The sequence below is a fragment of the Caretta caretta genome, chromosome 13 (genome assembly GCF_965140235.1).
Source record: "Caretta caretta isolate rCarCar2 chromosome 13, rCarCar1.hap1, whole genome shotgun sequence".
NCBI classification, from domain to species: domain Eukaryota; kingdom Metazoa; phylum Chordata; order Testudines; family Cheloniidae; genus Caretta; species Caretta caretta.
The window spans coordinates 20,324,117-20,612,474 of record NC_134218.1 but is presented as its reverse complement, the minus strand read 5'-3'; the positions used below and the strand labels follow the sequence as shown (position 1 = coordinate 20,612,474).

Genomic DNA, 288,358 nt, shown 5'->3' with positions numbered 1-288,358 from the left:
CACAGAAAGACACCCACCTCCACTCATGTTTACATCATAAGTACCCAGCCTCTGCAGTGAGATCCTGCCCTGCTCCAGCTGAGCCAGGGAACTGCTCACTGGGGAGGGTTGTACAGCCCTGGGCTGCAGGCACAAATCACTGCACTGACCACAGCTGAAGTCCAGAGGCACAATATGCTGTTTTACCAGGGAAGGACGTGGGTACTTGGCATCTTCCCAGCTTCCCCAACACTCGTTACACTGATGCTGAGCCTGAAACATCCCCATTCATGCTGGCCCCAGCAGAGAGATCTGTCCAAGGGTTATATCAGGCAGTGCATGTGAAACCGTGAATGAGTAGCAGAATTGTGGCAGGAAACAAGTGAAAGAAAACACAGGTTTGGTGTTGTGCCATGAGATGAAGTGTTAGAGCCATGTGGGAAATGTCAAGATTTTGGAATAGGACCCAGGAGTCCTGGCTCCCAGCCCCCTGCTTCCCCTCTGATACAGAACAGGATTTTCCCCTTAAGACTTCTGACTACTTTGCTTTTTTTCTTTTTTCTCTTTCCCAGCATAACTTGCTTCACCAGTAGATGAAGGCATCCCCAGGAGCAGCAATGACACCTGATCCCTGCAGTCTAACCTTGCTGAATTTCCCCAGGTCCAAAGCAGGAAATCACTTCATATAACTCCAGCTCGCCTCTCTACATAAAACATTGGAAAGAAAGTGGACTCTAGATATTTGAATCAACACAGAAGAACAGAGACTCAAGTCACTTAAATGAGAAGGTGATCAAAGCAATGACGCAATTCACACAAGAGGGGATTTTTAGCGAAGTTTCTTGGCCCTGGTCTACACTAGGACTTTAGGTCGAATTTAGCAGCGTTAAATCGATGTAAACCTGCACCTGTCCACACGATGAAGCCCTTTTTTTCAACTTAAAGGGCTCTTAAAATCGATTTCCTTACTCCACCCCTGACAAGTGGATTAGCGCTTAAATCGGCCTTGTCGGGTCGAATTTGGGGTACTGTGGACACAATTCGACAGTATTGGCCTCCGGGAGCTATCCCAGAGTGCTCTATTTTGACCACTCTGGACAGCACTCTCAACTCAGATGCACTGGCCAGGTAGACAGGAAAAGAACCGTGAACTTTTGAATCTCATTTCCGGAGACTGTGGGAACTGTGGGATAGCTACCCACAGTGCAACACTCCGGAAGTCGACGCTTGCCTCGGTACTGTGGAAGCACTTTGCTGAGTTAATGCACTTAATTCACTTAGAGCATTTGCTGTGGGGACACACACACTCGAATATATAAAACCGATTTCTAAAAAACCGACTTCTATAAATTCGACCTAATTTCGTAGTGTAGACATACCCTTACAGTTCACCCTCAAGTCCAGCAGGATGATATACAGTTGCTCTATTGGTCCAGTCTTGCAGAAAAGTTTAAGAAGCAGCATGTCACACAGGTGCTGGAACTAGGGATGCTGCTGCATCCCTGGGCTTGAAGTGGATTCCGTTATCTACAGCGTTTACATATGGTTCAAGGGCTCTCAGCAACCCCACTGTAAAAAGTGTTCCAGCACACCTGCTATGACAGTCCGCTTATCTGTACAAGGAGCATCCTATATCAAACATTCACCCAACATTCACCCAACTCTATCTGTGAGAACAGGTTGAGAGGGAAAAGAAAAGGGAATTCCAAGTAATCCAACCCCATCACTGAAATTACAACAGAACGTTTCCCCGTTTTTGTCAAGAATGTTTATGTACAAAAGTTTTTTGTAATCTAATACTGTCTGAACGCTCTCAGCTTCTTCCAAACAACTCTAGCTCCAGGACATTAACACCAGCCACGGGGAGGGTATATTTAGGCACTTTTCACATATTTCTTGTACTGTCACTTGTTACCTCCCTGAGGAAAATCCTCTGCAGGTTCAGACCCTGCCTAGGCAGCATAGAGAGACCAGGGGGAGCACTGCATTGTGATGACCCTGAGATTTTTTATCCATGGTGATATTGTAAATGTTCCTGAAAAGAAACAGACTTTCCTGGGTGTGGATCTCATTGGCTGAGGGTGGTGCCATCCCTTCCATTCCTGCTCCCAGAACTCGTTGCTCATGAGGTTTAATTAGAACCACATGGACACTTTACAAATAAAGAATTTCTTTCATACCTTGTCTTTGTTGTTTGTGATTCCAGAGCCTACACAATCACATCCACCCTGACTTCCACCCCCACAGCTTCCGCCAATGCATTCAGAGCTGGAATCAAAGCATTGCTCCAGGCTCTTTCCCTAGGGTTTGGAAATGGGGGAAGCACCCCCCCACACACCAAGTCGAGGTGGGACCTCAAAGAGACTTAACAGCATGGTGGTGGGAGCCGTAGCTTGGAGCTGAGAGCAAAAGGGTCCCAGCAACTCACTCCATCACACAATGGCTCCTGCCCAGAAGTCAATAGTTTACTGGCTTCTATCTTGTCTGGAGCAAGGTTTCTGTTGTCATCTCCATGTGAGGTTGCCCCCACTCCACATTGAAACTGTCTCTGTAGCTGGCTCTTGAGCAAGGGGAGAATTTCACTCTTCCCAGCAATGGGTCAATCTCATGTTTTTCTTGTGAAAAGAGCTCCAGGAAGACACAAGAACCTGATTGTGAAATGGCACAAGAAAAGGGGACAAATATTGGCACCAGGCACCTCGTTCTCTGCTCCCCCCTCCCCTTTCCCCAGGAGTGAGATGTTAAATACCAGCCTGACTCAGCTCTGGGCATTCAGACCTGCTTCCTGAGACAACACCATGAAGTCACTGGGTGTCTTCTTCCTCGTGGGGGTCCTCACCCTCTGGATGGCGCCGCCATCTAGGTCTGGCACAATCTTACCCGTGCAAAAAATCCCCAGAGGTAAGTGCTGAAAACAGCTTCTGCCAGTTCTACCCAAGGGGCAGCGGGCAGCAGGCTCCTGTCCCATGGGAGGGCAGAGAGCAGGGGACTCTTCAGGCTGTAGTGAGTGGTTCCCTCCCCAGATAGCACTAACAGGGCTGCTCTCTTTACTGACACTCAGCACCCCACATTCTGGGATCACAACTGCTCCTGCATCAGGGAAAGGAAATGTCCTTGTGCCCTGATATGAGCCCAAAGGCCACCTCACTAGCAGGCTCTGTTCAGGATTTTATACCATTCAGATACTGAGCCTGAGAAGGCACAGAGACCACGGAGTGGGGGTCGATGCAGTAGGTGCCGAAGTTGCAGTTTCTCCATGCGGATTTCATTAGATCGGTTCAGTCTGAGCCTGCTCGGCCACTCAGGGTTTCGTTGGGGAAAGGTTCACAGCCAGACACCCCAATGCATTTGGGTGTAGACTCAGTCAAATCCCCACCTGATGTACAGTCAAGTCGACAGAGCTACACTGGTTTGCCCCAGCTAAGGCGCTGGCCCGACTTTTATTGAGCAATGCAGCAAACTCCCCTTTTGAGTGGTCGGGACTTGCAGGCTCTGAGGAGTTGCACCCAGAGCAGCAAAGGCCATTCTTGTGAGAAAGAGCAGACGAGCTCCCTCCAGGCTGGGAATTAAACGTGGAATTAAACACCACGGCTGGGTGGCAGAGGTCTGGAATTACAGTGTCCGGAGGATTTGCCTAGAGACCTGCCTGGGTCCTTTCCCTCCCTAATTCTCATTTCCAGATAGTGAGGCTTCAGTCACTCACGCCTCAGCAACAGGGGGCCGATTCCCCCTGCCATGCCCCTTTTCTAGCCTCCTGCTCCTTCTGTCCATGTCGACATGGCAGCATTTTACACCTGCCTTGCAGAGCTGTGAATGACACATGGGGTGCCCAGCAGGAAAGGATTAGGCCCAGGATAATTCTGTAGAGGCCTTTCAATCGACAGCAGAATTTCACAGAGTCCAGACTGGTCCTACCGCAGTCTGCACTCTGCGAGATAGCAGGTGCCTCTCACTGGAGCTCAGCATGCTGCCCGGCATTACAAGGTGGTGTTTATACCATGCATGTCTTTCTTGCAGTGAAACCAGGGACCTGCCCAGTAGTTCCTTTCAGGTGCCACATGTTGAATCCCCCTAATCGTTGTCTGTCAGACAGCCAGTGTCCGGGGCCAGAGAAGTGCTGTGATACCGGCTGTGGATTGGGCTGTGTTCTAACTCAGCAAGGTACCTGCCTCATTGTTTATAGCCTGTGGGTCTGGTTCCCCAGGGAGCTCTCCCCCTGTCCCTGAGCTGAGCCGGGGACAATATTTCAGCCTTTAGCAGGCAGAGATCTTCCTGCCAGGGACTTAGTATGATACAGTGAAACCTAGGACCTGCCCAGTGATCGAGAAGACCTGTCTCAGGGTAGTTCCTCCTAATGAGTGTGTGATTAGGCTCCTGAGTGCCCCAGCACTACAAAGTGCTGCATGTCCACCTGTACAAAGGCTTGCCTTCCGCCCAACCAAGGAACCCTGCTGGGCCAGTATTTCCAAACTTATCACCTTGCTTTGCAGTGAGATCATCACTCCCTGTCCTAGCTCATCGGGGGCGGGGACGGCAGGAGTGTGCTGTGTGACCCAAGCAGGCATCTCCCACCTCCCTCACTTTGACAGGTGCCACTCATTTTAGTCCCAATGGTACCTGCCTTTCCCACAAACGTGGCATCCCTGCTCCTTGTTGTTGAAAGTTATTTGCAATGAGGAGTGATGGCACGGGGGTTACAGAGAGAGTCACTGGCATTAAGGGGATGAATCCCACAAAACTGTAGCTGTCCTGCAGGAATCATTTGCATCTGTCCATCCTTATCAGTCTTGGCAGGGTGAGAGATACAAGGGAATTGGAGCTGAGCACTCAGCAGGCAGAGATCCGTGCCTGGGGCCTGGCTATTATCCTGTTATAGAAAGAAAAGGAGTACTTGTGGCACCTTAGAGACTAACCAATTTATTTGAGCATAAGCTTTTGTGAGCTACAGCTCACTTCATCAGATGCATACTGTCCACAGTATGCATCCGATGACAGTATGCATCCGATGAAATGAGCTGTAGCTCACGAAAGCTTATGCTCAAATAAATTGGTTAGTCTCTAAGGTGCCACAAGTACTCCTTTTCTTTTTGCGAATACAGACTAACACGGCTGCTACTCTGAAACCTGTTATAGAAGTTTGTTTATCCTGCCATCTCCTCTCTTGCAGCCAAACCTGGGACTTGCCCAGTGGTTACTGCACAGTGTCGTATAATAAATCCTCCCAGCCTTTGTGATCATGACCACCAATGTCCTGGCCCAAAGAAATGCTGTGAAACTAGCTGTGGGAGAGATTGCATCCTGATTCAGAGAGGTACTGGTCTCAGTGTAACTTGGTCACCTTTATCCTGACGACAGGAGGCTGCAGGTAACTGTATCTGGCGACCTCAGCCCAGTTCAATCATTTTTGTGATCTCCAGGTGTTGGGTTTTCAGTTACTGGACCCCAGAGTTCACAGATCACTTGGGCAGAAGCTTCTCAGATAATGGAGAACTCTAGTGGGCCTCCTCTTCCTCTGGGCCAAGCTGCCACCAGTGTCTGGTATTATGTCCCCTCTGTGATTGGGTGACCATACATCCCATTTTGTCTGGGACAGTCCCCTTTTTAAGCCCGGATTTCCAAACATATTTGGCAAAACTTGGAATTTGTCCAGTTTGCTTTTGACAGCTGATGATCAGCTTTTTCCAAACAAGTCAGGTGTGCCTCCCTGGGGGGGCATGGAGGAACATTCATGGGGGGTGGGGGGAAGGTGGGAAGCCCCAGGGCCAGTCCTAGGGGAGGGGAAACAGGATGGTCACCATAGGTGCTGTACCTAAGTGCCATTCCACTTTTTTTATTTTTTTGGCTCTGCTGGTCGGCTGCAGTAGGCGGGCACGTTGGGTGAGCTGGGGGATGGGAAATGCTGAAAGCATTTTCTGCTCTGGCCTGAAAAATGGCTAGGGCCACTGCTGGGGAGCCCTATTGCTTGGGACAATTAAAGCAAGTCTGGACACATCTCTGGTCAATGTAGAGTAAGGAACAATCCTGCCCTGCCCGAGGGGTCTGGGTTAGAAGGGACCCTACAGGGATTTTCTCTCTCTAGGATTCTGAACCTTTTCCTGTAGTAGAGACAGGTAAGTACTGACCCAGCCAGCAGCCCAGGTTCCCAGACTCACTGTTCCAATGAAGGACAGAGAGCACGGATGCGCACACAGGTAGCTCAGCTGGTTGTAGGGCAGGTCCCAGTTCTTACAGTCCCTCCAGGGCAGCAGCCAGAGAGGCCCCACTCAGTGAGCTGCAGTGAAAGGGCTGCTCCCTTTAGTCACCTCTTTGACTTTCGCAAAAAGAAAAGGAGGACTTGTGGCACCTTAGAGACTAACCAATTTATTTGAGCATGAGCTTTCGTGAGCTCATGCTCAAATAAATTGGTTAGTCTCTAAGGTGCCACAAGTCCTCCTTTTCTTTTTGCGAATACAGACTAACACGGCTGTTACTCTGAAACCTCTCTTTGACTTTGTGATTCCCACAGGGTGGAGCATGACCTGTCAATCAAACAAAAGAAGCATGTGAGACAGAATTTAACCCCTTCAAGGTGGCAGTCATGTTGGGTTTAGAAAGAAAATGCCCCTGGCAGCTGGATCTGGGAGCTCTGGCCCCAGGGCATCAGCCTGGGAAATGCACCTAGACAGCAGAGTGGAAGCAGGGGTTGTTCACTAGTCATATTGCATTTCTCTTCAATGGACAATGGCATTTCTCTTCAACAGCTTGTGGAGGTCTGTTTCACCTCCAAAAGCTGTTAACAAGCCTGTGGAGAATGCAGAGGCAAATACAACTACAGATAGCTGAAGCACAGATTCTGAAACTATGCCCCCCTCACCCCAGCTACTTGCAGCATAACATACACTGCAGCCTGCAATAACCACAAGGCCTCTGAATTATTATTATTTCAATAGGTATTTTGGGAGACCTTTTGTGCTGGGTGCTGCACAGATTTCATTGTCCCTGTCCCAAGTAGCTTACAGCTGGCATGCTTTGCTATAAGATTTGTTTATGCAGCGATCTTCTCTTACAGGGAAACCTGACACCTGTCCATTCGTCATCTTTAAGTGCGCTATGTACAATCCCCCAGATCGCTGCCAGTCTGACCGCCAGTGTCCAAGATTCAAGAAGTGCTGTGAGACTTTCTGCGGGAAGGACTGTGTTTATCCTAAGGGATATGGTAAAGGTACCAGCCTGATCCTCTCTTTGGGCTCTGGACTGAGATCACTTGCTGCTCCAGCTGAGCTGCTGGGCGCCTATGGGAAAGGGCATTTCAACCCAAGGCTTCCAGCCGAGATCCGCTCTGATCAGATATACCTCCAGAGGTCTCACCATTCTGGTTGGACTAGGGAACAGGCTGGTTGCTTGACACCTTCCTACACGCCTTTGTCTTAATATGACTTTGTGGTGTCACAAGACAATAAAAAGTTGGGTCCACCTGGGAAACAGGCAGAGGTGATCTGGAGGGATTCCATCTGAGAAGCTGCTCTGGGAAATCTGTGGGATGGTGTGTCTGGGGCCAGAAAAGGGAAGGGCAACATTATCGATTGGGTTTGTGGTCCAACGCCCATTCTATCTTTAGATAACACCTCCCCTTGCCTACCCACAAGCCTCATCCAGGATCTGGAGAGGACAATGATATTGTGTGTTTTGCTCTTTACAGAAGAGTCACAAAATGAATGCACAACATGGGTACAATGAGGGCCAATAACTGTGTTTGCTAATGACACACGGTGTGCCAGGCCTAGCTATATACAACCATGGCAGCTCTGGCAGGGTTCTGGGGGCTTCTCAAACATACATGCGACTAAAGGGCTTGCAAACAATTTAAAGGAAATACTATCCAATTCCTGTCGACTACAAATGGAAGAGCCAGGGATATGATACCAGGACGCTCCCTTGGGCTGGGAATGGGGGATTAATGCTCTCTCATCCCTGCTCCATGGAGATAGGAACAGGGTCATAAGGGGCTGCATGGGGAGATACGAATATGGAGAGCTTACTCTGCCAAACAAGTTAGCTTGGGATTCAATGCCATCCACAGGGCAGGAAGTTTGATCACTCCTCCCCACATCCATGGGGTAACTAGGCTTTGGGGATACTGTGCCCCTTCTTGGGGTCCACTGATTTGGCAGGTGGAAATCTCCCACTCCCTCCCCTGTATCCCAGGCTGGGACAAGGCCATGGCAGTTGCAGGGCTGGGCTGGATCAAACTCGGTCATGTTCGTGGGAGCTGGGGCCAAACCAGAGGCTGGGTTTGCACAGCCCAGAATTTCCTGTTGAACCCACTGATCATTTTCCCTTTCTCCAGCATAACTTCCTGCATCCCGAGGGTGTTCCCAGCAGCAGTCGTGACACCAGCTTGATGTGCCTGGCCTTGCTGGGGTCCCACAGACCAGCCCTAGGAAATCAGCTTGCACAATGCCTGCACAGTGCCTGCATTCTTAATCCGTCTCATCTTTAGCGCCAACCACGCCACCTGTCAGGGGAGCTGCCGTGGAATTTCAGACCCTGCCCACCTAGCACAGAGAAGACTGGGCTGAGGCCTCATCCCATGAGGGACCTGAGGAGTGTGATTCAGTGGCTCTTTTCCTGCGGTCAAGGGGAAGCTTTGGGCGGGGCTGGGGGTCTCTTTCTTCCTGCCCTGACTCTGTATAATTTGGTGTCCCTGGCACCTTGTGCACTGTAAAAAATAAAGAAACTTGTTCACGGAGCAGTTTGTAACCTGTGATTCTAACCACTCCATCTCCTCCTCCATCTGCAGGTTCCTCCCCTCACTGCTTCTGCCCCTCCTGTCTCATTGGTCAGGCACATCTGGATGTGGCCCAAACTCTTCTCCCTGGTTCCTTGATGGGGGCTCACATGTTGCCCGGCTGTGTGTGTGAGAGGAGGATTCTACCCCTGATGCCACTTCTCAGGCCCCCCTTCCCCCTCCAGTGAGCTCAGAGCCAGGATCCTAGCACTGGTCCAGAGTCTTTCCCCAGGGAGCAGCCCCTGTTGGTTTGGGACGTTGATCTGTCTCTTTCTAAGAAAACCTTTGGGACCCTTAAAACAAGGCGAAAAGGCTCTGAGCCACAGCAGCGTCATGACCCCTCCCCCCCCCCCGAGCATCTTTCCAACACAGGTCAAGGGGAGCTGCCCCTCACAGGGTGGGCTAGAAGCCACTTCACTAATGAACTGAGTCCCCATTCCAGAGCCTTGGAGTCATGCACTGACGCTGGGTTTGGCAGATGTGCCACTGAGCTCTCAGGGCTGCCCATCCTGCCCTGCGCCACCATAGCCCTCAAAACTGCCAGCCTCAAAACCCTACCTTGGCACTGCCAGCCCACTAGTGCCGATGAGTCCGAGAACTGTCTATTCAGAATGAGCTAGGATCATCCCAGATGCCAGCTGTCTCCCTGACTGCAGGGGTACAAGAAGCCATAACAGGGGATTATCTGTATTGACCCATCAAATCTTTGTCAGGACTCCAGGCAGCAAGGGGAGGTGAAGCTTCTAGGTGGCAGGTCTCCAGGGAAAGCGGAGGGACAGGAAGCGGAGTCTGAGGGATAACATGCTTTCCCTGGCCTAACAGAGTTCCTGGATCAGTGATGGAAGAAAGTAGTTACTGTTGTCACAAGAGACATGGGAGTGGGGCTCTAGATGTTACTTGGGAGCCCTGCAGTCCAGCTGCTTCCCAATAAAGCATGCAGAAATGTTAACAGGCCACTCTACCTTGAATAGTCCCTTACAATATGTGCTAACAACTTATGCTAAACAATCTGTTCCACCTTGCATTTTGCTGCGACTCTGGGAGTTCCTTTCCCAGACCAGAAGAAGAGCTCTGTGTAGCTTGAAAGCTTGTTTCTCTCACCAACAGAAATGGGTCCAATCAAAGATACCACCTCGCCCACCTTCTCTCCCACATAAAGCAGATATTTCAGCTCCATCCTGCCCTCTTGATGCTGGCAGTGGATTCTGTTGTTTATGATTCTTGTAACAGCCCCAAATAATACTGCTTAGATGGAGCCGTTCAGTGAACAGGAGGCTCTGGGCTCTTTCGGTTGTTCCATTTCAGCAGCTGTATTTCGTTGCATGAATAATGCCCAGATGTGTTCCCTGCTGGTGCTGTACTGGTAACTGCCTGTCAGAGGGCCCCTAGAACCAGAGATCCAGCGTGGTCCCCTTTTCACATTCCAAAGCTCTCCATGGCATATGCAGCCACTTTCTAAAAAAAGCTCAGGAAGCTGATTTCCACCCAGCACCCAGAAAGGCAGCCTCATTAGAGGTTCCTGCATCCACTGATGCTTGTGAGTTTCCTTCCTATTTGTCTCTGCTACGATTGTTAGGCCAGACTCATTCCTACTCTAGCACAAAGAGCAGCACCACTAATGTGCTGGTTGCAATGGACGAGCAGGGATCTGGGGATTTGGTGCGCAGGGCTCCCACCCCAGAGAAGATCCCATCAGGCGTCAGAGGCTAATGAGCTCACAGGGAGGAGCACAAACTGCAGCAGAGAGATGTATCCCAGCTGGCTGCCCCAGCAGATAGCAGAGCCTACCGTTAAGAGGTTGCAGGTCCCCAGACATCTTCTGGAGAAGGGTGGACTCTGCTTAGGGAAGGAGCAATGTGACTAATCTTGCTGGGTTTATATAAATCTGGCATGCTCTCCTGGGACTAGTTCTGTCGCCCCTTTGGCCAAGCAGTAACCGAATTGAGGGCCTGACAAGGTGGTTTCTGTTTAGATTTGAAATTGATGACCTAGATTTGGGGTATTTTCTTTGTGTCATTTCTTTACTTACAAAATGTACACAAAGCCCTAATGCCCTGATCTGTGATAAGAAGTGCATGAGTGCAGGCAGCCCTCTTTTGGACAAATCCCAGGTACAGCACCCTAGAGTCTATTGCACAAAACATGAAATTGACACATTGATGGGAGGTGAGGAATTACCGCATTGCACAAGAGCCACTAGTAAAAACAACATGATCTGGGTGTGGGGAGAGGAGAGGGCAAACCTTACCCTGAGATGATGCTGGAGAGACTCCTCCATGAAAGTCTTGTTCAAGACAAGATGGAAGCCACCTAATTATTGACTTGTGGGAAGAGATCCTTGTATTATGAGTAGGGGCTAGCCCCACGGCCCTGAGCTCTGACCCAAGAATGAGCTGTTTTGAGACTCTGCCTCTCTCCAGGGGCCTCAAAGCAGACCACACCCCATGCCGCCGTCCCACTGCTTAACACACAGCCTTCTTCCAGCCACTGGGTTCACACCCTAGGAAAACCCATAGCTCTATAAGCTCCTTTTGAACCACATGGACTTCCAGCCTCAGGCTGCCCCTCCTTTGTGTGCAGCTGATTTGCACTAACAGAAGGGCCTCAGCTATGCCCACTTGTGGGCATGAGGGCAAAGGCTTTCACACACCCACTCTCCTGAGGTCTGGGTCACCTTTGTATCCACAACCCAAAAGGACAAGCCACGAACGCCTCTTTCGTAACAGCCTCAGGTCAGGCTGGAGCTCTCAGGTCCATGCAAACCCAAAGCTCCAAGGGAAGCTGAAGGATGGTGAGACCCCCGTGAGCTGAGAGCAGTGGGGTTAACACGGCCTACCCATAATACAAGGCTCTCTTCCCACAAGTCAGTAGTTCAGTGGCTGCCATCTTGTCCTGAACTGTGTTTCTGCAGGGGCAGCTCTCCTACAGCCCCTTAGGGTGAGTTTGCTCCCCAGGCGAGGCTGGTTTTACTGGTGACTCTTGTGCAATGGGAGAATTCCCCACTCCCTACCCAGGTGTCAATGTTATGGGTTTTCTCGTGCAGAAAGCACCGGGGGGACACATGAACCGGCTTGTGAAACAGAACAAGGAAATGACAGCATGGGGGCATGAGCACAGGTCCTTCCCTCTCCTGACCCAGCTCCTCCTGAATGAGAGCTTAAATCTAGCCTGGCTCCTGACCACAACAGGAAGTCAGTGGGTGTATTCCTCCTTGGGGGGCTCCTCAGCCTCTGGGCTGAGCTGCTGCTAGCATCTGGTACAATCTCACTGCTTAGAGCTTGTCTACATGGGAAACTTTGGTTAAACTGATATAGTTATACAGCTGTGGTCCTGTCTATAGCCCGACTCCTACCAGAGTCGGACACAGGGTCCGAAGGGGCTGCATGGGGAAAACACTAGAATGTAGCTGCACGTTTGAGTCAGTTCCCTCTGGATTTAGTGCCACCCCCAGGGCAGGCTCTTCTCTCCTCTCACAGTGGTTACAGTGCCATCTTTCCCTCCTCCCCAGGATTACTCAGCTTTGGGGGTGCTGCACTCCATCTTGGGCTTTGGGGATTTGGCAGGTGGAAATCTCCCACTCTGTATCCCAGGCTGGGATGAGGCCATGGCAGCTGCTGAGCCAGCCTGGGGGGTGTTGGTTGGGGCTGTACCAGGGGGCTGGGATTGTACAAAGCAGGATTTTCTCTTGGCCCCTCAGATCAATTTCCCTTTCTCCAGCATAATTTCCTGCTGAGGATGGGCTGAGGGTGTCCCCAGGAACAGCCATGACACCAGCTCAAGGAGCTTGGCCTTGCTGGGAGTCCATGGGTGCAGGATGATTTCTGAGGGCTGACAACACCAGCTCAGGTTTCAGAGTAACAGCCGTGTTAGTCTGTATTCGCAAAAAGAAAAGGAGGACTTGTGGCACCTTAGAGACTAACCAATTTATTTGAGCATGAGCTTTCATGAGCTACAGCTCACTTCATCGGATGCATACTGTGGAAACTGCAGCAGACTTTATATACACACAGAGATCATGAAACAATACCTCCTCCCACCCCACTGTCCTGCTGGTAATAGCTTATCTAAAGTGATCATCAAGTTGGGCCATTTCCAGCACAAATCCAGGTTTTCTCACCCTCCACCCCCCCCCACACACACAAACTCACTCTCCTGCTGGTAATAGCCCATCCAAAGTGACAACTCTCTACACAATGTGCATGAAATCAAGGTGGGCCATTTCCTGCACAAATCCAGGTTCTCTCACCCCCTCACACGCTGATCTAGGCTTCCTAATGGGCATGGGGAGAGGGTGACAGACATTTTGGAGGAGCTGAGGGTGGGGCGGTTCTCTGATCTGCGGCCTTGTGGGGGCCATTTCACACTTTCCACCTCCCTCCTTTAGCATCAGTCACACACACTATCTTTCCGGGGTATTGCCTGTAGGGTCGGACCCTGCCCAGGCAGCTCAGAGGGAACAGGAAGGCCTCCTGCTGGGCTGCTCTTTAGCAGTCTGATTTGCTCAGGGATCAGGGGAACTCTTTAGGTGGCGCTGGGGGTGGGTGGGGAAGGGAAGAGGGGCTCTTTATTCCTTTTCTCTCTCACGCTGTGTAATGGGGCTTGGCTGGGGCTTTGGCCATTGTAGCAAATAAAGATACTGGCTCATGCAGCAGCTTTGTGGGTCAGGTGATTTGTGCCTGTTTTTGTTTGCAGGTTCCTCCCCACTCGGCTTCCCAGACTCTCTTCCCTTCCACCGCTCCCTCCCACCTTGAGCATCAGGCAGATCCTGACAGCGCACTGCCAGCTGGGAATGGTGTGACCGAAAAATCTCCAGTAGTTCCCAATTCTCCCTGCTGGGAGCTCTCTTGCCTCCTGGGGAGGAATTCTCCAACTGCTGCTTCGTCTCAGCCCCCAGTGAGCTCATGATCCACAACAGACTATGGTTTTGCACTCTTTCACTAGGGTTTCAGATGGGGCAGCCTGCATTGGTTTGGGGTTGCTTGGGTGCTGTCTTAAATGGAGTGAGCAAGCTCAACCTCCCCACTGCCACCTCCCCAGGTGCAACATTTCACAGATTCAGCAAGAGCACAACTCAAAGACAAGCTAGAAAGGCCTGAGTAATGGGCTGAGTCCCTGTCCCAGGGCCCCTGAGTGCCGCACTCAGGTTGGTAGATGTGCCACTGGGCTGACTACACTGTCTATCCCACCCTGCCCCACGGCACTGAGCATTGCCAGCCTCAGAACCCCGTGGGGCAGGAGAGGGTAGGCAGGGTGCTGTCAGAGCAGAGAGGGCCAGCGGCGTGCGTGTATTTAATGTTGAGCCTGAGATGATCAGACACAAGCTGGAGGCGGCAGCATCCCCTCAACAGGGAGTGGAGCAGGTGGCAGAAAACTTAAAAAAAAAAAAAAAAAAAAAGAAGGGATTAATGATATTTTTTAATTAATGATTTATAAGCCACTGGCAATTCTTTGGGGTCTGCCCACTGACTATGGAATGCCTGGGGTTAGCAATGTTGTGACAGACGGGGCCCTGCCGGCCTGCCACTCAAACTAAAGAAGAGGCTTTCATCTCCCTCTGGCATCATCATCCCTCCCAGCCAGCAGTGGAGTCTGGTGAGCCTTACTGTGGGGAAAGGCCCTTTAATAAGAGATGCTGAGAAGGATCCAGCCAGTGAACAGGAGAGCCTGGGGCTCTTTAGGTTGTTCCATGGGAGGAGGTGCTTTTAGCCATCTGAATAATGCCCCCTTGAGAGAGCCAGGAGACAGCAGGGCACCAAGAACTAGAGAGGCTAAAGGATCTGAAAAATGAACTGGAGTATTTGTGGCACCTTAGAGACTAACAAATTTATTTGAGCATAAGTTTGTTAGTCTCTAAGGTGCCACAAGTACTCCAGTTCTTTTTGCGGATACAGACTAACACAGCTGCTACTCTGAAACTTGTAAAGGATCTGATTGTCCTAAAGCTCTCTGGGAGTGATTTGGCTCCTTTCTAAAGGAAACACACACAAAAAACCCAACGAGCCTGGTTGCCCAGGAAGCCACCCAACACTTGAAAAAGGAGACCTCAGGTAACAAGGCAGTGCTTTCCCCCAACTTGCTAAAGACTCCCTGCCACACCCAGAGTCTCTTTGGTGCAGACTTGTTGCCCGAACTTAGGTAAAATCAAGAAGAAGCAGTTCCTCAATTCCCCCTACAGCTCCCATCCTTTTAGTTCCAGGCTTTTTTCCACCTTGCCCCTAGTCCCAGAGGACTCAGATAGGACTAGAACCCCCTACTCCCAGGAAGCATAAGCCCTAGATTTCAGAGTAACAGCCATGTTAGTCTGTATTCGCAAAAAGAAAAGGAGTACTTGTGGCACCTTAGAGACTAACCAATTTATCTGAGCATGAGCTTTCGTGAGCTACAGCTCACTTCATCGAATGCATACTGTGGAAACTGCAGAAGACATTATATACACAGAGCCCTAGATTCACTCTCTCACCCTGACCCATACACCCCTCACCCCATCTTGCTTTTGCTAAGGCCAGGTGCCCCCTTTTAAAGCTCAGAGTCAGCTGACCAGTCACAGCTGCAGCAGCCCTGCTCCCTTTTAAAGGCCCAGTGTCACCCTATAACACCATGGTAGATTCACCTGCACTCGCTGATGTTTGGCTGCCCCCATCCCATTAGACTCTGCTGTGATCGTTATGCCAGGCTGACTGCCAGTAGCAGCATCACATGTTACACTGTAAGCGGTGGCAGGGGGATACTGGTGGGCAGGACTCTCACCCCAGAAAACACCCCCTTAACCATTGGAGAGGAGGGAATTACCAGGAGGGATCACCTGCCCAAAACTGCAGCAGGGAGAAGCGAGTGGGGTGGCTGCCCCAGCAGATACTGAGCCTGGTGTTGGGGGACACTCTAAAACCTCCTAAGACAAAGAGCTGGGCTGTGCTGAGCAGCAGGATGGTCAGACTCGCTGGGGTTGCATGAACCTGCTGTACTCTGCAGGGGTTAGTTCTCACATTCACAAACCCAGAGCACCAAGTGACACTGACAGCCTGCAATACCCCGGGAGCTGAGAGCAGAGGGGTCCCTGCAGCCCTCACCATCAGACAAAGGCCCCTGCCCAGAAGTCAATAGTTTACTGGCTTCTATCTTGTCTGGAGCAAGCGACTCTCACAGGCCCCCTCCAAGTTTGCCCCCACTCCACATTGAAACTGTCTCCGCAGCTAACTCTTGAGCAAGGGGAGAATTTCACTCTTCCCAGCGATGGGTCAATCTCATGTTTTTCTTGTGCAAAGAGTTGCAGGAAGACACAAGAACCCGGTTGTGAAATGGCACAAGACACGGGGACAAATATTGGCATCGATCCAGGCACCTCGTTCTCTGCTCCCTTCTCCTCCCTACCACTTGGAGTGAAATTTTTAAATACCAGCGTGACTCAGCTCTAGGCATTCAGACCTACCTCCCGAGACAACACAGCAAAGCAACTGGGCATTTTCCTCTTTGTGGGGCTCCTCAGCCTTTGGGCCAAGTTGCCACCAGCATCTGGTCGGATTTCCCTTCTTAGTGACAAACTGGAGGAGTTCAGAGAAAAGCAACTGAAATGGTCGGGGGTGGGAGACGGGGTGAGGTTGAAAGTGCTAAACCCATAGAGCACATAGATCCAGCCCCACTGAGCTGTATGCACTGCTCTCAGTGTGTGAACCCAAGGAATGCCAGGGCACAATCAGAGTATCACATGGGGGCACTGAGTGGGGTGAAATGGAAATTCCAGGGTGAACATTAAGACATTCCTTCTGGCTGTGAGATGTATCAGACTGTGATGAGTCGCCCAAGAAAAGGGGTGGGAACTGTATGGTTTGGGACATTTAACACTAGACTGGATGCATCTCTGGTCAATGTAGAGCAGGGGTGGCCAACCTGTGGCTCTGGAGACACATGCAGCTCTTCAGAGGTTAATATGCGGCTCCTTGCACCGGTGCTGATATCGGGGCTGGAATAACAGGCGCCAACTTCCCAATGTGGGGGGGTGCTCCCTGCTCAACCCCTGGCTCTGCCACAGGTCCTGCTCCCACTCCACCCCTTTCCCCAAGGCCCCTGCCCCTTCCCCTGAGCCTGCCATGCCCTTGCTCCTCCCCCTCCCCCATAGAGCCTCCAGCACACGCAAAACAGCTGGCGGGAGGCATGGGGAGGAGGGGGAGGCACTGATTGGTGGGGCTGCCAGCGGGCGGGAGGCACTGGGGGCTGGATGGTGGGGAGCTGATGGCGGGCTGCTGACGTATTACTGAGGCTCTTTGGCAATGTACATTGGTGAATTCTGGCTCCTTCTCAGGCTCAGGTTGGCCACCCCTGATGCAGAGTAAGGAACAATCCTGCCCTGCCTGAGGGGTCTGGGTTAGAAGGGACCTTACAGGGATTTTCTGTTTCTAACATTTTGAACCTTTCCTTGTAGTAGCAACAGGTAAGTACCGACAGCTGACAGTTCCTCCTGCCCCAGCCAACAGCCCAGGACAGCAAACTCACAGAGGACAGAGAGCACTGATGGGCACACAGGTAGCTCAGCTGGTTATAGGGCAGGTCCCAGTTCTTATAGTCTCTCCAGGGCAGCAGCCAGAGAGGCCCCACTCAGTGAGTTGCAGTGAAAGGACTGCTCCCTTTAGTCACCTCCTTGACTTTGTGCTTCCCACAGGGTGGAGCATGACCTGTCAATCAAACTGAAAGGCATTTGTGACAGTATTTAACCTCTTCAAGGTGGCAGTCATGTTGGGTTTAGAAAGGAAATGGTCCTGGCAGCTGGATTTGGAAGCTCTGGTCCCCTGCATCAGCGTGGGAAATGCACCTAGACAGCAGAGTGGAAGCAGGGGGTGTTCACTAGTTATATTGCATTTCTCTTCAATGGACAACTTGTCTGTTTCACCTCCAAAAGCTGTTAACAGGCCTGTGGAGAATGCAGAGGCAAATACAACTACAGATAGCTGAAGCACAAATACTGAAGCTATGCCCCCCTCACCCGCTACTTGCAGCATAACACACACCAATAACCACAAGGCTTCTGAGTTATTATTACTTCAGTTAGTATTTTTGGGGACCCTTTGTGCTGGGTGCTGCACAGACTTTATTAATATTATGCTGTGCTAGAAGATTTGTTTATGCAGTGATCTTCTCTTGCAGGGAAACCTGAAACCTATCTTGCCTTCATCTTTAAATGCGCTATGTATAATACCCCAGATCGCTGCCACTCTGACCGTCAGCATCCAGGATTGAAGAAGTGCTGTGAGACTTTCTGTGGGAGGAAATGTGCTTACTCCATGGCAGTGGTTCTTAACCTGGGGTGCACACACTCTCTGGGGGTGCGAGATGCCCTTTCTGGGGGTGCGAGACATGCCAGATTTTTTTAGAAGCTAAATCCCCAAAAACACAAATTAAGCACCGTCATGTAAGTACAACTACTTTGTTTCATCAGACCTATGTATTTATTAACATTATACATTTTTTAAGGATTACTGTAATATACAAACAAAAAATATACCTAGGTTTAAAGAACCGACCTATTTCAACAATTTTTGATAAGGGGTGCGAGAACATATTTTGAGAACTAAAGGGGTGCAGGCTGCAGTAAAGGTTAAGAACCAGTGCTCTAGGGGATAAGAAGGTGCCAACCTAATATACTAAAGGAGTACTTGTGGCACCTTAGAGACTAACCAATTTATTTGAGCATAAGCTTTCGTGAGCTACAGCTCACTTCATCAGCTGCATACTGTGGAAAGTACAAAAGATCTTTTTATACACATAAACCATGAAAAATGGGTGTTTACCACTACAAAAGGTTTTCTCTCCCCCCACCCCACTCTCTCACTTCAATCTCTCTGGTCACACGATTACAGACATGAAAGTTGTGATATTACAACAGAAAAACTTCAAATCCAGACTCCAGCGAGAGACTGTTGAATTGGAATTCATTTGCAAATTGGATACAATTAACTTAGGCTTGAATAGAGACTGGGAGTGGCTAAGTCATTATGCAAGATAACCTATTTCCCCTTGTTTTTTCCTACCCTCCTCCCTCCCCCCCAGATGTTCTTGCTAAACCCTGGATTTGTGCGGGAAATGGCCCAACTTTATTATCATACACATTGTAAGGAAAGTGATCACTTTAGATAAGCTATTACCAGCAGGAGAGTGGGGTGGGGGAAGAGAAAACCTTTTGTAGTGGTAAACACCCATTTTTTCATGGTTTGTGTGTATAAAAAGATCTTCTGTACTTTCCACAGTATGCATCTGATGAAGTGAGCTGTAGCTCACGAAAGCTTATGCTCAAATAAATTGGTTAGTCTCTAAGGTGCCACAAGTACTCCTTTTCTTTTTGCGAATACAGACTAACATGACTGTTACTCTGAAACCTAATATACTAGTTAGATTTCCTTTCTCGGAGCTCTGTGCTGAGATCACTCCCTGCTCCCGCTGAGCTTCAGGGGGATATGGGAAAGGGCATTCCAAGCCCTGGCTTTCAGCAGAGATCACTCCACTGATCAGACCTGACCTCCAGAGGCCACAAAATTTTTACCAGGGATGGGGCTGGGTACATGGCACCTTCCCAGTCTCTCCAGAATTCCTTACGCTGGGATACTGGGGACAGTCTTGTGTTGCACCTCAAACGTCCCCATTCACACTGTCCCCAGCACAGGGAGCAGCTCTGGGCTGAGATGGATCCAGCCCAGGGTCCCTGGGCACAGCCTGGGAAAGAGGGCATGTAACAGCATCAGTGGCAGGAGATGGGGGAAGGAAAATACTCCTTTCTATTAAGTAAAGTCTATGGTGCCACAAGATAAAAATTGGATCCACTTGGGAAATGGGCAGAGGAGATCCCATTTGCGAAGTTGCACTGGGAAATCCACAGGATGCTGCATCTACTGTGACCAGAGAAGGAGGGGAGGATTGGGTTTGCAGTCCAATGGCCATTCAGTCTTTAGATACAACATGATCAGAAGGGGCTAGAAGGGAGGTGCCAATAACTTCGAGAATTTAGTCTGCAGAGCAAGTTACCTCAGGATTAAGTGCCATTCCCAGGGCAGGAAGTTTGAGCCCTCTTCCCCCTTCTTGGGGTAACTGGTCTTTGGGAATGCTCCACTCCCACTTGGGTTTCACTGATTTGGCAGGTGGAAATCTCCCACTCTGTATCCCAGCCTAGGACAGACATGGCAGCTTCTGGGCTGGGGTGTGTTCCTGTACATTGGGGCTGTACCAGGGGCTGGGTTTTTACAGGATTTCCTCATGGGCCTCTGAACACTTTCCCTTTTTTCAGTAACTTCCTGCGCTCTAGATGGGCCAAGAGTGTCCCCAGGAGCAGCTCAGAGGCAGATTAAGGTTTCCTGGGGCCCTGGGCCAGAGCAAGTGGGGACCCCTCCCCACCCCTTCCACCTGTGGCCCCGTCCACAGCCCCATCCCTTTTTACCCCTTCCCTGGGCCCTACCCATTTCACCCAGGGTCCCCCCCCACTCCACATCCCCCACTGGAGCCCCACAAACCCTTTTGCTCCTTTCTGCCCCCCCACCCTGTGGCCCCAAGACTGGAGAAGCTCTGTCCCCATGCCACAGCCCCGGGGCGCAGCAGGGAGTGAGAGCTTCCTCCAGTCCCAGGGCCACAGCAAGGGTTGGGGTGCTAGGGCTTCTCCCACCTCGCCTGTCCAGCGCTGCTGCTGGGGAGAGGGGTCAGGGTGCGGAGACTTCCCCCGCCCAACCTGCCTGGTGGCCAGGGCTCTCGGCTTCCGCTGCCCAGTGGTGGATTTTTTCCGAGGCCCCACAGCAGGTCCAACCCCCCCGGCCTGTGATGATTGGCTTATACACTGCAGTCTGCCCCAGTGTGCGGGGGCTCAATGCTGACTGGCAGTAGCCAAGGCGAGGTGGGGATAGTGGGTGGGGGTTCCCCTGGGAGGCCCAGAGACTGTTGGGGCACTGCCAGGGGGCAGCACCCCAGGGAAAGGGGCACCAGGGTCCGGAAGGGACACGGGGGCCAGCGGCAGCGAGACACCAGCTTGCAGAGGGTGCTCCGGAGGCTGGAAGAGCTAATTCCCTGAGATACCAGCAGGAGGCGCCACAGGGGTGAGTCTCGCACCATGACACACACCCATCCCTCATCAGGGGAAAAGCTCTGTACCTCAGACCCTGCCTGGGTAGTACAGAGGGAGTGGGGAGGCCTCACCTTTTAATGCTGCTGAGCAGTATGATTCACAATCCCTTTCTTGTGACTCTCCCTGCCTGGGAATAGGATTCGGGGAAATTAATGGGTGGGGTTGGGAATCTCTTCATTCTCTCACCCTCCCTGTAGTGGGGCTTGGCTGGCATTCCACACATTGTAGCAATAAAAGCAGGGGTGGCCCGGAGCCACATGCGGCTCTTCAGAAGTTAATATGCGGCTCCTTGTATAGGCACTGACTCTGGGGCTGGAGCTACAGGTGCCAACTTTCCAATGTGCTGGGGGGTGCTCACTGCTCAACCCCTGGCTCTGCCACAGGCCCTACCCCCATTCCACCTCTTCTCGCACCCTCCCCTGAGCCTGCTGTGCCCTCGCTCCTCCCCGCACCCAGAGCCTCCTGCACGCCACAAAACAGCTAATCAGGAGGTGCAGGGAGGGAGGGGGAGGTGCTGATCGGCGGGGCTGCTGGTGGGTGGGAGGCGCTGGGAGCAGGTTGGGGGAGCTGACGGGGGGGCTGCTGACATATTACTGTGGCTCTTTGGCAATGTACATTGGTAAATTCTGGCTCCTTCTCAGGCTCAGGTTGGCCACCCCCTAAAATAAAGACACTTGTTCATGCAGCAGCTATGTCCTTTGATATTCAGGTGACTAGAAAGCCGGCAATTGCTTCACATCCCTGCTTCTCTCTTGCCTTTTGCTGCTGACAGTGGATGCTGATGTATCTTACTGTTGTATTGGCCCTCAGTAAAGCCTGAGCAATGGTTACATGTCAGTGGAGAGGAGGCTCTGGGGGTCTTTGAATCCTTCCATTTGAGAAGCCGCATTGAAGTGTGTGAAGAATCCTCCCCAGGTGAGAGCTGGTTGTTGGTGCTGGACTGGTAGCCAGAGGGCAGCAGAGCTTTGGCCTGCAGCACTGATTCTTTCTAAGGAAGCAAAAGAAACAGATTCTCTACACTTTCCAGAGGAACAGCCGTGTTAGTCTGTATTCGCAAAAAGAAAAGGAGTACTTGTGGCACCTTAGAGACTAACCAATTTATTTGAGCATGAGCTTTCGTGAGCTACAGCTCACTTCATCAGATGTTTACCGTGGAAACTGCAGCAGACTTTATATACACACAGAGAATATGAAACAATACCTCCTCCCACCCCACTGTCCTGCTGGTAATAGCTTATCTAAAGTGATCAACAGGTGGGCCATTTCCAGCACAAATCCAGGTTTTCTCACCCTCCACCCCCCACACAAATTCACTCTCCTGCTGGTGCTAGCCCATCCAAAGTGACAACTCTTTACATAATCAAGTAGGGCTATTTCCTGCATAGATCAAGGTTTTCTCACATCCCCCCCACACCCCCATACACACACAAACTCACTCTCCTGCTGGTAATAGCTCATCTAAACTGACCACTCTCCTTAAACCAGAACATCTGGGGGGGGGGGGGTAGGAAAAAACAAGAAGAAACAGGCTACCTTGCATAATGACTTAGCCACTCCCAGTCTCTATTTAAGCCTAAATTAATAGTATCCAATTTGCAAATGAATTCCAATTCAGCAGTTTCTCGCTGGAGTCTGGATTTGAAGTTTTTTTGTTTTAAGATAGCGACCTTCATGTCTGTGATTGCGTGACCAGAGAGATTGAAGTGTTCTCCGACTGGTTTATGAATGTTATAATTCTTGACATCTGATTTGTGTCCATTTATTCTTTTACGTAGAGACTGTCCAGTTTGACCAATGTACATGGCAGAGGGGCATTGCTGGCACATGATGGCATATATCACATTGGTGGATGTGCAGGTGAACGAGCCTCTGATAGCGTGGCTGATGTTATAGGCCTGGGATGGTTGCCCCAATGTCTAGGTGAGTGATTGTTTGGCCCCAGTAATAAATCTACCTGGTCACAATAGCCCATTTCAATCCAGTGCTGTGATGCACACAGTTTGCCTGATGGAGATGGTATCCTGGGGTGGGCGGAGCCCGTGGAGGGGACATCCTATCCAACTGAAAGGCAAACTGATAAAAGGAAATACTTTTGCATACAATATAGAAGCAAGGTACCACTAAGAGGCTAGCTAAGAGCTTAGCAGGACTCAAAAAATGACTGGACGACATTTATCTAGGTGCTCCGAGCATCTACAGATACATTAGGGTAAAATCTACAGAAGAGATAAAGACAGGTTTCAGAGTAGCAGCTGTGTTAGTCTGTATCCACAAAAAGAAAAGGAGTACTTGTGGCACCTTAGAGACTAACAAATTTATCTGAGCATAAGCTTTCGTGAACTACAGCTCACTTCATCGGATGCATGCTCTCTCTCATGCTCCAGGACAAATAACAAAGCTGTAACTGCCTAAGGTTAGGAAGAAACGTCCCATATGGGCAGGTTATTCCTGAGGGCTATTCTGCACTGGCAACGCTTTAACGTGGCTTGTGTGGTCACGGCAGAGCGCTGGGAGAAACCACCTCCAGGAGGGGTGCAGCTCCCAGTGCTGGGGCATAGTCTACACTGGGGCTTTATAGCGCTGAAACGTGCTGTTCTCAGCGGGGTGTTTTTTTCACACCCCTGAGCGAGAAAGTTGTAGCACTGTAAATTGCCAGTGTAGACAAGCCCTTAATTACCTACGCTTGTTGAAAACGAGAAGACAGTTCAGAAAAGAACCACAAGATTTATTCAAAGGGATGGAAAAAATGCCCTTTAGTGAGAGACTGAAGGAGCTCAATCAAGAGGTAATTTGATAACAGTCTATTCAAACCTTCACAGGGAGAAAATCCTGGGTACTAAGGGTTCTTTAATCCAGCGGAGAAAGGCAGCCCAAGAGTCAGTGGCCTGAAGCTGAACGCAGCCAAATCAAATTAGAAATTAGGCTGTTTTTTGTTTTAAATCCGTGACGGTGATTAATCATGGGAACAAAATATGAAGGGAAGTGGTGGATTCTCCATCTCTTGAGGTATTCAGATCAAGACTGGAGGCCTTTCTAGAAGAGATGCTTTAGCCAACCACAAGTGACTGGGCTGAGTACAGGAGTAACTGGGTGAAATTCTCTAGCCTGGCTTATACAGGAGGACAAACTAGATGTTGTAATGGTCCCTTCTGACCTTGGAATCTACAGGCTCTCACACACCTCCTTCTGGAGTAACTGAACTGGATGTTCCCCAGGTCTGATCCAGCAGGGCAATTCCTATGATGGTTGAGAATAGCTGGGTATGATTTGCATACAGCTGATATACTGTTCATAGATCACAGAATTCTCTTCTCTCTCAGGAGTAGCTATTAAACTGGCATTTCCATGCTGCTGGTTAATTTGATAGCATTGCAATTATGCTTTGTTAACAAGATTAAATGACTAAGAGGTTTGATTAAGCCAGAATTCCAGGCCTGGGATGCATCTTTGCTGATAACGCTTTGTGTCACGAGACAATCCAAAATTAATGTTAACATGCTAAGCCAAGCATTTTATATGCGTCACAGGAGATAAGCTTATGTCAGCGCTGCAGCTAGACTTCCCTCTGGTAAACAGGCACCCCAGGCTGAAAATTGCTGCCCGAGGTCTTGGAATATAGAGACTCAAGGGAGCAGGTCTTCAACTGGTGTAAATCAGTTCAAATTGGCTTTAAGGGAGCTATGCTGATTCAGTCTGGAGTTTTGTTGATTTACACCTGTTGAAGAACTGGCCCAAGGTCCTCAGATGAGACATCAGGTCTCTGAATGTTTCCAGGCACAGGGACACATGATCTTGGGCCATGCTGGGGTTTTCAGCCATGGAACAGCTTCCTTTTAAACAATGCTCTATCTCAGGATATGGGGACTGATCTGAACTGCTGGGCAGCTTTCAGCATGGATGGCCCTACCGCCTCAGTCGTCCACTCACCTTCTAGCTGGTGGGTGTGACCAGTTTAAATGTAGTCACTTCTGGAAGTGGGAAGACACAAAGTGATTCGCAGGGCAGCACCAATGGCCAGCCCTGTGATATTAGTACCAAAAGCACCACCCCCTCCAGAACAGGAGGGAGGCCCATTCGTGAGATAGTGTGCGGGGGGGAGTTTGCACTGCCACTGCCTATGCAACAAAGGCCTTTGGTTTCCTGGGTTCTCAATCCAGGCCCTTTCACCCCCAGGGCATTTCCTTGAGAAGAACCCAAAAAGTTCTACAACTGCCCGGTCAAACCAAGCTCTCCAGAGCAGGAAGCTACAACTGATTTCCAACCAACTGGCTCTGCTGCTCAGGCCCATTGTGATTTTGTGTGTGAACTGTTATCATCTAATGATCCTAACCTGCCCAGGTTAGCAATGCCTCCATCTCTTCAGGGAGCTTGGCATGTTTAAAACTCTGCATGGAACTCTAACATGTCGAAGAGGGAATAATCCAGCATTGGCAGTTACTGGATTTATGAGTCTTTTTCATCTCTATTTTCTATGATCCTCTGAGGCATGATTTGGAAATGGCCCTGGTATTTGGCCTGGGAGCCATTTCTGATTCCTGATATTTTCCCTACATTTCCTGTCCCCTCTCTCTGATCTGCCATTTCTGGTTTCTTATCATTTTAATGAGAGTTCTGGAAATGGAATTGCTTGAGGTAATTCTGAGACCATTTACAATCATAGCTATCTTAACAAATCCCACTGCTTCACCTCCCTGGAAGCAGCTTCCTTCCTCTGTCCTCTACCTTTTCAACAGCATCCTGTTATCTCACTGGGTCTGATAGTACCATTAGCCAATGGGGAGCCAGCACAGGGCTGGGCAGTTCCTTAACAGCTGTTTATGCTCATTTGCACCACCACCTGCAGCTAAAGCTCTCTCTGGCCTTTGCATCTGGTGGACCAGAGCTGGAGAATCCACTGAAATGAACACACGGAAGATAATCATACTAGTAAGTGACATTTCAATAGCACTGTTCAACCCAAAGGCCCCCAGATCACCAAGGCTCAGAGTAAGAAGAGAATTCCGCCAGCCCCCACTTCCAAACACACGTCAGGAATACAGCAGAAAATAAGTCTGGTGGCATCATTAAGACTCAAAGGGCCTGTCTACACAGCAAAAAAAGAGCCGGGGTCAGCGAGTCTCAGGGCCCAGGTCAACTGATTTGGGCTTAATGGGGCTAAAAATAGCACCATAGACTTTTGGGCTCAGGCTGAAGCCTGGGCTCTGAGACCCAGCGAGGCAGGGAGGATCTTGGCATCCAGGCTCCAGTCTGAGCCCTGGCCCCTACACTGCTATTTTTAGACCCACAGTGCAAGCCTGAGTCATTGAGTCCAGGCTCAGATTCTGTCACAGGATTGTTGGGTTTTTGCTGTGTAGACGTACCGTGACAAGCCTTCTTCAAACACACATGATGCAGCTCCAGGGCCACAGAAATCCAGATCATAAGGATATTATTTATAAAGCCCCTGCCTGGGAGCTACACAAACAATTCAAAACATCCAGACCAAAGAGATGCAAACATCCGTTAACCCTTCACGACATATAATAACTCGCCACATAGCCAGATATAAACAGTGGTGTGGGAGAAGGATGGACAGTCTGGGACTTGAATATGTCTCAAACGCTTCATCATCTTTCCATTCATTGTGGCTCGGTGAAGATAAAAGTTTGTCTGCACGTCAGCCCCCATCACTGTAGGTTGGCTCCTCTTTGTTCTGATGACAATGTGGAATCTTGAGATACATGAATCTATGGACACCATAGGATCCTGTCACAATGAACATTATTTATAGGTATTCCACAGGCACCATCTCCTCCTCCTCCTCCAAACACAGAGCCCCGCAGCAGGCCACATTGGCAAGAGGCCAGGAGCTTGAGGGACACAATGGATTGGAACAGAATGGAGCCGACATCACCCCATCTAAATTCTTACGGAAGAGCAGGGACTATAACCCAGATTCTAATGTATTTAGGTGCCTGACTCTCACTGGGAGAGAGGCACCTAAAGATCTCTGAGGCTCTGTGGCTACTGGTCCCAGGCAATGGCTACCTGGATTGCTCAGATCAAATGGGAGGCTTGTATGCTGCCATCTGCAGTTTCAGCACAGATTATAAGAGATAAGAATGGCCACTGTGCTGGCCTCTAAAGGTGAGCCAGGGGAGTCTCACTAGACCCAAGGAGTTTGAAGACAATCACTAACGTGACATGGCCCTCCAGCTAAGCCTCAAATCCTACCGTTCCCAATGTCACCATTGCCTGGTGGGCCAGGATGAGCCTGGGGGAGAAAAAGGACACCAAAGAGAATGTAGGAGTAGTGGTATGTCAGCATTTAGCTTTTCATCATGATTGTCATCATTTACACCCAAAGCCCTTAGTCTGATTCCCCCCATAAATTCTCTTACCTCTCAGGCAAGTCCACCGTTTCATAGGGAAGCAGACCCCAGTCTATGCCCAACCATCTCCACACTCAGTACCTTTTTAACAAGGTAATCACCTCTCTCCTGCCTCTTTCTGGAGCTGATTTTTCCCCATGGCACACCATCAGCATTCCAGTTTTCTTGGGTGTTGTGTTGTCTTGGTTCCTTAGCTGTCTCTCTTTCTGCAATGAAGTGGACCGGGTTTATATATTCCCCAAGTCTCTCCCACTCCCAGAAGCCTCTGAGAGGATTGGTTAATTGTAGTTAACTGCTTGGGGTTTTTTACTCTCCTACCATGTGACAGTTCACTGTCTCACAGAAGGATAATAGAAGGCATGGTGGTAAGATATATAAGCTATTGAAACAGCGAGTTAGACCAGCAGTAAATCTGGGAGCTGTCCCATCTCCCCTAGTGTTTCACTATTACAAGGCCAGGTACTTGGAGGCAGATGGAGAGGTGAAACATGTAGCTTAAGGTTGCAACCCAGACCCACATGTGTGTATTTAGAGTGCAATCTGCAGTAAAAGGTATGTGTTCAGATCAAAGCCTAATCTGTGGCAGCATCAGCCAGGCCTTTGGGAGAGGCTGCCAGGTTCCTTTGTTGCTGAGTGTACTATCTCCAGAGTGAGCTGGGTTTGTGATGTAAAATGGCAGCTTGCTTCAAGAAATGAAAATGAAGGAAGATATTTTTACAAGGATCAAACATCCCAAAGACAGGATCAGGGCTAATTTGAACTGAAGGAGACATTGGAGTTGGAATAATGGGCCACAAAAACTTTGTTTCTTAATCATTGTCTTGACAGCCGTGCTTGCCGTGTATGGATAAATCAGGGAGATGCAGAGAGAACCAACCAAACTCCAGCTAATTAAACAGACAGCGGCTGAGTAGAACAGCTTGCAACAAGGTATCACCTTCAGCGGGTTCCTTGGCATTTCTAGCCAACAGAAAAACAGCAGCTCAGGTAGTTTCAGATACCATGGTGATGGGCATGGGATAGATAGATCTGTTTAACCCACATGCATATATTTTTTAGAACTCATTAACCCTTCATTTGCTGGATATAAAACACTGAGAAAAGCACACAGCTAACAGTAGTCATACCAGAATGAGTTCCCCTTTCCCTGACTCCTGTGTGTGACTGCACAAGTGCATAGAGACTAAGGGCCAGGTTCACCCATCCACTCCATCAGCTTTGTGCCACTCCAGATGTGCAGGCTGAGTCAGCCCTGTGGGTGTGTGAGACCTGGAATGGCCTTGTCAGATGCATGGTGAGAAAGCACGGGTTCAAACAAAGCTTCCTGTTTTGAGCTGGCTGAACAAACCTTCGGAGCTGGGGAAACAGGAAAAGGCAAACATTGTGGTGAAAAAGTAAACCACTTTTCGTTCTCACTTTGAACTGTTGGTAAAAGTGAGGAACAGCTTTTGTTCTTGCCCCACTCCAAGACTGGCAAAGTAACACCTGTTAGCTGGCTTCATGCCCATGAAGGCCCGTGCATGCCGCAGGGGAACAGCTGGTCGCTGCCTGGAGTGTGTACTGTAAAGACCTTACTAAATGCAGTGTATTTTATGTGTGGCTTGTTCCTCACAATGCACCATAGCTGTTTCCTCTAGCTCAGCCTCTTCCAAGTCAGCATGAGTGGCTCCTCGTTGTTATGCATTCCTGGGGTCTTTTAAAGGTAACTGTGCAATCTGCTAGTGTGGAGATGAAGCACTGTCGCTTAATCGGAGACCAATGCACATGCTGAGAAAGGAAATTGAAAAAGCTTCAAATCCAGCTCTCGAGACGCATTACTCAGCCGCTGCCGCTAGTCATCCTCCTTCATATTTCATTATTTTAATGACCACATAAACCCCTTTGGAATAGCAGCTTTGATAATGCACACATAATTGCCTTGGTGGAGCAGAGATCCTGAATTGTTTCAGCAGATGGGGAGACACAAAAGCAGAAGGGCTGGATCCTCTGTTAGGTTCTCAGGAAATTTAACACCAAACTCTTGGGGAGTAGCTGCTCTTGTTGTATGTGGCTGCAGAGACGGCAGGACATTCTCCAAGTTGAGAGGCAGGGTTCTGGCTTGCAGGGAGCTGAGGGCTGTCATCAGCACCGGGCAGTGGTTGCTGTTGTGTTAAAGTTCTGTAATGTTTAACTAAAAATGATCTGAGGGTTAAATACAAGCTCTCTGTGTGCTAAAAAGAACAACACGCCTGAGTGTCAGAAACTCTCCTGTAAAATGGGGGTGCTGATAATCACCCTCTACTGGGCATGCTCTCAAGATGAAGCTGTTCACGTCTGTAATGTATTTTCCTGGGGCTAAGTGCTCTTTCAGTGCTGAGCATTATTACCAACCTCATGTGTCACAGGTGGACAGAGAAGCCTGCACTCAGGGCTTTGCTGGGAAGGAGGACCCATCCTTATCCATTCTGTATTCGTTTCTCATTTCCTGGCATCCCAACTTTCCCTGTGATCTGCAGTGGGTTGGTTTAGTCTTTTTTTAATTATTATTATTTTGCAAACGTTTTTCAGATTCCTTTTTCACAGACCTGAGGCCATGCAGGAATCTGGCACCTTTGGGACCTTCTGGGCAGCACTAGATCCAAGCTGTCTCCCAGTTCTCCATCCTTCGGCTGCCTCCTGTTAATCTCTGATGCCATTAGCAGGTAAGAAGGCAAAGAAAATGAAAGGGCTGCAGCCACAGGTTGACCCTGTGACCCCATCCTACTTCCCCAGCTTGACTGATCTACAACAAGAGGGAAAAGGGCCAGTTTCCTGCAGCTGATCTGCTCTGCTCTGCTCTCTTTCTGTCTCACATCTCTTCCTTTCCTTTAGCAACATGCAAAAAGGGGAACAAGTCACTTTATTATCAAACCACAAGAAATGCATCAAAGGGACAGCAAAGATTTGGCTTCATGCCACAAAAGTAAGGGGATGCCGGGAGAGGCTGCACCCTACGGCCTAGCACTCTGATAGGGCTGGTTGAAAACTTTCTGTCAAAACTGTTTTTCAACAGGAAACTGGGTTTTCAACTCAGTGACATTTGCCATGAGAAGTGTCTGCTTTCCATGCGACTGCCACGATGCACCGCAAGGGTAGGCCATGGTGCATCATGGAAGATGTAGTCCGATCTATAGAGGCGAATGGGAGCAGGAGGCACCTGAACTACAACTCCCAGGAGGCACTGCAGCAGCATTTCAGAATGGAAATATTCTCAATTTTGATATTTTGATGAAGCTCAAAACTGTCCATGGAGAAAATCCCTATCGTCTAACCAGCTCTACTCATTGCTATCTAGACACTGTTGGAGGCTGACATATCCTTACTCAACACTCAACACCCAGGGGCGGCTCTACCGACTTTGCCGCTCCAAGCAGCCGCCGCCGAATTGCCGCCGCGCCCGGAAGAGCGGTGGAGCTGCCGCCCAAAAGCCGCAGCAGCGGGAAGAGCGGCAGAGCTGCCGCCGAATTGCCGTCGCGGGACACGGCCGGCCGCCCCATTCTGAATGCCGCCCCAAGCACCTGCTTGCAAGGCTGGTGCCTGGAGCCGGCCCTGTCAACACCAGACGCGTCTGGGGCAGTTATGGACTGAGCCTCTGCAAGCTTAATTCTGAGTTTCCCTGGCCTTGGGAGTTGATCTCTGACCCAGGGCAGTAGTGACATGACGTGTAGCCTGTTGCTTTCAGTGGATTTACATCAGTGAAGGTATTTTGCATGGAGAATTGGGCATGCTGTCTCCTAACGCTGGCTTCAGGGTTGTCATCACAGCTGCTAAGAGTTGTGGGGGTTTTTTTCTTCCATTGCTGGGATCTCAGCTTATGAGGCCCCCCCGAGCTATGAGGGAGCTGGTGCTATGTATAGGTAGGACTCTCCATTCCAACAGCTCACACCATCAACACTAGGATGCTGCCCTAGTCTACAGAATTTCCTAAGCCCTCTCAGGACCTGCCAGCACACACTGGAGAGAGCGTTCCTAGGACTTCAGCCCAATGTGCATATGACTTGCAGCCCACCTACCAATGGTTTGTCTGACATGTGGTTATATGTAATGATCAATATTTCTGACACTATCAATTATCAATTTGCTGGCAATGGAGGCAGTATTGGAATGTTTGCTATGGTCTACACAGGAATAAAATAACGTGCAAAAATCATTTAGCTCATTTTCTATACATGTGTACATTCAGCAAGACAGATGCAAAAGCAGCAGCTATTGTCTGCAGACAATAAGCTTTATGGTTTACTTCTAATGTATAGAACAAAGCCTGATAGATACCCATCTATGCGGAGGAGCAGAAATAACAATAGTAATAATAACAGAGATCAATATAGTACCTTTCTCCCTGGAGAGTCCCAGTGCATTTTACAGGCTGTCTATATACAAAGTGGCAATTCTTCAACCAAAAAACTTCAAAAACAGACTCCAACGAGAGACTGCTGAATTGGAATTAATTTGCAAACTGGATACAATTAATTTAGGCTTGAATAAAGACTGGGAATGGATGTGTTATTACACAAAGTAAAACTATTTCCCCATGTTTATTTCCCCCTCCTACTGTTCCTCACACGTTCTTGTCAACTGCTGGAAATGGCCCACCTTGATTATCACTACAAAAGGTTCCCTGTCCCCCCCACCCCCCCGCTCTCCTGCTGGTAATAGCTCACCTTTCCTGTTCACTCTTGTTACAGTCTGTATGGTAACACCCATTGTTTCATGTTCTCTGTGTATATAAAATCTCCCCACTATATTTTCCACTGTATGCATCCGATTAAGTGAGCTGTAGCTCACGAAAGCTTATGCTCTAATAAATTTGTTAGTCTCTAAAGTGCCACAAGTACTCCTTTTCTTTTAACTGCGATCTCTGTTCCTTTATTGGGTTCCTGCAGGTAGTTGGTTGGAAGATGCTCTGTTCTATGTTGTACTTGTGGCCCAAGAATTCTGAATGCAGCGGATCCTGCACAGAGACAGTACAATGCACAATGGCTTGCTGGGGGTCAATTCATGTCTTCTTTGCTCTAGTAAACTGCTGCTATTCATCTCCCACGCAAAGCTCGGCCAAGTCTCAGATGCACAGCATGACGCGTCACCTCAGTCTAGCACAGAACAGGTTCCAAGTCTCAAGCTAACAGCATACAGTGGCATTGCAGAGAGCCAAGAAACGTTTGAGTTATGTATTTCTAAGCTGAGATTCTTGGCTCTTTACCCCAATTAAATCTACGAAGATCTCCCCGGGATCTGTGTCATCCAGCTTTCCACAGAAGCTGGAACCACAGCACCCATCTGCTGCAGAAGATTTTGGGTTCTATAAAGCGATGAAGAACAATATGTTTGTGCCTTGCAAAGGGCACTGACGGCATCCAGCTAGCCAGGGACCGTTCATCCCACGCCCATTGTGCTCTTCCAAATCGAAAGCCCAGTGCTGCTGCCAGGGCAGAGTGGGAGTCTTGTGCTCTCTCCCTGCTCGGCTGCTTTTGTGGAGGTTATCACGTCACAGCCCATCTCACACCTTGCTCCCTCATCCTCTAGACAGGTTGGTGAAATAATCCATCATGTCCAAGTCTCATGTGCAAGGAATCTTTTCCCCACTGGGTTCATGTGGACGTGGTGCTGACCGAAAGCTCAGGATCTGGAGATCTCAGTGGCTGTGATCAGCCACGTCAACCAACTGGTGACCTGCTGCTACAATTGAGCAGCCACATGGATTTCTTACTGGGGAGGCAGCTGGCTTACCTCCTGAGAGTGTGGTTAGGCAACAAAGCCAGGGACCCAGGCTAGGGAGCGGCAACAGCTGAAGAAGGGGGAATTTAAAGCACTGCTGCACTATCCTCAGACCCTCCTCTTCTTCCCCCTGTACAGGAGTGTCCCCCCACCTATTCCCTTACCTCCAAAGCCAGCCAAAAGATGCTGAGGAGAAGACATTGTTCCTGCTAGGCTGAAAGAGGCTACATGACTTCACCCCTTGTCCCTATAATTACACCCTTGCCAGCAAGGTCTGGCCAGTGGTGTTTTCTCCCAATTCCTTCATTCAGTTTCCTTCCTTTGCTAGAAGCAGCTGGGATTTTATTATCTGATATTTACTGCAAGCCAAGCATAACAGCTCTTAACTTAGTCCTGAAGAGGTGGAAAGGCACAACAAAGAAAACCATCAGTGCCCTGTAACAACTGGATACAGAAATAGCACTTGAGAGTCGAATAAGCACAACATGATCTATTGCACCCGCCCTAACATGTGACAGGGCCCTCAGCCAGTGGGGCCAGTGGAGCTGGTCCATTTTGTCACTGGCTGTAGGGTTTTTTTGTTTGTATTTTTGGGGTTTTTTTGCAAGGAGCATTGATAAGGGAGCTCAGGCCAGGCATTTGTTGAAGGTAACTCTGGCTCAGTAGAGAGGGACGCCGAGCTCTATCTAAACACTTCACAAGCACTTATATTTTTAATATAGTAAAGTTAAAATGGCAAAGACTTGCACAGACACGTGTGTCCAGGACTGAATACAAATTAGTACATTCAATTAGTCCAGAGGTCTGCACTAGTTTCACAAGTGACCCTGACTCTCAGCCTTACCTTCCTTGTGTTCTTCTCTCCTCCTCCTTTTGTATCCTGCACTCAGACTGTCAGTGACTTGGGCAGGCAGAACGCATGTGCTTCGTAAAGTACCAGGCACATCTAGGGGGCTCTGCAAGTAACAAAAAATGACAATGATGATATCTACACAAGCACAGCAGGAGTCACACCACATGACAAGGGAGAAGACTCTTGGGGCCTAATCCTGGCTCTGCCACTAAATGCTGTGTCTTCTTGAACAAGTCAAGCATAGCTCTGTGCCTCAGCCCCACCCTATAAAAGGGGGAGAGGAGGCCATCACATGGGTGTGTGACGTTTGATGTGGCAACACCCTATATGCACAAGCACTGCGACCACACCCCTGAATGCAAACAACCACACACAAAACAAACCAATATGCACACGTACCAGCCACCTGTACGCACACACACTGAACACATACCTATCTGCACAGGGGCTGTACTGGACCACTCATCTATACACAACGCAAACCACTAAGCTCAGGCACCTTGGACCCTGCACACCCACACAGCTATGCATATATGACAGAAGCTATCTGCACTGGGATACAGGCAAATGCACATCTGACATATACACAGGGGCATCACGTATCTTAAACAAGCTGTCACACTGGGGCAAGTCACTTTTTGGAAACACAGAGGGGTTTTGTAGCAAAGACAGCATGGAAGAGCCCAGAGTCCTCCAGTCATCAGAGATTGTTTTCAATTCAGGATGTGTAGTTTCCTTCCGAATGTGGCCTCACACCTCCCCAAGTGCCAATCCTGTCTTGTCTACCTCTTTGTGCCGACATGTCACTGACAGTTATATAGGTTAATAACATGCCACGTGACTGCAAGAAACAGGAAACTGTGACGCTGTGTCAATGTTTAGCTTTTTCACATTATCCTTATTAAAGAGCTATCAGTGAGTCCCTTGGACAGTACATGCCTACTGTTCTTTATTTCCCTCCTGTACTGTATGCTCCCAGTTCACATGGGATAAGCATCCATTCATTATTTCTGGAGTTCATTGGTTGCAAACAACATGTCCCAAGATGCTATTCCCAAACACTGGATGTCAGAAAAAATTATATTAATTAAGGCTCCGTGAATTATTCATGACACTGGATTTAACCTGAATCGGGGAGAAATGAGCAAAAGTTTACTATACTACAGATGATAACATTATATTCCCAGAGAGACAAAGAGATGTGGCTTATACTTACTGGGAAAGATCAGAGACATGGTGTCAAGCAGAGAAATCCCAGTGTGATCAGAGCCTGGCTGTTGAGATATGAAATGCAAGCAGTCATCCATCACCCAAATATCTTCCTGCAGCGGGAGTTTCTGTGTCTTGCTTTTCTTAATCAGGCCTGGGCAGCTGGCTCTGTGATAATGAACATCTTCCGAGATGCACTACTGCTTTTTGTATTGTTTCTCGTCTCCAAAAGCTCACTGGATCAATGCACTACAGCTTGGTATTAAAGTAACTAATTATCAGCCTTAGGAACTATGACTAAAAAAATTCTTCACTGAAGTGTTTTTATTGGACACATCTACAGTGTATGGGGAAAACTGGGCATCTGCCCAGCGATGACGACAACACACACAATGCATCAGACTTACTGTAAAACCAGGGATGATTTCGGAGGCAGTAGACACTTCTTCAGTTGTTCCAAAGTCCAGGTCAGAAATATGGAAGGGATCTAACCAGGACGACACACCTGTTGCTTCTCTGTGACAGTGGTTTGGAAACTTATTGACTAAACATTTTTTTGCTGAAAAGTCCCACCGCATCAAAAGCAAAACATTGTGAAAACGTATCAATTACTATGCAAGTTTTGACAGGATAGTTTCTCAGGCCCAGGGTAGACTCTCGGGGAGGGGGAAGTGGAAGAGCTACAGAGAGAGAACAAAAACCTGGCTGTTCTGATCCAAAACCAGACGTTTCGACACTTTCATTTTGCAAAAACTTTTGAAAGTTCTTGTTTTGTTGCAATGTGGAATGAAAAAAGAAAAGTCAAAAAACCTCAAAAGTTGTCATGAAGTGGAATTGTCATTTTTCCAGACAGCTCTGTTCTCCACGCTTGAGTCCCTGTAAAAAGCCAGCCCTTAATCCCCATTGTGAAGCAAAGCCACTTTAGCTCCCTGCCTGACAACTGCCTCAAAATAAGGGCATAGTAGAAAAAGGGTAGCACAGAAACAGTGTAGTAGGCTCTATGCTCCACCTCCAACCCAACATAGGCGGCATGACTGGGATTGGGGGCAGGGACAGAGTGCAGCAGCGCTCCAGTGATCCCTCACTGCTGGGACACCCCTGTGGGTGCTGGGGGCAAATGAGGACAGACAGGATGGTTCTGTCACACAGAGCTGGGTCTAATTTCTGCTCCCTGTCTTTTCTTTATGTCAGCTCCAGTACTCTGTACACTACTCCTCTGCTGGTTAAAATTCAAAGCCTCATAAAATACAGCTGACAAATAACCAACCCATTTGTACAGCGGGGGAAGTTCTATATTTGACGTAGCATGTTCCAGATTTAGAAAGGAGCCCATCAGTGAGCTCCATTCAGCGTGAGGGACAAAAGCTGTTAAACAGCCTAGCTCCAAACTGTCTTGGTTCTGTAGCCCTCACCATACAGGGGAGCGAGTCAGAGAGACCTGAATGCTCAGAGCACTCATCTTCTTGGCCAGCTCATTCATTTCACAAATTGGTCTACAAATGCCAACCCAGTGACTCAACGGTCTATTATAGGGTCAACATGCTTTTCTCATTTACCCACACCATCCATTTCTTAGCAGGCATCTTTTGCAAAGGCTTCCTGTCAGAAACCCTCAAGCAATCCCACTTCACGGACAGGAAGCGGGTCAGAGTTCCAGAGCCAGACATTAGCCAAACCTACTCTGGGCTCACAACTGGCCGGGGCTGTACTTCTCCCTGTGGATCTGGCTGTGGAGTCTTGCTCAAGTCCCATTGTCATCTCAGACAATGAGAGCTGGGTTGAAGGATGAATTTATTGTAGTCAGCACAAAGTGAGCAACTGGGGGGCAGGAGTTTGTGATCTAAGGTGTGGGTCACATTGGGGATCAAGGGCAGCTCTAGTTATAGGGAGGGCCTGAAACAGGGGAATATTGTGGTTATTGCTATTAATGTGTACAGATTTGGATTTTCAAAGGAATCTAAAGGAGTTAGGTGCCCATCTTTGGTTGAACTTCAGTGTGATCTGGGTGCCTAACTCCTTTAGGGGCCTTTGAAAATCTCAGCTCTATGACATAGTAAGAGCATAACGGGTAAAAGACATCCAGCCAATAAGAGGGCCCTGCCCCAAAGAGCTCCAACTTTGCAGGGCAAGACGAACACTGTGAGAGTGGGGAGGGATGTTTCACAGGTGGGCAATCATGTGGTTTTGGAAGGAGAAGAAGGAGGTTGGTTTGTCAGTGTGATTGGGAAACTGTTCCAAGTGCAAGGGGTGGAATGAAAACAGGTGCAGCTGGCATGGAAAAAACAGGAAGGGGCTGAGAGAGCTGCATAGTGGGAGCTGGGATAGTCCGGATCTAACAGGTCCTGATGTTGATTTTCTGTTGTGCTTTTTCTCATGGGAAACAAGTGAACTGAGAAAGATTCCAGGATAGACTGGAACTGACATTTGGTTTAAATTTGGCAATAGTTAAAGAGCAGAGCTGGGTTTCAGCACACAGAGAAAACCTGGAATAATCGCCATTGAAATGTCAACCCCAGGGCAAAGTAATCTTAGCTGCCTTCCCTATACACCGCCACTCAGCAGAGATGTACCGTGGGGCAGCCCTGGCCAGCCACCATGCACTGTGGGGTAACACCGCAAAGCCCAGGGGGCCACACTGTGTGGCTACCACCACATCGCCTCAGATGTACTGTGGGACTGAGCTTCGGCAGCTCTGCTCTTCTCCTGCTGCTTGTGTCCGTGACTCCCAGCACCACCTCCCTGTCTCCTCCCATTGGGTTGTATTCCCCTCCTCAGCTGCCAAAATCTGCAGCTCTCTCCCCACCAACCCCTTCCAGGGACAAGTCCCCCACCACCCCTGCCTGACTCCCTTCCTAGAATCAGAGCCTCTTGCAGTGTCCAGGAGAAGCCCCCCGAAAGTGGTCTGAAAGAAGGGAGGTGGGGGAGGGGGTGTCTATCATCACATGGAAGCAGCAGCTTTGGTAAGACAATGCTTAAAGAGCCAGCTCAATATTTATGTCATTGGCTTTTTGGCTGGGCCTGTGACCCCTTGAAGCCCTGCCCCCATACACCCTTTTAAGCACTGCCTGATCCCTCCCCCAACTACCAAACCCTAAAGCAGCATTTCTCAAATACGGCCATAGTGGCTGCATGTGGCTGCGAGGGGCTTTCCTTGCGGCCACAGCTCCCTGGGCTGTGTGTGTGTGTGGAGGGGGGGCGTAACAGTGCCTCCCTCTCCCTGTTGCTCCTGGATTCACCACCTGGGTGTTGGTTGCTGGGGCCGCCAGCGGGGGTTGGGCCCTGTCCCCCCTGGAGACACCAGGGGCACAACGCTGGAGGAGCAGGCAGCCAGTGAGTTCCCCACCTTCCCAAGGGCGATGGGACTCAGGCTTTGGGGTTCAGCCCTGGGGTGGCAGGGTCCCAGGCTCAGGCTGCACGGTGGTAGGCCCCAGGCTCCAGCAGTGGGGCTTCAGGCTCTAGCCCCACACTGCCTCCCCAAGCCCCTCATCCAGGGCTTAATTTGTCCTCAGGCTTGGCCGGGCTGCATAAGTCTACTGTGAAAAGTGATACTCGTATGTGAGAAGTGATACTTGTATGTTTGTTAATGTCACTTTTCACAGAAGACTTAGTAGCTAGCAATAAATAAATTACAATGATTTGGAACATGTCTATGTGTACATTTATTTGTTTTTCCTGAAGCTAATTAAGTATTTTAGGGAAAAGTGTGAGAGCAGCCACCAGCAAGAGTTGGTGGCCACACCCTGAGGCCACCAAAAAATCTGTCCTGAGAACCCCTGCCCTAAAGCATGTGCCCGTGGCAAGTGCTCTCCCACAACTCCCTTGCCCCAGACCTATCAAACAGCCCCCTAGAAACCAGTCTCCTGGGTACAAGGCTTTGCTCTGTGTGAGGTCTGAGTGATGACCAGACACAAGGAAGGCATCTGGGGCCTGAGACAACTCCCCTGGCAACTGATCAGCCTTCAGAAACACACCAGATGCTGTCTGTGAGTACCTGCAGCCTGCTGATAGGCATTTACAAGATCTCTTCCAGGTAGTTCCCAGCCAGAAGGCTTTTGCTGCTGGGCGATGGCAGGACTGTGTGTAGGACACAGATGTTCTCCCACGTGTGCCACATTTCCACTTTGCTGGCATCAGAGCTCGTATGTGAGGCCTGTCCATGCTCCATGTGACAGAGCAAACCTGTCTTTGCCTTTGGCCCCGCTGGGTCCATCTTGCTGCTCACAGCAGGGGCCTCCTAGCTGTCAGAGGCTCTGCCAAACTGACTCAACTGGGCTTCAGCAAGTTCCCTATTTCCTGCTCACCTCCTAGTTGGGGAAGTTCTGCAAGTAGGAAGGTAAAACTGACAAGTGATGGGGTTCAAAGCCAATTTCCAGCAGCAAGAGGAGATTATCCTAGCTCTGACACCTAGCAGGGAAGTCAATGCCTCCCTCTGCCTCCCTGGAGGAGTCTCCCTCCGCTGCTGTAACACAAATGCCATAAAGCCATGTCCCTGCTGGCACACGGGTCCTTTTATGAAAAAAGAACAGGAGGACTTGTGACACCTTCGAGAAGGTGCCACAAGTCCTCCTGTTCTTTTTGCGAACACAGACTAACACGGCTGCTACTCTGAAACGGGTCCTTTTACGGAGCTCTCACCAAACCTTGTTTGGGATTTGTAAACATGAAGAGAGAACTGATCTGTCAGCAGACAAACTAAGATTAGTAAGAGCATGGCCCTTGCCCAGGGCAGTTAACAGCTGACAATCTCACACTGCAGACTGAACTACCAGCACATGGGGAACATCATTGCTAGCCCTCCATTCACCCCCTGCATCCTGCAGCTGCTCTGCTGCTTCCTGATGCAGTTTTGCTTATGCAGCCTAACCCAGTAGCCCCGACCCTCCTCAGCCTTGGGATTCATATAGACGATACAGTTACCTGTGGTGCTGGACCCAAGGCTCTGCAGAGAGTTGGGAGGTGATGCTGAGTCCTCCTTATCAAGCTGCCCTGCAGTGGTTCAAGAGCATAAGTACCAACCTCAGGGCAGACTATTAAGAGGCAAGGTACAAATCCCAAATTGGCTGTGAGTTTTATATTTATTTCACCAACCAATTTTCAAGTGGAAACTCCCCAGGCCCTATAACAGCCTTAATATGGAGTCACTGACAATCCCCTTGGGTACTTCCATTCTGTCTTGCCACTCAGGTAAACTTACCTTTGTGATAGGTGGTTCTTTATACTAAGAATCACAGCAATATCCCAGTCCCAAAGGACCAGTCACTTACCCTCAGTCAATTGTATCCTAGATCTCGCACCAAAGATAATGCTTGTAGCCAGTCCTATAATAAAATGTACACATATTCCTTAAATAGGAAAAGGAAATAAGAGAGTTATTTATAAAGTTAAAGCACAAATGATACACAGATACACAAATGAGTTACAATCTTAAGTTTAACAAATTTATTTGAGCATAAGCTTTTGTGAGCAACTCGAATAAATTTGTTAGTCTCTAAGGTGCCACAAGTACTCCTTTTCTTTTTGCAGATACAGACTAACACGGCTGCTACTCTGAAACCAATCTGAAGTTTCAAAAGCTAATAGAACCCTTCTATAGTAAGCAAGCTCTATATGTCCTTTAGGGCTAACCCAGGCTAAGCACTGGGGTTCTCTTGCTTATGCCTAGAAAACCTTGCTCCCCAGAGTCCAAGCAGCATAGAGATATCGTTCCTTCTTGTGAGGGGTTTTTACTCCCTTCCCCACATGTGCTCTGAGCTGTAAACTCAGCTGATGGGAGGAATCCACTTTCATGACTCATCTCCCTGAGGTGAGGGGAAAGAGATGAGCAACAAAGTCTTTTGTCCTCTTTAATGTTCCCCAATGGTATGCCTGGTGTCAATGGGCCTTCCTTGTTGGCCAAGATGTAACACCTTCTGTTGGAGATCAGCACTTCACACTCCTTAATGTCTCTCTCCTGTCTGGTGAGTTTGTTACACAGTCACAGAGGCTTACAATACAAATGCTTAAATATTACCTTACAATATGGAATACAGATGCTATAAGTGAGATTAATGCAGGCAGCAACTCACAAGCAACAATAAAGTCTAAACACTAAACACATTATTATAATTCTAATATCTATTTTAACAATAGGTCAGGAAGGAATTTTTCCCCAGGTCAGATTGGAAAAGATCCTGGGTTGTTGGTTGGTTGTTTTTGCCTTGCTCTGCAGCACAGGGCAGAGGTCACTTGCAGGTTTAAACTAGTGTAAATGGTGGATTCTCTGTAATTTGAGGTCTTTAAACCATTATTTGAGGTCTTCAGTAACTCAGCCGGAGGTTAGGGGTCTATTTCAGGAGTGGGTGGGCGAGGTTCTATGGCCTGCAATGTGCAGGAGGTCAGAGTAGATGATCATGATGGTCCCTTCTGGCCTTAAAGTCTGTGAGTCTATAACAATGCTTGCACCACAGAGGTGACCCAGACTGGCTCCAGTTATGTATTTGCTAGTGTTCATTTGAGACATGGGGACCTGGGCATGAGCTGGCACCTGGTGTGCCAGCTTCCCTGCATCTACTTCTTCACTGACAGTTGTCAATTCCGCTGCTCCTTTCACAAAGGAAACTTGCTGGTGGAGGCCTTTGCCGGTGCTGGCAGTATGCTGGGCTATCGTCCTGTCTTCCCCCCTCCCTGCTCTGCTCCCTCTTTGCCTTATTCATTTTGTGGGCAGCATCAGTGGCAAGCACAAGGACTGAATGGGGCCATGGAGTCTGAATGCCCCTCTTCCCCAGATGGAGTGTCTCCAGGTCCAGTGAGGCTCAGAGGCAGAGAGGATGGTATGTGTGGTAAAGATAGTACATCCCTTGCATTCACTGTGCCTGTGTCCTGCAGGTATTTATCCATAAGGGTCGTCTTTCATCAGCTCTGAGTCCACTGAAAAGTTGCTGTAGGAAGCACAAGTGGGGGATGCATTTGGCAAAATCTATCCAGGGGAAAACAGCTGAGACTTTCCTCTTGGATCTGTGCTCTGGGGCTCCATTAATCTTCAGACTGTAACAGAGTCTGTTTTCAAACATACAGTCAAGCACCAAGTTAATTGGAGGCAGTCCTGGAACAGAAGATATGAGCTTATTGAAAACATAAAACTACTGGGGCATTTCCCACTTGCCAAATATCAGGATCAGTGACAATTAATTAGCAATTAATCATTTTAGTTTGAAATATCAGACTGCATCATCACAGATAGATAGGCATCCTCAAGCTGTAGACATGACTAACTGGGTGAGGAGAGGTGAGATTTGCATTGGTTGCACCTGGATAAACTCGGAGTCATATGAAAATTGCCAGGGGATGTTCCATAGGCCTGTCGATAGAACTCAGCAAATAATTGATTTTGCAGTTGCGAGGGGAGCTTGCAGGGCCCCTGCAGAGAGAACACTGGTCACATGGGGTCACATTTTCGAAAGGGTTCAGCAGCTCTCCCTTCTGACCAGATTTTCAAAGGGGCTCAGCATCCAAAGGGGCTGAGTTTTTTTAAAAAATCTGGGGTACAATCTTCAAAAGTGCTTAAGTGACTTAGAAACCCAGTTCCATTGACTTTCAATGAGACTAGGCTACGTCCCCTTTTGAAAATGGAAGTCAGACTCCTGAGACACTTAAGTGCTTTGGACAATTTTACTCCTACTCCCTTATTTTGGTGCCTACGTGGGAGCCGTGAGCTTTCAAAGATACTGGCTGTGCTGCAGGCTCCCTTCCTTGCCTCCAGCTGCAAGAAAGAACAGATGGGAGAAGGAGACTGAATGAAGGGTAAATGTAGACATTGCAATCTACATATTTTCCAAAAATGATAAAACATTTATTGCGCTACAGACAACCAAAGATACAGGAAATACTTTCCTATCATTACTGTTGTAGGCAAGGAATTGCTGTAGGTGCCCAGGGATGTTGTGCATTTGGGACTGGAAGGGGAGGAATACGACATGGTCCAGACTTTGGAAAAGTTTAAGGCCCTGTGATCCATGTCACAGCTATTGCCAGTTGCCAGGTAACAAGTCCAAGCGTGTCCCATGCCCATCACATCTCACTATTTGTACTACAGGAGGAGAAATGTCATTGATGCTAGCAGACGCTCTGCCTCTAATAGACAATCCCGACGAGAGAGTCTGAATGGATTTATTGATGGCCTCTCCTGTGGTTTCTGGTAATACTCTTCTCTCTCTGTGTTAACCGATCTCCTTACAACTGGCCGCTGAGCACAGTGAGAGCCCGTCAACTTCATCATCATCATTACACTGAAGGCACCACAGATGGCCCGAAGCACTGAGGCAGGCCAGAGAGGAGCGAGCAGGGTTGTGTGGTAAAAGCTCCAGCACTTATTAAGGTTTGTGGCTTCTTCCAGCTTGTTTCCATTTCCTGGCTATTTATGCTTGTGGGATTTCCATTTATTTATGGTAATCAATCCTTGCAGCTTTGATGTTTCAAGGTCACCTTGGAGGCCCTAGTGCACTAGTCCTAGCCAGGGCTTAAATTGTCAAAGAATATTTCCCAGAGTCCCACCCTGGGAGGTGCCTGGGTCCAGGATGTCAGCCCCACTGGTTTAAAAATATGTATCGGAAGCACCACTCCGGACAGCTCCAGCTGAATTTAAGCCCTGGTCCTGGCCCTATTGAAGTCAATGGGAGTTTTGTCATTGACTTCAGTGGAACCGGGGCTTGAGCGTGGTTGGCTTGGAAGGATGGGTGGTTGAGCAGGTAAACTACTGGACTAAGAGTCAGGAGACCTGGGCTCTAACCCGGCTCCACCCCAGGCTCCCTATGTGACCAAGGACAAGCCCACCGTGTGGCCATTTGCCTCTTCCATGCATTTCTGCATTTTCAGAAGGGGAATTAAACTCAGGGCCTGAGGAAGGCAGCTTAGCTGTGCATGGTCTGAAATACGTTATCTTCTGAAAGCTGCAGTTTCACAGCCTGGCACACAGGATGCCTCCTATAGTGATAACCCCAAGAGACAATGAAGTGAGTCTCTAGATAACGGCATGGGGAGCAGCAAGTCTGTCAGCAGGCAGCAGATGTGTGTGTGGGTGGGGGGGGAGTAGAAGTGCAGAATATCTTTTTTTTTTCCAGACCAATGCCCCATCATTACAGAGTGTGAGGGTTCCCCTGTGGAAAAGGCTCACGACAACACAAGGGGGGCAAACTGGTCTGTTGGTGCAGAGCCCAGCTGTCATACGCTGAGAAGACTAACAAAAGCCATCTCCACTTCTGCCCTAATTTAGTTTTCTTGAACGGAAAAGGATTACTATTATTTTTACACCTAGATATTAAAACCCAGTGTGCTAACCGAATGCCAGTTTGGTGATGGCTCTCTGCCTCATAAACTCCTCCTGCATTTTCAATTAGATACAGGATCCTTCTTCCCTTCCTATCTTAAACTGCTGGGTTGTGGAGCTACATGCTGTCAAACGGTTGTGGCCTTTAGCCCCAGAGGTGGCTGCTTTTCCGTGATCCCTGTGTGTAGTTGGTAGGTCAGTTTGTTGCTTGGGAAGTGCTTTAGGATCCTTCTGTGCTGAAAGGAGTTATACAGATGCACTAGATTCATTTTTATCCTCTCCCCTGTATTTATTTACTGCTACATTACCATCGGCAATGGAGAGGCAACAAAGCCGACGTAAGCCAAGTACTTTTTGCAGTGACTCATTGCATTCTTGTGATGGCTGCTTGCTTCAGACTATCCCTACCTCTGTGATTTGCTTCTAAACTGTAGAGAACACACAGGAAAAAGGCTTCTTCTCTCATTTCTGTGCAGGGAATTTACCATCCCTGGGGATAGCCACGCAAAGCCAGTGGGCATTGGTGGGAGGAGAGACACCTGTCTGCACAAAGGAAGAAGGGGGCAGACTTGCAAGGAAGAGACGGTAAGGCATTTTCAGCTGACCTGCTTTCGTGCCTATTTCTATCTCCACATCATCCTGAGTTAGTTCAGAAAAGTCATGCTCAGTACACATACCCACGCTGCACTGCTATACACAGTGGCATCTGGAGTACGCAAATAGAGAGCTCACAACGGAGAGGGGGGCCTGATTCTCAGTGACACTGTGGCCCCTGTTACCTGGCTCTGGCAGCATAAAAGGCCTGAAAGTGGGAGTAACTGAGTCCTGCTCACTGCAAGGCCCCTGTGGGGTGGGGTGAAAGGGCTTTGTGGAAAGAAGAGCTCAGACCTTGGTTTGCTAACAGGGGAGAACGTTCTCACCCACATCTGAGGCTGTGCAGCAAGAGGGAATTTCACCTCAGCACAAAGTCTGTGCACCACTTAAATCCCAGTTAAGCCCTCAAGTCCCAGTTAAGTCCTTTGAGGGCTTGTGCTGGCCTTCTGCACAGGGGTGACTTTCACCCCAAATGTGCCTTTTCCTCGTCGACTTCTTATGCTCAAAGGGTCCACAGGGTTGTTGGCATCAATAGAAAGTATCACAAAATGCCCAGGATTCCGGTGGCCCTTACCAGCTTGAATCCACTGCCCCTTCCCTAGCTAGAAAGATCAAATGAAGGCAAGATGAGTCCTTTGCGGCAATCCAGAGACCCTGATTTCAGACTGCAAACTCCTTGGGGCAACAATTTGCAGTGAAATCCTGCCCCATGGAAGTTGATGGCAAAACTTCCATTGACTTCAACAGGGCCAGGATTTCACCCCTGACATTTTCACTTCCCCGCAAAGCCCTGTGGGCACTGATGACTCTCCATAAATAAATAATAAGGGACCTGCCCTTCTCCACAAGAGTCACTGCCTCATCTGTCAGCTGGAGTGTTAGAAAGGGAGTTGGGGGGTGGGGCTCATTCTGGGCAGGGCTTGAAGTTCTGCTTTATGCTGGAGGACTCTTGTCATTGACGGTTATCTTTGCTGGACGGTGGTTTTTAAGTAAATGCACCAGAGGCTACTGATGGGCAGTGCATATTTTACAACTAAATACAAGAAAGAAATAAAACAACTCAATCTGGAGTATTCCCTCAAAGGGTCATAAAGCAGGGGCTTCAGGGCAAACTTCCTCTCCAATAAAATGGCTGTCTAAAAAATATTTGGAGGAAAAAGAAAATCCAACTTGACTATCACGTGAAAAGGAGATGCTGAGAAAACTGAATTTAAAATACATTCCTGATCCCACTCTCAGGGCTGGGGTATCTGCCACCATAATTAATTATACGGCCACATATTTATTCTGGGATGCTCTGTTCAGATGAATTCACATACATTTACTCCCAAGTTTCCAGACTGCTGAGCCATCCCTAATTATCATAAAAAATAAATAACTTTTGCTTCATATCACAGCAGAGAGGAATTTCCCTTTGTCTTTTGAGGCCTCCCTTGAAGACTCCCTCCCCCCAGCTGCCTCCTTCCCACGTAAACAAGCAGGTTGAAACACACAGAGACACTGACACATCACACACGGAAATACACAGATCCCCCAACAGGAACGAGCTCATTCTGCTACACAGAACCGGTACACTAATGACTAACCCAGCAGAGTGAAATGTGCAAAACCCAGGCAGGCTCTCACCAAAACTACAATCCAGGACCTGTGGGACATGAAGCACACTTCAAACACAAAAAGGAGAGATGGCACAAAAAACGTGACCCAGAAGACATTGACAGAGATTGACTTTCTGCACAAACTACTTAGACTGTAAGCTCTGTAGAGCAGGGACCATCTTTTCATTGCACGCCTGTACAGCACCTAGCGGCATGGGGCCCTTGTTTGTGTCTGAAACACAAGGGAGCAGGAGGCAGAGGTTTCCTCAAAAAACCAGGAAGATACAAATACATTTTTTATCAAAAAGCAATAAGAGAAAACTGTGTCTAACCTGGAAGAAAGGTGAGAGAGGGCAGTGACCTGCCACCAGATTTGGAACAAAGAGGACATGGGATAAAATCCCATAGTATGAAGTCTCATTCTGGGCTGGTTGTGTAGAGATCAACTGTACAGACTCTCATAAATACCGACACAGCCACGTTGCATTCAAATGTAACCCCCAGCCCACACCCGATGGAGTGCTAAGATTTTTCCTTTCCCATCACTCTACCCCGGTAACTGACCTCTGATATAGTGTGTGGGATTGTAACAGTTTCTGGGCCCTCCTGATTCATAGAGATTGCTCTGGGTGGCAAAGGCAGCCCAGTGAGCTGAAAGGGGATGACTGCTATGCCTGGGGCTTTTCTGGATTCATTCATCCTACAACAATCTCTTCTTAAAGAGACAATGTCCTCCTAAGCCTCCCCGCCTAGGTCATTCCAAGTCAGTGAAGATGCCTACCAAACGTCCTGTCCTGAGAGCATCTCAAACGTGAGGCATAGCCTGGTTTCCCAGACATGCACAATGCTGCCTCATGGTTCTGCAAGATTCTAAATGCATTTTGAAGATTGCCCGCTGTCTTAACTCTCCTGAGATCACCTTTCCACCAGACACAGAGTTTAGCAATACATGGACAAGAACTGCTGCCAGGGTCACATCCTTGTGCTGGGTGTGCCAGTGAACGATGGTGACCATGTGCCTAGAGCCTGAACACTCTGGGATAGATGCATCCCTGGCATAACTGCACTCATGTCAAGATAGTTTCACCCAGGATAAATTTGCTCACACTAGCAAAAGTGGGTGCAGAATTCCTCCTCCACCAGCACTAGCCTAGCCCCTGGGTGATGCTATTTCATCCTGCTCAGAGCAGCCAGTCTATGGCAGCACTCCCAGTGCTGGGAGCTCAGGAGAGCTGCACTGGTGGTAGGAGGTTTTCACAAGCTAGACAAGCTGTAGTGTAGATGGTGGGTCAGATGACAGTATTAAAATGCCGGGCCATGCTCCATCTCTCACTGCTAGTACCACCTGCAGCTGTGCCAAGGGGGAATTATCTGTCCTAACCTTGCCAGAGCAGGCAAAAGTTTTATATTCTCACTGGGAATACTTAATCCAGACCTTTAATATTCATTGAATGTGGGGGTGGTGCGGGAGGGGCTGTCATTTCCCCTAAAGCCCCTGCAGGTTTGTTCACACATCACACCTGGTTATGCTGCCAGTGCCCCGGGAAGAACATGCTGAATGTTATGCATGTTTAGTTTTTCCAATGACTATTCCACTACATGCGTGTCTTATCCCTGTAGGACCTGATCCAAAGCCCACTGGCACCAACGGGCATTGACTTTGGTGAGCTGTGGATCAGCCCCAAAGTCCCTCTGCCCCTCTCTCCTCCTCCTTTTGGTCGGTCGTCCCAGCAGATGCCCTGCCTGTTCCAGCCTGGGGAGCTCGCTCCTGGGGCTGACTTTTATGTCTGACACTTATTGGGGGCCGTTTGGAGACCGCAGCTTGGGGAATCTCTTTCTCTCTCGGATGCACAATCAGAAACAAATGCAGCAGCTATTGACTGCGGGGGTTATTATGCCAGAGACCCCTTACGGGGCACTTTCCCGTTCGGACACCACCTGTCCGAATTAATTGCCCCCCTCCCCCCGGGGGGTCCAGGCTGCCGCCCGGGCACAGCACAACTGTAATGCAGCAGGGGGCCTGGGCACCGGCTCCCGAGCAGCCTGGGTTCCTCTCGGGGATTTGCTGCTGAGCTCACAAGGGGAGATCCGCGCTCGGCCGAGAGGAGCAGATGGCAGCTCGGAGTGCGTCAAATGCCCCCTGATCCCTAAGGAGTTTTTTTCTTGCAGTGGATACAAGGGGAACTTCCAGACGGTGCCTAGCACTGAGCTGTCCGCTGGCTCCTGGGGCGGACGGGCTGGGCTTTAAAAGGCAGAGGATGGGCGCGGGCAGCCCGCTCCCGGGGAGGCTGGGCAGGTGCCTCGCGCTCACCCCTCGCAGGAGCGGCCGGAGCCAGCCCGGAGCCGGCACCGCGCAGCCCGGGCGCTAGGAGAGCAGGAGCGAGGGCCGGCCACCTCCCAGCTCCGCTTGCCGGCCGCGCGGGGCGGCCAGACAGAGGCAGGGTCCCAGCATGGAGGCGCCAGGCTCTGCCCGGGCTCCCCGGAGAGGGCGCAGGGGCTGAGGGGCTGGTCCGGGAGGCGCACACGCAGCGCTGCGGCTTGCTGGGCTGTCAGGTAAGAGAGGGGCACGCGGTGCCCAGCGCCTCGGGGAGGCTTTAGGGGCATCCCCACCCCCCTGCGCCAGGGTCTCTGCCTCCCCTCCGTAGGTGCGACTCCCCACCCCCCGTGCCAGGGTCTCCCTCTTCACCCCTCCCCTGTGCAGGGTCTCTGCCTCCCCTCCCCCGGGTGGCACCCCTCCACACACACGCACCCTGTGCAGGGTCTCTGCCTCCCCTCCCCCGGGTGGCACACACCCCGTGCCAAGGTCTCTGTTTCCCTGGGTGGCACCGCCCCACACACGCACCCTGTGCAGGGTCTCTGCCTCCCCTCCCCTGGGTGGCACCCCACACACACCCTGTGCTAGGGTCTCTGTTTCTCCTCCCTGGGGTGGTTCCCCCCCCCCCACACACACACAGATCCTGTGCAGGATCTCTACCTCCCCTCCCCTGGGCAGCACCCCATGTGCAGGACACCCTAGCCTATTCCCCAGGCACAGGTGGGCTTTAGTGGCAGCCTGTTTTGCCCTCTCCTCTTGCCCAGGACTTTCTGGCTGCCGGGGGCTGTGGACCTTGAGTCACTCACATGCTTTCCATGCAGAGCCGCAGGCTGAAGGAGGAGGGGGCTCCCACCGGCAATCTCTGGCATTGCTGCTTCCCACCTGGAGCAGAGGCTGAGTAGCGGGGGGGGGGGGTGGCTCTGGGCTGGGGAATCCTGCAGTTAATCTGGGGATTCCCAAGCAGGGTCTGGTGCTTCCCCATTGCAGTGAGGTTGATGCACATTTGCTGCCACAGCCATCTGGATGGGACCCCAGGGAGAGGGGAAGCCTCTCTGAACTGGGAAGGGAGCAGGGATGCGGATCCCCAGTCCTTAGCCCTGGGGTTTTGCAGGAAACCTCAAGCTGCTCATCCCCATCTAATGCAGCAGTCTGAGCACCTCTGCCCTGGCCCCTTGAGGCACCTGGCTGAGCCATAGCATCAGCCCCTGGGAGACTGCTTTCTCCACTGGGGTCCAGGGAACCTCCCAGGGCCTGATCCCAAAGCCCATTAAAATCAATGGGAATCTTTCCACTGATTTCAGTGCAGCAGGCCTCCAAAGAACAAAGAGGGTGCCCAGGAGGGCAAAGGTTGCAGCAGGGACTGTCCCCCTCTCCCATCACAGGGAGTGCCCATTAGAGGCAAACTGCAGCTCTCCAGGCCAGGCTCCCAATGGCTTGTTGGGCATCCTTTGACAAACAGAAATCAGTCAGGGGAAGAGGCAGGAGGACTCTGCAAAGGCACTTTGCATGTAATAAAATTATTGCTAAGAATTCCATGAGTGCTGCTGGACCCAAAGTGCATTTCCCCCAGATAGCCCCTGCAGATCTGCTTCCTTGTCTTCACACACTAGAAAAACAGCTTAGATATTGCGGCCATGTGTTTTAATGCAATCAGCACTACTGCCCTCCCCCCACAAAGGGACACTTTACAGGTGACTTTCATACCTGGTGCATCGTAATTCACGTACCGTGTAAACGTTTCTAGGATTCGACTGCAGCAGTTTGTCAAAAATATGTTCACAGAATTTGCAGGAGTGAGGATTTAGAAGTGAGCTACAATGAAAGGAAGTGTGCCTTAAAACTAAAAAATACCAGCCTCGCTAACTGCTTCTGCTGGGGAAATTTGCTTTTAATCTCAGTCAAAATGGGAAGTATCCATGTGTTGGGCAAAGTTTTGAAAGCTGTTAATCTCAAGCACACTTTACACTTCAAGAAAAATACATATATGTGTTTACTTCAGGGCTGCGATTCAAGTTTTAAGCTTCTCAGCAAGTGCATAATACATATTTCAATCTTCCCAATATTTTCAGAGAAAAAAGGTCTTGGCCATTTTAGAATAAATGTATATACCTTCTATTTGAAAGTTTTATTTGAAAAAAGTGTGTTGTCCAAGGAAACTGTTTTAGCATGTTGTATGGATGCACTTCATATATATATATGTGCGTGATATATATCTACTGCCTCAGACACCTGCTTCAAAAAGAGAATGTTTTCACAAGATTGTTTTTTATTTAAAAGCACAATGCATTTTTAGCATCCATCTATATGAAACTTGTGTAATTCTGATGACTGTCTCCTTAAAACACTTGAAATACATTATGTAAATTTAGCAAGAAGAAACCAGCATTATCCCAATGTATTTTTCCATTAAGGTATAGATTTTTGAATGAGTACTTTAAACTAATGGGGAAATTTTGCAAATTTACACATAATTCCAGACAGTCTCATTCGTATTCATTGTCCATTGTGCTGTAAAAAAGCTCTCCAAAAATCCATGAGAAAACAAAAGCTTATTTCTCTAAGTGTAAAACAGCTCCATGTCTTATTACCTGATATTGGAGATAGTGCTTAGGTCTTGGCTCAGGGCTTTTTTTTAAGCTGAACATTGTTTTTTTTTCTTGCACTTACATTAGTGACAATGAAACCCCCCAGGGAGAGCCATCAAAATATTATTTACCGTTGCATTTCTAGACAGCGGAGTTAAATGTGGGCAGAATTAATGTCACCCATTAGAAAACTAACATCAGAAGAGACCAGCTCAGATTGTTGATGACACTCCCCCTACCCCAATATTTTCAATGCAAGAATGGGTAATACAATTCTAATACAAAAGGCTTGTGACCTCCACAGGCCCATTTTTCCCAAGCTGGGAAATAGCCAGGGCCAGCCTATCGGATGCTTTAAAGGGTGATGCACACATCTCTTATCTGAAGATATTACTAGAAGAAGTTATCACATGTAAAAGGAATTCTAAGATGGAGCACAGCATTCAAATGCTTTTGACACCACCCCTGACTGCAGATGCAAACCTCTGAGCAGGCACAAGTTGCCTGTTCCCCCGAGGGCCTGATCCAAAGCCTACTGAAGTCAGGTGAAGTTTCCATTGTTTTCAGTGACCTCTGGCTCAGGACCTCTGAGCTGCTGCTTCATGGGGTGTATGCAGATGCTCCGGCACGATGTCGGGCTATGTCTCTTCCCCACAGAAGCTTGAATTCACAAGCATCCTTCTGGAAGGAACCTGGATTAGTCATCACTTCGCCACAGATGGACTGCTAGGAAGTGTTCCATGGAGAAGATTATAGGTCATGGAAATTCCATTTTCTCCCTTAAAAGTAACATACCCCCACCACCTCCCCATGTTCATATTTTTTTTTAAATGTTGATTTTGAAAGGACTTGAAAGGAAAGACACTGATGCAATTAAGCTCTGAGGCTTATCAGACAATCGCTTCCTCCAGACACAGTGAAATGTGAGCGTTTGTTTTATGCATTGATGAGCGTGTTTCTTTAAGGAGCTGTGGCTCAGAGAGACAGAGTTAAAGGATGCCTTTGCTAGGCTGTTTAGCACAAATCTGGCATTAGTCTCTCTCCCAGACCCTCCATTTCAAACCTGCCTCTGGGTTTTATTCCTATGATTAGACATGGCTTGTGAAAGGGGAACTTCCAAAGTCCCTTTCAGCTTTTTTTGTGCCTGCATCTCTGTTAACGGGCACGCCGTTACCCACCCAAGACAAAAAGGATCCTTCTGTAGCAAAAGTTGCAGGCTCCCTGCTCAACTCCAGGCTTAGGCCATGGCTATACGTGCAGTGGCATAGCTGTATCAATGTATCTCGCTGATGGGAGAGAGCTCTTCCGTCGGCGTAATAAAACCACCTCCGTGAATGGCTGAAGCTCTCCTGCCAGCATAGCACTGTGCTCACAAACGTGTATGTCGGTGTAATTTATGTCGCTTAGAGGGGTGGTTTATTCATACCCCTGAGCGACATAAATTATACCAGCCTAAGCTTTCGCGTAAACCAGTGGTTCTCAAGCAGGGCTACGCAGAGGTCTTTCAGGGGGTACATCAGCTCATCTAGATATTTGCCTAGTTTTACAACAGGCTATATAAAAAGCAGTAGCAAAGTACGTACACAACTAAAATTTCATACAATGACTTGTTTACACTGATCTGTATACATTGTACACTGAAATGTAAGTACAATATTTATATTCCAATTGCTTTATTTTATAATTATATGGTAAAAATGAGAAAGTCAGCAAGTTTTCAGTAATAAAAAAGTGTGCTGGGACACTTTTTTGTATTTTTTAGGTCTGATTTTGTAACAAGTCGTTTTTAAGTGAGGGAAACTTGGGGTTACACAAGACAAATCAGACTCCTGAAAGGGGTACAGTAGTCTGGAAAAGTTGAGAACCACGGGTGTAGACATAGCTTTAGAAGTGAGAAATATATGCAATCCCTCCCTGACTCTCAAAACATTCTCACTGGATTTCGGAGACCAGTGAAAGCCACGTCCAGCCACTCCCGGCCTTGGTGTTTTGCCCAGTGACCTATGAACCCATTAGAAATCTAAAAATGTCAAGTTCTCAATGTTCTAAAAAGCACATGTCCTGGGGATGCAGTTGTGTAACGTGGCGCTGAATAACGCTCAGCAATGTGGCTGAAGATGTCAAGGAAGAGCTTGTGTATAAACTTCCAATTGCAAATTCTTTGCTCCTTCCCTGTTGAAAAACAGGCTCCACACTCAGAGGGTTAATAATTAATGGATATTACTTGATCTCATTCAATCCATTTCACAGAGAGAAATCACAGGTTGGCAGCACTTACAGGAACCTCAAAGCATCAGTAGCTCCACTTTGAAGCCAGCAAGCTTTGGAATATTACATTGAGATCTTTTGAAAAGAAGTTCAGAGCAGGAAAAATACCGCTTCAGCAATATCCCTGGAGTTGAGCCTCTACTATCGTCACTGTGAAGTGCTGTAAGGGAATCTCTCTCTGATCAGAGCTCCAACCATTGTGCCGCACAGCAGCGTTCACTATTAGTGCCCTGTCTTCCACAGGGTATATGGCCTCTGTGTGTGGTGTGTTTTGTTTTTGTGCAACTTGTGTGTTTTGAGAAATTCACCATGTGACTGAGGCAGAGGAGCAAAGGGACTTTTTTAACACCAGGCTGATCAAAACCATCAACGGAAAACCCTGAGAAACTGTCTGTCCATGGAGAAATTTTAATCTCTGAAACTGAGCACCAATCTAATGTCTGTTGGCAAAGAGACCAGCACTCCTGTCCTGTCCCATCCCACCAAAGGACTACTTTGAGATAAGGTGGTGTGCATCTTGCAATGCAAACCCTTGCATGTGAGCTTGAAAGAATTCTAGTGTTAGATTTTGTGCACAAATTCTGTTTGCCCTAGCGGGCTTTATGGGTGCAGTTTCGGATACCTCTGGAATCTTTAAAAGATTCTGCAGGTGTTTGTACCAACAAAGGGCAGGTGCACAGTTTTGAGAGTTCACAAGCAGAAGCCAGGTAGCCATCCCTCTGAAAGTGTGTCTAGATGACTTTAATATCTGCACTTTCATAATTTCTGATGTTAGTGGCAAATTTTCCACCAAAAATTTCATTGAAATAGGCACATTCCCATGAAACATTCTGATTTTGATTAAACTTTATTTTCTGATGGACGAGGACATTTTTTTCAACCAGCTCTAATAAGAAAGTAAAGAGTTCTTAAGGCTGTAAGGCTCTCTGACTGGAGAATTGATGAAATGGTGATGCTACAAGAGCTGACAGTATAAACTTTAATCTACAACGAGGAAGAGGGTTTTTAGTCATACTGTTTAAAACTCTTTTCTTTAGGGGGGAGGGTGGGGAGAGGAATAAACCCTATCCAACGTCAATTGCTAATTATCACTTTGAACAGGGGAATCACCTCCATCCTTTCAGTTAAGGTGCTGGAGGTCACAGTTAACTCCCTTATGTTTCAGTAGCCCTCAACAAAACTGGAGGCTCACATTTTGAAGGTAAAAAAGAAACGTGGGGGAGGGGAGGGAGGAGGAACCTCTCCAGAAGGGGGAAAATCTTTTCAGGCCTTCTGGGTAACATTATGCAAACCCCCCCGCCCCCCCAATTTTAAGTCCTTTGCAGATCATCTTTAAAAACACAGGGAAAATTAATCCACTGCCACCCAGGATATATCTGGCCCATGACTTAACTGAACTGCACTTTTTTTTTTTAAGACCACTACATAAAGAGACTGTACCTCTTTACTTCAACTGCACTGTCTATTATCTACAGGCTAAACCAGCAGCAGCTCCACTGATCATGGTCAACAAGACCTTAAACTACTGGGATCCTGATTTTGAGGATGATGTCATCAACATTAACGTTGGGGGTCTGCGAAGAAGGCTCAGCTCCAGTGCTCTTTCTAAATTCCCCAACACCCGGCTGGGGCGTTTGCTGTCCTGCGACTCGGAGGAGTCCATCCTGCAGCTCTGTGATGACTATGATGTAAGCGCCAGGGAGTTCTACTTTGATAGAAACCCAGGCTTCTTCCTATACGTGCTGCACTTCTACCAGACCGGGAAGCTGCATGTCATGGAGGAGCTGTGCGTCTTCTCCTTCTGCCAGGAAATAGAGTACTGGGGCATCAACGAGTTCTTCCTGGACTCCTGCTGCAGCTACCGCTACCATGAGCGTCAGCTGGAGAGCCGGCACTACAAGTGGGACGAGGAGAGCGAGGTCAGCAGCGTGGACACATCCCCCGACGAGATCTCGGACTTCAACCACGACCTGCTCCGCTACAGCACCCTGCGCTGTGGCAACCTGCGCAAGCGCCTCTGGCTCACCATGGAGAACCCAGGCTACTCCATCCCCAGCAAACTCTTCAGCTTTGTGTCCATCAGCGTGGTGCTTGTTTCCATAGCCACCGTGTGCATCCACAGCATACCTGAGTACCAGGTACTGGACGAGGATGACCACTTGCTAGACGACCCCGTCCTGCACAACCTGGAGTATTTCTGCATTGCCTGGTTCACCTTTGAAGTGTCCTCCCGCCTGCTCCTTGCACCCAACCTGAAGAAGTTCTTCACGCACCCGCTGAACTTGATTGACATTGTCTCAGTGCTGCCTTTTTACATCACCCTCTTGGTGGATGTGACCGTGGGCAGTGAGTCGGAGCTGGGGAACCTGGGCAAGGTGGTTCAGGTGTTCCGGCTCATGAGGATATTCCGGGTGCTGAAGCTGGCTCGGCATTCAACTGGACTGAGGTCACTAGGGGCCACCTTGAAGGTAAACGCCACTCTATGTCCTTATCTATCGCTGTGGTGTTTAGGTGTGAAAGATATGTTTGGTATTGCAATAAGGTGTAGCTGGTAGAGGTATCTACAGTACTTCCACTGGGGTCCCAGCTCATGGAAGCTGGAAGGTTCCTGAGGGTAATGTCACAAATCTTGCAGTATACTAAAAAAATCTGGCATGCTAGGCACTGTGTGCTCCCCTTAAAATGCCTGTAGCACTTTACATCCACACACACACTGCTCCCAAAGGTACACAGGCATTCACACTTGGATTTGTAGACATGCTTCAAGGAAAGCTAATGGCCGTGTGATACTCCACTATGCCAGTCTCTGCCAATAAAGTACCAGAGTGGTCAGAAAGCACAGGTGTAATGGAGCCAGTGGTGTGACTAGTTCCTGGCTTCATCTGGCCTGTGTGTTCTAAGAGCCACACGGGCCAAGCTAGCCAGAAGCCACTTAATGTTCTAATAATATGGCACACAACGTGGAGCTCAGCTGTGTGATCTACTCCCAAAACCCAGCTGCTTCAGCTTCATTCTACTTCTGTCTCCGGCATGGCTGAGGGGGGGCCTTCCTAGGAGCATGCTGCCAGCTCGCCTGAGGCCAACGCTCAAGCACTGGCATCCCTCCCTCTAGGGAGATGAGGAGATCCTGGGCCAGGTCAGCTCAGTCGCTCGCAATGCTCTAGTGGTCTGAGTGATTGGCTGAGGTGGGCTTTGCTTGGAGTGGCAAGCAGGTGCCAAGAGAAGGCCAAAAGACTGAAGGTACATCCAGTATAACAGGGCCTGGGACACAACAAGAGGCCCAGATCAAGGCAGAAAACGTAGCTTTTTGACAAAGAGCTGGACTGAATTCTGGGCACTTTCCCTTCTACACAGTCTGTAGTCTCTCAGGCTGCAATTCTGAGGGCTGAGCTGGAGAACGCTAGCACCCTGTCCTGAGCAGGCCAGTGGGACACAGGTCCAGACAGGGAGATGCTTGAGACACTGGCAGGAACTCTTTGAGCGGACCAGGATTCAGACACAGCAGAAGAGACAGCAGTTAAACAAGTCTGGCAGGAAGAGGAGTCTGCAGACTAGGGGCCCTCTACAGAAGGTATTTAACTCTTTACTGTTCAATGAACTGATGGGGGCTGAGGAAGAGTTTTCGGAGGTCATTACAAACCCTGCTATTAGTGTCCGTATTAGGACCCTCACGAGGCTGAAATCTCCATCCCTAACCCAGTCTCCACTGGCCTCTTGGCCATACCAGTTCCCCCCTGCCATTCTCCATTCACCACCACATAAATAGCAGCTGCTGAAGCCAGGCCTGGCCCAGCCCAGTCAGTTCAATCCTGCTGTAATTCCTCAAGGTCAGCTCCCCAGTTGCCTCAGGCTCCCAAGCATTGCTGCAATACAAACAATTAATCATAATAATAGCAATCATGTATCGTCTAAACAGTAGAGACTCTTACTGTAAAAAATTCCATATTGGGCACTGTGGCCAAAACCTCTCCTTTGAATTCCATCAGCCCACATGCCAGACAGAGGCACCTAAATACCATGCAGCTGTTCTCTTTACTTGCAGACGCACTTCATTGTCTTTCTAGTTACTGTTCAGAGAAACAGTCCTCCTCCCCTTTTGCCAGCAAAATGATATACATCTAAACTACCACATCCCAGGAGAGTTAGGGGAATAACTATACTGCCCGCCCCACCTACTGTTGGACAGCAAATACATCTTTAGAAAGCTAATGGAGATACCAATTAATCTCAGCCTGTATTTTTCTCCAGGCCTTGGCAGCTATGTCCAAAAAAAAAAATTCATAAAGATTCCTTGCTATCAAAGTGTGAGGCTATGCATATTTGCTTCCACTCCCACAGAAAAACACATACGGATGATCCTCCTATATCCTCATCCATGTGAATAGTTCACCAGTGCAAATTTATCAGACTTCCCCCTTGTTTTCTCTCATTCCCTCTTGATGGGCCCCTCTGCAAAGAGTTGTTTTCAAAAGTCTGGTCACCATTATTAGTCATACAAAATTACCATCCCATGCCCCCCATATTAACTTGTCAGTACCACATACCCTTATTTTCCTAAGTGTCTGTTAATTTCTATTGTATGCCCTTTATCTCTAGCCAAGGAGACAGTCAATACCTTCCAAGAAGGTATTAGAATTCAAAACTGAACTGAAATTGTCACCTAGCATGTTTATACAGCACCTGGTCCATTAGTTGGACTCATAGACCCACCCCTGCAATACAAATAATAAATCCTGGAATTCCTAGGGATAGATGGGGTATCACTGTGGCTTTTAACCCTTTTCATTTCTTATTTTTCAGTATTGTGGTCACTCCAGCACAGCACACACACCAAAACCAGCCTGGGGTCAGGAGGACTGGATTGACAGTGGTGGAATGGCTGCGAAACCTGAGAAACTGGGAAGACTAATTCTTGGACATGCACAGAGACAAAAATAGTTAGTGCTAGGGTCCCAGGGACCTATATTATGATCCCCATATGTGGTTCTGCAGTGTATGGTCGAGAGGCCCACTACCCAGACCAGCACACTTGAAAAGTGGTGTGATTTAAAATCACAAACATGTTTAAAGGCCTGAAACACAAAACATGTCTTAAGGCCCATGTTTTCAAGTGGTTTTTAAGATTGCTGTTTCTAAAGTCGTAGCTGTTCTTACTTAAGTAGATAAAACAATTCCATTTCTTTCTGAAAACCTGTTTCAAAAGTGAGCATTTAGCTGAGGAATCTGGCAAAGAATGGCTACAAACATAATGTAAAATTGTTACTTTCTTGGTTGCAGAATTCCAATAAAGCTGTAGATGTGGGAAAGGCTCCCTGAACTCTTTCAGTATTGCAGCTAAGTGTGAATGACAGCACAACAGAGCGGGGACTGACAGGCTCATTGTATGTTATGGAGGGGGTAAAGCCTGGGGAACTAGGATTTTCCTGTGCTTTGATTCAGCCTGAGCCACTGATTTGCTGAGCAAGTCTCTTGATCTACTTGTGATCCCATCGAGTCCAGCTGTAACATTTGGGAGAGATTGAAATCTCACTGAAAACACCAAACTGCTGTGTCAGATTTTAAGTCTTTTTTTGCTGGGCAAATAAATTACAAAGTATTGTTAACATTAACTTCCTCCCTTCTGCAAGAGCACACAGCATCAGAGGAATGAAAGCCCATTGACATAAGAGGGAAATAGGGAGTTGGTATCCTCTTTGGCAAGTGAACTGATTAGCATTAGTGCCACAGAGACATGAGTGGTGAGATTTCTGCTGTTTGTTATTGTAAAGAAACTCTGGATGTTCATCAAATCACCTGGGCCTGATCCAAAACCCATTAAAGTAATGAGCCTTCCCATTGCCTTCTGTGGTCTTTGGATCCAGCTCTTGGTTCTGACAAAGCCTCTCCAGGGGACAAAGACCCATGGGAAAGAGGATCTGCTACAAGCCAGCCCCAGCCCCACTTCACCCCAACCTCATTGTCTGCTCCTAGCTATTGTACTTTATTCTGTCCCGCCAGCCTCTTTTATTTTTATTGACTTTCTGAACAATTGGCCCTGGCATTCCATGCTGCAAAGAGGCTGCCTGCATGAAATTGACTTCCACAAGATGCTGCCAGCGAGGCAGCAGTGGCAGCAAACATCGGAGAACCTCTCTGCTCTAATTAGCCCCTTTCAGGGTTGGAAGGCCAATTTGTGATACTGGATGCAGCTATCATGCAATACAGGGGAGGTGCTGTATCTCATTGAAAGTCAGTGGTAGTGCCTAACTCAGGCACTTTTTAAAATCCCAGGTAGGCATCTATCTGTATCTTTAAATCCTAAATACCCTGGGCAAGTCACTTAGGGCTAGGTTTACAAAAGTCACACAGGAAGCCTACAGCTAAGCCAGGAAGTGCATCCAAATCTCCCGAGTCTCAGTCCAGTGCTCTATCCAGGAGAACATCCTTCCTCCCCTTAATTCTCACTTGTGCCTGGGCGGGACCGTGATTCCAGAGTCTTATGCCACATGGGCACAATAGAATATGCCAAGGAGTGACTTCCAGTCTTCACACTGCAGTCCCTTTTGTTTATTCATTTGTATCATCACCCTAATGTCCTAAGATAGAAGCTGAGCTTGATTTGATTTTCCTTTATTGCATTAGAGAAAATATCTTGTGTGCTCTTTTGAAAAAGCACTACCCTGACTCACGTGAAGGCCAGTTATGGGCAAACCTCTCTGGCTTTAGGGCTCCAATTTCATCAGAGCCAGTTAGTTTAGCTCCAGTAGTTGCATAGTAGGGAGTCTTCTAAAGCAGCTGGTATTGGGGTGATTATAGTAATTTCTTCCAAACCGACCGTCTCTCCTGCACAGTCACTTACTAGAAGCAGCTGTGTTCTTATGGAGTTACCAAGGAGCAATGCATTTTGAAAACAAATGACTGTGCGCAGGCAGCTGCCAATTTCCGAACATGACAATCTCTGATTCCTCAAGCCCCTGTGTTCTAGTCCTGGCCGCGGTTTGTAAAACTGAAATGTCTGAGTTACAGAATCACTCAACTCCTACTTTTGTTGCCCTCCAGTAACTCCCAGTAGCTAAACAGATACTCTTTAAAAATGTATAAACAATTTTTCTCTTGATTGCTGCCAGGCTAGGGCTGTTGAAGGTGCTGCTATGCTCCGGCCTGGAGCAAATGTTTTATAGCCAGTTGGTAAGTCCCTGAAAGTCAGGGGCTGCATTGCACACTCTGACCTAGCTTTCCCCACAGGATGTCACGTTGGCATCCACAGCTGCAGGTGATGGTAGAGGAAGATTAGCTTGTTCCTCCTTGGAATTCTTGTCAGGAGCTGTGCGGTTTCTGATCGCACTCTAAGCAAAGCCTTGTTTGTACCCTGTTGTGGAATCAGCCTCCTTATTCTCTCATCTGGACCATGGACTTTCTTTTCCCAAGTCGCTTGCTCTTCTATGTTCTTTGGGAAGATCTGTATCTGTAAACACTGTTTAATGGCTAAATAGCACAGTCCAGTAAAACGTGTGTAAACACACACACCAGCTGCTGGACACCTGAACATCCACATTCTGATTTCCTTCCTCCAACGGGTGAAAAGCAAGTTGGCAGGTGCCACATCACCACGCGCACACACACAAAAAATCTGCTAAGTACAGTCACTAGTTACAATCAGAAAGCTACTGAACTGCACCAGGAACCCTCCCATCTGAGGCATTGGGCACTCTGACTAGTATCAGGTAAGTATACCTCTTAACTCAGCTAGTTCTTAATCGCTTAATGTTTAGCTCTAGGTTGGCTGGTTTTTCTTTTTCACAGTCTGCACTGATTCATGCTGGTTTTGTCCATCTCTGTGGGTATGTCTTCACTGCAGAGCTAGCTCAGGCTCTTACCCAGGTGTTGCCCATAACCATCCTCCCATCCATCCACACACACACACACACACACACACACACACACCCCTCTCTCACCTGAGTTTAGTGCTTTCAACCAAGGTAAGCTGGCCTGGCTGGGGGTTTGGGTTACAGCCTAGGTTCCACTTTCAGGCTGGTAACCTACCCACTTTGCACTGAGAAAGTAGGCGGACTCATGTGAGTGCTGATAATCCTCCAGTGCCTTCCCACAATTCCCTCTGTGGGCCCAGAAGGACAGAAAAGTTCTCCCACTATTCACTAGGAAAGGATCAGAGCAGCTCAGCTTACTACAGCACAAAGAATCATGGGATATGTCCCCAAGTGTCCTAGCAACACATAATGCGGGTGGTGTGGTACAGCTACAGTGCAGATGCAGTAACTCAGGTAGGGCTTTGCAGTGTGGCTGCTCACATCAGGCCCAGGCTAACTTGGGTGCTCAGACCCAGTTTCCAATCACCTGAGTGAACTCTGCAGAGAGAACACCCTAAGTTTTAGCCTCACATTTTGAATACGTGGTGTTATGAGCAGCACTTTCTCCATAGGCAGAGTTTGACTTCTACACTAGGGTGGGGGCAGCTCCAGTCAGGTCAATGAGGCCACCCATGAGGAGGAAAATTCCGTGCCTGCCCAAGGCTTGCAGTTCGGGGGGGGGCAATGCCCCCCACTCCTCCAAACTATGCCCATGACCTTATCTATAAAACGAACACACACAAATAATTTGTGATGCAGTTAGGACTGCTGCACTCAGAACATGGCCCTGGGTTTTGTCATCTGGCTATTCACCTGCACACACATCTCTGTACTGTCCCACATTGAAAACATGTCCCTTTTAGCAGTTGGGTGAATTTATATAAGGTAAGAAAACCAAGTGAAATTGCTTCCTTTTTGCTGAATTGTCCTTGCTATACTGACTGGCTTAGCTCCTTTTCTCAGGGCTAGAAGACAGAGTGGTTGCCATCTGCCCTGCATGCACAACTCCCAAGGTGAAATCTTGGCCCTGTTGAAGTCAATGACAAAACTCTCATCAACTTTAATAGGGTCAGGATTTTTTCCCCCAGTTTCATTTGATTTTGGAGGTCTTCACTTACTATCCTTTCTGCTTCCAGAATGTCTTCCCTTTCTGACCTGAGCCTTTTGAGTTGTAGTTGTTTTTACACATTCCCAGCAGATGGACAAACCACTTCAGAAGCCATAATTGGCTCAAATTGCCAAGCAAAGAAAATCCAGTCCTATGAAGGATCAACCATCTTGGATTAATCCTCCTTTAGTCTTTGGCATTTCCATCCTATAGGAAATTCCATTATTTTAACATTTGTTTTTGTCCCAAATCAATCTTGACTTTCAATCCTGAAATGTTTTGTGGAATGGAAAATTCTGAAATTCAGATATGTCAAAATGTTTTGGTGTTGTCTTGATTTGACATTAATCTGTCACTCTGAGCTGTCATGGTACCTCATGGGAGTTGTAGGTTGGGTAACTCTTGTTCCCATGGTCCTCTATAGGCCCAGCTACCTGTCCAGACTACATCTCCCATGATACACTGTGGTTAGGTACAACTCATGATGTCCTGCAGCAGTCCAACCAGAGGAGATGACAGTGCACCATGGGAGATGTAGTCAAACCTTGGCCTACTGAGGAGAATGGGGGCCATGAGGCACTGCAGTAGCCCAAGCACATGTAGATCAATGTAGAACTGACCAAACATTCCAGTTTGGCTTGACCAACCAAAGTGTATCGATTCAGGTCAACCTGATGCACAACAAAATTCTTCATTTTGATTTTTGTAATGGAAAGTTGCATTTTTTTGGCCAGACATCCCATGGAACATTTTAGTTTTGTGGAAAAGGCATCTTCTGTTTAAAAAACCAAAAAATTCAAAAATGTTGACAGAAAAATCCTGATCAGTGCTTGCCATCACTAACCCATCTGCCCTTGTGGTCACCCTCCTGGCCTCTCCTATCCCCCATCATTAGGGCCCTACCAAATTCAGAGTAATGAAAAATGCATCATAGACCATGAAATCCGGTCTTTTGTGTGCTTTTACCCTATAGCAGTGGTTCTCAAACTTTAGTAACCCGAGGACCCCCATTTTGATTTTAAAATTTGCCACAGACCTCCAAGCCCCCTACTCAGCCCCAGGCCCTGGCCCCACTCCACCCCTTCTCCCAAGGCCCCTGCCCCACCCCACCTCTTCCCCCCCCTGCTCCACCCTGCCTCTCCTCTACCCTGTCTCTTTATCCCACCTCCCTTGAGTGCACCCTTTCCCCCAATCCCTCCCAGCGCCTCCTGCACGTTGGGGAACAGCTGTTCCCCAGCACTGGGAGAGAGGGGGAAGAGTTGATCAGTGGGGCCGGTGGCCCCAGATATGATTCCACCCATTCCTTCCCCTCCCTCCCAAGGCCTCCTGCGCTCTGTGGAACAGCCGTTCCCAAGCGTGCAGGGGGAGGAGTTGAGGGGGAGGGCCCGTGGACCCCCTGGAGTACCCTCGCAGACTCCAGTTTGAGGAATGCTGCCCTATACTATACAGATTTCTTGTGGGAGACCAACGTTTCTCAAATTGGGGGTCTTGACCCAAAAGGGAGTTCCAGGGGGCGGTCACGGTATTGCCACCCTTACTTCTGTGCTGACATCAGAGCTGGGCAGTCAAAGCGGCTGCCGGCCTGGTGCCCAGCTCTGAAGGCAGCACCCCACCAGCAGCAGTGCAGAAGTAAGGGTGGCAATACCAGACCAGACCATGCCACCCTTACTTCTGCGCTGCTGCCTTCAGAGCTGGGCGGCTGGGGAGTGGCGGCTGCTGACCGAGGGCCCTGCTTTGCAGACAGCAGCGCAGAAGTAAGGGTGGCAATACCATACCATGCCAGCCTTCCTTCTGTGGTGCTGATAGCAGCTCTGCCTTCAGAGCTCCTGGCCAGCAGCTGCCGCTCTCCAGCTGCTCAGCTCTGAAGGCAGTGCTGCCGCCAGCAGCAGCCCAGAAATAAGGGTAGCAGTACCGCAAACCCACCTATAATAACCTTAAAAAGAAAAGGGGGACTGGTGGCACCTTAGAGACCAACCAGTTTATTTGAGCATGAGCTTACATGGGCTACAGCTCATGCTCAGATAAATTTGTTGGTCTCTAAGGTGCCACAAGTCCTCCTTTTCTTTTTGCGGATACAAACTAACATGGCTGCTACTCTGAAACCTATAATAAGCTTGTGACCCCACCACAACTCCTTTTTGGGTCAGGACCCCTACTATTACAACACTGAAATTTCAAATTTAAATAGCTGAAATCATGAAATTTGATTTTTAAAATCCTATGACCATGAAATTGATCAAAATGGACTGTGAATTTGATAGGGCCCTACCCATCATCGTTGATCCATCCTCCTTCAATCACACACTGGTGCTCTCTTGCTAACCTAAGTGTTCAGGCAAACAACAGCTGCTGAATGCTATCCTTACAGATGGTACAGAGATTGACTTGGTCAGCTACACTGGGAAGTTACTGTTGTTTTAGTTTTTCCCCATGTCTAAGCTGCTGGGGCTATCCCGGTAACACATAGGACTGGAACGGAACTGCTTAATCATTAAGTCCAGCCCTCTTCTATCACAGGTAGCCCTGTCATATAATCATGTTCATAAATTGCTCAAGCATTAGCAGTGAGCTCTTGAGTCTTACATGACCAGTGCATGTTTTCAAGGTTGCTGAAAAGAGTTATTCTCTACTGCCATGCACAAAGACCTGTTAACAGTAAGGCCCAGCAGAGGCAGCTGTGTAATTCCCAGCACAGCACTTGATATTTAACACCAGGGCCTCCTCTTTCTTCAGCCCCCTTTCAGATGCTGGATATAGGTTCTATCATGTGTACAGCACCATAGGTTAGCATGATAGTTGCTGCTTTCTTCCCTTTATTTATACCCTCAGGACTCAGTCCTGTTCCCAGGGCATGGATGCACATCATGAGCCCCTTGTAAGATCAGATGCTGCATGTTTGTACTGTGCAGGCCCTGGGGTGCAGTGAGGTGCATGACCTGGTTATTGGAGAGCATGATCAGGCTCTAGATGGAGTTGGTCAGTTGTTACTGGAGAACAGGAGCATTGGTCATTTACTCTAATTCAGTGGGGGGCAACTGCAGTTGCAAGGTGTTTCCAAAAAAGCTGCACAGAGTTAAGGTGACAGCTACATTAAGGAGGTGCCTGGTGTATTTTGTAACTTAAGAAGCAAGTCTGGTTGCTGTACATAGACACCTGCAATAATGCATGTTGGGGCCCTTTGCTTTCTGGTATCTTGCTTCTCTGTGCTCCAGATCAGAAGGAAACACATTTTAAAACTCAGTTGTGTAAAAGCCATTTCCTCCTGTGCTTATCCTCTGAGGAGTGAGATTAGGGTCCTGGGATTCTGCGGCAGCTGATGATACCTGCCTACAATGCTGTATTTTAGCTCTGAGTGAGAAACACAACACCCTGTGGGCATGAACACTGGTTTTAACAGATCAGAAGCCTTCCTGAGCATGGACAGGGGGAAGTCTCACACTTCCACAGTCCCCAGCTGGTGTTTCTGCACTGTTGCCTTATCATTGATTTTCTGATTTCAAAAGTCAGAGCATAAAAGGATCCATTTGAATGAGCAGTTCTGTTGTGCACACATGTGATACTGACACACACACGAGTGATGCCATCACCTTTAAGTATCTGGGGTGGTGAAGTGGCACGGATTCCTCAGCACTGCATGGAAACCCATGGAGAAGTCAGGCTTCTTTTCCTGTGTCAGCAGGCAGAAACGGGGGTAGGGGCTGTTGTCTCACTGGTGGCGGTCCATCCAGTCCTTGCCAGTTCTGTGTTCAGTATTCGATACACACTCTTCTCAGTGACAACAGTAGAGCGGGCATCGCCTCTTCTTGGGTTTGGAGACCTGAGCAAGGCAGAGCCAGTGTGCAGGTTGGATCACAGAAACCCCCTTGGGAACTGCCAACTGATGGGCCGAGACTACTTCTGCCCCGGCAGCTTGGGACTTCAGTGCCCTGCCTAGTTTGAGCCAGACCCGCTAGCCTGGTGCAAACCCAGGCCCAGGTCTGAACCACATCCCACAAACTGCAAGCTTAATTAAAAGCAGCTTAAGAAGCGTTCCTGTCTTTAACACTGATGCCCGACTGCCAACGGGGGTTCAAACCCCAAATAAATCCATTTTATGATGAGTGGGAGGGGAGGGGAATTTCTTCTGTTTTAGCTACTATCTAGTGCTTTACTGGGGGAGGGGGGTGTCAACTTCGCAGGACAAGGAGCGTCCTGTGAGAGCCTCCCATTAGGAGAGATTCTGTTCTTGTGCTTAAGGCATCAAAGAGAGTCAAGCAGGGGTGCAGGAACAATTTGTGTTGTGGGGGTGCCAAGAGCCATTGAACCAAACTGTAAACCCTGTCTATAATGGAAACCACTTCAAGCCACCCCTAGTTCCAGCATCTATGAAGTCAAGTGGCAGTTTTGCTTACTTCCAGGGACATCTGGACAGACTAGGATTCTCGGACTTCTTTCTGGCTGGTTTCAGGCCCCGGAACAGCTTGGAGATGACGTTCGTCCGTGTGATGGATGGTCTCATTTGAGTGATGGATGGGAGACAGTTTTCCATACTGATAATGCCAGGTCTTTTGAGACCATTGATCGCTAGCCAACGTTGAGCTGCCTGTGTGGAGTCTGAGTAGCTGGGGGTGGATGGTGCTGTGCTGTGGCTGTGCGTGCTGCTCTATGGATAAACCGACTCCGGGGCTGTCAGCTCAGCACCTTTCACTGACACTAACATAGGAAAGAGCAGTACTGAATAAGACTGAGGGGGAGTGACTCCCAGCCTGAGAGGGGCTTGGAAAATTGGGGACTGTGTTTGCGTCAGGGGAGCAAGTGTGATGCAGGGGGAGCAGGAAGAGAAGAAAAGCAAATGGAGATTAATCTCATTTTGTTTAATATCTTTCTGCTGAAAGGTGTTCATAGATGCCATTCAGCAGGTCTCTGATCTATAAACTATTACAGACCTGGTTAAAGCCTAAGCATCCTTCATTCAGGCAAAATGGAAAGAGCAATTAAATACTTCTTTATGTTGTGATAACTGAAACAATAGGAGGCTACTGTCCAAAGCACTGGGACACGCTGCAAAGCTTGAATAGGGCTAAGGCCATGTCTACATTACAGGTGCTGCAGCAGCACATGTATGGTACTGTAGCGCCATAGCATAGTAAAAAGAAAAGGAGTACTTGTGGCACCTTAGAGACTAACCAATTTATTTGAGCATGAGCTTTCGTGAGCTACAGCTCACTTCATCGGATGCATACCGTGGAAACTGCAGCAGACTTTATATATACACAGAGAATATGAAACAATACCTCCTCCCACCCCACTGTCCTGCTGGTAATAGCTTATCTAAAGTGATCATCAGGTGGGCCATTTCCAGCACAAATCCAGGTTTTCTCACCCTCCACCCCCCCACACAAATTCACTCTCCTGCTGGTGCTAGCCCATCCAAAGTGACAACTCTTTACATAATCAAGTCGGGCTATTTCCTGCACAAATCCAGGTTTTCTCACATCCCCCCCACCCCCATACACACACAAACTCACTCTCCTGCTGGATTTGTGCAGGAAATAGCCCGACTTGATTATGTAAAGAGTTGTCACTTTGGATGGGCTAGCACCAGCAGGAGAGTGAATTTGTGTGGGGGGTTGGAGGGTGAGAAAACCTGGATTTGTGCTGGAAATGGCCCACCTGATGATCACTTTAGATAAGCTATTACCAGCAGGACAGTGGGGTGGGAGGAGGTATTGTTTCATATTCTCTGTGTATATATAAAGTCTGCTGCAGTTTCCACGGTATGCATCCGATGAAGTGAGCTGTAGCTCACGAAAGCTCATGCTCAAATAAATTGGTTAGTCTCTAAGGTGCCACAAGTACTCCTTTTCTTTTTGCGAATACAGACTAACACGGCTGTTACTCTGAAACATAGCATAGTAGACACTTCCTGAAGCGACAAAGGGGTTTTCCCATTGCTGTAGGTAATCCACCTCTGCAAGCAGCAGTAGCTAGGAAGACGGAAGAATTCTTCCATCGACCTAGCTGTGTCTATATGAGGAGTTAGGTCACCATAGCAACAGCTCTCTGTTGTGAATTTTTCACACCCGTGAGCATCGTAGCTATGTCAAGCTAACTTTTAACTGTAGACCAAGCGTAAGCCATGTGGTCTGAGGGATTACCCTAGGACTGGTTGCACATGCAGGGGTTCAGGGATTGATAGGTGTGAGAGAGAAAGCAAGGTTTCCAGTGTTTAATTACCACATTGTTAATAATTTGCACCTTATTTCCAAGCTGAATTTGCCTATCTTCAACTTCCAGCCATTGGATCATGTTATACCTTTGCTAGACTGAAGAGCCCATTATCAAATATTTGTTCCCATGTAGGCACTTATAGATTGTAATCAAGTCACCCCTTGACCGTCTCTTTGTTAAACTAAATAGATTGAGCTCCTTGCGTTTATCACTATAAAGCAGATTTTCTAATCCTTTAATCATTCTCATGACTCTTCTCTGAACCCTCTCCAATTTTTCAACTTCCTGTTTGAATTGTGGACATTAGAACTGGACACAATATTCACAGAGCCAAATACAGAGGTAAAGTTACCCAGATTATCCTGTTTACCTTTTTAAAAATATTGGCACACCATTAGCTTTCTTCCAGATTTCTGGAACTTCCCCAGTATTCCAAGACTTATTGAAAATCAACATTAATGGTCCAGTGAACTCCTCAGCCATCTTATTTAAAACTGTGAGATGTAAATTATCTGGGTCTGCTGATTTACAAAGGATTAACTTTAGGAGGATGTTAAAACAGCAGCTACTGAGTGGAATGGAAAGAGTTATCATATGATATGACGACATCATTTGGTTCCCCGCCCCCCAGAGAAATATTTAGTGAACACTTCTGCCTTTTCTGCATTATTAGTGATAATTCTATCGTTTCCATCTCGTATTGGATCAGTACCATTGTTAGGATTCTTTTTGTTCCTAATATACTTGGAAAAAACTCATTGTCCTTAACTCTGCTGGCCATAGAGTTCTCCTGGTTAGGAAAATGCTTTATTTCTGTTCAGTGAAACCTATTTCCAATCGACTTAAGCAAAACCAAACTAAACCACTCTTACACTGAAATGAATGTCCCACATGGCCTTTGGTACAGGTTTAATTATCAGTTTAAATTCACACCTTAAGTGATACCAATGTGACTACCTTGTGTAAACAAGCCCAGTAGAAAACATCCCATCTTTAAAGATTTCCATCTTTTTCCTGTCCTGCCTTGATCTACCAAGACTCAGGAAAGGACTCCAGATCAGTGCAAGGTAACTATCCCTGGGGGCTAGTAAGTGACACTAGATGACATGCTTCTGTCAAAAGCAGCCTGCCCATGTTTAAGGAAGGAGGTTGTTAAAAGGAAGAAGCTGTCACTCTGCCTGTCAGCTCCCCTTGGGATCATACAGCAAACATTGCCAGGTGAATAGAAATAAATCTCCACCAAAAGCCTGAGCTTATTCAAAAGGTTTGAAGATGTTATCAGCCTCAGTTAGAGGAGCAAAGTGGGTTCATCAATTCAGTCAGTACAGCTCTCATTAGCCATTTCTCCAACACCCAGTAGGATGGGGGCTTTCTAAAGTAAACAGCCCTTCCCTTGCTAGGTGCAGTCCCCCTCACTCCTATTCCTTCCCAAGAACACAAGGCTTCCTCTCCTGCCAACAACACAAGAAAATTATTTCAGTGGGGGAGAAACTTCCCATTAGAAGATATCCAGAGTTCTGCCAAGATAAAAGGAGAATGTGTCCAAGTGTAATTAGAGGAGACCATATTAGCAGGGGTGATGGGGGAAGGGGTGGGAAGCCTCTCTATTTAGAAGCTTTTCTGGGAAGAATATTTTTCCTCTCCTCCCCAAAGGCCGAGGAGTAGAAGCTGAAAGTAATGTAATGATTGCTATAAAAAGGTTAGAGTACAGTATTGATTCAGGAGGCTGCGTCCCATTAGCTCCAGGTGTAAATTACATACATATCCAGAGAGTTTATTTCCTGTAACCCTTTCTCTGCTGCATTGACCTCTGGATTCTTGTGCCTTGATTAGTTCCTCCTGTAGCAGCCTCCCCTCACTACCCTCTGTCTCCATGTTGTGTAGGATGAGATCTGTATCTCTGAGCTGTCTGCACTGTTCTGTGTTTTGACTTCCATGTGCTGTCGCTGTGCTACTGTCCCTCCCGATTTGTCACTTAGTCGCTGCCTATAAATAGCAGGCTGCCCGATAGCTCTCGTTCAGCCCACGTGACTCTGTATTCCTCCCCTCTGATGAATTGCGCCCGCTGTTTCCCACCTGACATGTGACAGCACGACATGCAGCGGTGACATTGATGGATTGACACACTACGGACCTGGCCTGTTGGCACGACAGCAGCTCAGAGTGGTTGGTGCATGTGCCAGGCGCCCCGCCCACAGCAGCCTTTCTTGAGACGTGCACGTGGCAGTTGCTGAGCAGAAGAGTCCTTGTCCTCGGATGTGGCAGCAGTGCCAGGAGCACTGCCAAACCGTGCTGATGAAACCAAACCCTCAGCCCACGGAATTAACAGGGCTCCAGCCTTGAACCTTGACCACCCCTTGTGCTTCCCACAGCAGAGGCAGCAGTGGACCCGGGTTTGACTGTAAGTTATCAGCTTCCAGCCATCCCTCACTTTAAACTCCAGTGGAGCGCCAAGTCCAGGGGAGTGGTGGATACCCATCACCTCTAAAAATCCAGCCATGTACATTGAAGGCCTAAAGCTGCATTTGGGAGCCTAATTTTAGACCCCCAGGTTTGAAAATGCCGGTCAGTGTTATCTGTGCTAAAGAAGTGAAGCCTACAGCATTTAAACCTCCTGTGGCCTTCATTCGCAGCCTACGTCCCACCTCTAAGCCTCAGGGGGCAGAGGAGTCTGGAAGCACCGATAGGCTTGGCAGTGGTATGGGGTGGACCGTACGGCTGGACTGAGTGGGTCAGGGGGCAGGACTGAGCTGCTGGTCGTGGAAGAGAGTCTCTGGGGCTATTCTGATCTCTGCCTGTGCCCCGCCTGCCTTCACCCCCGCAGTTGCACCTGCGCCTCTTTCACCCTCCATCCTCTTTCCAAGCCCATCACAGCTGCCCCGTCCATCTGCAGTTCCTGCTCACGCTGCAGGTTGCAGTGTTGGACCTTTGGAACAGAAGCAGTGAGCAGATGTTTGTGGGGCTCTAGAAAGCACCAAAGTCACAGAGACCCCATTAATCTAATGCAGGGGGCTTACATCAGTTCTAAACTCAGACATAACTCCCCTCCCTCCTAGCTTGGGAGTTCTGTGAAGGCAGAATGCTCTGCTCCCGAGGACAGGGAGCACCCTGCATTGCTCCCCAGCTCCCCAGGAAACTAACTTAGCAATGGTGACACACTGTCGCTAATCTTCTTCTGCCAGAAGGATGGATCCATCCCTCATGGGGTCTGGTGGTATGGAGGGGGTACAAAGAATCATCAGGAGGCTCCCAGACAAGCCTCCCATGAAATGGCAGTGACAAACAATGAGAGAAAACCACACTAGCCTTGCCTGGCTCATGCCCTTCTCTTGAGCTGTACAGCTGCTGGCAGGGCCTTGCTCATTGCCCAGCATCTGGCTCCATGGAGGTGCTTCCTTCCTATTATGAATGCAGGCTTACAAGTGGTAAAAGGGAAGAGAATGACAGATATTGATTCGCTACTGGGAAATCAATTGTGTCCCTGACAAATGCTACAGATCCCAGACAGGTTCACATCTCAGCTGCATACAAACCAGAGTCTAGTCTAAAGCATCAGTGGACACTCGGGCCATTTGGACTCCAGTAGCTCAGTGCAGAAATTCCATGAGCGCTAGGCAGGAGAGTCACTGGTCCCTCCCTGGTTCATTCCTCCCTCACAGTAACACCACTGGAAATGGCCAGGGCTTTGCTGGTTGATCCTGCAATAGGCAGGAATTGGAATCAGCAGTGCAGCTCGAGTCAGACCTGGAGAGGTGCCCCAGCAGGGCATGGATTTCAGGGAGCTTCAGTTGCCCCCATATGTAGCTCAAACTGGTGCCAGCTCTTGGATAGACGGCAAGTGAACACTCTACCCAGCAGCTGGCTCAAGACTGCCAATTGCAAACAATTAGAATAGCACAAAGCTCCCGCACCCAACAAGTGCAGAATTCTGTCTCCAGCTCGGCTTCCCACATTCCCAAAGAAATGCCTTTTCCCCATATGGTGGGAACCTGAAATCCTCTACTGGAATATTTAAGGTGCCCACACACCAGAGAGAAGGGAGAGAGACTGCTAGTTCTAATTCAGTGGGATGGATTCCCGCCTTCCCGTGTGACACCAAGGCAAAGAGCAAAGTTCCAGGGAAAGAACATGAGACACGAGGCAGGAGAACCAGTCGGAATATTAGAGAACGAGAGGGAGGGATGTCGGAAGCAAGCCTGGTTTGTATTCATGCTCATTAGGTCTTGTTTTCTGGCCCCGTAGACAGCGTCAGGGCCTCTGCTGACTCTCCCTTTGCTTTGCCTTTCAGCACAGCTACAGAGAGGTGGGCATCCTGCTGCTCTACCTAGCGGTGGGAGTCTCCGTGTTCTCTGGAGTGGCCTACACAGCCGAAAAGGAAGAGGACGTTGGTTTCGACACAATCCCTGCCTGCTGGTGGTGGGGGACAGTCAGCATGACAACTGTGGGCTATGGCGACGTGGTGCCTGTGACCGTGGCCGGCAAGCTGGCAGCTTCGGGGTGCATTCTGGGCGGGATCCTGGTGGTGGCTCTGCCCATCACCATCATCTTCAACAAGTTCTCCCACTTCTACCGCAGGCAGAAGGCCCTCGAGGCTGCTGTGCGGAACAGCGACAAGAAGGAGCCCGAGGACTCTGAGAATTATCCCAGCCAGAGCCATGACTCAGAGGCTCTGGGGGAAGCCTTCCAGGCAGAAGGCAGAGAGGATTTCCATGACCTGACCAGAGACGCCCTTCCTGCTCACTGACCGTACTGAGGCTAGAGAGTACGGCTCCTCTCTGGCACCTTCTGTCCTGGAGACGCATGGCAGCAAGGATCTGGTTTGTATGGTACTGTCCCTTCTCCCCCCACCGCCTCTCTCACTGGAAGTGAACAGGAGCGGAGACTGCAGACCTGCTCACGCAGTGTATCATTCTTCTGCCAGGATGATGAAGCTACCAGAACTAGAACAAGAGTGACTCTGTGGTGCACAAGCTATCCGGACGTTCATCTGGCCTCCCTTAGCACTCCACACAATGTTGGACTTCATCCTCTGCCGAGCAAGGGCCATTCAGAGCCAAGGGCTCAAAGCAGTATACCCATCTTGAGTGGGGCAGCACGCAGCAGCTGTACCCATTTGGGCACTTCTTGAATTAACCATATTTACTGTATTAATGGCAATGCTGTCAGTGCCCCAAAAAGGACCTATAAGCAGGTGCCAGGAAATTTGGAATTAAACATAATGCACTTAGAAAAGGAAACCAACGGAAGAAACAGGGAGACCTCAATGTATCCAACTAGCCTCCAGGAATGGTTCCCAAAGTCCTTGGTTAGCTAAGGGCAATCATCCTGCAGCCTAACGTTCTGTCACTGTCCATCATAATGTTAATGCCAGCCCCTAATCCCCTTCCCTGCCCTCCCCTAGACAAGAAGTGAAATCCAAATTACAATAGTGTTCACAATGGATAAAGTTGCCAAAGGAGGGGGGTGGAATGCACGACCTCACAATGTCTTCTCTGCAGCACTGGAGTGTGATGAGTAAGCCCATCTCAGACCTGGCTGCTTGCCTTGCGGGTATACAGTGAGAGCTGATATAAACGCTGGGTCCCATCCTCCTTACAGCTTCAGTCCTGGGAAAAGCCTAAGCTGGTCATATCCTTTCAGTGAATAAAGAGGAAAAATAAGGGTGATAAAGTTAATGGGGCCTAGATACCATGGTGAGGGGCGTACCAGGAAAATAGAGAGAGAGAGTTACATAGGATGTTCTGTTTTACTCCTAGTGCATAGCTGAAGCTGGAATCATCCTCAGTTGCCCTTGGAAGGACCCTCATCTCAGCGCATGCATTTGCCTTCATTAGTGACATGCAGTCATGACACTTGCTGTATTCAGAGCATCATCCCCCCAAGGAGCAATGTTCTGGAGAGAGGCAGAAGGCTGGGTTTGCCCTGGGCTCTCTGACACCACATGGGAAGTCCTAGGAGAGATCTCAGTAAGGCTGTGAGATGACTTCATATTTCCCAGCATTTCCCACATGTTCCCCAGCGTGGCACTGAGCCACATAGCATACCTGTGTGCAACTGGCATGGTGTGCATTGGCCAGACAGCCAGCAAACCCACTGCTCACACCAAATCTGCCCCAAGAGATGTGTAGAGAGTGTGTTTGTTGGCAGAGGTTGCCAGTGCTCTGATAGGAAAGCCCCGGAGAGAGCAGCTTTGCAAGAGATTTGACAGATGTAGCAAGAAGAGGCAATGTCATTGCTGTATGCGTGATGCCCTAAAGCAGAGTGATAAACCATGGCCTGTACCTAGACACATGCTCCATGATCCCTATAGGGTTTTTTGCCTTCATTCTCACAGCTTTCTACCTCTGGCGAAATTGCCGAGTACTGGCCATTCGGCTGTGTGCAGTGACTGTCTGCTGCAGGCTAGTTACATAGTGAAACAAAACTCCAATGCCCTGAACTTCTGGACAGGATAGTCTGCTGTGTCTGGGCAGGGCTTGTGAAATCTCCACACTTAGTTTTGGTTCCAAATTCAGCCATCTCTCGCTGACCCTCCCCACTGCTCTCCGCTGCCTCCTTGGATGTGCTCCAGTCCTTTCTAACTCTGTTACCCTCCAAGGCTTTTCAAACATCTCCTTGGCCCTTCCAGCACCCACCCCCCTGAAATGCCTCATTCGCATGGTCTTGCTCCACTCCCCGCTCCACACCTGCATACAGAGAGTGGCTAACGTCCATCCCCAGATCTCTGCCGGGATGCGTTTTTGGTTCCAGAGGCACATTTTTAGAAGCAGCCAAGGCCTTGTTTTGCTCATTCCGATCCCTAACTTTTAGAATGTAAGTTGCCCAGCACGTTCTTGCACCGTCACTGTCCCCCTCCTGAACCCTGCTCACAAGCACAGGTGCTCATCGCTTAACACTCCTGCACCCCCATTCCTTACAGCAGAGTTTATCATTTAGCTTAGCAGAGCAGAGCTGGGAGCTAGCTCCAGAACACAGTGTGCACATCCAATGGGTGATTTGACTGACCCCAGATTAAAACAAGAAACCAATGACTACCATGTGTGGCCTCCGATTTACCAGCTCACTAATGGATAGGAAATTGGGGGGCGGGGGGATTGCTGGCAGTTCCAGCCCTCAATAAGGCTAAGCCCTAAATGTAGAGGGGGGGAGTAAACCATCCCAGAAACAGTCCTTGTGGGTTAAGGAAGGTTGAGACACGTTGGCAGAAGGAAGAGAGCACATGATGGGGGTGGGGGGAAGTTCAGACACTGGTTGTCTGTGCATTTAGCAGAGTTTCAGGCTCTGCCAGGCTGCACCTTTCACCAGCCACAACATTACTTGAGAAAATGCTAACTTGATTATGCTATTCCAGCCCCGGACTCCCTGCCCCAAGCTCTGCTGATGCCCCTCACTTCTGACCTGTACCCCCCTGCTATTCCATTCCTGGGCTCCAGCATGCAGCGCAACCCATCCTCTGCAATCCTGACCCGGACACACACACCCCATTGCAGTTCTGCAGTGTCTCTGTCCCAGTTGCCTGCACTTCTCAGGGCTGAGATGTGGTGCCAGGGCAATGAAGACATCAGTTCTCTAGTGTCTCCTGAAAACTCATCACTAAGATTTTGTCTCGGGTACTTTTAGTAAAAGTCATGGACAGGTCACGGGCTGTGATATTTTATTGCCCGTGACCTGTCCGTGACTTTACTAAAAATAATCGGGGGGCAAGGGGGGCAGGGCTAGGTACGGGGGAGGAATGGAATCCCATAGTGGGGGACTGACAGACCAAGCCCCCTGCCATGGCGGGGGCACAGCCCCGGCTCCAGAGCTGGTCACAACTGCGGGACAGGGGTGTGCGACCCAGCTGCAGCCCTCAGCAGAAGCCGCAGGGCTAGAGCTGCAGGGTCCTGGTTCCAGCCAGCCCCAGTTTTAGGGCAGGGGCGCACAGTCCCAGCTCTGCCTCCTGAAGCCGTAGAAGTCATGGAGGCCCAGTAAAGTCATGGAATCCATAACTGCCGTGACCTCCGTGACTAAATCGTAGCCTTACTCATCACTGATCTCTGCCCTGCCAGCCAGCAGCAAACAGGAATAAACACAGACAGAAGCAATTAAAAACACTCAGGGACACACATTGATCCTTGGTGTAACTCTACTGACTTCAGCAGAGTCACACCAGGCTGGGATTTGGCCTGTTGACTCATGTAAAAGATTTTCCATTCACTCCCACCAACTATAAGGCAAAAGAAATTATTGATAAAACATCTTAAACAGAATTTCCAAAAAAGGATTAATGACTCTCCAACAAGAGATACAGTTCTGACACATCTGATGACATAGGTCAAGACACAGAAAATGCAGCTCGCCATTGGACAAAATGGGAAACCAGCCAGTTACAAACTGGTAAGGGAAGTTCCCTGCATAAACCAAACAAGCCCACTATTAGCTCTCAGAAGTAAATGAAAAATCATAGCTGTGTGAGGGGGCTCATTTTAATCTGACCCCTGGTGAGTTCTCAGTGCCTTTGAAACTTCCACTACTTTGGTTTGTTGTTTTAAGTGTAATGTCCCAGCCAGGATTTATGCACTTGCTTACCTTTGCAGGCTGTGAGTTGCTCCATTGATTTCCTTGGGGTAATTCACAGTGCATAGAGTTAAGCATGGGCGGGACTGGGGGCCTAACTGTTTGAGTTTGACTAGCTAGGTGTCTTCTGCATAGGGGGAAATCAGGAGCAGAAATAATATAAACTCATGTCAACTGATGGTATATCAGTGCTAACTGCCTGTAATGGGGTGTTCACCCCACACCAACCCTAAGGGATTAAAATGGCACAGATAGGTCAAATTAACCCTGCAGGCCACACCTGGTGGAGAGTCAGGCTTGATTGAAAATGACTAATGGCTGATGGGGAGGGGTGACTAAGGTATACAGCTAGGAAGTTTGTAGTAGAAAGGGGCTGTAGTGTGGAAGGTGGTAGTTAACCTATGGGTTAAGGAGGGAAAAGGAAGAAACCTAGAGAGAGAAGCCCTAGGATCCTGGCCCTGAGGGTAGGGTTTACCCAGAAGCATGGAGAAGAAAGCCTGTGGGAGGTGTAGTAGGATGGAGCCCAGGGAAGGAGAATCAAGGTGAAGGATTGTGCAGACCTTGGCTGTAGATTATAGGGTCCCTGGACTAGAACCTAGAGTAGCAACTGGGCCTGGGTTCCCCTACCAGCTGCTGGGAAGTGGCACAGGATTGTGGGAGATATCACCTTGCCAGCTGGTCCGGAGGGACTCTGTTGTCCCTGAAGGGGAGGACTATAGTGACCTGCCTGGAGGGCTGAGTCCAGAGTCCAAGCCTATGGGGTGAGCAGCTGAAGGAGGGGGCATCAGACTGGATGAGAGCTAATCCCCGGATGAGACTCAAGGAGGCATCTCTGCGGTGAGTGTACCTCCAGGATACTGACATAGCTGGGCTCTCTACAGATCTGCCTTGTTTCCAGGGTGGCTTTTGGGTTTCTAGGTCATGTTTCTTGGTAACGTCATCAAAGGGGAAAAAATAACCAATTTGTCTTTCTAAAAATAAAAGCACTCCCCTCAAGCCACGTTCGAGTCCCCTGCGCTGGTCACGGTGTCAGATGCTGAGCTGCCTCTTCTGCTCTCCAACAGCATCATCAGACTGGGCTTCCTGCTGGGAGCGGTTGGGAAAACAGCCACTCAGACTGACAGGCCTCCCAGCGTGATGGAGGGTCTGAGACAGCCAGGCTGGCCCAGGGGTTTCTGAAAACGCAGTGCTAATCTCTGTCCCTGTTCGAGGCCTGACCCAAAAACCCACTGCAGTTGAGGGGAGTCTCTCCATTGGCTTCAGCAGGCTCCAGAGCAGGACCCCTGAGTGACTGTAATGAATTCAGTGGTGTTACCCCTAACAAAGAACCTTACAGCCAGCAGATAGAGATTAGTTTGCTCACAAAGGCAAGTGGTGCTCATGTGAAATTGTGCTAAACGAAGCCAGCAGAGTTCAGCGGCTGGGGCTCGCTGCAGGCAGCCAGAGGCGGGAATGCTCCACCGCCCCTGCTCAGGGCCTTAAGGGCAGGGTAGGCAAGACAGAACGGGGCTCCTCTGGGCCCAGCGGTAGGAGAAGGGGTGTGGGGTCCATTTGGACTGTATGGGTCATAGCTGCTTAGAAGCTGCCCCCTTGGAGACTGCACATGGCAAAGGAACCCAGGCTGGCATGAAGCAGCTGGTTGGTGAGGGAAAGGCTGCTGTGTGGGTGATGGCGGTGAAAGGGATGCTGTCGCCCTCCGTGGGCTGCTGCAAAGCCAAGCAATAGGCCAAGCCCTCCTTGTGAGGCTAAAGTGAGCGGGGCTGGGCCTGGCCTTTGCTGCATTGGAGTAGACGGTGTGCTGTCTGGGATCTGGGCAGATCAGTGTTCTTCTGGGCACCATGCACTGCAGAGGCCTCCGCCAGAGGCACTCAGCTTTAACCCAGCCCCACTGGCCATGCTTTCTGGAAGCTTCTAGAGTAAATCTAGCCAGAAAAGTCCAAGTAGGAACAGACCCTCCGCAGCTGTAATCCCCCAGAAACCGGAGGTGGCAGGTACTCCCTGCACTGTCCCTTCCTGGAGAACCTAGTCTTTGAAAGCAATTCCTTATGTCCCGTTCAACGTAAGGCTGGAGCCAGCATAGAGGTGCACTGTACCACGCACTTAGCTATTAGGGTCTTCAGCATCAAAAGCAGAAAATACAATTATGTGAGTGTCTCTCCCTCCACCCCTCCTGCCACCCAACTGGCACAACCTGTCCCAAACCGAGCCATTAACAAACAGCAGGGCTGGCAGCTCTGGAAAGGCACCAACATTTCTCGTTCATGGCCTGGGTAAAGGTTCATTCTTTCTTTGTAGAAGCCAGGCCCCCTTTGTAACATTTAGGGATCTGTAACCTCGGGCAACAAGCTAACTTGGTTCAGTTTGCTTTATAAAGGTTAGCAAAGATTTCCCTTGAGAGCCTCTTGTTCCATGAGACCCAGGGACAGACTGCCAGTGGGCATCAATTTGACATGGCTCCCCTGAGTTCAGAGCAATGACACTGCTTTACATCAACTGAGGCTCTATCCCATTGTAGTTAAGTGCAGAAAATAGCTATTCTAGAGCTTCCCTGCCCTCCTGTAACCACAGCGAAATGCTAATCTAACTCCCTTTAAATGAATGGGATTTGCTCCCTTCTAATGCTTTGCAACGGTATCATATCTGCACTGGACATGGAGACAATCATCTTTCTCAAGTGCAAAAGTAGCTTCTAGGCAGCCCCGGTGCCTACAGAGATGGGAGGAATTTGGGAAACCTCTAAAAGATTTAAAAAAACAAAAAAAACCCCACAACCTGATTTAGGGCATTCCTTGCCTTGTATTGCAGCAAAGCAGGAGGCTTTATCACACAAACCCCAGCTCCGCATTGCTCAACTGCTAGATTAGTTGTTCTGTTTGTGTCCAAAGACAACGAGCATTGTGCAAAGCTTAGAAGGTGGGGGTGGGTCAGGATGGAATGAGACTTCTGTGCTACTCCACACTGAGTGTACGAAGATGGGGGCGGATGGGTGTAACTGTATCTCCGTGCACTGTTAACACACCTATGCATATTGGGTCAATGTGCAGGTGACCAGAGCCAGCCATTTGTGTTTGCACTGACCTGAGTTGCAGGAAATGCCTGCGCCAATCAGGCCTGCAATTGCTTAGCTATAGGCCTTGAAAATCTGCCCTTAATGTTATAAATGAATTATATGCAAATAGAAATACTTTGATTGCATGCCCTCCACTGGAACATACCAACAAGCATCATTTTCTGAGCCAGTATGGCCGGGGGGATCAAGGGAAGGGGCATTGGGAAGGTCAAAGCTCTAAAAATTTTCTTGTAGCCACAGCCAATTTGTTTCCATGGCCTCAGTCAAAAAAAATTACATTACATTTACCTTCAATATTGACTTCTAGGGATGATTTAATCACTCTGCAGCCACCAAGATCAGGAAAAGCAGGTTAGAACTAAAGGGGAAAGCGACAAGACTAGACCTCAGGATGCATTAGAATTAATAAGTGGTTGTTGTTTTAAGCTGAGATGTTCTGATTATAATTTATTGCCATCCATGGTGCATGGTCCTGGGCTCCCTGCCAAGCCTGCTCCTAAAGCCTGGGACCAATTGCTATCTGAGCTCTCACCATCTACTTGTGAATGAACCATTGCTACAGGGACTCCTTGACTGGGGAATCTGCTTTCCATTTTATGGTCCCTGATCACTATAGTATCTGTGCACCTTGATGCTGGGGAGAGGGTGTTTCCCTGGAAACCAAGCAGAGCCCTGTAGAGAGGGGACTCTTCATGTAGAGGCCAAGGATGCTGGGTTTTAATAAGCAGCTTTCTTGCTGCAGAAACAAAGGCTGTAAATATCAAGCTGTATCTTTGGGTCTGGCTGAGCTGGGCTCAGTGTGGGATGTGAGGAGCTGGTAAAATTGATTGAGCCACCTCTTTGTTCCTCTGATGCCAGGGTGGGCTGGGGACTGGTCCAGCAGGGACCACTCTGCCAGCTAGAGACTGCTGGAGTGTCACATCCCTTCCAGCTCCTTACACTGGTAGAGAGGTGGGAGCTGGGAGTAGATGCCATAGAGCCAGCTTTATGCCATGCCAGAATTCCCTTCTGTTAGGGGACCCCAACTACCAGGGAAGGGAACTGAGGACTTGGCCTGTTATGTTTTGAGTTCATCAGTACAGGGAGCTGCCATGAGTTCAAGCCTAGAATCACTTTGGGTGCTAGGATGTTGCAGATTACTGACCGGACAGGAAATACAGTAAAGGCTGCAGACAGAGGGATCAAATAGACACACTCACACACAGGGGTTTCCTATTAGGGTTGCTGATAGAAGAGCTCCTGGCTCAGTGTTAATCACACAGATATTTTTCTTATCCCAGGCTCTATAGTTTGAGTATATGCTTGAATAGTGAAATGTATTTTTTTTTTTTTTAAAAAGTCAAGTTTTGGAGGACAATGTGGATGCTCCATCATTTAAAGGTCTCAGAACATAATATGGTCACCAATCCAATGAAGCCCTGGTTGTCGTATCTGTGCAGATGAAGAACCAAGGTGTGAAGTTTCTGCAATGAGATGTCCCAACTGGCCATCTGTGCAGGCAGCTAGGGTAGCGCACACGGGCACACAGCTGCTAAGTGATTCAAAGGGATCAAATGTGCATGTGCACACTTATGCCTGTGCATGTGAGAAAATCTGGGCCTAAAACCCCTGCCAACAACCCCTGCCGATTTTCATCCAGCTGTAGGGATGGCAGCTCTCAGCAACATGGCAGCATAGGAGCAGCTGCTCAGAGGGAAGAGTTAGACGATGAGAAACAGCTGTTTAGTCCTTTCAAATCCACTGCAGGAAGGACAACAGTGCATTGTAAACTGGTTCCAAGAGAGACATTGAGCGATGAAAGGCAGCTAGACTGATATTATTCATCAGAGTCTTCCAGTATGAAGAAATCAACATCGCTGTGATCCAAGCCTCACTCATTCTCTCAGTGAGAAGTGATCACTGAGGAATTACCCTTCTGCTCTGGGAGTCTACCAGCTCCTACTACACAATAAAAGAAGGGGTTTCCCTTCTCTCCTTAAATATTCCAGTAACAAAATGTATTTAAATGTGAAAACTGTGTTAACTGAAAGAATTATGCAAATTAAAAAGCATGTAAAGTAATTTTATATCTATGCATGGAATGCAAACTGTATATTTTATTAAAGATCTAAGTGACCCACTCTGCAGCCTGGTTCTCTTTCTGGGGCAGCTCAGAGCTTTAATGTTATGCAAAATTAAATTGGCTTGTTTGGGCTGGGACCGTTAGGTTGGCTGAAACTTCAATAGCTGGGGGCAAACTTCCTATTTCCAGAATGACTTGATGGATACAGCAAACCAGCATATTCATGGCAATGCCCTGTTGTGTACCACGTGGTACACGGGTCTGATTCCTGATTTGCAGAGAGAGAGTCATAGAAGGGGGGTGCCCATGACAAGCTCCTTTAAAAGCAGCCTTGGACATTTGTGAGTATTTACAAGGGAATGTCAGTGAGCTGGAACAGAGTGAGGTGTCTGTTGCTGACAGCTAAATAGCTTGGAGAATCTGGGCCCTAGTCCTGACTGGGTTAATTCATCTTTTTCTTTTCTTTTTTTTGTCCTTCTTGTCTTCTTGCTATGCCCCCTCTCTACACAGACACACCATACACCCCAAGCTGTTTGGGCTAAACACGTCTAGTTCCATAGCATAGATACCTGTAAAGTGGAGTTAACATCCTGAGAGCTCTCCTAGGGCAACTGAATTAACTGTAAAAAGAAAAGGAGACTTAGAGACTAACAAATTTATTTGAGCATAAGCTCCTGAAAGCTTATGCTCAAATAAATTTGTTAGTCTCTAAAGTTCCACAAATCCTCCTGTTCTTTTTGCAAATACAGACTAACACGGCTGCTACTCTGAAACCTGAAGTAACTGTGTCTCTCCCACTGCCTTTCCCCTAGAAGGCAGGCTAAGGGACCTTACACATTGCTGAGATACTTGGATTTTACCTCCTGGTAAATTTAGGATCAGCCACCCCACCAGTAATTTACACTTAGTTCATTAAACTGTCTGTGTCGTATCTGCAGGGTGTGAAATCATGGACTAGTAGTTCCAAAGCCTTGTGAATAGGAGTGAAAGTGTGCCAGGCACCTGGGTGTGAGACATGCATGGAAAGGATCCTTAACATTAAAAACTAATGTTGCATTTCCTAGGTATAAAGCAAGCCCCATTTGAACTCTGGCTCCCTCATCCCATGAAAAGGCTGTTCTGACTTTACAGGCCTATCAGACACTGTTCGAAACAAAGAAGCAATTTGCCGGGTTGTGTTTTAAGAGGCTGTGCACTCCTGGGGCTCTGTAAACTATCAGGAATGGAAGGCTTTAAACTGAGTGGTGGCTTCCCCCTTCTCCATCTGGTAAATGTGGTTCCAGAAGGCTGCAGCTGAGTGTAGCTGTTTCTCCTAGTAACCTGCCCTGCTTTAAAATCAACCTTTAACCTAAGTCTGGTGGGAACCTTCTAAAAATAGAAAGGGCTAAATTTAAAAACAGACATTGTTGTCATAACCTCTGTTTCAGCTACTTAAACATAAGAACATCCATACTGGGTCCATCTAGCCCAGTAGCCTGTCTTCCAGCAGTGGCCAATGCCAGGTGCCCCAGAGGGAATGAACAGAACAGGTAATTATCAAGTGATCCATCCCCAGTCGCCCATTCCCAGCTTCTGACAAACAGAGGTGAGGGACACCATCCCGCCCATACTGGCTAATAACCATTGATGGACCTATCCTCCATGAATTTATCTAGTTCTTTTTTGAACCCTGTTATAATCTTGGCCTTCACAACATCCTCTGGCAAGGAGTTCCACAGGTTGATTGTGCATTGTGTGGAAAAAAAATTACTTCCGTTTGTTTGGGTTTTTTTGTTTTTTAAACCTGCTGCCTATTTATTTCATTTGGTGACCCCTAGTTCTTGTGTTATGAGAGAGTAAATAACACTTTCTTATTTACTTTCTCCACACCAGTCATGATTTTATAGACCTCTATCATATTCCCCCTTAGTAGTCTTTTTTTCCCAAGCTGAAAAGTCCAGTCTTATTAATCTCTCCTCATATGGCAGCCGTTCCATACCCCTAATAATTTTTGTTGCCCTTTTCTGAACTTTTCCAATTCCAATATTTTTTAATTTTTTTTTTTTTAGATGGGCGACCACATCTGCACACAGTATTCAAGATGTGGGCGTACCATGGATTTACATAGATAATAAGACAGAAAATATATTGCCTCTATCCCTTTCTTAATGATTCCTAACATTCTGTTAACATTTTTGACCACCGCTGCACATTGAGTGGATGTTTTCAGAAAACTATCCACAATGACTCCAAGATCTTTCTTGAGGGGTAACAGCTAATTTAGTCCCCATCCTTTTATATGTATAGTTGGGATTATGTTTTCCAATGTGCATTACTTTGCATTTATCAACATTAGCAACCTCTTTAAAGGCATCTTTGCAGTAAAAGACTAGTGGGTTTTATAGAAGCCAGTGGCTCTCAACCTTTACAGACTACAGTACCCCTTTCAGGAGTCTGATTTGTCTTTCTTGCATGCCTCAAGTTTCACTTTTCTTAAACTACTTGCTTACAAAATCAGACTTAAACATACAAAAGTGTCACAGCACACTATTACTGACAAATTGCTTACTTTCTCCTTTTTACTGTATAATTATAAAATCAACTAGAATATAAATATTTTACTTACATTTCACTTTATAGTTTATAGAGCAGTACAAAACAAGTCATTGCCTGTAGGAAATTTTAGTTTGTACTGACTGTTCTAGGGCTTTTTATGGAGCCTGTTGTAAAACTATGCAAATATCTAGATGAGTTGATGTACCCCCCAGAAGATCTCTGAATACCCTCAGGGTTGCGTGTACCCCTGGCTGAGAACCACTGCTCTGTTCCCAACTATTTCTCTCTGCGATGTGCTTATGTGTGAAGCTAGCAGATTAACCACTAATGGCATAGCTACAATTTAGCAGCAAGGAGGCAAGAGCTCTCAGGCCCTCTGTATTCAGACCAATTAAGGAACTGGTCCCCCTGCTCCTGAACTGTACCAACATAAAGGAAAAACTGTTGTTCCTTTGAGCCATGTGCCAGTCAGGCTAAGGTTTGCCTGATGTCCACGGCAGGAAAAATACCTGCTGCCTTTCTTGTACCTCTTACTGACCTAGGGAGAATCACAAGATGGTAGGAAATGGAGAAAATAACACACATTGACATTCTCCTGCAGTACGTAGGCTTGTGAGAAGGCCTTGGATTTTTGGTGATAATAGTTAAACAGAGGAAGGATTATCCAGTGAGAGGAAGGAGATCCCACTGGTTAGAGCTAGCCTGCAATTTGTTGTACCTGAACCCAGGTCTGCCAGCCGTCCTGTGAGACCTTGGGCAAGCCACTTAGGCCCAGATCCATAAAGAGACGTAGGCACTAAAGTCCCAGTCTTGACTCCACTGTGATCCAAACTTCTGTCAAACCCAGTGAGTCTCTCCACTCACTCAGCACCTATGTCTTCAGTGGAAAAGTTCCCTTGGTGCCTTTGTTTCGGCCATTGGGCGTGTGCACTGCTGCCTCCCTCCAGGCAGCCAGATGCCCATCTCCCACCTAAGCCCCAGAGCAATCCACAAACGGGGGGAGACAGGTGTTCAGCCACCTAAGTTTCCTGTGAGTAGGCATCCTCTGAGCGCACCTGTTGTAGCTGTTCCCGTTCAAAACCTGGCCTGAACAGGCAGTGCTGCTGCCCACCGTACGTGCGGCATTTAGTTCAGGGGTTAGAGCTCTCCCCTGGGTTCAGTTCCTTTCCTCCTTCTAGGGGAACTAACCCTGGGTCTCCACATCCCAGGTGAGGGCTGCAACTATTGGGTGGAAAGTTGTATATCCTCTTCCTTCTCTAGCCATTTGGAGTAGCACAAAGCAGGCACCTGACTCATTCCCAGAAGAAGCACCTGCCTGCAGCCTGGACTTGCATGCCTATTTCTGAGAGAAGGGTGGGGCTTAGGCCACCTGCTCACAGTGGCCTCTCCCCTTGGTTCGTTTCAGTGGCTCCCCAGCTAGCATGCTGGTTTTTGTGGATAGCATTGTAAGGCACCTCTTTCCCTGGGCACTGTACAGCCTGGCTGTCTCTCAGGCATTGTGCATTGCAGCGGTGTTCCTGTGACTTTTTTTTCCCCAGGCACTTATGAATTGAGCACCATGATTCTCAGCCTTGCAATGCTGAGTTCTCTTTGTGGATCTGGGCCTAAGCCTCTCTGTGATGTTCCCAGTCTGTCATGGGGATGGCAGCACTGCCTACCTGACAGGGTGTTACAAGGGTAAATACAGCCGAGTCTGAGATGCTCAGACATTGCAGTGCTGCGGGCAGCGATGCAAGTACCTCAGAGAGACCGAAGGAAACAGCAGTCATAGATCTTGGACTCTTCAACAGATAGCTAGATAAGGCATTATGTCTGCCACTTGACAGTGAGGTGGCTGACTAACCCAGCTGAGCTATAGGTAAGTGTAGCATTAATCAGTAACTTCCCAGCCAGCAGCACCCAGGACCTAAGGGTGAAGGGGATTCTGTAGGGTGCCTAGGATAACGTAGAACACCCTGACAGTCACTTACCTTTACAAGCAAGGTGCTTTGCTCTGCACTCCCTGCACCTTATGCTCCGCGTCACCTCGGCCCCTGTCACGAAAGTGAAACCAAATGAAAATCTCTGTGGGCATCTACTACTTTTTGCCTATTGAAAACGGACTCCTGGCAGGCTCCCGGAATTACAATACAGACCTGACCTGAAGTTCAGTGAATGCTTTTGCTATATTCTTCCTCTAGAGGGGCGATGAGAACACCAACTCTCTAACGATCTAGGGGACAGAAAAGCATCTAGATTCAGATACTCGTATCTTACTTCTGGACTTCTTTGCTTCCCCTCAGCTCATTAGATATTAAACCCAGCTGATGTGGGGGTCCTTGCGGATAATGAAATGCGGAGTAACTTAAACTTGTACTAGAGATCAAGTAGCTAATACACTGCTTCCTTATTTGAAATATGTCTCCTAGGGCTCCAAACTTTGGCTGCCTGGGGGTTCCTCCTGCAACCTGTACTCAGACAGGCAATTCTATGGACGTCAATAGCATTGCTCATGGGAGGCAGGGGCGCAGGATCGGTCGCACAATGGAGCAGAAGGGCAGCCACCTTCTTTTCTATGAAGGTGTCGCTCATGGAAAATCCCAGGTGCCAGACAGTCTGCTGGGTGCATGTTGAGCCTTGCTGGCATGGAGGCTCCAGGGCCTGGCTCGCATCACCATATCAAAGCCAAGCTGTGTAACGCCCAGGCTGTGGTCACCCCTGCTTTTAACAATAGTCAGAAAACCCTGTGTGGTCCATCTTGCTCATAGGTCTGGAAGTGCCTCCCCCCAGATAAACTGATAGTCTGGAATAATGACCGAGCACTGAGATTGATGCTTGTGCAGTTCTCTGAGGGTATACAGCACTAACAGTTACACCATACAATGACCTGTGAGGGTTAACTATTAGCAGCCCCACTTTGTAATTGTGATATAACAATCCACCAGGAATACCCTCCTTTTGTGTCAGTCTCCTACTCATGCTCTACAGCACACGCTTGCCCTCTTTTATAGTAACTTTTCCCCAGCATACCTTTTTGCTGCTGGCGTTGTACAGTTGGCAGAATCAATCAGCTGTATCTCTGAAGTAGCCCTTGCTGCTTTCCAAAAACCAAAACCCACACTCTTCTCCTAGGAGACTCTCTGCATTGATATTGACTCTTTGTCCTTAATGTTGCAGGCAGACAGCTCAAATGACAAACTCAGAAGAGCTGGAGTGGTTCCTGGTACTCTGACTTCTACAGGACTTGGAAACCACCTTTCTGGCTTCTAAAGCACCTGTCCCCAGGGAAGGAATTGCAATGTATAGGGAGGGAAGTGTAGGCCTCTACTGTTTAAAGAGTTATCAAGCTGTCTTTTTAGCTAGAATTGACCAAAAGATTAGCAAGAAACTGGGATTTAATTTTCACCTACTTTACAGCTAGAAAAAAATTATATATAAACACCTTGTTTAAATTCTAGCCCACTGTGCTGTATGAAATGACAGTGCTACCCTATCTTTACCAGAGTTTCAAATGGAAAACCTGTCTGAACCCTAGTGCTAGAGCAAAACCAATAACACCTGGGGCAAATTCTGCAGCCCTCAATTGCGCAAAACCACCATTGTCTTCAAAGGGCACTTTGCTCAGTTGAGAACCACAGAATGAGATTGAAGGATTAGGATGATTTGAGCCTCTCCAGCTCTTTGTGAGGATGCAAAGAGTTGTATTACTAAGTAATTATATCAGGATTGGAAGCCTATTGGGAAACCCTAATGGCTAGCATACGAGATAAAATGTGCGATGCTAGAGTTTGTCAGAGCTAGAAAGAAGTCAGAGCATGAAGGCTGGACTGTGTGACTCAAAAAAATAAGTGATTGATTATAGCCCATTGTGTTACCTACCATGCTTCACTGCATGAATCCAAGTGCAAAAAAGGGCTGCAAAAACCAGCCGTAGGGTTGAAAGCATAATTTGTAAGAACAGTACCAAACTCGCTCGCTTTCATGGGGCCCCTTAAGTGAACATTGTCATGATGGTGCCGTCTTCATAATCTTGCTAATCAAATTCCCTAACCACTTTTCATAAGACTGACGGTATTTTCATGTGGTACGGGAGGTAAATCAATTAAACACTTCATCAAGTTGTTGCTACAAAAGCTGCTCTCCAGGCTGAGGAAAAATGATTGATTGATATTGACTAGTTTGCCTTGAGATGATGATGAAAAGGCAATCTGATTAAGTGTTTTCTTCTAGCTAAAGGTTATAAAACTAAGATTAAAAGGAGAGTTAATTTAATTACCTTTTATCACTGTATTACCTACCTCAAAAGCTGAAAAACTATGAGTCAGAAAAACTCATGAGATTAAAAACAAGCAAATCCCACACATTTGGGGTTATTTGCTTTCTGGTTTTTGAGCCTTTAAATTGTTGCAGGTGGGTGACAGCATCAGACTTTTCTCTACAGCAATGAGGGCTAGAAACTCCTTTTTTAATATGAAAGCTGAGATTCTCTTAGTCATGTCTCTCTAAGTGCTGGGGTTTTAAGCAAAACATCAGATCTCTCCAGCCTCCTAATAAAATTATGAATTAGCGACACTAATATAGAAAATTCTGCTAAAGGAAAATATTTTTGCAGTTTATTTATTTGCTTTATGCATTTGATAGCATTTCGTGTGTAGTCTGTCAGATTTCTCTTGTTTTTGTGTGCCTTTCACACAGCAAGGGGGGAGTGTGAACATAAAATAAATAGGAAAATTTTACTGTAAAACCACAACGGATGGTAGGAAGGACACGGGTGGGTGAAGTGGTCTTTACAGCTTGTTTTTGCAAGGTGCATATAAAGGAATATCCTAGCACTTCTGGTAGAGATCATGCAGATAAACAAATAGCTCTTTGCAAATGAGTGTGTTCTGTAGCTGAGTTCTCTGCTTGCACAATGCATGGAAGAGTCCATTTTATACCATTGTCCCTAGCTCAGGGCTCCTTAATTTTCCCAGAGTTGTATCTCCGTTTCTGAACTAGCTGTTCAGTGGTGGTGTGCTGGAGACTGCTGAAATCCATGCCTATAACACTGGGATTCTTTTTGGTTTCTATTGCTGTGCAATACATAAGATTGCATGAGAATATAAATATTTCTTTGAGAAACAGCAATCTTCAGGCAGGGTCTCCAAGAGAACATCTTTGGATGCAGTGGAAAAATGTTCAGTTCTCCCACGGTTCATTTGCTGTTTGCGTATTTTCCCAGTATTTCTGCAGTCTTACACAATTCCATGGTATAGATATGAAATCAGTCTGTTGCCTGTGTTTTATTTCTAGTGGGGGCCTTCTGGAGTCCAATAGCAATCAGTCGAGAAACAATGTTATACTTTACATTTTGCATTTATTGCGATATAGTTGTCATACAAATATTCACTCATTTTTCTAGTGTTAAGGGAGTCCTCCCATGTGCATGGTTGCATGTGTCCAGTTCTATATCCATGACATGAGTAATGGCATTTTAAGCATCGGTAACAAATTTAATTAAAACCACTCTAAAAATTTTTGACTAAATTTCAAGTTCTCCCTTTAACTATCTCTTTGAGGTTGTTGGATAGACCATAGGTTTAAGCTACTCAGGAAGCTGGCTAGGAAGAATTTTGGACTATTGTGTGTAAACATTCAACAGAGAGAAAAAAGTATGACAATAATACAAACAAGGGAGCAGACAGAGCAGGATACTGCGTTCCAACAAACATGCATGCAACCAAATCATGAGTCCATCAAGATGTTAGACAGCTCCAAATCCCAGAACTGGAAGGGACCTAGAGAGGTCATCTAGTCCAGTCCCCTACACTCATGGCAGGACTAATTATCTAGACAATTCCTGCCAGGTATTTTTCTAACCTGCTCTTAAAAATCTCCAATGATGGAGATTCCACAACCTTCCAAAGCAACGTATTCCAGTGCTCAACCACCGTGACAGTTACGAAGTTTTTTCCTAATGTCCAACCTAAACCGCCCTTGCTGCAATTTAAGCCCATTGCTTCTTGTCCTACCCTTAGGTTAAGAAAAACAAATTTTCTTCCTCCTCCCTGTAACAACCTTTTACTTATTAATAAAAGGGAAACTTGGTAAGTCTTTGGCATATTTGTAGCAGGATCATTCCTATATCCTGTGAATGGTAGCTAAGTGACTGCAGCGGTTTAGCATAAATCATTCTTATAGTTCAACTTTTTTAATGGTCAGGACATCCCCCATTTTAACAAACCACTTATTAAAAGGAAGGAGGCTTGGGATGCCATTCAGCTGCATTGACCAACCAAGTAGCTGGCAAAGGATGCTGCAATAAAGGACGGTGTTGGGCTGCAAACACCATCCTAGCCACTATGGATGTAGAAGCCCTCTACACCAACATTCCACAAAAAGATGGACAACAAGCCATCAGGAACAGTCACTGCAAACCTGCTGGCTGAACTTTGTGACTTTGTCCTCATCCATAACTATGTCACATTTGGGGACAATGTATACCTTCAAATCAGCGGCACTGCTATGGGTACCCACATGGCCGCACAGTATGCCAACATTTTTATGGCAGACTTAGAACAACGCTTCCTCAGCTCTCGTCCCCTAATGCCCCTACTCTACTTGCACTACATTGATGACATCTTCATCATCTGGACCCATGGAAAAGAAGCCCTTGAGGAATTCCACCATGATTTCAACAATTTCCATCCCACCATCAACCTCAGCCTGGACCAGTCCACACAAGAGATCCACTTCCTGGACACTACGGTGCTAATAAGCTATGGTCACATAAACACCACCCTATACCGGAAACCTACTGACTGCTATTCCTACCTACATGCCTCCAGCTTTCATCCAGACCACACCACACGATCCATTGTCTACAGCCAAGCTCTACGATACAACCGCATTTGCTCCAACCCCTCAGACAGAGACAAACACCTACAAGATCTCCATCAAGAATTCTTACTACACTACCCACCTGCTGAAGTAAAGAAACAGATTGACAGAGCCAGAAGAGTACCCAGAAGTCACCTACTACAGAACAGGCCCAACAAAGTAAATAACAGAACGCCACTAGCCATCACCTTCAGCCCCCAACTAAAACCTCTCCAACGCATCACCAAGGATCCACCACCTATCCTGAAGGATGACTCATCACTCTCACAGATCTTGGGAGACAGGCCAATCCTCGCTTACAGACAGCCCCCCAACCTGAAGCAAATACTCACCAGCAACCACACAACAAAGACACTAACCCAGAAACCTTAGAGACTAAATTGGTTAGTCATCCATAGCTATTTTTGCAAAGTATATAGCTAGCAAAGGTTCAAGAATGCAGAAGAAGCTTCATGAGCCAGGAGCTGGTACTTAGACCATATGCCCCTAAATTGGTTAGTCTCTAAGGTGCCACAAGTACTCCTTTTCTTTTTGCGAATACAGACTAACACGGCTGTTACTCTGTAACCCAGGAACCTATCCTTGCAACAAAGCCCATTGCCAACTGTGTCCACATATCTATTCAGGGGACACCGTCATAGGGCCTAATCACATCGGGGACACTATCAGGGCCTCATTCATCTGCACATCTACCAACGTGATATATGCCATCATGTGCCAGCAATGCCCCTCTGCCGTGTACATTGGCCAAACTGGACAGTCTCTATGCAAAAGAATAAATGGACACAAATCAGACGTCAAGAATTAACAACATTCAAAAACCAGTCGGAGAACACTTCAATCTCTCTGGTCACTTGATTACAGACCTAAAAGTGGCAATTCTTCAACAAAAAAAACTTCAAAAACAGACTCCAATGAGAGACTGCTGAATTGGAATTAATTTGCAAAGTGGACACCATTAAATTAGGCTTGAATAAAAACTGGGAGTGGATGTGTCATTACACAAAGTAAAACTACTTCCTCATGCTTATTTCCCCCCATTCTGTTCCTCACACATTCTTGTCAACAGCTGGAAATGGCCCACCTTGATTATCACTACAAAAGGTCCACCCCCAACCCTGCTCTCCTGCTGGTAATAGCTCACCTTACCTGATCACTCTTGTTACAGTGTGTATGCATTCGATGAAGTGATTTGTTGCTCCCGAAAGCTTATGCTCAAATAAATTGGTTAGTCTCTAATGTGTCACAAGTCCTCCTTTTCTTCATGCAGCTCTAGCATACTTATTTTAGGGGGAGAGTAGTGAAGTGGCATGCGCTGGGAGTGCAGGGGGAGCCAAATTCTATTCATATTTTAAACAAAAACTGGCTGTCTGCTGGGACTTTAGCCACTTAACAGGGATTTAAATCAATTTGTGCTTAGAAGTAGCTGACTGGCATTTTGGGAGACTGAGGATATTTCTGCTGATCATGCTTTTTGTGTTTGTTCATCAGAGCAGAGGCAGGTTTTGTTCTCTTTCTGGCACAAAAATAGCTGGATCCAAGAGCAAGATGGAAGAGTTATCAAACATTGTTTCTATAGCCTGATTCTAGCCTTCATCCCTTGCGCTCTTGTTTACCAGCACGAAGGGAGAATATAGGCCACTGGAGGGATGGCTGGGAATAGGAGCATCCTGTGGCCCTTTCCTCTTGTGGCACCCGATAAAATGCTGAACTACCCAGGTCAATATTTGAACCAGGAGACCTGGGCTCTCCTCCCTTCACAGAGCTCGTGTGTAAGACTTCCCAGCTCACTATTAGAATGTGACCCTAGAAACTTATCAAAAGGTTAAAGGAGATGAGGGTTTCCTGTTAGGGCAACATTAATAGTTCTGGGAGTTTACATTAATTTATACCTCCTTCAAGTCTCTCTAACCTGCTGGTTGTGCTATTTGTTTTAGATGCACAGAAGGAGGGGAGAGAGGGCCCTCCTGCCCGTGTTATAACTACCAATCTTGCCAGATATTCCCCATTTACATGGGACAAAGCTCAGGGGCATATGGTCTAAGTACCAGCTCCTGGCTCATGAAGCTTCTTCTGCATTCTTGAACCTTTGCTAGCTATATACTTTGCAAAAATAGCTATGGATGGCATTGTGAATGATGCTCCTAGATTAATCCTATGCTCGTGAACTAGTCAGTATTTGAGACACAACAGTTCGAAGGTGATGTGCAACTTCTGCTGTAGCATGGACAACTCCTATCTTCATTCTGCCCTTCCAAAATGTGCCAGTAACCTGTGTTCTGAATAGGCCCATGCTATACCCCATCTTCAGGCATTAGGCATTTTGCTGTAATACCTACAGTGTCCCCCACTCTTTAATTCAGGAATTGTGTTTAAATGCTCTGGCCTAATTTAACTTCTTCCAGCATGGCTAACCAAAGATGATGACTCTGCAGCCAGCATCAATTCAATTTCTTCTGCTTCACTTTGTCATCCTTCTCTATTAGAGATTTTTCCAACTGCAGCAGCAGTTCAAGGAAATGGTGTATAATACAGAGTGCACTGGAAGAGAAGGACAGCACAGTTTCTTTAATTTACTGCTAACTCAAATTTCAAGCTCTCAGGAATTATGAGTTAGCTCCCATGTTTTTAAATGACCCAATGGTCAGATACACCCCTCAACCCCCAAACAATTATTTCATTCTGCTCTACAGAGCTAGAGGAACCATTAGGTTAATGTGTAGGTTATAAATTCTGTATATCTAACATGTCCATCTTCCATCCCCAGAAACTGTAAAACTAAACTAAGGAGGGCAGACCTAGGTCTTCTGCAGGGGACAAAGTATAAAGCTGGATAAAGAAACTCTTCCCTTGCTCACCAATGCCTTATGGCCCAGAACCATATTTATGATGAGATTACTGGTTCTGTGGATGAAGGGAAAGCAGTGGATGTATTGTTTCTTGACTTTAGCAAAGCTTTTGACACGGTCTCCCACAGTATTCTTGTCAGCAAGTTAAGGAAGTATGGGCTGGAAGAATGCACTATAAGGTGGGTAGAAAGCTGGCTAGATTGTCGGGCTCAACGGGTAGTTATCAATGGCTCCATGTCTAGTTGGCAGCCGGTATCAAGTGGAGTGCCCCAAGGGTCGGTCCTGGGGCCGGTTTTGTTCAATATCTTCATAAATGATCTGGAGGATGGTGTGGATTGCACTCTCAGCAAATTTGCGGATGATACTAAACTGGGAGGAGTGGTAGATACGCTGGAGGGGAGGGATAGGATACAGAAGGACCTAGACAAATTGGAGGATTGGGCCAAAAGAAATCTGATGAGGTTCAATAAGGATAAATGCAGGGTCCTGCACTTAGGACGGAAGAACCCAATGCACAGCTACAGACTAGGGACCGAATGGCTAGGCAGCAGTTCTGCGGAAAAGGACCTAGGGGTGACAGTGGATGAGAAGCTGGATATGAGTCAGCAGTGTGCCCTTGTTGCCAAGAAGGCCAATGGCATTTTGGGATGTATAAGTAGGGGCATAGCGAGCAGATCGAGGGACGTGATCGTTCCCCTCTATTCGACATTGGTGAGGCCTCATCTGGAGTACTGTGTCCAGTTTTGGGCCCCACACTTCAAGAAGGATGTGGATAAATTGGAGAGAGTCCAGCGAAGGGCAACAAAAATGATTAGGGGTCTGGAACACATGAGTTATGAGGAGAGGCTGAGGGAGCTGGGATTGTTTAGCCTGCAGAAGAGAAGAATGAGGGGGGATTTGATAGCTGCTTTCAACTACCTGAAAGGGGGTTCCAAAGAGGATGGCTCTAGACTGTTCTCAATGGTAGCAGATGACAGAACGAGGAGTAATGGTCTCAAGCTGCAGTGGGGGAGGTTTAGATTGGATATTAGGAAAAACTTTTTCACTAAGAGGGTGGTGAAACACTGGAATGCGTTACCTAGGGAGGTGGTAGAATCTCCTTCCTTAGAGGTTTTTAAGGTCAGGCTTGACAAAGTCCTGGCTGGGATGATTTAACTGGGAATTGGTCCTGCTTCGAGCAGGGGGTTGGACTAGATGACCTTCTGGGGTCCCTTCCAACCCTTATATTCTATGATTCTATGAACCACAAAAGAACAAGCACAGGGATGCTGAGCATGGCCACACTTAGGCTTTGAGGATTCCATTGATTTACAACGCCCAAAAGCTGCATTTGTGTCTAGGTGCCCTGTTCTCCCCCTACCCCCTCTTCATTGGAGAGCAGTGTCTGAGAAACCCAACATACTCAGCAGGGAGCTGCCTAAACTAACCAGTGGGAGATGCTAATGAGGTGTATCCTGAACCCTGCCCCCCTCAAGGAGTTAAGCATCTAAGTCTAGGCTGGAGGGAGGCACCTAGCTCTGCTTGCAAACCATAGCCATGAATCCTTCTCCTGGAGTCAGGCAGTTTAGACATCTAAGGTATTTGAGGCACCGGTGGTCCCCATGCTGCTTCCTTTATAACTTTAATTTAGGGGCTAAGGCATTCCCCTGCTTCTTCCATAGCCTAGGTGAGTGCTCATCTTCACCTGGTTTGAGGATCACGCTGGAGCTACAGTGTGAGAGAGGTGCCCAGATGACTTGGAGGAGGCAGTAGTTTGTATGCCCAGAGGCAGAAACTCAGGTGCCTATGGAACTTGTACAGCAAAAACGCAGGTGGAGAGTGTTTAAGTGCCAGCTGAGCCAGGGTTTTGTAGCACTGAAAATCTCAGCTTCAAGCACTTAAGTCCCCAACGTAACATGTCCACTTTCCCTTTTCACCCTTGGAGAGTGAAGTCCTAGGCACAGAGCAGGTACAGCAAGCAGCTGAGGCAGTGTAAGGTACCTACCTCAGAGGGAATGAGTTCTGTCTCTATATGCACTTGACTGCTGTAGAGACTAACAAAAGGTGCTAACTGATTTCTGTGGAAAATGTCCAATAGAAACTGGACTCAACTTCTAGGTCATTGAAGAGTCATCCCCTGGTTAATTTATGGGCCCACTGCTGAACAGGAATAGACTGGAACCAGTTCTCTCATGGCAACGGGTTTCACATCTTGTTACCAATTTCTGAACCAACCTATCCTCAAGAAAAATGCTCTGAAAGATCTGAGGATCTTTCAGTGTTTCTGGTGCTGACTCAAGCAAGCAAATACTGTACTATTAAGAATTTTTTAAATTCCACATAAAGTCAAGGCATTATGACTTTCAGTTAGGGCAGTTTATTTGTCATTTTGAACAACTAAGGCAAGATATTTGAGCAAGATTATTCAAACAAAATCTCCTGTATCAAACTCAAAGGAAATGCAATAAGTCACTATTTCATACATATACAAACTAATGACAATACTAATATATACAAACAGTCAGATCTTACAAAATAGCATTTCAAGTCAGCACTTTATGCCGGTATCACTAATTTGTTACAAAAAGTTAAAGCTACAAATTTCACATTATTAGGTCTCACGTAACTGACAGCATCAGCATCTTTGCAGGTTGGAAAGTGAAGATGACAGTTTGTCCAAAACACTTTTCAGCAATGAATATGGACCCATAAAGCATGTGAATATAATTTCACAATGAAATGAACATATTGCTTAAAAATGTTGCCTGAATTGCCTTTCCTCAGGATATAAGCCTCAGTTGTCACAGGTTGGAGGAATTTGAGTGAGCATATATGAGGCTCCTGCAGGGGATCTGAAACAGGAAATGTTTTCTCTAGTTAAAATGACCAATTCCTGAAGGTGAAAAAATTCCCATATTTGTTCAAACTCCAAGAGTAGCAAATCTAGTTGTAAGCCTCAACTCTTATGGGGATTAAAGGCAGATTTAAGAGAAAATTAAACCATTGGACCACTTACTTTCACATATTTGGGTTATTTTACTGGGATTTTTTCATCAGCAACCATTTCAGTGAAAGTTATTTCACTAACACGTCTTTAGTCATAAGCACTAATTATAGCAATCAAGTTATGTACTCAGTAAAGTGAAAACTGAAGTCAAGCACCCAACTTTGGTGTTTTAAGTAAAACATGGGCTTCTCAATGTCTTCCTGTTGATGAAAGAAGTTTGGTCTATCAGTGGTAAATACAGTACAAAGGAAACCATTCCTAACAGAATGGTCTACTTGACATGTAAGCAATGCACATAGCTTGCTACCAAGTCACTCATATTGTACATGTGCATCATGCCAGAGGCAAAATGTATATGTACTAGAAGTAACTAAGCCATGAGCCAGTATTTAAAATGAAAAAATTGCATCTTGTCACTGGAAGCTTCATTTAACCAAGGGAATGTAATGAACATTAGCCCTAAAAAAAACCCAACCCACATTTCAGCATCTTTAATAAATATTTTTGAGTGAGCAAATACACACATTGGATGAATTTTTAATAAGTACTGCAGATGGTGTGTGTATGTCCAGCATTATTAGTGTGCTGTATTGTCAACACAGGCACTTACTAGCCTGCATGGTTCATTTAAATTGCCAGATTCTTATTGCTAAGAGATTGTCATCTACTAACACAAACAGAGGTTTAAATTATTTAGCTTGTGCTGTGAAAGTGATTAACTCAGTTTACTTGATTTCTTTCAAGATCTTCATCCTAGAAACTTTTGCAATATTAGAGGCTATCATAACTTCCCAACAGCTTGTTAATGTGGGTATGCATGAAGTGTATTGTTCCCAGCTCATGCCAGAAGCCATTGCCTACGCCTCTTTCCTTCCAGAGTCTGCCTGACTAGGCTGCTGAGCTCTTGGAGTCAGTTATATTAGCTCTGTCTATTTGCAGCTGAAGAATAAACTGAAGATATTAAAAGCCAGATCCTCAGGGGTGTAAACTGGCATGACTCCTATGCCAACTGAGCTCACTGATTTACAGCAGCTGAGGGTACAATCCCAAGAAACAAGGTCTAAAACTATAATGCTTCCACCAGTTATGACTGGAACCCTTCTTGTTACTAGAAGCGTTTGATTTCAGGAAACTGATATTTAATTGTGTGTGTCGTACCAAGGTCTGGTTCAGAAGGATGACTTGAAAAGTAGGCCCTCCGTCAGAGAGAAAATACTTGAAATACTCGCTCTTTACAAACATTTCATTTTATGTGGAATAACTAGATACAACTACAAGTGGATCCTAAAATTAAATCCAACATTAGCTTTGCTCTACCACTGCCAAAGCACAGCACACCCACTGTGAGGTCTCTGCGTCTATGACTGGAGATACCTGGATTACGTTTTCTGTTTTGCTCTTCATCATGTCAGTGTAAGTTATTAAACCATTTTAAGGTAACCTGACCCACACTGATGGTAAGTGTACAATCTGGTGATTTTCCACAACTCGTTAATACCATGAAAAAGGCAGACTTTTCCATAGTTATCCCAGATAGAAAACACACTGTTTACCAGTATCCAGAAAAACTGGAAGAGAGATTGATCGTAGCCATATTAAATGCAGAACAGGTTAAGTTGGAACTTCAGTCGCCCAGCTCCTCTGGCATCAATATATTGTTGTTTAAACTTTTGGGTAACCTAACTTTATTTTCAGCTTAGCTTTTCTGCCATACTTGACCTCTAAGTAAAACATTATGCAATTTTTCATCTAGAGATGGAGGCTTGAAATTGTAAAGCCCTGTAAATCACCATAATTAGTGAAATGTTTAAATCCTCTCCTTCATGGAGCAAAAAATATCTGATTTCCCAAGTGAGTGTTCACACAGAACTTTTTAGCTCTCTAATGCTAGTAGGAACTAAATGAAGATATTTCCCAGGATGCAGATGAAGGGACATTTGCTGCATTTTACATTGGAACTCTGCTTGGTTTAAGTGAGAGACTTTTAAACTGCAGAATAGCATTTGATGGAAATAGAGTTACATGCTTAATCTACCACTATTAATTTATACAGTTCTCACAAGACAAAACTACGGTCTCAAAAAACATTTGCTTAAAGCGCACCGGGTAAGGCATGGGGCTTATTACAGGCTTTTCAAAAGTAAGATTTGTTCCTTTCCAAAGGTGGGAATAGTTTCTGCATCTTCTTGTCTACTCTTTTCAGTGACCTCTTCAATTTGCTAACACTTTCCATGGTACCTTAACAGTAATAAGATAGTTAAAATGTTTGAAACTGAGCCCGTACAAAAAAAAAAAAAAGAAAGATGCAGCTTTTAACCACCACAGTACATATTAAAAGGGAAGAAAATAGACTACTGAAAGTTACGTCAAGAAAATAAACCAACGTTAGTCTTATTTGTATCTGTTCCCCTGATTTAAAACAAGTTTAATCTAAAAACAGTAACATAACTCCTCTGAAATAATACACTTTCTATTTTAAATATATCCAACATTAAAACATACCATTATCCATCCATCAGGATGTCCCACTTAATGGCATTCCTGAGTTCAGAAAGGTGCTATGGAAAAATAAGTGAGCAGAAGTTTTGCTCCCTACTTTGCTAACACATTTCAATAGAAATCAATCTGCGTAGTAGTCATAAAAGCAAGGTTCTGATTGTTTCAGAGGGTGGACATTTATTCTACCAGTGGCGCTTTCAAAAGTTCTGCTGCCGACGTTTCTTGGCTTCGATGGCATCAAGGATTGGCTGCCGTTTAGACTGATACTTCTGGCGGATCTCTTCAATTTCCTGTTCCATCATGGGATCGAGGGCAGAGAGTCTCCTCTGAAGTTCCTCTACGCCCCAGCTCTTTAACTAGCAGAGGGGAAACAGAATGCATACCAACATCAGAGCCTGTGCAAATACTGGACAGAAAAGATCAACATTTCTGCAGGGAATTCTGCTCTGACAGATTATAAACATTCACACAGCATCCTAACAGTAGGCAGAAAAATGGTTCTGAACTAACCAAGGAAAAAGCAAGAAGGGGTAATTGAGAAACAAAAGGACAAGTAAGTGACATGCTTGTAAAATGTATGTGTGTCAAATATGGGTTACTATAGCCCTTTCGATTTACATAATCCGGAAGCAAGCACCCTTTTCTCTTCAAAACCAGGATTACTGCCAATCATCCCCATGCACGTTCCAAAATTAAGCTGCTTCTTGAAGCAAGAGAGTGGGATCAAATACACATCACAACAGGTGGGCCAATTCCCAGGAAAGCAAAGAGTCAGTGCCTAGGCTTCAAGCTATTATAAAACCCTTAGAAAGGAACCTCTCATGATGTGTATGTGGCAAGAATTCCCACTCACTGTCTAGCTACAAGGAATTAAGAACCAGAGAGGAGTGTAGGAAAATGTAAATTATAACCAGCTAGGAATAGCTTGCTGTGAGACCCAAAAAGCCAGAAGTCCCAGAGGTCAAACTTACTGATACCCTACGATGTCCAAAATATATCTTTCATCCAAAATCGCAAAGTAGAAATAGTACATTCATCTTTCTTATGAATCAAGTCAGATTCCAAGGCCAGGAGGGACCATTGTGATAATCTTGTCTGGTCTTCTGTATAACACAGGCCATAGAACTTCCCCACGATAATTCCTAGAGCAGAGCTTTTAGAAAAGCATCCAGTCTTGATTTAAAAATTGCCAGTAATGGAGAAGCCACCACAACCCTTGGTAAATTGTTCCAATGGTTAATTACTATCATTGTTAAAAAGGTATGCCCTAGTTCCAGTCTGAATTAATCTAGCTTCCACTTCCAGTCATTGGATTGTGTTATACCTTTGTCTGCTAGATTCTAGAGCCCATTATTAAATGTTTGTTCCCCATGTAGGTACTTAGACTAATCAAATCATCCTTTAACTTTCTCTTTGTTAAGCTAAATAGACTGAGCTCTTCAAGTCTATGGCTATAGGGTGTGGTTTTATCATAATTCTTGTGGCTCTTCTCTGAGCTCTCTCCAATTTATCAAACATCCTTCTTGAACTGTGGGCACCAGAACTGGACAGCGTATTCCAGCACTTGTGCCAATTACAGAAGTAAAATACCCTCTCTTCTCCTATTCGAGGTTCCCGTTTATGCATCCAAGGACTGCATAGGCCCTTTTGAAAACAGAGTCACATTGGGAGCTCATGTTCAACTGATTATCCCCATATACGTCTTTTTCAAAGTCACAGGATGGAGGACTCCATCCTGAGAAGCAGTATGGTCTACATTCTTTATTCCTAGATGTACACATATAGCTGTGTTAAGACACATTGTTTGCTTGGCCCCTTACAAGAGATCTAGATAATCTGTATCAATGACCTGTTTGCTTATTTACCACTAGGGCTGCCATCTTTGTAATGGCTGGTAACTGGACCCCCAAGGCCCTGCCCCACCTCTCCCCCCACAAGGCCCTGCTTCCTTCTCTGCCTCTTCCCCACTTCAGTCATTCGCTCCTCTCCCTACTGTGCCTAGATCATCTCCACCTCTCCTAGCTGGGCTCCCTCTGCTTCGGGGCTGGGACAGGAGCTGCTGCAGCCTGACAAGGAGCTTGTGTTCAGGTAGGAGGCAACCTCAGCTGAGCAGGGGCTGGTGAGAGTTAATGACCCAGCACCTTCCCCTACTCCGCGGTAACCAGGCTTTTGGTGTCCAGTCAGTATATCTGACCGGAGACTGCCAGGTCCCCTTTTTGACCAGACTTTACACTAAAAAACCAGGCACCTGGCAACCCTACATGGCACCTGGACACAGAAGCCAAAAACCAGACTGTCCAGGTAAAATCCAGCTGGGTGGCATCCCTATTTATTACTCCTACAATTTTTGTCATCTGTAAACTTTCTCAGTGATGATTTTACTAGTGGAATGGAAAGTTATCGGATATACATCTCGCTATATCTGAATAATGTGTCTTGTTCCTCTAGTGTAGCATCTCATGTATTTGATAAGCCCTGAAAGATGTGAAATGAAAAAGTATGTATGGACCATGTGTCCACTGGATTTAGAGGACCAAAGGGATGTTTTTCTTTGTAAAATGATAGGAATTGTATAGCATAAGAAGGGAAAAGATAAGCACCTAACCAGGGTTTAAACTTTGAAATATTAGAAGAAATTTCATAAAATGGGGAACTTCCCATTGGTTTGGGCTAATATTGAAATACAATCCATGAAGCAAATCAAACAAAAACCCTCCGTCCAAGAGAAGCATTGAAGAAATTTGTTGTACACTGCCGCCATCTACTGGATACTAGCAGAAGCAAGAGAGAAACTTAGACCTGCAACTTGAGTGCCCAGGTGACCAGTGCCCAATAGAAAGTGAGAACGGTACTCCTCCAAGAACCTGGAAACAGGGTATATAAACTTCATGCCAACGCATGGACTGCAAAGTTTGCTGAAACTCCACAGCCAGCCTCTCCCTTCCTCCAGGGTTACAGGATGAAGCAGAGTTAAATGGATCCACAAGCAAGCTTCAGAATTCAGACAAGACTTGGACCTGCCTTATGAACAGCTCTCCCCTCCTCCAAGATTACACAGGGCTAAGTGGTGAGAGTTTGTTTCAGAACATAAAGAACAGAATAATTCTGTATAAATAACTGAAAGTTGTCTTGAGTCCACATTGTTGAGTGAGACCTCAAGTAACCATATTTTGGTTTTTAAGTAAGTAATGTTATGTGCATGTTCCCCTTTGTAAGGCCAAACAAACTAGCCAAAAAGTGACGTAAGAAATAACTTTAAGCAATTACTTTTGATATTGTAAGTTAGTCCCTTTCACATCAAAGCATTCAACTATCGGGGATCACACTCTTAAACGTTTATCTGAAGACTAGTACATGCTTTTAATCCTTGGAGTACTGGAAACATGAAAAATGTATTTGAGGTACTAAAGAATTGAAAACTGATTATGGTAACTGAATATAAAAAAAGAGTACTATGGCACCTTCGAGACTAAAATTTATTTGGGCATAAGCTTTCGTGGGCTAAAACCCACTTCATCAGATGCATGCAGTGGAAAATACAGTAGGAAGATCCATTTTTTCATGTGTGTGTATGTGTGTTGCCATACCAACTGCAACGAGACCAATTAAGGTGGGCTATTATCAGCAGGAGAAAAAAAAACTTTTGTAGTGATAATCAGAATGGCCCATTTCAAACAGTTGACAAGAAGGTGTGAGTAACAGTAGGGGAGAAAAAAACCTAGCATGGGGAAATAGTTTTTACTTTGTGTAATGACTCCCAGGCTTTATTCAAGCCTAAATTAATGGTGTCCAGTTTGCAAATTAACTCCAATTCTGCTGTTTTCCAATGAGAAACTTAGGCTTGAATAAAGCCTGGGAGTGAATGGGTCATTACACAAAGTAAAAACTATTTCCCCATGCTAATTTTTTTCTCCCCTACTGTTACTCACACCTTCTTGTCAACTGTTTGAAATGGGCCATTCTGATTATCACTACAAAAGGTTTTTTTCTCTCCTGCTGATAATAGCCCACCTTAATTGGTCTCGTTGCAGTTGGTATGGCAACACCCATTTTTTCATGGGGGGTGTGTGTGTGTGTGTGTGTAGATCTTCCTACTGTATTTTCCACTGCATGCATCTGATGAAGTGAGTTTTAGCCCACGAAAGCTTATGCCCAAATAAATTTGTTAGTCTCTCAGGTGCCACAAGTATTCCTCGGGTTTTTTTTTGCTGATACAGACTAACACGGCTACCACTATGAATGTAATAAGAAATCTTGGTGATTTCTTTTGTTCCTTTTGCATTGTTCCTTGGTATAGCTGCTGTGCCCCAACACTGGTCTAACGTGTTGCAAACTGTTCATAAGTTACACACAAACTTGTATTTATTATTTAAATCTGTTAAACAAATGGTTTTGGTGGTCATTTCAGCCTGCGGATTACTCAGAAAATACTTACCAACTCCCATCTCCCCAAAACAGTCACACACTTGTGTGCAATTACTTCTATAAATATTTGCACAACTCTTGACAATATTTTCTGCAGAACTTCTTGCAGGAAAGCATGGGAAGGACAAATAAAATATGCAATATATTTTTAGAGGTTAACTAACATTTTAATTATTTCTCTTTACTTCTGTTAAATGCAAATGGCACTCCTCTAAATGTTTAATTTTTAATTATGCAGCTATAGTGGTTGTTTAGTCATTTACCAACCAATACCACTCAGTTAACACAATTATTTCCTATTAAATAATAATTTGCCTTATACTTCTAATGACAATTGCTGTAATTTCAGAGTCCTCAATGTACTAAAATGTTAAGAGAAATCCAGCTAGTTAATTAAGTGCTCAGCAAATTAGTTACTCCTTTCCTAGACTTTTCTTAGACTGTAGAGTGATAATTCTTGGAAGTCACAAGGTTATTTGTTAGTAGATCCAGCATGACTCAGTTTTTGGAATTTCATTAGTGTTTTTATGCAAGATAAGACATTTCCCACCAGCAACTACTTTAAGATCATTATTAATACATACATTATAACAATCCTAGCACAAGAAAGCTTTTTAGCAAGGATACAGAGTGATTTTGCCTATCTAGTATAAAAATTGTTCAATAGAAAGACGAGGTGTTCGCCATCAGATATATATACTTTAAACACGTTAATACAACTTTATTAGACAGCAGTCTAAAGCTGATGTATGGCACCTGTTATCTTTTTGTACTGATTTAACAATCTGTTTTAGAGAAGATAATTATTCAATATTCTCCCCCTTAGAAATCTGGGGAATATAACATAGTCAAGTAAAGTCAGACAAGAGGAAAACATTAATTCAATGCCGAATATGTAGATTAAATGGCTACATCATCTTAAACCTTGAAATGGCTATCATTCCCCACAGAACAGCCAGCATTAATACGACAAAACTAAAGTTTTAGAAATGACATGACACCTCATGCTTCAGGGTTTATGCCAAACTAACTACTAGAGATTAGGAGGTTTCCCTAGGGAGAGTATTCTCTCTCTGCCTATTGCAGGGTTTCTTGCACCTTCTTTGAAGCAGCTGATGCTGGCCACTGCCTGAGACAGGATGCTGAAACAGGTGGACCACAGGAGTTGATTCAGAATGGCACTTTTTATGTTCCCAACATCACAGTACATGTGAAGTCTCAGACCTCATCTTCAAGGCTCTTACTGACACAGGCCAGGGACACTTAAGTAACCTCAATCTGGAATGAAGACCACAATTGTCAACTATGCCCAAAGCAACTATCTACTGCAAGCCTAATACTTGTTTGTGCTGGAGCCATTCTGGGACCAGAACTCTCACTTTCAGAAACCAAGATCACACCTCACCAGCCTCCATCCAAGTGCAGGGTGTGCTTTTGACTTGGCTTTCACAAATAAAAGCACATAGCACTTCATAACAAAATAAAATCCATAGACTATTTCTCCCCTTGGTGAGAGGAGAGACATGGAGAAGGTACCATATACAGCACATATTGCTTAATGCATCTCTGAAAGATGCTCAGACACCATGCTGATGGGTAGGGTACAAGAACCTGAAAAGAGGTGAAAAATTGGAACAGCAAAGGTGTTGTGGATCAATGTTGAGAGACGCATTGGTGGAGTGGTGGGAAGGAAACAAAAATCGCACCTACCCAAAGCTAGGGCTATGAGTCCTTCACTTTAATCTATAATAAAATTATATGGGGTTATCAATATAAGCCACATATCTTTGCTGAAACCTTATGTAGTTAGTTTTCAGAGTAGCAGCCATGCTAGTCTGTATTCGCAAAAAGAAAAGGAGTACTTGTGGCACCTTAGAGACTAACAAATTTATTTGAGCATAAGCTTTCGTGAGCTACAGCTCGGAATGCATCCGATGAAGTGAGCTGTAGCTCAATGAAAGCTTATGCTCAAATAAATTTGTTAGTCTCTAAGGTGCCACAAGTACTGTTTTCTTTATGCAGTTAGTGTAAACCCTTTTCATATGTCAGTAATCACAATTGTAATTGTAATGGATTTCAAATCCACTACAATCTGAATCCACTAATCTGAAAGGTCATTTTATTAAGGTTGTTCCCTACCCACACTGTGTATCACTACCAAAATAAACTCCTCTTTTGCCTAAAAAATGTCATGGCCCCCATTCTGTTTGGGTAATTGGGGCCCCAATACAAACCATACAGACCATTATTTTCTACAATCTATTACATTTTTACCTTACACATATCTGTCGTGGAGCACTGTCACAAACTTCAGTATCCCATGAATTTATGCTGACTGGAATTTATTTTTTTTTAGGAAAAAATGCCAGAAGCAAAATGATAGGAAAGAAAGGAAAAGTTGTCTCATGCTGCACAGATATTTGGGGGTAGAGGTAGTCTCGTTCAGTCCCCTGTGCTGAGGCAGGACCACATATATATTGACCATCCATGACAGGTGTTTGTCTAACCTGCTCTTAAAAACCCTCAACAACAGGGATTCTACAGCTTCCTTTGGAAGCCTATTCTAGTACTTCACTATCCTTATAGTTAGAAAAACTTTCTAATTTCTAACTTAAATCTCCCTTGCTGCAGACTAAGCTGATTGCTTCTTGTCCTACCTTCACTGGACATGGAGAACAATTGATCACTGTCTTTTTTTATTCTATACATCCGATGAAGTGGGCTGTAGCCCATGAAAGCTTATGCTCAAATAAATTTGTTAGTCTCCAAGGTGCCACAAATCCTCCTGTTCTTTTTGCGGATACAGACTAATACGGCTGCTACTCTGAAACATTTTTTATAACAACCCTTAAAATATTTGAAGGCTTATCACGTCCCCCCTCAGTCTTCTTTTCTCAAGATTAAACATGTCCTAGGTTTTTTAGGTTTTTTTTTAAACCTTTATTCATAGGCCAGGTTTTCTAAACCTTTTATCATTTTTGGTGCTCTCCTCTGTACTCTCTCCAGTTTGTCCACAATCTTTCCTAAAAGTGTGGTGCCCAGAACTGGACACAGTGCTCCAGCTGAGGCCTCACCAGCACTGAGCAGAGCGGGACAATTACCTTACATATGACACTCTTATTAATACACAGCCTAATATAATTCTGCTTTCTCGCAACTGCATCACATTGTTGGCTCATATTCAATTTGTGAGCCCCTATAACTCCAGATATATTTCAGCAGTACTACTACCTATCTAATTAATCCCCATTTTGAATGGTGCATTTGATTTTTCCCTTCTTATGTATAGTACTTTACACTTGTCTTTAGTGAATTACATCTTGTTGATTTCAGATCAATTCTCCAATCAATCAAGGTCATTTTGAATTTTAATCCTGTCCTCCAATGTGCTTGCAACCCCCTCCCAGCTTGGGGTCATCTACCCATTTTATAAACATGCTCTCTACTCCATTATCCAAGTCATTAGTACAAATATTGACTAGGGCCCCACTATATGCATCCTCCAAGTTTAACAGCAACCCATTGATAACTAATCTGAGTACGGTCTTCCAACAACTTGTGGACACACTTGATAGTAATTTCATATAGACAACATTTCCCTGGTTTTCCTATGAGAATGTCATGTGGGACTGTGTCAAAAGCATTACTAAAACTCAAGACATATCACATCTACAGCTTCTCCTCTCCCCTAAGCTATTGACCCTGTCAAAGGAGGAAATTAGGTTGGTCTGGCATGATTTCTTCTTGACAAATCCATGCTGGCTATTCCTTATATCCCTACTATCCTCTAAGTGCCTACAAACTGTTTAATAATTTGTCCCAGTATTGAAGTTTAGGCTGACTGGTCTATAAATTCCCCAGGTCTGTTTCCCCCACCCCTTTTTAAAGATAGGCAAATATACTAGCTTTCTCCAGTTCTTTGAGAGCTCATCTGTCCTCTATAAGTTCTCAAAGACAATTACTAAAGGTTCTGAGATTCCTTCAACTAGTTCCTTAAGTACCCTCGGATTAATTTCATCAGGCCCTGCTGACTTGAATAATTTATCTAAATATTCTTTAACCTGTTCTCTCTCTATTCTGGCTTGTCTTACCCTCCCCCTTGTTGTTAATATTAATTATATTGAGTACCTGGTCTCCATTATTTTACTGAAGGCAGAAGTAAAACAGATTTTAAACACCTCGGTTTTCTTGATGTCATCTTCTTCCTGTTACGTAGTAGACCTACACTGTGTCTCTCTCTTACTCCTAACGTATTTAGGAAACTACCTTGTCTTTTACATCCCTTACTAGGTGCACCTCACTTGTGCGGTAGCCTTTCCTATTTTGTCCTTACATACTTGTTCTAGTCTTTTATACTCATCCTTAGTAATTTGTCCATGTTTCCATTTTTTGTAGGAGTTCTTTTTGATTTTTAGGTCATTAAAGAGCTCCAGATCGAGCCATATTGGCCTCTTACTATTCTTCCTATCTTTCCTTCACTTCAGGATAGTTTGCTGTTTTGCCTTTAATATTGTGTCTCTGAAAAACAACCAGCTCTCCTGAACTCCTTTTTTCCCTTATATTTTCTTCCCGTGGGAGCTTACCTACCAGTTCTCTGATCTTGTTTAGAACTACTCAAAATTAACAGCTTTATTTTTCCTGCAGATATTTCAAATGACCTCCTTACATCACACTGATACACAACAGGAGACAAACTATCTGATCAGTGATGCAGCTGCTCATGAGGAAGTCTCACCAACCCAACCAACTGTAAATTTATACATTTGTCCTTCAAATTTTGTACATCGTTTGTAAAGAGTACGGGAATCACGCTTCTATTCTGGCAAACTCCCATACATAATCCAAACTGCAGAAAAAAGGGGACTAAATTGCTTTTCAGTATCCCTGCATCTCTATATTAGATAAGGTGATGGACACCTTAGAGATAGACAATTATACCCACGCCCCAACTTGCTGAGAAAAGACTCAAGGCATCCATGACATCCCTTTGCAGTCAGATCAGGAAGACTTATAGATAACTTTCTACCTGATGTTATGCAATGTTTAAACGATCAATCTGCTTCTCTGAGTTTGTTTTTTCATTTCAATCCTTAAAAAATAGGAAAAAGATTAACACATTTAATTAGTCAAGTGAAATGTCACTGCGATGTTTAATTTTATTGAATGTAAAAGATCCTAAGCAGAAAAAAAAATGAATAAATAATGGATCTAAGCAGACATGTTAGACATAGCCACCGGTTATATATCCAAGGGCACAGTGCTCTGTAATTTATACCTCTACAATTCTGCCAGCTCCAGAGACAGTCTTATAACAGCTACAGTATTTCTAGCCAGACTATGCCAGATTTCAATTGCACAAAAGATTTAGCTTAAAAACACAAACTAAGGGTGGAAAATTACCACCCTTCCCCACTGCTCTAAACAAGTAAAAACAGGAGACACTAGAGTGCAAGTATTCCAATATAAATTATTCAAAATCCAAAGAGAGAAGCAAGCAAGCAGGGGTTCTATTAAATAGCATAGTGAAGTCCTTTTATTATCCAGAGAACAGGTACAGCAGTGATAGTGTAAGCTTTCCCTGGCAAGTGACCTTAATCCTGGTCTTCAGGGACCATTTCTAGGAGCAAGGGGAAAGAGTCATGTCTCATTTGTGACAAAAATGCCACTGATGGTGTCAACTGAGTTGTGCTGACATTGCCCACTAGGAGCTAGTCTGAAACCAATTTTATTTTGCATGCTCTTTGCCAACAGCCCGTTAGCAACATGAAGTCACTACTGATCTGGACCAGATCTGAACTAGTGACAGATGTAAAAAGGCTCCATAGCTTGTGACTAATTATATATATATATAAATAAAAGTTAGGAATAGAAAAGATGCAACTGCAATTTACCAGCAGCTTTCATATATTTCCCCTACAGGCTAGTATTTCTACGAGCCAGTTCTCTGGCTCCAGTGTATGAAATCAGATTCGGACCAAACTGCACACAAGCCACAGAATGGTCTCTGAGGGCAGCTAAAACCTTTGAATCCCAATTCTTCTTGCAATTCTCGTTATCTGCTGACATTGAACCTCACCCCTCAATTAGCACAAAGCCCTTTCTTAGCATCTTTGCCACGGCTCATGCCGTTTAAGATTTTTTATTTTTTTTTTAAAAATAGACTCTCTAAAGCCAGCAGGCTGTCAGGAACTCAGGTATGGGCAGTCAGATCCAGTGGTTAGACCTGTAGGCAAATTGAACCAGAGTCAATAGCTAGAAACTGGGGGGCCAGATGAGGTGGTAGGAACCAGAAACAAGGTGGGGGTTTCTCCCAACAGGTCAGGGATCTACCTTTTTACATGGATGACTTCCTGGCGCTCTTTCCGGGCTTAAATAGTAGGTCTGGGCCAATCAGAGGTCATGGGAGGAGCTGCCAGTCACCTCTACCGTGGGCAGCACTTCTTGCAGTGACTGGTTTCCCAGGATGTATAGTGTGTTGACAGTGCCTCTGCCACAGTTGCCTGGTGGAAGCGCTGCTCACCTGGAGCCCCACAGACCCAGGTTCAAGTCCCACAAATCCTGACACAGGCCGGTGTTGCATTTGCTCCACAAGAGCACAGCCCCTACTCCATTGCCAATAAGGGCACGTGGTTCTTTCAGCACCACAGTGCAAATTCACCACCAAGTACTGATTTTTGCTACAAAAGCAAACTACTGAGGCTAAAAAACAATCATTCCACACTCCCCACACACACTTTCAGTAACTGACAATGGCTGAATAAGCAGTTTTATAGCACAAAATAAAAAATGCTTAGTCTTAGTAGCAAAACAATTGCACATTTTATTAACTATATTAACCTCTAAACTACAGTGTCAAATTCTTAACTAAGCTGTAAAATTCATTTTAGAAAATAAGCTTTCCAGACAGCCTTTCACAAATGAATGGAACATGATATAGTTTGAACCAGTTACATCATAACCAACTGTCTTTCATCCTGGCTACAAGTGATTAATACATGAATGCTTTATTTCTAGCAGAAAGGACATAGTTTAATTCCTTTCACAATTGGTTAGAGAGTTCTCATTTGATTATGTAGCTCTGTGCTTTGTCTCTATTGACTCAACTGTTGAGTTTTCAAAATAAGGTGTTATTCACCTCTGAAGTGCATCCTACATACAGTGCATGTCAGCCAAACACAAAGATGAATGTACACAAATGATAGAACAGAAAGCTTTATGAAAGAACAGGAGGCCATAAATAAACAAAGTGCTCTTCAAAAAGATAAATTAAATTCCTAAAGTCAAGACACTATGAAGCCACAGAAAGATTGGTTAGAAATTGCAAGGATTTTGCAGTTTTATTAAACACCCAGCCACCTTCCACTCTTGTTAACCTGACCATTATTCTTACGGATCAGAGGGGCAGATTTACAGTTTCTCCATCTGATCATCAAGCAACTTAAACCTAATTTTAGCAGTGAACCTGTGCTCAAAACACATCCCAAAGTTGCTGCAGGAGGAAGGTGGCAGGTAAGATTTAAGTAACAAATCCTAAAAGGCTGGCAGCCATGCAAAACCTTTTGCCAGAAACAGGGCACTATTAAAATCTCATGCTAGTATCAAGAGGTAAGGGAACAGGATGTTTGCAATAGCATTTCCAAAGCCAACCTCAGTAGCCACAGCTAGAACTTAGTTGCTAGTAAGATTCATTTTTTTCAGGAAAATACAACAAAACCTAAATGTTGTTAGCAAGAAAAACACAGGGTTTTTAGAAGGACTTCAGTGAAAAGGTACTTGTACCTAGTGCACAGAGGGGAGTCCCCTTTCCTTCCCCAGTTACTCTTCCAACTTTCCATACACACTTTTCAATGGTTTTCAGCTGATTTTCTCTCATATGCCTGGTTCTCACCTACCACCTTTTGCTCACATATTCTGACTGGCTTTTACTGTGCCTGAGCCTCAGTGTCAAACCTCCATTTCTGTTGTCTATAGAAAATAGGTTTTGCCAAATAATTTCATCAGGAGGTTTGGAAGTTTCCAAGATTAAAATACAAGAGGAATAAAGCTGAAGCTTCATAGGGAAAGAACCTCCTGATGGTTGAAATACATCTGAGCCAGACAAGTAAAGCTAACAAAATGACATTTTTTAAACTTTTATTAAATGTATTTTCCATTTATGCTCAGTTTCACACACCAAAATTTAACAACCTTTGAACGCCTATCAACCATCTAAAATGCCCCAAGGAAATTCAAAACAGCTTAGATTTTTATGTCAGCAGGGTACTAAACTGAGTATTTGCTTGTGAGTATTAGACAGGAGAAATTTAGATATGACTTGGGGGAAAAAAGTTACTCAAGCTATGCTCACTCATTAAATGCCAAAATGTGATCTGCTACTAGAGATCCAGTATCTTGAAAATCACATGCATCCAGCGAAGTGGGTATTCACCTACGATAGCTTATGCTCCAATAGGTCTGTTAGTCCATAAGGTGCCACAGGACTCTTTTCCGCTTTTATCTTGAAAATGTTATTACAACATGTTTTAGGACTGATATGGATTTTCAGATTAAGTATTGTTTCCTATATTTGTTCCATTAAAATCTAACACAATTACACAAAAAATGGCATGCTATAAATTAGAGTAGGAAGCTAATATTTGAGACCCATTAGTGATTTTGGCTGCTCCTATTTTTGGGTGCCTGAGCTGACACACACATTAAAGGGTTCCTGATTTTCAGAAAAGTTCTGCGAGTACATCTGCTACAAATCAAACCCCTTTAAGGAACTGATCATTGGAATGGACACCCAAAAATTGAGGCACCCAAAATCATTAGTCACTTTTGAAAAAACCTTGCCAAAGGAGTGTTACACTATAAAGAGGTTACCCAAATGTAGGGTGCAGAAAGGAAGAAGCAAATAAGGATGGTGTTAAGGGTCACCATCCGCAAAGGGTGATGCTGCATTAATTACTGAAGGGAAACAAATTGGGCACAAAACTCTGAAACCCTAAGGAGGAAAGAGTGATTGATTGTTTTGAAGACAGTGGACAGACTGAGCAGGGTGAGAACTGAGAAGAGATACTTGTACAAGGCCAAGTGCTATTGACCTTAAGTGACATTAGCGAGACTCAGCGGATGGGCAAAAGTTTGATTGCAGAATAGCCCAAGAAAGGAGAGGAAGTTGAAGTATTAGGAGCAGACAGCATGCTCAGGGAGCTTGTATGTGAAGAGAGATGTGACAGTAGATGGAGAGGCAGGAGGGGTCATAGGGTGCAGGTTATAAATAGCATGCTTGTATGTTATATAGAAGTCACAACATATCCCGTTTCACTTTATGGCACACAGATAAAGAACCTTAAATGTAGATGGACAGGTATATGAACTCATTCAAAATAAAATTTGGCATACATTTTAATTGTTACCAAACTATTTGCTTCAAATTTCAGGTTTTCATGAACTGGATATTTTGCAACAATTTGGAATACCATAAAATAAGTAAATCTCACAAAATATCTGAGCCTCTTGTACATAACAATACAGATCAAGCTGCATGGAGTTGCCACATTTAACCCCAGAAGTGGCTACATTTCAGTGGTGGGTGAAGGGATTCCTATAAATAGTGTGTTAAGTGCTTAGAGATCCTTTGGGATGGAAGGCATTTCATGCAAGAGACTACGTGCACTTGTGTTTCAATGACCTTGGCTCAAAGAACTATATCATCAATACTACCAGGATGTTTTCCCTTTAATAAAACCTAGGTCAATACCTAGAAATTTATTATTCAGCCTCCTACTAGTCTGTTTTTGATGCTTATCCACCTACATTTTTGTACTTTTCATTCTCCATTTGTAAACCATGAATTTTATTCCTGGGCCACAATTGCTGATTTGACATTATTCATACCCAATTTATTTGCAACCCAACAAACTGTATCGAGAATCCAAACTTCAGTGTGTTACATTAGACTCTAAGACAGATAGTATGTAAAGTCTCAAATTTTCGAGTATAAGAGCTGTGACAGATGTAAGAGCTTAGGCCATTCTTGGTACAAGCCTTTTGCACCCTGAAACAATGGTTAAGCATCATGCCAAATATATGCACTTTTTAAAATAAGAGTCCTTGAGTACAGCAAATTATTGAACAATGCTACCAGCTTGTTTTCTGAGGTCCCAATCAACCAGCAAAAAGTTTGTAATTCTTCTGGCAAAAATAAGGTAAATGCAGAGAGGCATTTCATATGCTGAGCAGTGGTACAGAATTCAGATCTTGAAACTGGCAAGATTTTGGCTTTGTTAAAAACAAGTATTTTTCCTCTCTAGCACTTTCCCTTGAAATGCTGGCTCAACATTACCTGCATATATTAAACACTAACATAAAAATTAAGGTCTCATTCTCATCTACATCAATACCCATGGAAACAGACATTAAATATTTTATCACTCTAGAACAAGTTGCCCAATGCAAGAAATTGTTTTAGAAATCACAAAACTGGGACCACTAATAGATTTAATTATAAACATGGTCAAACATCTGCAGTCAATCTTACTCATCTTGCCTTAAATACCACAGGGCTTGATTTTATGTATATTATTTTAAACATGCTAAATTAAGTCATGAAAAGATATTACAGTTAATAAGCACAAACCACAGTGCTCTGCTAATACTACTAATCTCAATTTTTTTTTTTAAGCCTTAAAATGTCAGTGAAGTTTGCCTTCACATCATTGAGAATGGGTGAATGCAAACACTGTGGGATTTCTTGTAAGATTAAAATACAGATATTAATTTTTCAAAGGATTTGAAAAATAAAAATCTGAACAGCACAAGCTTCTGCTTTTAATGTAACTCAATTATTTAGGTAGTGTTCTGGCTACACACACTGTAGGCTGTAGCATGTGGTGTGATTCATACTATCACTTATGCTGGAATTTCCAAGAGGGAGAGAGGGCTGATACTAAACAGTAGGCATAGACATCTCTACACAGAGTTTTTGTATTGCTTTAACTATAGTGGTTTAGAAACTGATTTCCCATCACAGAAATAAGCACTTTCACACCAGCATAACTGTGTCCACACTAGGAGTCATACCAGTTTAATTATATTGGTATAAAAATGACACCCCTAACTGAAATAGTTAGATGAGTCCGCCTCCCGCCCCAAAACAAAAACAAAAAAACCCACCTCACCCAAAAACCTGAGTGTAGACCAAACCTTACTGGCTATGAAGGAAAGAAAAGACATAGTTCAGCATACTTGGAATCCTACTCCCAGCTGAATCAAGTGATGGTATTTAAGACAGATTGGTTATGTTACAACAGATCCAGGACAGTTGGGACTTGTACATTTATGTCAGTTCCACTCCACTGTTCATGAATATGGGCTTTTTGCCACTGCAGCTGAATCAGCTCACTGTCTCAGGGTTACACAACAAAGCATCCTTCTTCCCACTCCCTTTCTTCCAGGGCCCAAATCCATCATGAAACCTGGGGATTGCAGAATCATCTAAAATTTTCTACCTCTCCACTGTAAGCCAGTGGGCTTCATCACTGGTTCAGATACCAAAGAACACTCTCCAGGGATTCCAGTCCCTTTTCTTCCGGGATTCAGTACTATTTCTTCCAATTAAAGCTATTTAACACACGTTCAACACAATCATGTCCTTTCACCTCCCAGGGTCTTCTGCAGGGGTCTATCTACTCCATACTGGTAGACAATCCACAGGCCATCTGCCTGGGAGTCTAGACAAACATCTCTTCTTCCTTCTTCCTAGCCTGCTCCCTGTAGATTACATTTTGCAAGCCATTTGCCTGATAATCCTATGTAATTTGGGCTCTTTCCCCTGCTCCATGGTCTCCTGCAGAAGTCTACCAACTCCCTGCATGTCTCCAGCTCAACTGAGCTACTTGCTGGCTTTAAGAGCTATCACCTGATCCTTTCCCTCACAACCTCAGTGGAAACAGATGCTTAAATGAGCTGGGTTGCAGCCCCACCTGCAACACGTCTACACTGCAAAGAAAACTCATGGTATCGAGTCTCAGAGCCCAAGCTCCAGACCAAGCGGTAACATCTACATTGCTATTTTTAGTCCCACAGCCCCATGAGCTGGAGTCAATTGACCTGAGCTCTAAGACTGAGTGCCACAGGTTTTTCTTTGCACTGTAGACACACACTGTAGAGTCAGCTTACCTATGATATCCACTCTCCAGTCTCTGTCTTCCTGTTTTACAAAAAAATTGGAAAGGTCTCGTTTTTTGTTTCACAAGGGAATGGAAGGGGGGAGGAGCCCTTAAAACCTTGAACTTTTTTCACAAAACTGAATTCTTGTTTTCTAGCCAGCACAACTTTGCAGTGTGGCTGCTCACATCCAGGCTAGGCTAACCAGGTGCTTAGAACTGAAAACCATTTTCTTGTTGGGTTAACTGCAGTGAATACATGCCTCAAAGCACATCTTCCAGAAAGGCATCCAGTCTTGATCTGAAGACACCAAAAGATGGAGATCCTATGACCTCCCTTGGTAATTTGAACAGTTAGAACAATCACCTTCCACTGCTTAAAAAGAAAAAAGCTTTATATTTCTAACTTGAATTTCTCTGGTTTTACTTTCAGCCATTAATCTAGCTAAGAAAGGCATAACAAGAATCAAAGAGCCCTTAGGTACAAGCTATTTGCCCCTTGTGAAGGTACTCGTACACCACAACCAAGTGACCTCAATCTTCCTTGATATTCACTACAATTTCACCACTTACATATCTGACCTTCTGACCCCTTTTTATCTGAAAGGATTACTGTTATATGCCAGTTTATGTTCAGACTTCATGTTTTCTGTATCAAGGACAGCAAATAACTTTAGCGCTCACCACAATTCTATTGTCCCTCCTATTTATACACATCCATTCTCTCCTTACAGGTCAGCAAGGCCCTTCTCTCTTGGATTATTTTCAGTCATTATGGGAATATTCCAGCCCCTCCCTGCCATTCAGTTTAATAATACAGAGACCCTGCCAGCTGGCAGGGAGGCTGGTAGGGAGAAAAATGAGAGGATCAAGTCACAAGCATTTGTAGCTTTATAAACACAAATTCTCCTTTCACCTTTTTGACAGATTTATTTTCTTTGCTTTTCACCATTTGGAAGTTGTTCTATTTCCTCTGAGGGGAATGAGAAGCTAAAATGGCATCTTTGTTGCTGGCAAACAGTCAGAAAATTCCAAATACAGGAAGCAATTACAGACGGATCATAGTGGCCAGTAGTAAAGATCTGTACATTCACTACACAGTTATTGTGAAGTGACTGTACATTGATTATGCAAATCAGACACCCACTTCCAGATTGTAGGGAACTGTATAACTGAGGAAGCACCATGCAGCGTCGCATCAATAACTAGACCATCACTGACTAGCTCGTATTAGCTGAATTCCATTTCAGTATTGATTATAATAATGCCTGAAACGGTTGAGAAAGGAGAGGTTCGTCCATCAGTGCTTTCATACAGCTGCTCCATATTGTTACTGCTATCAGTAATGTACAGGAGTTACATTACAGGGGAAATTGGCTCCAAAACTCCATTCTCTGCTATGAATTATCAAAAAGATTTTTTTAAACACAGATTTGATCAGTACATTTTAATCATATGAGATCCAAGACCATTTCCTTTTTCAGTTGAGCAAGTATCAGCGCAAGTAACCTGTGTCATATCTGAAAACACACGCCAGACCACTTCATCTAAACAAAGAAAGTGACAAACTCAATAGTTTTGTTCTGTAGCACTGAACTTCAAACATTTTAAAATCTAAGCTCCTTCAGGGACCTAGAAAGTAGCTGACTAATCCTAAAAACCACAAAGATAAGTTCTCACTATTTTTTCAGTAACTGAATTAGAACCCAAGCTAAGGTCATCTTGTCTGGACCAACAGGAGAGCTCAGCCTCTCTTACTTATCCACAAGATTTATTTTCTGGAAACAGCACTAAGAAAAGGTCCTTACACAATGATAGTTTTCTCTTGCAATTTCAGATGTGTTCCCCCTGCCAAGTGATTATGATTTGTCTGATTTCCTTAAATAGAATCCTCAAAGTCTTTTTACACATCACAATAAATTACAGTAGCTTCTGCTAGCAGTAAAATTAAACATGGAGTAAAGTTCATGTCATGCCTTCCACACAACACTGCTTGAGAAAAGTACTCAGCAAGCTTTTACTACCGAAGAAGTGTTATAATTAAGTGGTAATGAAACTGCATTCTGCAGAGATTTACACACAGCTTCCATTTTTATTATACCCTGCTATGAAAATGCTACTGGAAGACATGCAACTTTGGAAAATTTGTTCAAAAGCTCAATGCCTAGCTAGTTAAAGGAAAAAAGGAGAGAACAGAACTTCACAAACAAGAACTACAAGAATTGAACCACTTCACCAGCTACAGTCCACTCCCAGTGGACTGACAGATTCTGCAATTCTCTGACCCACTCTAATTGTGCTGAGCTTCTGATAGGCTTAGAATCAATTTAGTTAGTAAAAGGCATAAGGCCCAAGGGATAACTTCAATGAATTATGGTAATTTGTCCAAAGACCTGATACATTTTAAAGCTACAGTACACTGCAATTTCCACAGCTTTTTTTTTTTCCCATAAAGACTGATAATTGAGTTAAACAAAGCAGCTTAATGTCTATTAGAGAAGGCCCTGAGTTGGATCTGCTTGTGGTTTTTCCAAGCTTACTCTTAAGTACCAGTAATAGATTAGAAACAATCATTGCAATTTATATCTTTGCTCCCAAGGCCCAGAGTGCTATAGAGGAAGGATTGTACCCATGGGGCCATTTTGGAGTAGAGAGGCAATTCTAGAGTACAGCCGGAAATGCCAGTCTGATTCCTCTATCCACTACAACATTCAGTCAATTTAAGGTACTAAAATCACTTCATCTGAGTGCAAAAGGGATGAGAGTTGCTTGAAAATCCTGTGAAAAAGCACTGAAAATGAACAGTTTATAGGGTATTTTAAAAGGAACAGCTTGAGCTTGCAGGAACGTGGGAGATGGTGCTTGTCGTTGAAACAGGGACCAAATCTTTGAGATTTCAACCAAAGATTCAGATGACCTTTCAGAGCAACATCACCATATGCGGTCCCCTGTCTAGTTAATGACTATTTTCTCATGCCAGATTTTCATAAATTTTATTTTTGATTCCTAGTAGTCGTCCGTCTATTTATTATGGCGCTGCAGCTATACACAAAACACGAAGAAACTAGACTAGTCACTTGCAAACACTATTTGTTTCAATAGGACTGTTAGTTTTCAGGGACTTTAAGTATTTCCAACAGGTTTTTACCTCAATAGGTTCTATGTGGATCTACATCTTTTTTTCTACTCTAATGGCATTATAAATCTGAATTTTTTAAAACCACTGTCCATGGAGTTCAGTATGAAATATGACAGGGCAAGCCTTCTAAGGAGCCCATTAGTTGTTTTATTCCACCACAGCTAATTGGAAATATTCAGCTGCATTAACTCCTCTATAAGTAATATCCTAAAAAAATCTGATGGAAAGCTGTTCAATCTTTCAAGACTCAGATCTAAAACCAAGACTCGGGAGGCCCTCATCCACCTCCTCTTCGCTGATGACACAGCAGTGGCAACCCGCTAAGAGCCCATCTCCAAAACCTCATGGACAGTTTTTCCAAAGCCTGCCAAGACTTCAGGCTTTCCATAAGCCTAAAAAAGATGAACCTAATGTGCCAAGTAGTTGAAGCAGCCTCCATCAAGATCAACAACTATGAACTTGAAGTGGTGAACGAGTTTACATACCTGGGGTCCACTATCGCAGTCAACCTCTCACTTGAAACAACTCAACATCCGCACTGGAAAAGCCACCACAACAATGTCTAGACTGAGCCAGAGGGTATGGCAAAACAAACTGACAGAACACACAAAGATTGATGTGTATTTTGTATGTGCTATCAGCACACTTTTGTACGTGAGCAGGGTGGATATAAAAATCAATGATGTAAAAAAAAAAAATTTAAAAATAGGATTTTTTATTTAAAATGGATTTTTGATAAAATTATTTTTGAGGAAAAAACCTCTCATCATGGAATAGGGATTATACATTCTAATTCTATAGTAGGAGACAATATATTCATGTAATGTTTAAAAGTTTTGTAAATGAGTTCCAGTATTTCATGGATTAGGAACCCAATCTTATGGGGTTCCAGGGACTTCTGTATAGATTATTTAGGTTAATCTTTTTATCTACCCAATGGGACTCAGTGTTCAGTCTAGAAGATACCATCAGAGATGCTTAGTTTTGCAGTTCTCAAACTGGATTTGTGTCTCCAGAGATAACATCCTTGTTAAGAGCAAAAATGTTTTTAAATAAAAAATAAAAATAAATAAATAAAGGTGAGAAACAACAGACCTCAACCCTATTGTCCCTCTGCAAATTTGTGTACACAGAGTCAATCCCTTACCTCTTTCTAAAAGTGCAAGTTTCAAAAAATTCAATAAATAGAAGATTGTTGGGGGCGGAATAGATCTGGACAAGAAGAAGAAGAAGTCTGGAGATAAATGTGAGAAGGGAGGGACAGGCAGTAGAAACAAAAGTGAAACTGTTTGAGCAGCATATTCCAGCATTCTTGAGGCCTGAGTGTAGCCTTCATTGATTTGAGATCTATCAGACCATTCTCTCACTAGAAGGGAAAACCTATAAAAGCAACAGGCCATAAGAGAGACCCAGTTTGGGGATATTTTAATCAAGTTCCTCTACCTGTGGATAAGACAGGCATGCGTGCAAAATGCAAACAGTGCAAGAAAGAAATGCAAGGCCTGGTTGGCCGAATGAAACAACATCATGAGAAATGTTCCCTCTCAGGAGAAAGCTGAGTTGAAGATGATGAAAGGAACATGTCTGAACATGCAGGATCTTGGTAAACTTTTTTTATTTCATTCTTCTTTCTTAAGGACTGCCTGTCTTCCTTCTGGACTATTCGTGAATTCTCATGTTTGAGCAAAAAATATAGTTGTTACTCTATGGTACAACCATTTTAGATGCAGTTGTGATAAAAAAATAAACAGCTGAAATAGGCAGATCTTCCTTTTACAATTTCACCTTTAAAGTAGTACTAAGGGTCAGTGAATGCAATGAGTAATACTAAATGAGCAGCATGGTGGTGGTAATTACTGGTAAATAACTGCATTGACTTATTTTGTTTAGGAGAATCCATCCTCAACATACAGGATTCTGAAGACTATCCACCTTCAAGATCACTATCATTTTCTATAGTTTCAGAGTTATCTGCCAATGATAGTGTTTCAGTCACATCATGTATGTCACAGTATATCACCTGTAGCAAAAATCTCCATCATCCAGAAATAGCCATAAATAAATTTGTGATAAGAACCAGCAGATTACAAAAAGAGGTAATTGATTAAAAAATTGCCCAGTTTGTTTATGCAACAAACTCTCCTTTCCATATGATAGAGAACCCACGCTTCATTAACATGGTTCAGTCATTAAGACCAGGATACAGTCCACTCAACAGAGCAGATGTCGCAGGCAAATTGCTGGATGAAGTGTATGAAAAAGAAATTGATCAGCGTGCAAAAGGTCTAGAGGGTAAAATTGTTAACCTGAGTCTTGATGGTTGGAGCAATGTCCGCAATGATCCTGTTGTATGTGCTTGTGTGACAACAGGAGGAGGGAATGTTTTCCTTACAGAAACAATTGATACAATCAGGAAATGCCCACACAGCAGAATACTTACAAGAAATTGCAGTAAAAGCTATAACAAAACTGAAAAAAAAATTCAAATGTCTAGTATGCAGCTTGGTCACAGACAATGCTGCAAATGTATCCAAGAGAGTCCCAACCTAATAACATATGGTCGCAGTACTCACTTGATGCAAGTCCTCACCAAAGATTTCAGTGTTCCAGAAATAAAGGCTAATGTTGTTGAAATTGCAAAATATTTCTGTAACAACCACTTTGCAGCAGCTGCTCTGAAAAAAGTGGGAGGAACCAAGCGAACTCTCCCACAAGAGGTGTGATGGAACTCAGGAGTGAAACTGTTTTGAGCACTGTATCAAGAACTGGCCTCATCTGATGACAGTTTGTGAACAAAATCATGAAAAAATAGATGGCACCGTCACAGCCAAAGTTCTCAACACTGGGCTTAAGAGAAACGTTGAACACATGCTGAGTACCCTGAAGCCTATTTCCGTAGCCTTGAACAAAATGCAGGGAAATCGCTGTTTTATTGCTGACGCTGTTGAAATTTGGAAGGCACTGAGTGAGATCTTAAAAAGAGAAATATGCAATGACAGTTAAAATTACAAACATTAAAAAAACAAATGGGACAAGCACTATCACCAGCTCATTTTCTTGCAAATATTCTCAATACTCGGTACGAGGGTCAAACCTTAACTGATGAAGAGGAGGAGGAACTGGCTATGGACATGGACATCCAGCAATCCTCCCTCCATAATGCCAACTATAATAAACTTCAGAGCTAAGGGTGAACCATTCAAGAAATATGTTTGCTGATGTTTTAAAGAAAGTCACACCAGTGAATTGGAAGTCACTTAAGCACTTGGATTCAGAGACTATTGAAGTGATAATCTCACTTTTAACAGCAGTAGCTTCTTCTGTAGAAAGCCTATTCTCTTCCTTTGGACTAATTCATTCCAAATGGAGAAATCGTTTGGGACCTGAAAAAGCAGGAAAGCCTGTTTTTCTTTTCCAGATTATGAACAAACAGGAAAATGAAGGTGAAGACGTCTGAGTTAGCTACAGAAGCCAATATTTTAAGTTTCTCATGTTGACCTGGCTGACAGTCAATTTAATTTTTTTTTAAGATTTCATTTAACTATTTTAGTTAAAAACAATTTTAACAAAACCAAACCTGATTTAAATAAAAATTGAATGCTTAACTAAATTCAAAAATTCATATACTTGTTTTGTTAAAATATTACATGTTTGCTGTTGAAGAAAAAATCCAGAATACATAATGTTGTTTTAGTTAAAAAAAACAATTTAAATGTGTCTGGTGATGTTCTCCTCCTGATACAGCATGGCAAGAAAATCCTCCAAATATTAATGATTAACTTGTTGAATTGGAGATATTTATGAAGTCATTGGGAGGTGAACTATCTACTTCAATTACCTTTGGTAAATGAAATAACCAAACAGTCATTCATTTTCTGATATAGCTGTAAAACTAATCTGAAAAAAGTTTTCAAAATAAATCACTTTAAAAATGTATAGTGTGTACCTTCTAAAAATGAAACCTACATTTCTATCTCTGAGTTGTGAAGAATATGTATTAAGGTTATAACAACCAACAAGAATGCACTTGTGTAGAAATCCATGATTAAATTGAGTCTTCCTGACTAGTGATTTAAATCAAATCCACCCTGATGGACCTTATAGTCTTATCAGGAAAAGGGGTTCAAAAGCTCTCCTAGTCTTGCCTTCATCAAATCTTTGGAATCTCTTGGCGGGACAGAGTCACCAACACTGAGGTGTTCAAGCGGTCCAGTATACTCATCATGCGAACACTCCTCAAAGACGCCTCTGCTGGCTTGGGCATGTGTGCCGAATGGATGATGGGCGCATCCCGAAGGACATTCTCTATGTTGAATTGGTATCTGAAAAAAAGACCCAAGGGATGCCCAAAATTGCATTTCAAGGATGTGTGCAAGACCTCAAAGAAATGGATGCGGACAACTGGGAAGATCACATTCAGGACCGCAGCCTTTGGAAACAAGAACTTAAAGGTCTCCGGAGTTCTGAGAGGAAGCTGTCTAACTTAGCAGAGGAGAAAAGAGCTCGCAGAAGGCAGAGCCCAAAGGGTCAAATCATCACCTTTAAATGCGACAGATGCGGCAGAGATTGTCTCGAGTGGGTTTTTTCAGCCACAACCATTGCTGCCATAAAACCAACTGAGTAAATTCTTTACCTCTCAGGGGCACATCCCAGTGGTCTCTCAGGACTGAAGGATACCTACTACAGATAACAGCATAAAACCTTAGCAAAGGGGCTTTAGAGAGATAAACAGGGAAGACTACTGAGTAATTACACACCTAGTACACCATTAGAATGAGCACAAGTTAGACTTTTCTATGCATGTGTCAAAACTGAACAAAGAAATAAAAAACATATCATGCGGAGTCAAACACAAAAGGAAGAAGAGAGGCATGAAAATGAGATTCAAGTATGTTTTGACCAGCCTAACACAGAAATTCAGATATTTGTCCAAACTAAACCATGTACTACTTATAGACTGTAGCCAAGAAATGTTTTATAAATATTTTTAGACTAAGCTCCTTAGGCAGTGACTGTCTCTTCCTTTGGTTTGTACACCACCAAGCACGGTTTTAGCACTTAAATCAAAATAAATTTAAAAAGCACTTGTGCCAACTACCTTCTTCATAGAAAATTCACAAATAGGGCCAAGCGTCCCAAAACCAAAGATGTTTCCACTCTTCACAACTCCCACCTAACTACTTATCCCTCATGACTCACAATGGCCCAAGAGAACAAGTGGACCTTGTATAATCTTAAGGTCACTAAGTCTGGGCTCTGAGGAAACAAATTCTGCACTAACGGACCCCTCCCTGAAAATACCCTAGCCCAGCCTCTTATGGTTGATCTAAGGAATTTTCAACTTTGTAACAGCTGATCAGCTGAGGTGGTAATGTCACATAGGAAAGAGGTATCTCTAAGGTAACCAGGAGGCAATCCATTTATAGCTTTGTAGGTTTAGTCCTGTAAACATTATAGGACGGTGTTAGGTTCATAATACTTCCATTTAAGAGGGCTGATAGGCTACAGTACAGCCATAATCTAAAAAGACTTCATTGCAAATAGCAGCTTATATATTTTACATGCATTTTTTAATTCACCCAAAGGATACTTTTTAAATTAAGCTATATATCAAGCACAGACTGCTATATAGGATACAGCAACAAAAATGTAACTTTGGCAGCAAGAATAAGTTATAACAGTGAGTGCTCTGCAATCAAATCAATGTCAGTTTGTGCCAAAGTGAAACAGCATGAATGAATGATGACTCCTATTTTACAAGATGTTTTCCTCCCAATGGGGGCGGGGGTGGGGTGGGGAGAGAGCAAAAAATGATTATCTTCCATGGCAGATATTTAAAAAAATATTCAAGCCACTGAACTACTTGACTTTTTCCATTTCAAATATTGCCACAAGGTTTTCAATCCAAAATGTGATGTGTCCCTATTTTGTGTTAAAATGGAATTCAGAACTCTCAGTTTTTGGTTTTTTTTATAAAACCTACACACAAGAAGCTAGCTGTAAATCAGATCAGCAATTTGGAACAACCATGAATTCGTTTATGTGGTTTGCAATGCAGGTTCAAGATCACCTTCCCAGTACAAATGACCTTGAAACTTTGGTCACATTTAGCAAACAAACAAGAGACTGATTATAAGCAATAATGGACGTAGAAATCTTTTGAACAGGCAGGAGCAGAAGATATCAACATAGGACTGAATTAGTGTAGACAGTAGATGCAAACTATTGCAGAATCAATCTGGTAACACTACAGAGTTTTCACATATTTTTAACTAACTGATGGATTTGTGATGGAGATTCAGAACTGTTCACATGTACAGCACTTTGTATTGGTCATTATTGCCCATATGAAAGCATCAGTTGGTAACCCCATGCTCTGGGTATCCCTAAGCCTCTGAGGGTATGTCTACAGTGCAGTTAAAATCCCACAGCTGACCCATGCTAGCTGACTCTGGCTCCTGGGGCTCAGTCTAAGGAGCTGTTTAATTGCAGTGTAGATGTTTGGGCTCAGGCTGGAGTCTGGGCTCTAGGACTCAGTGAGGTAGGAGGATCCCAGAGCTCAGGCTGCAGCCAGAGTCTGGTTATCTACACAGCAATTAAACAGCTCTTAGGCCGAGCCCCTAGCTGTAGATGTCTAATTGCAGTGTAGATATGTCCAGTCCCAGCTTCTGGCAGTCAGGGTAACAGGTAACGGATCACATGATATTTGCCCAGTTCTGTTCATTGCCTCTGAAGCATTTGGCATTGGCCACTGTCAAAAGACAGGATACTGGGCTAGATGGACCATTGGTTTGACCCAGTATGGCCATTTTTATGTTCTTACACCAAAGCTCATTTCTAATAGGAGAGCATTTGATTAAGAGATTACAAGATATTCAACTTTTAATAAAAGCATCACTGATTAAAATTACTGCTGGAAAGGATGTGACAAACATGCTAGAAAGGTAGCAGCAGCACCTGCTTAAAAGAATCGTATGCAATGAGCAGGGATTGCTGGATAAGGAGGGCTGGGCAGGTAAATGGAAATGGATAATTTTACAAGTCAAGACGTGACATTTAAAACCAACGAATAAAACAGTGCCTCAATAGAAAGATGTCTCATCTTATAATCAAACTTTCACAGTGAAGATTATATCTAGATCAGCGGTTATCAAACTGTGGGTCAGGACTCCAAAGTAGGTCGCAACTCCGTTTTAATGAGGTCGGCAGGGCAGGGATTAGACTTGCTGGGACTGAAGCCCTGGGTGGCAGGGCTCAGGTTATAGGACTCCTGCTAGAGGATGAATCTCTTGGGCTTTGGCCCCCGCCACCCAGGGCAGTAGGACTCAGACAGACTCAGGCTTCAGTCCCCTCTCCTGGGGTCGTATATAGTTTTTTGTTGTCAGAAGGGGGTCGCAGTGCAATAAGTTTGAGAACCCCTGATCTAGATAGTATGCTTTACTGAAAGGTCTCCTTCAATTAGCAGGGACCCATCAGAGGGGTATAATTTCAATCTTGGGAATTCATAACAGTTCCTTTCAGCCTCTATGGTCTTAAGAAACAAGCTTTTTAAAATATTTTTTAACTTAAAATCCTCTCCTTCTAAGTAGGGTGTAGCATGAGTGTTTTCCCACCAAAAGCAGCTTTTGCATTATGGATTCAATACAGTATAATCTATATGTCTATTTTTTACAGCTATGAATAGGGACGAAGTACAGCATAATGTAGACAGAAATATCCATCACTGTTTCCAGACATGACTAGTTAAAATTATGAATACCTTGCCAAATAAATTCACTTTATGATCAAAGTATGATTATTTTAAAAGCTAGTGCCTAAGCAGTATTTTCTATTCCAGCCACTGCCTGTGGGAAAGGGGAGTATATGATAGATGGAGAAGAGAAACTTTTGGACAGAGAAATCCCTCAAGATTCACTGAAAGCATTTGGTCTAGTCATGAAACATTCAGTGCAGTTGAAGAAAGTAATGTTTTAATGGAAGCTTCCTTTTGCCCTACTCAAAAACTGTAGACATTCAAGTGAATTCTTGATACAAACAACCTTAATTCATTGCATAAGGCTCTGGGTCAGAAAAAGTACATTTAAAAAATCAGAGTGAATGTTATTTTAAAACACATGCTTTTCACAATGATTTAATTTAAGAATACTAAAAGTCATATAAAAGACCTGTAAATGTGCAAGATGGATTTTTTGTTCTAGTAGGGATTTTTTTCCCACTACCACCAAATTGGATTTTGATACTTCAGCCTACAATATCCATTCAAGCCACGTGATAGGGTAGAACCAACAAAATAAGACTTCTTTGGGATCTTATGTATTTTTCTAGACTAACAGATTTGGCCATAAGCTTTCATGGGTAAAAAAACCCCACTTCTTCAGATGCATGGTGCATCTGAAGAAGTGGGGTTTTTTACCCAATGAAAGCTTATGGCCAAATAAATCTGTTAGTCTTTAAGGTGCCACCAGACTCCTCGTTGTTTTTGTGGATACAGACTAACTCAGCTACCCCTCTGATACTATGCATTTTTCTGTCTCTGGAACTTTGACTTCTGTTTTCCAAGCAATTTCATAAATACAAGTGAATTAAACTCAGAGGGACATATCAGAGGCAGAAAAGTTAAGTGGTAAACAAGCTCAAAAACATCTCACACAAGGTCAGGGTGTGTCCCTAGATTGGTATAGCAAAAACTCCATTTAACAATGTAATTAAAAAACCTTGTCTGTACAACCAGCTCTACAAATGAATCCTTGGTGTGGTTTTTCACTATTTTAGATGGCTCTTCAGATCTCCTCCTAGGCCAGGTCTACACTACAGACCTAGATCGGTATAACTCCATTGCTCAGGAGTGTGAAAAATCCCCAAGTGATGTAGTTATAACAACCTAACCTCCCATATAAACAGCGCCATGTCAACAGGAAAGCTTTTCCAATCAACACAGCTACTCACTCTCAGGGAAGTGGATTAACTATGCCTATTTATATATATATATATAAAATCATAGAATCAAAATTAATATGTCTAGACAAAGGGGAGGGGAATCCACAATGGCACTTCATCAACAATTCTGCAGGAGGAAGCTACTACTAATCTCTAAAATACTTTTCCTTCTCTTCCCTGCTAGTAAAATTACAACTGTTCTTTTATGTTTGTTTTGACTTAAAGATCCCAGAAATTAGCGAGATACTAAATACAACAGATCCAAGACTACACTGCCACAAAGGGATACTGACACAGCAAGAGGGGGGAAAATGCTTTGTTTTTAAAACATGCTGAGATGTTCTCAGTATAAGAGCTCAGAAAAAAAGTGTTACATTCCTATTCAAGTAAGAGAAAGGGCTCACTTTGGGTTACATTATATTGCAGAAGGGAACTGACCTGGACAATATCAATTAAAAGCTCCGGACCAGAACTAGCTTACAGACATGTACACAATTACAACAACTTCTATCATGTACACATAAATGGAGATGACTGCTTCTAAAACTAACTGAAGATAGTTAATATTGCCCTGTGGAAATAGTCTTGTCTAAATATGCACCCTTTAAAGTAATTTAATTGAGAAAACTGAGATGGCACCATTAATTGCTTTCAGGATACATCTGTTAATTACAGTTCTGATACCAACTGCATTCCCAATGCATTGCAGGGAGTTTTTAAGAGACACAACAGATGGGGGTACATTTGTTAAATTAGTTAAAGCAAATACATTTTACAAGTAATTTTTCCTTCAATTGTTTGACAGATTTCCCTTCATCACTTTGTGCATTATCTGAACAAATGAAAATCTGTGAGACAGTGAGGGATCGTCCTTCAGGATAGGTTGTAGATCCTTGATGCGCTAGAGAAGCCCTCAAGGAATTCTACCAAGATTTCAACGATTTCCACCCTACCATCAACCTCAGCGTGGACCAGTCCACACAAGAGGTCCACTTCCTCGACACTACAGTGCTAATAGGCAATGGTGACATAACCACCACCCTATACGGGAAACCTACTGACCGCTATACTTACCTACATGCCTCCCGCTTTCATCCAAACCACATCACACGATCCATTGTCTACAGCCAAGCTCTAAGATACAACTGTACCTGCGCTGATCCTTCAGACAGAGACAAACACCTACAGAATCTCTATCAAGTGTTCTTAAAACTGCAATACCCACCTGGTGAAGTGAGGAAACAGACTGACAGAGCCAGAAGGGTACCGAGAAGTCACCTACTACAAGACAGGCCCAACAAAGAAAGTAACAGAATGCCACTAGCCGTCACCTACAGCCCCCACTAAAACCTCTCCAGTGCATCATCAAGGATCTACAACCTATCCTGAAGGACAATCCCTCACTCTCACAGACCTTGGGAGACAGGCCAGTCCTCGCTTACAGACAGCCCCCCAACCTGAAGCAAATACTCACCAGCAACTGCCCACCACACAACAAAAACACCAACCCAGGAACCAAACCTTGCTACAAACCCAAGTGCCAACTCAGTCCACATATCTATCCAAGGGACACTATTACAGGACCTAACCACATCAGCCACACCATCAAGGGCTCATTCACCTGCACATCTACCAATGTGATATATGCCATCATGTGCCAGCAATGCCCCTCTGCCATGTACATTGGCCATCCTGGACAGTCTCTACGCAAAAGAATAAATGGACACAAATCTGACATCAGGAATCATAACATTCAAAAACTAGTCGGAGAACACTTCAATCTCTGGTCACTCAATTACAGACTTAAAAGTGGCATTTCTTCAACAAAAAAACTTCAAAACCAGACTCCAGCGTGAAGCTGCAGAACTGGAATTAATTTACAAACTGGATACCATCAAATTAGGCCTGAATAGAGACTGGGAGTGGTTGGGTCATTACAAAACCTAAACTTAACTTCCCCAATACTAATTTCTCCCTACTGTTACTCACACCTTCTTGTCAACTGTCTGTAATGGGCCACTCTCTTACCACTTCACAAGTTATTTTTCCTCCCTTGGTATCCTGCTGTTAATTGATTTATCTCGTTAGACTGACCTCACACTTGGTAAAGCAACCCCCCATCCTTTCATGTATTTATACCTGCTCCTGTATTTCCATTCCATGCATCCGATGAAGTGGGTTCTAGCCCACAAAACCTTATGCCCAAATAAATTTGTTAGTCCATAAGGGGCCACAAGGACTCCTTGTTGTTTGAGCTAGGGATGTAAATATCAGTTTAAAAAGTTAACCAGTTAAACGATTAAAATTATTTCATTTAACAGGTTAACTGTTAACTGAGGTCGCTGGGGTCCAGCCGGCGTGGCCAGGGCTAGGGTCTGGCTGGCGCAGCCAGGGTTGGGGCGCAGCTGGCTGCTTGACTTAGGGTTCGGCTACACTTGCGAGTTAGAGCGCATTAAAGCGGCCCCGGGCGCCCTAGCTCACTACCCATCCACGCTGGCAAGGCACGTAGAGCGCTCTGATTCCACGGCTAGAGCGCTCCTGGTACTCCACCTCGGTGAGAAGATTAACGCTTGCTGAGCCTTGGCTGAAACGCCTGGGCGTCAGTGTGAATGAGACGTTGCGTTACTGCGCTCTGATCAGCCTCCGGAAACGTCCCATAATCCCCTGAAGTCAAGTGGCCACTCGTCCCATTGTTTTGAACTCGCTGTAGGAATGTGGATATCCCCTTTGAAAGCTCCATTTCTGACAGCCGGCATGCTTATTTGCTCCGAGACAAAGCAACCATTACTGTGGAATGCTGTGTGTGAGAGAGAGAGGCGGGGATCGGGAGGGGGGTCTGCTGCTGTCTGAACTTACAAGACAGCATGCTGACATGCTCTCAGCCCCTGCAAAAACCCACTCTCTCTCCCCCCACATACACACAAAACACACTCCCTGTCACACTCCACCCCCGCCCCCGCCATTTGAAAAGCATGTTGCAGCCACTTGCATCCTGGGATAGCTACCACAATGCACTGCTCTCTGTGGCCATTGCAAGAGCTGCTAATGTGGCCACGCCAGCGTGCTTGTAGTTGTCAGTGTGGACAGATTGCAGCGCTTTCCCTACTGCGCTCTATGAAGGCTGGTTTAACTCAAAGCACTCTACATCTGCAAGTGTAGCTATGCCCTTAGTGTGGTGCGGCTGAGGTTAGAGTCCTGCTGCCCAGCTAGGCACAGCATGGCCGGGGTCTGGCTGGCCGATGCGGAGTAGCCAGGGCCTTGTTGGCGCAGCTGGGGCTAGGGCTGCTCCGGCCTGGTTGGAGCTGAGGCCACCAGGGTTAACAGTTAACTTTGGTTAACCGGTAAGCCTAATGCTTACCCGTTAACCTTTTACATCCCTAATGTAAGCAAATGCTGTGTACAGTAGCAGCTTCTCACAGTCCTTGCACAATCGTCTCCACAGAAGGCCAAAGGGGAATCATCAAAAGTCATCTCTGCTGCCTCGCACCATGCATTTATGCTCCAGTGATTTACAGCAGTTTTATAACGGACTTGGTTTATGAAAGGAATGAAACACACACATACACACAGTTTACAGGAAAACTTGGAGATCATCAAGGAAGACATTCATCATTAGGCTCAAGGGCTGGGTCATGGAAGATGACAGGCAGACACTGGCTTTCAGTAATTGCAGGGATGGGAAAGAGCTTATTCACCAATACCTAGGCATGAACCAAATCAGATTGTTCCCAAAGAAGGTGGGTTATTTGAAGGGAAGAGCCATGAATTTTGTTTCTGAACGGCTATCTCCTTGCTCAGCCACAGAGCTAAAACTTGCCAGTACAGGAATTCCTGATAGTTTAAGAGAATTTAGAGGATTTTAATGAGAGCTAACAGGCAATGAGTAAAGCTTTCCTGGGATCCCTTGAACAAAAAAGCATACCCATTTTCATCAACTGGATTTCTACCAGGTATTCACTAACAGTTCTGGAAGCTAGAAGTAGCATAAATGGCTAAATACAGCTGGGCTATTAACATAACTCTTAAGAGAAGCACCCCTGACAGGCCTTCAAAAGCACAGATATTGTGCAGGTGGCTTCAAACAAACAAAGAAACCCAAAATGCTCATTTGAGACTAAGGCATCAGGGGTTGACCCTAGTGCTAATAAATACATTTGGAGAGATACAATCGAAGATTCTGCTTCAATCCTAACTTTTTGCAGTAGAAGTGATATAGCTACAGGTGCCCGTAGGGAAACATAAGATGATATCCAAATGCTCTTGCAATGGTGTCCAACACTAAGTATTGGTTAAATTTGACTCACTTCCAAGAAATAACCTAGAATTTGTAGCCAACCTTTTGATTAGTGAGACAAAAGTAGTAATATATTATCTTAAGCAAAAGCTCAGCATTGCTATATAGAGCCATTTAGAATTAGACAGAAAAAAAATCACATTACAGCAAAAGGATGCAGATTAACTAAAAAAAGTGGGGGGAAGTTATTCTCATCTTATTCTCACCATTTTCCCCTAGAATCTGGCACAGCTTTCAGTATCATAATGATGCCAAGAAAGCATGGAGCAGGAATTTATTATTGTGTTAACATAAAAAGACAAGTTTTCTGTGATTTAAAAAGTTAGATTTTTTTAAGTCAGCAGGTCCAGATAACTTGCATCCAAGAGTTTTAAAAGAGCTGGCTGAGGAGTTCTTGGACTGTTAATGTAGATTTTCAGTAAGTCTTGGAGCACTGGGGAAGTTCCGGAAGACTGGAAGAAAGCTAATGTTGTCCCAATTTTTAAAAAAAGGGACAACAGGATGACCTGGGTAATTATTGGCCTGTCAGGCTGACACGAATACTGGACAAGACAATGAAGCAGCTAATACAGGACTCAATTAATAAAGAACTAAAGGAGGATAATGTAATAAATGCGAATCAACAAACAGATCCTGTCAAACTAACCTGATTTTTTTTTTTTATGATTACAAGTTTGGATGATAAAGGTAATAATGTTCATGTAATATACTTAGACTTCTGTAAGGCATTTGACTTGGTACCCTGTGACTTTTGATTAAAAATTAAAAAGATATCAAATTAATATGGTACACGTTAAAGAGATTAAAAACTGGCTAACTAAATCAGTCTCAAAAATGTAACTATGAACAGGGAATTGTTATCAAGTGGGTTTGTTTCCAGTGGGGTCCTGCAGGGATTGGTTCTTAGTCCTACGCTATTTAACATTTTTATCAATGACCTGAAACAAAACTTAAAATCATCAGTGAAAGTTTGACACAAAAACTACAGGAGTGGTAAATAACGAAGAGGACAGGTCATTGATTCAGCTGGATCTGGATCACCTGATAAACTAGGAGCAAGCAAGCGATATGCATTTTAATATGGCTAGGAACAAAGCATACAGGAAATTCTTACAGAATGGGGTACTCCATCCTGGGAAGCAGAGACTCTGAAAAAGATTTGGTGGTCATGGAGGATTATCAGCTGAACATGAGCTCCCAGTGTGAGATACTGTGGCTAAAAGAGCTAATGCAACCCGAGGACGCACGAACAGGGGAATCTCGATTAAGAGTAGAGAGTTTACTTTAACTCATACTTGGCACGGGTGCAAGCACTGCTGGAATACTGTGTCCAGTTCTGTGCCAACAATTCAAAAAGGAAGTTGATAAACTGGAGAGGGTTCAGAGAAGAGACACAAGAATGATTAAAGGATCAGAAAGCATGCCTTATAGGAACTCGATCTATTTAGTTTAACAAAAAGAAGGTTATAGGGTGACTTGATTACAGTCTATAAATACCTACCCAAGGAACAAATATTCAGTGCTTTGCACATTATCAGCACTTAACAAGTAACAGGAAGTCTGGATGAAAATAATGGAACCCTAATCCAAGAGGACATTGCTGTGGTGTATAAATAACTTCACATTTGCCTGCTTCAGAGAAACAGTTCTAACCAGGAAAAGGTCAAATGTTTTTCCACAAGGGAAAGGGTAAAAATATCTTTTGTAATTAAATGTTGCTTGCTTGTAAACCAGGAGTCTCCAGTTTATAGAAGCTAGGAGGGAGAAACCACATTGGACTTAAGGGGAGAGAAATGTTAACCAGACTGTACTAACAAACCAAACAGTATTTCAAATCACATTTCCTGAGGCTCAGAGAAACCAATATTTATCTCCAAGCTGACTGATCTGGTGTCTGCTTGGAACCATAGAGGTTAAGATAAAAAGCATGCTCCTGTCCACCCCCTCTGACAAAGCAGAATTAGTCCAGTGCTGGGTTCAGTCTAGGTTGAATGTGCTTGATATTAACTAGTGAAAGTACTCTCACTTCAAGCAGTTTATGATATTGGGGCATTCAATTACTAAGCAGTTTAACAGATGAGTTTTGCCTAAAGCCCAACATTAGGTTACTCTATTCAATTTTTTTAACTAAACAGGAGAGGTATTCAGCTTTAGGTCTTTGAATGGATTACATAACATGTTACTGTTAGTAACCCTCATTTAAGGGCTGCAGGAAACACCCTTGTGTATATTAAACATTAATGTTTGTTGCTTTCAAGTACTTATCCTACATAAAAGAAAAACTAACTGGAGAGTCAGCTCAATTATAGAATTAAAATGCAAGACTGTGGCATATTCATGCATGGAGGGAAAACTGAACTAAGGAAGTGTACGCTGCTTAGAAGTGAGATTTTTACAAATTAATGTATGAGGGGGACCCAAGCACTTTTAAATAATGTTTGATTTATTGCTTTCAAAATGCTTCCTTTTTGTGTTATCACCAAACTGGTAATCTATGTAAACAGCAATACTTCAGTAATAACAGAAGGCAGTAACCAAGGGCATATAACTGAGTCAAAACAGCTACTCATCACAGGTCTAAAAATATTTCTTCTCTGTTACAATGTTCTGAGCCTCTGTTTGCAAGAAGCCAGGAATGGGCAACAGCAGGTGATGATTACCTGTTCTGTTCATTCCCTCTGAAGCACCTGGCATTGGCCACTGTCAGAAGACAGGATACTGGGCTAGCTGGACCATTGGTCTGACCCAGTATGGTCATTCTTATGTCACAGAACTTTCCTCTTTACCTTGTGCCTTCTACACTACACACATCCCCCACTGTGTGCACACTCCCAGTGAACTAGATGTGCACTGATCCATAAGAGGACACCCCATTCTATGGTAATAAATTGGGGTCTTCACAGTTTTCAAGAAAGTCCCAGAATGTTTATATGAACAATTTTTAGATGGATTTTGGTATCAACCTATTAGAATTAAAACAGAAGAAATCAATTTTTCCTCCACAACTCTTTTCAAGAGGAATGTGTATCCTTTACTATGCTAAAGTGTCTAGCTTCACATTGTTGACCAATACGAACACCTATTCAATGACAGCGTGCACACATGGAGAAGGAAAAATATGCAGCACCCCTTAAAGTAAAAGAGGGAGAGAATTATATTATGTCAGAGGGTGGCTGACCCTTTTAAAAGGAGTTGGGCCTAACCCTACCTGTGACTAATGAGCCACCGCCCAGCTGAGGCTGTGAGGCCAGGATTCAGGTGACAGCTTGAAGATCACCTGGTCCTCATAAAAACCAACAGGTAATAAGTAACTCAGGTTAGCTGGAGAGCTGCAGGGGTAGGAAGGCTCCTGCAGTAGTCCCCAGGTCAGGGGAAGAGGCCAGTTTATATAAAACTCTCAGGCAGATGGCCTGCAGTGCATAATCTGCAAGGAACAGGCTAGGAAGGAAAAGGAAACAGAGAGGCTCGCCCTGATTCCCAGGCAGATGGCCTACAGAGTATAATCCTGTAGAGAGTAGATAGGCTCCTGAAGATAACCCTGGGTCAAGTGGAAAAGGACATGTTTGATATATTTTCTGTTATTCTGAAGTCCTTGAAGAAAAGGGACTGGAATCCTGTGGCTGGAGTGCTCTTTGGTGCATAGGCTGGTAAATTAGCCTGCTGCTTATATACTATTTTTGTAAAATGTGTTTCTGAAGCGATTCTGAACATTAACAGTGGTGCGCAGGGGCAAAACAGGGCTTGCGTGTTACAAAGGGCTACAGGAGAAATGTGCGGTGGGTCCTCTAGTGGAGTCTCCATGCCGGTCCTATTTAGGCTAAAGTGGAGAGACTGCACGATCTGTGCTACCCTGGCTCCAGCGGCCCTATGAATCAGTGCAAGAGGCACAGAAGAACTGCAGATACTATACCAGCCTTGGCTGCAAGGCCTCCTCTGAAGCACTGTGTCATGACCAGGAGGTAGATGTTGCTTCCTGCATGGCTTTATGATGCTGGAGTAAATTTCAACATTAATTATTTCAATCTGATTCCTTCATATTACCCAAGATTCAAGGTAAGTTAAAACAGAGTACAATAAAACAAAAGCAGCTAACACAGAAAGAACTTGCACTGAAATATCACTGAAAGAGACAGCTGAAAAACACCACAGTAAGGTGGATTATCCATCTTGCAGTACTGCTAACTCCAGAAATCATTCAAAAATCTTAAGTCTGATCCCCCAAAAAGTGAGATTGGCTTAAGAGTCATCATGAGATTTTAAATAAAATAAATTTAAGGTCCTGTTTTGCATTCTGGTTTTGAGACATTGAGGTTTGCATTTTCCAGCTTTTCTCCATTACTATCTATGAAGGCTAGAAACAGGTTTTGTTTTAAAAAATATGAAGGCTGAGATTTGCAAATAACGTGACTCCTAGAGGTAAAGCTTTAAGATAACACATACCAATCATCATGAGATTTGGCAACACTGATTCACACATGACACATTAAGGATTAATATTTTTCAATAGCCATGTGGAATTTTGTTTATATTTTAGCCATTACGCATTTCAAACAAAAAAGAATAAAATTACAAAAAGTTTGTTAGTATCTTAGATGTTCTTACATGAAAAATATACCCAGAGGCTGTAATGAGTTAGCATTTAAATTTTCCTTGACTTTCTATTACACTAGAACCTCAGAGTTACGGACACCTGAGGAATGGAGATTGTCCGTAACTTTGAAATGTCCTTAATTCTGAACAAGATGTTACGGACTTCAGCTGCTTGGAGGGGGTGGGATGCTGGGGGGGGGGGGGGGGGGGTTGGGGCTGCTGCCGCAGGGTGGTGTGCAGGGTAATCAGAGCTCCAGGTGGGTGAGAGCTTCTGCCCTTCGGGAGCACTAAAACTCAGGGATTTAGATCTTGGGGGAGTGCCAGGACTCAGGGCTTCAGCCCTGCAGCTCTGCTCCTGGTTTCAGCCGGGGGGGGGGGGGGGGGGGAGAGAGAGAGAGAAGAAGGGTGCACGATGGGGCTGAAACCGGCGCTCCCCTCATAGTTAAGCCCCAAGCCGCTATGCCCCCTGCAGGTCTGAAACCAGGAAAGGAGCCACAGGGCTGAAGCCCCAAGCCCCAGTACTTCCAAGGATCAGAAGCCCTGACCACCACTCCCTGCCTGGAGCCCTGACCCCCCTCACCCTGCAGCTGCAGCCCCAACCCCCGCCCAAACCCCTGAGCTAAAGGCCTGAGGCAATGAAGGGTGTGTGTGGGGGTGGATGTGGGTGTGGGTCTTTGTCTCCCCCCACTGCTGCAGGGTTACTTCCTGTTCCACAGGGTGGCCGGTTGACCGGTATGTCTGTAACTCTGGTGTTTGTACCTTTGAGGTTCTACTGTACCTTCTCCAAATAAGAAACTTGTTACAGTAAGATTAACAGAAAACCTTTAAGATGGCCGTATTACATTTCAAAGTATATACTTACACATTCGTAGTCTCCATCCTGTGGTACTTTCCAATCAGAGGAATTTTTTGTCTGGCCAGATGCATTCTTCCCAAAGCTATTGAGCTGATTCTCCTTTTCTTTTTGTTCAAAATATTCCAGGAATGATGGTTTGGCTGGCTGCATTGTTTCATCGCTCCCTGGAAATATTTAAAAAATGGTAAAACAATGGTCATTTCTGTAAAAATCAGAAACTAGAGCATTTTATATTTCACCAAACAGAATCTGTCTCAAGCAATTAGTTCACTAATAATATTTGGCAAAGCTGACAAAGTACTATCTATGTGGAAAGCACTAGACAAATAGCTAATCTTCACGCCATTACTGTGAGAGAAGTATTATCCCCATTTGCCTCTGTTTCTCCATCTGTAAGAGGTTAAGAGACCACAGAGCCAGTTGCATCAGAGCCAGGATTAGAAGTCCAGAGGTTCTGATTGTTAGACCTGTGCTGAGTCCATCAGAACAAACTGCTAAGTGACTGCTAAGATATGCACTACAAGCTGCATACAGACTTCAGCCAGCTGGATGCCAGCTTATTTATTACAAACTAGGTTGTATGCATTATAAAATATGAAAAAAAGGATATAAATTAAAGTTCAACAATGAATGAGATCAGAACCAAAATTTGTTTTACAAGTGAGAACATGCTACATTTTCCATTTGACTGGAACAGTACAGAAGGCCAGCTGCCACCACACTCCAAGAAAGCCCCTGTAAGTTCCTTTGTATAACGGTTACATACCCTATCCTTTCCTGAAGGCGTGGGAAGGGACTATTAATTTTTTAAGGTATGCATGGGGTCGGGGAGAAATAGATTTTAAAATCAACACTTATTCTAGCAGATTCTTTTGCTAGGATATTTCCCTTAGTCAAATACAGGTTCTCCTACTGGGTCACACAAGTTAGATTGGATTAGAAATAAGGATGGTAACATGCCCTGCCTTCCTTCAGCCACATTTACATTTGGATTGTGGTTTAATGTGATCTGTGCAGTGGTGCTGGAACTAGAGGTGCTGGAGGTGCAGCCGCACCCCTTGGCTTGAAGTTTTAACACCAAATACATGGTTTCCATCAGCAGCACCCCCACTATAAATATTGTTACAGCACCCCTGGAGCCGTGGACATTTAAGCATGAATTCACCCAACCGATCCCCTCTAGCACACTGTCACCCCTGCTCATCTTATGTCAAAAGTGGAAGTGTAAAAGCCATACATTCAGTTAGGACACTGACGCCGTTTGAAACAGACGAGATTTGAGGTATAGATGAGATGGGATCTAGGAGAAGCCCAGCCTTCCTCAGTTGAAGGATCATTAGTATGCCATATGGGGTTATTGGTCAGGGGAAAAGAGACAAAAAGTGAACAGACTGTAGCCTCAAAGCACCGGGGGGGGGGGGGAGGAGGAGGAATTAGACAATATAAGAACTGTTAGAAGTAACAAAATATTGAAAGTTTCAGTGTGGCTTCTTGACAGTATAAAAGGATAGGACTGTCAAACTTAAGACTTACCTGCTAGTGCAACTGGTGCAGTTTCAGATGTTGTTTAATATGTACTCAAATTTATGTCCAGCTGACAAACAAGATTTAAAGCAGATAATACTTTGTACAGAGTCTCAGCATAAGAATAAAAATATGCTTGTACAGAAGATATACTATTGCAGCAAGCTACACCTTAGGATCATGAAAACTGAAACTGTATTTACAAAGATTATTCATAGCTAAACGCAAAATTGCTTTCATTTATGATAAATTGCTGCATATGGTTTTTGTGCACATTACATATGAGTTAGTTCTGGAAGAGCAAGTCAACTAACCTATTTTGAAGACCTTGTTTTCAAAAGGGAATGTTATTTCATTGTAATAAAAAACACAGTTTGCTACACAATGCAAGAAATCTATCATGTCTAAATACATTAAGCATTACAGAAGTCAAATCTCACATGTCCATAAAAGCCAGGCAACTCATAAATTCAGCTTCCCACAACAGTTACCCCAGGTCAAGTGCTAGTATAAATGGCACCAAAATTAGCCAAACATAAGCCAGGTCTAGACTGGGTAGTTAAGATTACACCATCAAGTGCCACACAAGTGAATTAAGTATAATTGCCAAAACTAATAAAAATGGGGCTTAAAATACATAAAATAGTCTCTTAAGTGATTTGCCAGATGTCCATAAGACAATCTTTGGCAAAGAGTTTCACATTTTGGAGATATGCAGACATAAGCCTGTCAAAGATCTAAATTTTCCAAGAGACTGTATGCTATTAACTGGTGCTTTATTTTTGGTATCTGGAAATCCATACATGTTTAGTCACAGAAGTAATTCTTTAAAGTAAAACTGACATATTATATTGTAGAACTTCATTTCCAGATTTTATTTGATTATTAATAGATATAATGGTTTGAATTCTTGTACCAACTTGATATTTTAAGGACATCTTGTGTGTTTACAGAAGTGTTAAATATAGAGTAAAGTGAACTTCCATAAAGCAATAAGATATTTTAGCATGATCCTTGGCTTCAGATACTGAAAGAGACAAAGGGGTGGCTGTACAAATAATATGAAAATATCATTACAACTCTTTAAGCTGCAAATATCTTGTAGTCTTTCCTGAGCCAGCAAACAGCTGAAAGATGAAAATAAATGCTTACACATCTGCATCATAACAGACGTTAAGACAAATTATTTTATTCTACTACGGGCAATAGTTTCCTTTTTTAAAAAGCCTCATTGTACAGAATCAGATCAACAAAGCCACCTTCAGACAGACTGCATCAAAGGTCAGAGTCTGGAAACGTGTTTGCAAAGTAGAGAAATATTGTGCTATTGGGGATAATTACTGAAGTAGTATAGAACTCTAATTACCCACTGCGGTGACAAAACATTTATTTAGAGAGTGAAGATACTGTATGCATACTCATTCTATGCAACTGCAAGATACTGTTAGAAGCAAGATGCACATTATAAATGTTAAAGTCAATGAATACAAAGCAACGTTTTATGTGGTGGAATTTTGTAGAATAGGCATGAACTCATGTTGGACAGTACAATCGAAATGAGGTTTAAGGGGCCTAATGTGAGTAGCTCCAATTGAGGACAAGTTGAAGGAGGCTGGGCTACACTGGTACGGGCATATCCAGCGGAGACCCAAGAGTTATATCAGTGGGATGGCTCTTGACGAAAGATGGCTAATGGGGAGACCAAAGACTCTGTACACAGACCGGATATCAGTGGACTCCAGAGAGACCAATCTGCATGACAGCAGAGAAGAAGGATACAAGAGTCGCCAACCCCGAATAAGCAAAGTGTCAAGAACGAGGAGGCAGCAGCATGAACTCATCTGTGTAAACACACACACTCACTCTATAATGGTCTGGAGTTCTTCTTTAAAAATCTATATTAGAATGAACAGTCAAATTAGTGGTTTGAAAAAGTCATTTTTAAATACTCCTTCACAGAGTACTACTTGATTTTCATGAGCTTATATTCTTACAGAAAGATCATTTTGCTTAGATGTAGTTGCTGTACTGCAGGAATTAATTCAGAAAGTAACCTTTAATCAAATTTAAAAAAAATCTCCCCCTCTTCCCAGAACAGTAAAATTTTATTCTGAACCAACTAACTGTTGCTCACAGTAACATCCAGGGGTAGGTGCAGTCAATCACATCACCAGTTACTTCAGTCATGGAAGGGTCCTTTGGTAACTTCAGTGAAACCAAATTACACATTTCTGATGTTTAGTCAACTAAATTTCTGTTTCCACACAGAAGAACAACATAAGGATACAAATAAAAGGCAAATGACAACAAGCAGCTTCTGGGTTAGATTTTGATAACTCTACAATAGTTAAAAGAAAGCATGTACTGTACTTCTCATCCACCGCTAACCATGAAGTCAGCTTTGTCCTTTGAGAGATACAATAACCTTCAATCTTTAATAGCTACCAATTAAGTACATTTGTACGGGACATATTTTTAACCTCAAATATTGATTTACTGGAATAATTTATTAAACTGATTAAGATGCAGGTTTACTAATTGACGAGGAACTGATGAATGGAAAAAGACTGTAAAATGACAAATCTAGCACAGCTCTGGGGATTTTTATAAATTTTAATTGCTACTATAATTTCAGAGTCAGGTTGCTTATTTAGAGAGATTGACAGAAACGCTCCTTGAGAAGGAAAGACAATACACCAAGTCAATGTCATTCTGGCATGGTAGATTTATTTTTGTAATCCTGACTTATATCGATGCCAGCTTTGCAGAAAGGTCATCTGCTATTAATTCAATACAAAGTTCACCTGTTTAATTCTGTTTAAGGTTTTCATAGAAACCAAAGAAGAAACTAAAAACTAAGTCTGGTTCTGTAAAGAAGGGTATCAGATATTGGCCACTGCTGGAGGAAGACACCAGACTAGATGGGACATTTCCTAGTATTACAGGGTGATATCAAAATATTAATGTTTAACAGAAGTGAAAGTGCAGAGAGAGAGATAGAGAATCGCTACTGGTTATACTGTGGGCATTATGCATGTCAGACTGGAATAACTTCTTTATGTAAGCACATACTTAGGACCTTAAAAAAAAGCCTCTTATGGAGATGAATCAATATAGCTCCTCTGGAGCTGTTAATGTTTCATCATTTAAATATGTAGTCATCATTTTAGGAGCCATATTAATTACAAAATGGAACACAACAGCTCTGTTGGAGCCTTTCCAGTCTATTACATGTTTAGGATATTTATTTAGCACCTTCAGTGCTCATACCACGTTATTGTAAAGTTTGCCAAACGAAGAATAAAGATCAGAATCCCTACCCAAAAACGAACTATGAACAAAGAGAACACTCAACTGTGCTGTTGGTATAATTTCTTTGAAAATTGAGAAATATTAATGTTTAAAATCTATTTTGGGACAGATGTTAAAAAAGAACAGCAGTGAAATGTCACTGCCATGGCTGCTCAGGTGAAGGGAAGATCACAAATCATGTATGGCAAGTCCCCCACACACACACCCAAAGGTGAGAATTTTAAATCAGTGCTATACGAAGTACTCCATATTAACATTAAATTTCAAAATTACTGTTAAACATAGCCTTGTGTCTGGTAAATAGCCACTGCTTTGAATCTTCATTAGTGTTGCCCAATAAACTCTAATGGCATTTGGACGGGATTTTCCAAAACCAAAAGACTTCAATAGGAGAAGAAATAGGCCAAGGAAGAATGCTTTTGAAAATTCCACCCTATTATTCAAGTAAGCTTGCTGAGTAGTAAAACTATGAACGTAACAAGAATGTTTCTCTCCTACTAAAATAAATGGGAAATAGAAACCAATGCAATAGGAAAAAAATCCTTATTTTACTATTTTTCCCTCTTTATAGTGATTCCCGCCTCATCACCGAAAGCACGTTCCGGAGCTGTTACTGGCTATGATAGAAGTATACCTATTCCTTCAAGAGCTGTAGCTCACGAAAGCTTATGCTCAAATAAATTGGTTAGTCTCTAAGGTGCCACAAGTACTCCTTTTCTTTTTGCGAATACAGACTAATATGGCTGCTACTCTGAAACCTGTACTCTATAACCTCTTGTGTGTTCTTTAAATCCCTGTTCTGTTTTAAAGAGACCTATGCCTGAAGCATGTAGATTTTCTTCATTCCAAATCAGAGCTGGGGAAACTGCACTGCAATTACATTAAGATTTTAAAATTAAATGTTTAACCTGCAGCCCTGCCAGTTTGCTAATGGACATGTTCATGTACAGAACTATAATTCTATCTAAAACCATAAAATGTTCGCTTATGGGGTTCGTAATATTATATTAGAGAAGTTAGATATTGAGCATGTGTATATTTTCCTGATAGGAAGACTAAAGATTATCAAAACAAAAATTTGATTCTTTCCTCTAAACTTAATAGAAAGGTTTTTAATTAAAAATGTTGAGGATAAAAATAAGCTATTTCTTTTTAAACATTACCATGAAGTGCTGAAAGCCCAAATGCACAAACATTGCACTAGTGCATAAACTGTCAGGACATGAATTGTTTTTATTAAGTCAGACTGTATTTTTTGGTGACAAATGATGTCACCAATGGCTAATTAGACTACAAACTTCTATATGAGGAACCTATCAACACAGGATTATCTTGGAGTTTTCCCACCAACTACACACAGGTAAGTGCTTTGAAATTCTTGGATATAAGATTGTAAATACAAAGTATTTTTCTTGTACTCTGTCTTTCATCATGGCTTAGACTTGTTGTATCGAACTATTTGATATGCCTATCCACTGAGAATGAGAAAAAGTTTGACAAAATCTGAGTAGTTGGGCATACTTTCTGGAATTACATACTAGAGTACTAGGAAAGAACTTGACTGACTTTGTTAGACAGACTTTAGTTTGCTCATGATCGTAGTAAGCTGCAGCATCTAGACAAGTTACTAGAGGACTACAATTAAGTTCCAGAGAGTGCGTGATTTGTGATAATGGGCTATAGGGTGGCAGGAGCATGTACACCAAGGACTTTGGAAATAGTAAGTTATTTGTTTTGTGGTAGCATGAAGAGACCCAAAATAAGGATCATGGTGCGCCACATCCAGGAATACAGAGTCCCTGTATAGAAAAGCTCCTGATCAAACTTTGTGAGGATGTATCTTGTTAGTTTTAACTTTAAAAATCAGAAAAGCCATTGCTGTCTTTTATAGTTTAACTCAAAGGTCTAAGCTAAGCATTTAACAATAATAGCGCCCAATGATTACATACAATAAATGCCTAATATGCAAATTTTAAATGGAAATTGTAGTTCTGTTTGCATCAAGCTTTTCCTCAAGAGAACTACAATGGAAGTTTAAAAGCCACTTGGGATAATTTGTACAGAAACTAAGAAAGATTAACAGAACTGCATCATTTCATTCAGCATAGCAGAAAGAGGCAAATGAATTCAACTACAGCAAAAAGTATTCCACCATTAATTAATTTCGTACCCTTTAGTAACATGAACTGCAATTCACCCACATGAAGTGCAAGGCATGCAGCATTTCACAACTCCTTAAATTTACACTGATAAGTCTTCCCATGACTATGAGAAAAATTCTCAGTCCCAAATGAAATCTAAACCATGTCTAGTGGGTCCTGATACCACTGCAAAGCAACAGAGAACCATTACAATTTAATTCAAAGCATCCAAACTAATTTATTTTGTAAACTATAAAGTATCTTATATTCATTCAAGAAAGAATATTTGTTCGTAATGACACAGAAAAGTCTATGGTACAGGTGATAGAGGAATCTTTCTATAAAATGATAAAAGGCTCTGTGCATATTCGGTGATGCAAGAAAGCTAGTTAAACTGAGGACCACCCTTTTTGACATCTTTCTTTAGTATGTTTTATTAAGAACTATGACAATATTATACTAGCCCACAAGCAAATGAAGGGACAGAGGCTGCTTTCCTCCCCATACATCACCACAGGATTTTCTGACAGGGAATTCTTCTCTCTCAGCTTGTTTGCTTTAGTCATTGGACTAAATACATGAAGGTCACTGGAGAGAAAAGCTGAAAAAGGGGAAACAGTGACAAGTTCTGATTGGATAACTCATTCCTAGCCCATATCTTATAATCTTACCCAGCAGCAACTTTACTTGGATGTGTTGCAATCTTTTATATCCAGGGTCTCGCACACAACAATCTAAGGATTTTGATTGGTATACAGCTGAATGAGAATACAGACATGTCAGCAACTCCTTTTTTAACGTTTGTGGCCATAAAACTTACCAATGCTTAAGACAGAAGCTAATATTCATACACCACATTTGTTGCTGTTCTTCTGGGAGAAAAATCCTCAATAGCATAAGTAATGGCTAGTAAGAGGAATTCCAATTTAGAAGTGGCACTCTCTTTGATCAAAGTACTTTAAGATTTTATTTGAGAAACTATTTGTTCCCAGGAGGAGGACATTTCCTCCACAGTTCATTCTGGTCCTCACAGGAAATAAACTCCTAATTATTCTTAGAGGAGACAGGTAGGTCAGAGCTAGCCTGCAGATGAAATTTACTATTTTGGGATAAAGTTGTGTCTAATCATAAATAATTCACCTCTTTCCTCTACATCTTTCAAGATACTGTTGTGGTATATGGCCCACTGTATACTACTCAGTAGTCCATTACTCATGATCTCCATCTTGATCAAGTCATTGCCCGTGTCCGGAAAACTTCTTCTAGTTTCTATCACTGGCATTCATAGATACACAGTACTGTAAAAGCAATAAAGGCACTCAGCTGTATACTTCCAAGATTGCTACATTAAACACTTATATGTCTGTTTCCAATTTCAGAATGCTGGATGGAATTTATGTTCATGTATTATGAGCTTTATTAATGGTGAGGCCATGTACAATATTCAGCATGCAAAGAACTGAAAGTGGACAAGTGTGTAGCTCAGACTCCAATTGTAACCCATTTTAAAACACAATCTGTTGGGTAATGCCTTCAGATTCTCAATGTGTTTTAGAAGACATTACTCTACTGTTAAAAAACACACCACTTTCTTGTCAACACCATAATGGCTGTATATGTACTCCCACTGCTAGTCTACATGACTGCACTCACAGCTACATGACATGATATTCCTGTTGCACAGATGGGAAGTAAAACAAACAAAGAGCAGTCATCTTCACCAGAAGTACTTCTGGTGTGTGAAGGTGAAAAGCAATACAGACTATAACTACCACAGGGAAATATGCCCAGTACTGAAAGAAAGTTCTCATTTGTGGTCATTTATATTCACCATGCAGCAACAGTATAGCAGGGGGGAAGGAAGTGTTTAGTCAATTTAGGTATTTATACAATGCTCATCGCAATATCTGAGGACATATTGCTAATAATGCTTTATGTCCCAATTACTTTTAAATGGTCCAATTCATTTTAGATATAAAGCTATACCACTGAAAACTCAACCTAATACATGAACCGGAAGTAGTGTTATGGAAAATCATCTTCTGAAGAATAGCAGAAAAATGCCAATGACATACTTCTGCAATAACCACATCATCCATTTCAATACCAGGCAACTAAACAATTTCAGACACTGACTGTCATTAAACCACCTAGAGCTGCCTCATAAGTATAGATAAATAACGCTTTATTCATTTGCAACAATAACTGAGTGTAACACCTAGTGGATGCCTTCTAAGCCACCCACATTTAATTATGCTGTGCATTTTATATTACAGTTTTTACATAGAAAATTAATTGCTTTACATGAAAAATTAGACTTCTAACTAGTGAAAGGCCTATTGAATGTTGGCACTTAAATATTTCACTTTAGCTAAGTTAAAATATCAATATCTTGTACATTTAACACAAGACTACCAAGACTATAACAAGTTCAGATGGCTCTTCTCACCTAAAAAAATTGCAGAGCGCACGCACACACACACCACTTTCACTCATTAATGAAATGCTGCCATCTCTAGAATAGAGGGTGGCTTCGTAACAGAGCACAATCATTTGCCAGCTTAGGACACAGGAAGAGATTTCAAGTGTAATTGGAAATTCCAGGTGAATTCATGTAATCATTGGATTTGGAATCTAGCTAAGACACTGAGGCTAATACACCTTCGCAGTGAGGAGTGCTAGAGGATCTTTAACAATCACAAACGGAGACATATTTTACATCATATCCAAATGACAAAGGGCATAGCGCTATTAGAGCTGCTAATGCCACACTGCTGCATTTGTATGCTACAATAAAGAGCCTCACTTGAGATCACTTATGATTACAGCCCAAGAAGGCAGTATAGTTATCTTACCTTCCACATCAGGTATGCTTCTACTCTTTAGACCTAAAAAGCTCCAAGGTACCAGTTTTCCTCATCTCAAGTCCTACCCATTTTATGGGCAAGTAATACAAGCAAGATGTGGATGAGACAAGATTTTCAATAGTGTCTACCAGCACTATGAATACTAGCAAATGGCAGGAAATATGTCTACTGACAAACATACACACATAAATAGCCTGGGAGATAAGAGAAGAAATTTTAATAAATTAAAAACACTTAACAATTGCATGAATATTAGTGAAATTTATCATTAAAGAGGAAATGACAACTTTTTTCCCCCACTAGCAATTTGAGCTCATGGCTGGCTGAAGTGTAGTTTAGTAGATGTTTTAATAAGAAAAGACAATAAAAAGATCTGTTGTGGCTATATTGAAATAATTATTCTGGTCTCTGAGCAGAACAAGAGTTCCTTATATTACAAATGAGTGCCCTTCCTTAGTGCTTCAGAAGGCTAGCTTTTAAATGTTAAAATTAAAGGTTGCTCCAAAGCAATTAAACTCATATCAAGTAAGCTCTTAACAATGGATTTACAACAACAAAAAAAAGAAGATGTGTACCAGTGCAGTTTAAATAGTTGCAGTTCTCAGAAAAATTAAAGACTCAAGGGTTAGTGCAGAAAAGACTAGGATATCTAGTGATATTCTTGTTTTGGGGGGTTTTGGGGGGGGAAGGGGGTTGTTTTTTTGCAAATGTTTGAATATTTTGTTTTGAGTATCTCTTTGGAAAAACAACCAAACAATTGTAAAATATTTAACCAGCCAAAATTAGTACATGATGGATTTTGGTACTTCTGTATTCAACCCTATACACAACAAGTACATTTAAAATCTAGTATATTTACATGATCAAATCCTTTAAAAAAAATTTCATCTAAGAACAGAAGGTATGGCTCTCAAAGTTTCATCACACATAGTATGAGTTGCTAGAGGAAACTGTTTCCCAGAACTTCCATAGAAAGCCTAGTATTAAATATGACATTTCAATGTCTCTCAGACCCTTTTTCATTTAAAAGGCAGGTTTTTTGTTTTGTTTCTTTTAAATGGTATGAGAACCAGTTTTAGGCACGCAGGAGTTTCAGGCTCCTGGCAAGATTCTACTCTACCACTGCTGCTATGCAAAAGAATTTAGATCTTTATACTGTATTCACCTGAACACTCTTTACCATGATTTGCTAGACCAGTTATTTGAAAGACAGATCACTTTTAATACATGAATTAATGAAAATTCTCCAATTCCAATGCATTAAAATTACCATTATTTCACCCACTTAAGATTTTGAAAAATCCTTCCTCAAAAGAGTTCTGCTGCTGGTTTGATGACTTTTTATAGCTCAATCAATTTAACTGAACTTCAGGAGAACATTAACATGGAAATAAGTTGAAAAAATGGAGCATTCGAGGCAATTCACAGGAAAGGCATTTGCAAACTCCGAAGAGATTATTGCCTAGCCATCTCCCCAAGAAACAGTTATTCAAAGGAATATTAATATGGACAGTGCACTGGGCTGCACTTAGGAATTCAATATTATTCTATTGGAGGGGGTGGAGAAGAAAGAAAAAGGAGTGTAAGCTAAATTTTAACCTAATATGGTAATTTTCCAAATGATGAAATCAACAAACCAACTGCATTGAAGATATATATATATATTTTTTTTAAATGTAGGTACTCCTTTGACAGCAAGAGCAAAAATTCTGAATGAAACCAAGCTGCTCTGGATCCTCTTGAAATTATGGCATTAAATGTACATGTACATGAAAGTAGTGTGCACAAAAGTGACGTTGCCACTTGCACCAGGAACCTCACATTCATTCCTCAGACTGAGGAAGTCCTCTGACACTTCCAAATGTTTAGAAGCTCATCTTCCAATTCAAGCAGCAGCTGCCAGCAGCCTGTTCTGGAGCTCCCTCTTCTGGTTAGATGCTAAGACATATCCAACAACTGCAGTAGCCATTGTAGGATGTCCCTAACCACAAAATAAATGCTGGTTTTAAAGTTGGGTGTTTCATCTGTGAAAGTAAAATAACCACATACATCCTCTATAGAGAGAGTAATTGGAGGACAGAACTATTTATTTTCAGTTTGTAAGGACCACAAACTTTTGAGGTGAAGGTGAATGTAAGTGATGGTAAGTGAACTGAAATAGGCCAAAAATGAAGGGGTTTAGCATTGTTCAACTTTGTAATTGATACATTAATTCACATCAAAGAGCAATTCCCTCTTCCATCCAAGTTTAAACAGAATTTTGGTAGCATTCTTCCCTTAGTGTGAAGTTAGTGAATAGTTAACAAGTGATAGCAGAGGTGTGGGGAAATACTCAAAAGTGGAAGACTGATCATAGGCTTTTTTCTTAGAACAGGAAACAAAAAACCCTTTAGATTTCTGCTCCCTTGAAAAGTTGAAAAGCCATATTACTCAGATTCTTTAAAAGGAAAAAACTCAATATGTTTTCTGTTTCTGAACAACTGGTATTCTCACCTTAAACAGCCCTTGCCACATCTTCTTGGGCAATCATTTAAATTACAGTAAACTACTGTACATAGATGCCTGATTTTCCATCTCTCTCCTTGTCACAGACTATTATCCCGTTTCAGTCATGCTAACACTGAAATGCAAGTCAGCTTTGATAACTCCGTTTCCTTTCTTCCCATTGTTATAAAAGCAGACTTCCCCTGTTACTTATGGCTAATCAATATTTGCCAAAGTTTGAAATTTCAGCAGAAAAGCCAGAGTTTGCAGAGCTCTGTATCGATTTGTAAGCATATTACTATGTGCTCCCTCTTCTGTTAGAAAAAACTGTCTTCACCGAGAGAAGATGGCGAGTCTAAAGAGCCAACAAGTGGAAAAGAGTTTTCATTTGACAGAACTAAGGAATTCCTGGGAAAAGTACTACTTCTTCTTTAGTGATTTGTATAATGTTTATACCCAATTATTCTTAGCTGGTCTAATCCAGTGGTCTCCAACCTTTTTACTCCAAAAAATCACTTTTTGAATTTAAGGGCAATCCAATATCTACCCCGCCCCTTCCCCAAAGCCCCACCCTGCTCACTCCATCCCCCCCTTTCTCCCCCACCCTCACTCACTTTCACCAGGCTGGGGCAGGGGTTTGGGAGTAAGTGCGGGCTCTGGGCTGGGACCGAGGGGTTCACAGTGTGGGAGCAGGCTCCGGGCTGAGCCTGGGGTAGGGGGTTGGGGTGCAGGAGCGGGTTTGGGGTGCTGGCTCTGGGATGGGGCTTGGGTGCAGGAGGAGGTTCAAGGCTAGGGTGCAGCCTCCTGCCAGTACTTACCTCAGGCAGCGTCGCAGCGAGGCTAAGGCAGGCTCCCTGCCTGCCCCGGCCCCATGCCGGTCCCGGAAGGGGCCAATGCACCCCCTACTAAAGTCACAAATCTTTGTATTGATTGTTTCCATGGGAGTTCAGTAACTGAGAACTTAAACTCAGATCACCAGTGCTTCTTTTTTATATTTTAAAAAAGAAGTACTGTTGCACTTTCTCCCATGTCACCTCAATGCCTGGGAGGAACTCCCTGTAAACATCTGCAAAGCCATTGCATTGTCCTCCTTAAAGCTCTCCTCTGCCACGATGCCTACAAAAAACACCATCTCACCCCCACACCCATACCCTCCCAGATAGTGCTAGACAGCTGGTGTGTTGTGACTGCTACTTGTCACATTGTCCAGTTTTGTTTTGTTACCACCTTGTGTTCTCCCTGTATGTTATATTCACCGGTTGTCTCATTTTATATTCAGATTGCAAGCTCTTCAGGGCAGTCATCATCTTTTTTGTTAAGTGTTGGCACAATGGGCCCTGATTCATGACTGGGAACCCAAGGCACACTCACAATACAAATAACCAATACTACTTGACTTTTTAGAAGTAAAATCTCTCTAATAAAATGCTTGCATCTACTGAGTGGAACCAGGACAACAGAGAGCACCTAGTAACTTCAGACAGCACATCTCCTTAGAAACAGGAAGTGAGGCTGACATGCCATAATAGAAAAACCATTAACTGAATTCAAAGTTAGAAAACCCAGGATGGAGTTTAACTAGTAATTTATAATTATTTAGTATTTTTTGTCAAGGGAAGTTAGAGCAACATTAAGAGTATCTACAATAAATAGCATAGTGAAAGTACATAAAATTACCATAAAACTAATATGTCCCATTGGCAGAGCAGCTTGCTGAAAGCTATTACTCACTGTAATTAAAACATCCTTAGCTGCCATACAGAAGACATTTCTTGTAATAATCTTAACTTTCCGTTACATTTAGCTTTCTCCCTTCTGCTGACATTTTATCCTACTATGGCCTCATTGTACTTTTTGACCTCAGACATTCATGTGTTTTTCCCCACTTCAACCTTTGCATTTTCATCTGTGTGTGAATTAGGGACTATATAATCATTAAAAATAAGGAGTTCTTACTCTTCATGGTCCCCTCTTCTTCCTCTTCTTCCGTGTTTATTACCATTGTACCCAGCTGGGATTCCAGGGTTCCATCATGTTCTATCATGGTATTGGCTCCATCACTCATTGTACTGGCAGCTCTTATAGTACCAGTCTCATCTCCACTTGTCCGCACCATGGTACCCGAATCTGTTTCGTCTTCTTCCTGTAGGAGGATGCAAGACATGCATTTACTGATCAGAGTTATCTTTTTTTTTTTTTAAATAAAAAAGACTGGCAACATTCAAAGGGAACTGGTACCAACTTCCAATATTTCTTTGGTATCAGAGTTTTACAAAATTTTTGTAAGGTCAGCAAGATGTAACGAATTATGCCTTTTGTTCTCTCCTTCCTATTCCCAAATGGGTAATGAAAGATCTTCTCCATTCCTTTTCCTCTAGCTTTATCTATTGTTAGAAATATGCTGGGATGACCACTTTTCAGACTGAAGTCTTCCATTTAACTACATAAGAGCGATATTAGCAGTACAAGCGTCCCAACACAGCCAGCTGGCATCTGAGCCCTGACCCAATGGCCTATCACTAGGAGTAATTAAGTCGCAATACTCATTCAGCCCTTACTGTCTCTAAGGGCAGGTCTACTCTATGGGGTTAAGTCGACTTAAGTTACGCAACTCCAGCTACGTGAACTTAGGTTGACTTATTGTGGTGTCTACACCATGCTGGGTCGATGGGAGAAACTCTCCCGTCGACTTACTTTATACTTCTCATTCCTTCTCATTCCGGTGGAGTACCGGAGTTGATGGGGGAGCGATCAGCGGTCGCCTTAGCAGGTCTTCACTAGACCCACTAAATCGACCCCCGGTGGATCGATCCCTGCAGCATAGATGTGTAGACAAGCCCAAAGATTGCCAGATACAGTTGATCTAAAATTCCATTCTGAAATGATCTATAGATCACTGAACAGTTATTAGATGGCAGCAGTATTCAGTCTAGTCTATAGTGTGTGTGTGCATGCTGAAGACATAATGCCAAACTTTAGAAGCTGAGATTTAAAATAGTTTATCACTAGTAATAAACTCTTAAGGAATTGAAATAAACTGAATTTGCAAGCCTTTAAAAAAAAAAAAAGAAAAAGAACTGTACATTAAAATCAAACCCAGTCATTTTTTTCAGAGAATATTTTTTTCCATTTGTTACCACACATTAAAATTGTGACAGATATTGCAATCCCACGCAGCATCTTCGGGAGAACATACTGTATGATAGTTATGATTGGGTTGTGTAACATTGTGGGCCAGGGACTGCACAAAACTCCAGAGGGAGGAGGGTTGCACAGCTTCACCACGAACTAAAAACAGTGCGCGGTGATTAAGGTGAAACACTCAGATTGTAAAAACTAAAGAGGTACCAACCCCAGGGAGGCTTGCACATACTAGTTCAAAGTCGGTATTCCAGAGGCTAACAGACAAAGAAAGAGCTTTTGGTATAAAAACGCTGCATTTAAACTGACTCTTGACCCTTCTCTCTGATCCAGCAAATGGACAGGACCTTCTGAGCAAAGGGGATCCCAACCCTTGTGGAAAGTCTGCAAAGACCTGGGGCCCTGCTAAGACAGAAAGGCTGAGGGGTGACCTCTGGTAAGCTTTAAGCATGCATATAGAAACTTCTGTTTTCTCTGTAATGCGTTTACCTTAAGAATAAAGGTAGTTGCTTAGAAAGAGCAGTGTGGTAATTTGTAACTGCTGGCAATATGCTGTTCACAGTCTTTAGAGAGAAAGCAACACTCAGGCACTGGCCTTTAGGCAGGCTGGCTTGCTGGGTATAGCACAGTAAAAGCCTGGGAGCTGTACAGCTTTAAAGGTCAGAAGGGAGCAGGACAAGGACAAATTGCTTCAGTTTTCCCAATAGCAAGGAAGCAGAAGTGAGCATGTACGATCTTGTGCTCGGTGTGGTTCGTAGCACATGTTCCAAGCAGTTGTGGTGCTGACTACTGTGCCTTGCATAAAACTGGTCACGAAATCCAGTCCGCCCCCAAACTATAGCTCCAACACAAGGCCTGCCGGATGCTATGAGCTGCACTAAGCAAGAGACAAGTGCACACAGATGCCCACTTCTACCTCCCTGCTGTTGAAAAAATCACAGCAGTTTGGTGGGGGAGGGTAGGACTCAGCGGCCATGCATATTCGGGGTGGGGGGGGAGGGATATCAATACTTGACACTGCCGTGAATTTCATAAAAAAAATCATCCATGATGTTCACAAGGCCACTTTTTATAAGTGGTAAGCCCCCAGTTGCTGTGTATATGTGATTGTGGCCTTTGTGATCCAAGCTAGTGTCACAGGGCTAATACAAGGTCTCACCACTGTCAACATGGTGTCCCACCCTGCCCTCCTCCAGTGCCTCCATGTCTGAGGCCTCTGTCCCACTAAGGGTGCTGGTAGTTCACAGCCGAACCTCCTGAACACCAAACCGAGAAGACTGGGAAAAGGATGAACTTCAAAAGTTAATTGGGGGGGGAGGGGGAGGGGATGAAGTTTTACTGCAGGTGGGCAATAAACTCCCCCTCCAGCATTGTGAGACGCTGCAGCATAAAACCTACAGTGCCACGGAAGCTCTTGGTAACTCTTCCCTTCTAGCAGCGGTAATGTGGCAGGGCAGAGAGGCCACAGGAAAACATTTACACTAGAGGAATCCTTCCACCTCCAACTATCTGGCATCAGCTGTCAGTGATGCAATCACAATTCAGACACATAAGCAGCTGCACATAACCTTAAAGTCAATATCATGTTGACACTGTGAGTAAAGATTACTTCCATCCCAAAGCACAATGCAGCCCTAACTTCACAGTGAGGAAACACTGCATTTAACAAACCTATATTTCATTGCAAAGCACGCTATTCAAATCTAGCTTCAGAAGAGGCTTGCTCTATAGAATAACCGTCTGTTGTCCATTTTATTCAGTCAGGTTGAAACTGACGGAGCATGCTTCAAGTTGGCTTTTGACATGCTTTTGAAAAACCACCACTCACACTACAACACTTATTCAAAAGTCAAAACGTAGCATCTGAACAAGCAATTACTTAGTCTGCAACTCTGGACTGAAAAAAAGCACAGAACTCAAGCTCACAGCACTACACCATCAAAAGAAGTCTAAGCACACATCCCCTCTCCTTAAATTTGTGTCTGTTTCTTATTGTAAGTATGAAGTTTCTATAAAGGGGTTTCTAAATCAGGAAGATGGCATGAAGAAAACAACATACTTGTGTTATATGGCAAAATAGAACACATCAAAGACTACAAACAAAAGGCCTCTCTACTATAGGAAAAACTCAATCCAGCCGGGAAAATGTATTTGAAGTCTTCTACAAATTTATTACATATCTTTAAAAGTATTTTCTTGGGCTAGTAACTGTCCTGTGGTAGGTGTTGTGTCTACGTTCCGCTGACTCACTAAGGCAAGTAGCTCAATACGGTTGAATATAAAGGAGGTGGGAGTGGGCTAATAGAGAGCAGCTACAGGACATGAGTTGAGCAGTCCTAAGCTAAAAAACCCAGGAAAAAATCAACGCTGGAATCAGTGACTGAGCTGAACACTATGTAGTATTATTATTAATTTCTGTGTTAAAGCAGCCAGTGGGGTCCTAATCCAAGACTAGGGCTCCTAGGTGTTATGATAATACAAACAATGACAATAATCAGGCGGGAGGAATTTTAGACTCTACCACATATGTGTACTACTTTAGAGCAGTTTGGGAAAGGCACCTACTCGCACATATATCAGCATCAATATTTTAAAGTTATTGTGTCCATTAAACACTCACTGAGTTTTCTTCATCATCTTGATCCAATTCACGCTGTTGTGCTTCCTGACGTTTCAGTTTAACGTCCATTGCCTCATTAATCAAGTCCCGCAGGATTGACGCTCCTTTTGCGCTTTTAACAAATGGATGCTAAAAAAGTAGATATATTTTAAAAGCAGCAAATATGAAGACAAAGCAGTAAAACGCTGTTACCCAGAGCTATGCCTATCCCTGCTGAATTACAGTTGGTGTACACAACCAAGTAAAAACTCTATAATAAACTTTTATTTCATAATTTACCCTTTTAGTGATGGAGAATGAGAGACCCATACTGAGTCACGCTAAAAGGGCATTCCTGTATGACCCTGCATTCATACTTTATTTCTGAACTGTCATATCTAGAAATGAGATAAATTCATGACACCCAAGATAACACTATGGCTATCGCTTTCCAATAAGAGGCCAACAGTCTGCCTTCGTTATTTGCCTTCTGCTTCTGACATTCTAAGGATCAACTGAAAAGCCATAGAGATAATCCCTTGATAATGCTTCAGGAACCAAGATGCACCTCTGTCATGGAAAGGAAGAGGTACTTTAGAGGAAAAAACTGGGGCTCCTCTAACATGGTGCAGAGGGCAGGTAACCTCCATCAGCTCAAAGACAGCAAAAGGAAGGTTAGTTATTAAAACGCAGAGAGTGCTTTAGAAATTGATTAGCTTTGCTTGGATCTCTGTAAGTAGTAGCCTCTGAGGCAGAGGTGGGCAAACTACGGCCTGCGGGACCATCCTGCTCAGCCCCTGAGTTCCTGGCTGGGAAGGCTAGACTCCAGCCCCTCCCCCGCTGTCTCCTTCCTCTCCCCTGCAGCCACGCCCCCGCGCAGGCAGTGCTCTGGGCGGCCGAGTTGCATGCTCATGGAGGGCAGCTCGGCAGTGTGTCTAGCTCCAGCCGGGCAGCGCGGCTGCCAGACATGCTGCTCTGAGCGGCATGGTAAGGGGGTTAGGGGGTTGGATGGGGCAGAGGTTCGGGGGGGGTGGGGTCAGAGGACAGGGAACATGGGGGGCGGTTGGATAAGCATGGGATAAGCAGGCGGCCTGTCGGGGGCAGGGGTGTGGATGGGGGCAGGGCCTCAGGCGGTCAGGGGACAAGGAGCAGGGGGGCTTGGATGGGTCAGGGGACGGATAGGGGATGGGAGCCAGGCTGTTTGGTGAAGCACAGCCTTCCCTACCCAGTCCTCCATACAGTTTTGGAACCCTGATGTGGCGGCCAAAAAGTTTGCCCACCCCTGCTCTGAGGTCACAGAACAACTAGAGGCAAATTGGGATAGCTAGGAAATGGAGGACTGACATAACATAATCAGATATGGCTCTTTTCTAAGCATAGGGTCAGTTAAGGGATAAACTGTATGGCTTAATAGTAAGTGCCAGGATTTCTCTTTCTCAAAATCTTGAAACACTGACAAAAGCCTGGGGGCACAAAGATGTGTGTATGAGTATGGGAACAGAAAGTAGGAGACGGTCTAATTTCTAGGGAAGAAACTAAAGGTTTAAAAACCTCACGAAACTTGATCTTACACTGTACAAGTTGTACAGGGGAAGCACGAAGGGAAACCAACATCTCAAATTGCACAAATACTCATTGCCTGCACTGCGGTTTGTTTAGTTAAGAACTCCCTCCGATACCCTCTGAAAGCACCCCAGGTAACAAATAGCAAACCTGGAGAAGCTGTGTAGCAGTTGCTCTTTGTTCAGGACTTTTCACAAGACACTGTTTTACAAAGTCCGTAAAGTTGTCTGACCAGAGTTCTGGCTTCCGGAATGTTGGAGGAGGATTTGTAGGAATCATAAAAATTGCCTGATAATAAAAATAAAATAAGTATTGTTCTAGAGTTAACTGATTTTGGAAATCTTTAAGATAAAAAACACAGAACAGACATAGATCAGAGCATAGAGACAGACCCTTCAAAGTTATTCATGTACCAAAACCCTCTGTGGCTTCTCAAGTCTTTATGCCAATGCTATGTATATTCCCCTCCGAAGAGAGCAAGGGATTTGTACTCCGCACGTTTCCTCCTATGGCAAAGCCACTATTTTGCATAGAGGGTGACATCTGCTATTTTAAACCACTAAAAGTCCTTTACTAAAAATGAAAGAGAAAAACAGGTGCGTAATACAGGATACCCACTGCATGGACACATTCCACCACTCAAGGGATGGAACTCCCAAAAGAGGTTTGCCTCTGAAAAGTCCCTTACCCAAAAATACCACGGTGGAAAGCAATGGAGTAACAAAATGGTGGGAATTACCAATGATCTTGTTCCTTCAGAACATCTCCTTACAGGAACTGACCTCGAACAAAAACACTGGTGTACACTAAATCTAGTGAGAATTAGGATGGCAGAGATTGGAAACAATATGACCAAGTGGAAGCGGAGGAATGGACCCCACAGGCAAATGTGGAGACCCTAAGCAAAGACTGGAGCACTGACTGACACATTGTCCTCTAGCAACATGCTGTACTCCCAAGGAACTATTCGAGATAAGTGATAACACCAGATCTTGGCTGAGATTTTGGACCAATAAGCTATGATGATGACCTGAAAAATTGTGTTTACTGGTGGTTGTGACGAAAAGATTCACTTTGGATCAAACTCAAGACTACCCATTTCCACGCATGCATATTCTGAACAAATCTGGTAATTTCGCATGCCTTGACACAAAAGAATCAAGTTGACAGATTCTCCTTTGAATATTTTTTTTCCCTATTTTACTAAATATTAAAAAGCACAGGTTAAAAAAAGAGCTTGCTCATTTTCTCTAGGTTAAAAGCTAGATAGCATCTTATAAAATGTTTATTCAGCTAACTGCCAACAGAGGCTACCTGCATTCTGCAAGAGAGCTATATTTGAAGAGACCTCAGTCCTTACCCTCATTGGATGAATATCTGCATATGGTGGTTTTCCTTCAGCCATTTCTATTGAAGTGATTCCCAGTGACCAGATATCTGCTACACAGTTATACCCTATTTCTTGGATCACTTCTGGAGCCATCCAAAATGGGGTTCCTATAACTGTGTTCCGTTTTGCCATGGTATCCTAAAATGGAAGGGGTGGGGGGGGGGAAAGAGAGCAGAAGAACAGACAATTTGGCAAGCAGAAGGAATAACTTTGCCAGCTATTCATTAATAAATAACACTCTCCCTAAAGATTACACACAAAAATGATTCAGTTAAGACTGAAATAAGGAATTTTGCACATCAGGATTTAGATGCACTGGCAGAGCTGTGTGGGGACTCAGTAGAAAACAGTAGATGTTACTACACACAACTGTTTTGGTGCTTTAGTTCTCTGAACAAGAAAGCCAGAGTGTCAGCCCGCCTGTCCCTCCTCTGGGCCCCACTGCAGTGCATGTGCAATGCATTCATGTAGTGCTAAACAATTGAATTTAGCATAATCTCTCCAGTAAGTGTTTCACTTGTACCTGTAGGCTGAATGAGACATTTCTACATACACAACCCAAGTAACAATTTTACTCACTGTAAGTTGGCCTGCTACCCCAAAATCTGCAAGTTTAGCATGTCCTTCTGTATTTAGTAATATATTTCCAGCTTTGATATCTCTGTGTATTTTCCTCATAAAATGCAGATATTCTAGTCCTTTGAGGGTTGCTTGTACTATTGTAGCTATTTCCTCTTCTGTCAACTAAAGGGAAAAAAAAAAAGCAGTTAGATTGGTATCTCATGCTGAAGACCGACATTTCCTTGAAATACAAATACTAGATTCCCATACCAACTAGCAGAAAATTCTAGGCAGTTCCAGTTACCAAGATATAGTATTATCTATACACAGTACAACTGGTTTACTTGGTCTCCCTTCATGTATTTTGTGTGCATGGCCCTTTCACAGGTAACTTGCTATTACATGACCAATGTGACTAGACAAGGTCAGCTATAAAAATCCCAGCACTGAAAAAATCAGTATTCTATTTTTTCAGACATACAGATCATTTTAATCAGAAAACATTACATTAAACTTGAAGGATCAAGTTAGCTACCTAGCTAAACATCCTGGTTTTTAGGAGTGCTGGGCACTTGCAGTTCACAGGACAGCTAATGAGAGCTCAGGATGCTCGGGAAAAATCAGGCCAAAGAACTACGCATAGACTACTACAAAGCTACTTACTATAATATGTAATATTTAGAGTGGATACTTAAAACACGGCATTGTATAAATATGGATTGTAAGGGGAAAGGACATACTGTTTTATTTCGTAATCGAATTATATCAGACACAGATCCAGCTCCACAATACTCCATGACTATCCACAGGTCCGTGTTCTTAAAATAGCTGCCATAATACTTGACTACGTGGGGACTATGAAAAATTAGAGAGAGAGTCAGATATTATCGATTAAAGCAATTTTATAAATAGGAGCACAATATAAAGCACAGCCAAAAAAAGATGCTAAGAGTTCAGGGTCAGACTTGGGATCCCAGACTTCAGGCTGATATAAGAGTGCAGGAAATGCTCATATCCTGCATTTGGGGATTTCCTCTTAAATACCATAAGAACCATTCCTCCCAGTTCTGCAATTTATTTCCGAGACATGATGCATTTTACTAATCTAATAAGAGTTAGGTCTTTACAGTACACTAGATCAGTTTATCTTATCTACAGCTACTACCTGGCTGCCCAAGAAGCAAGCAGCTACTCTATATTAACATATCAGATCATGAGAATGACCCTCTGTCCTTTAGAAAGAAGCCAAAGGCTGTCAAAAATGGAACAGTTATAAATGGACCAAAAATAAACTTACTCTGCTCTATGAATGACACTCTCTCATGTAAGAATTTAAATGTTGATATCAGAAGAGTTAGTCACCATGTAGGAGTCTCCCCAGAATGTTTGTGCAGAGAACAGAGCTATTCCATGATTCACTATCCCTACTGCTCACAAGTGTCGAGCAGTTGGGCAAAATGAAAGGTCCCATTTTAGGCCTTCTACTCTCTCTTTTAAAAAGAAAACATTCAAAGAAGCCTAATGAATTTTGTAAATTAATTCACAGAATACTTTATGAACTGGTTCTAAAAAAGTTACATTTTATTGAGTCAGACAACGATTACCAGAAGGAAGAGGGAACAGCTGTAGAAGTGTACTCAGCAGAATTATAAATCATTGTGTCCATGTTTTAGTACTGCAAATCTTATTCATATTAAGCTTTGTTGCTTGCTTGCAGTTTAAAAAATAAAGTTCCTCACACTGGAGGCTTAACACTAGACTAAGTAAGGACTTAGAAATGGTATGTGGCTTTTAAGTATTTAACCAAGGGAAACACTTTTGTAGCAGGAGGGCAGTTGTGTATATGATCTCTTCATAAGCTTTTCTGCTCAGACAGTTTTTTCAAAGGAAATGAGTGAAATCAGTGGGAGATACACAGGGCCTGGTCTTTCATAATACAACCACCCTACTTGTGCAAGAGGAATTTTGAGTGTCCTCCAACTTAGTCACATATTTTAATGCACAAAAATCTGCACACGCTAGTGATGGCTCTGCAAAGGAGAATTCTGTCACCTTTGCGGACAGCACACTAGCCTGTACATATGTAAAGTGAAACACATAAGTGGAACTCAGGTGGAGGCATACTGAGGTGGTGGGGGGAAGGGAGGGGGAGAGAGAGAGAAAGAAAAAAACAAAAAAAAAAACATGCAAACATCGCCTGCTCTTTCAGTTTTCCAAATGGCACTTATTGTAAACAAATGTAGATAGTCTATTAAACTAGACTGAGGAGAAGCCAGCATAAGAATATTTAAAAAAAAAACGCAATGTAAATCATGTCTCTTTGATAAATGTTGACTAGTCCACCTCAGTCCAACAGCTGGTCTCACTTCTGAGAAGTGTTTAATACAACACAGTGTTTCCTAGATTCAACTGCTAAGCAGATCACATGCAATACTTTTCTTAAGGGGTTGCAGATGGGATTAATTGCATGCACTTACCTGTCACATTGCTGCATTATGGATATTTCTTTTATGATCTCCTGCAGGTCAGACTCAACAGGAACCTGTTTAATTGCAACAACTTGACCTGTTTCTTTATGAATAGCTTTGAATACACTCCCATAGGATCTGTAACAATCAAAATGTGAAATACTAAATACAAGCAATACAACAGGTTAAAAACTGGCACACTTTCTGGTTTACACTTAGAGGTGCATCATAATCTGCAAAAAAGGGAACATTGTTTAATGACCTCTCCTACTAAGAATATCTTAATAGTTGATTTTTTGAACACCACATCCAACTTGGACATAATAAAACAGGAGTATTTGCAAAACTTCAGTTAATCTACAAGCTCCTGGTGCTATAGTAACAATGAGAAATACCTAGGAAAGATGCTAATCACTATTCCCAATAACCTTAAATACACCTTTTTACCCAAACTCCAGCAAACTCATTTGTCTAAACTATTTTCAATATAGATTTAACTGAGGTGCAGTAAAAAACTGGTCTATACAGGTTTTTATATCATGCTCATCACCATAGTAACTGAACAACATGACTATACATCTGTCACTTGTTGGTTCTCTCATCCTCTCCCCAGAGGGAGAAACATGTGCACTGGAGTGTCTTCTTCTGGTAGCTTTTTCTGTCTGTTTGAATACAAGATATATCTGTTGATATATGTTTATATTAGAGAAGGCAAAGTGAAAAAAGTGAGCTTTGAACTTGGAACGGAAGGTGGTGAGGTTTACGATGGTCCTTAGTGTCTGATCAAGTTCATTCCAGTGTCTTGGACCAGCCCCGAGAAAGTTCTGTCTCCCACATAACAAACTCTATTCTTATTATTGAGTTCCATTGTGCCAGAGGAGTGAAGCTGTCAATCACAGTCCTCATCCCAGAGCTTTAGGCCATCTTGAGCAATACTACATACTTTTATATATAGGCACATGGTATAGGAGTTTCATTTTTTGCATGTTTAAAATTATGTTTTCATCCATTTCCAAATAAGGTACAGCAACAATTTCCTATAATGCATACAGAACAACTCTTGAGAAATGAGTGGATGTCATGGCAATAAATTTGCAGGCAACAGGGAAGTAAACCCAACTGTCACTTATATCCATCTAATTCATGAGGTACAGGGATGGTGTCCAGATTATCTCAGACGGAAGTAAAGCACTGCAATAGTTTCAAAGATGCAGGAAAAAATAGGATAACACAGGGACTTTGTCCCTAGATGAATTAATGCAGCATGGATTCTCACAAGACACGGTTCTGACCACAATATAGAGAAATCTTCAGGGCTTGATGGAGACGTAGCCAAGAAAGTCTCTATTTCACAGCACCACACAGTAAACATTGTATAAGATGTTCCGAGATAAGCAAATTAGAAAGACAAAGAAATAAGATGGGTTTGCCCCTACACTCCAATATTACGTTTTTCTACAAAATCAAGGTATTTGGATAACCCTCTCACCCCAAAAATTAAATCAAGTTATTGCTTCAATGAACAAGAGGATCTGAATAAGAAATTTCCTTTGAGACAGCAGGGCTTGGAATAAATAAGTTATAATTTCTTATAAAACTATAAATAAATACAAAAGAATTAACATAAGAATTTACTTTTCTGAGGCTCTCCGTTTTTTATTACCAACCTCTCCTCCAACATTAGTGTCTACTATAACTATTCCTAAATCTTGTCTCAAACACAGTTGTCTGTCTCCACTGATATACTGTAATTCAAATAGACCAAATATGTTCCAGCTATCTTGATGAAGAAAAACTTTTCCAGCATTAGTTTGTACACTGTGAGAGGTTTAGACTTCAACACTGTATTCAGTTATTGCGGTTTTAGAATTTCACACAGCACTTAACTGTTTAACTGGATGCCAGTTAGTAAGAATTTACAGTCCACCCATTTTGCCAGAACTAGATATTATTACAGGGCACTAGTGCAATGTCAGTTTCATGGGTTCATCTTGAAATAGACTACTAAGTTTACAGAAGTTGTCTCTCATGATTTGTTCAACATATCTTATTCAGTCACAGTATAGGATTAAAAAGAAGAGCCTGAGCATCAGAATGCAAGCTAACCTTAACTTTTATGTTTCTTCTAGTTAGCATCTTCCCCCTAGACTCCACTGAACTTCCAACAAGGGGTTTTAAGATGAAAAGGAAAACGTTTTAAATTTCAGTTTTCAATGTTCAGCATTAATACAACTCTTCAGGTTCTCCACTTAGGAGTAGGGAAGTATTTTTTTTCCCCTCCTACACTTTGTGGGGAAATATGCCTCCCACTCTTGCTATTCTAGTGTTATGTATTTTTTGCTTGCCTCTGTGTCTTGGTTTACAATTAATTTCTGGTTTTTATACTTCAGTAACGAGGTGATGTTTTCTAGCTATAACCTGTACATTAAAAACCAGAAAAACAAAAGGGCTACTGTGTGTAACGCCCAACAATTGAAATGGTCATTTTTATTCTCAACAATTTAATTCTTCTCTTACATAATTTATGTTCTACATTTTAATATTTGGATTAAGAGTTGATAACAAAAAAAGTTAGACAATTTACAACTACCTATGTTTTCTGATTCCCAATACTTTCCACTAGGAATGCTGATTCTTTGTCTACTTTGATTCAAATTGAGGTCACTGCTAAAAGGTATCATTAAAAATGCAGCTCCAAAGCCAACACTCCCATTCACTGACTGGAAATACTGAACTAGCAGTACGTATGTCTATAAAACAGTTTTGATACTGTCTTTATTGTTTTATCTAGTAAAAAGTTTGTTTATATTAGGGCTCTATCAAAAAAAATATAGATTTCATTTCCTGAGTGTCCCTTCAAGCATTTTTAACAGTTCCCCAGTTTAAAACTGGTGTTTACACAACTCAGAGCTTAGATGTAGGTGCGCCAATTGCAAGAAATATATTCAAAATGCCACCGGCTTCAAAAAAAATTTCTCTGTTAAAAACAAAAAAAACACAACAGGTCTTCACAAATAGTTGGCCATTACGTGTATATGTTCTTGGACAGGTTTACATTCTCCACATTGTCTCAGACACTCACCCTTCTCCCAGCTTCTCCAGTACATCAAATACTTCTTCTGGTTGCTTCGTCAAACTATCTTCATCTAATTTCTTCAGCTGCCTGTATACATATAAAGATGTAGAAATCAAAGAGTTTAAGATTCTGTAATTTGGTTATTTCTGAGAACAGAACTTTAAGTAAAACTCATTTTAAACCATGCAACTCTGATAATTTGACAAAAATACATTTTATCTTAACAATATAAAATTTAGTCTGCTTGAGGAATAAAATACAGTGGTTAGATGTAGTGTGAAGTAAACCGCATTTAGCACAATCAGAACACCAGGTAGTGCTATTTCTTACTACTACAAAAGGTAGTACGGGGGGCAGCGTTTTATCAAGCACAAAGATCTACATTTCCTCTCAGTGGCAGGAAACAGTAAGTAGTTCAATGGGGGGAGGGATAGCTCAGGGGTTTAAGCACTGGGGCTGTTCCTCTGAAACCCAGGGTTGTGAGTTCAATCCTTGAGGGGGCCATTAAGAGATCTGGGGCAAACATTGGGGACTGGTCCTGCTTTGAGCAGGGGGTTGGACTAGATGACCTCCTGAGGTCCCTTCCAACTCTGATATTCTATGATTCTATGTAGTATCAGAATATATTCAGGATCATTTCCATACCATTTGAACATCATGATGTCTATACAAAGCTTGTACCAAGAGCCCACACAAACATTAAATTTATTTTCATGCCTTTGGGGGGCGGGGGTGCTTTGTGATGCACAAAGAAAAGGTTTGTTGGGGGAGGTCTTTTCCTTGCTTATTTTTCACATTTTAAATTCAGATTTTGTACATCTTGGAAGACTATGAATGACTGGAGAACTGGTAGGATAATGACCAAAAAAAAAAAATTAATGAAACTGAAATCTCATTAACTGAGATAGAAAGTGATTTTTAGTCAAACTGCTTAAGTTTCCTATAGTTGAAACACTTAGGAGCAAAGATGCCTGAGTTAAAGATTCCTATGCTCTTTCAATTTTAAAATAAACCTTCTCAATCATCACAAAACAGCAAGAAAAGCACAAAGCTGGTCTTTGCAGGTTACTTTTAACATACGCTACATACAATCACTACAAGATTCCGAACATTCCATAAGGCCATAAGTTCTTAAAACCAATCCTTTACAATCCACTAAGTGACATATAATAGCCACAGGAAAAGATACATTGTCTCCATGTAAACCCAAAACAGCTCAGTTGTGGATCCAAAAGTCAAGCACAACCCCGTTATCAGCCAATTTTGATTCCCACACTTAAGCCATGTTTAGGATGAAGTATGTGCGTAAGCCTATAATTTACAAATAAACATCTGATGGCTTCTATGAGCTGGAGTTACTACACATCAAGACAGCAAATACAGTTTTTGTATTTGTGATACTAAGGTGGCTCATCAGTCGCTAGTACAAAATGTAAAAAGCTTTGATGAAGTTTTTGAAAACCAGGAATAGAAGCCACGCTGTGCTCATTTTCTATTATGTTTATATACAAAAGCAATACAGCAGAAGCAGTACACCCATGCGTTATATACAATGGCTTCCTGAAACGAAGAAAATATTACAAACAAGCAGACTCAGGAAATGGCGAAATACTGAAAGTAGTCACTAGCTTCTCTGCAAAGATAGGCATTAAACCAACAGAACGTTACTTGTTTGAAAGAAAAAAAATCAGTAAATAGTCACCATATAAGTCACCATTTCCAAGCAGTGTGAAATGTGGAAATCTAAATGACAGATACTATACTAAAAAAAGCATCTAGAATGAGACCCAACCATTAAGTATCAAGCTAGAATTTTAGAAAATCCAGGCACTACATAAGTTCATTAGAAGCCAACTTAACTTCTGGTTTCAGAGTGGCAGCCGTGTTAGTCTGTATTCGCAAAAAGAAAAGGAGTACTTGTGGCACCTTAGAGACTAACCAAATTTATTTGAGCATAAGCTTTCATGAGCTACAGCTCACTTCATAGGATGCATCTTAACTTCTGTTTCTACAGACACCACCAGAATACTCAGATTCTGAACTCAGAAATTCAAGTTTTATTTCATCATTACTAAAAAGTTCTGAATCAATGATGAGTGAGCCAATTCATTTAGAATATCCTATATTTTACAGTGTACATTTTTAGAGAGGGTTGAAACTATAAAACCAGCATTACTGTATGGACACGAACACTCCAACACTGTACAGACACCCACTCCATCTGGGTCAAGTATAGTTAAATGTTTGCATAAACAGTTATATAATAAATGCACATTTCTACTAGTAGAAATGTTACTCCATCATTTAAAGAAAACAACTGCTATCTACACCACAGAACAAAGGAAGCTGCCTCTTCACTTCATCATTCAAATATACCGTTAGAAGCAGCTGCAAGCTACAGATAGTATTTTGACAAACTGAAACTTCATTCAATTGCTGAGATGCCTCTAAAATATCCCCTATCTCGGGTTGCTCAAGTACAGCCTGCAGTGAAATGATAGGAAGGTAACAGCTTTATTCAAAGGTTTCACTGAAATCCCAATCACATCCAACAGATACTGCTGTAGCTGACACAAATAAGATAAAGAACACTGAGGGACATAAGTAACAGTATACAAGGTTCTGTGCATAACTGTAAAGAACAAACATCTTGTCATCATGCTAATTAGTTTGCACTACAACTAAACATTTTGACCATTTAATGGAATAGCCAAGAGTGCAAAGAACTAACATAATTTCACTTTTTGCCAAATATACATGCAATAGTGACCTTTACTGATGTATAACTTATTATTAAGGAGAGACATCTGCAATTAAACATCTAATTCATTATTGACTAATTATGCCTGATTCCCCCCCCCCCCCAAAACCAATTCAAAAAGCAACCTGACAGCAGACTTGACATCTCTTAGTACAAAAGGTGAGGGGTTTTTGTTTTTTGAATGCAAGACTTATGCTTCCATTTTTCAATAGAAAAGGTTTGAGTCATTTGTTTTTCCACAACTTGACAGGGTTTCCTCAAAGGGTGGAGGCCCAATTATGCTAACGTTGTTTTCACAAATTCCCATCTCTGCAAGCCTGATCCCACTATTAAACTAATCTAGTGGCAAAAAAACAAAAACCAATTAATGTTTTAATATTCCAGGCTTCTACCCCCCTGGGGTTCTCTTTAAAGCAATTTGATGTCCCTCATTCATTCAAAGTGTTGCCATTGGTTATGGTGTTCTACAGCTAGTCTCCATCTCTCCCCCTCTTTTGTTCAAGTTCCTCAATCTTACAAATGGACATAAGAAAACTGAAAAATTCTAAGAACATGTGGACCAAGCAGATCTAACCTAAAAGATAACACTGTGTGTAATGTCACAAGAGATGTACATTAATGGAAACAGAAAATTACCACAATCACCTGCAACGGCCACCACAAGTGTGGCAGAATTGTTTCTAAGGTATTTTTAAAGTGCATACCTCCTTGATCTCTAAGTGCTCATTTGTTGGGAAGCCAATTTTCCCAAATGTCCAATAAGACATGGCAATTATGAAAGGTATGATGGAGTTCATGTGTGTGCACGTGTATAACAATAAAATAAAACCCTTAGGTACTCCCTTAAGGAGAAGAGAGTCTCTAAATCATCATCACCACTTGACAGACTTAGTATATCAAGGTCCAGAAATATTCAGTTTCTGGATGCACAGAAATGTAGACTGAAATTTATTGTGACTAACCAATTAAACAGACATAGCCAGTTATTTCATTGCGTAGCACAGAATTTATCACCAACAGGAAAGTCCACAGGTTTGTTTCCCTCAACGAAATAATTTAGCAACAACTCCAAGCACCATACTCTCCTAATTAACTGATGTTTCATGCAAAAGAAAAATTGTAGATACATCAGTATCCCAGCCAGTGTAGTCTTCCCTATTGGATTACAGTAAAGAGGTACGATAAGATGAGACCAGTTTTTCTTTGCTTCTTTCTATAATTGTAGCCAGCTTTTTTAAAAAAAATTGTTTTTCTTGGTACCTTGTATATCAGAGATATTTTGATTTTTTTTGTTTCCTTAAAACTGCAAAAAAAAAATTCTTAAAAGAGGGTTATAAAACATTTCTTTGGGTCTCCCACTGTGTATTTGGTTGTCTGTTTAGACTGTAAATGCCTCAGGGAAAGACGACTATCTTCTGAATCTTCTACCATCCTGAACAGTGTCACAATTTGAACATACCTGTTTGATGGTCATAAGACAGATGCCTTATATACAGGTATCTTTGCTGAAAGATATGTGGCTTTTGTTTTCAAGGTTTGGTGTCCCTAACCCCTATTTGACAGAAGCTGGGAATGGGCAACAGGAGATGGATCACTTGATGATTACCTGTTCTGTTCATTCCCTCTGAAGCACCTGGCATTGGCCACTGTCGGAAGACAGGATACTGGGCTAGATGGATCCAGAATGGCCATTTTTATGTTCTGCTTACCACATTTACATTAAGTAGTTTGCAATTACTCCAGGTTACATCTTTCTTGTGTAATATTTAACCTACGGAAAAGTCTTGAAGTCTCTTACAATTAACTTAGGCTTGAATAAAGATTGGGAGTGAATGTGTTATTACACGAAGTAAAACTATTTCCCCTTATTTATTTCCCCTCCTACTGTTCTTGTAAAGTGCTGGAAATGGCCCACCTTGATTATCACTACAAAAGTCCCGTTCCCGCCCCCCCCCCCCCGCCCTCTTGCTGGTAATAGCTCACCTTTCCTGATCACTCACTCTTGTTACAGTCTGTATGGTAACACCCATTGTTTCATGTTCTCTGTGTATATAAAATCTCCCCACTATATTTTCCACTGTATGCATCCAATGAAGTGAGCTGTAGCTCACGAAAGCTTATGCTCTAATAAATTTGTTAGTCTCTAAGGTGCCACAAGTCCTCCTTTTCTTTTTACTAACACAGACTAACACAGCTGCTACTCTGAATCCTATTCTTAGCTTTCTATGACTTGTGGGAGTGTTAGAAATTCATCAAGGGATGATAAACAACTGAAGGAAAATAAATGTAATATGTACAGAGCCCAAGTATAACAATTACCTGGATAAATCTAACACTCCCACTGCAATAGGGTCCATGCACCAATATTAGTGAAGCTGTAGTGATACATGCTGCCTGAGGGAATTTTTAGCCTGCGGACAAGAGTCCTGTGACGCTGGTTGCTATGTCACCCATCCCACGGCTCCCTGCTCTCTCTGGGAAAACCTGGTATATCTAAGGGATGAGTCACTTATGAACCTGAGCTGATTTTAGAGGATTTAACCTTTCAGTGGGCAGGTTTTTTATTTACATTTCCCACAGCGCCACCCACCTCATCTCCCTCCCCCGCCTCCCACAGACCGACCCCCCACCCCGCCTCCCACAGACCGACCCACACCTCCCCTCATCCCCCCCGCCTCCCACAGACCGACCCCCCCCGGCAACCCTCAACCTCACACAGACCGACCCACACCTCCCCTCATCCCTCCACAGACCGACCCACACCTCCCCTCATCCCCCAACCTCCCATGACCCAACCCCTAGTCCCGACACCCACAGCCCAAGCCCCTCACCGGCGCGGATTGCGCAGCTGCACGGTCTCCATGGCGCCCTAGAGCAGCAGGGCAGGGGGCGCGCTCATTCTTCCATGACTCCAGCCGCTCTCTCCCGGCGCTTTTCCAAAGACACTTCCGCTTCACTTCCGCCTCCTCTCCACACACCGGAAACAAGGGGCGGGGTTATCGTCACATGGTCTTATAGAAACCGCTGCCCCTCCCGCCTCCCGCGGCCGCAGGGGCGTGGTCCCTCCACTGGCTCCGCCCCTCCCCACTCAAGAGGCGGTGCGGGCAGTTCTCTTGTTCGTCGCTGCGGGCTGCCTCAGAGTCAGCCACCCGTGCATTAAGGGCTGGAGCAACAATTTCCCAGCAGCCCCAGCGCCTCCACCTATTTTGCATACCAGTTTACATATATTTAAATATCCAATCGGATGAGTATCATCCTGATTGCATGAGGCAGTCACTTTGAGGCCCAGAACTCGGGAGTATGGACGCTGAAGCCCTCTTGTCTCTGCCCTAGGAACCACCCCCATCCCTTCAGGCTCTGCTCTGGGAGCTGGAAGTAGAGCCCAGCAGCCCTGTTTCCTATCCCTCTGCTTTCCCATCCAGTCAACCTTCTCCTGAATGTGCACCAACCTATTATGGTTATTGGGCGACAGAGGACCTTAGCTTGCCCAAAGTTAATGGTCCTTAACCAGTGGAGAAGGGCCATTGAACCCAAGTAAATTGTGGGGACAACAAATGAAAAAAGGGGGACAGGAGTTACGGTTAAAGGTTAAAAATCAGGGAACTGGAAGGGCAGTCTGAGCAGAGAACTCCCAACAGCACCCACTGCTCCTTAAAGGTATCTAAGGAGTCAGTGGATGCTGCCCAGAAGACCTCTGCTCACAGGCGTAACATAACAAGGGATCAGAAATAAGCTTCACAGTTGCACAGCACCCCACCATCCAGCTTCCTCCTTCTGGTGTGATGGATGGCCATCTTGGCCAGCGCCAGGATAAAGGTGACAAGGAGGAGGTCTCACAACTTTGTGGGCCCATGGATGGGATGTGCATAAATGAGAAGGTGTAGGGAAAAGTGGAGCTAGAATCTCAGTAAGAGATTCTGGAGAAGCTGGAAGAAGGGCTGCAACCTGATGTGCCATACATAAATGTGCACTAAGGTCTCCCTCTTGCTGCACAAAGGACAGGTGTCAGGGAAGTTTGTGAACTGCACCAGGTACATACTTCGGCTCATGTCCCTATGGAGGAGCCACCAACTCTCCAGCAGGCCATGAAATCAGAGCGGAGTAGAGGCTGGCCACTGGGGTGAATGTGCTCCAAGCTGCCACTGGGGAAGATGCTCAATTATTCGCACAAGAGAACCAATGTGACTGGTGTAGTTCATGAACACTATCTCCAGAGGCTAAAGCTAATTGCAAGAGGAGGGGCAGGGCTCACCATGTCAGCCCAGGAGAAGTGGGAGCTCCCCTCTGTTATTAGCAGAAGAGGGAGTAGGGTGACCAGATGTCCCAATAAAATTGGGACTGTTCCGATTTTTAGTTTTTTGTCCCGTGTCCTGACTGATGCATGGCTGGGATGCCATTTGTCCCGATGTTGCAGCTTTGGCCACTCCGGCGTTTTTTTGTTTTTTGTTTTGCTTTGGCAACTCGGCTCCGGACGCTTTTTTTTTTTTTGCTTCCCCCATGTGTCCTGATATTTTGTCCGTTTCTTCTGGTCACCCTCAGAGGGAGTCAGAAGAGACATATTTACTCTCTCTTCTCCCTTCCTTTAATCCTTTAATGAGAAGGTGTAGGATTGGCTCTGATTCTTGCTTTACAAAGTTAGCCCCAAGAAATGAATAATACCAGGTTCCTGTTTACAGCATACAGCAGTAACAAAGATTGCTCCTTGCTCCATATTTATATAATCATAGAATCATAGGACTGTAGTGGAGGGATCTCAAGAGGTCTTTTAATTCAGTCCCCTGTACTCCTGGCAGGACTAAGTATTATCTAGAGCAGGGGTGGCCAACCTGAGCCTGAGAAGGAGCCAGAATTTACCAATATACATTGCCAAAGAGCCACAGTAATATGTCAGAAACCCTCCATCAGCTTCCCCCAACCCGCCTGCTCAAAGCACCTCCCACCCACCAGCAGCCCCGCCAATCAGCACCTCTCTTTCCTTCCTCATCAGCTGTTTCGTGGTGTGCAGGAGGCTCTGACCGGGAGGGGTGAGGGCATGGCAGGCTCAGAGGAGGGGGCAGGAAGGAGTGGAGTGGGGGCAGGGTCTGTGGCAGACCATCCCTGACAGGTGTTTGTCTAACCTGCTCTTTAAAATCTCTATGATGGAGATCGCACAATCTCCCTAGGCAATTTATTCCAGTGCTTAACCACCCTGACAGTTAGGAAGTTTTTCCTAATGTCCAACCTAAACCTCCCTTGCTGCAATTTAAGCCCATTTCTTCTTGTCCTATCCTCAGAGGTTAAAGAGAACAATTTTTCTCCATCCTCCTTATAACAACCTTTTATGTACTTGAAAACTTTTGTTATCATGTCCCCCCTCAGTCTTCTCTTCTCCAGACTAAACAAACCCAATTTTGTCAATCTTCCCTTCCAATCATTTTTGTTGCTCTCCTTTGGGCTTTCTCCAATTTTTCCACCTCTTCCCTGAAATGGGGTACCCAGAACTTGACACAGAACTCCAGTTGAGGCCTAATCAGCATGGAGTAGAGCAGAAGAATTACTTTGTTAGTCTCTAAGGTGCCACAAGTACTCCTTTTCTTTTTGCAAATACAGACTAACATGGCTGCTACTCTGAAACTTCCCATGTCTTGCTTACTGTTGACTCAAATGGCCCATCTTGATTATCACTACAAAAGGTTCCCGCCACCCCCGCTCTCCTGCTGGTAATAGCTCACCTTACCTGATCACTCTTGTTACAGTGTGTATGGTAACACCCATTGTTTCATGTTCTCTGTGTATATAAATCTCCCCACTGTATTTTCCACTGCATGCATCCGATGAAGTGAGCTGTAGCTCAGGAAAGCTTATGCTCTAATAAATTTGTTAGTCTCTAAGGTGCCACAAGTGCTCCTTTTCTTTTTGCGGATACAGACTACCCTGAAACCTGTCATATTTAGCTTGTGATCCACTATGACACCCAGATCCCTTTCTGCAGTACTCCTCCCTAGGCAGTCATTTCCCATTATAGTAGAATACCAGCTCTGCTACAGTTAAGATTAAGATATTCATAGATTTTTAAAGTCAAAAGATATCATTATCTAATCTGACCTGCATTACACAAAGAACCTCACCCAATAATTTCTGCATCAAGCCATAACTTCTGTCAGAGCTATAGCATCTCTATTAGAAATGTAGCCAGTCTTGCTATAAAAACTTCAAGTGATGGAGAATTCACCACATTGTTCAAATTTTATTCACTATTCAAAATCATTGCGCAAACAGTCCTTGGTTTGTAGACTGCAGGGAGGGCGCTGGTGACTGTTGAGCCCCATGGGCTGCAGCAAGGGAACTGGCTGGCAAGGGCTGTAGGGGCCATGGAGAGGGGGGACTTCCACTGCATAATGATTACACTTGGGAATGAGGGGCTCCAGGAGCTGCAGCAAGGTAGCTAGTTGGCTTCAAGGAGCTGATATAAATGAGGAGGTGGTCTCTGAACTCCCCAGGGATTTGGCAAGGGGGTTGCTGGTGCTGAGCACCAGGGGGATGCAGCGCAGGGCTAGTGAGTGTTGGGCACCCATGGGATGAGGTGAAGGGGCTCGTGGGTGTTGGTCACCAGGGAGATGTGGCGAAGGGGCTGGTGGGCGTTGGTCACCAAGGGAATGCAGCAGAGGCTGCTGGGTGTTGGGCACCAGGGGGTTGCAATGAAGGGGCTGGTCAGCATTGGGCACCCATTGGATGCCGTGAATGGGCTGGTGGACATTGGGTGCCCGTGGGATGCGGTGAAAGCGCTGGTGAGCATTGGGCACCACAGGGATGTGGTGGGGTGGTGGTGGGTGCTGGGCACCAGGGGATGCAGCGAGGGGGCTGATGGATGCTGAGTACCAGGAGGATGTGGCAAGGGGGCTGGTAGGCATTGGGCTGTGGAGAGTGTGCAAGTATGTTTTGGGGTCCAAGGAACTACAGTGAAGGGCCAGAGGGTGCTGGGGAGCTGTGGTAAGGGGGTGAGAGGCATGGAGCTGAGGGTTCACGGTGACAGGTATGGAGCTGAAGGCAGGGGGCTCAGGAGAGCTGTGGGGTGAGGGCTGACGGCAGGGAGCTGGGGGTTGGGGAAGCTGTGGAGTGAGGGTTGACAGCACCGAGCAGCGGGGGGTCGGAGGAGCTGGGGGGTGAGGGGACACGGCACAGAGCAGCGGGGGTCGGGGCACCTGGGGGGTGAGGGGAGACGGCACAGAGCAGCGGGGGTCGGGGCACCTGGGGGGTGAGGGGAGACGGCACAGAGCAGCGGGGGTCGGGGCACCTGGGGGGTGAGGGGAGACGGCACCGAGCAGCGGGGGGTCGGGGGAGCTGAGGGTGAGGGGACACGGCACAGAGCAGCGGGGGTCGGGGCAGCTGTGGGGTGAGGGGACACGGCACAGAGCAGCGGGGGTCGGGGCAGCTGTGGGGTGAGGGGAGACGGCACAGAGCAGCGGGGGTCGGGGCAGCTGGGGGGTGAGGGGAGAGGGCACAGAGCAGCGGGGGTCGGGGCACCTGGGGGGTGAGGGGAGACGGCACCGAGCAGCGGGGGGTCGGGGGAGCTGAGGGTGAGGGGAGACGGCACAGAGCAGCGAGGGTCGGGGGAGCTGAGGGTGAGGGGAGACGGCACCGAGCAGCGGGGGTCGGGGCAGCTGGGGGGTGAGGGGAGACGGCACAGAGCAGCGGGGGTCGGGGCACCTTGGGGGTGAGGGGACACGGCACAGAGCAGCGGGGGTCGGGGGAGCTGGGGGGTGAGGGGAGACGGCACAGAGCAGCGGGGGTCGGGGCAGCTGAGGGTGAGGGGACACGGCACAGAGCAGCGGGGGTCGGGGGAGCTGAGGGTGAGGGGAGACGGCACAGAGCAGCGGGGGTCGGGGCAGCTGGGGGTGAGGGGAGACGGCACAGAGCAGCGGGGGGTCGGGGGAGCTGAGGGTGAGGGGACACGGCACAGAGCAGCGGGGGTCGGGGGAGCTGAGGGTGAGGGGAGACGGCACAGAGCAGCGGGGGTCGGGGGAGCTGGGGGGTGAGGGGAGACGGCACAGAGCAGCGGGGGTCGGGGGAGCTGAGGGTGAGGGGACACGGCACAGAGCAGCGGGGGTCGGGGGAGCTGAGGGTGAGGGGAGACGGCACAGAGCAGCGGGGGTCGGGGGAGCTGAGGGTGAGGGGAGACGGCACCGAGCAGCGGAGGTCGGGGGAGCTGAGGGTGAGGGGACACGGCACAGAGCAGCGAGGGTCGGGGGAGCTGAGGGGACACGGCACAGAGCAGCGGGGGTCGGGGGAGCTGAGGGTGAGGGGAGACGGCACAGAGCAGCGAGGGTCGGGGGAGCTGAGGGGACACGGCACAGAGCAGCGGGGGTCGGGGGAGCTGAGGGTGAGGGGAGACGGCACCGAGCAGCGGGGGGTCGGGGGAGCTGAGGGTGAGGGGAGACGGCACAGAGCAGCGGGGGTCGGGGGAGCTGAGGGTGAGGGGAGACGGCACCGAGCAGCGGGGGGTCGGGGGAGCTGAGGGTGAGGGGACACGGCACAGAGCAGCGGGGGTCGGGGCAGCTGAGGGTGAGGGGACACGGCACAGAGCAGCGAGGGTCGGGGGAGCTGAGGGTGAGGGGACACGGCACAGAGCAGCGGGGGTCGGGGGAGCTGGGGGGTCAGGGGTTGACACGGTCTCTCTCCCAGCCCCCTCTCTTGAGCCCCGCCCTGTGCCAGGGAAGCGGAGCCCCCCAGGGGCAATTCAGCGGAAGTGGCTTGCAGCTCCCGGCTCGGGGGAGGCGCTGGAGGCGGGGAGCGGGCGTGGCCGGGGCGCAGCGGGCCCCGCCCTGTGCCGGCCGGCAGGAAGCCGCAGAAGGCTCTGGAGCAGAGCCCGCGGCGCATGGTCGGGGCTGGCTGTTCTCCGTGCTCCATGGCCCCCGCGGCCCGGGTCTCCGAGCTGCGCCGCGCCGGGAACGAGCAGTTCCGCAACGGCCAGTACTGTCAGGCCGCCGCGCTCTACAGCCAGGCGCTGGGGCTGCTGGAGGCGGCAGGTACCGGCCGGCCCGGCCTTGAGCCGCGCACAGCAGCAAGCGGGCGGGACTAGGGCCCGCGCTGGGGCTCGGGAGCGGGGGCGCAGCTGTTCTGCCCAGTGGTGAGGCATGCGGGTGCGGAATTTACCTTCCCTCCAAGCTACGCCTCCCCTTGGGGCCCGGGATATGAATCCGCCCGCCCCCAGCCTCCTCCCGGGGTGCTGGTACTGGGGGGTGAAACCACCTTTCCCTCCCCTAAAATCACTGCTCTTCCCTGGCCTGTGGAGTTGGGGGGGTGAAGCTGCCTGTCCTTCCCCCCCTCCTCCCCCGTGGGTGCAGGGCCGCTTTCGCTCATTCTTTTGAGTGGTGGCAGCCTGACGTCGTCCCAAATGGAAGATGGGCCCCATGCCTGTTCCTTGTACATGCTGGGGCCTCAGGTAGGTAGAGGCCTTGAGCCAGGTAGATGCAGGGCAAAGGGAGAAGATCCCTGTTGTGTGACCCAACAGCTGAGCCCCAGATCCGGTATTTATATGAGTGCCCACTCAAATACAAATTGCCAGGTTGCAGTAGGACTTCATCCACTCAGCTGCCCTGGGTGGCTTTAAATAGTTTCATATAAGAGACAGCAAATGGATGCCCCTTTAACTGCCTAGGTGACAAAATGCCTAGAGGGCACCAGTCTGTGCCCCTACATGTAATAGCTTTATGTACCCATACAGTATGACATTATTGCCCTGTATGTGTACTCTCGGTCTGGTAACAGAGGGTAAAGGAACAAGCTACAGTTCTTTAGGCTCCAAACTTGCCCTGCCATAAAGTTATGAGTGCTTCTTGAAACTCTTCTGCAAGCCAGAGCATTTCAGTAACTCTGGCTACCACCATATGCTGTCTCTGCCGACTGCACCATTGAAAATGCCAAATTACTGAATCATATATGGACAGGTGAGAGAGTGATGTGGGCTTGGGAACAGGGCAGTTCTGAGCTCCAAGCCTATATCTGACCCTAACTTTGGACTTAACCTTTCTGCTTCTCTCTCCCTATCTGCAGAACAGGAATGATGATGCTTTTCTACCTCTCAGCAGGCATGAGGATTAATTAGCTAATGCTTTGGAGATGAAAAATGCTGAGTATTATTGCTGGTACTGATAGTGATATCAGCAGTAAACCTCTCTGTTCTCTTTCCCCAGCTGTGACTTCAATACCTGTAATATCCACAGCACGTGGAGTCTTGCTTTTTGCAAGAAACTTCAGATGAGTTGGCTTTAAGGTCTATTGAATAAACTGTTTCACACTTCACGGTTTGATTTGTTTTCTGTCTCTGCTCTTAGGGGAGAAGAATGCTGAGGAAATGAGTGTCCTCTATTCAAATCGAGCTGCCTGCCACTTGAAGGATGGAAATTGTAGCCTCTGTGTTAAGGACTGTTCAGTGTAAGCATCTTCTGTCTAGAGAAAAGCTGTATTTTGTTTTGAATGATACAGGATTGAATATAGTATCTGCCATATATGTCCCCTGTTACTGCGTGATGATATTTTGTCCTGGCATAAGGATGTTAATCAATCTTTATTGGTCTCTCTTCTACTCTCTTATGAACATTTTTACCATGTTGCATCAAGTAGGGGCAGAGTCTGCTCTACACACGGGTGTAACTGAGAACTAGATTTGGCTCATAATTTAGAAAGAGTTAGGCCAGGGACCCTGGTCACCTCCCATCCCCAAATTCCTCTTTCCCAAACATTTGTAATGGAATATGGCATGGTAGAGACTTGCTCCTCAGTAAGCAGCAAATTTAAGACTAAGGCTATGAAATCCTAGACAGGCTGGAAAAGCCCACGTAGCTCATCTAGGGTATGCCTAATGCCCCACAAAAAAAGTGTTCTTAGCTAACTTGGGCTAGCTAACCTGAGTTAACTCTGGTTTAAAATAGCAGTGATTACACAGCAACTTGACATAACCCTAATCTGCCCCCCTCCATCTCTGCAGGAAAACAGTAGCCAGATGCTCTTGCCTTTAGGCAACAGTTTGTCTGTATAGCACCAATAGCATGTTACATGTACACGCAGCTCTGAAGACAAAGATTCTGCCTTAAACAGCTTACCACCTTCTACAGCTAGTGCAGTGGGATTCTGTGGTTGCCATGTCAAGATTTCTTTATAAATCTTAGAAATGCAAAGTTTAAAATGTTTGAAGTGATGGTGTAACCATCTTGGTCCCAGGATATTGGAGAGACAAGGTGGGTGAGGTAATATCTTTTACTGGACCAACTTCCGTTGGTGACAGCGACAAGCCTTCAGATTTAAAATTTTTATTAAAGCGAATGTTAAAATAATTATATAATACATAGGTTGAGAAAAGAGTGTCTATACATCTGGGTATAGTGCTTAGATTATCCACAAATACAAAGTTTGTTTTGAAAAATCATATGATACATAGAGTACATAATCAGCAATAACCCAAATTTTAGGTGAATAGATTTAACAATACAGTTTAGATATTAGAATCCGAATACCCAGATACATCACTCATGAAAAGTTGTACAGAGATTTGGTTGTGGAAAGCAAAATACATCAATAAGTGGAAATTGCCCCCCAGTAATAAAGAAGAGCACTGTATAGAATTCTCAAAGTCTGAGAGAGGTATTCTGAGTGTCATAGTTAAATACAAGGTGGAACAGATTGTTAAGCATAAGTAGTACACAATATGTATTAACTACACCTCTGTGTAGCTCGAAAGCTTGTTGCTTTCACCAACAGAAGGTGGTCCAGTAAAATATTACTGCACCCACCTTGTTTTTCTCTAAGCTTAAAATATGACAGTTGAGCAGTTTTTTTCGAATAAATTATTCTGGTGTGGATTGGTTAAGAGCCTTCTGCCTACCCTAGTGTGTTTCATATGCAACTGAATGGCTATGTACATTGATAGGAACAAAGTTTAAAACCCTTTTTAATGCGAATGGAATTATTTTAGCAGTGTGGAGAACCTGTTGCAGCAGGGAATGAGCCATTAATTTTATTTGGAGCAGAATACTTTCACATAACCTTTCTTCTTTGCTAAACAGTATGGCTGTCAATTAATTGCAGTTAACTTACACTATTAGAATAGAATACCAATTGACATTTATTAAATATTTTTGGATTTTTTTCTACATTTTTCAAATATATCGATTTCAATTACAACACAAAATACAAAGTGTACAAATAATATAAAGCTCACTTTATATTATTTGCACTGTAAAAATGGCAAACAAAAGAAATAGTATTTTTCAGTTCACCTCATACAAGTATGGTAGTGCAATCTCTTTATCATGAAAGTGCAACTTACAAATGTAGGGTTTTTTTTGTTACATAACTGCACTCAAAAACAAAAAAATGTACAACTTTAGAGCCTACAAGTCCACTCAGTCCTACTTCTTGTTCGGCCAATCGCTAAGAGAAAATAGTTTGTTTATATTTACAGGAGATAATGCTGCCTGCTTCTTGTTTACAATGTCACCTGAAAGTGAGAACAGGCATTCCACATGGCACTATTGTAGCTGGCGTCGCAAGATATTTACGTGCCAGATGGTCTAAAGATTCATATGCCTCTTCATGTGTTGGCCATTGTTCCAGAGGACATGCTGATGATGCTCGTTTAAAAAATAAAAAATGTGTTAATTAAATTTGTGACTGAACTCCTTGGGGGAGAATTGTATGTCTCCTGCTCTGTTTTACCTGCATTCTGCCATATATTTCATATTATAGCGGTCTCGGATGAATACCCAGCACATATTGTTCATTTTAAGAACACTTTTGCTGCAGATCTGACAAAATGCAAAGATGATACCAGTGTGAAATTTCTAAAGATAGCTATAGCACTCGACCCAAAATTTAAGAATCTGAAGTGTCTTCCAAAATCTGAGAGGGATGACGTATGGAGCATGCTTTCGGAAGTCTTAAAAGAGCAACACTCTGATGTGGAAACTACAGAACCCAAACCACCAAAAAAGAAACTCAACCTTCTGCTGGTGGCATCTGACTCAGATGATGAAAATGAACATACGTCAGTCTGCACTGCTTTGGATTATTATCGACCAGAACCCGTCGTCCGCATGGACGCATGTTCTCTGGATTGGTGGTTGAAGCATGAAGGAACACATGAATCTTTAGTACAACTGGCATGTAAAATATCTTGCAACGCCAGCTACAACAGTGCCATGCAAACGCTTGTTTTCACTTTCAGGTGACATTGTAAACAAGAAGCAGGCAGCATTATCTTCTCCAAATGTACACAGACATGTTTGTTTGTCTGAGCGATTGGCTGAACAAGAAGTAGAACTGATTGGACTTGTAGGCTCTAAAGTTTTACTTTCCTTTATTTTGGAATGCAGGTTTTTTTGTAGATAATTCTACCTTTGTAAGTTCAGCTTTCATGATAACAAGATTGTACTTGTATTAGGTGAACTGAAAAATACTATTTTTTTTACAGTGCAAATATTTGTAATAAAAATAAATCTAAGCACAGTACACTTTGTATTCTGTGTTGTAACTGAAATTAATAAATTTGAAAACTTAGAAAACATCCAAAAATATTTAAATAAATGGTATTTTATTATTAACGGTGTGATCATGCGATTAAAAAAATTAATTGCTTGACAGCCCTACTAAATGGGCCTTTGTGATTGTCACTGGGAGAAAAGTTTAATATTTTCTTCCTTTAACTACTGGCTATATTATCACAGAAATTAGAGATGGAAACCTTCACCAAGTCCCCACTACTGCAAGATTTGTTCCCTACAATGCAGTATGTGAATACAATTTGAAATATAGCCACACATTTCAAGACTTTGCCTTTGAAAATTTGGGTCATAGACAGTTAAGACTCAACAAGCTCCCAGGTGATATGGTACCCATGTGGGAGAATCTGATATTAAAAAACTTGACCTTCTGACTACCTTTCTGATGAATTTAGCTCAGGTGGCCCAGTGAGCTGTGTTGCTTTCTCCCCACTGATCTAGTGCTCTGGACCTGGTCCCTTTTGGAATCAAACCCCTACTGAGGCGGGCAGCAGCCTATGAGGCTCTGGAGAGATACCAGTTGGCCTATGTGGACTACAAGACTGTATTACAGGTTGATTGCACTGTACAGGCTGCACACGATGGTGTCAACAGGTAACTCCTAACTTCATACTGTTACACAGACCAGAATGAAGACTTGAAAGTACAGCAGAGCTCATTCAGCTGCCTCTGCGAATCTCAGCCCCACTTAGCTGGGATGATTGCTTGGGAGCAGGTTGGGTGCATTGGAATGCTTTGTAAATGGCATAGATCTGATTGTTATGCAGCCTAGCACTGTTTCTGTGGTGTGAGTTCTGTGGTGATATTTGCTGCCAGCACTAAAGCTGTCTGTTCCCGTCAAGTTGCTACTTCCCTTTGTTATAGCTGGGGAATTATTCCATTTGGCCATGGAAGTTTTCCATATTTTATATAATGTTTATTTTTAGGCAGCTAACCAATTACAAGTGGCCACGTTCCAACCTGAAGCCTCCTTAGTACCTTTCTGTTCCCAAGAGCAGGTCTATATGAACACAGTGTGGTCTACTAAACTACTAAGCCTCTGTGCTGCTCCATATCTTCTTATGTTTCACAGCACCGGTGAATTCTAGTAAATTCATAGCTCCCATCCTAGCATATCTTTTTGCTTTTGGTATTGTCAATACTGAGAAGAGACTCCTTTCATTGAAACCCTTTATGTAGAGCCTAGCTTTGCTTTTCGCAAAGGGAGAGAGGAACTGAGCTGACAGAAGTTGGCAAAAAGGGCCCTGCAGAAGAAATATGGAGAATATGTAAAGATAATTCATTTTAAGTTTCTTGCGAAAGAGTGTATACCATTAAATTAAAAATTGCTGTTTGTGGTAACTGGATAGTCTTCTCTTTTTTTAAGCTTCCTTTCTGAATGGCATTACAGCCACAGACTTCCTCTGTTTATCTTCTTATTGCCCGGAATATCTGATCTCATGAAGAAGCATGGCATTGTGGTTCAGACCCAGAACTGAAATTCAGGAGGCCTCAGTTCCAGTCCTGGCTCTGTTACTGACTCACTGTGTGACCTTGGGGACAAATCATTTAACCCCAAGGCCTCTGTTTTCCCACCTGTAAAATGAAAACACATCTACCATGGGTGTATGTGAGGTTTAAGTCATCAAGTGGCAAACACTAAAATGACAGTTTTCTTACCCTAAAGGCACGTTTTCCTAACTATACACAGTTAGCAGGGTTGCATGCACAGCAGTCACACAGTATTTGCCTGCAGATGCTCAGTTAGGAGCCTGCCTGTTGAAACTGAGCACTGTCCTGGAAAGATGGCCTGTTCTGCCAGCAGACTTGGTAGCTACACAGCCTATATCTCTATTTCCAGAATGACAAAAGCCCTGTTGGAGAAGGATGGCCTTGAGTGGCGCCAGAAGCTCCCACCAATCCCTTCAGTTCCTGTTTCTGCTCAGCGAAGATGGGACTTTCCTCCTGCAGGAAGCCAGGCGGCTGCCCCAAGACACAAACCATATGAAACTGCATCTCTAGAAAAACAAGGTGAGCCTTTTCCATGTTTAGATGGCACATGGAGTTGTGGGACTGAGATGGGACAGTAAAGTACAAGGCAAATGCTAAACTTGTTCTGGTGCTTAAGGCATTGGCCTTCGTCTCAGGAAAAGTAGTCTCTGTTCCTGGCTCTGCCACAGACTCTGTGTGTGACCTTCACCAAGTCACTCAACTGCTCTGTACCTCAATTCCCTGCCTCTACAACGGGGATAACATAATACTTCCTTTCTCCCACCATTTGTCCATAATGGTAAACTCTTTCGGGCAAAGATTGTCTCTTACAATGAGTTTATCCATTGGGGTGCTGTTCTTGCTTGGCACTTATATTTTATTATAGTAAAGCCTATAATAAATACTAATAAACCAGTCATTCCATTCTGTATCATGCTGCGGACAAGCTACCAACTTGGGATTCTTGAATTCTGCTGAACAAGGAATTGATGGGATTGCAGCTTAACCCTGATTTAAGTACAATTCAGAGAGTAAAACCAGGTGTGTGATTCTCGCCCTCAGCCTTCTGTGGCCTTGATCCTTTCAGGCAAGTCTAGCTATCTCTTATTCTCAGTAAATCTATGGTGCCCCGTGGTAGCACTCAGATATCTAGGTGGGTTTCTGTCCAAAGATAGTCTTTCCACAGAACAGATTTCTCTGAGAGAATTCAGGCTTTTCTGTGGTTGCTTAGGTTTTCATACTTAAAAAGTAGGGTTTTTAATTAACTGTATTGATCACTGCCATTAACAAATGTGACTGCTTAAGGCTCTTTCATTTTTACGTAGCAGTATGTTCTCTCAAATACAACTTCCAGTGCCTACTGCTGCTATGATTGAAAGAGCAAAAATTTTGAAGCAAGAAGGAAATGAACTTGTGAAGAAAGGGAACCATAAAAAAGCTATTGAAAAGTACAGCGAGAGTCTAAAACTCAGTAACCAGGAATGCACAACTTACACCAACAGGTAACGTACAAGCACCGATTTACCATATTTCCCTTTGGGGGGCTCTCTTTAAGTAATTGCAGTAACTCTTATCAAGTTTGGACCCAACCCTGCTGTCTGATGCCCACACACAGCTCCCACTTAAATGAATGGGAGCCAGGTGCATGCCTGAGGGTAGAATTTTACCTTTAACGTTTATCAGTGTTGTGGTCAGAATACATAGCTTGTGCAAGTGTGTGGGAGATTAGGGGAAGCATTTTCTCCTCATAACAGATGTTTGCTCTGCAAGTGGAGATACCTTTATTTTCCAAAGTGGCTTTAAGGAGCCTGTATGGAAATTCTCAGCTTAAATTGTTCGGCTTTTACTTCTTTCAAATCTTTAGTTCTGTTTAGAATGTTCTGTTTTTGATGGTGCCTGCTCTCCACTACCTACAAATAATAGTGTAATGACTTATCAGAAACCTTTACTGCTTGTGGTGCATTTGAAGGCAGCTGCAGAGAACCGAGAACCTTCCAGGACAGTACACACAGAAAATTGTAACCTTAGAAATTCTTAAAGCGACAGCTGGGGACTGAAAACTATTTAAGAAAATTATTAATTCTTACAGATTTGTGGAGCAATTATTTTATCGACTCCCCTTTTAACCAAAACAAGTTTTGAGCTCAGGAAACGAGAAGATCCTTGATAGTACCTCATTCTAAGTTTATAGAGGAGGCTTTTTTATTAAAGAGAAGCTTGTGACTGGGCAGGGGTTGAGATGAGACCTGCTGTGGGTACACACATGCTGCACAGTAAGATGCTGTCTAGCCTTGTTTTGAAAAACCTTTTTAATCTCTACCAGTCAGTGCAGGGTTTGTACAATGAGACTTTCTCCATGGAAGAAACCTGGTTAAGATTGAATATAGTGCCCCAAAGCAGGGATCATTGTAGCCCACCACTTGAAGCCTAAAACCTTTAACTACCATTGTCTGTGCTCCAGAGCTCTTTGTTACCTGTCTCTGAAGCAGTACAAGGAAGCAATACAAGACTGCACAGAAGCTCTGGAGTTAGATGCTAAAAATATTAAGGCGTTTTACAGACGTGCTCAAGCATTTAAAGAACTAAAGGTAAGTAACTGCAAACAAGTTTCAGACCCCTTTCAGGACTGGGATAGAGAAGCCATGTTCTCACAGGCATCACTGAATCTTGAATCCACAACTGTGGAGTTTCCACAGGCCTTTTATAACTTGCCTCTGTGCAAAACAACTACAAATCTGCTACCTGACTTGGAATCTCCCTTCACTATGTACCACACCTTAGGCTAGTGATTTCACTGGCTGACAGCTCCATGGATGTGTGTGGATCTTTCTTTGGGAGAAAAAAGACCTGAATCAGGGTGTTTGTCCTTTTTATAGGTGTCCTGCAAGTCAGGTTTTCTGGAAACAATGCTTGTATTACCAAAAACTTACAGTCATGGTTCTTAGTAAGTCAGTAGCAGCTACCTTCACCTTTGTGTGGATTTCTCATTTGCTAGCTTCAGGTTTCTTGGTGTCTTGAGTTGCCTGATAATTTCCTGGAAACAGCTAGATCCTGTGTTTGGGGCACTGAAAATGACTATAGAGGGAGGTTTTCGCAAACAGCCTAGATCTTAAACTACAGCTAATTGTGGCGTTCTGCACTATTTAATCAGTTAAAGCAGCTCCTGTTATAACATGTAATCTAGGTGTAATATTAGACTGACACTGGAGCAGGTTAATGCATCAGCTTCACCTCCCATATAAACAGAGTGTCTTTCTAGTACCCAATTTCTGTGCATTACAAAACAGCTATGCAGTTGTCAGTCTCTTCTGTGAGAAGCACATGTGAAATAGAAGGGGCTGTGGCAGATAGTCCTTCAGTGTATGAGCTTTTAAAGGCCAAGTTTCAAAAATGTTTGCATTTTCAGTGTTCTAAAAATGTGTTTTGCTTCTAGGATTACAAATCAAGTATGGCTGACATTAATAGCCTTCTGAAAATTGAACCAAAGAACATAGCTGCACAGAAACTACTGCAAGAATTGAACAAGAACTTAAAATAAAAAGGAGCATGAAATCTGTCTGCTCTTTACTGCAGAAGACAGGCTTTCCTTTTAATACTGATACAGGGGCCCAACACTGTAGGGCCAGCTCTGAAATCTACCATCCTTATTTGCCGAGTAGTAGCTAGTTCTCTACTGCTTAATTACACATACATTAATATGTACCATCTATATCAAAACTGGTATCTCCTTGTAAGATCTTTATAAATTTTAAATGACCCTGTTTTTGAGAAACATTCAGGTTAATTTCCTTGGTATAAGGTAATTTTGTAAACTCATTATTTATTTAAGTTAATCTGTCTGCCAAGATGGGTGTGGGGGCTAGGGCTCCTCTTCTGGCTGGGGCATGTCTTCAAAAGTAGTAAACTGAGTTTATGGTAATGTGCTCAAAGTGGAGAGAAGCAGATCTGCTGTGTATACTGCTTCTGCTTGCTTAAACAAGCCACTTACAAGGGCTGCTGCATGAGAAATTAAAGGCAGGGTTTCCCTAGCACAGTTCCAGACTCTCTTTTAAATATGAGGTGAGACCTCAACAAGAATAAATGACTCAGGTGTTCCCTGTCTTAGCTGGTGCCTACTTGCCCAAAGCTGCTTTTGTTTAGAGTAACTGTTCGGAAGCTTGCAGCTGCTTCCACATAGCTCTTATCCCTCACAAAAACAGGCATCAAGTCTTTAATTTAAAACTGCCTTGGTACTGTATTTGTGAGCTATCTTCACTGCAGTTGAAGTTTGGGTCCTAGCAGCTTTGAACCTTTACAACTTCTATCTAAACGTTTTAGCTTCTGTTTGTGTCTTGATGGCTAGCTGCTATTACTGCTGGTACAGGGAAGAGGGTGTATGATGGTATCCCACACGAGGCCTCTGACGTGAAGAACGATCTTCCTCTATTAGACTTATGAGCATGTTATAATCTGATTCTTCCCATCGAGTAGTGGTAATGAGTTACTTTTAATCTTGAGATCTAAATAGATAACAGGATGACTTGTTTGGCAAAGCTACTGTATGAACAATGCAACCTCTATTAAAAGCCAGCATATGTTACAGCTGTGTGTGTGTTTTTATTAGAAGTGTGTATTTGACACAAGGCTCTGGGTGTACTCTGTTACCATAATTGTTGCTGGGACAGGGAATATTTCACCACTATAAAGTACTATTTTATTTGTCCTTATGGTCAAGGAGCTTCCATAATTCAGTATCACTGCAGAAGTCTCATTTATGCACTGCTAAAAACACTTTTCCAAACTTCTATCCCAGTGTATGCTTAGGATGTTAGATTGTTGCATGGGCAAAAGAGAAGCCTTGCAGTTTAGCTACAGTGTAAAACAGAAGTGTTAACAAATCTGAACTGGAGATGTTTCCAGGACACTAACTACAAGCAGGGCTTGATTACTTACATTGAAGTACCGTTAAAGAGTCTGCTTTTCTAACCTATCGTTCCCCCTGCAAATTGAAGAATATGCTATTTCCATTCCTAATCCCTTGTAGGGTTGGTGTGGCATGCCCTTACTTTCTCAGGACAGATCAATATTTTAGATTCTATTTACCTCTACCTTAACTGAGTTCAGGAATTAAAAAATGCTCTCGTGTTAATGGAATGAGAATGTAGCTACAAAAAAGCTTTTGGAGAAGGCTGGGAGGGAGGTGCTGCTGCCTTAGCTGGGTCTAGCTGAGGATCTATTCACTCCACAGCCACACAGCTGTGCTGTAATGCTTCACCTTTCATTGTAAAATCACTGCTTGCCTTTGTAGCTGCAGCGAACCTCAAAAACAGGAGCTGCATGCAGTGATGTCTACAGCAAGCCTAAAACAGTAGGTCCAACAGGCCCTGTTCATCTCACCATAGGCTATTTATGCTATAGCTATACTATGGCTATGCTACTGGAGACACAAGTATCTGTTAGGTTTCATTTCCCTGTGCTGCTAGGTCTGCCTGCAGCTGCCTCTTCATCTGCAGTCTTTCCTAAAAGAGGGAGCTGATTGGATAACAGCACCATGTTCCTCTACTGGCCTACAGACAAAATGCCAGGCAGCAGGTGGTTAGGGAGCCAGTTAAGAGAAGTGCATGCTGGTTAGCCGGACTGCCTCACAAGGTACTGACCTACTGAGGCTGGCTATAATCTCCTTTCCTTGGTACATGTTGGGGGGAAAGAGTTTGAGTCAGGCCCCCTGTATAACTTTGGAAGAGCAAAGGCTGACAGAGTGAAGCTGCGCTACTTGGAGAGAAAAGCAAAAAGAAAAACCCATCCTTAAAAATAAACTGTCAATGAGTATTTTCCACTGAGCTGCAGCTGGTGGTCAGGGGATAGAAGTGAAGGGTGGTGTATGGCTGAGTAAATTGATATTGCCATGCTAGTTACAGGTTGGTGCTATTGAATTTGGTCTCACTGTTGCACGTTATACATGATCTGGGCTCTAAGGCTGTAGGCCAGTAGCTCTCAACCTTTTCAGACTACTGTACCCCTTTCCGGAGTCTGATTTGTCTTGCATACCTCAAGTTTCACCTCACTTAAAAACTACTTGCTTACAAAATCAGACAAACACCATAAGTTTCACAGCACACTATTACTGAAAAATTGCTGACTTTTACCATATAATTATAAAATAAAATAAATATTGTACTTGCATTTCAGTGTACAGTTTATAGAGCAGTACAAAGTCATTACCTGTAGGAAATTTTAGTTTGTACTGACTGCTCTGGGGCTTTTTATGTAGCCTGTTGTAGAACGAGACAAATATTAAGAGGAGTTGATGTAGCCCCTGGAAGATCTCTGCGTACCACCAGGGCTACGCCTACTCCTGGTTAAGAGCCACTGCCCTAGGCCATTACTGTTTGGTGTACAGGTGCCTGTTACACACTCTTTACCACAGCCCAGCAGCGTTTAGATGGGAAGAATCAGGCAATCAAAAATGAAACAAACAGCTTTCTATTACGGAGCCTAAGCTCCAGATACTAACTGAACACATACATGCTCAAAGCAGAAGGGAGCACAGTGCATTCATGGAGAAGCTTTTCACAGAAGTTAGCTGAAGGACCCCATCAGAACACAGGAGAAAGGGAGTATCAACTCATCAATTCCTGTTAGGCCTTGAGCCCAGGACAGAATAGGCTATTTCTGCTAAAGCTCAGGAGTGGCTCTACCTAGGAGGTAGCAGTTACACTCACTCTTACAAGTTGATTGCTGCTTATAGACCTCAGCTTCCCTCACATGGTTTTTAACATCTCCTCTCCCCCTTCAGTTGTATGCAGTAAGCCATACATCTTTGCCATCTCTGACTAGGAGGGACATAGTTTAATGCTAAGTGTTTCTAACCACCAGTTCAGTTCCAGCTCTGACTAGGGTGTTACAAGTAAAAAGGTGCATTATTAATTACTAACATTTCTGCAAGCAACAAACAGCCTTTGCCCAAGAGAGTCCAAATATTGAAACAGCAAAACTGGCTGCAATTGAGAAGGGAGGATAGAATGAAGAACATGACATGACAGACACACGTTTGTAACATACTTAAGAATCCGTTGGTACAAAAGGTATTATGTAAATGTAGCAGACTAACCCAGTCACTGCTATTGGAAACCCTCCCATTCACAGGAGTTGCCATACTTGATAGACCTCAGCTCTGATCTAGTCTAGTATTTTGTCTCCCAGTGCAGCCAGTGCTAGATGCTTTACAGAAGATGTAAGAATGTCACACTAAGCAGATATGAAGAAATCTGTCCCCCACATTAGTTCTTGAGCTCAGTGAGTCGCACAATTTGTTTGCCTTTGTTAATAGGTATTTTCCTTGATCAGTTTTGAATTTGCATTTCATCGAATGTCTCCTTGTTCCTGTGTTAAGAGGCAGGAAGAACAAACTCCCACTCTGCCATCTCTTTAACATTCACTTTTCCATATTTTATATCCCCTCTTATCTACTTTCTAAGATTAATGATCCCAGTCTTTTCAGTCTCTCGTGTTTTTCCAGTTACTCCCCCCACCACTCTCATGGCCCTTCATTTCTGCAATATCCTTTTTGAGATGGAGTGACCAGTACACTCAGTATTCCATATGAGGTTGCACCAGTGATCTCTGTTACATGGAAAATAAATTATGTAGAAAGAATGTTAAGGTTGCAGAGTCAAGCACTCAAGTTAGGAAATGCCAAAATTTAAGGTTGGCAGTACAACCTTACCTTAGCACCCCATGTCATTGTGCATTCATTAGTCTATAATTCCATGATAACATTTCCCCCCGCCCCAAACAGCGTTCAGCAAAGGCAGACACCCAGCATGGAACATGCCAGACTATAGCTGTTTGGGCGAAGTTACAAGCAACTGAAGGAATGTGTCAGGCAACCTTAATTATAGGCAGCACTACCTACTGTGCCTAGAATAATGTTATCCTGATATTTTCTATATTGGACATTCCATTCTTTAGGCATCCTAACATGTTTGCTTATTTTGACCACATCTGTACATGGAACAGAGGTCTTCATGGAGCAGTATACAGTGACAAGTAGGCCCCTTTCGGGACTGCATGAAGCTAAGTTAGAACCAAGACAGTGATTTATTTTTTTCCCCTCCCGTACACATCACTTTGCATTTATCAACACTGAGCTTCATTTGCCCATTCACCGAGCTTTGTTACATCTCTTTGAAGTTCCTCACAGTCCTCCCTGGTCTTGACTAACAGACAACTGTGTCATCTACAAATTTTGCTGCTTCATGGCTCACCCCCCTTTCCAAATCATTAATAAGATACATTAAAACACTGGACCTAATACATAATCTTGGGCAGCCCGCTGTTAGCCTTGTGCCAGCATGAAAATTGACCATTCAGTCCTACTCTTTTCCATCTGCTAGTCAGTTTTCAGGAACATTATAGGCCTCCAACCCATCCATCCCTCCATTATTGTTGAAGATCAGCCTTAGGTCTAATCACTTACTGCCACTTATACAGAAGAAACCATTTCTTCTTGAAAGAAAGACAGTGACGAGCACATAGTGAGGGCAAGTGTATCAGCTGTTTATGGTGTCAACTACATGAACAAATAAAACATTACAGAACCCAAAGAACTTACTAAAAATGACAAGCTCTGATGATTCATCATGTCATGGAACACTACAACTGAACCAATCGTGTCTCCCTCCTCGCCACTCACAAGGAGAGGTTGTCATTCTACCACGTGCCCCCCTTGTTAACATTTTCACTACCTGCTCTCAGTGGTGAGGATTGTCAGAAGAGAGCTCACATGGACAGTGTTACATAGATGCAGTTCATTTATGGGGAAAAATCATTTTGCAAAGTTTTTGGTGCACAAAGAAAAAGTAACGTTGGGCTTTGAATGCAAGTCAGTGTTGCTGTCTGTACACAGAAAAAATAAATAAATGCGTCCAATATATGTGATGATGCATGTCAGCGTTGTAGTTGCTTTATCTTCAGAGCCAAGTGTTCTTCAGAGTCCCTCCTCTACAACAAATATACACTTTAGACATGTTAGACACAGAAGCTCAGTCTAAATTAGCCTAGAGTTCACATACCAATACTGAACTTGAATTAAGTGACCCGTGAGAGCAAGGAAACTGCATGACCAAACTTTATCTTACAAAGGGGTGCATAGAAGTTCTGGCCATTTCTTTTCTGTTACCAAACAGGAAAGCTGGAAGCTTCTGCTGGAGTTGTACTGGGATGGGGCATGATCACTGCTAATGGATCCAGATTAGAGGCTCTAAGATTCTAAGAGGATAATAGGTTAAGCCAGCGGTTCTAAAACTGTGGGGTAGGACCCCTAAGTGGGTCAGGACCCTATTTTAATGGCATTCGACTTGCTGGGGCAAAAGCTGAAGCCTGAGCCCCACCACCCAGGGCTTCAGCCCAAGGGCTTCAGCCCTGAGTGGTGGGGCTCAAGTTACAGCCTCCAGGGCTGAAGCTCTTGGGCACTGGCTTTGTCCCCCGGCTCGAGGTGGTGGGGCTCAGGCTTTGGTGGGGCTCGGGCAGGCTCTGGCTTCAGTCTCCCCTCCTGGGGTCATGTAGAAATTTTTGTTGTCAGAAGGTGGTCGTGGAGCAATGAAGTTTGAGAACCACTGGGTTAAGCTATTCTGCAATCCCATGTGAAGGCATCAGGAATGATTTCATCAGATTCTATGAGGGCTACAAGGAAAGCCAGATTGCTTTATTTTTCACCGCCAAGTTGCCTCCCCAGATTTACATTGAAATTAACCCATTTAGCATTAATTTTTCTCTGGTACAATCATCAAGTTTTGGAAAATAGCAGGAGGCATCGATTCATATAAAGGAATTAAGTTTGAAGTCGGGGTCCAAGACAAAAACACACTCATTGCTTTCCCAAGTCCACCTTGACTAATCTTGACAAGACTTCTCTGGCGCTCACATTCCAGGCAGAAAGGGACCCTTCTCCACATTATACCCTGCCATGAGACCAGCTTCCGCACAGCCTTCCAGACCTACCTGGGTCTCATAGGAGGAACGTTGCAGCACTGCTGTTAAGCGATGATTCGGTAGCCTGGTGTGCTTGGAGCACTGCAACCGCTTCCTCGATCTCACAAAGCAAAGCACAAGGCGGAGAGAAGTTTAGTTGTTCTGACACCTGGAAGCTTCCTACACAGGTAACAGTCAGGATACTCAAGGCTCCCAACTTGACCTTAGTATAGTTGTCCCTTCCAAGAGGCAAGTTAGTTAGCAGGGCTGCTATGTTTAATCAACATTGCATTTAGGTTAGATTATTTTTATTTTGAAGTCTGATTCCCCACTGCCTCAAAACTCCAGAAGTCACACTCAATTTGTTAGTCTCTAAAATGCCACAAGTACTCCTTTTCTTTTTGCGAATACAGACTAATACGGCTGCTACTCTGAAATCACTCAGACAGTCGATGAGCCTACTATAGCCAGTTCCTAGGTCTATGTGGAGTTCTGCCTTCTGTAATAACTTCAGAGGAGTCCCCCAACTACCTTGAGCACGACACAGACAGACAATGGCAGTCCTGACTGAAAGGATGGCAGTAGCTATCAGCACGTGCATCCCACATGCTCCTGCTGATCTACTCGGCAGACAACAACCCACCTCCCTTTTCATACAGCTCTGCGCAGTCAGGGCACTTTGATGTCTTCTGAAGTGCCTGGTATTGGCCACTGAGACCCACTTCCTACGGAGATGACCCAGCAGTCTGATCCCACCTGATAAACCCCCGTGTTCATTTAAAAGGGAGACACAGGTGAAAAATATTAATCCTGCCTCCAGTAGCAACGAAATACAGCCAATCCGTTCAGGACAGAGGTTTTGATGGGACCCTGGGGCCAAACGTACACCAGATATGCAAGAAAAATATGAAAAATTTCACACAGCCAGTATTTTACCAGCTCAAAATTCAGAATAAAGAGGTTGCTGCTCAGACTGAATGTGTCAGACAGGATTGGAGTTTGCAGCAGCCTCAGATTTAGCAGATTCATTTTCATGCTATCCAGGCTCCTTTATGGGCTCTCTCTTATGTGAGTGATATTACAGGACTGGAGAAAGCAAAGTGTGGAGACCTGATGACCTACAGCTTCTAAAAAGTTCTAAAGGAAACAGCTTACAGCAGAATTTGCCTTCTGAGAGCTTGTTGCCCAATGACTACAAGCAAAGTCGCCAGGATCTTGTATTATTACAGACTGACTGAATAGCTTTTGACACTTCTTTAGCACAACATATAATCGTAGGATATCTAGGAACTAGCTCTGTGTGAACAAAACCCTATAAACCTGCCCTTGTGTCACCTTCACTTTATGATCGTGGCCCTTGGAATCCAAAATTTAAACCAGCAAGAATGGCCGCATTTTTAAGAGAGGGAGCCTGGAGTTACTTCACTTATTCAGGGAATATGCAAGCCCATAGTTTGGAATATGCAAATCTCTATCTGATTTGGTCTCTCCCTTTGCTTTCTGTGCTTTGCCATGTAGCCACCAGCCACTTGTCCACAAACAGGTACCAGACACCCTCCAAATAACTGAGAGCCAAGTGGTTCCTTTAAGGTTTTACATGTGAACAAAACAGTCGTACTTAGAATATCAGACTAAAATGAGTACAATGCAAGCTGCTTCTGTCACGCGTGCTGGGAGATTGGCGGTTTCACAGGGAAGCATGTCCACATCATACAGCCAAAGCACAGTTTGGAATGGACAGACCCACATCAGAGAGATTCCAAACTGGAATAGCAGGGGTTGTTCGCAGGACGGAGATGCAATGGCCAAGCTGTGCGGGGGGCGGGACCTAGTACAGCACCAACACATACACTACGTGGCTGTAGCCAGAGCTGATATTTTCATAAAGCACTGGATTCACTCAAAATGCCCCAACATTTAAGGACAGTGCATACAATACAGAGTCTGACCCCCAAACCCAGGATGAGTTTGACATGGGTTAAGTGAAGGATTAAAACATGAAAAATATGTTGGAATAAGACAACCAAACATTCAGACACAACAAATCTCTCTCTGACTTCTGAATATCCCTGTGCTATCTTCACTGTGGAACATCTCTTTGAAGCAAGTCGCATACTGCTCCAAGTCCCTTAACTCTCTCCAATCCCTCTGGTATCTTCTGGTCTCAGCTCTGCCAGCTTCTGGTTACCCCCAGCCAATCTCTCCCTACATGCACACTGACTTTGGTTCTCAAGAAGGCCTAAGAATCCTGGAGTTTCCTTATGGGAAAGAATCAGCCAAGCTATCATCCGTTCTTGATCACTGAGTATTTTGTCTCTAACAAGAGGGATTTAAAAAAAAAACAAAAAACACAACCCTTCAGTTAATTGATCGTCAAACTTCACAGCCTTGTAAAGGCCAGCGTGGCCATACCTCGGAGGGTTCCAAACATTTGTAGCCAGGAACAAACATGGAGCGTGTCCAGACTAGCCCTGATGTACTAAGTTCCTAGAGCTAATTGGCAATCAGTTAATGAGAGGTACAAAATGCTCCTCAGACAAACTCTGAAAGAACAAATCCTTCATTCTGCTTCTGCTGAAATCTTTATTTCTGCCTCTACTTCTGCAATATCTTCCCAATGTTTTTAGAACTCTGCTCTCTAAACTTCCAGAGCAGTCAGAATGCTGCAATCTTTACCGTCTTGATCCAGAAAACTAGGACATTCCCTGCCTCAACTCCCACCATGCTTCCTATCCATCTCCAAATGGATTTCAAAATTGGTCTCCTAGCTTCCAGAGAGCTGCTGCACTCTAGCCTGGCCTCTTCTCCTCCCACAGTTCTGGAGAGTGAGGGGAAGGCGTTGCATTATCATTTGAGCTGCTTATTTATCAGGAGCTGTATCTGCTTTTCCATCTTTCACCCTAAAACAATGCTGACCCTTACTTCCCTGCAGCCCCTCTGCACACACACATTCGTTAGCAGCTTTACTATTTGCAGCACCAGATTCTTTCATTTTGTGACATGCATTGCATTGGAAACATTCATTCTTTAGAGCGTTGGCTACTTCCTACCTTGGAATGGAGGGATTCTGGTGATTCTAGCATAAGCAGCAGCTCCGAGTTATCGATCTCTAGCAGCATTCCTGTGATCTTCCCAGCCAATGAGGCGTGCATGGCATGGATTAGGGGGTAAAGGCGTTCACCTGGTCACAACATCAAGGATAGCCTTACACATTATGGAAAAATCCAAGGCAACTTCAGACCTTTTTGATTCAACATCCTCTCTCCAGCCCTACCCAGCCTGCCCCCGCACAGAATGAGTCCCAGTTCCAATCTTCTCTCATCAGGGTAGGAGGGGTACAGATCAGGGAGATCACTGTTCACACACCAATGCTTTGCTGCAGAGGTGTTTGCAAGCACCCAGATCCCATGTTCCAAGAAAGCTTCCAATCCCTGCTGGGGGTGTGAATGCACAATCAGGACCTGTACCACTAGTTACATTTTCCTTGACATTGAACCACGGCGAGAGAATCTGGTGCTAAGATGAGGGGTCAGGAACAAGGACTTATACCAGCCAGGTGCTGTGCAAGCTTCTCCTACACAGCTCTGCCAATACCCCTCAGTGCTGGGCTCCCCACACACAGCTTTGCCAATGCACCTCAGTCCCGAGCACAGCCATGTGCCTCCCTGCAGTTGTTCCATTCTCGGGCCTCTCTTAAGCAGAGAAGGGGTTTGTAACATGCACAGATTGGGATCTGGACGATTTCAAGACTGACAGTGAGCCCGGTGGGTTTGAGAGAAAGCTGAAATCAAAGCCCGCTGAAGTTAAAGGGCTGATGCCCTGACTCACTATGCCATTCGGCTTCCCAAGAACAGAGTCAGACATGGCTGCTAGCCAGGCACATTGTGCAAAATGGAGATGGTGTCAACACACAGCTGCTGAAACCTGTTCTACTTGTATGCTGAATGGGGCCAATTCTGGTTCCCAGCCTTTTGCTGCTTGAACAGGTGAGAAACTGAGTGTAGCAGCATCTCCAGCTGCAGCTCTTCAATCCTGCTGTTTCGCACTAGTCCCCATAAATCTGAAAGCCTTGGATTAAAATGTTTTTAGCTATGAGAACAGGGTGATGCTTAGGAGACCACACATGGAAAAAAGTTTGGAAGACTCTGGGTATTAACAAGAGGCATAGTTGCTGCTTCCTTTACAGTCTGTCATTGGGACACGCAGGCCAGAGCCAGAACCAGACTGCTAGAAAAGAACTATGTCAGCTTCTCTATCCTGCAGGAGCTGTGGTCACATCTGCACATGGAAGTGGATTTGGAACAGTTACTCAGGTGCCAACGTCACTAACACCTGTGAAGTGCCATCCAGGGCTAAGTAATGTTGTGTGAACAGCAACCAGTTTCACTGGCTGGAGAAAGGCAGCTTTATCCAGGTGCAGAGATACTAACGAATTAGTTGAGTGAGGAGCCCCACAGAGTTCCTCCCCCAAGACTGAGTAGAGCACTGCCCTGACTTTATTGGTAGCGTTTCTGGTTGGCATCCTTTCGTCGGTGAGAATTGGTAGTGTACCTAATGCGCTGAAAACAGGCCAAAAAAGGTTGCAAAGACCATGTTTTGGTAGAGCCACGAAAATAACCTGAGTCACTAGCATTTCTCTGGTGGAACTAGAATTTAGTAATCAAGAAACACAGCAGCAAAGCAGATGGCAGCTCAGGGAGAGCTTCCTGGATGCTGCAGAGAGAACACATGCAGGGAGCAAGGCTGCTGGCTGAAACTGGAGAGCAGCAGCCACCTGCTGCAGCTGGGCTGTATTGAAAGTGCAGCAAGCATTGAGAAAGGGAGAATAGCACATCTCCCAGTACCCTTCCTGGTGGGTTGGAAAAGGGCAGTATGGAGAATATTAAGAGTGTCTGTTTCTAAGGGAGCTTGCTTGGAGTGCCAGTCTAGTGATGAAGGAATGGTCTCTGCTCAATTCTATATCTGGCTGACCCAAGTACCTGAGACAAGTGCTCTACCCATGGAACCGACAGCCAGGCCAGTCTCTCTGTAGCTAAGCTCTTTAGAGCCTGACAAGCATCCGGATGCAACGTCTCTGCACAGCTTGTGCTCATGCACCAGCACCAGCTGCTCAGTCAGCGGGAAGTCCCAGACTCCATGTGAAATTGAACACTTTGGCAGAGCCTGATCGCCTGCTAGAGACAGCCCCTGTGAGGTAAACAGCTGATTGACAGGCAACAAACTGCTCACCCAAAACCTGACAGGAGCAGTGAAGTGTGTCTTTGAAATTCAGGGGCCCCTAAAACATTGTCCCCATTGTAACCTGGCAGAGTGGGCAGGGTGGAGCTCTCCTTCGTGTTCTGAGCTCATAGGTTTTCCCTTAGCCTGGCCCAGGATGCAGTGACCCATCGCACCACTCCCACAGGCTATGGTACAAAGGACTACAAGCAAAAGCACTCCACAACACAGCCCAGATTTAACAAGAGTTTGTTTTTGTTGCCTTGGAGACTATCGCACAGGCTGTGGAAATCCCACAAGTGCCACATACGGGGCTAGGAAGAAACCTTGGGCTTGTTGACGTGCAATGCACACACAGTGCAGCAACAGCTCCAGTAGGTCAATATCCTCATTCTACCAGGGTGTAAAGGAACAGCTTCACCGGCACGTACCTAGCATTTGCTTCTGCTCCTGAGGAGGAGCTGCAGCGAGCATGGATGCAGTCAGAGGCTCCTGCCCATGAATATGAACAGCAGGTTCTCCAGCCTGAACAAAGTACAAGGGATAGAATCACTCAGAAGGACAGGAAGCAGCATTTGGGCTAATCAAGGTGCGCAAGTCATATTTTAGAAGCAAGGAGTCAGGGAAGAAGGGCACAGTCTATTGGGAGGGCTTGGTAGTTACAGCCTCTTTTCATCTGGGGATCTCAATCATTAACCGTAACCCCTATGAGGAAGGCAAGTCAGGGCTGGATGAAGGCAATCTGTGGCCTAGGCACATCAGGAGGCCTGGTCTGCACCTAACACGTAGGGTGACCCGGCTATGTCACTCAGGGCTGTGAAAAATCTCACAGCAATGGAAAACCCGCTTCCACCTACGCGGGAGGTGCCCACGCTCCAGTGCTCTGCAGCACTGCTTTGTAGCTGTGCCTCTGTAGCACAGACCCGGCCCGTGTCCCTGCCCAGAGAGGCAGGGCAGCAGCATGGGGCCCACTTATCAGCCCCCCCACTAGGGGTGGCAACAGAGGCCTGTTCTCCCCACCAAAAGGCAGGAGTGGCAGTGGGGGGGAGGCTTGCTTACCCAGCAGCAGCCTGGATGTGTCTGTGGGTGAGGGGTTGTGCCTGCTGCCCTCTCCTGCCACTCAGCTCTCAGCTGGAGTGGTGCTGGCAGTGCTCCTCAGAGCATGGGGTACTCCACGGAAGTGCATTGGGGGGACTATTCACACCTCTGCAAGCTAATGTGTACGGAGCCTAAAGCAAGGAGACTTCGCTGCATCGGTTATACTTGACTCATGTTTTCAAGCTTTTATTCACAATCATGAGGCTAGAAAGATAATTTCAGCTTTCATTAAAAAAAAAAAAAAAAATAGTGGTATTATCTCACAACTCCAGCAGCTGGGTCCCTAAGCAGGAACCTGTAGTGCCTCGGTCTTAATCCGGCCCCAAGGCAAGTTACCCCCATTTTGCAGATGAGAAGCCTGAGCTGTGCTGATTGTGAGCTGCCCATGGTCACACACGAATCAATGGCAGAGCCAGAAGTGGCCCCAAAGAGCCTGGAATCCCAGTCCCCTGCCCTCATCACTAGAGCACAGCTCCATTAAATCACTGGCTTCCTTCAGGGCTGCCCGCACCTGGGCTTCTCAGACAGCATCTCTCTAAACTTGTTTTTAGCAATGCTGAAAGCCATTTGAGGAGTCCCATTTTCAGTACTAGAGGAAGAGCTTCCCCATTCCCACAGAGGAGGAGATACTCAATTCCAGCTTTGCTACCAGCATTAAGAATCAACCCTGCTAAGTGGCAAGAGTCTGGCAGTTTCCAACTGGGCTGATAAGAGAGCAGAGTCATAATACAAAGAGAATCTGTACGCTTCAGGAGGGAGACTAAACTCAATCTCCTCTCCTCTCCCCTCCCATCCCTGGGGACTCTTGGCATCTGGGCTGGCCAGATTTGGCCCAGCTGATGGTCTCCAAGGAGGGTGAGGGCTGCACCAAGGTATCAAATGGAGGAGACTACAGCACATAGATGAGGCGTCCACCCAAGGCACTAGACCCAGCATGCAATGCTTTGCATTGATCTGAGTGGTCTGGCAGGTAAGGTCAAGATGCAGCTCTGTATGATTGGGTGCCTGCCTTTCCTATCTGCAGGCTTAACAGCCAGATGGTAGTGCTCAGTAGGCGAGGCTTTAGCCACTCCCTCCTCTAACAGGACCACGCAAGATAGAGCAATTCCCTAAAGGTTAGGATTGCCAACTGTCTAATCACACAAACCCAAACACCCTTGCTCCACCCCTTCTCAGAGGCCCCGTCCTGCTCACTCCATCACCCCTCCCTCTGCTCTTTGCTCTCCCCCACCCTCACTCGCTTTCACTGGGCTGGGCAGAGGGTTGGGTGTGGGAGGGGATGTAGGGTGCAAGCTCTGGGAGGGAGTTTGGGTGCAGGAGGGGGCTCTGGGCTGGGGAATGGGAGTTTGGGTGCACAGGAAAGGGCGCAGGCTCTGGGAGGGAGTTTGGGTGCACGAGGGGGCTCTGGGCTGGGGAATGGGAGTTTGGGTGCACAGGAAAGGGTGCAGGCTCTGGGAGGGAGTTTGGGTGCAGGAGGGGGCTCTGGGCTGGGGCAGAGGGTTGGAGTGCAGGAGGTGGTGAGGAGTGTGGGCTCTGGCCGGGCAGTGCTTACCTCGGGTGGCTCCCAGTCGCAGCACAGTGGAGCTAAGGCAGGCTCCCTGCCTGCCCTGGCCTCATGCCTCTCCTGGAAACAGCCGACATGTCCTTGTGGCCCCTGAAGAGGGGAGGGGGGCAAGGGTTGCCGCACGCAGGCACCACCTCTGCAGCTCCCATTGACCACAGTTCCTGGCCAATGGGAGTTGCAGAGTCAGCGCTAGGGGCAGGGGAGCATGTGGAGACCCCTGCCCACCCCCAGGGGCTGCAGCAGGGGTGGTAGGTTTGTAGAAATTTTGGTGGTGCCCAGAACCCCCCCACCAAACGCTGCCCCCTACCTGCCTAAGGCTCTCTGAGGGAGTTTGGGTGGGGGGGAGGGGATTGGGGTGCAAGAGAGGTACAGGCTCTGGGAGGGAGTTTGGGTGCAAAAGGGGTGAGAGGTACAGGCTCTGGGAGGGAGTTTGGGTGGGAGAGGGGGTCTGGGGTGCAGGCTCTGGGACTGAGTTTGGGTGCAGGCTCCGGGCTGGGGCAGGGGTGCAGGCTCTGGGATGGAGTTTGGGTGTAGGCTCTGGGCTGGGGCAAGGAGTGGGGGTGTAGGAGCAGGTGAGGGGTGCAGGCTCTGGGAGGGAGTTTGGGGTTGGGAAGGGGTGCAGGGGTGAGAGCTGTGGGGTGGGGCTGGGGATGAAGGGTTTGGGATGTGGGAGGGGCTCAGGGCTAGGGCAGAGGGTTGGGGTGCGGGAGGATGAGGGCTCTGGCTTGGGATGAGGGGTTTGGGGTGTGGGAGGGTGAGGGCTCTGTCTGGGGCTGGGGATGAGGGGTTTGGAGTGTTGGAGGCTCAGGGCTTGGGCAGAGGGTTGGGGGTGAGGGCTCTGGGGTGGGGCAGGGCTGGGGATGAGTTTGGGGTGCAGGCAGGCTGACCCAGGTATGGGGCCAGAGAGGACGACTCCTCCCAGCCCTCTCCCTGCCAGCAGCAGTGAGCTCTGCGGGAGGGCCCTCCCCTTCCCCCCAGCAGCACACCCACCCCACCCCACTGTCACTGCACATGGCCGCTCTCAGGTCCAGGAAGCCTCCTCACCTCCCCTGTGGTGGGTGCCGGGTGGGGGGACCTGCCATCACATGTGCGCCTCCTCCCCTGCTGCTGCCCCTCACTATAGCCTCACTGGGGGGTAAGGGATGGGGCTGCCCTCACCCAGCGTGGGGCAGGAGCGGTGATTGCGGGCAGGGGGGCCCCCTGTGCTGGTGAGGGTCCTGCCAGAAAAGGGAAGGGTCTGAGGTGGAAGGGCAGGGTAAAGGCAGCCTGCCCTGCCAAGAGTGGTTGGGGGACACTAGGACCCTGCGGCGGCAGTTGATGCTGGGAGCCAGCAGAGCAGAGTGGAGCTGCAGGGGAGAGGCAGGATACTCCTGGGGCAGGGGGAGGTGCCTGGGGGCGGCAGGTGTGGCCAGGGGAGAGACCTGTCCCCGAACATTGGTGGAGCCAGGCCCCATGGCCCTGAATATTGCCGGAGCCTGGACACCACGGGCCCATATAACTCGCCGCTGCTGGGCTGCAGGGATGTGCCAGCCACTTCTGGAAGCAGTACAGGGTCAGGGCAGGCAGGGAGCCTGCCTTAGCCCTGCTGCAACGCTGGACTTTTATTGGCCTAAAATCTTCTGATTTGGCTTCAATATCCTCCAGGAGATAGAGCCCAATTCCGAGATACTCCCGGCAAAACTGGGAGGGTTGGCAGTCCTACTCAAGTTGCGACTCCATCCTTCCTCCACCTCCACCAGAAACTCTCTAGCAGCAGCAGCAGAGTTCTCATCAAATGCAAATGGGAACACCAAAGGCCTTTCAGAACTTGGCCACCATCTTTGCCCGGCAGGGGCTCAGGAAACAAAGGCTATTTTTGGAATGGCCACGGTTCAGCATTCTGTTCCGCTTCTCCCTCCCTGTGACTCTCGAGCAGAACACTGGGCTCTGCCCCACCATCAGCACCTCTAGGACAAAATCCTGTGAATGGGTTACCTGTTGTACCAGCATAGGTGCCACGTTTCCCATCGGCTGGATGTTCCTCACCGCTGAGGAGTACTTATACTGTGGCACGCCCCGCAGCAGGGCTGGTGAGGTGGGTGCACGGGCACCAAGCGTCTGGGTCCCTATGTTGGCTGGAAGAGACACAGGAACATTAGCAAGGAAGAGATGTGCCAATATGCATGTGCACAGGCATGAACTCTACACCTGCCAAGAGCATGAAAGTAGCATGCCAAGCGGGGCACGTAAAATACGCCCCTCAACTTCAAAGCAACGTGCGGGTGCCATTCAAGTTCAAAAAGGCTACGTGCTCTCCTAGCGCAGGGTAATCAATCAGGGGAGTGGGGGGATGTCAACGAATGGACCTGTCTTTTTCATTCCCCACCCACAGACTGACGCCTCTCAGCATCAGCAGCTGAAGGGCAGCACCAAGCCCTGGTACCAAGGCGCTTGCCCCAGGCCCCCTACTGCAAATGCATCAGCGAGGATGGCACAACGGTGCTCGCTCACAGCAGGAGCCACAGGCAGCATGCTGTCATTCGTGCAGGAGCAGGAGGCTGCCCTCCTCCTGCTGCCTGCCTGACTCCGCAAAAGGAAAGTACAGAAAAAGGACAAAGAAAACTGAAGAGAAACAACACTGATGGGACCCTCCAACGCCCCCCGCCCCATGCTCGTGTGGGCTGTTTCCGTTTCACATGGATTGTGGGGCCACCAGACCTCCTACTTCACCATTTGGGAGCAGCATTACAGCTTCCTCGTGCACCCTGCTCCAAAAACTCATTGGGGAACCACTTTCCTTCCCTTCAGCTACCAGAAGCCCAGAACCTTGCCAAAGAGAATGGACTCAACAAAGTGTCTCTGACACCAACTGCTTCACATCATCTGCTCGTTTAAAGAACAGAAAAGACCGAGGGCCAAATACAGAAGCAAGTCTAAGTGCCACAAAGACAGAGAGAGAGAGAATTTAGGCCAGTGCAATTCCTGGCAACTCCAGCCAGTAAATTACATATCTTAGACCACCTGAGACTTGTACCTCTTACCAACATGCAGCTTCTGCCTCACCCCCTTTACACATCACCTAGAATTTGGCCAACTAAGTCCAAGTGTGAGAGACTGACCTGGTGTAACTAACACACTAAGGAGCCAGAAATGCAGAGAGTAGCAAGGAAAGCAACTAAGTCCTACATACACATCACCCCCAAAGCTGGCCCTCAGATTGTGCTGTTGAACCTGCTAAACCTCCGCCACCACATCACTTATGCTAGTGAAAAGTGACTAGGTAAACTGACTGACAAGCCACTGAGTCTCTCTCATAGGTATCCTTGACTTGGATACCTAGCACAAGAGGCCAAGACAGTCAAACCCCATTCCCCAATCCTGCAGAAGCAAGAGCTGCCTGTCAGTAGATGAGCCCAGAGGGGATGAACTAGATGCAGTCATGGGCAGGCACTCACTGCTCAGAGGAAACCCTGAGAGCAACAGCCAAACCAAATCTAAAGGCACAAGATTAGCACAGAGCATTTTCAGACCATTCATCCAGGTCAGTCTCCACCATAAGCACTGGCAATTTCTATTTTACTTGGAATCTCAAAACCTTTGTTGTTGTTGTTTAACTGGAGCCATTAAAAACCACTTCCTTTGTCCAGCGAATCCCTTCAAATCTGTTTTTGCCTGGAGATCACACTTTGCCTGAATGTTAAATCTCAGACTGTGGTCATTACTACTGAACAGCACATGGTGGGACCAATCAGGATCAGGGTCCTTTTGTGCTAGGCACCGACCCAAAGACAACAACATTCCCTGAGAACTACAAACCCACGCACTACTAGTGCTGTCTGAGGCCTTGTCTACACTACGCATGAAAGTCTTTCTAAGCTACGCAATTTGAGTTACATGAATAGCGTAATTCAAGTCGACGTAGCTTAGATCTACTTACTGTGGGGTCCACACTATGCAATGTCGACGAGAGACAGTCTCCTGTCGACTCCCGACTCTTCTCGATCCAGTGGAGGACAGGAGTCGATGGGAGAGCAATTGGTGGTTGATTTAGGGGGTCTTCACTAGACCCGCTAAATCAACAGTCAATCCTCCGGTAAGTGTAGACAAGCCCTAAGTCCCTTGAGTCCATTGGGGACACAGCACACTATGCCATTCTACTGCAAGCTTTTGGGGCAAGGTTCTTACCTACACTCCAACTTCAAAGGGAGAGAGGGCAAGATTTTCAAAATCCTCCACTGCCGCCCCCCCCCCCCCCAATAATAGGCTCAAGAGAATTTCTATGTCTTTATTTTTATAATTTTGACAGGTAATATCAATGTTTACTGGGAAAGATTAAATAATTTCCCATACCTGTGAAAATTTAAATGACAGTAGATGCTGAGATTCGAAAAGTTAAGTATTATAACCATTACAAATTGTCAACATCACATGTCAAAATAGACAAAGTCATTAGCTGGAAATCAAATTCTAAAGTTCTCAAGCAGTATTATTCTAATTTTGCCTATCTGCAAATTTTGATCATCATCATCAGTGGAAATATTTCTCTGTCAGTCTGTGTGTGTACCGTGAAATCGAGGTTTATCGACATTTACCGACAAAAATCTAATCCTCCCAAGCCTACCCATGAACAACTGCACAAGCCAACCCTTCCTCCAAAAGACGGAGAGAGAGAGAGAGAGACAAAGAAGATTGGGGCCAACACCCTCCTGGACACGTATTCACTAGATACTTCTAGTCCACTGCCTCCTTGACTCACCCACTCTCTGGGCATGTGGTGGCACTCGGGGCACCTGGGTGGATGCTTGTCTCATGGTGCTGATGTTGGACAGCAGGCGCCTGGGTGGAGCTGCTGCCCTCAGGACTGGGGTAGCCGTGTGGTAGGTGGCTGTAATGATTGAACACGCTGTAAATTTCCCCGATGATAAAGACATGGAAGGAAACATCTGTGCTGGGACGTGAGCCCGAACAGGCAGTGTTCACCGGTAGGGTGAGAGAACGAAGGGTTTGACACGCAGACAAGAGGGGAGGCCTTTTCTCTTACTCGATGCAATGCAGGCAGGTTTGCCTCCCAATGCTTATTGCCTGCAGGTGACCCACCAACCAACAGGTTCCCCCTAGCTGCATGGTTTGTGCTGCTTTTAGAGAGCGTTCAGTCCTAAACTACCCCATCACCAGAAGGAAAACACCAAAACCACACACCAAGCTGCGCAGAGCAGACACAAAAGCACGCTGTCGCTCCCCTCCACCACACACACACTGCCCATCACAGGGGGCCAGAGGGGGCACAGCAGATTTAGATTCACTCACAGGGAGGCCTGGAGGGCTGCGTGCTCCACCGAGGGGCAGGACGGACTGGGGCAACTGGGCTAGGACTGTAGAAAGTAGCTCTGGTTTGTGGCTATGAAAGGAGCAGAATACAGAGTGTCTCACTCGCCAGTGTGAGTCAGTCAGTAGAACCCTACAGCAGCAGCAACAGGGACTGTGACTCGGGAACTGCAGACGACTGGACGAACGGATTGAAGCAGAGATCAACAGATCCCTTCGTGAAATTGGCAGCAGCATGATTCAAACGCTTCCATAAGTTACCGACATGTCTACAGACCCAGGACCCATTAATGCCCAGTCTGGAGGCTAGAGAAATGTTAGTACCCAGGTAAGCAGGCCAGTTAGGGCTAGGATATCCTGAGGGACTGGAGTCATTAGTAACTTCTGGCACAACGATAAAGGGGGAAAGCCCCAGATGGCAAGTCTGGTGAAATTTCTAGAGGGAATCACAGCTCTGGGGTTAAAAGCAGAGGACAGGCCTGTGATAATTCAGATATTTAAACACCGAGCGTCTCAGTAATCTCTCTATAATGCCAATCACGCCAATGCATTCTAGGCATTTATACCACATGCAGTGCCATGTCCTCAAGTGTTTTACAGACCCATTTCCTGTTGCCTCCCTTCCTGTTGCCTGTACATCTTCCAGCCATCCCATTCCTCTGCTCCTCCCACTCACCTCTGCACCTTCTATGCCACCCCAACACATCAACTCACTCCCTCTCGGCTAAAAAGCAAACCCATTCTCCATGTGCCTACACCTGCATCACCCTTCGTCTGCGAGGCCTTTCAACAATAATCCACTCAGTATGCCACTCACAGGAAGCTCACTTGAATCTCACTGTCTGTACAAAGTGGACAAGATTTTTTAAAAATGGGTGCCCAACATTATGGATCCGGGTGCCTCTTTAGGTATGTAACTACATGGCCTGATTTTCAGAATTGTTGAGAAGGCAGCAGCTCCCAACACTTCTGGGGAACACAAAAGCAAAAACAGTCCATTCATTTAAGGGTCGACACATGGACTTAGGAGCCAGGTTTAGGCACCCAGTTTTGAAAATTTTGCCCATTGTGTTTACACACTGTACTATGTACACCAGTTAGATTGTAAGCTCTTCGGGGGCAGAGACTCTTCAATGTCGGCAGTGCTGGGCATGCTGACAGTGCTCAACCAACAACACAAGCACGCGGGGCAAACCGGAGTCAGGCGACATGTGGCACAGTAGCCCATCTGATAAGCAGACAGATGATCAGGACAGACTCTAATGGTAACCAATTCTGCATCAGCTTGGTGTGTCAGGGGTTGAAGGACGGCGAGGCTGAGCGCTTGGAACAGAGCAGCACTCAGAATGACACCTGTAGCTCTGACATCCCTAGAATGACAATCTTTGGTTTGTCAACTTTAGGGTCCCAAAACAAGCTATTTGGTTCAATTATTCTCAGTGCTGAAGATGCTGAGGTGCCAAAGAATCAAATACACCCCTCCCATCCCAAAGACAGGTGAGTCTGGCCCGAGGCAAGCTCCTCAGACTCCCTATTGGTCTGCTGATGAGCCCCTCCCAGAGGGATGGATGGGGCCTCACCTGTGGGATGGCAGGCAAGAAGTACCCTGTGGGCGCCTGGAAGGAGCCAAGGAGAGGGCCAGGCAGGGCCCTCATGGTGGCCAGTCTCTGCATATACTGGTTGGTGAGAATCGCTTTTCTTTCCTCCTTTCTTTGAGCGAGGGCGACGTACAAAGGCTTGGTGCTGACGATCCGTCCGTTCATTTCCGTCACGGCCTTGGTAGCCTCTTCTGGGGAGGAAAAACATACAAACCCAAACCCTTTGCTGTGTCCACCCTCTGTCATCACCTAAAATTAGATTAGAACACAACAAAGTCCACTGAATGCCAGGCACTCCATCCGCATATCACACAGAGCTGTCATCACAGGTGGGGACGTGAGCAGGGAGGGAGACAGTGGACAGCAGCCAGCCTCAGAGGCAACCGACAGTGTGGCCTGAGGCTTTAGGGGCTGTGTGGGACTGATTTATTTCAAGCAAGGTTGGAGGCAGGAGCCCTGGGTGCAGCCATCATACAGTGTAAGTCACATGTAATAATCAAGCGCGATTTTTTCTAAGTGTCTATTTCTAGCACCTATTCCCAGCTGACTTCAAAAAACAACAGTTCTAGTAGCAGCCTAGCATGCGGTCACATGCGGTTGAGGTGGGGGACACATCGGAGCTGGATTCCTGACCCGAGTTCCCTGGGCTAGCAGGGGCTGCGAGCACTGCAGAAGCAGCAGATAAGAGTCTCCCACAGCAGCAGGGAGTATTAGTGATTTATTTGCATAATCTGAAAAGCTACAGGCGACAATGCAAGCCAGTCACAACTCAAGGGCTGGGGACTGAGGCTTACGCAGATCCAAAGTCTAGGACTTGCTATGTTCAGTACCAGTGCCCCATAAAGCACCACCAGATTGAGATCAGTGGCCATTTAGGATCTAATGCCTTGTGAATTAGACTCCCCATGGTAGCCCAGTTCTCTTACCTTTGCACTAGTAATGGTACCATATGGAGAGAACTCCTTCCTCAGCCGCTCATCATCAATACCATCATCCAGGTTCTTCACATATAAATTCACTCCCTAAGAACAGACAGTGCTATAACTAGATTTCTCCAAAAAGGTACAGCAAACATCCCAAAACTCAGGATGGCTACAGAAGGCCCACAATAAATGTTCCATTAGGAACTTGTTCTGCTGTGTCTTACTGACTCCTTCCCAGAAGACCATATTTGCAACTTACTATTAATACAAATCCTCCCTTTTTTTCTGGGCATAAAAGTATGTGGCAGATACAGTGAAGTCACTGACTTCCCGTGGGGGTTTAGGACCACACTGGTTTTATACACTCCTCACTTGTAGGTGTTGCCTTTAAGTCATGTCCTGGAGGAGTGTGTAACGCACAGAACTGGACTGGCTCCTTTAAGGATCCAGTGCCACAAATGCAGATATATGAAATCCCAGCACACTGGGCAAGCAAGGAGGCTCATTTCCCTGAGAGAGATGCTAGCTGCCATTGGGATTTTCAAAAGTGCTCACTCAGCAACGGCCATGCCTTTGTATCTGGAATGCCTGAAAGCTTCCCTTTGAGGCTAGGAGGCTCAGCAGAGACATCCCATGCTGTTACTCCATCTGGCAACCGTGCCAGAGAGCAAACAGGCACATGGCATGAGGCACCTCCATTTCTTTCCCATTACCTGGTATCTGCTCACTCTTTCCTGTTTGATCTGTTCAAATTTACGCTTCAGTTCACTCTGACGCTCCATCCTCTTCTGAGCTCGGCCAACGTACACCATCCGGCCATTGATCTGCTTCCCGTTCATGTCTGCCACAGCCTGCCAGGAGACAATCCCAAGTCTAAGCACAAAAAGAAACCACAGCCCCAGCACCCTTCCAGCCCCCTTGGTGTAGGCTTTATTTCCCCCCACTGCTATTAGAGATCTTTCAAAATAAAAGGTATAAAAGCAGCTTTGCTTCCAAGTTTGGATAACAGAGCAGATAAGAGCTTCCCTTTGCCTAGGATGACTGCCCAGACAGACTCACTGGCCACCCAAACACACGTTGTTAACAAGAAGCTACAGGACTTGGAAGTTATGGAATCTTTCACACTAACAGATCGGTTAGTTGCATTTCAGCAGCTGGCACCAGTCAACTCCTGCTCATGAGAATAAAGGCCCAGCCAGGCCTCTAAATGTCACAGATTCAATTAAATATATAAAGCAAAGACCCTCTTGCCTTCTGGGCTTCTTCGTGCTTCTCAAAGTTGACAAACCCGAACCCTTTCGAGCGACCGGTATCGTCCATCATAACTCTGACGCTCAGCGTCTTTCCTGCAAACAGAAGAGTGCAGTGCCTGAAAACAGCCTGGAGCAGAAAGATACTGTCCACCAAGGTCTCTGCTCACAGCTTGAGGCAATCACCCCTGCCTCCTCCGCCCACAAATCTCCTGCTTTGTTAGACCACAGGCCAGTGCTGAGTGATGTGGGGGCAGTGGCAGCAGTCCAAGAAGATCCACATGTCAGGGTGACTCCAAAAATACACTGGTGCAGAATGGGGGCGATGACAAGTGTCTACTGCAGTGTGGACGTTCCTCTGCCAGCTAAGGCATCCTGGCTAACAGGAGTGACACAATGCTGGTAGATACAGGCACCCCAACTCACTAGCTTGGTTTCTCCAAGCCCTCCCCACTAGCAAGGTTCTCACAGGAGCTATACAGCCAGACGAGTCATAACCCAACATATCTACTGGTTGGCACAGCAGACCTGGGTTCTGTTCCTGATGCCCAAGGTTACACAGTAAGACAAGTTCTGGTGCCTCAGGTTCCTCATCTACAAACCTGAGACAAATATTCCCATCTACCTTAGTGTGAGGAATCTAGTCACAGAAACACAGCCTTTGAGAAGCACAGATGAAAGGCACTAGAGAAATCCTAAATAATCTAGGATTTCTGAAGTACCAACAGTGTGCTCAGGACTCAACATCGAACAGACCTTGTTCCAGGAACCAAGGAGACAGTCACAACCCACTGAGAGACCCAGAGGAAAGAATAACTTTTGCTTTTAAATTCAGACTAGTAATTTAAAGAGATTTAAAGGACATTTACCTTTCTGTAACTGGATTCCATTCTCTGGCACAGCTCTGAGAAATTCTACTGACTCACTTGTCTGGGGAGGGCAATTGTTTGTGGTTTGTTTTGAAAAGCAAGTTTGTTTTGAAAAGCTACCAGTCATCCTCCATCATCATGGTCAAGAGCAGGTAATCAGTGATTAAATTAATGACAGTTCTGCAAAGCTGCACGAGACCACTGCAGTCATTTGGAATGACTGGTGATCTCCTCAGCTGGGTTTGTTCTTGGATAAGTGTTACCACTAAAACTATTATATAAATAAGAGAAGAGATCTAACTCCTCACTCAGGCTCTTCCCCTTGAACATACTCCTTGGTCCCACTGCCTCCAATTCACCATCCACTGTGCAGATTTTGCTGTAGAAACGCTACTCACCAAACTTGGAGAATATTTCCCGCAGTCTGTCATCATCCATATCATCCCCAAAGTTCTTGATATAGACATTGGTGAATTCCATCGCTCGTGCCCCAAATTCTGCCTCCCGCTCTCTGCGGGATTTAAAATGGCCAACAAAGCTGCAGAAAGTAAACGGAGGAACGTGAATCTTCACCAGACATCCATTGGCCAGGGGAAAAAAGACATGGGAGCCAGTAGAGTTGCTTCTAATGGTGACTGTCGCTTTATCACTAGTAACGACTGTGTATTTTTGCATCTCAGCAACCTGAGCAGATCCTACTTGCACACTCCCCCTATCCCCACAGACACTGACTATTGTTACTTAACATTAATGCTGCAGTAGCACCCGGAGGCCCTAGTTAGCACAGGGCCCCCTTCGCTGGGGGCTGTAAAGACACAGAACAACAGACGGTCTCTGCTCCAAGGAGCGCACAATCTAAGAGCCATCTCATACCAGGCATTGCTCAGGGGATCTCACCAGATCAAGCAGATCCTAACGGAATTCAATTATTTGCCTTCTCCCCCTCCCAGATGGTGTACGATCTGCCCCTCCTCCCTGCAGGGCCAGCTCCACCCTCAGAGGATCCCTGCCCCCGCATCCCAGCTGGGCAGCGATGACAATACACAGGCAGCGATCTAGAGCTCACTAGATCCAAGAACGCTGAGGTCCTTCACAGGAGGGGAGGGGAAGAGAGGACTGGAGAAGGCTAAATCCTCTTTCTTCCACGTTCTCTTAAACTGAATTCTTAGGGAGTCAGGGACCAGTACAGAGCTCTGGACATCTGCGGTGCTGCATCACCAACATGATGTATGCCTGCTCTCACCTGGACTAGGGATTTGTTCGCCCTGTGCCAGCAGCTCTCAGCCTCCATACAATCCTACCAGGATCATCAGCATAACTCCAAAGCCCAGTGAAAAAAGGGCAGAAACAGCATAGGCCCTAACAAGGAGCATGTTTGCCCACTGAGCAATGCTGATTATGCTACACCACACTGAGCAAATACCGATAACCAAGAGTCTAGTTACTATACAAAGGCCACATTCAGAGAGGGCTATTGAAGGGAGAAGCAGCACAAAATGAGGATCCCCCCCTCCCCACTTACACCTTGCGGTCATTGAGCAGCATCCCGTTCATGGTGTCAATGGCCCGATTTGCGGCCTCATGGGTCTCAAAGTGAACAAAGCCATAACCGCGGGATCCGTTCTCATCACAAACCACCTGCCAAGAGAGAGGCAGAGCCAGACACTGAAGAGTCCTGAAAAACAGAAGGCAGACTTCCCCTACCCCCTACAAGCCCGGGCAGAAATCCCTAGCAGCCACCCATGCCAAACCCAAGTCCCATTGCCAAGGAACATTCAGCCTCACTGTCATCTGCTTTTCACCAAGCTACAATACCTAGAGCCCCATGTTCAGGGCACACTGTCACGTGGGGAGATAAGAATATAGGTCACAAGCTCAGCTCCCAGGGTTGACAGAAGCTGGAAACACCATTGAGGAAATGTGCTGAGCACCTGAGATAGGAAGTGGTCTGCACTGCTCTCAGGAGATCCCTTCTAGCCGAGTGAGAGTGCATCAGCTCTGGAGCAAGTTGCGTCCAGCTTCCTTTGCCAGTGGAAATAAGATAGCAGCGGTCCTCCCCAATAACCCTTTAAGTCTTCTATTCACTTAGCGGGTGAAAATTTAAAGAAAACCACACAAAGCGATGCAAAGAGAATTCAGATCTCAACCAGTTTGACAACCCTTGTAACAAAGTGCAGGCAAGTCCTAGGATAAATCTTGTTCTTGCAGCGAAAACATATGTACCTTGCAAGAAAGGATATTCCCAAAGGCTGAGAATGTATCGTACAAGGCTTTGTTGTCAATGGAGTCATCCAGATTCTTGATAAAGACATTTCCAACCCCTGATTTCCTGAGGCCAGGATCTCGCTGGGACCACATGATTCGAATGGGCCGACCTTTGATCACTTCAAAATTCATGGTGTCCAAGGCCCTCTCAGCTGGCAGGAAACATGCACATTTATTATGAACAAGTGAAGACAATTACAAGGAGAGAAGAATTGTGACATGGCCTGATATTCCACCTACTGTAACACTGGCTGTCTGCATGATCAAATTGTTACAAGGAGCAGGGAAGTGTTATTTTCTAGCCTCAGCGTTGGGAAAAAGACCCCATTAAATCACAAACAGAGAGGCAGCCTAGGAGCTATATTGCAAGCCAGGTTCCAAGCCACCGTAGACACACCAGACAGTCCTCTAGTAACGTACAACAGAGGAGTCAGGCGATGGGCTCTGATCATGTAGCTGCCCAAGGCTCATCTACAGGAATCTGAGAATCCTTCTGCCCATTAGCACTGAAGAAAACTCCCCATTTGTCATTCACAGTAAAATGGAACAAAGTTGTTTCTGCTTTGAGCAATAGAGGATTTCAGTCTCCAGTGCTACCGACCTGGCACCCTTCACCAGCTGTAACCTCATTCCAAAAATCAAAGGTGTCTTAGAGGTTTTGCCATTTACTTCAGCAACATCTTAGTTAAAATGAGAACAAATCCCTGCCTAGCAGTTCTGATGCTAGAAAATGAGAGTCCTGTACAGTTTGTCACTGTCATCGTGAACACACACACGGCAATACTACTTTCCCCTGCTCTGCTCTCAGAGGAGGACAATCAAGTCAAATGTAACTTTGAGCGCTTGGAGGAAGGTTATTCATGTATGTTGACTTTTTCACCTGGGTACAAAACTCAACTGTAGGGCCCCTGGTGTCTCCCCTCCCACCCTCTATCTAGGCGCACACATGTGATCAGACACTCAGATACCACGCTGACGGGCACCATGTAAGAACCCAGGATAGGTTTAGACTAGATCCAAGTGAAAACAAAGCATTAAGTCAGCATTTATTTTAAACCTGGTAGCCTTAACGTGACCCATGTAATCAGCCCTCACACCCCATCCCAAACCACAGATTTAAAAAACAACTTTCCATAGGTTAAGCTTTATCAGGCTTACCATCAGCAGGCTGCTGAAAATTTATGTAGGCATAACCGAGCGATCGACGCGTGGCAACATCCCGACAAACTCTGATGGACATGATCGGTCCAGCAGGTGAGAACTTCTCATACAGCATGGCTTCGGTCACATCTGTGTGAAGATCTCCCACATACAAAGAAGCTAATGGATATCCAGGGCCACTAGCGTTCATGGTCGACTGCAAAGCTTAACTTTAAAGTGAAGCAAGACCAAGTTACTGTCTGTGGCACAGAGGATATTTTTGTGCCAAGATAATAGAATATGGACTTTGGTCACATGCAGCAACCACCAATTAAAGTCTCATCCCAAACTCCCAGTTGCCTAGGAAGAAGTTGGCTGCAGTGCAGAATCCAGAATCCATACGTTCTCTCTAGTAACACATCAGAAGTGAACTACCCTCCAGGTATACCACAGACCCAGTATTTTCAATAAGGCTTTGCTCTCACTTATATTGATAATGAAAAGCTTGACAGGTTTATGTACATTACCAGAACCCTGTTCCCCATCTCGAGCAAACTATAAAGACAATAGGCTACTTAGCTGGGGTGTTGTTCTTTATTTTAAGAGATGCCAAATGGAATTTCATTCCACAGTAAGCAAAACAACCCAATGGATTTATATTATAATCCCTTATACTGTTTTCTTCCCCTGTTCTTCAGACAGAAAAGCAAATCCAAGGACCATGGAGGGCATTTGCTGTAATAGACATTTCCTATGAAGGTGTTACTGTTCGTAGTATGACATCATAGCTTTCAGTATCACTGTATATTGTACTGTTCCAGGGTGACATCACACTGCAAGATTCACTGTTGCTGAAGCAGAGTGCACTGGGTGCCATTGTGCATGTTTTGTCATAGATCTAGAAGGGTGTAGGACAAACATACATGCTGTAGAAGTTGGAGGCTGGGCAAATGGCCTCTTAAGGAAAGGCTAAATAGTGCGGCGGGGGGGGCGGGATTTAGGGGAGTAGGGCAAAGTGGCAGAGCCTGTACAACCTTGGACAAGTCACACACTCTGTGCTTCCCCTGCTGTACAACGGAGATGACATTAATACTTCCCCACCTAAGAGGGATCCTTAATGGAAGGTGCTAGAGAAATTCACAATAGTGCCGCAGATACCCGAGCAATCCCTAACAACCCAGCCCCTCACTTCAGAGGACCGAGGCCCAAACAAAACTATTCCACATACCACTCAAACACTAGCAAAAAGGAAACAAAGGCTTTCAGGCAGAATATCAAAGAAAAATAACGGACTGAAATAAATGGCTGGTGATGAGGCACCAACCAGTGTAACCAATGTTTCTAGGCATGGTACAGCCACCATTTGTTCTGATACCACGGAGCAATGCAGTGAGAACAAGATACCAGGAGAGGTTATCAGGTCCAAGAATCACTTCACCTCCAACCCACCACATGACCTACTCTTATCAAGAATGCTGGAATCTGATGTCTGGGGGGGTATCTTCTTCAACTGCACAGTTAACTTGGGGTCTTATGCAGGTTTTAACCTTCACCCTTTAGCAGCCACACACAAAAACTTCTGACATGGGTTTTCAGGTCTTAAGCCCAGGCTAGCTCTGCTTTAACTCTGGCTGGAACACACCCACTTTGCAGTGAGAATGCAGACATCCTCCCCACACACACCCCCACAAATCACTGGAATGCTGATAATCTGCCAAACCCCTTCCCACAATTGTCCCTGAAGAACAGACAAGTTCTCCCACAATTGGCAACTGACTGGGAAAGAATCAGAGCATCTCAGCACAAAGAACCACTGGATATATTCCCAGACACACACAGACAAGTGCAGAAACAGTGAGGATGCAGTAATGCGGCTAGAGCTTTCCAGTGGAGATGCTCATTCCTGGGCTAAGCTAACCCAGGCACCCCTCACCTGAGTTGAACTGTGCAGTGAAGACATACTTCTAGAGCAGGGCTAGTCAGCAGGTGGACCGCGGGCCAAATCCAGACCATCAGGCGCTTTTGAACAGAGTCTGAAATCTTTTTATTTATTTATTATCATTGTTATTTGTTTGTATTATTTTCTCTGAAGTCTGGACCCTGACTCTACCTTGATTAAGAAATGTGGACCTTGACAAAAAATAAATTGATTACCCCTGCTCTAGAGGTAAACCAAGTGGTAGTGGTAGAATTTTCTTGGTAGCACTTCCAGGCCCCCGGGATTCGCTCCCTGCAGAAGTACTAACCTAGCTACTTCCAGAATTGCAAGATATAGGCCTTTGCCCAAGTCTTCCCAACTGATTAAATCCTGATTGGCTGGTAAAGATGCAAGCAGCAGGGAAGAGTTGTGTTGGTTTCTCTCACTGAGATTTTTAACGTCTCAACTTAAATGTTACAAGGCTCCTTAGATAACACAGTGATGGGTGCCAAATCAATGTTTGAAATAAATATACGTATAGTACAACACTGATTATTGTATGTTAAATACTTTAAAAATCATCTACTAGCTCTGAGTCTCAGCCAAATGAGAATATCTGGAGAAGTTTGCATCAGCTCCCAAACTCAGTGCCCCTGTGTGACATACCAAGAGATTCTAATTTCTGAAGTAACTGAAAAGCACCTCCCACAGCCCTCATGCAAATATGTTCACCCCCACAAAGGTAGGCTCAGGAAGGAGGTGTTAACAGCCTCTACAGCTGGTGAGAAGGCTGCTGTTTTGTAAGGCCTTTAGCCATGAGGGGAGGGAAATTTTACAAAGGGGATGCAGAAAGCACATTAGAGAAACCCAAGAAGTGGAGGAGGTGAATCGCCATTCGTGAACTTTATTACAATTCCATTTTTAAATTCTGCTGACAGCCACATTTGGGGCAATGGAATAAGCTTCTTCGTCTGTGTGGACAAATCTGGATGAAGCTGGAAACATGGCATAAGCAAGACTACTAAAACAAATAAATCAATACACTGGGAAGGGGAGAGAAGGGGGGTGGGAGAACGAGGCAATGAGAGAGCAAGCTGCCTTTTCAGATCCATCCCATTTTGCTTGAGGATGCTATGAATAAACAGGCCAACAACAGTTCTGAGCCATGAAAAGTCACATTGTCAAATTGTGTGTGCAGCCAGCAGTAAAACTGCAGCCCATCAACAACTAAGCTAAAGATGGTGGAGATGGGGTTCCCACTCCAGCAAATAACAGAGCCTGCATCAAGACCACCCTGAAAGCTCAGGCAATCAGGAAAGAAACTTCACCTGAGAATAGAATAAAACTCAGCCCATGAAATCAGTCAGGTCACAGCAGAAAGAAACCTGGTCCCCATGCGTTCAGAAGTGGCCTTTAGTCCATAGTAAAAGAGAGTAGACTGAGACTAGAACATGTAAGAATTATGGAATCCTAGTCTCCAGAAATGGTCCCAGCCCTCACTGCCCGAGGAAGTTGAAGTTCACTCTGGCCTTGCCTATCCACTGACCATTGCAAGTCCCTAGTTGTCCTCTTCCCCCATCAGCCAGTAAGAGAGAAATCTTGGAAATATGGTTCTGTCTCCTCTAGCAGGGAGCCAAAAGGAATTTCCCCAGCACTTCTCTGGTTCTTTTGGTCTGTGAATCTCAAAACACTTTATAAATCTTAGTTAAGTCTCACAATACCCTTCTGTAGTAGGGAAGTATTATCACTTGAGGAAAACCTCAGGGAAGTGACATGCCCATGGCCACAGAGCAAGTCAGTGGCATAACTGGGAATAGGACCCTTTAGTGCTAATGTTCCAATCACTGAACACTTCCTCTCTGGTGGAGGAAGACCTAACATAAATCACACTCTCCCTGAAGAAAGGAACAAAAACAGTGAGTCACCAAGGGAAGAATTCAAAGCCATATTAGCAACTCTGGAGCCTTTCCAATAGAGTATTTGGCAGAACCCAGCCAAGGAGCAGTGTGTGGAGGGAAGAATCTAACCCAGTGTTCTGCAAAGCTAGGATTTACTTCTGTAAAATGGTCTGTATTGCACTCTCATTTCACATCTGCTTGGCAAAGGAGATTTGTAGGACTGGGACTCCTAAAGCCAGTTGGAATAAGTTCAACATCAAGGGTCCATCCGAGCCATTTGTGTTCTCTCTCCCTCAAATCCACTCATTCTTGCAGGAGATTGGCCACTAGCTTTGTGGTTTCATAGCTTAGATAGCTAAGTTTACGTGTACCTAAACAACCTCCATTTTGGAGACAGGGGTATCTACCATCTCCATGTACACTCAAGTATTCATATACTTCAATGTTTGTACCATTTCCTTTAGCATGACTTCTTTCCAAGGGATTTTCTCCTTTCTGAAGAATCTGCATGCAAACAGATCTAAATGGACACTTCATCACAGTTGATTGTTGATGTGTTGGAGAATAAGAGATTTGGGGTTTTCAATATTATAAAGTGAGTTTAAATTTCACAGCTCAAGGGGAAGTCCAAGAGTTAGAACACCAGGCTCAAGATCATTTTCTACAATACTACTACCTTGCAAAGACCCTCTCCTCAATACACCAACCCAACACAGGCCCATAAGCATCACAGGATCCGCATGCTCTCAGGTTCAAATTTTACACCATGTGCCTTCAGTGGGATCGTACAAGTACTTGAAAGGGAAGACTGTCCAAGTCACAAAGGGCAGTCAGATACCCAACTTCCATTGACTTTCAGTCACAACTGTGCCAAACTTCCATCTGCGCCTTTGAAAACTTTCCCCTAAAATCCTGTGTTAATTTCAAGGTTTCATTATTTAATATTTGTGACCCAACAGAATTGTCAAGGTGTGTTCCTGATTTCTCAGTAGAGTCAGAAGCAGTTAGCTTGACTGAGAAAAATCTCAGATACCAGAGAAGCAGCAGGGGCTTTTAATAATTTGGTTCCCCACCTGCAGAATTTGCTTCCCATTTCTGGGCTGCTCATTCCTTACAGTCTATCTCAGCATTTATACCAATGAAATCTCCATTTGTTGTTGCTTTCAAAAGCTGGTGAGATTCTGATGCATGTAAATGAGTTTTTCGGCCAAGTGACTTTTCTGGGTAAGACACAGTAGGAAAGCATTTATGCGTTTGGTAAAAGCCTATTTTAGGCAAGGAAGGAGGGGACCCGCAGGGATACCCCACCTCACCGCTTCTGCTGAAAATGCACCACCCACTCCATCAGGCTGGCTAGTTTCACCATCCAAGATCCCACTAGAACCGTGCCTGGGATCAATTCCTCCACCTGTCCACAAAGCCCGCGCCCCCTAGCATAGCGCGACAGCCCTGGTAGCCAGCATTTAAGAACTACCCCCACCCACCCCAGCACCCCCTAGGGAGCGTGTGTGTGGATGGGGGAGCGGGCCTTCTATAGCTTTTTAACAATGGACTCAGGAGGCTGCAGGGGGCTGGAAGCGCTCATTAGACCCCTCCGCCCGCTGAGCCGCAGGAGCCGCCGGGGCAGCGGGGCGGGCTGGCACCCGACCAGCCAGGAGCCCTGGCACACCCCGGAACCGCAGCCCCACCCGCTCGCTCGCTCGCTGCCTGCTTCGCCCGCGACACCGCCCTGCCCCCCGGAGCTCCGCGGGCACGCAGGGCTGAGCGGAGGTGGGAGCCGGTGCAGCGGAGCTCATCCCCCCCCGCGGCAGCCTCCTCCCCGCGGGCCGCCCACACTCACACGTGGCCCTCGCGTTCTCAGACCCGGCGCCTCCCGTGCAGGCGGCTGCGGCCAGCGGGGCGCGAAGCTCTCAGGGCTCCCCGGGCCCCGCCCCTTCCCTTGCCGGGCAGGCGGGGCCGGCGGCCACTCCCCCACCTGGCCGCGCAGCCAGCTGCAAGCGGGAGCGGCGCGGGGGCTCCAAGCCCCGCGCAGCCAGGGGCGCCCCCTCACTCTGCGGCCTCCCTGCCAGCTCATTGGCCCTCCCCGGCCCGGGGCCAGGCTAAGCCCTGGGCTGTGCCAGCCACCCCCTTCCCATTCAGCTGCTGCGCACGCTCTGACCCATCCCTGGCTCCGGCTACTCCTCCAGTCCTAGCCCGGGCCGTCCAAGCCCCAGGCTGGTGTAAAGCACTTGGAACAGCAGCGGAGGGGTGCTCGGAGAACCGGTTGGTTGGGAACCAGTGTTCAGAAGGGCTTCTGCTACCGTACTGTGGTGACAAGCATCGTATGTGGCCACAATCGGAGAAGGGTCGACGGTCTTGTTAAGGAAGAGGTTGGGTTCTGCTTCCTGCACTACCCCGGGAATCCTGCCCAAGCTTGGGAAATGCAGTGAGGAAGAGCTCTGTGTAAGCTCAAAAGCTTGTCTCTCTCCCCAACAGAAGTTGGTCTAATCAAAGATGTTACCTCACCTACCTTGACCTTAGGAAAGTCACCTCTCCCTGTGGCGGTTTGGCTCCTCATCTGTAAAACAGGGACTGTTACTGCTCTTCTGTCTGACTGAGGTGTGATGGGGCATTTAGATATTATGGTGATAGGAGTCAAAGAGAAATATAGAGGGAGATAGAACTAAAACAGAGTCAGGTACCCGGTTAATCTTTTCTCAGTAGCTGTTCAGCATCTCTTTCAAATGTAGATTACATACCGAGGAGTAGGAGGTGTGTAGAAATGTGCAACTGAACCACAGGGATTGAATTTGTTCCAGCAGAGGCTTAAGTATGCCATTCACATTGAACCATCAGCTCACCTATGGGAACCAGCTCCTTTGTACCCCAGTTTATCAGAAGGCCACTGGATGACTTACGATACTTTGAGAAACCGAACAAGGCAGGACAGAAAATCCAAATTTAAATACCACACCTTTATAAAAGATACCAAAACACTCTGACTGAAATGAATGGGAGCACTAGGGCTCAAAATCAGTTTGGGTTACATGGGCTCACCCACCCTTCTGAAAATCAGGCCCTGTATTTATCTGAGATCATGAAAAAAAGGGGCCAAACTGTGCCAAAAATAAGAATATGTGAATGACAGTCCCTGCATCCAAGGAAAGAACATACTGTCTTAATTGTCACAGAAAAGGCATATAGAGAATTGTAGATTTATTAATACTAGTATTTATTCCCTTAGATTGTAAACTCTTGGGGGCAGAAACTGTCTTTGCTCTAGGTTTAGGCAGCACTTAGTGCAATGAGGTCCTGCTCCACAGGTAGGGCTCCTAGATACTACCACAAGACAATAAATAATAGTAACGCAAAAACTGAAAATCCTAGAATTTACTCCCCCAGGAGTTCAGCTTAGATTCAAGGATATTGTTCCTTAGTTCCAGCCATCTGCCATGCGGCTGTGGGGAGAGGAGACTCCCATTAACCTGAAAAACTACAAGAACATGGTTGGGATGAGTGAAGTTTGAAAGGATTTTATTTCATGTGATTTTTTAAAATTATGTATTGCTACTGAATTTCCTTCAGACATCCAGCCTTGGCCTCTGACACTGGCAGAGCTCATAAGCAAACGTTTAGGTCTGCTGAGTACATGACAAGAAAACCAAGGAAAGACCAGACGCTGCCAGAGGTGCTGGAGATTTAAAGGGGTGTTTTTCCTTTCCAGTCATATACCAATAGCTATCCAACATGGTTTTAGTGGGCAGTACATTACCTTTTTTAGGTGACACACAAAACTCCTTAGCACTTGTAATTAGACCCTGTAGACTTTCTGTAAAGAGTACAGGTGTATTAAAGCCAGCAAGCTGGTTCTAGCCCAAAGTGGGTAATCATGTTCTACCTTACTTAAATACAATTGCACCTAAATTAGTGGTTGGAAAAGTTATTCTTCCTTCCTAAAAGAAAAGCTGAGACGGTGCTGCTGCAGAATGACAGCTGCAGTCCACCCTAGCCCTAGTCGCATTGCAGCAATGATAGCAGTAACTAAGCCAGAGGATAGGGGTCTCATACACGAGTGGGTGGGTGAAATTCTGTGGCCTGCAACATGCAGGAGGTCAGACTAGATGATCATGATGGTCCCTTCTGACCTTAAATTCCATGAGTGCTCAATATTTGTGGCCAATCTACAATATTTAGTTAAAACTCCTCAAATGCATTTTCTGTAAAAACAGCCACTAAAAATCCAGAGAAGCAGTAGTTAAAGCAAGATATGCAACCCTTAACTCACACCTTATCACCTAAACACAGTGACATCTCTGCTCCATAAACTCCCTTTCAGGCAACCAGCCAGCATGTGAAGAAGTAGATACGTGCAATCTCACAGTACATAACCTGAGCTCTGTATCTAACCTCATACTTTTTCCATGTGTAAATATGTTAGAGACTTTAGCCCTACTTTTATGCCTATAGGTAATACATCTTAATCCAGCACTGAGGTCAAAGTTCATTTTGTGCATTTGAGCTTGGCAGTGAGGAACTGGATGTGTGTAATATTCTGACTTTGAACAGGAATTTGCTGTGAAGTTGGGGAGTCTTTGGGTTTTATGTTTGAGTGATAAGATGCATCAATTAAGGATGGCATTAATATTTAACATTAGCTTATCTGGCAACTTCCCAGAATGTTAATTGCAATTGACACTGCAGAAATCTTTAGCAGCACTACAGAGAATGCTTGAAGTGCTGTCTCGGCGCAAAGATGCCATTCCTCACAGCAATGCTGCCTTTGCGCTCTCAGTTCACCAGAGGAATGAGCGAAAGCAGGCAGGAGGGGGAGAGATGACAGTGGAGCATTAGCACTTGCCTACATTCTCAACCTAACAGATCTGCATGGGCTCAACCAGGATATTTCCTATGCTGTGAGCCACAGCAGCAGAAAAATTGGATTCTCCTTCAACACAGCCCAGTGTGGCCCTAGCACCTCACAACACCATCATCACTATTTGAGCACTGCACTCAGACCATGGCCTAGCATATGAGGACCAAAGGATCAGGGGGCATGTAACAGGAGAGCCCTCTTGCTATGGCTTCCCGCCCAGGGATTTCCCTTTTCCAGCAAGCCATTGCAGGTCTATGAGCTTAAAGCAAGGAATATAATAATCTCCCCTCTTTTCTCTTCCCATCCTTTACCTTCTTGTCCCCCTACATACCTGTTCGCTTCCCCATTGCCTCTGCTGACAAGCCTGCCTCCTAGGTTCCCAGAGGCAAGGATGGGAAGGTGTCATCCCTGAGGCAGGCTGATCAGCACCAGCAAACAGCAGTAGCTGGCATTATCAGGGTAAGAGGTAGGAAATGTACAGTATAAATGCTGTAACAAGAGTTGGGGATTTAAGTCCAGATGTGTCTACAAGGAGTGGAGAAACTGGCAAAATATCTGATCCAAACCCCTCAATCCCACCATCCTGCACCCCAGAGCCTGCACCCCCAGCTGGAGCCCTCACCCCCTCCCGCACCCCAAGTCCCAATTTCATGAGCATTCATGGCCCGCCAAACAATTTCCATACCCAGATGTGGCCCTCGCACCAAAAAGTTTGCCCACCCCTGCATTAGTGTGACAAGAAATAGCATTAAATGAGACTGCCTACTCCAATGGATGCCAAGATGTACAGAACCTCTAAAAGTAAAGAAAATGCACGAGTTCTCTGAATCTTCTCAAACCTCACCTTATATTCAAGTTGTAGGTACAGCACAGTTACAATTGAATCTACCATACTGAATCCTCAAGAGCATGGAAGAAAAAAGGAACACCATCAGAGATAAAAGATTTAGAATACTTCCCTTGTGGGTTTTTTCCCTTGGGTGAGTGTGTATGTGTGAGTGACAGACAGCACTTAGAGAAAGGGACCTTCAGAGACTTGAGGGGGAAGTGTCTTACCACAACCCACATAGCTACAGAATGCCATTTAAATGGAGCTGAGGTAACTTGAGTCTGCATAGCTACTGTACTCCCTAATGTTCTAAAAATCTGAACAGTACAAATATGTAAACAGGTGGCTTGTATGTGGATGGAATTTATGTGCCAATATTCTTCCAAAGTAGAAAGTGCAGTGCTGCAGGGCAACATCAAAAATCCCTCCCACGCTCAGGCTCTACCTTGCTTTGAGAGGCTTGCCGAGAGTAATTCTGCTCTCCATAATTGTGTCAGATGCTTCCCTAGATATTAGATTAGTTCAATCCTTTGTACAGCAAAAAGGCCATTACAACAGTTATAAAGCTAAAATAGGATAGAATGCTTTTTTCATCCCCAGCCAACCTGCTTTCAGGGTTCAGGATAACCTCTGGATCATGAAATAATTTGACTGTTACTGTTCACTGTGAGCAAATTTTCAGAATGAGGCCTCCATTTGTGTGTTCAATGTTGCACACACACTTACACATTTAATTTTCATGCACTACCATGGATACCTGCGTGTAGTGTAAGTTTTATTAGCTGTGCATACAGCTGATAATGTACAAAAACAGTAAACTGACATGCAAATAGAAGCCAGGTTGGGGCTATGTTGGAAAGCAGGACCTACATTTACAAGTTTTAGATTATTAGCAATAGAAAGGTGCATGGGTCTGTTAGCAAGCTGTGGGGGAAGTGGGGAGAGGAAGGCCATCCAAACTTGGATAGTTTTCCAACAAACTACTCAGCCTTAAATAGGAACTTTTGAATTTATTTCCAGACACTGGAAAAAATGTTCAGGAGTGCCTAAGGTAACTTGGGCACAGAGCTTAAGTTTCTTTCATTGAGAAATAGGCGCCTCTATGCCCCAGTCACCTAGGCACTTTTGAAAAATTGACCTTATTCTATTGATCACACCAGAGATATGACTAGAGGAGACTGGGGGTAAGACAACATCTTTGTTAAGATCTTTTGTGTGTGACAATTATAAAATAGGGAGAACCATCAAGAGTACTTACTACCATTATGAAGAATGCTTAGTCATATTTATGCATATTCCCCAGATACATACTGTTTGAGGCAAGGGATTCAAACTCCATGCACAAACATTTGTCATGAGAGGTCACAGCATTAGCCTAGCTGTCCAGTATAAGTAACTTCACTGCAACGTACCTGACAGAATATGATTTGGGAAAGAATTACACTACACCTAAGCATTTTGGCAAACTAGCATAAGTGTGAAACATAAGAAAAAGCTCCACTATTGATTAGTCAGATTATAACCCTCTCTCCACTGACTGATCCCCACCCTTCCAAAATGTTGAGCTCTGGTCTTGCAGTCAGATGCAGAGCTGTGGCTTCTGTGATGAGAAATTAATTATTGAAATTTCCAGGGACTGACTGACAGGTACACACAGTGCTCTCAGCATCTGCTACGCAAGCCCCATTAACAAGTCAGATAGGAACCTAACAATAGTACCCAGGTCAGAATCTTGTGTGTATTAGCCATCAACAGAAGTCACTGCAATAGATGTTGTTCATATACTGTGTTTTCAACCATTACCATACTCAATGAGTCTCAAATTAAATAAGGATATTTATAGTTCCGTTTCTTCCTCCTCTCCCCCACAACATGAAAATGTACAGGCATGCGCCTAACAGAATGGCCATCAAGCAACAGAACCAGTGTCCTCTACTACAAAGTGAGTACAGTAGCAGAGTTTTTTCATTTTCTTAGTGAAAGGAATGATTTAAATATTTGTACCACTTAATTCGAGTCAAGTCTCACAGAGTCCAAATTCTGGACATTACAATAATAAGGTGGTGATTCTACTACCATAATTTTCTGTTGCCACAAGTGTGACAAAGATAAAAAACCACAAGGAACTGATAAATTTTTTTTTATTATTCACTTTTGAATTCTTTTACACTTTCCTGATTATTTTGTGTAAGGTGAAACTAGAACCGTTTAAAAGACATACACAAATCTAGTACATCAATAACCAGGTATTTCTTTTTTGCTATACTATTCTCACAACCACGTGTGTGCTAGCAATATAACCGTCACAGAAGCAAACTTTAGGCAGAATACTGGTCAGTAAAAACAAAGCGAAAAGAGCTACCAGATATACAGACAGGCTCGGTTCCACATTCATCACTACTGCATTTATCAAGCGCCAAGTATTAACTGCACTATTTGTTCAGCTAGTAGAGGGGAGTTTTAAAATCAGTGCATGAAATTCTCTCTCCAGGAGACAGATGGACAGACAAACAGATGGATTCTACAGCTAGGTGAAATGGTAAAGGGATGATACTGGGAGACTGATAGATGACTATTCCTAATCTTTTCCATTGCATTATTCATGCAACTCTTATGAGGTCTTATCTGACTGGACCTGTTTGGGAACACAACTAAATGAGGACATTTGGAGTTCTAATATCACAAGTTCCTAACACGCATTACAAATGTGTAAGGTCTGCATTCCAGTACGAAATAATGGGAAATCTTGAACATTTTAGGTAATACCAGGATCTGGCTTAAAGTGGCAGACATTAAGAGCTGAAGACTACAGCAGCACTGGCAACTCTCAAACATCTGAGTGAGAGACCTGTCCAATAGCACACTCAGGTCTCTCCATCACCCTGATATCACTTATAATCCACAAATAATGGAACATATGTAGGAGTCCAGAAATTTTTTAATGACGTTTAAAAGCAGGTGAGAGGGTGAGGATGAACATCAATTCAATGGGAGGAAGATTTCTATAAAGTGAATTCAAAGATGGCAGAGTGGAATATTAGAAATTTTTCCAGATAGAGTTCAGAGTGGGAATACCCAAGGAGATTTTAATTCTCCTAAGTGAAATCCAATCTTTGCATTATTTTACTCGTAACAGTATTATCCAAAAAACTAATAAGACCATTCATACAATATTAGTCTTTTCCTGTTGCAAGTTGACAGTAATGCACCAAGAAATCTTACTACTAAAGAACAGTCCGAGTTGTAACTAAGTAATTTACTGTTGTGGGAAGGGGTTTTAGTCATGCATGTTGAATGAGCACTGGACCATTTTTCAAAGTCAAACCCCAATTACTTGCCAATGTAATTTGGAAACCTAGGCTGCTATACTCCCAAAAAACTGAACTCTCAGAAAAGTAAGATTACTTAAAGTGAGCTTTTGACTGAAAGCAGTGCACCAAACTTGGTTAAAAAATGTCTACAGAGTGTGCCTGTTAAACTAATGCACTGAAGTGTGTTACTGAACTGGAATGCCAGACAATGGATTGTTTTCCTTCCATGCCCCAGTGTCACAATATAATTTTTATAACTTTCTGTACAACTTTACAACAGAATTGTACTTCGACTATTTTGGTGCCAGATTAAGCTTTCCAGAGTTACATAATTAATATCTAGTTTCTACCAGGAAGAGTTTTGTAAAGTCAGCTGCAATTACAAAACCCATAATCACAGTGTTGCGTTAAAAATATAAACACGGTAATCATAACTGCAAATGTTCATAATAAGTTCAGAATGCAGTTGTATAACCAATCTCCATTTTAAGTACACAAAACACCAACCAATTGTTTTTACCCCACAGACAGTTTTTGCTACGTTGAGGTTGTGAAAGTCGATGTACTATTCTTTTTGCTTGTCGCACAAAGGGATATATGTGTAGGATACAGAGTGACATTGAACATATAGTGAAGCGTGACAGCCATTAGTTCTCTCCCTCCCCAGCATCCCCTTCATCTCCCTGGTTTTCCGATGTCCATAGCTGTAAGAAAATACAAACACATGTTTATGCTGAAAGCATGCAGTTAATTACATTTGTCAGGAAAGGGGAGATGGGGTAATTAGCTGTAGGTTGTGCAATTTTCTTAATGGAAGAATATTAAATGGTTGAATTTAGTGGCAAAGAAAGAATAATGAACTAAAAACAGAAGGCTGGATGGAGGCTTAGGAACAGAAAGCAAATGAAGCTTACAGGCAGTACGCACTGGAGGAAAGTTAGCTTTTGGGAAACGGTCAATAAAAGTGCACCTTTCAATGACAATTGATTGCAGAAAGGCTTACTAACTTGGGCTAGTACAGCAACTGCCATTTTATTTAGCATACAGAGGCAATGGCTCTCAGATAGGTCCAATTACACTAGTTGGTGTGGTGGTTTCTCCATAAGAGAAGTGATTTGTAAAGCAGAGGAATATACAAAACTTCTCATGATAAAGCCTATTTATTGGAGCCTGAAAGCCTAACATTTACAACAGTGACAAGTGTAGTAGTTTGCCCCAGTGATACTTACAGTAAGGTTGTCCCTTAGTAGCTGCATGATCAGAGTGCTGTCTTTGTAAGACTCTTCATTCAGTGTGTCCAGCTCAGCTATCGCTTCATCAAAAGCCTGAAATAGGCAATACAGTTTAACAGAGCAAAGACACCAGATTTTCAAATTCTGTACTCATCTGAATTCAGTTTCATTTACACAGATAATTTTTTTCTTAAAATTTCCCATATTACATTTAAAATTCAGTGGGGGGGGAGGGGGTACAAAAAACAAAGACAAAAAACTAGGAGTATTTTTCCTCTCCCCAAAAGAAAAAAGTACTAGCCAGGCTCAACTACAACAAAGTGAAGACCAGGCCACTGGCCGACTGGAAGAATTCTATTTTGTTACGTGAGTTTTAAGATTAATTCTTGAACCAGGCCTACTTCCCAGACCAGCACAGAATATTCAAGAAGTGAATGTGCTCACTCCCACAGAATGGACTGCTTCACATGGCTCAAAACCAACCCACCCACCCATTTAAAGAGCAGCATTGTCAGACAAGTTCCTTAGAGTGTCTTCACTAAAAATGGAGGGCTCAAAGGTTTGAATTAGAAGCAGTGGGCATGTAGAGCTAAAGCTGAAAAATTAGAGGCATCTTCAGGGTCATATCTGCTGCACATAGAAAGGCAACTAAAGACATAGCAAACAGTGTGACAGTGGAAGAAACAATGTACTTTCCACTAAAGACTAATATGACCATAGTTGCCACCAACTTGTTTTATAAAATCTTCCATCAAAGTCCATGCAGCATGTTTGACAGCTGCCATGAATAAGGCCCCTTTTTCTATTTAAATAGATTTCTATCACAAACGCAACCACATTTGTAAAGCAGATTGATTTACAGCCCAATAACTTAAATAGCTGAACTAACAGTAGTAAGTGCATTGCAAGGGAAAAATCTCTTCTTGCTACAGAATATTAGGACCCTGAACAAAGTGCACTGTACGTATATGCTAAGTAACTCTGAATGCCATCATTATCCAAGCTGTTACTTGACAGTTTTCAATTGAAGCAAGTAGAGGTGAACTAATAAAAATACCACATGGAGATATTCACCTCTCAGAAAGAGATTTGGTCTAATTTTAAGGAGAGGTAAAAGACAAAAACGAACTCACTTGTGATCTATTTGGGCACAATTAAATCATCAAATAGTTTGCCGCACCAATCAAACCAAAGCGGCTTTGGTCTTTGAAGAGGGACTGGGATGTTACAAGTCATGAATGGAGAGCACTGGTAAAGTCACACTGGAGAAACTGCCCCATCAAATTTTTGAAATATGCTCAACTAAAGACAGTGTTATTATTTTCAGTTTTAGGAGCTCTAGATTAACACAAACATTTTAAAATTTCCAAAACAAGTACTTTCTGGGAGAATCCTGTGAAAGTGTGAAGAGGGCAGCTTGTCTTATTCCTCACAGGGTAATTGTCAATAGTCTAGTATGCTTTTGCTGGTTTATGTGAAAATATATTAAGATACAGATATTAGTGTGAAAGGAGGCCAGCAGCTCTGAAGCAGGCATCCTCCCGCTGACAGAGTACTCTTGAAGGAGAATCTAGTTGTTTTTAGAAGAATAGATCACTCAAAATTACCTTCAGAGGTAGTACTGTACACCTTTAATAGTTTTCACCTTCAATAGTTTAAAATATTGAAAAGATGAGTCTGCTTACCGTCTTTGCCAGACTACAGGCTTTTTCAGGGGAATTTAATATCTCATAATAAAAGACAGAGAAATTGAGAGCCAGACCAAGCCGAATGGGATGTGTAGGTTGCATCTCTTTCTTGCTAATTTCAAATGCCTCCTGGTAAGCCTGCTGAGAGTTTGATACCGTTGCTGTAAAAAGCGATTTCGGTAAGATTAATACATGGTAAGTCACTACATCTCTTATTTTATCATCGTGTATTTAAGGTAAGGATTATTTATCATCATCTTACTCTGGGCAATTTAGGAACTTTGGACATCTGGTAACAATTCCAATTAGAAGGTTAATAAATATCTACATGTAAAAAACAAGCACAGAGGGATTTCCTTCAATAACTGTAATGGTAAAAATCTAACAATAAAACTAAGCTATTAATGCAGGAGTGCTCATAAGATTTAAAATGCAACAACCCAAACAAAGATTAAAAAACCATCAGACAAAGTTGTGGTTAGTACCGTTGAACTCAAACTGCATTGTGTTTAAAAGCTAGAAGCCAACAGAGGAACAGGAAATAGTTCTGGAAGGTAAACGCTGAAGAAAACTTGGGAGTGGGAATTCCCTAATGAGCCATTCCCTAATGCTTCTGAGAAGGAAGGGTCCAAGAGGCAACCTCTTGTCCTGAACTCCATGGGTTAAAAATTGGGAGTACAGAGGAACTGTGAGTGCCCCCTCCCCAGGCTGATGGGTAGCACAACAAGCTCTAGGGGGACTGTGTAGCCCTGTGATCCTGCTCATGAACAGCACTGACTACCCACGGACTTCCAGGCAGAGTTCAAGTGAAGTTGAAGTTACTTCAACCAGTGAAGTTACTTCAGCTAGATCCCCTGATATAATTAGGAGGGTACGACTGGCAGGGCATTTTCCATGAGGAAATAATGCATTCCTCCTCTCAGGCTACCAGATCCTGGATTTGCTGAACTTTCAGACAGGTGGAAAAGCCTTTCCAGGGATGGGAGGAGAGACATTTGGGGACAGAGCAGGCTGAATGAGGGATGGCAGTGTGTTTGGCTTGATATTACAGAGACTCACCTATAATGGGTTTTTTGGGGGTGAAGGGGGGGCAGTTTGGTCAGAGCTACGACACTGGCAGACCATGTGCCAGCTCATGCCGAAGCCCTAGGCCTATTCACTTGTGTATTAGTATAGATCAAAGTGAATGTTAAATGTATAAGAGTGTACTTTATGTTTTAACTTCATGAAAACGAATTGGATGTTACTTACATTGTTTTCACGTATCTGTATCCTGTTATAACATAGTAGCAAACATTTACATTGTGTACACTCCTGTAACTAAATAACCCAAATGAGAAAGAAGCATTATAGAATGCAAATGAAGAACTCTAACAGAAAAGATTTATTTTCAAAGCAAGTGCTCATTGTGTGATGATGATGATGATGATGATGATGAGAGGTCAAAGACTCAAAATGTATTCCTCACGCTCTGTCAAAGAAAAAAACATGTGGGTACTGACACTGTCAGCTTGTTTTCTGTGAGAAGAAGCTATAAGTATGGATTCAAGGAAAGATCCTGCGCCTCTGGACTGCTTGGACTAGTATGGGAAAGTGTACTAGATACAAAGCAGAGATCCCCAGAGACAACCTGGGTATCCTGAAAAGACTTTTTGGAAACTGGAAGTTTATTACATCACTGCCACCATTTGGAATTACAAACTGTGAGTCACCTGTACGTATATTTTACCTGTTTTAACCTCTCAATAACACATTTCCTTTTCTTAGGTAATAAACCTTTAGTTAGTTTACTATATAACTGGCTACCAGCATGGTCTTTGGTATAAGATCTAGAGTACCAACTGACTGGGGGGAAGTGACTGGTCTCTCGGGCCTGAGAGCAACCTTATGTGGTGTGATTTTTGGTTTAAAGAGACCTTTTCTCACAAAGTCCAGTTTGCCTGTGTGGTAAGATAGGCTGGAGAGTCTAAAGGGACTATCTGTGACTCCATGGTAAGACCGTTATAGTGATCTAGGAGTTCACATATGTCACTGGCTTGGTGAAATCTAATTATAGAACACACCACCAGCTTGAGGTGTCTTCTCTGTTTTCTGACAATCTGCGCTGAGGAAGACACTCCAGAGAAGCATGACAAGAGCAACTAGCACAATGCTTGTTTTCAATAGTTAGTGAACGTTGAAATCTATATAAATACTCCTCACTGAAAACAAACATTTCTCTCCATACTTCATTCTGCTTAGTGGCCATTTGACTTCTGATCAGGGGGAGGGGAGGGGCGTGTGTGTGCGCGTGTAAAAAGATTTTAACTCTACCTACTTTGTTTGCTGTCCCCAGATGCCACCTCCGAAAGATATCTGAAGTAATCGCCTTTCATTTTCAAATAGAAGACCTTGCTTTCTGGCTGTGTGGCATTGACAATAAGGTACTTATCCAAGAGTTCCTGAAAGAGGAAGCATCACAGATGCTTTTGTCATGAAAGTCACAGGAGTGATAAACCTACACACACGAAGTTTATTATCCACTACCAAAGCGCAGAGAAAAATCCACTGGGGAGTGGGAAACTTGCCCTGTTGAGGACCTATACCATTCATTTCTGCAAAATTTCAGCTCTCAAAAAGTTGATAGCCCTCCTGATTGCGAGGACAGCTTTTCATATGCAAACTGATGCAGTGCTGTGTTCATGAGTCCGCAGGTACAGAGCTCCAGGGCTTCCACTGCTATTCGTAATTTTGCTGCTGTTTGGCAGCGTGAGATTCACAAGAGTCTGATTACTTTCACTGCTGCTGTTTAGAACTGTGGACAGCAATGAAGTTGTCTAAAGCTATGACTAGCAATAGAGGCTGCACTTGCGTATTCAGAGGAACAGGACTCAAAAATGGTTGCAAGAGGAGTACCAGGAACCCTCTCCCCTTCACATGCATTAGGATCTTGACTGAGGCAACCACAAAAGAGCAGAATCCCTCAACCCCTAACTTCAGAGAAGCCAGGAAACTGGTGTGGGGGAAAATGCTAGCTCCTCTCCTGTCCACAAAAGAATATGGGTAGAGGCTTAAAATTTCAGGTGATTAAAAGACATAGGAGCATCTATCACCCACTCTCCCCCACCAAACAGGAACAGCACCCTGCTAAGAATCCGAGCACCCGAGTGTAAGTGATGGGCTTCTTGCCAGGGCAGCTGGCCACAGATCCTTCTGGTGTCTTCCCCCTTCTCCCCCAATCATCTTCCATATTAATCTCTGCCTAACAGGTTTTGTGCCTTTGGCTAGTAGATGGTTTTGTTTTGTTATTTGGTAGGTGATAGCACTTTAAGAGAAACTGAATACAGTTACATGAAAGAAACTAGAAGACTCAATTACTAAACCCAGCCAAGTTCTTTACCCAGAGCCATAAGAAATTATCTTCCTGCCTGGATCTTTAGCATCTCAGTAAGTGAGGCTCCTTAAGCCTCCCTGGCAATTGGTGCAATGCTAACTACTGTTATTTTTGCTGCTGGATTATTACCAGAACATCATTGCAGATATCCTGCAATTCGGCCTCAATTTTCTCACGATACTCTCTTCCCATCTGCTGTTTCTTCTCATTCCTCTCCGTTTTCTGTTCAATGCTGGAAATTACACGCCAGGAAGAGCGACGGGCACCAACCACATTCTTATAGGCAACAGAGAGTAGATTCCTTTCTTCATTGGACAGTTCATGTCCTTGCTCAGTGACAGCCTTCATAGCAGCAGCCATGTCATCATAGCGCTCAGCCTGTTCGGCCAGTTTGGCTTTCTGTACCAGCTCGCTTTTATCCATAGTTATTCCTTAAAAGGAGAAAAAATAATTTATCTTGATTGCACAGGTTGTGGAAAACAAATGATAAAGGTAAAAGGGGATACAGTATAAGTCATGATCATAAGTGGGAAGTCTGTCTTCTTCCCGATCAATGTAGTGAGTTACTAGCAGGAGTTTAACTTTATATTTTGGTTATTTCACTAAGAGCAGCATAGAATCATCGGAGTGGAAGGGACCTCGAAAGGTCATCTAGTCCAGTCCCCTGAATGCATGGCAGGACTCAGTATTATCTAGACCATCCCTGACAGGTGTTTGTCCAACCTGCTCTTAAAAATCTCCAATGACGGAGATTCCACAACCTCCCTAGGCAATTTATTCAAGTGCTTAACCATTCTGACAGTTAGGAAGTTTTTCCTAATGTCCAACCTAAACCTTCCTGGCTGCAATTTAAGCCAATTGCTTCTTGTCCTATCCTCAGAGGTTAAGAACAACTATTTTTCTCCCTCCTCCTTGTAACAACCTTTTATGTACTTGAAAACTGTGATGTCCCCTCTCAATCTTATCTTCTCCAGACTAAACAAACCCAATTTTTTCAATCTTCCGTCATAGGTCATGTTTTCTAGACCTTTCATCATTTTTGTTGCTCTTCTCTGGACTTTCTTTAATTTGTCCACATCTTTCCTAAAATGTAGCGCCCAGAACTGGACACAATACTCCAGTTGAGGCCTAATCAGCATCTTCTGTAACATTTAAGGATCACAACCAATCACACTCCTGGAAGAACCTGAACATTACCTTCTCAAATGTGACATTAATACTAATGTTATGTCCAATCATATCAATCTTTCCCCCGCCCCAGACAGATTTCTCCTCCAATCCTCTTTATCTTACCATGACTCCAATCTAACAATACCAGAAGTCTGAGAGGAAAGGTTGCATGTTCAAACAGTTACCAAAAAAGAAAACCAGGACTTGTTCATGTTACAGTATTCTCTGGTACTCTTCCATGACAGGAATAATGTTCTTAGAGCAGGAGTATCTGAAACACTGGACAGCTCCTGCTGTCATTGAGCAGCCCTCCTTTGCTTTGATGCAAAATGCAATGCTTCTGTGGATATTTAAAAAAGCAAAATAAAGCTGCAGTGTTTGGTACCAGAGAAAATGTTTTTATACTGCCCTAACAGGAAAATTATTTCTTATGTCTGTGTTTCTCTACACATGAGATTTTTTGAGACAATCAACCCTGCTATCCTGCAGCATTTTCAATGTCAACCATATTTTAATACAGAGATTGAGGGAGAAAGGATGTGGCACATGACAGTCATGCAATTGTAAAGTAATTGCTTACGTGGAAAGAAACATTCATCTTTTTTGAAATGCAATTTAGCAGCTGGAAATAAGGTCAGACATATGCTATATGACCAACTCTCCACTGAGCACAGTTTAAGAACTTCTGCCTCAGGAAAATGGATGCTGGAGTTAGTAAGGAAAATGGCTTTTCCTCACTGCTATGTTCTATGTGTCTGCAAGGCACAATGGTAACATGTATACAACTGGTTTCAGGGTAGCAGCCCTGTTAGTCTGTATTCACAAAAAGAAAAGGAGTACTTGTGGCACCTTAGAGACTAACAAATTTATTTGAGCATAGGCTTTCGTGAGCTACAGCTCACTTCATCGGATGCATCCACTGAATGCATCCGATGAAGTGAGCTGTAGCTCACGAAAGCTTATGGTCAAATAAATTTGTTAGTCTCTAAGGTGCCACAAGTACTCCTTTTCTTTTTATGTATACAACTAAGTTTGAACAAAGGACTTGTGTGGTATATGCACGGTCACCTTATGGATGTGCCTGTTCTGTGAGCCATTGGATCAATACAGATTTTTTGCTGAAAGAAGCCATCCCAGAAAATGGAGTCCTCTTGCACACGTAGTTCTGCATTAAGTCTAGTTCTCTTTCAAACACAGCATTTAAACCAGTGGAACATGGCACTTTTAAAAGGTGCCAAATTGATATTAAGATTGCCGCTCTCTCCAAAGACAAAAATAGGTACCCACAGTGAGTTAACTTATTTTACTTCACTAACATGGCTCTGTCTTTGCAGGAAGGCTCGACTCTAGGGAGACGTAGTTGGTTTGTATCACTGGCTACTGCAGACTCCAAATGAGCTCATCACTGAGCCTGCCAAGGAACCACCAGGTTTTGATTTATTTTGGAAAGACTGATGCAGATTGAATCACATCAGGACATCTCATGGAATATGTGGACAAACCCTCTTTAAATGGAAAATGAGGCAAACACCTGTAGTCACCAGGCACAAATGATGGAGCACATCATATCCGAGTGTCCCCTTCGTTCTTTTGCCGGGGGCCTGCAGCAACGTGCTGGCTATCAAACTTAGATATAAATTTGTAATCATGTTACCTACCCAAGACGTATGAAAGAAGATGACTCCAAGTAAGGATGCCAAGTGAGAGACAGGTTTTTTTGTAACGCACACACTTAAGCTACATTTGCACTACAAGCTAGAGGTGTGATTTCCCTGCTCGCTGACACATGCTTGCGCTAGCTCTCATTGAGCTAGCATAAGTATAGATAGCATCAGATATCTGGATAATGATGATAATAATCTGAATAGGATAATGGCAGTGGAGGCATGGCTTAGCCATGTTGAGTATATACCCATGAGGTTCAGGTGGGTTTGTTCTCGAAACAGCTAAGCCGTGTCTCCACTGCCCCTAACGCTACCGCAGCTCCGCTGCTATTAATATTTGCACTAGCTTGACAAGGGCTAGCACAAGTACGTATATGCGAGCAGGGGAATCATTCCCTTAAGCGCACAGCGTAGATATAGCCTTAATAAATACACTGCCTAGTAAAAATGTAAGTTGAAAAGACAGATCAGTCAAATAGCAACATTTTTTGGTCACTATTACAACCAGCATGAACCAGTTCAGATGAACTAATGATGTAGAGTTGCAGTGCTCTGTATTTCAAGTCAACAATATTCCACCACCTTCTTGCCGCATCCCAAATTGCTAGACTTTCAATTATGAAATGAATTCAATTTACATGCTTAACACAGTAACTAGTTCACAGCTGGGGACCCCCTAACTTTCACTGTTAATTTGAAGATCAAAGTATGTCTATATAAACAGTGTTTTATAGTGTATGAAAGCCAGCCATAAATACTAAAATATCTCACATAACTGTATGACTCCAATTTCTTCAACCTGCACTGCCTCTTGAGGCATTTCCATTGTAGTCACCTTTAGGTTTACCACAAGCAGTTTACACAATACCATTACCATATGATTTGGATTTTTGTTTTGAAAAATAGTCTGCATGCTGAAATTTAGAGACAAGTAGTTGTAAAGAAGTTTGCATTTTGTTATTAAAAAAGTTTGTGTTATATTCTAGCTGTACTTTTTCAGTAGCACAGCACAAGTAGTGCTATGGATCGCAAAACAAATCACCTGTGCAGCGTTCAGTTTAGGAACTGTGGAGGGTTTATTAACACGATGCTAATATGATATATTTATCTTTAAATGCAAGTCCCTTCATGGCAGTCAGTGGGTTCACTTAAGGGTACATTAGGGAAACCACAGAGGGAATAGGGAAAGGCATAGAGAAGGTACAGAAGAAAGTCTGACAAAATTGACTGTTCAACCCAAACGCAAGTACAAGACATACAAAACATGTTATCTAGCCTTAGTTATTGGACTGTCTAAATTATGTGTACATCTTAAAGACAGCTCACACTACTTACTAAAAAAGTCTGACTTCTTCAATAAGAACTTCATTAATTGTGTACATTTGTACCAGAGTCTGAGATGCCAGTGTTGGAGCCTCAATTTATTCGTTGATTTGACTATTTTAACTTGTCCTAAAATCTTTTATTGTTAGTAGGTTTGCTACAAAAGTATGAAGTGCCGTTCAGTAAAACGAATTTAACATAACAATTCAAATACCACAGTGTTTTCTTCCAAGAAAGGCATTGCCCCACACCAAAATGTGGATAATCTGGCAGTACGCACCTACCATCACTCTCACTGAAGGGTTTGCTGTATAAAGGAACACTGTTAGAGACTTGATTCTCCATTGCTTACCTTGTTAGAAGCTTGGAGAAGGGCTTTGCAGAGCTATGATGACTTGGGCTCCATAAGAGGGAAGTGTTTGCCAGAAGGAAAAAAAAGACACAAGGAAAGGAGTGATGTTTGAAAAAAAAAAAAAAAAAAACCCAAAAAAGCCACTATCAGTTATAGCTGGTCCCTCCCATAAAGGAGCTGAAAGCTATGTCCTTCCTAACAATAGATTAGTGTGCCACAGCCTGGAACAAGCATCTCTGGGATGCCTGGGCTGGACATGTTCTTAGGCCACAAATGGAAGGCACCAGTGGTGATTACCTGCAATTAAGAGTATGGCTACACTTTGAGTTAAACCAGCCTTCCGAGAGCGCAGTAGGGAAAGCGCTGCAGTCTGTCCACACTGACAGCTTCAAGCACACTGGCGAGGCCACATCTGCGGCACTTGCAGTGGCATTGGGAGTGGTGCATTATGGGCAGCTATCCCAGCATGCAAGTGACTGCAACGTGTTTTTCAAATGGGGGGGCGGTGGGGTGGAGTGTGAGAAGGAGTATGTGGTGTGTATGTGGGGGGAGAGAGAGTGGGTTTTGGGGGGGGCTGAGAGCATGTCAGCATGCTGTCTTGTAAGTTCAGACAGCAGCAGACCCCCCTCCCGACCCCCACCTCTCTCTCTCTCACACACAGCATTCCACAGTAATGGTTGCTTTGTCTCGGAGCAGATAAGCAGCCGGCTGTCAGAAACGGAGATTTCAAAGGGCATATCCGCATTCCTGCAGCGATTCAAAAACAATGACAACAGTGGCCACTTGACTTAAGGGGATTATGGGACATTGCCGGAGGCTGATCAGAGCGCAGTAACGCAACACCTCGTTCACACTGGTGCTGTGGCGCTCCAACGGGGGCACAGCAAACATTATTCCACTCGCCGAGATGGAGTACCAGCAGCGCTGTAGCCACGGAGTCAGAGCGCTCTATGTACCTTCCCAGTGTGGACGGGTAGCGAGCTAGTGCACCCGGGGCTCCTTTATTGCATTGTAACTCACAAGTGTAGCCAAGCCCTAAGAGCAGCACATTCAACAACGACTGTAGTGAGAGACTGACAGGAATTGTCTAATGTAGCATAGATACTTTTGGGGAGAGGGGTGGGGCTGTTGCAAGTCATAGCCATGGAAGAGTTCTGAGAACAGGGCTTGTTAATTCTAAGTAGAAGGTGAGAGACACCAGTGCTTTTCAGATTTTTAAGAGCATGCTAAACCAGGGCTTAGAACCCCTCCAAAAGGCAATGACTGCATCCTATCTCTGATCAAGAATGCCAGCAACCAGAGTGTTCAAAGGTTGGAAGCACTCAGTAAGCACTCAGATACCAGAACTTTGAATCTAACGCTCCTATGTATTAACCACTGAAGCCATCACCCTTCTTCCCACTCCTGCAAGCTGAGAAAATATCTAGGTCCTGTCTAGCCTAGGGTCCAACACCACAACCAGGTCAAGTGATCTTAAAGATATTAAACTGTGTCTACAAGGGAATGAAAAGGTTTCAGCTGAGTTTGCTTGCTCATGTAGACATGACCTGGATTGGATTTCTTTTTAATAATTGTACTGCCAGAGGTAGGTATCTGTAAAAGACACTAGTTTATAGCTGCCCCTGGCTCCTTTAGGTGAGAGGGGAAGTAAGGAGCGGGAGAAAGCCACAGTCATTTTAGAAAGGGCACCCAAGGTCAAAGTAAACCCACAGGACTTGCAAGCAAGGACAAAGGTGGTGAATTTGGGATTTATGTAAATTTTAATGACAGTTGAGATAAAAATGTTTAGACACTCAACATTCCCCACCAGATTACAAGAGATCTATGATAAACCATATTTTAGGCCCAAGTTACTTGACAGTGATCATGCCTGCTTTTATAGGCTCTGCTGCTTCCAACCTTCATGAGCTATTCAAGACCAACCGTCAAATCAGATCAGATGTAACTGCATTTAAACACTGTAGAAAGTAGATGAAAAACTGGCAATGAAAAATATCTGACTTACATAATATATTGAACTGGCAAAACAGTACTAATAAGCCTTCACTGTCCTGAAGTTTGCTTTCAATGACCTGCTCTTTTGATGCCAAATAGGTCATTGATCCTTTTTTAATAGTTTTAATGCTTGTTAGGTAGAAATAATTAGACAAACATTTCTCCATTAGAAAAGATTTGGGAAAGAAAGGAATGCAATTATTGGTTTGCCATATACGTCAATAAGAAGTCAGACAGAAAAGTGGGTTAATACACTAACCTTTCACTTTTGGAGAAATTAGTTTAAATCTAGATTTGGTCACAAGGGATAAGTTTGGTAGTTTCAGACTCATATGCATTTATTCCCATCACAAAACTGCTACAAAATTTAGTACTGGAAGAGCAGAAGAATAGTATAGGAGATATTTGCAGATCTACCTACCAAAAGTGAACAGCCCCTCAACATATCTGATTTGGTTTTAGCTGGTGACATTAATGCGGCAATTCACCCCCAAATGAAAAATCCATATCAATTACATAGCATCCCACACTCCAGTTCCATAAGTTTGGAGCCTAGATGGGGATTCAAAAGGAGGCAATTGCCTCCAAAACAAAAGGAAAGGCTTCCTTCATAATTTAGTCATGTGCATGCTAATGCAAGAACAACTGTAGTATTGATAAGAGACAGTTTGGATGATGCAGATGATATCCACCATACAGCTCACACAGCAGGCACCACTGCTGATGTGTACTCTTTAAATCAATACATTCCTCAGCTCCCTACAAATTAAATACAAGAAGCCTGTTTGCCTTTTAGTACCATTTCCCCCGCCATTTAGCTAGAGTTGTGTTCTTTATCTTGACCTACGGATTTAGGAGTGGTGAGGAAGAACACTGGAAACTAAATACAGATTACTCACTGACATCAGAATTTCTCATTCATTGCCTTTCCACAAAGAAAAAAATCCATTCATCACTCCAAGCTAATGGAAATAAAGTACCCCCCCATGGTAGTATGTATTATTAAAAAGTGACATTTCAGAAAATTGTACATTCCCAGTAAGATTTTACCCAAACACAGAAAGCTAGATGTCTCCTCGATCACCATTAGGTTGACCAGTAAGATTAATAAAACGCACTTTCCATATTCTAGGGCTTTAAACAGGTAGCATAACATGTGGAATATCCTCTCCAACCTTATATTATGCAGCCTTACTCTCTTCCAAAACCCTCAACAAAACTCATTTCTTTCAGTTAGCTTTCCAATGTGCCCATCACCTAGGTGACCAGATAGGAAGTGTGAAAAATCAGGACAGGGAGTGATGGGTAATAGGCACTTATATAAGACAAAGCCCCAAATATCAGATCTGTCCCTATAAAACTGTGACATCTGGTCACCCTTCTGCCACTCCAAACACTGCCCCAAAATCTTCATTAAAACTTTGAGAGAAAAAACTGTCAATAAGTAAGCCTTATGATCTCTTTCTGCACAATCACCTTCCTATATATACACAACCCTTTTCCCACATCTTTTTGTCACCCCTTGCTATGTTATTTACTTAGGGCGTGTCCTCACAGGGAAGTTAGGGTGAAATAAGCTAGGTTGTGAATTTAAAGCCCAATAGCTATTCCACTCTATCTCCGCACATTAGGGTACCTTTACACAGCAGTCGGGAGGTGTGACTGAAGCATGCATATGCATTCCCTAACTAGCTTTGATCTATCTAGCTAGCTAAAAATAGCATTGAAGCCAAGGCAGCACAGGCTAGCCCTTGAGTGCAAGCCCTCTGGGACACTAGATATGTATTCAGGTGACAAGCCCATGCCGCTGCAGTTTCACTGCTATTTTTAATGGGCGAGTTAGAGCCAGGTATAGCTACATGTGCTGCAGTCACATCTCCCAATTGCTGTAGAGATATACCCTAAAAGAGTGTCTTTTTTCAATTTAGCTTAATCCACTTGCAAGGTCGATTAAGCTAAATTGGACAAAGACACCTCTACTACAGAATAAGAGTGTCCATATGTGGAGCTAATGCAGAATAGGTATTGCATATTAGCTATTCCAGGCTATTTCCCCATGTAAGCAAGTCCTTAGATTGTAAACGCCTTGGAGTAGGGACCTTTCATTCTGTCCAAACTATTATGCACATCTATAGTGCTATATAAATAAAGGACACTTACAAGTGGAAACAGGAATGTATATAATGTACTTAACATGGTTAGAATTTTGTTCCAACTATTATAATAATTTCTGGTTAGGGTCCAGATGAAAGTAGTGAGTTTCCCCAAAAACATCTTCCCTCAGGTGTAAAACTCATGCCAAAATAAATGTGTTCATATTACAGCAAATCACCTTCACTAATATTAAAGTGAAAGTATTTCTATTACAGGATGGGATAAGTCTGTTGTAAAATAAAAAGCCATACCACTGCAATGCTTTAGTTTTAATGTAATATGTATCAGGACACTAGCCTTCTGTCTGAAGAACATAGTTCCAAACCTTATTTATGTGCCAGTTGTGCCTTCCAACTCAGTCTCATCCTAGTCTATTTGTGCACATAACAAAAACCACACACTTAGCCTGCTCTGCTTAAAAGCTAGTGAAAACCAGAATAGCAAGGATATTGCAGGTCAGAAGATGGTGCACTGACAAAACTGAGTGTGCAAGTGTGTACTGGACCCCATTTGCTTTAATGGTGTTTCACTTCCTGCATATCAAATTAACTCAAAATCTAAATATAGGTACATGGCCAGGACACTTCATTTGCAATCAGCTATTTGCTAGTTGCCCCCCACTTTGGGATCTAAGACCCAAAAATGAATAGTGTTTTCTCCCTCTGGAAGGGTAAATTTATACTTTCAAGGCTTTTTTTTTTTTTAAATGGACTCTGTTCTGGGGAACTATCAAAAAAGATACATCCTCCTGCATAAAATGCTCTGAGACAGCTCGTGAGACTTCTGATTTAGGTAACCTAACCACTCCTAAAGCTATAAAAGTTTTACAGCCTTATAAATGTTTTCAAGCTATTGAAGTTACATGTACAGTACAATTTAGCTTTTAAAGTATTATATATCTTTCAATTTGCTTCCTTGTTTGGAACAGTTACTGTAACTTCAAAAAGACTAAATGAAATAAATTACTACATTTTAGTTGGAATCTTCACTCAGTGACAATGTCTGCATGGCACTGATACTTGCACTATACAAGATAACATCTGTGGATTACAACCTCATCAGGGCAGTTTATGGGTTTTTCTAAGAAGTCTTACAAGTTGTGCCTGATGCCCAAACCAGTATTCTTTCCTCCTCCTGCCTGCCTACATTTAGTTCTGCTTTGTGCCACAGCAGAGGCTAGTAATAAATAATATACCACCTTTGTTATTTGTATTACTATAACATCTAGCAGTCCCAGTCATGGACCAGGACCCCATTGTGCTAGGCACTGTATCTATGCTCTTACACCCACCTATTATTCTATAAAGATATCAGGGCTGCATCCTTACCTCCTCCCTATTTGTTTGAAACAACACCACAAGTACCTATGTGAAAAGGATGCTATGAAGTGCCATGGATATTATTGCCATCTCCTGAACACAGCAAGAGATTTTTATTCAAGGTAGGCAATGCCTGCAGCACAGGAATCTGATCTGTGTGGAGCAACAGGGCGGGGGCCCCCAGTGCAGGCAGCTGGGCATCCTGGCCCACGACAGAGAGATCGCAGGGAGCCTTTGGAACGAGAGGCCTAGAATCAGACCGGAAGGGGGAGGCTCATTTCCCAGCCGGTAGGAGCCGAAGGGTGGCAATCACGGCCAAGGGAGCAGCCCCTGCCAGCGACGCCTGCTGCACACAGGTGTGCGAGGCCAGCCTAGCCCTCGGGGGAGAAGGTGACTCAGCCTAGGTGGGGCTGGGCTGAGGGAGGCTAGAGAAGGCGGTGCTGCCAGCTCAGGCCCTGCGGCAGCCTGGGAGGAGGGGAGTGGGTCACACCGTTACCTGGGCGGCTCCACTTCCCCGCCCGGCTCCCCGGAGAGACACGAGCCACTGCAGCCCGGGGTGGGGGGCCGCCCCCCAGCGCGGCCTGCGAAGGCCTCTGCCCGCCGCCTGCCCCTCCCACCCCGGGCCCTGCCACCCCCGAGAGAGGGAGGAGCTGGGCCGGCCGAGGCTAGGGGACCTGCCCCCTCCTACTTCCGCGAGCCCTTGGGCCTGTCGGGCCGCGCAGCGCCCTGCCTCCCCCACGGGGAGGAGGGAAGGGGCGAGGCCCCGAGGCCTCTTCGCGACTCCCACCCCCGTACGCTGTCCCCGGGGCGATGGGGATGGGCCCGAGACCCTCACCTGGCGGAGGGCTCACACCTCGGTCCCGGGCGGCTCAGGAGACTCCGAGAGCGGCGGCCGCTTCGCTACCGCACACACCCTGCGGCGGCTCCAGCACCCGCTTCCGGTGCCAGCCCCACGCCCCTTCCGCTGCCGGAACACGCCCCATTCTCCCCATTGGGCCAGAGGGGCCGCGGTGCGGGGGGCGTGGGCGGGTAAGGAAACCTCTCGGCAGCTATGGCAACCGGGGAGGTGAGGGCTGGGTGGGTGCGCAAGGAGGGGATAGTGCAGCTGGGCAGGCGGAGAGGGGATGGGGTGGTAGAGAGGGGTGGGGCTGTGGGGAGGCGGAGAGGGGATGGGGTGGTAGAGAGGGGTGGGGCTGTGGGGAGGCTGAGGGGATGGGATACTTGAGAGGGGTCGGGGTCGTGGGGAGGCTACGAGGGGATGGGGTGGTAGAGAGGGGTGGGGCTGTGGGGAGGCGGAGAGGGGATGGGGTGGTAGAGAGGGGTGGGGCTGTGGGGAGGCTGAGGGGATGGGATACTTGAGAGGGGTCGGGGTCGTGGGGAGGCTACGAGGGGATGGGGTAATTGAAACAGGATGGGAGGTGAAGGGGAGCTGATGACATCATCATTGATCTCCCAGCCTCAGACCTGCACTCTGTTTCCTACTCTGTTCCTCTTTCCTCACGCCCCGTCTAGGCCATATCTGAATCTTGCTGCTTTTCCTTAGTGTTTCCAAGCTCCAGACTTTCCCCTCTGCCTGTGCCTGTCCATGCCCTCATCCTCTCCCATCTCAACTACTGTCTTGGCCTCTTCTCTGGCCTGGCCTTGCCTTCTGTAACCTTACTCCTCTCAGCCCCATTCAGAACATTGCTGCTAAACTGTCTTCCTAGAACTCTTTTATTGTGTTTCCCTCTCCCTGCCCCCAACTCTTTTATTGGGTTTCCCTCTCACCCCCAATCTTCAAGACCCTCCACTGGTTCCCCCTTTTTCATCACATCAAACACACGTTTAAAGTCTGTACCGTCAAGGCTCTTCACAAGTTAGCGCCTCCCTATTTATTATTTTCTGAACTCACTGATTCACAACCACCCCTTTCACTCCATTGGAGCCAGCAAACTCCATTAGCTGCCCGTCTGCTCTCCCATAAGAGCCTTTAGCCTTCCATGTTGCCCTGTATGCATAAAGAGCCCTCTCCAAATGGATTTGTGTAGCCATCTTCCTTCAAACCCTTTCTAATGCAACTCCAATGATAAATTGTCTAATGATAATGGCTAGGCAGGTGGCCTGTTACCAAATGATTAACATCGCATCTCTTGCTATTTCTTTTTAAGTTTTCAAACTGAGCACTTTGCTAGGATACAACATTATATTTCTATTACTGTCGCCTTTTCTCCCCCTCCATTGTGTTCTTCATCCACCTGCACATTCTTGGTTCTGTTTAGATTGTAAACTCTTTGTCTTTTATGTTTGTGCTTCATTCAGCACAAAGGAGCATTGATCATGAGTGGGATTCCTGGCCACTACAGTATTACTAGGAGTAATAACAAGATGGGATGGAGGCTTAGGAAAAGTGGGGGGAGTGTCACTCTCTGAGTGGTTTCAGAGTAGCAGCCGTGTTAGTCTGTATGCGCGTAAAGAAAAGGAGTACTTGAGGCACCTTAGAGACTAACAAATCTATTTGAGCATAAGTTTTCCACTGAATGCATCTGATGAAGTGAGCTGTAGCTCACGAAAGCTTATGCTCAAATAAATTTGTTAGACTCTGAGTGGTAGCAGCAACAGCTCCTCTCAGGCTAGAATGAATTGTCTACACTTTGGTTTTCTTGCCATAGTCTTCCTATTATTGCAGTTACTGGCTGAGTCCATCACTGGGAGCATTAGTGTAGGCAATGGAAAATTTATGGCAAAAAGGCCTAATGTAAACAGAGTTGAAGAGGCAGTAATGTTCTTGCGTCATGGAATTTTGACAAATCACTGCAAACCACTGTCATCCCATTATGAAATGACTGCATGCTAACTCCAGATGGCATCATGGCATGTTACCACTGCGATACTGTGTCACGCATCTTGATATGGCATCATTTTGCATCAATATGGCATTCAGAGAACACTGCATCAGATCGTCATGTTGCTTCCAGTCATTGCACTCTGTTGAGTGAAAAGAAAAGGAGTACTTATGGCACCTTAGAGACTAACCAATTTATTTGAGCATGAGCTTTCGTGAGCTACAGCTCACTATCCTGTTGTTCAAAATGTAATTATGTCACTTTGAAACATGTATAACACAAGACACCATGATGTAGTGTAAGAGTCATCACATTAAGCTGACCTGCCATCATGATGGAAAGCAATGTAACAGTTCTCTGTCTCAAAGTGTTATCATGTGGCATCAAAATGAATTGCAAGGGGAGCTGTGGGCTCTCATGTGATTTCTGGGATGCCTGAATCCCATGAACCCTTCAGGCTGCATGATCATCCTTCGTAAATTCTTATTATTTATTTGCTGTAGTGCCCACTATTTCCTAGGTGCTTTACAAACATTTGAGGACAATCCTTGCTTAGGATGATCCCACAAACTCCAATTTGCGGAACTCCAATTGACTTCAGTTGGGCCAGGTTTTCACCAAAGTTTGGATGCTTGGTCTCAGTCCAAAGCTGAATTATTTTGGAAGGAAGGAAGTTTATTCAGCATTTATAAGTTATGAATTTGAGAAAAAATACATTAAATTGCAAACTTCACTAACTCAACTCAATCAGCTCACAGTTTAGATTTGAAATCATTTGGACAAACAATAATAACTTACCCAAAAATACAGCCTCAACAGATGAGCAGCTAGGTCCTCAGCCTCAGCTAAATATACTTGGAGCCACTCCAGCAGCACAAAGGGACTTAAAACTGCCCTAAAGAGGTAGCTGCACATTCCTGTTACAGAGAAATCCCCCAGTGGTGTAAAGCTATTATTTCCTTCTCGCCTCCTGCGTTGGAGATGTGTCTGGGAGCACGGCTACAGCACACTATTCTGGCAATTCTGGGTTGACAGAAGTAATGTTCCCTCTAATTTTTTTTCATCCATGTGCGGAATGAATTTTGTTATGTGCACCAGTATCAAGGTAATGTGCAGATGTGTACCACAAGTAGAAACAAATAACCTAGATATAATATATATTTTAATAAGTTACTATAGGGATAATTACTCCAGCCAGGCTAGGTTAAGCATTTTAGAACTAACTACTCAAATAATTAAATTTAAGCCTAAGAAATAAAAATTATGAAATGTGTAAACCAGTCAAAAAACTAAAATAACAGCACTTTGAAAGAATACAATTACAGAGACTATATGTGCATTGCAGGAAGCATCAAGAAGTAAAAACAACAATAATAAAAGTATGTGTTGGGAGGTGAGTGAGAGATAGAGTGAGTGTGTATGTGAGAGAGAGACACACAAACACACTGTGTGTGTGAGAGAGAGAGACACATGCTGTAGTTCAGCACTCACCAATCTGAATCCTGCTTGTTCAGACACAGCAGCAGCTGCCAGCCAGCTCCGTCCCACATCCCACTCCTGAGCCCTGTCGTTTCTTCCCCCCACCCCGCTCTGCGGAGATGGGGTATGGAGGTGGGTGGGGAACACCCTGACATCAGCACCCCTCCTCCCCGCCACTCTGCATAGCTCCGAGGAGCAGCTGGTCAGGGGCTCCAAGGCAGAGGCATTGGGGGAGGGGCACCTGAAGTGCACCAGCACTTGATAGACTGCTGGGTGGCTGCAAGGCCATGCAGCTTTGAAGGAATTTAGGGCACAAGGCCCCTTAGGAGGCCATTCCAGTCAGTGTAAGTTAGAGCAGCCCTGTGATTGCTCTAATTTGTGCCTCCAGGGACAAGGGGAAAAAGTTGTTTAACAATAGCAGCAGGACAACACATCACAACCTTTGTCTCACAAGACAAAACTCTACTATGCTACTAAACAGAATAAGATAAATGAAATGGTTCTCAGCTTGCATTAGATAGTTCCAAAACCTGTTTGAGGCACTTTTGGCTTCAGTAATTTGTAACCATCAAAAGACATACAAAACAACAAGGATCTTGAGCTTAAACTGCAGTGCAGTACATCTGGAAAGATACTTATCTATAATTTACATACAGTGTAAATAATATCTGCATATTTACCCAAGTAGAGCAATTCAGCATTGGATACCCATGTACCTGACAATACCTTTGTATTTGTATACTGTTCCAAGTAACTAGGCACCTGTATATAATATCAGACCTTTCACACCTTGTGGCGGTCTCCTCAGAAGAGGGTTGAGGCAGGCATCTGTAGGTAGTGGCATATGTGGATGGAACAGATGTTTGCTCTTCTGCAGCCTATAGCATAACCTGTTTTTGTTAGTCCTCTTCCCAGGACTTAATAACAATGATGAAATTAAATGATAGTCCTGTAATAAAAGGTAGTTTGCAAATGGTACTGCTGATCCATGTCATTTCCAGCAGATGGCACAAGTGTCTTAAATGTTAATCAAATGTATGCTGACCTTTCTCAGTAACAAAAGACATTTGAGGAAATATACTGTCTTCTGAGGGTATAAAAGATGAGTCTCCAGTTTAGGGCAGAACTCTGTACCTAAACTAGGGATGTAAAAGCTTAACCAGTAAGCATTAGGCTTGGATTGGAGTGGCCTCAGCCCTGCTGTGCCAGTGAGACCCCAGTCCCGGTCGGAGCAGGCCCCTGGCTGCGCTGGCGGGAGCCCAGCCCTAGCTGTGCAATGCCGGCTGGACCTCAGCCCCAGCTGCGCTGGCTGAGCCGGCAGGACCCCAGTACCGGACATAGAGGGCCCCCAACCCCGGCCGCACCGGCCAGCAAGAGCCCAGTCCTGGCTGCACGGTGCTGGCCTGCCAGAGCTCAGCCCCAGCTGTACCACACTGGCTGAGCTAGCAGGACTCCAGTCCCAACCGGAGCAGGCCCCCAGCCCTGGCTGCGCCGCGCCAGCTGGCGGGAGTGGACGGGAGCTCAGCTCTGGCTGGCCAGACCTCAGCCCCGGCCACACTGCACTGAGCCAGACTCCAGACCCCACCGTGCCAGGCCCTCCCAGCTACCTTGGTTAACCGGTTAAACAAAATAATTTTAATATTTAACTGGTTAACTTTTTAAACCGATATTTACATCCCTAACCTAAACTGGTCACTAATCTTAGACATGCCATCATGATGTGTTTTGTATACTCAGATATCGTGGTGATGAGCATAGTACAAGAATTTAAATACACAGAATCATCCACAAGTATGTGTAGAGGATCCTGTTAATCAAAATGAATATTTGTGGAGTACAAGACCTCATAAGCAGTGTACCCAGCTACTTGACCTAGCTGAACTGTTCAACTCCCTGCTTGGGAGCTAAACGCTTTCCCTTTCCCTATGACTACCTCCTGTGGAGTGAATGAAGGTCATCCTGTGAAATTTAAAATACATTTAAAGAGACCCAAACTCTATCCCTACAGCCAAAATTTGTCCTGGTCTTGGTAATCATCTGTTTAGAGTCTGCTTCTCTCTGGCCTACCTGGCACACCTCTCACTCTCCTCCATTCCATTTAAAACCCCACCATCAAACTCATCTTCCTCTCGTACTGTTCTGACCATTTCACCCCTTTTTAGTCCCTGCACTGGGTCCACTTCTGCACCAAATTCAAGCTCCTCATCTTACCTTTAAGGCTCTAGGCCAGATTTTTAAAAGTATTTAGATGTCTAAAGATGCAGATAGGCTCTTATTTGGAGTTTCATAAGCAATGAGACTTGGGGGACCTGACAGGTTTCAGAGTAGCAGCCGTGTTAGTTTGTATCTGCAAAAAGAACAGGAGTACTTGTGGCACTTTAGAGACTAACAAATTTATTAGAGCTTATTAGTCTCTAAGGTGCCACAAGTACTCCTGTTCTTTTTGGGGGACTTGAGTGCTTCAACACAGAGCATTACAGTGCCTAACTGTTAGGGGCCTAGAAAATCACAGGAACAAACACTGATTCCCAAAGCAGATTTAGGCACCTAGGCTCCCTGCACAATACATGGGGAAAAAGAGGCACTTTACAATATAATCCATGGAAGTCAGCATGCTAGGTGGGGAGTCACCTAAGCTAGCCAATGGGAAATGCCAACAAGAGGGGTATATCCTAAGGCCAACAGCTCCAACATGAAAGATGCAGGGGACACCACATCACACTATCCCAAAGCTCAGTGGTGAGAGCACTGTCCCGAGAGATGGCAGAGCCTTGTTTAAATCCTTTCTGCCAAAGAGATGGAAACTAAACCTGAGCCCTGGTCTACACTAGGACTTTAGGTCGAATTTAGCAGCGTTAAATCGATGTAAACCTGCACCCATCCACACAATCAAGCCTTTTATTTCGACTTAAAGGGCTCTTAAAATCAATTTCCTTACTCCACCCCTGACAATTGGATTAGCGCTTAAATCGACCTTGCCGGCTCGAATTTGGGGTACCGTGGACACAATTCGACGGTATTGGCCTCCGGGAGCTATCCCAGAGTGCTCCATTGTGACCGCTCTGGACAGCACTCTCAACTCAGATGCACTGGCCAGGTAGACAGGAAAAGTGCTAGTAATAATAATAGGGCTCAGATTTTCCTAGATGCGATAGCTGATGGATTCCTTCAGCAAGTAGTTGCTGAACCGACTAGAGGGGATGCCATTTTAGATTTGGTCTTGGTGAGTAATGAGGACCTCATAGAGGAAATGGTTGTAGGGGATAATCTTGGCTCAAGTGATCATGAGCTAATTCAGTTCAAACTGAATGGAAGGATTAACAAAAATAAATCTGCAACTAGGGTTTTTGATTTCAAAAGGGCTGACTTTCAAAAATTAAGGAAATTAGTTAGGGAAGTGGATTGGACTGAAGAATTTATGGGTTTAAAGGTAGAGGAGGCCTGGGATTATTTTAAATTAAAGCTGCAGAAGCTATCGGAAGCCTGCATCCCAAGAAAGGGGAAAAAATTCATAGGCAGGAGTTGTAGACCAAGCTGGATGAGCAAGCATCTTAGAGAGGTAATTAAGAAAAAGCAGAAAGCATATAGGGAGTGGAAGAAGGGAGGGATCAGTAAGGAAAGCTACCTTATTGAGGTCAGAATATGTAGGGATAAAGTGAGACAGGCTAAAAGTCAAGTAGAGTTGGACCTTGCAAAGGGAATTAAAACCAATAGTAAAAGGTTCTATAGTCATATAAATAGGAAGAAAACAAAGAAAGAAGAAGTGGGACCGCTAAAAACTGAGGATGGAGTGGAGGTCAAGGATAATCTAGGCATGGCCCAATATCTAAACAAATACTTTGCCTCAGTCTTTAATAAGACTAAAGAGGATCTTAGGGATAATGGTAGCATGATAAATGGGAATGAGGATATGGAGGTAGACATCACCATATCTGAGGTAGAAGCAAAACTCAAACAGCTTAATGGGACTAAATCGGGGGGCCCAGATAATCTTCATCCAAGAATATTAAAAGAATTGGCACAAGAAATTGCAAGCCCATTAGCAAGAATTTTTAATGAATCTGTAAACTCAGGGGTTGTACCGTATGATTGGAGAATTGCTAACATAGTTCCTATTTTTAAGAAAGGGAAAAAAAGTGATCCAAGTAATTATAGGCCTGTTAGTTTGACATCTGTAGTATGCAAGGTCTTGGAAAAAATTTTGAAGGAGAAGGTAGTTAAGGACATTGAAGTCAATGGTAAATGGGACAAATTACAACATGGTTTTACAAAAGGTAGATCGTGCCAAACCAACCTGATCTCCTTCTTTGAGAGAGTAACAGATTTTTTAGATAAAGGAAACGCAGTGGATCTAATTTACTTAGATTTTAGTAAGGCGTTTGATACTGTGCCACATGGGGAATTATTAGTTAAATTGGATAAGATGGGCATCAATAGGAAAATTGAAAGGTGGATAGGGAATTGGTTAAAGGGGAGACTACAACGGGTCCTACTGAAAGGTGAACTGTCAAGTTGGAGGGAGGTTACCAGTGGAGTTCCTCAAGGATCGGTTTTGGGACCAATCTTATTTAATCTTTTTATTACTGACCTGGGCACAAAAAGTGGGAATGTGCTAATAAAGTTTGCAGATGATACAAAGCTGGGAGGTATTGCTAATTTAGAGAAGGACAGGGATACCCTACAGGAGGATCTGGATGACCTTGTAAACTGGAGTAATAGGAATAGGATGAAATTTAATAGTGAGAAGTGTAAGGTCATGCATTTAGGGATTAATAACAAGAATTTTAGTTATAAGCTAGGGACGCATCAACTAGAAGTAACGGAGGAGGAAAAGGACCTTGGAGTATTGGTTGATCATAGGATGACTATGAGCTGCCAATGTGATATGGCTGTGAAAAAAGCTAATGTCATCTTGGGATGCATCAGGAGAGGTATTTCCAGTAGGGATAAGGAGGTTTTAGTACCATTATATAAGGCACTGGTGAGACCTCACCTGGAATACTGTGTGCAGTTCTGGTCTCCCATGTTTAAGAAGGATGAATTCAAACTGGAACAGGTACAGAGAAGGGCTACTAGGATGATCCGAGGAATGGAAAACTTGTCTTATGAAAGGAGACTCAGGGAGCTTGGCTTGTTTAGCCTAACTAAAAGAAGGTTGAGGGGAGATATGATTGCTCTCTATAAATATATCAGAGGGATAAATACCAGAGAGGGAGAGGAATTATTTAAACTCAGTACCAATGTGGACACAAGAACAAATGGATATAAACTGGCCACTAGGAAATTTAGATTAGAAATTAGACGAAGGTTTCTAACCATCAGAGGAGTGAAGTTTTGGAATAGCCTTCCGAGGGAAGTAGTGGGGGCAAAAGATCTATCTTGCTTTAAGATTAAACTCGATAAGTTTATGGAGGAGATGGTATGATGGGATAACATGGTTTTGGTAATTAAATATTCATGGTAAATAGGCCCAATGGCCTGTGATGGGTTTTTAGATGGGGTAAGATCCAAGTTACCCGGGAAGGAATTTTCTGTAGTATCTGGCTGATGAATCTTGCCCATATGCTCAGGGTTTAGCTGATCGCCATATTTGGGGTCGGGAAGGAATTTTCCTCCAGGGCAGATTGGAAGGCCCTGGAGGTTTTTCGCCTTCCTCTGTAGCATGGGGCACGGGTCACTTGCTGGAGGATTCTCTGCTCCTTGAGGTCTTCAAACTACAATTTGGGGACTTCAATAGCACAGATATAGATGTGAGGTCTTTTTTAGGAGTGGTGGGTGAAATTCTGTGGCCTGCATTGTGCAGGAGGTCAGACTAGATGATCATAATGGTCCCTTCTGGCCTAAATATCTATGAATCTATGAAACCACGAACTTTTAAATCTCATTTCCTGTTTGGCCAGCATGGCAAGCTGCAGGTGACCATGCAGAGCTCATCAGCACAGGTGACCATGATGGAGTCCCAGAATCACAAAAGAGCTCCAGCATGGACCGAACGGGAGGTACGGGATCTGATCGCTGTTTGGAAAGAGGAATCCGTGCTATCAGAACTCCGTTCCAGTTTTCGAAATGCCAAAACCTTTGTCAAAATCTCCCAGGGCATGAAGGACAGAGGCCATAACAGGGACCCAAAGCAGTGCCGCGTGAAACTGAAGGAGCTGAGGCAAGCCTACCAGAAAACCAGAGAGGCGAACAGCCACTCCGGGTCAGAACCCCAAACATGCCGCTTCTATGATGAGCTGCATGCCATTTTAGGGGGTTCAGCCACCACTACCCCAGCCATGTTGTTTGACTCCTTCAATGGAGATGGAGGCAATACGGAAGCAGGTTTTGGGGACGAAGAAGATGATGATGATGAGGTTGTAGATAGCTCACAGCAAGCAAGCGGAGAAATCGGTTTTCCCGACAGCCAGGAACTGTTTCTCACCCTGGAGCCAGTACCCCCCGAACCCACCCAAGGCTACCTCCTGGACCCAGCAGGCGGAGAAGGGACCTCTGGTGAGTGTACCTTTTAAAATACTATACATGGTTTAAAAGCAAGCATGTGAAAGGATTACTTTGCCCTGGCATTCGCGGTTCTCCTAGATGTACTCCTAAAGCCTTTGCAAAAGGTTTCTGGGGAGGGCAGCCTTATTGCGTCCTTCATGGTAGGACACTTTACCACTCCAGGCCAGTAACACGTACTCGGGAATCATTGTAGAACAAAGCATTGCAGTGTATGTTTGCTGGCATTCAAACAGCATCCGTTCTTTATCTCTCTGTGTTATCCTCAGGAGAGTGAGATATAATTCATGGTCACCTGGTTGAAATAGAGTGCTTTTCTTCAGGGGACACTCAGAGGAGCCCATTCCTGCTGGGCTGTTTGCCTGTGGCTAAACAGAAATGTTCCCCGCTGTTAGCCACAGGGAGGGGGGAAGGTTGAGGGGGTAGCCACGCGGTGGGAGGAGGCAAAATGCGACCTTGTAACGAAAGCACATGTGCTATGTATGTAATGTTAACAGCAAGGTTTACCCTGAAAGAGTGTAGCCACTGTTTTATAAAATGTGTCTTTTTAAATACTGCTGTCCCTTTTTTTTTCCTCCACGAGCTGCATGTGTTTCAATGATCACAGGATCTTCTCCTTCCCAGAGGCTAGTGAAGCTTAGAAAGAAAAAAAAACGCACTCGCGATGAAATGTTCTCCGAGCTCATGCTGTCCTCCCACACTGACAGAGCACAGACGAATGCGTGGAGGCAAATAATGTCAGAGTGCAGGAAAGCACAAAATGACCGGGAGGAGAGGTGGCGGGCTGAAGAGAGGGCTGAAGCTCAAATGTGGCGGCAGCATGATGAGAGGAGGCAGGATTCAATGCTGAGGCTGCTGGAGGACCAAACCAGTATGCTCCAGTGTATGGTTGAGCTGCAGCAAAGGCAGCTGGAGCACAGACTGCCACTGCAGCCCCTCTGTAACCAACCGCCCTCCTCCCCAAGTTCCATAGCCTCCACACCCAGACGCTCAAGAACGCGGTGGGGGGGCCTCCGGCCAACCAGCCACTCCACCACAGAGGATTGCCCAAAAAAAAGAAGGCTGTCATTCAATAAATTTTAAAGTTGTAAACTTTTAAAGTGCTGTGCGGCATTTTCCTTCCCTCCTCCACCACCCCTCCTGGGCTACCTTGGTAGTCATCCCCCTATTTGTGTGATGAATGAATAAAGAATGCATGAATGTGAAGCAACAATGACTTTATTGCCTCTGCAAGCGGTGATTGAAGGGAGGAGGGGCGGGTGGTTAGCTTACAGGGAAGTAGAGTGAACCAAGGGGCAGGGGGTTTCATCAAGGAGAAACAAACAGAACTTTCACACCGTAGCCTGGCCAGTCATGAAACTGGTTTTCAAAGCTTCTCTGATGCGTACCGCGCCCTCCTGTGCTCTTCTAACCGCCCTGGTGTCTGGCTGCGCGTAACCAGCAGCCAGGCGATTTGCCTCAACCTCCCACCCTGCCATAAACGTCTCCCCCTTACTCTCACAGATATTGTGGAGCACACAGCAAGCAGTAATAACAGTGGGAATATTGGTTTCGCTGAGGTCTAAGCGAGTCAGTAAACTGCGCCAGCGCGCCTTTAAACGTCCAAATGCACATTCTACCACCATTCTGCACTTGCTCAGCCTGTAGTTGAACAGCTCCTGACTACTGTCCAGGCTGCCTGTGTACGGCTTCATGAGCCATGGCATTAAGGGGTAGGCTGGGTCCCCAAGGATACATATAGGCATTTCAACATCCCCAACAGTTATTTTCTGGTCTGGGAATAAAGTCCCTTCCTGCAGCTTTTGAAACAGACCAGAGTTCCTGAAGATGCGAGCGTCATGTACCTTTCCCGGCCATCCCACGTTGATGTTGGTGAAACGTCCCTTGTGATCCACCAGAGCTTGCAGCACTAACGAAAAGTACCCCTTGCGGTTTATGTACTCGGCGGCTTGGTGCTCCGGTGCCAAGATAGGGATATGATTTCCGTCTATGGCCCCACCACAGTTAGGGAATCCCATTGCAGCAAAGCCATCCACTATGACCTGCACATTTCCCAGGGTCACTACCCTTTATATCAGCAGATCTTTGATTGCGTGGGCTACTTGCATCACAGCAGTCCCCACAGTAGATTTGCCCACTCCAAATTGATTCCCAACTGACCGGTAGCTGTCTGGCATTGCAAGCTTCCACAGGGCTATCGCCACTCGCTTCTCAACTGTGAGGGCTGCTCTCATCTTGGTATTCATGCACCTCAGGGCAGGGGAAAGCAAGTCACAAAGTTCCATGAAAGTGCCGTTACGCATGCGAAAGTTTCGCAGCCACTGGGAATCGTCCCAGACCTGCAACACTATGCGGTCCCACCAGTCTGTGCTTGTTTCCCGAGCCCAGAATCAGCGTTCCACAGCACGAACCTGCCCCATTAGCACCATGATGCATGCATTGGCAGGGCCCATGCTTTCAGAGAAATCTGTGTCCATGTCCTGATCACTCACGGGACCGCGCTGATGTCGCCTCCTCGCCCGGTATCACTTTGCCAGGTTCCAGTGCTGCATATACTGCTGGATAATGCGTGTGGTGTTTAATGTGCTCCTAATTGCCAAAGTGAGCTGAGCGGCCTCCATGCTTGCCATGGTATGGCGTCCGCACAGAAAAAAGGCGCGGAACGATTGTCTGCCGTTGCTCTGATGGAGGGAGGGGTGACTGACGACACTGCTTACAGGGTTGGCTTCAGGGAGCTAAAATCAACAAAGGGGGTGTCTTTACATCAAGGAGTATTTCAGGCAGGACTTCACGGAGGGTTCCAATAAGAAATGGTGCACCTAAGTTATTGTTCTTATTGGAACAAGGAGGTTAGCCTGGCTTCTGATTGATACATGGCTAGATTTACCTCGCTGCACCTTCTCTGTGAGTGACTGCAGTGTGACCTAGAGGAATGAGTCCCCTAGACAGGGGAGGAGGCAAATGAGTACAAAACAGATCTGGTCTATTTCTTGTTTTGATCCACTCCATCTATCTTTTACATCTTTGGCTGGCAGCAGACGGTGCAGAAGGACTGCATGCCATCCACATCTCATGGCTGCTCGGCAGAAGATGGTACAGTACGACTGCTAGCCATCCTCATCTCTTGCCTGCCTGGCAGAAGATGGTACAATACGACTGCTAGCAATCCTCATCTCTTGCCTGCCCGGCAGAAGATGGTACAGTACGACTGCTAGCAATCCGTATCGCCTGCCTGCTCACCATAAGACGGTTCAATAGGACTGACTGCAGGACTAAAGAGAATGACCTGGTCAAGTCACTCCAAATTAAGTCCCTGCGCCCATGTCTGTCCAGGCGCTCCCAACCGACGTGGCTAGGAGCACCTCGGACATGACGATGACGGCTACCAGTCGTATTACACCGTCTGCTGCCACAAGGCAATGGGTTGCTGCTACTGTGTAGCAAAGCCGTACCGCGTCTGCCAGCACCCAGGAGACATAGGGTGACGGTTACCTGAGCGGGCTCCATGCTTGCCATGGTATGGTGTCTGCACAGGTAACTCAGGAAAAAAGGCGCGAAACGATTGTCTGCCCTTGCTTTCATGGAGGGATGGAGGGAACGGGGGCCTGACGATATGTACCCAGAACCACCCACAACAATGTTTTAGCCCCATCAGGCATTGGGATCTCAACCCAGAATTCCAGTGGGCAGCGGAGACTGCGGGAACTGTGGGATAGCTATCCACAGTGCAACGCTCTGGAAGTCGACTCTAGCCTCGGTACTGTGGAAGCACTCCGCTGAGTTAATGCACTTAGAGCATTTTCTGTGGGGACACACACACTCGAATATATAAAACCGATTTCTAAAAAACCGACTTCTATAAATTCGACCTTATTCCGTAGTGTAGACATACCCTGAGTCTCCCGCATCCCAGGCAAGTGCTCTAACTATGAAAAGTGAAAAGATGGGTTGACAGCAGCAGCAGCTCCTTCTGCTCCAGCCAGATTTTGATTGGGACCTGATCTGGTAGGCAGCCGCTGAGCATGCCTACCGGACTGGGCCCCACAGGGGACTAGTTTCCCTGGTTTGTGAATTGCTGTAGGGCTTAGGTGGGATCTAAGCACCTGGCCACTTAGAGGGACTGCACATGCCCATAGGTGCTTACGGAAGTTTTACAGGGAAAATTTGGGAACCAAGTAAGTTCAGGTGTCTACAGAGTTTGGTGGGAATTTTATGGATCACTATAGAGCCAAAACTGGGATTTAGGTGCCGACATCTGAGACTTAGGTGCCTAAGTCTAGGGTTTAGGCATCTAAGTACCTTTGTGGATCTGGGCCTAAGTGCCTAACTCCCATTTCTTTCAATGGGAGTTAGACACCTAGGTGTTTTGAAAATTCCAGTGGGTGCCTATCTGCATTGTTAGGTCCCTAATTACCTTTAAAAACCTGGCCTTCTGTCCCTGTTTTAATCTCATCTCTTGTCTCCATCATGCTCTTGTCCAAGCCCTAAAGTCTGCCAAAACGGCTTCCTTTTCTGCCCCATTTGTTTCCCTCTTCTACAAAAGCTTCTGTGCCTTCTGCAATGCTGCCCCATGTCTTCAGTGTCCTGTTGTCTTATCCAAATCTCCCACAAAGTCACACAACCTCTTTCCTCATTTAGCTTCCCGCTCTAAGCTCACCTCTTTCCACAATCTCTCCAACAGTGACTCACTCCCCTATGCTATCTTTCTAACTAGCTACCTGTATAATAATTTATTTTCTATATTCCTCCCTCTTGCCTTATGTCAATACTCTCTGCATCATGCCTTGTCGTATTAACCTGGACTGTGAGTGCTTTGGAGCAGGGATGGGGGCCCAGATCCTCAAAGATATTTAGGCACCTAGTTCTCTTATTCCCTCCTGTAAAGTGCCACAGACCTCAACTTGAATCTTATTCTCAGCCTTATGCAGTCTGTCAAAATAAATTATTCAAAGCAGTGTGCATGAGGCACAGGCCAGGCCTCAATCAATTATGAAATAATGGGCTCCTTTGAGGCACAGTGGCCATTGTCTGGTATTCTCTGCTTGGTGTCCCCCTCTGGATGCCTTGTTTTGGCCCTATGACCTTCATTCTAATCACTGGTTTCTTATTTTTTGCCTCCCCCTCCCTCAGTTTTGCTCTGGGTTTTATAGTTTCTCCCCCTCAACGGAGGGGATCGGCCTTTCATTCTGGGTGGGGCCAGTCCCTTCTTACTTGCAATAGGTAAGAAGTGATGAGATTAGGAAGACAGGTATTCAGTTTGGACCCATGTAGTAGCCACTCCCCCTCCCATGCCAAGTATATTGGATTGAATACAGTGATATACCAGAGGAGAGCTTTGCTTTGACTTTTAACAGTCACTTTCTGGGCTCTGCAAAAGGTGCCGACAAGTATAGAAGTGGAGATAGGGAGAGACAAAGATTTAATTCCCTGCCAAATAAGTTTCCACAAGCTGCTTTGCAAATTTTCTAAATAGATGTGCACAAACAAAGATCAGGAACATGAACAGTTGCACTTGCCAATGTCCTTATGCCCAGGAACTGATTTACACTCTCCTCATAACTTTAGGACCAATGCATGCCATCACTCCCTTCCCATGGAAGGGCAGGAGCACTGTGCTGCAAGTCTGTTAACAGAAAATCAAGGGGATAGACAGATTGCAACCATCAAAAGATTTGCAAGTGGAACAAGTAACTATGAAACTGGTAATAACTGAAGGCTAATGGTCTTCATTTAGCAATTGTAAGGCTGCGAGTTTGTCATGGAGGTCACAGAAGTCACAGATTCCATGATTTTCCTCCATGACTTCTGCAGTGGCCGGTACACCTGGCCTGGGGGCAGCTCAGGCAGCTGCTGTGCCAGTTGCACAGGCCGCTGTTGGGGCAGTCTTGGGACACCATGCCACTCTGCCCCAGCAGCAGCAGGAATCTGGGTTAGGGAGGGGGCAGGAGGTTGGTGCACAGGATGGGGTGAGGTGGGTTCTGGGCGGGGCTTACCTCAGGGGCTCCCTGGAAGCGGTGACATCCCCCTTGCTGCCCATCCCCCAGCACCAGTGGGGGTCCCGGCAGAGCTGGTCACCACTGCTGCCCCCAGCACCTGCAGTGACCCTGGGCCACCCCCCCACAAGATTTTGTCAGGGGTATATAGTAGTAGTCATGGACCGTGAATTTTTGTTTACTGACTGTGACCTGTCCATGACTTTTACTGAAAATAGCCATGACTAAAACGTAGCCTTAGCAATTAGCCACAAGAGATTGTGAGCTGCATAAAAGGAAAGGCTGGGCTTATAAGTGAGGAGTGAGTTATGTGAAAAACTTGTGGTTTTTAAACCGAGTTTTTAGTTAAACTAGTGCTAAAGGCTAAGTGGGATGTATTTATTATGGGTTAGCTTAAATTGATTCGGAAATGATTTCAGATAGTCTAATTAAAAGTTAGTTATTTTGAGTTAAGAGTGCCCACACAATTGTCTGTACTAACTACATTGGTTTAAAAAATGATGTTCGTGAAACTGGTGCAACTTTCTCTTGTAAACAGGGCCTTTGTGACATGTCTTTTGGTTGAGATAATAGGGAAGGTGCCAAAATTCTGATTACACTGGCATGTCTATGAGACTGCTGTCTTTGTTAGATTTTCATGTAATCCAAGAACTGTTTATGTAGGAAAGGGCAGGGACCATGGGTAGTGGGTAGCATAGGCATGGGAAGGCTGTGCCTCTCCAAACAGCCTGGCATGGTCCTCCCATGCTCCACCCCAGGCCCCCTCCTGCTTGCTTTCAGTTCCCTTCCCGCTAGGCTGGGGCAGGCAGGCTGGGGCCAATGCTCACACCCACCTAGTGCTGGGGCTGCAGGGTGCTCTGGGCTCCAGTGGGGGAGGGGAGTGGAAAGAGAGGGGCAGGGCCTTGGTCGGGGGGGACACAGAAGGGGCTAGCCTCCCCCAATGGCACAACTTCCCCACATCCCAGCCCAGGGCCCTAACAGCGGCAGAGTGGTCTGCCATTGGGTCAGTGGGGATCCTGACTACAACATGCTGACCTAATCTCTGGCAGCGCTGCAGCCAGCCTGGGGTCAGTTGCCTTGGGACACTTCCTATACTCCTCCTTGGGTGTACCTTGCAAGGGTCGTCCTCCGTCTCCCCAGGGTACACTGCAAGTGGCAGTCCCAGCAACTCCTCAGCATCCAACATATCTGGCTGTACGGGTAGCTCAGGGCCCTTCTCCGGACAGCAGAAAGTCTTCTGTGTCTACAGCAGGGTGAACGCATCCAACTCCTTTGGCAGCTGCCTCCCAACTGAGCTACAGAGCCCGCCTTTTATACTTCGTGTTCCTGTCCCACCCCTCTGCTTCCAACGTGGAGAGCGTGGCCTTCCTGGTTCTGCCCATCACCAGGGGGCGGCTATTCACGGGGCTGTGAGCACGGGCATGTACTTGGCGCGGTTTACCCTACTCCCAGACACCTTCCCCTTTTGCGGCGTGAGGGAAACCCTGGTGCACGTCTACCTGGAGTGCGCCAGGCTGCAGCCCCTATTCTGGCTCCTCATGAATATTTTGTTGAGATTTTGGTTGCACTTTTCCCCTCACCTCCTTATCTATGCATTCCCTGTCCATGGCCCCACTAAGTCAAGGGACCTCCTGGTTAACCTCCTCCTGGCCCTGGCTAAAGTGGGCATCTATAAAACCAGGGTGAGGAGGTTGGCCGATGGAGTCTCCTGTGACTGTGGGGCCTATTTCCGATCCTCCGTTCGTTTACACCTCCGGGCAGAGTTCCTCTGGGCAGCGTCCACTGACTCCCTTGACGCCTTCGAGGAGCAGTGGGCACTGTCCGGGGTTCTCTGCTCGGTGTCCCCGTCTGGTTCCCTTCATTTGACCCTTTGACTGCACTCCTGTCCCTGTTGTTCATTAGTTGTCCCCCGTAATTATTTGGTTTTCCAGGTCCTGTGGACCCCCTCTTAAGCAGGGGGGGATCCTTTAGCAGTGGGTGGGCTTTGCCCGCCCACTTCCTAGATCCCAATAGGACCAGGGGGCGGCTGGCTGCTCCTCACTGTCAATCTTGGAGGGTGGCCACGCCTCTTCACTACAGAGGCTCACAGAAAGGATAGAATATTGATTCTGAGGAAATTCAGTTAGCTCGTATCCATGATTCAAAGGAGATTCATCATGTTCAAGTTGGTAAATAGTAGCACTGTGTTTAAAAAACAAAACAACCCCTCAATGTAACAGAAAGATGACTGGCAGCCAATGCGATACCATAACTTTTATGGTTGTTGACAATGACACACTCAGTATGTGCACATGATCCAGTGTAATGCTTGGGGAAATTTAAACCATGAAATGAACAAATGTTTTTCAAAGCTGCTGAGGCAGCAACCTTCAACAAACAATTTTTCAAAGCACAGGATGCAGAGGAAGCCAGAGGTAACTTCTCAAACCATTTACTTTATTTACTAGCTGTTCTGACAAGACCTAAAAATGAATTCCTTCTTATTTTAAGGTTGCATGGCAAGAGTTATGTGGAGAGATAATTCTTATCTATTTAGTAGCATCAGTAGTGTTCTGCACACTGATCTCTTTTCTCCAGAGTCTGGATCTCCAATAACAATCTTAATGTAACTCCAAGCTCTTCTGAGACAGTGTGCACACCAAATCTAGGATCTTTGTAACTTCTTGTGAAAATGGGCTTTGGCTTGCTCACAGAATCGTCTGTTGTCCAGGCTACCTCTGATGTACAATTTCAATCAGAAAAGTGGTTATGGAAAAATAAAACACAATCTTCCTCTACAGTTCTTCTCCCTGGGTGTAATAGTGTTTCTGCTTAGTTTTATGGCTAAGTAAGTATTTCACTCCTGGCAGCCTCTTGGGGTGGGTATGGCCTGGCTGGGTAGTCTCTAAGGTGCCACAAGTATTCCTTTTCTTCCTGGGGAAGAAATTCAAGGACTCAGGACTCTGAGAAAGATCCAGGGTGTTGGCTGGATTGATGCGTCTTTCAGGGGGCCACTAAGCTTTGATGAATCTGGGTCCTATTTGACCTATACCATAGTACTGCAAAGCCACTGGGCTGCAGCCCCTCAGTATAAATAAGAGGGAGCTGCTGGCATGGCATTCTCTGTGAGAGCCCCTGAACTCTCACACTGAGAGTAAGGCACTGCTCAAGGTGAGCCAGCATGGCAGAATCAGACCCTCTGGTGTCATTTCACATGGTAGGTGTTTGCTATGTACAAGTGACTCAATTAAACCAATTAAAATGGAGTGGCAGTGATAGAAGCAGGCAGGACCCAGATGTCAGAACACACAGAACAGACAGAACCTTGGGGCAGTATGTATGAAAATATTAATGTTTTTACCTTTAGAATTGCCAGTGCATTACCAAATTTTACATGTTAATATGCTTAGAAGTACAGGGAGCCACTGCTGAATCAAATATTGTGAATAAATCACAGAACTAGTACAGGTTTCAGAGTAGCAGCTGTGTTAGTCTGTATCCACAAAAAGAAGAGGAGTACTTGTGGCACCTTAGAGACTAACAAATTTATTTGAGCATAAGCTTTCGTGGGCTACAGCCCACTTCATCGGATGCATGCCAGAACTAGTACAGTGAGAAGTGACCCTCAAAATAGATAAGCTTAAAATTTAAAGGGATATAAAACCCATCAGTGTATAGGGTCTAGAAATGAGGTAATTTGTGACTTTATTCTCATTGGCTCAAGGACTGAACTAGTTCAAGCTTTTAATTAGTTTCCTGTCTGATTCCTTGCAGGTGGCATGGCAAGAACTCAAATCAGGTAACTTACATGCAAGAATGATCTCAACCACTAGATGTCCCAATACTATAGTCAGACCCTGCAAACGATTAGCCTCTGCATTTAAGCTCAGTGGAAGATAATAAGCAGATGAGACAGAGGACACCAGGCAGGATGTTGATGTTATCAAGATAATTTGTCACAGATCAACCATTCAAAATGCTTTGTGTTGATCTACATGAAAAATGCTATGTTCTATAGCTTTACATTGTACATGCTTTATCTATGGTTTGGTAGTTTAATTAAGCAAGCTGTTATTGTACACCACCTAGCACATCTTTTATATCTCTGCATTTCTCTTTAGCATTTTGATTAGAAAGGCACATTTGCTTCTAAAGATGAGCCTGATTCCATGATACCTCACTCAAAAGCCATGTGAAGGTGGGAGAAAACCTCAAAGTGGGGAAAATAAAAATGGCTCTGAAGCTAGAGATTTCTCACTACAATAATGCTTTGGAAATTGAGCCACCAGTGCTGCGTTCACCACATGAGTATGTGAAAGCATGAGTGAGAGGGGTGTGATGACAAGTCAAAGGCAGACAGCATTCATCCCCATCTTGAGAAATTTACAGTCCTTTCAGGGCTCTTTAACACAATTTCCCTCTGCTAACCTGTTCTTTAAACATTCTATTTCAAAACTATGTTGATGTCCACAAAAATATGTCTGTTTTCTTCCACTACTGTTCATTTTAAAGCCTAAAGGTATATTTAGATGAAAACAGGATTTTTTAACTATATTTTTAATTTAAGCACAAAGCATATCATCATAAACAAAAGCTCATGAACTATAAAAGTCACATGAGTCATGATGCCTGTATGGTAAACAAGGAATACGAACTGCCTACATTTATACAAAAAATGATTGTCTTTTTTTTTTAAAACTGAATAGCAGTTCCATCCTCAGTCCTCAAAAATTGGCTTCTACTTTCTCCACTCCAATTAAACTGCTCTCATCAAGGTTTCTCATTACTAGGTCTGATCACAAAATTTCCAATTTTTAAATTCTTCAATGAAGAAAGGACAGATTTTGCCAAACATTTTTTGGCCAGCTCTACCAATGGCCTCTTCCTGACCAAAGTCAGGGACCCTTCCCCATCCCCATCCTCTCTGCTGTTCTAGATACTGTTGATCATACCCTCTTTCTTGACATTTGTCCTGCTTTGGCTTGCACAACATAATCCTCTGCTGGTTCTCTCCTCTTCTCCCTTTAGACCCTTTCCTTAAGCTGATCTCATCTGCTCACATGGCTTCAACTGTCTTCTCCATGTTGATGCCTCACAAATGCACATCTTCACCTGACTCCTCCATCCGGTTCCATATCTCAGGTTGTCTCTCTGGCATCTGCTCAAGGATGTCTTGCTATCAACTTAAATTTTATGTATCCAAAAATCAAACTTGTATTTCCTCCCAAGCTCTCCTCATTACTGTTACTGTTGTACACACAGCCATCTTCTGTGTCATTCAGTGAGGCCTGTGACCTTAGTATCCTCTCGGACTCCTTCACCCTTGTCCACACATCCAAATCCTGCTACTTCTTCCTCAACACTATCTCTATGATCTGGTTCTTTTCTAGCTAGTCAACTACCTAAAACACTTGTCCAGGCCTTCAGAATCTTAATTAATAGTCCCTCCTCTTCCTTTCCAGCCTCTTGAAACCCACATTGGCCTCTCCCAGTCCGCACCAAATGGATCCCTTAGAATCACAATCATATTAATTTCCTCTGACTTCCTCTACTGGCTTTCCCTTCTCCACACATCAAGTTCAATATTCTTGTCCTCCCTTTAACGACTTGCATAACTCCTCCTCCCTCCCCACCTAAATAATCCACTCTTGTGGGGCAGGAAAGACTAGCTCCTGTCTAATTTCTAGCCCACAAACCATTTGGAGACCTTCTTCTGACAAAACACCTTGTGCAGTTTATTTACAATGTTCTTTCCCACCACCTTTACAGACTATGCAGCCTCATATCAGCAGTACCACAGAGCATTTGGCTCGTGAGGGAAGGAGATCACTCACATCTGAGTTTGCAAGTCCCTCTCTCATGCATTCTTGTGCCTTTTATACTGTGACACCGCACCCCATATTTTTCACAGTGATATTATTGATATGATTATGGCATAATTATGATGCATTTTGTACAAGATAAGTCATGTGAGGTGTCATTGAAAAAGTTATGATTTGCTGAATATTATTATTCTATTTGTGTGCATGTATCATTTTTGTTTCTGAAGTTATGAATATTGACTAGGGATCTTTATTTCAAATGGTCTTACTCTGGAAAACGCCTACAGCCAGCCTTTCAGATACAACAATGAAGAAGCCAGATGGGGCTGACGGCCCGTTAACAAAGACAATTGCCTGTGGAATAGCTTAACCTTCCTGTGGGCATTTTGGCAAGCCTGTAAGCAATGGCTGCTATAACACTGCAAGGACATGTGACCAGGCCACATGATTCTGGACTCCATCTTGGGATGTCAGTATTTGTCCACAAACCAGTCTGGGAACCAAGTTTTGAAACAAAGGTTTCCTGCCATATGCTAAAGCTATATAAGGCAGGGAGTGACATCATCTGTGGTTCTTTACTCTCCACACAAGACAACACCTGGAAACACTTAAGGAACAAAGACTGAACTGGGGGAAAGTGCTGGACCCAGAATAAAGGGATTTCTAGCCTCTGTATGAAGACCTGAGAAACCCAAGCTGTAAAGCTAATGCAGTTTGTGCCTTAAGAATCTACACGTCTGCCTGTACCATCAGTTAGGGTGAAAATCTGTTATTCATATCCAATCTAGTATATTAAGCTTAGGTTGCATTTTTGTTTATTTGCTAGGTAATCTGCTTTGATCTGTTTGCTATCACTTAAAAGCTATTTTTTGTAGTTAATACACTTATTTTATGTGTTAATTCAAACCAATGATCTTTGACTGGAGTGCTTGGGGAAAATCTCTGCTTGGTTACCTCAAGTGTGTATTGTTCTCTTCACATTGAGGGAGAGGTGGACCAGGGCAGGACGGTACTGCTCTGGCGTCCTAGGCTGGGAAGCTGGTTAGAGAGACCTGCGTGTAACTGCAGCTGGGTGTGTCCCTACTTGGGTGAATGCTGGCGGGGGGGGGGGGGCTTTGCAGCTCGTCACAGCAGCACAGTGTGAAAGGGAGCCCAGGCTGGTGCATCAGAGGGCTCAGTGATATCCCAGTTCCAGGTGGCACCCTGGGTGGGAAAATGGTCAGATGTACCCGTTGGGCTAATGAGTTAATTGGCCTATTAACTCTCTCCAACCCATCTCAATCTATCAATTGGGCACAGTCCTAGGCATTGGAATTAGGGGCACAGGGGGTGCTGCAGCACCCCCAGGTTTTATGTGGGGTCCTGTCTGTGCACATGGGATCCCAGCTGCTGGCCCTGGTCTGCGCGGGGTCCCAGCTGCCGGCCCCACTCCCAGCCGCGCACACAGGGTCCCAGCTGCTGGCCCCGCACTTGGAGTCTCGGCTGCCAGCCCCGCTCCTCGCCGCGCACATGGGATCCTGCATCCCAGGTACTGGCCCCATTCTTGGAGGTCCTGGCTGCTGGCTCTGTGCCCAGCCCCACACACAGGTTCCTGGCTGCCAGTCCCACACACAGGGCTCCACTACTGGCCCCGCATGTTTCCCCAACCGTGGCTCCAGCCTTGGCCCCCTTATCCCTGTCCTTGTTCCCCCCGCTCCCCGGAGACACGGCCCTGCTCCTGGCCTCAGCTCTGGGGGGTGTCGGGGGAATGAGATAAAATGTTTGGAGATAGCGGGGGTGCTGAAAGCCAGCAAAACAATAAAGAGCATTCGAGCAGCACAGTTCATATAGTCAGGTGTGTGCTCTGGGGCAACTAATTGGAGTGCTGACTCAGGTACTGGCGCCATTGGCATCAACCCTCTCCCAACCCTTCCATTGTCAACAGTGCCATCCTTGATACCCTATTCGTCTACTTCTTCCATACCACCCCTGCCCTGGGAAGCCCAAGGCTCCTTGCTGAACTGGTCTGCACCTCTATTACCCTCTCCTCATGCAAAGCAGTCCACCTCAACCATGATGGCTAAAAGAAACTAGCCACATCATTCAATCGAGGAAAAGAAACAATACCATGACTTATGGCCAGTCACAATTAAGCAACTCAGCTACCTTTTTAAGAACTCATTCCAGAAAGTAAAAAAAATTCAGAAAAGCCTTTTCTGAACAAATTCAAATAATGAATAAAGTGGAGGAGGTTGTGCTATGCTCACAGAAGAGCAAGCAGAAAGGAGGCTACGTTCATCCAGTGCACTATTTGATGCAGATTATTCACTCAGCTCCTCTTCTGGGTGAGGACACTGTGATCCAATAAGCAAGATTTAGATAGAAATGGGTGGTTCAAGGGGCCTCTTAAGAGTGAGAGCTTTAAAGGGTGTAGCGAAGCAAAGATTCACTGGGGTGGCACCTCCTTCTGGTCATCTTGGGAATTAGCTCTTGTCCAGCCCAGAGTACCCTCTGCAGGCCAGTGTCTTGCCTGCTGCTGGCCCCATGTCCCTCCTGGACCCTGGTGCCCTTTACCTCAGGGTTCTGCCCCAGCAGTACCCCCACGCTCCACCCCCAATCCTCTACCCCCACCTTGCCTCAGTGGCTACTGCCAGTTGTCCTCTAGCCCCCACTCAGGGGGGTAGACTGCAGTCTGTAATGACCACTCATCATTGGCAAGGGGTTAGGACCAGCTGCCTCTGCCTATTCCCAGGCTGAACCTCTGTAGCCCCAGTACCTCTGTAGGCCTTCAGCCTGGGGTTTTGCCAGGCTAGAACTCCTCCGCTCCCTTGCCCTATTCCCCAGCACTGCTCCAGGTCCGGTCCGGTCCGGTCCGGTCCCTTCCTCTCAGGCAGCTAGCCCTTCCCACTCCAGGGCTAGGGTGAGATTCTTTCAGCTCCTGGCCCCCAGCCCTCTTATCAGGACCAGCTGGGTTCTAGTTGAGCTGGCCACACCTGTGGCTGCTTCCCCAATCAGCCTATCTTGGCTGCTTTTAACCCCTGTTCTCCAGGGGTATCTCCTTTATTTCTTTCCATTAGACAGTGGAAAGTATGGGTAGGGTCCTTTGTGCCTAGTATTACTCGGGAATGAATGAGCAGAGGAATAATGAACCCATCAGTAAGAAAGCATTTATTAATGTTTTCTTTGGCAGAAACATCTATCCTTCCCTTTCTCCTGTGCCTTTCACCTTAACTACAATTCAGTCATATTTAGCAACAATTTCTAGCTTAGTCATTCTGTCAGGCCCTATGTGATAAATCAATGCCCTGTGAAGGGAATATGCTCAGCAATATTTATAATAGTTTGGGATCTCATGAGATAAAATTTTCATGGCCCTTGAATAGGAATAAACACAATTATATAACCACTGTTAGGAGTCTATATCCCATCTTGGCAGTGAGATGGACTCAGTGGTCAAGAAAGGCCTTTTCCATCTTTAACTATGCTGATCCCATAGTTCTTGCTATTCCTTCGCAAGCTCCTTGTGATCACACTTTTAAATTCTTGTCTACTTAAGGGTATCTTAATATCCACCTCCTCATTTCTTAGAGCTTTTGTTGCTGCTTTGTCAGCCATTTTATTTCCAAGTATTCCGATATGCGCTGGAATCCATGCTGTTGTTACACAGATACTTACTTGTATTATGTCCATAGTTAGGAACATTATTTCACTTACGGTCATTCCTGCCTTCCAGAGTCCGTGTTCTGATTGTCATAAGGCCTGACGAGGAATCAGATAAAATAATGCTGCAGCCGGTCGCACATCTCTAATCCAGCTTAGTGCCAACATTATTGCTGTTAGTTCAGCTGTCAGATTGGTCACCTAATACGATAGCCTTTTAGATTTCTGGATTCCAAGACTAGGAACACAGAATGCTGTTCGCACTCTGCTGTGTTGTCATCTTTTGATCTATCTGTATAGACTTGACAAAACTGGCCCCATTTTTCAGAAATAAATTCAGAAATTTCATTGGTCATGATGTGTGGCTTTTTCCTTCCCTTGTTTTTTTCATACAATTCCAAATCCACAAATGGGGGAATAACTGTCCAGCTGTAATTTGATTTCCCATAACTAAAAATGTTTGGTTCTCTCAAAAAAAATTTTTTGTACATACCTTGTTTAGCAATTTTTTTTAACCCTGATGCAATGAGGAAGTCTGTAGCAAGTCATATCATTTTTCCTACTAAGCTCCTAGTAATCCCACCTCTTCTTCCTCACTACCTTCCTGATTTTATACTATACTAGCCTAGCCGAGCCTAGCCTGGCCCAGGTTTCATCATCAATTAGACTTTATCAGCCCTGACTCTCCTCCAGGTGCAGCCGGTCACAGGTTAATTGGAGCCTTTTTACCTACTTAGGTCTCTTGTGGGGTGGATACCCTAAAGGGTCTAGTGTAAACAAGCTAAAAAGGGGTGTGGTCCTGTTTGGGATCCCCATGGAAGGCATGAAGGGACAAAGTAGAGTCAACCCCAGCATGGATAACAGCTGTTTACATTGTTGCCTAGAAATCTACCATGGCCATGGACAGTATTGAGGGAATGTTAGTGAATCTGTTCACGTTACCTGGAAAGGTGCAAAGAAGTTCCATCACTGACAATTTTTAAATCAAGATTTTTCTAAAATATCTGCTCTAGGAATTATTGTACAGGAGGTCAGACCAGAGGATCACATTGGTTCCTTTTGGCCTTGGTGTCTATGAAGCTGTAATAGGAAGAAGCAGGCAATAAAGATGACTTATCCCAAGGCTTGCTTGCTCTTGTACTTATAGTTCCATGCAAGTATATTAGGGACACTAGAAGTAGGAGCACTTTGGAGCATATTACTACCCGGTGCGCAGAGCATTCCCCAGGCAGGGTTGGAGTGGGGGCTGTGCAGAACATCCCTTTATTGGAGCAATCCCTATTCTTACCCCCTTCACCTAACTCATTGTTTATACTACATTTCCATGAGGAAATTTACAATATTGGAGAAATGTTAGGAGCTGAGTGAATGGGTAAATGGTTTAAAAAACAAACAAACAAACAAAAACGATAACCAGCCCCCTCCTTCTCTCCTTCAGGAGTTCCAAAAAAAAAACATGGGCCAGATCCTCATCTGGTGTCAATCATCCTTGCCCCACTGAACTCTGTGGAGTGATGCTAATTTACACCAGCTGGGGATCTGGCCCAATGACTCTAGAAGCACAAAATCTGCTGCCTGCAGTGAGCTGATGTAGGAAATGCAGGTCTCCTGCCATCAATATCTCGTACCCCACACACAGCCTCTGGGGATTTGCAGTACTGCTGCTGTGCATTTTCGGATGAAAAGATGGAAGAATTTGGCTTTTAGAAAAATCATTTAAACCTCCCATGGGACAGATTTTATAGCTATTAAAATATTTGGGTTCTGCTCTCCAGCTTGCCCTTTGCTACCGAGCACATGCTGTGCATAAGTAATGAGCCATTTTGCCAACCCTGAATCAGCCCAATATTATTTGGTTAAATCTGTAAATATTGTGCACTGGGTTATGAGAACTTTTGGCATGGAGGATAGCCACACAGAGCTTATCTCCCCACACCCCCTTTGGACAAAGGCTGTACATTTCCTTCTGACCATTCTTAAGAATATAGACAAAAAATTGAGACCTTACCTGACAAATGCAGATTGTATTTAAATGCTTTTTTCTCTAAATTTATTATTCCTCTTTCTTTCATTTTTCACCTTTTTTTTCCTTTTGACTTGTATGTTCACAGAGCTTATTATAAAGAGGTTTCATATGAGCAAATGTGCAAATGTGATTTATTTGAGCAGGTGAGCTCAGACCAGCCATAAAGTTATACCATTCCAATCTTCACATGGCCGTTAATATAAAACAATGCTGCAACATTTTTCTATGCAGCTCACTCCTCCATTACATTGCTGTATCCTTCACAGTCTTGCACAATATACAATTTAAAAACCCAAACAAAGAACCCAAATTATTTGTGATGTCACCATTCTTTGATCATTATTTCCTGTTATTTGTATTGCTAGTTATTTATTGTGCTAGGCTCTGTCCACAAACACAACCAAAAGATGGTCGTTGCTCCAATAAGTTTATGATCTGAGCATACAGCAGGTGATGCAAAAGCTGGATACAATAAACAGTAACAGTGAGACAATTTTTGATGAGTGTAGTAGACAAGGAGAAGCTAAGTGAATTCTTTGCATCAGTCTTCACTGCAGAGGATGTGAGGGAGATTCCCACACCTGAGCTGTTCTTTTTAATGACAAATCTGAGGAATTGTCCCAGATTGAGGTGTCCAATAGAGGAAGTTTTGCTACAAATTGATAAATCAAACAGTAATAAATCACCAGGACCAAATGGTATTCACCTGAGTTCTGAAGGAACTCAGATATGAAATTGCAGAACTACTGTGTTATGTAACCTATCGCTTAAATCAGTCTCTGTACCAGAGGACTGGAGGAAAGCTAATGTAACACTGATTTTTAAAAAGCTTCAGAGATGATTCTGAAAATTACAGGATGGTATGCCTATCTTCAGTACCAGACAAATTGGTTGAAACTATAGTAAAGAGCAGAATTATCAGACACACAGATAAACACGATATATTGGAGAACAGACAACAGCTTTTGTAAAGGGAAATCTTATCTCATCAATCTATTAGAATTCTTTGAGGGAGTCAACAAGTATGTGGACAAGGGTGATCCAGTGAATATAGTGTATTTGGACTTTCAGATAGTCTCTAACAAGGTCCCACACCAAAGGCACTGAATCAAAGTAACCAGTCATGAGGTAAGAGTGAAGGCCCTCTCATGAATCAGTAAGTTGTTAAAATGTAGAAAACAAAGGGTAGGAATAAATTATGAATTTTCACAATGGAGAGAGGTAAATAACGGGATTTCCCAAGAATCTGTACTGAGACCAGTGCTGTTCAACATAGTCGTAAATGATCTGGAAAAGTGGGTAAACAGTGAGTTGGCAAAGTTTGCAGATGATACCAAATTACTTAGGATAGTTAAGTTCAAAGCTGACTGTAAAGAGTTACAAAGGGATCTTACAAAATCGTGTGACTGAGCAACCAAATAGCAGATGAAATCCAATGTTGATAAGTGAAAAGTAATGCATATTGGAAAACATAATCCCAACTGTATGTACAAAATGATGGGGTCTAAATTAGTTGTTATCACTCAAGAAACAGATCTTGGCATCATTGTGGATAGTTCTCTAAAAACATCTGCTCAATCTGCAGTGGCAGTCAAAAACACTACCACAATGTTAGGAACCATTAAGAAAGGTATAGATAAGAAGACAGAAAATATAATAATACCACTGTATGCATCCATGGTATGCCCACACCTTAAATACTGCATGTAGTTTTGGTCACCCCATCTCAAAAAAGACATATTCGAATCAGAAAAAGTACAGAGAAGGACAACAAAAATGAATAGTGGTATGGAACAACTTCCACATGAGGAGAGATTAAAAAGACTGGGACTATTCATCTTGGAAAAGAGACAACGAAGGGGGGATATTATGGAGGTATAAAATCATGAATAGTGTGGAGAAAGTGAATGGGGAAGTGTTATTTACTTCTTCACATAGCACAAGAAACTGGGGTCACCCAATGAAATTAATAGACAGCAGGTTTAAAACAAACGTAAGGAAAGTACTTCTTCACACAATGCACAGTCAACCTGAGGAACTCATTGCCGGGGAAGTTGTGAAGGCCAAAAGTATAACTGGGTTAAAAAAAGAATTAGATGACTTCATGGAGGGTAGGGCTATTAATGATTATTAGCCAAGATGGTCAGGGTCATAACCTCAAGGTCTGGGTGTCCCTGAGCCTCTGACTGCCAGAAGCTGGGACTGGATAACAGGGGATGGATCACTTGATTATTGCCCTGTTCTGGTCATTCCCTCTGAAGCATCTGGTACCAGCCACTGTTGGAGACAGGATACTGGGCTAGATGGACCATTGCTCTGACCCAGTAGGCCTGTTCTTATGTTCACTGCACACGAGCTACCTAGTTATTGCCTTGCTGGCAAAGTCCCCCTTTGCCTTGAAAGGAACTAGCCCTCACCAAATAAAGAACAGTCAGTCATCCATCTGCAAGAAAGCAAAGAAAGCCTCAAGCCCTCAAAGTCCAAGCTGTGCCCAGTAATCAACACAAGGAAAGTTAATCAGAAATAAAATGCCAGGTTTACAAAACCAGTGCTTTCTTGGGTGGGGTGGGCACGGCTGGCAGAAGAGGTGTCCAGATGACTGGGAATGATTCTTATGTGGCAGTACCTCAGAATCAAATGCACACCATGTGCCACTGCACCATCAGTGATCCTTGTAGTTGTAGAGGCTGAACACTGAGCTGCTCATGAGAGTGAGGATCCAAGGCCCATAATGAAAACGAAACCTCACTGGAGTCCAAGTGTAGTGGATTTAGAAATGCTCCGGACAAACCACACAGTGTCAGTATGAAATAAGGGGACAAAAAAATCTTTCAACATAAAGGCCACGGTATGGTAAATCCATTTAGCATCTTGCTATAATGACAGAATAACCTAACAACAATAATCCATTTAACATCTATAGTCCCTTTCAATGATTTCAAGTACAGTGCAAACCCTAATTAGACCATATAACCCTACAACACAAGGTAGAGATAACATTACAATCCCCAGTCTGAAGGAGGAACAGAAGTGAAACACCCAGAGTAACACTGGAAGTCAGTGACAGAGCTGGGAATAGAACCCAAGGTCCCTGACTTGCCGATCCCCGCTCTCATCCTTAGGTAGCAGCCCCTAATGGTTTTTGTGCAGGCTGCACTTTCCCAAAGTGACAGCAGCCCAATAGTCTCCACATTCCAACTTTAATATGACACTAAATGAAACAGACGGTGAGAATCAGAAAAGATAAATCTGCCCCTTCTGGGGAAACAGCAGATGATCGTTTTGATAATGACACTTCACCCGAAGGGGAAAGTGCCACCGTTGGATCGCTGTATTTAAAACATCAGCCACAGCAAATCAGACAGATATAAGAACCTTGTCTAGTTCCTCAAACTCTTTTTTGGCATCTGAAAGTTCTTATGGTGCTGAATCCCTGTGCTCCTTTCAATTATGTGATCAGCTCCTTGTATTGTCTGCATGACGGAGCATGTACATTAACAATATAGGACAAATAGATCAGCAGGCATTGATTCACTACATCTTGTTTAGCTGGTGTTAGTTCTGTGTGGAAAACGTCACGTCCCCTTCTGCCCACCCTGAGATGGATCAGGCTGCTTCAAAGTCTATGAAATACTGAAACTACTGTGGCAATTGCAGAAGGGCAGTAATCTCCCAGTGTACTCACTAGTCAGGATGGGAAGATGTTAGCCAACGAAACACCATGATCAGCTGGGTGAGAGAGCCACTTGGGATCCATGTGAGAAATAAGCAGGCCCAACCTAATCTCACTCTTGGAGCATTATCTTTCCAACACTCTAGAGTTTGAGACAAGCGACTGAGAGGAACCGGCCTGGATTATTGCTGCTCCTTTTAGAATAAATCTGCAACAGGCATCTTTCTTAACAGAAAATTTCAAAGATGCTTGGCATGATCTGACTCAAACTTTGCAGAAAATGAAGCCAATGTTTATGAGATGCTTACTTTGTAAGTTCCTTTTGGACAGAGAAAATTGAATGTTACATAGCACCTTTTATACACCAGTGCTTTACAGTAATGGGTTACAGCCCCACTGCACAGTGACTGTCTCTACAACCAGAGCAGCAGTGCTATCCTTCACAATCGTTTACACACAGCTCCAGACAGTAAGGGCTCAATTCTCCAGTCTTGCACCTTGTGTCGTCCTGTGCAAAGTGAGTGTCAAGCACAGGCCCATCAGTGCGGTGGCCTATCACAGCTACTTAGTGTAAATGATGACACAAGGTACAAGGCAGTGGAGAATCAGGCCCTAGATCTACTCTTCGGTCTTGTCTACTGGGGGGCACTCATGAAAGCTAATCCAAATGAACTAAAGTTGTAACTTTAAAATGGCTTAAATAAATCACATTAAACTCCTGTATGGACGCTCTTATTCAGAATTACAGTGGCCTTAATGCAGTTTATCTTAAATTCTGAATAAGAGCATCCACGTAGGATCCATCCACGTAAATGTAGTTTAACTAATCCACTTTAAAAGTTAATTTGGATTAATTCCACTTTTGTAAAGAGGATGGAGTGTTAGGCATGATAAGAGTGATAGCCTGCTCTCTGGAAGTATGGAGTGGGACCTTTCAGATTCAACGGGGCAGCCCACAGATGGGGAATGCTGTAACATCTTTCTCTGAAGGGTGTCACTGGCTAGGGCAGCAGGGTACCTGATCATCATGATGATGGAGTGATAAAGGGGGACAAAGACCACTTTCTGAAAAAGATAGGGGGGTTGGCTACACATACTCTAGTTCCCCAACATCATCTTCAATATATAGTCAGTAGGCTTTCTCTGGGTATTAGATCCACTTGTATGTGCCCCAGGTTCTCTCTCACAGGGTTCATTCCTCCTCTCTTCTCCTGAGCACTGAAAGATATGTACAAGAGCTTGCATTATAATGAGCCCCAGACTCCTTCCATTCCCATAATGTTTTGGTAAGAGGAGATTGATAGGCCTTCCTACTCCTACTCATTCCATGAAGCAAGCCTTCCCTGGTCCTCCAGGTAAAGACAAGTATCCTTAGTATGCTTATTTCTTTTTCCACCTGAAACCAGATTACCCCAGCCTGATAACATTGAAGGAGTTCAGCCTTGGAACACTAATAAACAGTGCAGGAGAATAAGTCTAGTTTGTGCAAAAGCATGGTCTTTTCTTCTCCAAAACCCTTTCCTATTTCCATCTGACAGCCTGTTCTGTCATGGCCAAGGCTACGATTCTGTCACGGGTTCTGTGATTTTCTGGGACTTCTTCTGGGGTAGGGCTGAAGCAGCACTACACAATAGTTTAAGACAGGAAGTCAAGAAGAATAAATATCCAATTGAAACTGCAGATAGGCAGCATGTAATGACCTGAGCTGGGATTCAGCCAGGATTCCAAGGTTAATACTGCTATGTTAGCAAATGGTCGGGATTTTATGCCTTTTCAAAAAGGCAACACCACAGCATCTCTACATACCCTAGCACCATACTGGAGTTTCAGTTCAATACAAATTCAGAGGAGGAGAGTGCTCCCTTGTGTATTACCAGCACCATTTCTTGCAGCACCTAGCTGTTCCTTGAACTCTCCCATCCTTGTACTAACCCTCTTTAGGTTATATATGCTGATGTGCTCAGAGTGCAAGGTTGTGGTTTGGCTGCAAGCAAACCTAATGGCTTGGATTTATCTGAACATGTGTGGGCTGGAGATTTCATGAGATCAGACTTTATTTTGCAAGATTTCCAGCTCTTTTTGGTTTTGCCAAGACATAAATCTGACCAGAATAACCTTTTTTTGGACAACATCTTGGAATTGCTGCTTGAGGCTGGAGGTTCAGAATGAACTATACAGAGAACAGCTGTGGGCTCCACATGTCTGCCTACGAGCTGTGCTAGTCCAGAATCCTCATAATGCTGAGTTCTAGGGGCACATTCCCTCCCATCCCCATCCCTGGCACAGGGTGTGTTCCAGGGCAGGCCGTATAGGTAGACTTGGAAGGATTAGATTTGTATCTGTAAATGTTGGTAAACGTCGATTTCACTGAACACACCTGAATTGCCAAAAAAATATTTCCTTCGATAATCATCAAATTTTACAGACAGGCAAAATAAGAAAAATACGGCTTGAGAACTTATTAGAGTTTGATTTAAGAGTATTTACTTTGTGTGTTTTGACGTGATAGTGACAATTCGTGTTTTAGCGGTTAAAATGCTTTAACTTTTTGAATCTCTATGTTGTTACCATCATTAACGAATTATTGTCTGACCCTCCCTAGTGTCTGACCCCTCCATAATTTCCCATATGAAAATTTAAATAGACAATTTAAAAAATGCTTAAAAATAAACTTCAGTATTATCCACTGAAATTATAAAAGATAAAAATGGAGTTCTGCCAAGCCTATATATGGAGCAGTGTAGGCCTGCTTACTTTGGCTGTATGCTGCTCCTCCTTTGTGGTTTATGGAACTTATGGGCTGCTGTAACAGCTGTAGGGAGAGACTGGGGACAAAATCAGTCCCAGCACAAGCTGATGAGGGTTCAGTGCAGGAATCACTGGGTGAAACCTCTGGCTTTTGTCCCATAGGAGGTCAGAGTGGATGATCATAATGATCCCTGCTATCCTTGAAATCTGTCGATCTATCACTGACTCCCTGGGGCAGCACTGACGCAGCACTGTTTTGAGTACTCAGCAGGGCACTTGGCAGGAGTTCGGTGAAACTTTCAGCCAAAACTTTTTTCATTGGAAAATGCAGATTCAGCAGTGCTGAAATGTTTTATGGATTCGTGTCTGTTTCCCCAAATGGTTCCTGTTGGGGAAAAATATATTTGGAAAAAGTCAAAAAACTTTTGTTTGTTTCAAATGACGTTTGTTTTAACATTTTCTAAATGAAACTTTTCAATAGTTCAACTTGAAATGACTTTCCATTTGAAATTTCTTTCAGTTTGAATTTAAATAATTTAAACATTTTTCTTAAAATGCTCAAAATCAAAGCAAAATATTTCATTCTAGCCAAGACAAAAATCTTTTTTGACTTTTTGGTTTGCCAAAAATTTCAAAAATTTTAGTTTTGTGTTGACCCAAATTTGTTTTTGAGAACTGTCAGCAAACAACAAGCAAACTCCCACAGACCAAAACACACCAACTCAAAGTGGCACCAGACCCTGACAAAACAGGTGTAAAACCCAAAGACATATCTTCATTGCTACAATGATCAATATCACATACCTTTCAAGATCCATGGGTCCTACATATGCCTATCACAACATGTGGTGTACCTCATCCAGTGCACTAAATGCTCCCAGAACAACATGGGTGAAATCACACAATCACTGGGCTCTCTAGTGAACTCACGCAAAAAAATGATAAGACAAAAACTCCATGTCACACAGGGGCAAACTCTTTTCACAAAGCGATCACTCCATATCTGACCTCTCAGAACTCATCCTCAAAGGAAACCTGCGTAACACCTTCAAAAAGCAAGCCTGGGAACTTAAATGCATACCTCTTTCAGACATCCAAAACCACGGACTCAGAGACACTGGTTTTATGGCTCATTACAACAATTTGTAACACACATCATTGTCTGCTAACACTAATTACTCGCTTCACTTTAAGTGGTCTCCCACAACATGCATTAACCCCTTAATCTTAACAATCTGGCCCAACTTGTATTTAGCTCAGACATTCTGGTTTCCTTCTCCAGACCTGAAGAAGAGCTCTGTGAAGCTGAAAAGCTTGTACCTTCAGAACAACAGAAGTTGGTCTAGTAAAAGATATCGCCTCACCGGCCCTGCCTCTCAGCAAACCAAAAAATGAGCTATTTACACAGCTCTAATAGGAACTAAAGCCTGTATGCCCTGCCAGGAAGAAATATTGGGGAAATGCTGCTAAATTGCACTAAATTATGGGGAATTTACAGGTGACGGGGCCTGTAAAGTTCATGAGGTGCAACCAGTTCACTGTTATCTTGCTGTTTAGTGCAACCAGTCCACAATTATCTTGCTGTTTAGTGCAACCAATCCACAGTTATCTTGCTGTTTAGTGCAACCAGTCCACAGTTATCTTGCTGTTTAGTGCAACCAATCCACAGTTATCTTGCTGCTTAGTGCAACCAATCCACAATTATCTTGCTGTTTAGTGCAACCAATCCACAGTTATCTTGCTGCTTAGTGCAACCAATCCACAGTTATCTTGCTGTTTAGTGCAACCAATCCACAGTTATCTTGCTGCTTAGTGCAACCAATCCACAATTATCTTGCTGTTTAGTGCAACCAGTCCACAATTATCTTGCTGTTTAGTGCAACCAGTCCACAGTTATCTTGCTGCTTAGTGCAACCAATCCACAATTATCTTGCTGTTTAGTGCAACCAGTCCACAGTTATCTTGCTGTTTAGTGCAACCAGTCCACAGTTATCTTGCTGGCCCCCCTTTGTGTTCTACTTGCTTGTCAGTTTACAGCAATACAGTGTTCTGCTCTACATCTTCCTTCACTTGGTGGCATAAATAGTCTCCATCTCTCCCCTTCCTGCTAACATCACCCATATTCAGTCACACTCTTCAAGAACAATTTTTCTGTTTCACTAGTCTCAGCTTCCAAAGTTAATTGGGGCTGGTGAGGTAAAAATAGACCTTGGACCAGATGGAAACTGTCCTGATTTATAGCTAGCTGAGCCATCACATGTTCCATTTGTACTCCTAACAAGGGCACTATTAATTATCACTCTGCCCTGAGAGATCGCATGCTATCTCACAGCGATGCTATGCAAGAAGAAGGTTTAAATATTGCCGGGTCGCAACATTTTGCTGAAAGAGCTAGACTCTGAGCTGACCCACCTGTTGCTTATGGTCAGTGTTATATACAATGGTTGTTTCAGGGTGTGCTTGAAGTGTTTGGGCCAAATACCCAGCTAGAGAAAAAATCAGTGTACCTCTACTGAAGGCAGTTGTGCCATGCTGATTTACATCCGCTGAGGATCTGGCCCTGTGTCTGTAAAACCAAGTCACAGCAATAAAAAAGGGATTTTCTCCAGAGCAAGATTGTATTTAGTTGCCACTTCAGTGTCCTTTCCGTTCCGCCATGTTCTCAAGTTGCAGTGGGGGAGGTTTAGGTTGGATATTAGGAAAAACTTTTTCACTAGGAGGGTGGTGAAACACTGGAATGCGTTGCCTAGGGAGGTGGTGGAATCTCCTTCCTTAGAAGTTTTTAAGGTCAGGCTTGACAAAGCCCTGGCTGGGATGATTTAATTGGGGATGGGTCCTGCTTTTGAGCAGGGGGTTGGACTAGATGACCTCCTGAGGTCCCTTCCAACCCTGATATTCTATGATTCTATGATTCTAAGAACCACACACATGCCATGCGCATCAGTCCCTTGGATGTAGAACAGGCCCTTCAAATGGGGGACAAGCACATGAAGGGGTTTGTTTTGATTAAGCTTCCTCTGGAAGGTCTCCTATCATTCTCCCCTTGCCTACATTCAGAGACACACTAATGAGCTTCAGAAGGGGTCATGTGAAGCCATCCTCAAACAGTGGGAAAGCCTCTGACATGAGACTTGTACATATGGCAGAGAGATAAGTAAAGGGGAATCCTGGATGCTCACACTCCATTTAGATGCTATATGGTTTCGATCTACCATTGCCTTTGTCTCCTTATATGACATACCAGCTGCAACCTTCCCTCCCATTGCACCAGCTGAGAAACATGGAATGAGCCTTCCTGAGAATGCAGCTTGTCTTTCTGGCCTGCAGAAAACCCACAGAACATGCGCCGCACCTCTTTTCCCCTGTGGGTCACACAGAGAACCAGGAATGCAGCCTCTCAGAAAGGTTAAACTCCCTCAAGGGCCAGTGCTGATTCCACTGCTCCGTTTATGTGGACATGTCAAACTTGGAGATGAGCTGTTGCATTCAAAGAACCAGGAAGAAAATGGCTGCAGGGCTCAATGGGAGAGAGCAGCCCATCAGGCTTGTTGCATCTTCAGTTATTTAGGACTTGTCTTCATACAAAAATTAACCCAGAAAAAGGGAGCATGAAAAATTTAAAGCGGATTAAATATTCCTCATTAACTCCATGTGTGGATGTTCTGAATTAGCTTAATCTACTTGTTGCAGGGTAGGTACACTCTGTCATGGGGACTGGGTCATGTATAGGGTGAAGAATGGAAAAAGTACTGAATAGCAGTTTGTCAGGTCCTATGTTCATGACCCTGACTACAAATGTGGTAATACGGCCCAGTGGCCAGAGTCTGTAAGCAGCCCTTTCACTCAGGGCAGCATGGCCCAGTGGCGAGAGTCTGTAAGCGGCCCTTTCACTCAGGGCAGCATGGCCCCAAAGGCCAGAGTCAATAAACAGCTCTTCAACTCAGGCAGCATGGCCTAATGGCCAGAGTCAATAGGGTAGCCTACCTCTGTGGGATTGTGTGGCCTATTGGCCCACTGGGGGAGTATGGTGCCACTTAGGGGTTGTGGTGCTCAGAGGAAAGCGACTCAGGCCCTCCCTGCTCCTCCAAGTCCCAGCCTAGGCAGTGGTGGGGGTGCTTACCACCGAGTCAGCAGAGATCCTCCTGAAACACGCTGACCGGTTCCCCTTTACACTTACCAGAGAAGATTCTAAGTCCCCTGGGCTGCTTCCTCTCCTTTCTCCCTCGGCAATGCTCCATGTTTCTCCCACATCTCTGGGGTCCTCCAATGGCCTAGCTCCTGCTGGTGGGGTTTCTTCCCCGGGCTCATCAGGCAGTCTGGAATCCATCTGGGCCTCTGCGTGCCTTGCTCCTGGGGACAAGGCCTGCAGCCGCTCCCTGGGGACAGCCTGCAGTCTGCGTCCTCTCCCATCAGCAGCCTGTCTAGACTAGCTGTGGGGGTGGGCTGCTTCCCTTTATACTCCGTCTCCAGGCTGAGCATGGCCAGCAGAGTCGGAGGGGCAGCGTTTCCTCAGCCTGCACAGCACAGTTAACCCTTTCGGGACTGGTGTGGGGTAGATACACCCTGTCACACTACTTTTTGGAACCCGATCTACTTTATGGATTAAGCTAATTCAGAATAAGGCACTCCTATTCTGGAATAAAAATATGCACAGATGGGATTATCAATCAGGAATAGTTCATCAGGGGTAACTACTCTAGAATAACTGCCTATGTAGACAAGCTCTTAACAACTGCTTTCATGCAAAAGCCAGCCTGTTCGTTCATAAGAAGTCGTTCAATAACTGCTGTAATGTGATATAGCAGTAGTCACTGAAGCAATTTTAAAATATCACACAGCTGTGAGATAGGTCAAAAGTTTTTTGGCTGTTGAAATTATGATGCACGATACACTTTGTCATTGTACAGGTGGGTCAACAATATTGAAAAGTATCTCTGGTGGCTTGTAGATGAAGGTTATGGGGATCTTATTGAGCTTAACAGTGAGATGTTCAATCTTATTCTCTTCTGTTTTTAGGTAGATGCACTCCTAATGCTTGGCTTAACAAATACAGTGCTGCCATATTGGCTCTGTGGTCTCTCAACAACCAACATCGTTCCTGGTATCCTGGGTCATTTGTCCTGTAATCCTTAGTGAATCTCCTGTAGGCAGAACATGGCACTGATGTTTTGCGCAAATATTAGCAATCATTTCCCATTTAGGAGCTTACTGTCTTTCAACATTTATGGAGAGAACAGTCAGCGTTGGTCCCAAGGAGGACCCTTGGTGTCTGAGCTTGGGTGGAAGTTCTTTTCGTTGAGGTCTTCCTTTGTTCCGTAGCATCACATTAATAAGATGTGGGAAAGTGTTAGTACAAGGTGTTTAGCAGGATTCGCAACCTTTAAGGCTGATAGGGACCATCACAAGAAGGCTCCTGCTGTGGACCCCTGTTAGGCACTGTACATACAATAGTAAGAGGCAGTCCTTGTCCCAAAGAGCTTGCAGTCTAAATAGACAAGACAGACTAAGAGTGAGAGAAAGTGAGTATTATTATCCCCATTTATATACGGGAAACTGGGGTACAGAGAGATTAAAGGTATGGTTTACACTGCAAGATAGGGTTGTAATTCCCATCTTGAGGAGACATACCTGTGCTAGTTCTGATTGAGTTAGCATGCTAAGAATAGAGTGTCACTGCAGCTGTGCAAGCCACCCCAAGTACATACTGGGGTGTTGGATGGGATCATACTCAGGGCGGCTTTCCCCTCTGACTACCCACTGTTTTTAGCACACTAGTTCAATCCAAACTCAAGGTGTAGACATGCCCAATGTGACTTGCCCAAGGTCATCGGGGGAGTCAGGCAGAGCCAGGAATCAAATCCCGGTCTGGTCTAGTCCAGTGCTTTAACTGCAAGAACAATTCTTCCTCTCACACTATGCTCGTAAATAATAACAATAACAAAATGTTAATTCACTCCTAACTTGTATGCTGTACAATGAGATTATACTAGTTACAGGACGAGGCACTAGTACAGGGAAAATGGCATGTACGACAAATACTTTCCCCCCATGTCCTAAGCTTGGAGACTAGAACTCCCATCATTTAAGAAGCATTCATTCTAAGAATGCCTTTTAGACACCCTGATCTTCTGGAACCTACTGATGAGTTATAAAACGAAAACATGAACCATAGCCTTTTCACAACAATAGATTCCGTACATTCATAGCAGTGCTTAGCAGAGCCAAGGTCTCTCATTCTTTCCACACACATTTTCATTGTTGTACAAATATTGTCAGAAGCCAAGAAATCTTTTTAGGAGCTGCTTCTGAAAGTTCTTGTGTGATCAACTGAATAGGCAGTGCAATTACAGAAGCCATGATTTAAGCCCAATTAACCTGATAAAAGGAATCAGATTTACAAACAATATGTTGAGAACATTTAATCTTGCAGGGAATTCAGATATGTGTGGGGGAAGATTGTGTTTTGGATTAAGAGCCAAATTGTTGCATAACTTCCCATTCATTCTTTATATTTCCAGTATTACCTTATTATGACTGTTCTGGGATGAGATCTTGTTTTTATGATATTCATTAATCTAGAAAAGTAGCTCAAATGCTCTCAGATGGGCAAAAGACAAACAAAATAGATTTGGATCTTTTCTGAAATGCTAACTCTGTAAAGCTCACACCACTCGCATTTAATTAAAAATGAGTAATTTTCCAGAAGACACAGAAGAAAAAGAATCCTAATGTTCACAGTATTCCTAAAAGGCACAAAAAGAGCTAAACATATCCATGTGTGCACACATGCTATCCAGCACAAATACCACTTCCCCACCCCCATGTATGCACATGCTCCCAGGCACATATGCACCCCCTCACACACACTCACACATATGACAAACACACCAACACCTGTGCACAGTCACCAATACATGGACAACAATGCATTTTGTTTAAAAACAACAATGATCTTCTATTATTTTAAGTACAAATGCCTCATAGAAATGTTTAGGCCTTGAAGTATCCAAGTGCCTGTATTACAATTAATAATACATAAAATAATAATAATAAATTAATAATAATAATTAATAATACAAATTAAGCTCAGTTCTGCCTGTGTGGAGGATGTGGATAACTCCCCATTAACACTGCTGTCCTCATGGTGTCCGCAGAACTGGAATTAATTTGGAAACTGGACACCATCAAATTAGGCCTGAATAAAGACTGGGAGTGGATGGGTCACGACAAAAACTAAAAATAAATTTCCCCAATCTAATTTCTCCCTACTGTTACTCACACCTTCTTGTCAACTGTTTGAAATGGGCCACGCTGATTACCACTACAAAAGTGATTTTTCCTCCTGTTGATAATAGCCCACATCCCCTTTAATTGAATTGTCTCGTTAGAACTGACCCCCCATCTTTTCATGTACTGTTTCTTTATATCTGCCTACTGTATTTTCCATTCCATGCAGCTGATGAAGTGGGTTTTAGCCCACGAAAGCTTATGCCCAATAAATTTGTTAGTCTCTAACGTGCCACAAGTGCTCCTCGTTCTTTTTGCTGATACAGACTAGATACAAGCTAACACAGCTACCACTCTGAAATCTAGTCCCCACACTGTAACAGCTCGGAAAGAGTTAATAGATGGACCAATTACACCTCCAACTGAGACTAAGGAGGAGGCCAGTTCGCAACAGCTGACATAACAGGCAGCAGCTCAGACAGAGAAGGGGGGCTGGCAGGGGACTGAGGAAGCTCCTCAGTAGTAGTCAGTCACATGAGGAGACAGAACTCCAGAGCAGGAGCTGAGTCCTGTGAGAGACTTTGGCAAACAGGGAAAAAGTAGGGAGCAGCCCAGCAAAGTGGCTAGACGTAAGGTGCAGTGTAACATGAGGGAGGTTGCTGGGCTGGAATCCAGAGGAGAGGGTGGGCCTGGATTTCCCTCCCCAAGCAGGAGGGAAAACACAAGCCTTGGGATTATTTAAAAGAAACACAGGCTGCTGAGTCCCAGATGGGGGCCAAAGGGCTAGCGTAAAGGCCAGTAGCCTTTTGGGTTTTTCTGTGGGGACTTTTCTGTTACCCTGGAAGGGGACTGAACTTGAAGGGTGACCTGCCCAGGGAGCTGGGCCAAAGAAGCTCCAGACTGCTGCAGGACCAGAATGGCAGAAAACAGAGGGCACCAGAGTGAAAGAACTTCATCAGTGCTGCTACCTAATTAGGGTGGGTGCTCCATGGTGAGTGTCCCCTGCTACATGGACAAGCCCTTATGAGCTGCCTTCCAGAGGTGCTGAGCATCTGCAACTCCCATTGGGGTCAGCGTGAGCTGTGGGCATTCAGCACCTCTGAAGATCAAACCATTGTGCTCTACTTGGGCCTCAGTTTGCCTATCTCTATAATGGGAATAATGCTTAATAGGTTGTTTGTAAAGCACCGTGGTCCAAATCCACAAAGATACTTAGCCACCTAAAGTTTTCACTCAATTGTGATCCACAAAATTCCTGCCGAATCCTGTAGGTGTCTAAATTTCAAGGTAAATGTTCCCTAGGAGCCTACGTTTCTGCCTCTGGGTATTTGTACTGCTGGCTCCCTCTAGGCATCTGGAAACCTGTGTCTTGCCTAAGCCCCAGAGCAAGTCACAAAGTGAGGGAAGATAGGTGGTCAGCTGCTTAAGTTACATGCAGGCCCAGTCTGGCAGGTTGTGTACCCTCTTCAGAATCCGGGGGTGGGGCTGCTACTGTGACCCTTAGCCCCATGGTTACACTATTTCCCTGGGATACAGGAGAGCCAGGTTCAACTCCCTGCTCTCTGCCAGAGGTGAGTGGGATGGAAGGAGTTGAACAGGAGTCTCCCACCTCTTAGGTAAATGCTCTAACCACGGAACTATGGGATATTCTGACACGGGGCCCTGTCAGGCTCGTTGAAGCTGTTCCACTGTAGATAAAGGGCGATTGGAGCATGGGGACTGTCTGCAGGTCTCTACCTCTCAGGTGGGTACCCTAAGCACTGGACTACAGAGTCATTCCTACTCTTTCTCTGGCTCAGTGACTACTTCAGTAGGGATCTACAGTGGCATAGCTTCAGCAGGAGAGACTGAGGGAGCCCCCACATCAGAATATCCCATAGCTCAGTGGCTAGAGCATACTCCTGAGAAGTGGGAGACTCCTGATCAAATCCTGCATGCCAGAGAGAAGGGAACTGAACCTGGGTCTCCCAGATCCCATGGAAGTGCTCTGATCACTAGGATAAAAGTTAGTGTCGGCTCCTTTCCTAGTTGCTGCTGCCGCCATTTAGTGTGGAGCGAGGCAGGCGCCTAAGTCATTCCCGCAAGAAAAACCTTAGGCATGGAAGCTGCCTGACTCCAGGAGAGGGGTTTCCGTTCATGCATGGCTAAGCAGAGCTAGGTGTCTCTTTGTGGCCGGGACTTAGGTACCCATCTCTGTGAGAAGGGCGGGGCTTAGGATATACCTCTCCCATTGGCTGGCTTAGGCAGCTCCCCACTTAGCATTCTGGCTTTTGTGCATCACACTGTAAGGCACTTCTTCCTGTGCATTGTATAGGGAGCTAACTCAGGCTTTGTAGATCTCAGCAGTGTAGGTGCTTAAAAGTTAGGCACTCTGATGCTCAGTGTTGCAACACCTAAGTCTCTTTGTGAATCCTACGCCTTGACATCTTTTCATACAAGGAGCTACATAAAGGCAAACTATATTCCTCCTTTTATCCTTCTCCCATGGGAACATATTCCCCTAGTTCCTGGATATAGCTTTAAAGAGTGTCACTGTGCATTTTATTGCCTTTAAAAGTACACTGAAATTCACACCCAATATTTCTCTTAAGAAGGCTCCTTATTTAATGTTTTGTCATCCTATAATTAAACAAAAATAGCAGTCTGAGTGTCTGCAGTGAGTCT

At 44.9% G+C, this 288,358-nt stretch overlaps 7 protein-coding genes and 1 long non-coding RNA gene across 17 annotated transcripts in view; 4 read left to right on the top strand and 4 right to left on the bottom strand.

The window, feature by feature from the left end:
* LOC125622474 (uncharacterized) overlaps positions 1-8,707 on the top strand; it is a 25,332-nt gene extending 16,625 nt beyond the window's left edge. Inside the window, exons 5-7 of the mRNA XM_075118998.1 lie at positions 5,147-5,290; positions 7,028-7,180; positions 8,306-8,707. Coding sequence (XP_074975099.1) covers positions 5,147-5,290; positions 7,028-7,180; positions 8,306-8,310 — 302 coding nt within the window. The 3' untranslated portion in view covers positions 8,311-8,707. The remainder of the gene's footprint in view (positions 1-5,146; positions 5,291-7,027; positions 7,181-8,305) is intronic.
* An 11,540-nt stretch (positions 8,708-20,247) lies between these two features.
* Positions 20,248-35,404, bottom strand: LOC125622206 (uncharacterized). 2 transcript variants are annotated; one of them, XR_007352680.2, is made up of 3 exons: positions 35,011-35,404; positions 33,786-33,897; positions 20,248-21,825 (listed from the first exon to the last, which is right to left on the bottom strand). It is a non-coding gene; the product is annotated as an uncharacterized LOC125622206 (long non-coding RNA). The 2 variants fall into 2 exon arrangements; XR_012664634.1 differs by lacking the exon at positions 20,248-21,825 and adding an exon at positions 22,516-22,910.
* A 13,139-nt stretch (positions 35,405-48,543) lies between these two features.
* Positions 48,544-75,860, top strand: KCNS1 (potassium voltage-gated channel modifier subfamily S member 1). Its single transcript, XM_048820529.2, has 3 exons — positions 48,544-49,049; positions 55,139-56,131; positions 73,117-75,860. The coding sequence occupies exons 2-3, from the start codon at positions 55,166-55,168 to the stop codon at positions 73,570-73,572; spliced, it is 1,422 nt and encodes a 473-aa protein (XP_048676486.1). The 5' UTR covers positions 48,544-49,049; positions 55,139-55,165; the 3' UTR covers positions 73,573-75,860.
* A 21,231-nt stretch (positions 75,861-97,091) lies between these two features.
* STK4 (serine/threonine kinase 4) lies at positions 97,092-171,489 on the bottom strand. Its single transcript, XM_048819668.2, has 11 exons — positions 171,355-171,489; positions 165,769-165,849; positions 162,696-162,824; positions 160,959-161,073; positions 160,237-160,401; positions 159,628-159,795; positions 158,418-158,555; positions 156,726-156,854; positions 152,921-153,107; positions 138,643-138,800; positions 97,092-100,599 (listed from the first exon to the last, which is right to left on the bottom strand). The coding sequence occupies exons 1-11, from the start codon at positions 171,384-171,386 to the stop codon at positions 100,441-100,443; spliced, it is 1,461 nt and encodes a 486-aa protein (XP_048675625.1). The 5' UTR covers positions 171,387-171,489; the 3' UTR covers positions 97,092-100,440.
* A 5,830-nt stretch (positions 171,490-177,319) lies between these two features.
* TOMM34 (translocase of outer mitochondrial membrane 34) lies at positions 177,320-188,107 on the top strand. 2 transcript variants are annotated; one of them, XM_048820851.2, is made up of 7 exons: positions 177,320-177,528; positions 178,837-178,936; positions 182,500-182,652; positions 183,899-184,068; positions 184,883-185,030; positions 185,990-186,116; positions 186,962-188,107. In XM_048820851.2, the coding sequence occupies exons 1-7, from the start codon at positions 177,378-177,380 to the stop codon at positions 187,064-187,066; spliced, it is 954 nt and encodes a 317-aa protein (XP_048676808.2). In that variant the 5' UTR covers positions 177,320-177,377; the 3' UTR covers positions 187,067-188,107. The 2 variants fall into 2 exon arrangements, with proteins under 2 accessions (XP_048676808.2, XP_074974894.1); XM_075118793.1 differs by lacking the exon at positions 177,320-177,528 and adding an exon at positions 177,563-177,642.
* A 3,935-nt stretch (positions 188,108-192,042) lies between these two features.
* Positions 192,043-228,835, bottom strand: PABPC1L (poly(A) binding protein cytoplasmic 1 like). Of its 5 annotated transcripts, XM_048820850.2 has the most exons (16): positions 228,745-228,835; positions 214,726-214,937; positions 213,526-213,719; positions 212,825-212,940; positions 211,701-211,840; positions 210,435-210,529; positions 209,897-210,034; positions 209,187-209,282; positions 208,243-208,509; positions 206,645-206,735; positions 206,094-206,222; positions 203,333-203,472; positions 199,128-199,221; positions 196,530-196,660; positions 193,510-193,600; positions 192,043-192,510 (listed from the first exon to the last, which is right to left on the bottom strand). In XM_048820850.2, exons 2-15 carry the CDS (start codon positions 214,916-214,918, stop codon positions 193,517-193,519), a joined length of 1,908 nt encoding a protein of 635 aa, XP_048676807.1. In that variant the 5' UTR covers positions 214,919-214,937; positions 228,745-228,835; the 3' UTR covers positions 192,043-192,510; positions 193,510-193,516. The 5 variants fall into 5 exon arrangements, 3 of the variants coding, with proteins under 3 accessions (XP_048676807.1, XP_048676805.1, XP_048676806.1); XR_007352769.2 differs by lacking the exons at positions 192,043-192,510; positions 193,510-193,600; positions 196,530-196,660; positions 199,128-199,221; positions 206,645-206,735 and having other exon boundaries at positions 203,354-203,472; XR_007352770.2 differs by lacking the exons at positions 192,043-192,510; positions 193,510-193,600; positions 196,530-196,660; ... (1 more) ...; positions 206,645-206,735; positions 228,745-228,835 and adding an exon at positions 220,364-220,462 and having other exon boundaries at positions 203,354-203,472.
* On the bottom strand, positions 226,329-244,756 carry YWHAB (tyrosine 3-monooxygenase/tryptophan 5-monooxygenase activation protein beta). Of its 2 annotated transcripts, XM_048820853.2 has the most exons (7): positions 244,621-244,745; positions 238,318-238,365; positions 233,938-234,239; positions 232,753-232,876; positions 230,433-230,596; positions 228,745-228,840; positions 226,329-228,219 (listed from the first exon to the last, which is right to left on the bottom strand). In XM_048820853.2, exons 3-7 carry the CDS (start codon positions 234,229-234,231, stop codon positions 228,163-228,165), a joined length of 735 nt encoding a protein of 244 aa, XP_048676810.1. In that variant the 5' UTR covers positions 234,232-234,239; positions 238,318-238,365; positions 244,621-244,745; the 3' UTR covers positions 226,329-228,162. The 2 variants fall into 2 exon arrangements, with proteins under 2 accessions (XP_048676810.1, XP_048676809.1); XM_048820852.2 differs by lacking the exon at positions 238,318-238,365 and having other exon boundaries at positions 244,621-244,756.
* LOC125622672 (uncharacterized) lies at positions 244,112-255,687 on the top strand. 3 transcript variants are annotated; one of them, XM_048820855.2, is made up of 3 exons: positions 244,112-244,175; positions 253,987-254,581; positions 255,171-255,687. In XM_048820855.2, the coding sequence occupies exons 2-3, from the start codon at positions 254,008-254,010 to the stop codon at positions 255,668-255,670; spliced, it is 1,074 nt and encodes a 357-aa protein (XP_048676812.2). In that variant the 5' UTR covers positions 244,112-244,175; positions 253,987-254,007; the 3' UTR covers positions 255,671-255,687. The 3 variants fall into 3 exon arrangements, with proteins under 3 accessions (XP_048676812.2, XP_074974893.1, XP_048676811.2); XM_075118792.1 differs by lacking the exon at positions 244,112-244,175 and adding an exon at positions 244,537-244,814; XM_048820854.2 differs by lacking the exon at positions 244,112-244,175 and adding an exon at positions 244,775-244,851.
* Positions 255,688-288,358: the final 32,671 nt, after the last annotated feature.

Coding starts and splice junctions, on each gene's coding strand:
- STK4 (XM_048819668.2), bottom strand. CDS start 171,386: ATGGAGACCGTGCAGCTGCGCAATCCGCGCCG. Junction 161,074..162,695: donor ATAATGCAGCAATGTGACAG/GTAAGTGCATGC, acceptor AATTTTTCATAG/TCCCCACGTAGTCAAGTATT. Junction 156,855..158,417: donor CTGCTACACAGCTTCTCCAG/GTTTGCTATTTG, acceptor CTACTTTTTTAG/CATCCATTTGTTAAAAGCGC.
- YWHAB (XM_048820852.2), bottom strand. CDS start 234,231: ATGGATAAAAGCGAGCTGGTACAGAAAGCCAAACTGGCCGAACAGGCT. Junction 230,597..232,752: donor ATCTGGGGACAGCAAACAAA/GTAGGTAGAGTT, acceptor CGCTTTTTACAG/CAACGGTATCAAACTCTCAG. Junction 228,841..230,432: donor CCTGTAGTCTGGCAAAGACG/GTAAGCAGACTC, acceptor TGCCTATTTCAG/GCTTTTGATGAAGCGATAGC.
- TOMM34 (XM_048820851.2), top strand. CDS start 177,378: ATGGTCGGGGCTGGCTGTTCTCCGTGCTCCATGGCCCCCGCGGCCCGG. Junction 178,937..182,499: donor TGTGTTAAGGACTGTTCAGT/GTAAGCATCTTC, acceptor CCACTGATCTAG/TGCTCTGGACCTGGTCCCTT. Junction 185,031..185,989: donor TGCACAACTTACACCAACAG/GTAACGTACAAG, acceptor TCTGTGCTCCAG/AGCTCTTTGTTACCTGTCTC.
- PABPC1L (XM_048820850.2), bottom strand. CDS start 214,918: ATGAACGCTAGTGGCCCTGGATATCCATTAGCTTCTTTGTATGTGGGA. Junction 211,841..212,824: donor CTGCTCAATGACCGCAAGGT/GTAAGTGGGGAG, acceptor TACTTTCTGCAG/CTTTGTTGGCCATTTTAAAT. Junction 206,223..206,644: donor GCAGCCCTCCAGGCCTCCCT/GTGAGTGAATCT, acceptor CAATCATTACAG/CCACCTACCACACGGCTACC.
- LOC125622672 (XM_075118792.1), top strand. CDS start 244,596: ATGGGGATGGGCCCGAGACCCTCACCTGGCGGAGGGCTCACACCTCGG. Junction 244,815..253,986: donor GGTGCGGGGGGCGTGGGCGG/GTAAGGAAACCT, acceptor CTGTTTGGCCAG/CATGGCAAGCTGCAGGTGAC. Junction 254,582..255,170: donor AGGCGGAGAAGGGACCTCTG/GTGAGTGTACCT, acceptor TTCCTCCACGAG/CTGCATGTGTTTCAATGATC.
- KCNS1 (XM_048820529.2), top strand. CDS start 55,166: ATGGTCAACAAGACCTTAAACTACTGGGATCCTGATTTTGAGGATGAT. Junction 56,132..73,116: donor CACTAGGGGCCACCTTGAAG/GTAAACGCCACT, acceptor TTTGCCTTTCAG/CACAGCTACAGAGAGGTGGG.